Source organism: Paramisgurnus dabryanus, chromosome 15 (assembly GCF_030506205.2).
Source record: "Paramisgurnus dabryanus chromosome 15, PD_genome_1.1, whole genome shotgun sequence".
Taxonomy (NCBI): Eukaryota; Metazoa; Chordata; class Actinopteri; order Cypriniformes; family Cobitidae; genus Paramisgurnus; species Paramisgurnus dabryanus.
In genome coordinates this window covers 3000601-3242306 of record NC_133351.1, presented here as the reverse complement: position 1 = coordinate 3242306, position 241706 = coordinate 3000601, and the positions used below count along the sequence as shown (strand labels likewise).

Below are 241706 nucleotides of genomic sequence, written 5' to 3'. Positions count from 1 at the left end.
TTTTGGCAGGGCAAGTGAACCACAGGCCAGACTGGGCCGGTATAAAAAAATATTTGCTTTAAGGCCTGGGTTTAAAGCTGAAATGCACTATGTAGTATTTTCAAAGTTCAATAACCGCTCAACTGAATTGATTTCCAAAAAATCTCTGCATCTTTATTAAAATGCTTGGCGAGCATCAGAGCATTTCATCCAAAGCAACAACAACACGGTGAGACATTGGAGCAAGACTATCACTTTCATATCTGTTTGGCAGTGCTAGAAATGCAGAAATTACACTTTAAATGGAAAAAAGAATTGTTTGTGCCTTTAGTCTTCTGGACTGCAATTACAGTCTGTTACAAATTTAAGCTCTAATGAGGAACCCCTTAAAACGTGCCTAAAACCCCTGATTCTGTTGAACCATTACAAGGCCTTACTCGCTTACCAAATTTGAGTTAATGCGGCGAACCTCTGATGGAAACACTATCGGTACCCTGTGATCATTGGGCCATCATTCACATCCTAATGCGTCGTGATCCCTCACCAGCCCCCATCAGGACAGATTGTTCATCTGTCTTCATTAGAACCCGCTTGAAGATCCATTTCCCCTAGAAGGCATCAATCTAAGTCACGTTCACTTGCTTCTCACAAATCAAAATTAATCCCACATAATGTGCCAGCCTTACGAGAACCAGGATAAAACACGCTGATTCATTTTCTCCGTAACACTTTGTGCGGGAATTACCGCTCGTCTTCCAGAAGCTGAAAAGTCATGTTGACATGCAATCAATGCGCAGTCGGAAAAATTACAGTTATCATCAGACTCTGTAGTGGACCGATGGAGAATTTCCAGATTTATTCATCGTGAAGCTCTTTGGCCCTGTGAAATTACCATTAGGAAATGTCTTGATTCTTCTACTCATCTTGTGGCAGCAGGTCACGTTAATCAAGATCGGATTGATGCAGATTAATGCAAACACAGGAAAAAGACAAAACTTGACAACCTGGTGCAAGTTAAGATTTACGAATGACAAGATGACCGGGTTTTAGGTCACAGGACTGAATAATTGAAGCAAATGAGACATCAGACATGTTCTTATTGAAATAAATGAACACATGCACTACATAAATCCAGCCAATGAATGTGATACTCAATAGGCACTTACTACATGACTCCCTTTTCATTTGAAAATCTTTAAAAATTAAACCGTACCCATTTACTCACCCTCATGTTGTTTCCAAACCCATATTATGTCATATTTTCTGGGGAACCATGCCGTTTTTCAAAGAGCAGACATTTTCAAGCATGCATTTATCAAAATATGCAAAATATTACTATCGTTAAGGAGGTGATCCCATTTAAAGCCCCGCGGTGCAAGTGTGTGCACATTTTATTGCCGCTGCTAAGCCATCATTGGATGAATGCCTTCAGAGGTGATAGATAAGGATTTGTAGTGCAGGAAAACAGATTGTTTATAATTAAGTTTGCCGTTTAAAGCCCCTCTAATCCCCCTTCATTCAAGAGTTCAACAGCGAAACAGCCGTGTAATCCTCTGACAGCGGCGCACCCTCAACCAGATGAGCGTTTAAGACGCACTGACCACAACTGAATCTCTTATGGATCTTAAAGGGTTGTACTTAAGTAGTCACAAGAGGTTGTACATTACTACTGTGACTTTACCACAGTTAGCTTAAGTCTTCCCTGTAGATAATAATAAATAAATAAATTGACTTCAAATTGGTTTCTAGATCCAGTATATTGTAAGGCTCTTTACTACCTACACAGTGCTTAAAAAGCAGTGGGGTGTTATATTTCTCAAGGGGATAGTTACTGTAAGTAGATTCAAAGGGGTACTTAGAAAGATTTTAGTCTGCTTTGATGCATTTATAGATGTGACTATAAAATAAACATATGAGGGCTGTTATAAGATAAGATAGAAACAATTAACCTTGTAAGTGTATTTAACAAGTTTACACACTCAGGTAGTTCTCATATACTTTTTTGTACTGAATGAAATATATTTATTATTAAATTTCTCGCTTCATCCTGGGTTTCCCCATGCTGCCTTGCTCGCAAATGTATTCACGCTGCAAGTGTAGCATGGAAACCATGGACCAAATTTTCCTCTCAAATACGGAACCAATCACAGAACGGGCAGGGGCAGCAAGACCATGAGGACGTCTATGCGACACACCGAAGCAGTTTGTTTGTTATGGATCCAACTTGACAGCAGACGTGAAGTTACCTTTCGATGCAGTATCTTTGATAGGGTCCTAAGTAGTTTTGAACGCAAGTTTATAAAAAAAAGAGCAACTTTTGGCGTTAAATAATTTCATATGCAAGAAGGATGTGGTCGATACCAACTTCTGTTCAGCAGTCCCGAAGCCAGGATGAGTGCAAAGTGGCTAGACATGTTACTTGTCTTACATGTTTTTATGTCTCACAAGACATGAGACTGGTCTGGTGATAGCCAGGCTACGCTTCATCTACCATTTTATAGTTGCAATGCATTATGGGATTGTCATCTCTGCAAAGAATTCATGTATTAACTCTTTCACCGCCAGCGTTTTTAAAAAAAGTTGCCAGCCAGCGCCAGCGTTTTTCATGATTTTCACCAAAGTTTAATGCCTTCCAGAAAATGTTCTTCTTTAAATATATAAACATACAATATACCAAATGAAAGAACAGACCCTCTGCTTTCAAAAAAAAAAAAAAAAACCCGTTTCATCCTACCTTCAGTGGTTCTTTTGTAATCAGCTTTTGAATATGGGTAGGTTTCTGCAAAAACACCACATTTTGAGCAAAAAGCAGAGATAATTCCATTTTTGTGATGGACTTTTCACAGAGATCCCATTCAGAGTGATCTTTAAAACAGACACGGACATGCAGCCGCTTGCCATAGGGCAATACTTCCGGGTTTAAAAAGTTGCGGAAGGGCGGTGGATAATATCGGTATTGCGGAAAGACGGAAAATCTCGTCATTGGCGGGGAAGCGTTTTCTCTTAATTGACGAGATATCTCGTCAATGGCGGTGAAAGAGTTAATACTGTCTCAGAATTAAAGAAACGGTGAAACAAAGAAACAATTTTAACTTGATCTTTTGTTATATTATAACCACATAATCAAGTGGCTTTCGTGGAACACACGTAACTTCCGATAAACTCCGCTAAGAATAAATAACAACAAAGTCATTTTAAAGTAGTTTTTTTGGTAAAACAAGCATAATAAACAACCTACGAAACTAAAACATTTGCTATTTTCGACAAGGTATTTTGTTCAAGAGTTTAGTTTAGCAACTAGTCATTAAACAAACAGAAACCGGAAGTAAAGTTCCGTCACCGCACATCCGATGAAACCGTCTATATTGTACATGAACGGACATCTTTACATTTTAGAAGTGAAAACGTCCTTGTTACTGAAATATTAATTGTTATTGACACCAAACCCAGAAAACGCCAGTTTCTGGAATGTACCTAGTTATGATATAGTACTGTAGTTGATTTTTTAAACATCGCCTCAACTTAACGTCTACTTCGGAAGCCCCGCCCACTGGTTCGCACAAACTGGATCCAGGCAACAAGCATGTCATTGAAGACTGCAAAATATTGTACAGTGCCTGGTTGTGGAAGAACACAGTCGCTGCATAAACTTCCCTTGGAATCTGATATTAGGAATGTGTATCATTAGGAATCATGTAAGTAAAACACGTAGACGCTACAGGTAGATGCTGGATTTGCAGAGAGACTACAGTTAAAATGCAATGCTGTTTCATCAATATTTGATCCGGACAGAATGGCGCATCAATCTTATGTGAATAAAACATTTTAGTACTGTGTGTCTCTATTACTTTGTTAGAGATCGCTTAATTTGTTCTGATTGTGTGTAACATCCGTGTCTAACCACAAAGTTAGTAATAAGGATTTACCACGCTGAAGCAGATTCAGATGAGTGCTTCCCGTGTTGTTTACGGTCATTTCTAGTCCCGTCGCATTTGAAGATTTATTGTTTGCTACTTCAGCCATACACATTGTCATTTGTGTGTATAATGTCTTGTGCATAGAACATCTTACAGCTCGAAGATATATGGGTTAATATATCCCTACAGCTGCCATTTAAGGATGACAGCAGCAATGACAGTGTTCTTAATATGACAAAGTAACGGTTTTGATTAATGCCATTAAAAGTTTTTTTTAACCTGTTATGCCGACCGGGCCATGCGTCTTTGTTTACAAACATTTAATCTATTGCACAAGAACGGTCTAAATCTTAACAACCAGCATATCATTCGTAAGGTCTAAGAGTTTACTTGTGATATCCAAGCACAATTTTATTAAATAAATACTGTAGCATTCGCAGTGCATTCATTTGTGCAAGGACTGCAAACGAAAACATGTAGAAAACATCAGTGTATACCACTAGTTACTAAATGAATATAACATGGTAAATATGAATCCACATTTATATATTGATTCAATAGATTTATAGCATTTTGAAAATATAAACTTGTCATGAATTTATTGCATTTTGCAAAAAAATTATGTTTTTATTTTAAATCTTTGAAAATCAAATTATGGAACTGAATTTTTAATGTTATTATAACCTAAAGATGCTAAGTTTGTAACAAAAAATAGTGGTTTTCATTTTGACACTTTCTTGGTACAGAAAACACGTTTTTAATAAAATTAGAAAAATAATATATATATATATATATATATATATATATATATATATATATATATATATATATATATATATATATATATATATATATATATATATATATATATATATATATAAAAAATAAAACTTTATAATCTACTGCCGTACAATTTCATGAAAGAGTTAAGGTCAGGTAGAAGGCTTGGAGAATGGGACACAATATCATAGAACTGAAAAGAGACAGAATATTACTTAATATATCTGATTATGTTTTGCTGAAAGGAGAAAGTCATAAACACCTACGATGGCCTGAGTGTGATTAAAATGGGCTTATTCACCCAAAAATGAGATTATAAAGGACAATATTTGTAATCAAGCAGGAAACAGGAGCACCATTGAATAGTAGGAAGGAAAAAATATTATGAAGTTCAGTGGTGTTTGAAATAGGCTTGGCTACAAACATTGCCTAAAATATCTTTCTTTGACAGCAGAACAAAGATATTTATACAGGTTTGAGGGTGAGGAAATGATGACAGAATTTTTATTTTTAGGTGAACTATCACTTTATGTTTCGAATGCATTGTATATAAAAACGTATGTAAAAAAGCAACATATATATGGGTTAGCATGCATATGCACCCTATGTACTGTAGGCAGCTCACTTTTAAAACAGAGCAGATGACTACATGGTTGTTTTTGTAGGAGACTGGTTAACCGATAAACAGACATCGATCGCAAACATAGGTGCAATTGTAAAAAATCTCAAGAGTAGAGTTACATTTCTGTGTTATAGCCAACCTTGAAGTTTTAAAGTCACTTAGAAACTCTTATCGATTAACTATAAACAGCTAGGCAATGGAGACACATAATATAGTTGTTAAACTCCACAATGAATGTTTCTCCTGCTGTAACTGTGAATTATGATTCCAGACGCTTCATTTCTTGTCTCTTCTAATAAGTTTTCGGCTCCACAGACAAAACCTCCTAACAAGAAGATGGAAAAGTGACTTGCAAATGAGTCTGAGACGTGAAAGAGAATACAATCTGTTCCTGAAAATGATCAATAGATTTGTGAAAAAAACACCCTGTTAAACAAAGTAAAAACAACACGAGCATCTCCACCAAGTGGAAAGAAATATCATAGTCATTCTTCAAAAACTTCCTGTTCTATACATCTCTTAAAATAATAATGCTCCTTATACCTTTGTAGATTGTCAGTATAAGAGCAGGGTAAACAAACCCATCTCTCTCTCTTTGAACCTGACTTAAACTTAAAAGAGAAATGAATGAGAAAATTTCCACACCAAACCTTTGCTGAATGCTGAATGAAGGCCGTAGGGTTCAGCATCTGATCTTCATGCTCAGATAAAATTGTGCTACTTTGAATGTTGCTTTAATTTACTTGTACCAAGACGACCTTATTTTCAGGTGAGTGGGTTCAAGTCGTGCCTTTGTCACAAACATGCACATCACTAACCGCTAATGAGGAGACATGGTTTGAGTATTTCTCATGAGATTAAAAGAAGATGAAGGCCGGAGATTTTCTCTCTCTGAACTGAAATGCATTTAAACACTTCATTTCCATAAAGGTTTATTGAGTTTCACTACAATGCACCGATATTAAAACAACAGACCCTGCAATGCTTTTCAATAAAGTCCCTATGGAGAGTCTGTGAACCACGAGCCGACTCGCTTTGTTTACAGCACAGTTTTATATTATCTGTGAAACTCGAAGGGGCGGTTTCCCGGACCAGGATTAGCGGTTGTAACACAGTCTCACCCCATTTCGTCAATATTTGACGACACTTGACCATTCGTCAATATGTGACGCGGAGGGTATACCTTTCGCGTCATTTTTTGACGAACTGGGGACTTCAATACTATTACGTCCGTTGCATTCTCTTCTCCTATTTTCTTACCAATTTTGCGTCGGTTTAGGGTTAGATTACGCAAAATTAAACCGTGTACGCGAAATTAAACAGTGTACGCGAAATTAAACAGTTGTCACCTGGCGTTGGGGTTAGAAACAGTTGTCACCTGGCGTTGGGGTTAGAGTTAGGTTTGGGTAGGGATGTCATTATGTAAATCTAACCCTAAACCGACGCGAAATTGGTAAGAAAATAGGAGAAGAGAATGCAACGGACGTAATAGTATTGAAGTCCCCAGTTCGTCAAAAAATTACGCGAAAGGTATACCCTCCGCGTCACATATTGACGAATGGTCAAGTGTCGTCAAGGACTAGGCCTTAGTTTAATTAGGAAATATAACTAACATGCCTTACTAAAAACATTACCTGTGTGCATTTTGAGGTAAAACAAAGGGCACTGATGTATTTTAAGATATGTGAGTGCAAGTTATTTTCAGTTTGGAGAGCTCTTAAAAGTGTTTAAGTCTAGGACTAGTCTAATCCCTGTCCGGGAAACCGCCCCAATGTGTTTTAAGGATCTTCCGGCTGATGTCAGAGGTATTCAGGCCAATCACAACATACAGATTAGCTGGCCAATCAGGGACACAGACCTTTTCAAATTCCTGTTTTTAGGAAGAAAGTGCAATCAGGAGCTACAAAAATGTACGGTATGTGGAAAATAATGTGTTTTTTTAACCATAAACCACGCAAACACATTGTATTATACCACATACACAAAATAAAGTTGTTTTTTAGCAATGAAATATGTGCAAAATGATCGCTTCCCGCTCCCGTATTTTGAAGCTCAGCCAGATGGGCTTGCGCGAAAGATGATTCGCATTATAATGCTCACTTGTGAAAGGGTATATGTTACTCTTAAGTGACTTTTGTGTTATTTTTTCTTTCTTGTCTGAGGCTTGATCTCTTTCAGGCCTTGCAGGTGTTTTTTATGACTGAGAAGTTCAGCATTCAGAAATTGCATATTTCCATCGTAAAAATGTCAAGCTCTGGCCCGCCATCTCCTTTTCTGACTCAAACTGTTCCCGCTCAGGCACGCACTTTATTTTTTTTTTATCTTATTAAATAAACTGAAAATTAACTTGCATTACTTCCTTAAAAAGTAACACAAATATTAATGTGTACATTTATAAAGTAATGCATTACTTTACTTATTACATCAGAAAAGTAATATTATTACGTAATGCACATTACTTGTAATGCGTTACCCCCAACACCGGTGGCGATGAGTTAAAAAGTGCGGGACCGCACTTTTCGGGGGACTTTGTTGCACAACCACGTTGGTTCAAAAACATGACATCACATTAATACTAAAGCAATAATGTCTACAGAAAAAAATGTAAAAATACTAGAAATAAAAACAAAAAGTTTACATGAGAATTTAAAATATACATTTAAACCAAATAAGTGCACTGTAAAAAAAAAAAAAAAACTTTGCTGCCTTAAATTTTTTTGTTAAATCAACTCAGATTTACAAGTCATGTCAACAGAGATGAGTTGTCACAACTTATAAAATATAGTTGAGAAAAGTCAACTTAATTTTAAAAGTTATAACAACTCACCTGTAGTTATAACAACTCATCTCTAGTCAAGATAAATAATATTATGTTGAAATGACTTGTAAATCTGAGTTGATTTAACAAAACAATTTAAGGCAGCAAAGTATTTTTTACAGTGTGTTATTTTAATAAAAACACTTTAAAATATGTTAAAAAGAATAAAACTGGAGTAAAAGTGCAGCTCATTCAGTAAACGCAGAGTTAATCAGATGTGTTTTTAATCTAGATTTAAAAGTTTCTACTGTTGAAGCACAGGTACTAAGGGATGCAACAATGCAAAATTTCTGTGCCGATAATATTCAATAAATTACAATGACATCTGCATAGACATCTGTTTGTAGAAATGTTAACTTGGTATTTTATCAAGAGGCTTCTTTGCACCTTGAGATATTTTTTGAAGATAATGTATGTACACCCACACATATCTATACATGTTAACATAAACAAACAAGCACAGGCAGACATACAGAAAGACAGACAGACCCACCTGTTGATGATTTTGAGAAGTTGGTTCTGTATTCCCTCTTCTGTCTGTAGGGCTCAGCGGCCCGAAAAACACTTGCATCTATAATAACTACACATATACAGAGAGAGAGAGAGAGAGAGAGAGAGAGAGAGAGAGAGAGAGAGAGAGAGAGATTGGCCGGGGGATTGAACCTCTGAAGCAATTAAAGCTTCATATTGTGATTGAGTTTCCATTGTTAGGAAATTAAATTGCTCTCTCAAAGCACGTTGGACACCTCCTGAAGGTCAAAGACATAAACATACCGACAACCAAGAGGTATTTTTTAAACATTCATCATCTGTGTCCCATAAAGAATGTTGCCAAGAAAAGATGAAGGCTTTTGATAGATGCATCTTCTCGCGTACACAGATGATTGAAAGAGACTACAGTGAGCCGCCTTTATCTAACACCAATGATTTATTCAGTAAAGTCTGTGTAACGTGAGAATGTAATCCTGATCTCCTCCTCTCAAGTTTCTGTGTCCTATTCAGGAAACCCGAATGACTTTCTCCTAACCAAAGAGGCTCTTAAAGCTTTTATTGCATCTATACAAACTCAAAATGTTAAAAGGGAAAGTGAATCATTCTCTCTGTCTACAAAAGCTTTAATGATAGTTGTGGCTGAACATGCAATCAATAACTAATTTAGACAAACCAACAATGACATTAATATTGCTGATTTTGAATTAACCTTAATCTAGACAAACAATAAAACTCAACAATGCCACATTGAGAAAGGATAAATCAGTGCTACAGTCACATTTATTATACCTACAAGTCAAACAGGCACCTAAAATATTTACCACTTCACAGGACTGGATTGTAAACAGGGTAAGTGGGGTCTATGCACCAGGGCCTTGGACTGCCAGAGGCCTTGAAAAGCCTGGGGATGTGTTCCTCAAGGTTAAAAGATGAAACTGGACACCAGTTGCACATGTAAGCTAAGGCTTCCGGGCTTCTACATGATCTGCATAGAAAGGTGGGCGATATGACCAAAATATTATATCATGATATGAGCACTTATATATTATGATAACGATATCACAACATAGATATTTTTCTACCTGAAAAAAGAAGACAAAAACAAACAAACTTTAAGATAAATAAATAGAAAAAAAACATATAGTCATATTTCTTATTATTAACTATTTCCCCGCAATTGACAAGTTACCTCATCAATTACGAGAAAACGCTTCCCTGCAAATGACGAGTTTTTACGGCAATCCATATTTTCGCTATTATCCACTAGGTGGTGTTCTTACACAACTTATAAAACACTATGCATCCACTCATTCAAAAACAGTAAAAACTCTGAAAATTTGGTATTTTTGAAGAAAACAGCCCCTATTTGATAGGTAACAAAAATTACGTTTTCGATACCATGCGCACAGCAATGTGACGTAAGTGCGTAACCTCAATAGAAGTGAAAGTCCAAAATCTCTACTAGTTGACACATTTGTACCTTTTTATCATACCTACTGGTTTATCACACAACCAAATGTGAATACAGTACACAATAACCACTAGGCATACAGTCCACATTGTACAAAAAAGTTTGTCATTTTTGTTCACCAAAAATGTAATGACAAATGACAAATCTGTGGTTTTGGACAGTGACCATCCATTGCAGACTTCTGATGGTGAAAACCGACACAAATATTTGTTTATCTCCTGTGTTATTTGGCTGTTAAATGACCTTGAGGATACTTTTAAGAAAACTTAATGTATTTTATATACACTCCAAAAATGACTTTCTTACTTAGTATTTTTGTCTTGTTTTCAGTAGAAATATCTAAAAATTCTTAAATCAAGATGTATTTTCTTAATAAGCAAAATGACCTAAGAAAATAATACTAGTTTTTAGACAAAAAATATATACAATTTAAGTAAATTCATGCTTAAAACAAGCAAAATTATCTGCCAACGGGGTGAGAAAATTTTACTTGAATTAAGTGTTTAAGAAAAAAGAAATCTTATTTCACAATTTTTTTTCTCATCCCATTGGCAGTTAATTTAGCTTGTTTTAAGGACAATTTCACTTAAATTGTATATTATTTGTCTTAAAACTAGACTTATTTACTTGCTCATCAAGAAAAAGCATCTTAATTTAAGAATTTTTAGATATTTCTACTGAAAACAAAAATACTAAGTAAGAAAGTCATTTTTTGCAGTGTATAATTATTATTATTATTTTTTTTTATGTATTGTATGGGTCCGTTATTATATATACATATATATATATATATTTTGACTACCCGCTGTATCTAAATTGCCCAAAAAGGATTCAAATAAAGCTTGACCTTGACCTTAAACATGTACATCAGAAGCAGAGCATGTTTGTCCCTTTATGTATACCATGTGCTTTTGTGCATAGAGCAATGGTTCTTAAACTGGGTTTTGTTCGTTAACCATGGTTTTATTGTGGTAAAAGTGTAGTAACCATGGTTTTTGGGGGTTAGATTACTATCAGCAAAACCATGGCTTTACCACACTAACCATTTTCATACGGGCCAGTTTATAACATTTTATAAAATACATTAACTCATTCCCCACCAGCATTTTTTTTTTAAAGTTGCTTGCCAGCATTCTTTGTGATTTTCTCGTTTTATAACCTCTTAAATATGGGTAGGTTTCTTCAAAAATACCAAATATTTAGCGATAAACGATAAAACATACAAAGAGTTTAAAAATACTTCAATTTGTTTTTGCTTAAGTTTTTTATAAATTGAGTAAGAGCACCATCTAGTGAATAATGGTGAAATTACAGATTACCGTAAAAACTCGCCAGGAAAGCATAATTGGCAGAGAAATGTTTTCTTTTAATTTACGTTATCTATCATAAATTCTGTATACTTAAAATTGCAGAAAACTAAGCAGTAAAACTTACAACACATTGTATTATTGAATAAATTTAGTTTAATTCAAATTATAGATTGTTTTATGTTATGAATTTACTTTTGGGGGGCAGGCCCCCCGATGCACCCTACACAAGGGAAGATTAGATAGTTAAAGATTAGTATGTTAGTATGCAATTTAAACAACCTCAAAGACAATACTGCAGAGAAAGTGACAAAAGTTCACTAACCAGCAAGACGAGCAAAAAATCGGTGCATCATTAACCAATGCTAAACCATAAAACCCCATGAGCTCCCATTGTCAGCATCAGCACAATTTTTAAAACACTCACAATAAAACCCTCACAAAAAGATTGAACCTCTACAATGTTAAAGTTTCTTCTGTTATCAAAGGTTTTAGTGAGGGTACATCATGTTACAGCTGGCAGACGTTGTTGCTAGGCATTACCTTGGCTGCACGGGTTTTATTTTTAGCCTCTTTAATCAAAGCAGACACTTTCTAAACTCTCAAGGTCCCCGGCAGATTACGTTTGCCATCCTGGATGTCAGTTTAAACAAAGGTAATTGGAGAACGGTTCAGTCAGCCGCGACCAATGGCAGAAGTGACGCTATATCATACTTTTCAATTCAACAGATGGAACACACGCAATATAAAAGTTGTTTAAAAATGCATGTAAATACGGTACATGCAGGCCCTGTGATTATAAGGCAGAATGTGAGTTTTATTTAAATGAGTCGGTTTTGCACAAGATTAATTGGACAATATTAAGTGGAGTTCATTCGTACCGCTTTTCACGATATCATTTATTAAAACAGCTTTAAATAGATCAACATTAATGAACGCCTCCAGTGAGCGAGCCAGAGATTTCTGCAGCCATTAAGTTTATAAAACAGATTCATACTCTGAATTCTCATTAAGTGAGCAATGTTTAATGCCACAAAATAGTTCATGTAGACACACCTGTGACCTCACAGTCAAAATGAATGCACCGAGTCGCTAGGCAACTGTAAACATCTGATATATTATTATCTACATAACATTATTTTGGAAGAATTTAAAAGAGTCATGACCTATTTTTTTATTACTTTATTGCGCTCCCTGAGGTGTAATTATAATAGTACTAATGTGTTTTTGCTTAAAAACACACAAAGTTAAGTCATTAATGTCAATATATATCCCTGACTTTTATTCTTTATGATATTTAGGGATTTGTGCCCTTTCTTCGAAGACAACGCCCACTTCTATGATTGACAACATTCTCACACACAGCTTCTCGAACTGTCTTTTTATGCACATTGGGCCTTATTTATTAAACAAGCGTATGGCAGAAAACTGGGCATATTGTCATTTCCCCAAAGACTTGACATTTATCAATATGGACATGAGCTAACATGATATTGATTTTCATCTTTATGCATTGATGCAGAATATTTCATCATAAAAATTATTGTACTACACAGCTCTTATAACTCTAGTGAAGGTGTATAGTTAATATACCCTCACCTAAAGGATTATAAGGAACACCATACTAATACTGTGTTTGACCCCCTTTCGCCTTTAGAAATGTTGGCCCATATTGATAGGAGAGCATCTTGCAGTTGATGGAGATTTGTGGGATGCACATCCAGGGCACGAAGCTCCCGTTCCACCACATCCCAAAGATGCTCTATTGGGTTGAGATCTGGTGACTGTGGGGGCCATTTTAGTACAGCGAACTCATCGTCATGTTCAAGAAACTGATTTGAAATTAATCAAGCTTTGTGACATGGTGCATTATCCTGCTGGAAGTAGCCATCAGAGGATGGGTACATGGTGGTCATAAAGGGATGGACATGGTCAGAAACAATGCTCAGGTAGGCCGTAGCATTTAAACGATGCCCAATTGGCACAAAGGGGCCTTAAGTGTGCCAAGAAAACATCCCTCACACCATTACACCACCAGCCTGCACAGTGGTAACAAAGCATGATGGATCCATGTTCTCATTCTGTTTACTCCAAATTCTGACTCTACCATCTGTATGTCTCAACAGAAATCCAGACTCATCAGACCAGGCAACATTTTTTAAGTCTTCAACTGTCCAATTTTGGTGAGCTCGTACAAATTGTACAAATCTTTTTCCTATTTGTAGTGGAGATGAGTGGTACCCGGTGGGGTCTTCTGCTGTTGTAGCCCATCCGCCTCAAGGTTGTGCGTGTTGTTGCTTCACAAATGCTTTGCTGCATACCTCGGTTGTAACGAGTGGTTATTTCAGTCAAAGTTGCTCTTCTATCAGCTTGAATCAGTCGGCCCATTCTCCTCTGACCTCCAGGATCAACAAGGCATTTTCACCCACAGGACTGCTGCATACTGGATGTTTTTCCTTTATCAAACCATTCTTTGTAAACCCTACAAATGGTTGTGCGTGAAAATCTCAGTAACTGAGCAGATTGTGAAATACTCAGACCGGCCCGTCTGGGACCAACAACCATCTCATGCTCAAAATTGCTTAAATAACCTTTCTTTTCCATTCTGACATTCAGTTTGGAGATTGTCTTGACCAGGACCACACCCCTAAATGCCTTAAAGCAACTGCCATAAGATTGATTGATTAGATAATTGCATTAATGAAAAATTGAACAGGTGTTCCTAATAATCCTTTAGGTGAGTTTAAGTATATATAGGTAAAAAACTACTACAATACAGTGATAAGGCTCCAAACTAAATTTTTCAAGCAACACATTTTCAAGCTATTTTGTTTAAACTTGAAAGTTCAAAGTTCAGTATCCATGGAGAAGTTCCTTTGCATGGCTGAGTTATGTTTCTTCATGTCATGAACTCTAGGGGCGAGGCTTTATTTATATGGGTGTAGCACTCAACTAGCGGCAGGTCGTATTGAAATGTGACCCAGGACCGCATGGGTATATTTGTAGCAATAGCCAAAAATACATTGTATGGGTCAAAGTTAAAAGTTTATGGAAAAAATCATTAAGTAAAAATTATGTTCCATGAAGACATTTTGTAAATTTCCTACTGTAAATAAATAAATAAATAAATAATATTGCTTTAACATCCTCTATTGCTAAGGACTTAATTTGGACAACTTTAAAGTAGTTTTTTTGTATTTGATATTTAGATTTTTGTGCACCCTCAGATTTTCAAACCATACATCAATGGAAAGATGGAAACAATACATCTAAACCATTAGAAAATGGTTACATAAATGCTTTAATTATTGGTGAAGAGGATGTTTAAAGCTTGCAGGATGTATTAATAATACCAAGATCTCCAATATGTTAAAAGATCAAGAGAAATTTGATTTCTCATTTCATGACCCCTTTAAATGTCTGTTCTGATTATTGTTAATAATACATTTATCTTAAGCATTTATCATCCAGATGGTTTAAATTATTGTACTGTAATAATCTGCCTGCTGTGCAACAGTTTTACAAGCACTTTGTTTGAGGTTTCTTGCATCTTAAAAATGCTAAAATTATGCATTATCATTTGCATGATCTTCCTTTAAAAGCCTTTAAAATTTATCAATAACAGCGAAGTCTGAAAATAACTGTGCTTTATTGTAGGCTACTCATCAAAGCATTAGTCCACGATTAAATCCTGAATGTAAAGAACTAGTTATGAATTAAAAACAGCGTATGTTTCAAAGCTTTGATTCTGTTTGTTGTTTATGTTCAGCCCAGCGGTGAAGTCAGAACAATGTAGACGTTTAAAAAAACATCACCCTTAGAGTAAACAAAGATACCTGACAACCTTACAGATAAAGAGACTATCGTGTAATACAGGTATCTATCCAGTATGACTTGGAGCGACTACAGGATATCTTACTGCACACATTCAAAAAGTCACAGGTCCTAAAATCTTGCTTTATGACAAATGACTGTCTACAGCTTGAATATCTTCAGCACAAATAGATGGATGGTGAGGTTTTTCACCTGTACATAACCTTATTCTGGATGTTACAAGTCTTGTCAGTCAAATGCAGCAATAACAGAAAAATGTCAAAATATGAGTGGCATCTAGCCTAAACAAATACATCTATTTAGACAATTACTGAACTGCATATAGGGCTGATATTGTATATTCCAATAATCACAACCTGCATGCCATTGCACTTCTGTAATTTTGAAAAAAAAAGTATTTTAAGGGAATTACATCTGTTCATGGGAATTAACAAGATTATAAAAACTGGTCAATTTATTCTAGAATAGTGATAACAGCAAAAAAGCCCTTTAATAATGCAACATGAGCAGGCGAACCTGAATATCAACAACACTGGCATGCGAATGTCTGCAAATCCAGTAAACGGTCTGAGGAAAGTTTTATGTTAACATACCATTAATCCATAGATTTGTAATCTGATTTTCTTTATTGATATTACATTTTATGTATTCTAGATTTATCTTATATAACAAATTGCTTGTTATACCAAATGTCATTGGACAAAGGAATCTAGATGTAAAAGTAAGATTTAGATTATGATCCATAGTGCATTGGAAAAACATTATTATATTTTTGCTAAGTTTTTTTAAAGTTTGTTTTTTCTTATTTATACACTACATTTGCTGTAAAGTCTTACATCCCCTCCAAAAAAAAAAACAAGCAGACAAATACTTTGATCACAGTAACGTAATGTGTAGTTCACAACATTCATAATGATGTCATTTCAAGGTTGTAAATCTATTTTGATACATAAACAAATGTGATGGTTTGATGGCTTGCAGTGCGAGGAGAAATAAAATCTATAATAAAGTTTGACCTTGAAATCGTGACATTAAGGTTAGTGATTCGAAAGCAAATCCGTCTGTCATTTTTTGCTGGCCAGAACTGTCATATAAACACATAGACGTAGAGCTATGGTTTTCCTGGAGAAAAAAAAGCAAAATAACATTACAAATAAACAGCACCTTTGGCATATATCTGTCAGTGTTGGGTGTAACTACTAACTAATTAGTTGTTGGCATTAATATAACTGAGATATTGCCTGTTTATTAATACTTAAAAAGCACATATTAATGCCTGATTCTGCAAAACCTTATTTGTACTGTACATCCTTAATCCTACCTACTTTCTATAGTCTACTTAATACTTAAACTTAACAAATACTTTACTAAGTATTAATAAGTAGTAGTATATTGAGGCAAAAGTAGTTAGGTCACACTTTATTTTACGGCATCACTGTTACAGTATAAATTTAAGTACTAAGTAATAATCATTACCAACATGTACTTACTATAGGGTTGGGGTAAGGATTAGGGTTTGGTTTAGGGTTAGTTGCATGTAATTATGCATATTAACTGTTATTACTATAATAATTACATGTAGCATGTGTAACAAAGTCACTGTAAAATAAAGTGTTACCAGTAGTTAATAGTGAGAATTGGACCTTAAAAAGTGTGTCCAGAATAATTGATGTACTTTTATATGATTTATTTGAGCCGTTTCAATATGTATCATTTACTAAATAGGATTTAGAAAGTAATTAGTAATAAGTAATTAAATAATTTTTGGATAAAGTAATTTGTACAGTAATCTTATTACATGATTGAAGATGTAATTAGTAACTAGTATTTAATTACCTTTTTTTGACCCAACACTGGTCTCTGCAATAGGCAAAGTGCTTGATGCCTCCTCTAGAAGTTGACCCAATGGTGAAGAATTATAAGAAAACTGTGGCCTCCAGTATTATGAAATTGGTATTATGGCTGACTATATCTGATTTGTTGTCAATTGATGTTTAATAAAAATTGATCAAAAAATCATGATGAAGTCATACAAATAGTAAAATATCACATGACATTTGAATCAAGCCCTACACGTTGATGCACAACAGCAGATAGTGTTCCTGTATAGCTCAGAGCATTGCATTTGCAGTGCAAAAGGTCATGGGATGGGTCAAACATGGAACACAAGTACTAATGCTAAACATGTATTGTAATGCATTGTTAGTCAAATGCATTAATAAATAAATATAAAGATATATGCGGCATGCCTACAGCCAAAAATCACCCATCTCAGATATTGTACCTCAATTAGCTGATGTTGACACAAGATAATGCAACGTTGATATAAGCACAGGTCAAACAACTATAAAAAGCATGACAAACTTCAGAATCAGAAAAATGACTGATGCATAAATCACAAATTAAGTAAGCCAGCAAATAAAGGCAGGTTCATTCAGATATATGATACACAACAATAAAAACAAGCATTACCTTGTGATCCTCATGATGATATTAAACAATTACTCTAATTAACAATAGACAATAAACATTCTGACATGCAGATTGGAGTAGATATAAAACTATGCAGAATAGTTTTTACGATTATTCATCCGAGATTGTAAAATAACTATAAGTAGATATATAAATAAAGGTAACACAGAAATAGTAGGAAAAAAGTTAATGTATGGAAATTAATGTAAATCACTCCCTTTTCATGATTTATTTAGTATTTATTCATTTAATTAAAATTTCGTCCCCCCTAAAATTCTGATATATTTATTTATCATATTATTTTACAGGTCGCCTCAGAATCATATTGTAATAAAAATGTTAATATTTAATTAAAAATATTATCCATTTATATTCTCATTCATTTTGACCAAATTGTTGTATTATGCGAGTGACACGTGTCATCATGAGCATGCGCAGCTACACAGTTTTTGAATCTCTACAATTCTTACAATCTGCCACCAGATGTCAGCATTTACTAAACGAGTGGGAAATTATAACCGAGGATGTCCCGTCAGGTTGGAATGATGTCATTTCTTCTGTCATCTTAGTCCTACAGGTACATAAACATTTTAACGTGTTAAAACTAGTCATTATAAATAATAGATTACTTGATAAATGCACTAGAATAATCAATAATCGACAGAATAAAAATAATTTTAAGACAGTATCAATGTGAAGTTTATCCAGTGTCAAATTAACCTATACATTTATTACATTTTATTTTTTCTTTTATATTTTTTACAATTATATTTAAGATTGCTTTTAAATACATATGACATATGCCTGTGAAAACCCAGCTAAAGTCTTTTTTTTTAGATTTACTGTTGTGAAAATAACCTTGATACCTTTAAAATTGACTAAGTTAGGTCATGTCAAACATTGAAATCATAGTAAAACTAATGGTTGAAATCAAAGTTGTTATCTCAAAATAAAATCGTTTTCACAGATAGGGTTACATATCTTTTGTATTTATTACATTTTTGATATTTTAGTATATATATATATATATATAAATGCCAAGCTTGATGGGATGCATAATGTATCAATAAGGTTTATTTTTTTATTGTTATTTATTGTATTTTTATCCAGTATATTGCTTTAAAAAATAATGTGTATACAATATCCTGATGTCAGTCATTGCGGTGATTCGCTACCATCACCCTCATATCCCACAGTAACAGCCAGCGCTGTTATGAGCAACAATAAAATTGGCTGAAACCCATGAGAAAACCTAAGCCGTATGGGAAAACCCTAAGTTCCCTCAGAAGGCAGCAGTATCTCTAGTGGCCACTGACTGACTTTCAAGACGACGACGCCTCACGCCTACTACGAATCCTACTATGGTTCGACGCATTCTTCTATAATATTCATGAGCCAACTCTTCGTCATGATTGGAAGAAACCAACGAAACGTCGACAGCGCCTAATTAACATTTATGAATCTAGCGCTTTCTATTGGACGATTGGCTTAGTGCGTCATGACAGCACGTAGTGAATATTTATGATGTACGGCTTCGCCTTAGTAAGGTCTGTCATTTATGTTCTTGTCTGCACCATTGTTTCTCCTGTGCGCTCCGTGTAATAGGTGCAGCTGCGGCAAATGCCGGTTATGATAAAATCTTACAGTCAAGTGTAATGCTCGCTGTATTTGATCTGGCGGATGTGTCTGATGAAGGAGATTGAAGAGTATGAATGGTAAGTGCGCGTGTATTGTATATTGTCAATGTGATGAACGCAATAACTGAGTGACGCGTAATGGGTTTGTGTTCCCACGCTTTCATACTGTAAGTGTCTCATGTGTGCAGGTTTCATATATTGGATTTTAGATCGATTGAGATGTGAAAAGTACAAAAATTAATGATAAAATGATTTTTAATTATTTTTTTTTATTATTTCTGCTTTTTGACACAATAATAACAACTTAATAATCATTTTGGAATAAAATGCACGTGAATATTTTATTGATATTATTATTTATCAGCAATTATTGTTGATGTTATTATTTAATACTTAGTCATCTCCTCCTTCGTGGCTAATAATTTTTATGGTATAGCTGCTTTTGCCTTTTTTTTAAACGCTGTACATTACATGTATTGTTTTTGAAAGGGGACATATCATGACTTTTTCAATGTTTATGTGCTATTATTTTATCCTAAGTGCTTCTTTCATCCTAGAAAATTTAAAAAAAGAACAACGCAGCAACTTAGTTTTGGTAAACCATTCTCTGTAAGCATGTGAAAAATAGAAATTTGGCTCCCTGTGATGTCAGAAGGGGATCTTATTATAATAATACCGCCCCTTAATCTGCACTATCCAATCACGGCATTGCCAATTAGTGCAGAGAGAGAAAGAAAGAGAGAGAGAAAATAATTGACAGCACAATTGAATTTTAGTTTTAACAAACACCAATTAGTGTTTGCATTTCATCAGCTCATTTGCATTTAAATGGACACACCCCAAAACAGGACATTTTGCTCACACCTACAAAGTGGCAATTTTAACATATTATCTGTATGGTATTTTGAGCTAAAACTTCACATACATACTCTGGGGACACCAAAGATCAATTTTACATCTTAAAAAAGTCTTGTAAAATGCCCCCTTTAAATAAATTATTATTAGCACTAATTTTTAAGCCTACATGAAATCATTTCATTTTAAAATAGCCAATATTTATCATGGTTGGTGTTACATACATTGTATATTTCATAAATTATTCATATTGCATCTAGACAACAATTTTGTTTCTTTATCTTATTTCTGATACTCATGCTACCGACCATCATATCTTCTTCTGGCATCGCTTGTTTATTCCTGTATGTGCCTTATCCATTATGTCTCCCCAAAACCAAATTACCCCTCAGAGATGAATAGCCATATTGTGTTGTTTCTTTATACAAAGTTGTTTTGCAACATAAATGGTCACATGTTTATCTTGATCCCTTTTGTTGATCATGTTAAACTGATCAGTTATCAATTACTGTTACATAAGATGATGAGTAATTTATGCAGGCAATAAACAGTACAATTAAGAAGCTGTGCACACTGCTGCTGTTAAATGCTCACACGTGGTGTAATGACATTGATGGGCGCTATTCTTTAGATTCTAGCCAAACTGTACTATTTATCAGCAGACCAGATAATAAAATGATTATTAATAAAATGACTCTTTTTGTAAAAAATCTTGCTGCATGCAAATCTAGAAGGTTGCTTTATGCAAGGATACAAATGCAATAGCTTTTAAGCCCAACCCATTTTTATGAAAACAAAGCATATAAATAGCATGCAGTGTGAATATTGTGAAATACAGTACATATGCCAAATTCCAATTTTGCGTGCGTATGATATGCTAGTCCTCATTTATATGGCGCATCTTTTCGTGTCATTTATTTATGGTTACTGATTTGTTTTCTGTTTTTTAAATCATTGTCCCTTGGGTTTGGGGTTAGAATTGGGGTTTAGGTTAGAATGTCATTTTATGTTAAAAACTTGCTCTAACCCCAAAACCAAGCAACAATGTTAAAAAAAGAAAACAAATGAGAAACTAATAAATAAAACGACATGAAAAGATGTGCCATATAAGTGAACAGGAAGGACTGGCGTATTATATGCATGCAAAATTGTAAATTGGCATATGTATTGCACTACTTTTCACACTGCGTGCTATTTATACGCATTTCAAGAGAATGTGCTGTTTTAAGCCTTATATATTTGTACAGCACTAGGGCTGGGATAAACTATTATTTTTTAAACGATTAATCTAGCGATTCTTTTTTTCCGATAGATCGATTAATCTAACGATTCATTTAATCAGTCAGATTCAAATTCGATTCGATTCGATTCTCAATTATCTCCCCATTAATTAACTAATATCAATTTAAACATTTTGATTTACATATCTGAATGTAAACATTTCGATATATGTTTATTGCTCTTAAAATTTCAAAATAAAAAAAGACTATACAAGTGCAAAATAATGCATTCTTAGTCAGAGCATTGTACTACAGTGAATGACTGTGATAACATGACAAAATTTGGTTTATTTTCATTGCATGGCTCTTAAGATAGTTACTGCAGCACAACATATTTTGTGAGTAGTTTATGTGTTTGTTGATTTGGACACTTTTTAGCTGGACTTCCCTGGAAGACCAGCTAAACCAACAACTTAACCAGGCTGGAAGCTTGGCTAAGCTGGTTGGCTGGTCTTAGCTGGTTTAAGATGGAAGTAGCTCCCAGCCTGTAAAGGTGGTGGGTCAGCTGGTCTCCTAGTGGCCAAAACCCCTTTATAACCAGCCAGTTACATTAGCTTAACCAGCTAAAACCAGGTTGGGAGACAAGCATAAACTAGTGAACCTACTGTTTTTCAGTAGGTTTACTATCTGTTTTGTATATGTGTGTATATGTGTATGTGCATGACCCCTTTCACAACCACGGTCTTCTGCTATACTGAAAGACAGTGGACTAGAGAGGTTCAGAGGCGGCCATCATCATCTCTCTCTCTCTCTCTCTCTCTCTCTCTCTCTCTCTCTCTCTCTCTCTCTCTCTCTCTCTCTCTCTCTCTCTCTCTCTCTGCAGCTGTGTCAGGCAGATATCTGCTTTGCTCTCTCCCTCTCTCGCTCTCTCTGTCCTTTGGGAATAGTCCCTACAGTAATGAGGCAACATTCATGGAGGGCACACACCAGCCCACTCAACAGTCAGTGCAGTAATGGCTGCTCTTAGCCATTATTAAAGGCAGAAAATAATAAGCAGAATGATGGTTAAAACCAGGTGCATTTAATACATTTGTTCATTTGTGTCAACTCATATACGTTCACAACATTCCTAATAGTTTTAATGCACAACTTTTTAAGACAATTCTGGTTAATACGCCTTCCTTCATTTATTTATTTTTCTGCAGATTTTTAAAGCCTGCTCCATTCTGCATTCAAGGTAAGTGTGTGGATTTATGATTTATTTATTGTTTTGTAATGTTCTCGGTTATCTAAGTGGTTTGTAATGTTTTACTGTAAGTTTGCTAAAAGATGATGTGATGGGTTTGTCCCAATGGGGTGTGCTACAAAAACAGGAAAACTCCTGCATTGGTTATAACTCATACACATGGGATGACTAAATACAGAAATAATTTATGAAATAATTACTGTTTATATACAGTAGTTATAAATTATTTGATGTCTCTTTAGATTAATATAGAAGTATGAAATTTTTATTTTAAAGGGCACTTAATTTGGTTTTTTTTAATATTTGAAGTCTCAGGTGTGCCCAGAATGTATCTGTGTTTTAGTTCAAAATACCCCACAGATCATTTATTATAGCATGTCTAAAATGTCCCTATTTGGGTGGGAGCAAAAATGCACATTTTAATGTCTGTACCTTTAAATGCAAATGAGCTACAGCTCCTCACGTCCTTACAGACAGACAGTGAGCGCTTTTAGTTCAAATAGATCTGATTAATACAGTATAACACAATAGTATCTAGTGGACAGAGTACAACTCACTGAGGGTGGAAACGATGGTAATGCAGGACTGTAAGTGGGCGGGGCTTTATAAATGTGACCTCACATTGATAAGAGAATCAAAACAGCATGTCTAATAAGACTGCTTTGGTTTAATGGGCATTAAAAAAACAAGGAGCGGGTAAATTTTTTTCATTGTAGGGTGGTTGTGTTCATGCCAACACACATTACGTCCAAACACTTTGTAAAAGTGGAGGTGCCCTTTAAGTAACTTGCAGTGATGGGCGAAGCACACTATGACCAAAAATGTTGCATTTGAAAGGTAAATGGGGTGAATGGTGATATTAACTGTGGGTTTTCTCTGGGTCTCAGACATGAGCATTAGGCTTCTGTCACGCTTTGAAGATGCTGAATAAAAGAGCGTCTGTTAGACTGATGGTTTAGCTTTTGTTCAGTAGCGAGAGTTTGTAGCTGGCTTGCTGTCTTTGGGGACACACATGCTGTAACTGTATGACAGTTTAACTAATTAAAGACTGGAGCAGTGCGAGGTGGGAAATGTGTGATTGGGAGAAGATTGGCCCGTAGGGGCCAAGATGTATTCAATATTAGAGAGAGAAGGAGAGAAATACTATAGGGAATGTGTCTGTGCAGCTTGTTATGAACTTCCAGCTTCTTTTGTCACAGCAGCTGAAAATGGCAACACTTTGCATCCACAACACATACATTATTGCATATATTTCGTATGTCCTCTGCTTCCCATCTGTTATTCCTAAAATAAGCTTGCATTGGCAAATACCAATATAACTATTGCATGCACGTATAGGGATTTGTACAAACACACAAAAACAGCTTCATGCATATACAGACTAACACTATTGCAACACATGTGTTCATTATGTGTTCACACTCCTCCTCAGTGCATCCGTTTATCCTTTCAAATATCCCCCAATGGGAACATGATTTAATTGCTTTATATGACATGCTTAAAGGACACTGCAACATGTGCAGAATGGATTTCCAGTTAGCTAGGAGGGTCTGATTAAGCTGGGTCATTTGAATAACTCAATCTTTCATGCATGGCCCTCGCGCGCACAGATGGCCGTGCCAGAGCGCCGAATCTCTCCCATTAAAGATTCACGGGAGAGGTGGTACGGCACTTTCCTGATAACAGCCCAACATAACGTCTCTCTGCGCATGGCGCCTTCGCACGTGCACCATAATCTGTTTAGATGTCTTTTGTCTTGGGATGACTACATTTGTGTGCAAATATAAAGGTGACTCGACCGTTCCATTCGTATGGCATTGTAAGACATACTGTGAAGGTCCAACGAAGCTTTGGTGGGAAAAGAAAAGCAGCGGCTGGTAGACAGAAACATCAGTTTGATCGATGAGTATGCTGTGCACTTTAACATGAATATGCAGCCTGCAGGAGTGATGGTGAAGAAAAGCTAAAGGAAGAGAGGTAGAACGCATGCCATAATCTGTTTCTGATATACAGAACAACTCAGTGAAGAGAAGCAAAGCCCTTTCCGGCCTGCTGGTTACAGAAATATTGTGCTAGTGAGATATACAGTACACCCCTGGTCACAGGCCATGTTGTTATAGGCACGGGTCCATGCTTACATTTTTGTCAAATTGGTGAATTATTTTAGATGTATGGACTGAGTTTACATTTCATACGATAATTGGAAAACAGATAGCAGAGTTTAACAATAAGAATTTTGTCAGCTGGATTAGCAAAAGTTTTGGTAACACTTTAAAATGAAGTTGTATTTGTTAACATTAATTGCATTAGCTAATAATAAACAATATGTCATCTACAGGATTTATTAATCTTTGTTCATGTTGATTTCATTTACTAACACATTTTTAAAATCTAAAGTTGTATCTGTAAACACGAGTTAATGCACAATAAACTAATGTAAACAATTGTATTGTCAATAACATTAACAAAGATTATTACACAGCCCGTTGGAATGCTTGATTTTGATTAGCCAGTCATGACATTTGCAAGTTTGTTATTCCTAGTTATTACACGGCTCTCTGGAATGCTTGATTCTGATTGGTCAGTTGAGACATTTGCAGGTTCGTTCTTTTCGAATAATAACCGCTCCAAAAAAATAACGCATAGCCGGTACTACTTTTACGAGTAAGATCGCTCCGCGCCAATAAAGATTACTGTTTGTTTGGCGCCATCTTGTGACAAACACTGGACAACCACGACAAGACACAGAGAGCTTACTGAGACTGAACTTGACAAAATAGAGCATGACAGCTACGAAGCCAACACACAAAAAAATACAGAATGGGCATTAAAACTTCTCAAAGACTGGCTAAAAGAGAAAAAATGGAGACAGACAAGTATGAAGCAGGGGATCTTAATAAGGTATTACGATCATTTTATGCATCTGTGCAAAGTTTCGCGGAAGGATAAAAAATGTTAATTTAAAACAAATATGCCAATAAAATGTTTCAAATTCATATTCATGTCCAGTTTTTTTTCTTATGTGACAAGTAGCCGTGTAATAAGCGGGATAATGTAGAGGCAGCCGGTAGTTATCGGGAAATAAGCCCCTTCAGTGTGATCCGCTTCGCGTCGGGTCCTGATCAGACTGTCGGGGCTTATTTCCCGATAACTACCGGCTGCCTCTACATTATCCCTTACTTAATAACTGCTCAAAACTAATAACACACCGTAACCCGGATGCTGCAAATCATTTTGACAGGTACAGTTTAATGTTACACAAAAATAAATATGTATTTTAATTATATTTACAAATGATTAAACCAAATAGTGTGTTTGTGACATTTGAACGTCTTGTCTTATCTTAAAGCCGAAAGTAAACGTGTTTTCAAGTTTGCATTTATTTAAAAAAATGAAAATAAAATTTTCAAATGTTGCTTATCTCACTTATGAGGTAAATAGCCATGTAATAAGCTGGATAATGTACAATTTAATTAAAATAATTTCCTTTAGTAAATAATTATTTATGCTACCATTTTCTGTGGTTTCTGTAAATGTAAAACTGCTTTGAAACAAAGCAACATTTTAAAAAAGCGTTATAGTGTATAAATAAAATGAACTTGAAACTTAAATCCTGAAATTCACAAATGCTGTAGAAGTATTGTTCATTCTTAGATCATGTTAGCTAATGCATTAAAGGGGACATATCATGAAAATCTAAAATATATATATTTTTTCCATGTTTAAGTGCTATAATTTGGTCCCCAGTGCTTTGGTCAACCTATAAAACGTAAAAAGATCAACCCAGTAACTTAGTTTTGGAAAACCATTCTCCACAAGCATGTGAAAAAATAGGTCATTGAAATTTGGCTCCCCTTCTGATGTCAGAAGGGGAAAATTCCGCCCCTTAATCGGTACTACTGCTCACACCTACAAAGTGGCAATTTTAACATGCTATAATAAACACAATCTTATTGTAAAGTGTTACCAGTATAAGAATATAATATTGTACCGTATTTCTATACTTTTCTATATGAACAGCTTCAAATCTTAAGATTAAGATTAATGAATGGGAAAACCAGGATAAAACCAAATCATATTTGATAAAGTGTTTATTTAAGTTGTAGTCACCAAAATAGAAAAAAACTTTTATTTGTCCGTTGTTCATTTGTGTAAATAATGTGATATATGATTAGTGTACAGTCAATTTTTCTAAACTAACTCTCTTCTATCAAAATTTTTTTCATAATGCCGTCAGTTGAAGTGCTCTGAATTGAGATGCTCATTCAGTCAGTAAAAGCATTTTGTGTTTGACAGAAGAACCCTTATAGATCAATTAGAGACTCGCCTTTTTGATGCATCTCATCAGTGCTCGGACGCTGCATTTCTCTCATATTCAGAGATTCAGCTCAGCCATGACCGGTTGCCATGACGCCTGGGTGGAATTTTCAGTCCATGTCTTGCCTATTATCAGCTGAGGATAAAGCACGTGGAGGTTTTTTTTCGGAGAAAGATTCGCACAATTACATGGCATATAGAGTAAACAAACACACACACACGCACGCACACACACACACACACACACACACACACACACACACACACACACACACACACACACACACACACACACACACACACACACACTCACTCAAGCAGACATGAATGAAATGATGGCTAATAGGTTACCTTGACCTGCTAGTCTTCCATTTCTCATGCAGTGCATTATTTGACGCTCTCTTACTTTGCCGTTTGACTTCCGCGTGATGTAGCATGCAGATTTATGATTGAGTTCTGTGTCGTTGCCTGCAGCTAAAAGCCCAGTGCATTTTAACGGTCAGATACCTCAGTGTTTATGCATCACTATTACTTGTGTTTATTCTTAGGGTTAAAAATTTGAACAAACCCTAAAATGTAAGTATTAAACTTTGGCATGTTACTTGTCCTACAATATTTATGAATGATGCATTTGATTGTGCATGCTATCAAGAAAAGGCAATTATGTTTCCAAACCGTTGAATGATAAAGTGGGTGAAAATGTCTCTCATATTGGTGGAAGTACATGAGCCATGTAAAAATTTAATGAACTGCCCAGTGAGGTTCTGGTGCACAGCTGGAGACTTCAGGCTGTTGACTTAGAGTAGATAAGCAGGCAAACACCCATAACACACTAAAAACCCTAGCAACAACCATGACAACCACTTAGAAAGCATAAGAACTGAATAGCAACATCCTAACAACCACTCAAAACATATCAGATGTAAAACAATACCCTAAAAACCACTCAAAACACATCAGAACCACATAACAACACCCTGGCAATCACTCAGAACTAGGGCTGTGCAAAAATATCGATACAGCTAACTATCGTGATACATTTCCCCCTGATAGTGTATCGATATTAAAATGTCTACTATCAATATTTTTTAACCCATCAAATCCCTTTGTGTGCTTCAAACGACCTCCTCCAGTGCTCCTGTAGTTGTCGCTGTCCAGTTGTCTGTCATATACGACCATTCGGCCAATGTCTCAGAAGTTAGCGGGAGTGAGAAAATGGCAGAAAATGTAAAAACACCTGCAGCTTTCAAAGCCGACGCGTGGAAGCACTTTGGCTTTAAAATAATTTTTTTTTAATTCAGCTTTTTTTATAAAAAAGAAAGAGTATTGAAATGTATTGCAATGTATTGCATTGTATCATTGTACATTGTATCATGACCCATGTATCGTATCGTGAGGCCCTTGCCAATACCCAACCCTACTCAGAATACATCAGAACTGCATAGCAACACCCTGACAACCACTTAGAACACAAAAGAAGTGCAAAACAAAACACTCACGCAACTATTTAGAACACATCAGAACTGCATAGCAACACCCTGACAACCACATCAGAACTGCATAGAAACAGCCTGACACCACAGAAAACACATCAGAACCACATAGCAACACCCTGGCAATCATTCAGAACACATCAGAACTGCATAGCAACACCCTGACAACCACTTAGAACACAATAGAAGTGCAAAACAAAACACTCACGCAACTATTTAGAACACATTAGAATTGCATAGCAACACCCTGACAACCACTCAGAACACAAAAGAAGTGCAAAACAAAACACTCACGCAACTATTTAGAACACATCAGAACTGCATAGCAACACCCTGACAACCACTTAGAACACAAAAGAAGTGCAAAACAAAACACTCACGCAACTATTTAGAACACATCAGAACTGCATAGCAACACCCTGACAACCACATCAGAACTGCATAGAAACAGCCTGACACCACAGAAAACACATCAGAACCACATAGCAACACCCTGGCAATCATTCAGAACACATCAGAACTGCATAGCAACACCCTGACAACCACTTAGGACACAATAGAAGTGCAAAACAAAACACTCACGCAACTATTTAGAACACATTAGAATTGCATAGCAACACCCTGACAACCACTCAGAACACAAAAGAAGTGCAAAACAAAACACTCACGCAACTATTTAGAACACATCAGAACTGCATAGCAACACCCTGACAACCACTTAGAACACAAAAGAAGTGCAAAACAAAACACTCACGCAACTATTTAGAACACATTAGAATTGCATAGCAACACCCTGACAACCACTTAGAACACAAAAGAAGTGCAAAACAAAACACTCACGCAACTATTTAGAACACATTAGAATTGCATAGCAACACCCTGACAACCACTCAGAACACAAAAGAAGTGCAAAACAAAACACTCACGCAACTATTTAGAACACATCAGAACTGCATAGCAACACCCTGACAACCACTTAGAACACAAAAGAAGTGCAAAACAAAACACTCACGCAACTATTTAGAACACATCAGAACTGCATAGCAACACCCTGACAACCACATCAGAACTGCATAGAAACAGCCTGACAGCCACAGAAAACACATCAGAACCACATAGCAACACCCTGGCAATCATTCAGAACACATCAGAACTGCATAGCAACACCCTGACAACCACTTAGAACAAAATAGAAGTGCAAAACAAAACACTCACCCAACCATTTAGAACACATTAGAATTGCATAGCAACACCCTGACAACCACTCAGAACACATCAGAACTGCATAGCAACATCCTGATAGCTACAAAAAAATCAGAACTGCATAGCAACACCCTGACAACCACTTAGAGAACATCAGAACTGCATAGCAACATCCTGACAGCCACAGAAAACACATCAGAACCACATAGCAACACCCTGGCAATCATTAAGAACACATCAGAACTGCATAGCAACATCCTGACAGCCACATAGAAAACACATCAGAACTGCATATCAACACCCTGACAACCATTTAGAACACAATAGAAGTGCAAAACACTCACATAACCATTTAGAACACATTAGAATTGCATAGCAACACCCTGACAACCACTCAGAACACATCAGAACTGCATAGCAACACCCTCACAACCACATCAGAACTGCATAGAAACAGCCTGACAGCCACAGAAAACACATCAGAACCACATAGCAACACCCTGGCAATCATTCAGAACACTTCAGAACTGCATATCAACACCCTGACAACCATTTAGAACACAATAGAAGTGCAAAACACTCACATAACCATTTAGAACACATTAGAATTGCATAGCTACACCCTGACAACCACTCAGAACACATCAGAACTGCATAGCAACAACCTGATAGCTACAAAAAAATCAGAACTGCATAGCAACACCCTGACAACCACTTAGAACACATCAGAACTGCATAGCAACATCCTGACAGCCACAGAAAACACATCAGAACCACATAGCAACACCCTGGCATTCATTCAGAACACATCAGAACTGCATAGCAACATCCTGACAGCCACATAGAAAACACATCAGAACTGCATATCAACACCCTGACAACCATTTAGAACACAATAGAAGTGCAAAACACTCACATAACCATTTAGAACACATTAGAATTGCATAGCAACACCCTGACAACCACTCAGAACACATCAGAACTGCATAGCAACATCCTGATAGCGAAAAAAAAATCAGAACTGCATAGCAACACCCTGACAACCACTTAGAACACATCAGAACTGCATAGCAACATCCTGACAGCCACAGAAAACACATCAGAACCACATAGCAACACCCTGGCATTCATTCAGAACACATCAGAACTGCATAGCAACACCCTGACAACCACTTAGAACACATCAGAACTGCATAGCAACATCCTGACAGCCACAGAAAACACATCAGAACCACATAGCAACACCCTGGCAATCATTCAGAACACATCAGAACTGCATAGCAACATCCTGACAGCCACATAGAAAACACATCAGAACTGCATATCAACACCCTGACAACCATTTAGAACACAACAGAAGTGCAAAACACTCACAGAACTATTTAGAACACATTAGAATTGCATAGCAACACCCTGACAACCACTCAGAACACATCAGAACTGCATAGCAACACCCCGACAACACTCAGAACACATCAAAACTGCATAGCAACACCCTGACAACCACTTAGAACACAACAGAAGTGCAAAAGACCTCACACAATCACATCAGAACTGCATAGCAACACCCTGACAACCACTTAAAACACATCAGAAGTGAATAGCAACACCCTGGCAATCACTCAGAACACAACAGTAGTGCAAAACAAAACTCTCACACAACCATTTAGAACACATCAGAATTGCATAGCAACACCCTGACAACCACTTAGAACACATCAACACTGCATAGCAACCAGTGTTGGGAACGTTACTTTAAAAAAGTAATTAGTAATAGTTACTAATTACTTCTCACAAATAGTAACTGAGTTAGTAACTGCGTTACATTATTATAAAAGTAATTAATTACCAGGAAAAGTAATTACTGCGTTACTTAAAAAAATTAATATTTCAAATAACTTGAATGCCCCTTACAAAATTAAATATGTTAAATGACTAAAATGGATACTAAAGAGAAATCACTAATTTTGTGGCAGTATGTGACGATGTGAGGTGCTTTATTAGATCAGAATTACTTGCCACAGACGTGGAGAGACTTTTTCTTCATGGGCATAAGTTGCACATTACACAAACATTCTTGCCTTTCACCTCAACAATGGAAAAGTAGTGCTTTATACTTCGTGTTTGCGACCGCTACCTTTGAGCTTGTTGTACTTGCCATTGCCCTGTCGCCGGTGTTTTCGGAGTGATTGATGCGCGATGACCGGGCTGCATGTCAGTGCTTTGAGATGGGGCACAGTCAGCAGCAGCACCGCTGCTCGTTGAGAAGAGAAAACGACGCGTATTTTCATGTCAGTCTACAAAAGTCTCCAACCACGCCGGAAAAGATAGCTAGATTTGTCCTATAAAGTCGCTAAAGTGATAGAAAGTTGCTAAATCTAGCGACAAAGTGACCAAGTTGCTCAGACTTTTTAACACTGCTGCTCGCTCCTTGGACTTGGACTGCGCGTGTGGGCGGGCCTTTTTGTGAACTCTGCCTCTGGTTGGCTACCGATGGAAATTAAGCCAATCATCATCCGTTATGTGTCTCACAACACACACAAGAGAAAAACAGTGTTTGGCTGAGAGAGTGAGCATACGCTGCTGAAAATCACTACAGTAAGATCAATTTTAGTAATGCGCAGCATTTTAATGTCAGTAACGATAACGGCGTTATAACGGGGGAAACAGTAATTTATTTGATTACTCGTTACTGAAAAAAATAACGAAGTTACTAACGCCAATTACTTATAACGCCGTTATTCCCATCACTGATAGCAACACCCTGACAGCCACACAGAACACAACAGAAGTGCAAAACAAAACACTCACACAACCATTTAGAACACATCAGAATAGCATAGCAACACCCTGACAACCACTTAGAACACATCAAAACTGCATAGCAACACCCTGACAACCACTCATAGCACCCTTGAGTCAGGGCAAAGGTTTTTGGCACAGCTTAAAAAATTCAGTTTTTATTATTTACAATGGGACGGTGTGGCAACAGATGTTTTAATAATCAGGATGCATTACGGTCTCATTATGTCTCGATCTTTCTCGAGTTAATTACTGCTCTCTAAATAACACCATTGAAATTCAATAGAGCCACATTGAGGACGCTATCATTAAAGCTGTGACAGTTTACCATAAGTTTGGACGAGTGTCACAGCAGCTGTCACAACACACACAAGGCTTTTGTTTTTAAGGATAAAAGAAATGCATTAATAAATCAGGCTTTCTTTTAAGCATCATGATTTACAAATATCAGCTTATTCTGTGTTTTATGGAACGTGAAATAACTGCTACATAGTACCATATACAGCCAAAAAATACCTTTGTTTTGATTGTTTTTAAATGTTTGTGTTATCTACAACTTAATAATGTTAATCCTAAACGAAACGTATTACCACCTGAAAGAATTAAAGACTTCCCTTTTTCATTACTTAAAAAAAATGTGTTTAATTTACTCTCAACAAAGGTTAGGGGGTTTAGAATTCAAAAAATATAATTAGGAACTTCAAACCACCTCCTGTTTACCGTTTACCCTTGTGAAACCCCGGCGAGCATCAGATCTCCTGTGTGATGTTTGTAGACCACAGACAGAATACAGTGCACCACATACCGCAGATTTATTGAATTAAATCACAGCAGTTAAATAATCATATTTTAATTCAAGTTAATTGTGCGACTGTAATGTTATTACTTCAATATATTTTTATTTTGGTCCTATAATCCAATGTTATCCATCACACATGGCAGATGTTTACTGCAAACAGGGAGAGAGAAATGTAAAGGGAGGTGGAGGGAGAGAAGGAGAAAATTGATCCAGAAGAAACATCAAATGCTTTGAAGTTTATGACATATGATATAATCATTAATGTTATTTTCAAAGGGATCATATTTTTATATCAGTCCACTGACATGTTTACCAAACATTAACTCACAAACCAAATATAGTAGCTATTGAATATTTGTTCGGTTTTCTATTTTGTAACACAAAGAAAGAAACCAGATATACATCTGCTTCTTCCGTAACTTTAAATATTATACATCAGTCAAAAAAAGAGATATCAAGAGTTTACTCTTAACAGTAAGCGCATCTGCATGTTTTCTTATAAATTTACTTTTTTTTAGGCTTTTGTGTTTATGTTCAATAATTTCACTTCAATGGCAATTAAATGGTTAGTAATTGAAATTACTTATTTTCACAAATGTCACTTTAGGTGGTATTTAACCAATGTGGATGTCTTTCACTGCAAAACCCTCTAAGCACATACAAAAACTACATTTCTAAAATTGTCCAGTCACTCTCTTTTCTAAATAAAGAGAAATGCTCAAAAATTTTGTTAATGTCCTAATAAAGTATATTCTGTAAACCTCTTTTTATCGGGTAATAAACTTGCACCTTTATGTACGCACACCATCGTTCATCCAATTCGTCTTCAGTGCACTTAGAGGACTTTGCTGAAAAATTGTTGGGGCGATTCTGCCAACAAACCGGTATTTCTGAATGACCTGAGGGTGGGCTTAAGCGGTTTTGAAAATATTTTATCAACGTATAATACCTGCCGAAAGCATTCGGTCATTCGATACTATCATTATATAATTTTTGACGGAGGTGGCGTTTAGCGGCTTTTGCATCTGAGCTCTTCATATGTTTATTGCAGCATATTTTAAATCATGTAATCTGTATTTCTAAATAAACCAATTAGTGGTTTTGAACTAAATAAAAAAAAAGTAATTTGCCATAGAAAGTGGATTTACTAGAAAAACAAGGGTCAATTAGTCCTTTCTATTGTTCATTACATCTTATAGACATCACCCAACACAACTGGACCTGTTGGAGTAAATTATATATATAAAAAAAAAAAAACTTAATTGAATTACATTGGAAGAGATACATTGTGCATAAATGTTTTTTGTTAGTTGTCAGACAAAGGCAATAATCTAAAAATGACCATAATTTATAATTATCACCGAAAAACAATTGTGACAGCTATATTAAGTACCACTACTGATTTGTAAATGCTGTCTTCTTTATTGCATCTTCTCTCTTTCGCCACCCTCCACCTCTACCAATTGCCATGGAAACTACTTTTAATACAGTATAAAAAACTTCATGGTGAGACAGTTGCCGTATGGTAATATCTGTGCCAGTGACAGCCAAGCTGCAACCGTCCATCACATATGAATGAATAATATGCATGTGTGCCAAAGATGGACTGATGTGTTTGTGATGTTAAAACTGACAGATCATTAGTTACAAATCATAATTAACCATCAGTTGTTAGCAAAGTCAACATAAGTGTCACTGATGCATCACAGTTGTGGTTTGGTGATGTCGTGAATTGGTGCAGACAGCTAGATTAGACCTGTCTGTCTGCGTCTGCGCTGTGGGAGTTGTTATTTTTGCAGCATATGTCTCTTTGGAGTTCACTGATTTATTTACTAGCCCTATTACTATTTACCTTTTTCTACACTTTAAAACAGCAGCATGTGTGCAACATCAGTGTACCATTATGAGTACCAGCAGATGCTATCTCTTTGGATGAACCATCAAAACCACACGCACGCATAGAGGTGCACTTGCCCTGTCATCCGTAGATACATTTCAAGTGACGCAAATAATGCGAGCTGCTCACTAAAGGCAATTCATTCAGAGGTCAGCAGATTCGAGAAACGCATTAAAATATGTGCCCGGAAACGTGCGAAGATGCAACTTATACATCATCGTTGTGGTTCACTAATTAGAACTGAGTGCTTTTCAAACAATAGCTATGAAGTACACAATAAGTGGTTTTAAGATTGCTGGTTCACAAACTGCACTCACACTACTCGAAAACAAATCAAACTCTGATTCGGGTCTGCACTGAATAGGCGGACATACCTATAAAATATTTTAATAAATAAAATGACAATTTAACACAAATAATGCTAGCACCATAAGGTTCCCAAATATACAGTCTGAAAAATGCTGGGTTACTTAAGAATCCAGCAAGGGACAAACCCAACCCGTTGGGTTGTGATATTTAACTATACTTGGTTGTTTAAAAAAAAATTTAGGCTCGTGTTTATCTTCAGTAATTTCACTTTAATGGCAGTGAAAAGGTTAGTAATTGTTTGAAATTAATTATTTTCACAAATGTCACTTTAGTCTGTATTCAACAAATGTGGCTGTCTTTCGCTGCAAAACCCTCTAAGTACATGCAAAAACTACGTCTCCAGTCACTCCTTACTATCTTTTCTAAATAAAGGGAAAAGGCTCAAAAATTCAATTAATATCCCAATACAGTATATTATGTAAACCTCCTTTTATTGGGTAATAAAATCTTGCACCTTTATGTACGCACACCGTCATTTATCCAATTCGTCTTCAGTGCACTTAGAGGACTTTGCTGAAAAATCGTGTGGGCGTATAATGGATTCTGCCCACAAACCGTCATCAATGATGGTGAACCTGATTTCACCAAGTAAGATGTGATCCTGGATCAACACCATTGTTGGTCTTGGATCAACATTTTTATTAACCAATCAGATTGTAGCATTTTAAATCATGTAATCTGTATTTCTAATAAGTATACAAGTCTATGCTGGGTTATTTAAAAATCCAGCAAGGGTCAAACCCAACCCATTGGCTTATGATATTTAACCATGCTTGGTTGTTTTAACCCATTGTTTGGGCAAATATAAACATTTTCTGGGTTAATTTAACCTGGGTTAGTCCTTTTTGACCCAACCATCACTGCATGAAAAGAGGTGTATCCGTACTAGGAAACTCCTGTAAACACCACTGATTTTCGGAGGTATCTACTAGTTCCACTGAGGGTAAACTTCTAATTCCACCAAGTTAGGAAACTCCCGTAATGATACCAATTCGGATGTATCTTGCTGATGGGATATTCCTGTGGTATATGCAGCCATTTGTTGCCATGGCAAATAATCCCATTGAAGATTTTGTCAGGGGACATTTTCACACCTGCAGAGGTACTGGGATTTCACACCTTTGCACAATTCTAGTGTCCCCATTGGTGTTTAATCTCAACACTGATTGGTTGCTTTTAAAACCCCCTCCCAAAACTCTGACAACTATTGGGACACAACTTTGAAACTTTCCAGTTGAGATTATTTGATTGGTTACACTTTCTATTAAGCCCAACCCAAGCCCTCATAGCTTAGTGACTTGATTGGTTATTTGCCTGCTATGCAGATAGACTACAATCCCCCCCACTATATATATATATATATATATATATATATATATATATATATATATATATATATATATATATATATATATATATATATATATTCATATTCATCCCAAAACCCTTAAAAAAAAAACTTGAATTGAGTTTGAAATGTTTATTTAATAAAAAACTGAACAATTCACAATTGTCACAATCACAAAATAATATTATACACAAATATTAAAAGTTGCATACATAAACAATACTATTTAAACTCATAAATATACAGACAGAGAAAGCAATATTAGAGTAAAATAAAACAAAATAAAAGCGACAATGAAAACTACATTCAAAGCAGTACAATGTAAAGTAGCAGTGGCGGCTCGTGACTGCTCATCCGAGGGGTGCAAATTCAAAATAAGTGTTCGGAGTGTCATGTGTGTTGCTTGTGTTTTTAAAATGTGTTTGTTGCTTCATGTAAACCATGTGCATCACGTGTTTAGTCAAAACACGTGATGCACATACACGCAGAACACATATTTTGAAATTGGGAACCACACAAATGACTGGCTATATACATGTTGTGACAGACTTTGCATCGAGTGCTCACAAAAAAAGAAGTCACCAGCTGCCACTGTAATGTAGTAAATATCTAAATAAAATGAACAACAACTATATTGATCTTGCTTTAAGAAATCAGTCCTACACTGCAAAAAAATGACTTTCTTACATAGTATTTTTGTCTCGTTTTCAGTAGAAATATTATTTAAATAAAATGCTTTTTCTTGATGAACAAAATGACCTAAGATAATAAGTCTTAAGTTTTAGACAAAATAAATAAATGCACACAATTTAAGTGAATTTGTGCTTAAAACAAGCAAAAATATCTGCCAATGGTGTGAGAAAAAATCTTACGTTTTCTTTTTTCTTAAAAACTTAATTCAAGCACAATTTTCTCACCCCACTGTTATATATTTTTGCTTGTTCAGGCACAAATTTACTTAAATTGTATATTTTTGTCTAAAAACTAGACATTTTCTTTATGATTTAAGAATTTTTAGTTTTTCTACTAAAAACAAGATAAAAATCCTAAGTTAGAAACTGATTTTTTGCAGTGTTGATTCAATTGCAGAGCTCTGTCTTGGAATTATTCAAGAATTTCTCACTGTAAAACCTAAAAGTTAACTAAACTCAAACCATTTAAGAAAACCGGTTGCATTAAACCATTTAAGTTTTAAAACACATGGATTTGAGTACTGTGAACTTAAACAAATTGAGTCACATGCAGTTATGCACTTATATTTAAGTTCACACTAACTAAATATAAGTGCATAATTGCACAAGACTTAAGTTCACAGTACTCAAATGTATGTTTTTTAAAACTTAATGGGTTAAGGCAACCGATTTCCTTAAATGGTTTGAGTTAAGTTAACTGTTAGGTTTTACATTGTAAAGCATATACTTGTCAGCAAACGTAACATTGATGCACCCTCATCTGGACAGACATCTCTTTGGAGCCCTTTGGAAATATAAAAGTACATATAAGTATTTGGCATAATACTAATACACATATACGTATACACATACACACACACGACAAATCAAATGACATAGAATTAAAGTTGTACATTTTAGAAAGTTTACATTAAACCAGTGGTTCTTAACGTTATTCCTGGAGGCCCACTGCCCTGCATGTTTTGTATATCTCTTTTATCTGACAGACGTAGTTCAGTTCATGGAGATCCCTTCTATGAGTTGATGATTTGAATCAGGTGTGTTAAACAAGGGAGACATACAAAATGTGCAGAGCAGTGGGTCTCCAGGAATAACGTTAAGAACCACTGCATAACGACTGTACAAAGATACAACAATATATGATCAAAGAACTTCTTAATATACATCTTCTTACTTCATTTTCTGTGTTGATGTCCTCAAGAGTCTGTGTGTTGTTCTGCAGCTTCATTACAGTAGGCTACTTCAATATAGTTGTCTATCAAACACAGAATAAATAAAAATAGAATCACATACATTACAACACATCTATTTACGATTTAACCTCTTTAATTTAATAACTTAATTATTAAACTTACATCATTTTGGCCAGATTGCAGTGACATCAATTTCTTCAGTGTCTGGATTAGTCTGATGTTTTAGGTTTCACTGTTACTTCATTATATTTCTCTGGCAAACACAGAATTAAAAATTAAAATCACATATCACAATACATCCGTTTACTATTTAACATGTTTGATTTTAATTTAATGTAATCATTGAATGATTAAACATACATCATCTTTACCCAGAAACCTCTTCATCGTCCACAAAGTTGACCACAGTGTACATGACCTCTGTAAACACAAACATGAATAGACTTAATATTTAAAAAGATGAAGAACAGCAAACATATAACGTTTAAATATATTATGACTCCAAGCTTCTTTACAATTAGCATCTAGGTTCTCTTAAAGTGAAGCTGGCTTTGTTACAAATCAATATAAAGCTATTAAAACAGTCTTGAAAAATAAGCAGCATCTACCAGAACTGAATGAGCTTTTAAAACAACAAAAGATCGTCTGTACCATTTAAAATAGCAGAGAGACACTTGCTAGCTGCTAACATTTCAAACAAACGAGTTACTGTTGTTTTGTTTGTTTTAAGCAAATAACGTCTCATCTTGGCTTCTTTAAAGTTTTGTTTTTAAAAATTTAAACATCGAATTGATTCTTTTAACAGCCCGGTTTGAATGTAACTTCGCGTATTTTTAACCTCATGTTTACCGCTGTGTACCACGTATAACCTTAATGTTTTACTGTTTGTGCTTTAAATTCAAACAGTTCTAGTATAAAGACAAAAACGAATCATAGTAAATAACATAATATGAACAAATAGGCAACCGATCAGCGCGATGCAGACAAATTAATTAAATCAAACTTACCTTACTGTTAATGAGCAAACAAACAAACAAGAGACGGAGTAGTCCAGGCAGTAACGGTTCGCGATTTGAATTTTCCGTCAAGCCCATAGGTTGAGCAGTCGCACCTGAAGGGTGGGGGCAGTCAGATGAGTGGGTGCAGGTGCATTCTGGGAAATGTAGTCCTTTTCTTTAATATACTTTTTTATAATCCGCATTTTCACACTATGCATTGTTCTTTATACTTGATTATTAATAAAAAATAAAAAATATTTTTATAAAGTTTATTACGTTAACAAAACATGTTTAGTTGACAAACATGTTAACAGTTATTTGGAATGATGCTCAGATTTTCTTAAATTTAAAATCTTTGTGAATCAGCACCTTCTTGATGAAATACAAAACTCTTTAAACATGCCTCAGGAATTATGTCTGGGTTTAGTGGATTAACTGCTCATCATTGGAAACATTGAACGTATACCTAAATGAATTCTTACTTAAATATAAGTAAATATAAACTAATGCTGAGTTAAGACATGTAACTTACTGAACTTACTTAACTACAACATGAACTCAAATTAATTTATTGTTAATGACTGCATTAACTAACAATGAAAAACATGTCATGTTGTAGTTAATGATGACTCTTCAATATATGATATGCTGTAACTCAGCATTAGTTCATGTTAAAGTAAAAATACATGTATGTCTTTTTTCACTGTGATATATGGACCCTTATTATATTATAAAGTCCCCATCTCTTTTGTTTAAATTGATTGATTGAAGACAAACATTATAATATGTGGTCTGACCTTGTGCAAGCATGCATTATCAAATGCTAAAAGTTACCTCCTCAGATAGACTAGAACATTCATTGGTGCCCGAACATTTTCCTTACAAGGGCCAAACCTGACTGAGGGCTGTGGGGCAAAAGTAAATGTTGTTGTGTTATATTAAAATTAAAGTTGCCCTGATAACCCCTAATTTATAATTTTCTAATATTTTAAAAATAAATAAGCAAACATTACTCTGTTTATGTATAACTAATGCACTTTTATTTTCCAAGGCTTTTTGTAGAAAAAATAAATCGTTTTGCCAATCAATTTTAAATATCCTTTTCTCTGTGTGCCACTGCCGCAACCTCTTCATTTTTAGCCTATAGTACCCGAGTTCATTAGGTTTCGTGATGCATTTTATACACCTTCAAGTATGCATGAAACATAAAAAAATTAAAGGTCTTTTGTGGGCCAACTTTGGGCACCTCTGGACTAGAAGTACAGTAGCTGACAGGTATCTGCAGATATGTTTACCCGAGTTTGTCAGTCTGTTTCACCCAACATGTTTTGCATCCACATGTGAAAGACTGTCTTTTAGATTATGGACCTGTCTATTGATATTTTTGTTTCTATTTTAAAAGATTTAATGAAATGTTGGGGTAGAATTATAATAACAATAGAAACAATGAACTTCAAATCATGAGACATCAGCAAAAATAAGCAGCTTTACATTTCACTGACTAATTTATCAACATCCTAGCTAGCAAAAATGAGTTACATGATGTCATTTGAACGGCTTCTTTTAAACGATGTATGCAGCATTGAGACATACGTGCACAATATTCTGACCTAGGGCAGTTGGAGACATGTTTTCAAAGTGTTGGAAATATATATTCTGAAATAACATTTGTTGCATTTCTCTTGAGTCAGAGACATAATTTTCACACATTAAAATGGTAATTGTGTCCATTGAATTTTAGTTATTTTGAATGATGCTTAGTTTCTTAAATAGACTAATTAAATTATATTAATAATAAATATATTTAGAAAACACAGTTTTTATGTACCACAATACTGTATGTGGTGTCTTAAAGAGACATGATTAACCCCCCACCCCACTCAGCTCTGAAAACAAAGAAGATACCTCTACCTGTGGGTCATTAACATATAAAAAGCCGTTCACACCTCACACCCACCGCTCCTCACAACCAGCTGTAAGGATTCCTGGAAACTTCCACCAGTTCCTTTAAACATCCACAAACGTAAGGTTTCTGGATGTTTCACAAGTTTACTTTGGTGTATTACCTTTCCAAGCACTCTGCCTCAAAAATCTGGCAAACCTAAAGTTTAGCAGGGATTTCCCATTCCGTATTTGTCCGTATACAGCTCTTTTCATGCAGTGCATGGGTTAAGAATAACCCAGCATTTTTTTAGAGCGTATACACATTTACATTGCAAACTTTTATCCAAAGGGACTTACAGTGCATTAAAGTAATACATTTTACATCAGTATTTGTGGGGTCGAACCAATGACCTCTGTGCTGCTAATGCAATGCTCTACAAATTGAGCTGCAGGAATATGTCAGCTAATTATACAAGTATTAAAGGGCACCTATTATGGCTTTGCATAAGACGTAACATAGGTCTCGGGTGTGCCCAGAATATGTCTGTGAAATTTTATTTCAAAATACTCCACAGATCATTTATTATAATATGTCCAAAATGGCCCTATAAATGCAAATGAGCTACAGCTTCTCACTTCTTTACAGACAGACAGTGAGCGCTTTCAATTCAAATAGATCTTATTAATACAATCTGAGACAGTAATAACTAGTGGACAGAGTACAACTCGTTGAGGCAGAAAACTATGGTAATGCAGGACTGTAAGTGGGCGTGGCTTTATCAATGTGACCTCACGTTGATAAGAGAATCAAAACGGCATGTCTAATGAGACTTCTTTGGTTTAATGGGGATTAAAAATCAAGGAGCGGGACGACTTTTTTCATTGCAGGGTGGATGTGTTCACACACTGCCAACAAAAATTTATGTCCAGACACTGTGCAAAAGTGGATTTTGCGTGATAGGTAGGGCTGTAACAATTAATCGTGTGTCCCATTAAAAATGCCTGTCTTGAATCGATACTGAATCGCAAGGCTTGGATTCTGTTTCATGCACAGCTTGTGCGTGTACTACGGCATTTATTCTTTTTTATCATGAAAATACCTGAAACAATTTGAACAAAAGCGATATAAATATTCTAATAGACATTTTCTGGAATAGCGTTTGTAATGCTGCTTCTTCTGTGGCACAAAAGGAGTTTCTGCACGAGTTTCTGCACGAGTTTCTGCACAAGAGCGCCCCCTGGCTTTTGGATGTCGGGATTTCACCGTAATACATTAAAATTCATTCATTTAGAAAACACACATTTGCACGATTAATCGTTACAGCACTAGTGATAGGTGCCTATTAAGAGAGTTTTATAACATCATCAAAATCTACAATTAAACTTCCCACATTCAAATTTCCGCACAGTCCTCAGGTGAGGTAATAGCATGAAATGATTTGATGTTTGACAGATTCAGGTTACAGACAGATTTGAACTTCACCAGGAAACATCATCAGATGCTCATGAGTCTCAGTGCTACGTCTCTATTCACAATTACACAAAGGCCGCCGCGACAAGCGAGCATCTGCCTAATATAGGAGATAAGAAACTGTGGCGGTTACAGTTGTAATTAATATTGAGCAGAAGTCTCATGAGGAAATCTTCCTTTGAACGCTTTTATTCTTGTAAACAATGAAGCAGTCTGCTTGATTATCAGCTGCCTCGTTCAGTTCGGCTGCTTTTCTCTGAATGATGGTTTAGTCATATTTTGGTGACACACAGTCGCTGTCTCAACCCACACGCACACACACTTGTCTAATTTTAGACCTCGCACATGCCGTCTGTGAGGTAGCTGTCAATCTGTGCCTCAGTTAGACCTCATGACTGTCACAGAATAATCATTGCGTGCTATCACTTATGTCATAAGATTCATTCATGTTACGGGAGTAAAAATTCCTGGTTGTCTTAAATTTTGAGGGAAAAATCAACTTGTAACTTACTATAATCTAAAAAAATGTTGGGTTGTTGTCAACCCTGTGTTGGGTCAAAAAGGGATGAATCCAACCTATGCTGGGTTTTTTGAACCCAAAAAGGTGAATTGTTTTAACCCATTGGAGGCTAAAAATAACCCAGCAATTATTTTAGAACGTGTTTATTATCTTGACTACAATGCAAAAAATAAATGACTCTCTTACTTAGTATTGTTTTTAGTACAAATATCTAAAAATTGTTAAATGAAGATGCATTTTCTTGATGAGAAAAATGACCTAAGAAAATAAGTCAATATATCAATGGGTAAATTTGTGCTTAAAACAAGCAAAGAAAGAAAGAAAGAAAGAAATCTGCCAATGGGGTAAGACCTTTTTTCTTGAATTTTTCCTTTAACCATTTAAGAAAACATATATATTTTTTCTTACCCTATGGCAGATTTTTTGCTTGTTTTACTGTAAGCACAAATTCAATTAATTAGAAAAACTAGACTTATTTTCTTATTTACTTATTTTTGCTCATTAAGAAAATGCATCTTAAGTTGTGTTAAAGAGAACTAAGAAATTCATACAGATTTGTAACAACTTGAGTAAATGATGAAATAATTTTCTTTTTAAAATAAAATGACTTGTAAATCCGAGTTGATCAAACATTTAAGGCAAGCAGGATTTATTTTACAGGGTATTATTAAAAGGTAAATTTATAAAAGGTAAATGTTTATGTTGTGTGCAAAATACACTCAAATCACTCAATAATATATAATATCATAATATACACTGTTCTCAAAACAGACCTTAAAGTCCCTTAAAAATCATTTAACTTTAAACAAACTGTTGGAAATAACATAAATTTAAATCTACAGTAAGTTATTGGCAAACTGCTGCCAGTAATCCTGTAATTTCTATTGAAAAGTTTAACAGTGTAACTATGCTGCATAGTGATTTGCAAATTGTTATGGAAATGCAATTCAGGCCAAAACAGTTCAGCAATGACTGTTCACTCCCATAATGCATTGCAAATAATGAAAATAAAGTCGCCATGAAACGGAAGTAGCGATTGTGTTACTTTCCCCGTGTTAACGTATATTCGAGTGAAACAGCTTCTGAAATGAAATTAAGGTAGGGCTGGACTTTGAGAACTGATTGGATCGTTTGAAGTTGGGTCATGTTACTATTTGCTAATCGCCTGCTATGATCGAAAGTAAAGAAAGATCGTTTCGAGGAGGGGAGAAGATTCGCGTTTTTGATGAAAGATTTTAAGATTTAAAAAAAATGAAGCTCAAGTCATTTGTAAAAAATACCACATTTTAAAATAAATTACAGTTTTTAATTTCATTGCAACTTTAAGAAGCTACACTTTTCTAATAATTAGATTAAATTATCTGTTTAGTATTTCACATATTTTTATTTTTGACTAACAAAATCGCTTTGGTATTGTCATTAAAGCCTCACATTCATAATTTCTAGTGCTTCACAAAAGAAAAAGATCATTCATTGAGTTTTAAATCAAAGTTAGTAAAGCTGTGATTCATCATACTTCGGGTTAGGTTTGATTAATGGATTAGGCATTTAAAAAAATCTCCATAGGTGGATGCTGCACATTTGTGGTGGTTGAGAAGAATCCCCCTTTCATATGTAAAGCACTTTGAGGGCTGAAAAAATTGCTATGTAAATGTAATGAATTATTATTATTATTGGAGACAATAAATGGAAAAATACATCTGAAAACTACACCCATGAACAACTCTCTGTGAAGTGCCATTATTCCTAATTTTTGTACATTTCAATTTACTTTAAAGGGGATCAATTTAATTTGATGTTTTTGTGTGTCGTGAATGAGACAGTTCCTTTTGTAGCATAAACACAAACAAGGGTCACTCTCTTAGACATCACACACAAGCGTTTTACACCTAAAAATACTAGAAGATCTCTCAGAGAAAGTGCATGAATAATGAGAAGCCGTACATGTTTTGTGTGTGTGCGTGTGAGGCTTACGCAGACCCCCGACACCCTCAGCCTCCCTGCGTTTGTTTTAGAGATGAAAGCCTCTTGCTCCGCATCCACGGCTGTCAGAGAGCTCGGCTTCCTCCAACTTTTCCGGTGGCATGGGAGAAATACAGACATAAATAAAATATAGTTGAATGAATAATTCAGGTGTGCATTGTGATTGACATGAGGGTGAAAGTACCTGATTATGCCACAGAGGTATGCGAGTGGAATGAGATCTGGAGCCAAGCAGAAGTTTAAACTCCCTCGCTGCACAGCCGTAATATCAAATTCTCTATTTTCATCACGCAGAAATTGTGCTCATCGAATTTAGACCGTCTAGACTGTGTTAGACTCCATGTTATAAAACGGATGGCTCCAAATTCTGTGTGATTGGATGAGCCGCCATTGAGGCCGCTGTAAAATTACAGATAAACGTCCACCTGTGGCTGCACGTTTCGTATTAATTTTCCATGTTGCCTGGCATCTGTAAATAAGCATCAGTTAAGTGCACTGGCATTAGTCTTCATGCTCCAGTCACCGTCATTCATCTGCAGGCAAATTAGAGAGAGTGGAAACATTACAACTTAAAAGAAATTTTGTTTCATCTCAGCCAAATGTGACCAATGGCGGATTTATGCTTCAAAGACTGACCTTCTGGTGTAAACTTAGGGAAGTCGTGCCACTAGGCGGCCATCTTTGCAACGGCTCTGGGTAGTTATTTCAGTCATTTTTTTTTTCTTGTAAGTGACTGCTAATATTATTGACTTTCATGTTTGTATATGATTATCTTGTACTATCCTTGTAAAGCGACCTTGGGTGTTGAAAGGCGTTATATAAATAAAAATTATCATTATTATTATTATTATTCATGCAAGACTAAAGTTTACTTGAGTGGGGATAGACAGATATCACTAAAATCACGTGCTTAATTCACAATTTAACAATGTATTTCTATGATTTCTATCATTTTTGTTTCTTATTCTCAAAATTTTCTAAAAAACACCTTTATTCAAGGTTGTTTCAGCTACTAGGCATGCACACATAGGTTGCAAGCGCCTTAAGCTCAGAGTATAGTCTGTTTGTTTACGTGTTCGCGAACGTACGTGCACAGTCGAACACACAGCCTTGCAAAGTACAGTCCTTGCAGAAAAAAACTGAGGGTTTTTTGTGATTGTTGCAGGCAAAATCATTGATCTTGCAGCATGTTTTCTTAAAAAATGCAATGGAAAATGCAGGATATTTGTGGAGTTTTATGCGATGAAATTGCAGGAACTTGCAAAAACTGCAGTTGGGGTTTGTAGCTTTTCAATGATGTTCACGTCGCGTAATTACGTCACTTCGTAATGTTTCCATAGCAACAGGGGACATGGTTGCACTTGTGTGAAGTAAATGCAAAATTTTTCAACGTTCTGCTAAGATATGAGACTTTTGCTACGAAAATGCGGGAATTATGAAAACATGGAAGCCTCTGGAAATCTGCAAATTTATGCTGCAAAAGTGTGGTGAATTTGAAAAAATGCGCCCCCCGCATAAATAAGCGGACTTTGGCTGATTGTGCATTGAATCATGCGATCGCATAATCGTGTTTTTCTGGAGGTACTTTCTGAAAGTATGGTTTATTTGACTTGTACGTATACACAGACGTTCAAATCATATGCATTGCGACAAAATGTACGCATGGTTTTAAAAATCCAGCGGTGCGCGTACAGTAAGCTCATACTATTAAGATGACGAGAATTGCATCACGTAAAAAATGGACTATACTTTACGGCATAGTCCAAGACGGCGTACAAAGCTCCTCCCCCAGAGAATCTTTACCTATTGATGATTGGTTCGTTTACTGGAAGGCGGAACTTCTGTCATTTTTTTCTAGTATTATTTTCTTATTTCTTATTTATTAGTTTTTTGTTATGTTATTTGTTGTGTGTGTCTATAATGTTGGTTGCTTGATGCACCTGACGGTGCTGATGATTTGAGGAATGGGGTTCACCTGTGATGTTTTCTTAATTTTAAAAAACAATCTCTTTGGTGTTTCACATTAGACACTGATGATGGCTTAGGCCGAAACGCGACTGTATGGACATGGTACAAATAAATCTATGAAATCATATCTTGAAAATGCGTTATTTTTTTTATTTTGGGGACTTCCGTCACCTGCGCAGCCACATTGAGCGTTGCATTGTTCATTTTAAAATATGCAATATCTTCAAAGTAGTTTTGCATGATCAAAAGCTGTTTTTTAATTAAAGAGCTATTTTGCTGTTACTTTGTGGAAGAATCGTAATTCTTTCTCTCTTTCTCTCTCGCTGTAACTGTATTATAAAAGCTTTTCGCACTGCTGTAAACAGGTGCTAAATTAATTTCATTTATACTTCACAGTAGCAACAACAACTTATTATTTTAGGAAACACCTTTTTATTGGTTATCATGGTATGTTTGCAAGTGCAATAACATAACAACACCCTAAAGAGGTTAAAATTACAGATTACATTTATTGTTATAACACTCGACATTCCAGTGGGGCCGATAAATGAACACCTGCACATTAACACGTCAATGTGCAAGATACATATAAAAAAAATATTGAATCCCCTAATACCACCTGATAAAAGAAAATGGCAAATCATAGTACATGGCTGAGCTTTAAGGAGAGGTTATTGGTTTATAAAAAAAGAAAAAGCATTTCTAATCTCAGATGCAAAACCCTCTAAGTGACATGCTTTCAAAATGAGAATTTTTTTTTTCAGATTACAAACCGGTATTTCTGAATGACCTGAAGCGGATTTGAAGCAAAAGTATTTGTTGATCATATAATTTTTCCCCAGAGCATTCGTTTAATATCATTAGTGGTGCTTGCATTTATGCAAAGCATCACTATTACTATTGCTCATACTTATTATTTATTTATATCTTTATTTATTATTCTTATATCTGGACACTTTTTCGGCGCGTAACTCGTCCCACACGGTTTGTCGTAGACCAATGAAACAGGGCTCAAAATGACCGGCTTATTGAGGACACGTCTGCTATGACTTTTATAAGGGATCGGGTGCAGGATTTCCGAAAGGGGGGCGAAAAACCACCCGAAAAATCCCATTGACTTAACATTGCGCCCAACTTTGACGAGTCATAGCTCCGCTCGAGGATTTTATAGAAACATGTGGGTTACAACATTTGAAGAGGGTGATAGGCTCTGTAACAACATGGATCACAATGGGGTGTAAGTTGTACCCCTGGGGTGTAAGAGGTGCCCAAAAATGCCCAATGAAAAGTCAATGGGGCAAAATCCCATAGACTTAACATTGGAAAAATTTTGAGCGTCATAGGTACGAGTGAGGATTTTGTAGAAACATGTGGGTTAGTAAATTTGAAGAGGGTGGTAGGCTATGTAAGAACATACATGACATTGGGGTGTAAGTTGTACCCCTGGGGTGTAAGAGGCACCCGAAAATTCCCATTGACTTATAATGGGGCAGGAAACATGCCCATATAAGGGAATAAAACAGTTCCAGATGGGATATCTTTGCTTTACAGTGTCGTAGAGATAAGTGGGTGGGCTCATTTCACTCGGGCATCCAATCAGTCTCTCAGGATCATCCCAGAGCTATTAAGCCACGCCCCTAGCAACAATTTTGGGCACCCTAGCAACATCTCCCATAGACTGCCATTATAAAATGCCCAGATGGATATCTTTGCACCACAGTGTCATAGAGACATGGGGGTGGGCTCATTTTACTCAGGCATCCAATCAGTCTCTTAGGATCCTTACATAGGTATTAAGCCACGCCCCTAGCAACCACTTTTAAGCACCCTAGCAACATAAAATTCAAACAGTTATAACTCGACATCCGAACATCGTAGAGACACGGGGGTTGGACCGTTTGACTCGTGACTCAGAGTGTAATCATTATGGGATGCCAATTTTTTCCCTAGCAACCAAATACAGTACCCTAGCAACAGAGTAAACAAAGCCTTATATCTCCGCATCAGAACATCGTAGAGACACGGGGGTTGGACCGTTTGACTCGTGACTCGGCGTGTAATCACTATGGGATGCCATTTTTTCCCCTAGCAACCAAATACAGTACCCTAGCAACAGAGTAAACAAAGCCTTATATCTCCGCATCAGAACATCGTAGAGACACGGGGGTTGGACCGTTTGACTCGTGACTCAGAGTCTAATCACTATGGGATGCCATTTTTTTCCCTAGCAACCAAATACAGTACCATAGCAACAGAGTAAACAAAGCCTTATATCTCCGCATCAGAACATCGTAGAGACACGGGGGTTGGACCATTTGACTCGTGACTCAGAGTGTAATCACTATGGGATGCCAATTTTTTCCCTAGCAACCAAATACAGTACCCTAGCAACAGAGTAAACAAAGCCTTATATCTCTGCATCAGAACATCGTAGAGACACGGGGGTTGGACCGTTTGACTCGTGACTCGGCGTGTAATCACTATGGGATGCCATTTTTTCCCCTAGCAACCAAATACAGTACCCTAGCAACAGAGTAAACAAAGCCTTATATCTCCGCATCAGAACATCGTAGAGACACGGGGGTTGGACCGTTTGACTCGTGACTCGGAGGGTAATCACTAGTGGATGCCATTTTTGTCCCTAGCAACCAAATACAGCTCCCTAGCAACAGAGTAAACAAAGCCTTATTTCTCCGCATCAGAACATCGTAGAGACACGGGGGTTGGACCATTTGACTTGTGACTCGGCGGGTAATCACCAGTGGATGCCAGTTTTCCCCCTAGCAACCAAATACAGTACCCTAGCAACAGTGTAAGCAAAGCCTTATATCTCCGCATCAGAACATCGTAGAGACACGGGGGTTGGACCATTTGACTTGTGACTCAGAGGGTAATCACCAGTGGATGCCAATTTCCCCCCTAGCAACCAAATACAGTACCCTAGCAACAGTGTAAACAAAGCCTTATATCTCCGCATCAGAACATCGTAGAGACACGGGGGTTGGACCATTTTACTTGTGACTCGGAATGTAATCACTAGTGGGTGCCAATTTTTTCCCTAGCAACCAAATACAGTACCCTAGCAACCGAATAAACAAATCCTTATTTCTCCGCATCAGAACATCGTAGAGACACGGGGGTTGGACCATTTTACTTGTGACTCAGAGCGTAATAACTTGCGACATCATTGGCCACTCCCAAGCCACGCCCCTAGCAACCAAATATAGTACCCTAGCAACAGAGTAAACAAAGCCTTATATCTCCGCATCAGAACATCGTAGAGACACGGGGTTTGGACCGTTTGACTCGTGACTCGGAGGGTAATCACTAGTGGATGCCATTTTTTTCCCTAGCAACCAAATACAGTATCTTGGCAACAGAGTAAACAAAGCCTTATATCTCCACATCAGAACATCATAGAGACACGGGGGTTGGACCATTTTACTTGTGACTCGACATGTAATCACTAGTGGATGCCATTTTTTTCCCTAGCAACCAAATACAGTACCCTAGCAACAGAGTAAACAAAGCCTTTTATCTCTGCTTCAGAACATCGTAGAAACACGGGGGTTGGACCATTTTACTTGTGACTCGGCATGTAATCACTAGTGGATGCCATTTTTTCCCCTAGCAACCAAATACAGTACCCTAGCAACAGAGTAAACAAAGCCTTATAACTCCGCATCAGAACATCGTAAAGACATGGGGGTTGGACCGTTTGACTCGTGACTCGGAGGGTAATCACTAGTGGATGCCATTTTTCCCCTAGCAACCAAATACAGTACCCTAGCAACAGAGTAAACAAATCCTTATATCTCTGCTTCAGAACATCGTAGAGACACGGGGGTTGGACCATTTTACTTTTGGCTTGGAGTAAAATCATAAATTGTCCCCTGAAATTTGCCACGGCAAGCACCACTCACATTTTCTTCAGGAAATGTACCTATCTAGTATCTTATTATTCTTATGTCTGCACACTTTTTCGGCGCGTAACTCGTCCCGCACGGTTTGCCACAGTCCCATGAAAGAGGGCTCAAATCGACCGGATTATTAAGGAGAGGTGTGCTATGACTTTTATAAGCGATCGGGTGAAGGATTTTCGAAAGGGGGGCGAAAAACCACCCGAAAAATCCCATTGACTTAACATTGGGCCGAACTTTGACGGGTCATAGCTCCGCTTGAGGATTTTGTAGAAACATGTAGGTTACAACATTTGAAGAGGGTGATAGACTCTGTAAGAACATACATCACATAGGGGTGTAAGCTGTACCCCTGGGGTGTAAGAGGCACCCGAAAATGCCCATTGACTTATAATGGGGCAGGAAACATGCCCATATAAGGGAATAAAAAAGTTCCAGATGGGATATCTTCGCTTTACAATGTCGTAGAGACACGGGGGTTGGACCGTTTGACTCGTGACTCAGAGTGTAATCATTATGGGATGCCAATTTTTTCCCTAGCAACCAAATACAGTACCCTAGCAACAGAGTAAACAAAGCCTTATATCTCCGCATCAGAACATCGTAGAGACACGGGGGTTGGACCGTTTGACTCGTGACTCAGAGTGTAATCATTATGGGATGCCAATTTTTTCCCTAGCAACCAAATACAGTACCCTAGCAACAGAGTAAACAAAGCCTTATATCTCCGCATCAGAACATCGTAGAGACACGGGGGTTGGACCGTTTGACTCGTGAATCAGAGTGTAATCACTAGTGGATGCCAATTTTTTCCCTAGCAACCAAATACAGTACCCTAGCAACAGTGTAAACAAAGCCTTATATCTCCGCATCAGAACATCGTAGAGACACGGGGGTTGGACCGTTTTACCCGTGAATCGGCATGTAATCACTAGTGGATGCCAATTTTTTCCCTAGCAACCAAATACAGTACCCTAGCAACAGTGTAAACAAAGCCTTATAACTCAGCATCAGAACATCGTAGAGACACGGGGGTTGGACCGTTTTACTCGTGACTCGGCATGTAATCACCAGTGGATACCAATTTTTTCCCTAGCAACCAAATACAGTACCCTAGCAACAGTGTAAACAAAGCCTTATATCTCCGCATCAGAACATCGTAGAGACACGGGGGTTGGACCGTTTTACCCGTGACTCGGCATGTAATCACTAGTGGATGCCAATTTTTTCCCTAGCAACCAAATGCAGTACCCTAGCAACAGTGTAAACAAAGCCTTATAACTCAGCATCAGAACATCGTAGAGACACGGGGGTTGGACCGTTTTACTCGTGACTCGGCATGTAATCACTAGTGGATGCCAATTTTTTTCCCTAGCAACCAAATACAGTACCCTAGCAACAGTGTAAACAAAGCCTTATATCTCTGCATCAGAACATCGTAGAGACACGGGGGTTGGACCGTTTTACTCGTGACTCGGCATGTAATCACTAGTGGATGCCAATTTTTTCCCTAGCAACCAAATACAGTACCCTAGCAACAGTGTAAACAAACCCTTATATCTCCGCATCAGAACATCGTAGAGACACGGGGGTTGGACCGTTTGACTTGTGACTTAGAGTGTAATCACCAGTGGATGCCAATTTTTTCCCTAGCAACCAAATACAGTACCCTAGCAACAGTGTAAACAAAGCCTTATATCTCCGCATCAGAACATCGTAGAGACACGGGGGTTGGACCGTTTAACTCGTGACTCTGAGTGTAATCACTAGTGGATAGTGGGTTGGAACGTTTTACTTTTGGGTTGGAGTATAATCATATATTGTCCCGAGAATTTTGCCACGGCAAGCACCACTTCACATTTTCTTCAGGAAATGTACCTATCTAGTTATCATTTATCATTTTTTGAATCTAATTTATCTCACACTAACATAAACTACGTTTACACAAGACAGAAATCAGTAAATGTTAGGCACTTTAACTTGTGAACCCTCGATGTTTAGTTGCTCATCTTCTTCCCTGACTTATTTTGCATACTTACTGATAGCAACACAATGTGTACAGTGCATGCATTATTATTTGTGATTAAGAGATCAAGGTCTTGCAACATAGCAATCAGAGCTCGTCTTAACAAATGCACAGGTCCTGGATCAGATTTCATATGCGTGTGTCAGTTCACAGATTTACAGACTGATAGATGAACAGTGTGTTTTTTCTATCGTTGTTCTGTGGAGAATCGGTCGATCAATGCGAGCTGCAGCAGTCTGCTCCGTGTGTTGAGTACTGAACAGATATGTCTTCTTTAATGTGTGTGTGTGTGTGTGTGTGTGTGTGCGTGTGTGCGTGCGTGTGTGTGTGTTGATGTCTAATGCCTTAGGCAAGAGCGAGTTAACAAATGTACAGAGCACGAATGAAGCCTCATTTCCATAAAGCAGCCGGTGTAGCAGAGCATCTATTTAAATGGGCTCCTTTGTTTCTAATTGTGCTTTCTCAAGTCCTCCACATACAGACTCTCTGACATCTGCTTTACAGAAACAATTCTGCATCTTTGTTTATTTACAGTTTTCTGAATAATGTATATTTTAATGGGAGTCGCTTTACAATATTACAACACAATAGTAAAGATTAATTAGCTATCTTATCCTTATTATTGTGTGCTCTCAAAAAAATGCTGGGTTATTTTTTAACCCAGCGTTGGGTCAAAAGGGGAAAACCCCAGCCGTTAGGTTAAAGTAAGAAAATGTTTATTTCATTTTTTTTATATTTTAATATTTTAAAACAACGCAGAATAGGTTATATTATCCCTTTCTAACCCAGTGCTGCAGGGTTGAAAATAACCCAGCATTTTTAGAGTGTGCTCTTGGTTCTTAACTCTTTCGCCGCCATTGACGAGTTATCTTGTCAAAAATTGATAGGTTAATATTTACCTGGGGCCGTATTCACAAAGAATTTTAAGGCTAAAAGTAGCTCCTAACTGGCGAATTTAGGAGCAACTCCTAAAAATACTGGGCGTGTCACTCCTAAATTTAGGACTCCTAAATTTTTTCACTAAGAGTAATTCACAAAGCATTTTAGCCCTAAAAGTAGCACCTAAGTCTGGGACAGCTTAAAAGAAGTCGAGAGGACTCCTAACTCACTAAGACCTATTCACAAAGGATCTTAAAATGTCTTAGGTGCTGATCCTCCTTAACATGGACAGTTTCACCAACTCAAAAGCATTACACATAACACTTAAAAGAACACTTTAATGTAAGCATATTGTTTATAACATTTGTTTCATAATTCATTACATTCATGGCAAGCAGGAAGTTTTTTAGAATTACATGAAACAATAATGAAATGAAATATTTAATATTATAGGCATACCTGTTGCCATGCTAGTCTGTTTAAAGACTGCAATCTCAATCCTCTACTGCGATTGTAATATACCACCGCCTCTCGCAGTCGTCCGGGGTCCGCGACACAAGCGGGAATGCTGCATTGATCTGCAATAAATCCTCTCCCATCAGTAATGCGCGGGTTGATCCGAAATGAGCGGATGCCTGAGGTCACCTTGCGGTCCGACTTGCGGGCGGGTTAGTTGAAAACGTCGGTCGGGTGCCGGTTGTTTTGTACATTGACCCGCGCATCATTGTCTCGCATGTCTCACGCTTAGTTTAGCTTGATATCTCAGCGCCGAATTTCCCCTTTTATTACGTTTCTTTTTTCCAGCACCAACTGGAACAGCAGCAGTAACTGATCCTGCATCCAGTTGGGCTTTCTTTTCCGTTTTGGCGAGTTCATAATCCACCGTCATTTATTTATTACATTAGGCAGGCTTCTTTAATATGGGCAACATTTACTTGTTTTAAGTAGTATATTTAGGCTAATAGGATGTACATTAATCAAGCAAGTGTTAATGTAATGTCGTTTTTTATTATTAGGCAATTGGCGGTTTTCATATTAGGCTTCCTTGATTTAATTTAATTTCATTCACGACTTTTCTTTAATATATGCATTTTGATGGCATTACTATTATTATTTTGTGTAGGACACAGACATATTTCAATGTTGTAATTCCATGATTTGGTGCGTCTGTGTTATGTTACGCATGACAGCCCTGTCATCTAACAACCAATCACCGTGGTCATTGCGAGGCAGCTCGTGCATGAGAATTGACGTCATCAGTAGCAACGAAGACTCACTCTTAGTTTAGGAGTAATCATTTTTCCTTACTAAAAGTAGGTCTGAAAGGCGTTGTGAATAACTTTTAAGAGAAAACTCCTAGCTAAAATCTTTTAGTGCGATTTAGGAGTACTCTCAGTGATAAGATAAAATGCTTTGTGAATACGGCCCCTGATAAATATGCCTTTTGATGAATTTCTATGAAAAGGAGTAATACCGCCAAACCAAATTTATCAAAAACTAAAGCAAAAAATTATTTAATGATTTTTTTAACTACATTTATGTTTGATAATCTTTCTGAGTCTGATCTCTAATATAAATTCCTTTTAAAAAAAACTAAAAAATTTAGCTTTTTGGTCAAAATGTTATATTTTCGAAGAGAAATATCTATATTTCAGTGGTTAAATTAAGTGGAAAAAGTAATTTTTTCCCCTGTTTTGTTTGTTTGAAAGCAGAGGGTCTGTTATTTCATTTCATATATTTGTATGTTTCTATATTTATAGAAGAATTTTTTTCCTTCAAGGAATTTTGTGAAACTTTTGTGAAAATCACAAAAATGCCAGTGGGCAACTTTTTCAAAAAAGGCGAATGAGTTAAGGGAAAATTAATCTGGACATCTTCTATTGTTATATTAACAGTAATAATAAAGACAAACCTTGTCCTTACACCATGTGGCACATGTAACTTGTCGTATAGTTAATGCTGGTGCAAACACAAAAAATGCTGGGTTATTTTCAACCCAGCGTTGGGTCAAAAAGTGACAAACCCAGCCTTTGGGTTAAATTAACCCAGAAAATGTTAACATTTGATCCAGCAATGGGTTAAAACAATATTACCCCCTCAACAGGTTGGATTTGTTTATTTTCAACACAATGCTGGGTTTAATTATTTTTTTTTTTTAAGTGTATCATAACAGCCTCTCACTGATAATATGTAGTATAAATACAAAACTTTCAAAACAAACACAAAACATTTTTTTTGTATGTTTAAATAGATGCTGAAGCGTACAATGTAGATATATGTGCAATATTTGATCTGAGCATTAGTATGTTTTACAGCTACAAAGTGTAAAACATTTACAAATCTTTTATACTATAAAGATTGCTGTATAATTTCCCTTTAACCGTTTTATGGAAACACCCTAACCCTACCCCAAACCTTTCCGTAAACTCAAACCCTTTAAAACAAAAACATTTAATGTATTATGTATTCTTTTTACAATCTGCTACGTAATGGACAGAAATGTGTAGGAAATTTAAAGTTATTAATCCACGAGAACGTTAATCCAGCTTCTCTCTGTCACGGCATGCATTTCAAATTTCAAAATTACATCGACTGAAAGACGCCAATATTGCAAATCTGTGACTGAGCACACAAGAGCCAATGAACGTTTTTTATATCACGTAAAGCAATGTCGTAAAGCTTCTTGATGTGCAATATTTGAATTTAAATTCATTACGAACGCAATATTTGATTTTGACAGATGCTGATGAGAACTGGGATCAAAATCTGGATAAAGGGTTAATTTGGATCTGTTCCTTGCAACCGTATGAATTTTAAAGATGTATCTTTTGTGAAATTATGTTGTGTTTTGGTGTAATTGTTGTTGCATAGAAGAAAGCACCTTCTGCGTGTCATTGGAAACAAACTTATACAAAAATATTGCAAAATGTTGTTCATTTTAAGGTTTTAAAGTGTAGTCTTGTTTAATATTGTGTAATTATCTGAAAGTCATGAACATTTAATTAGGTAAATGAGTAAACTGTCTAATGAGCAAATATGTAAATAATGAACGTATCAGTACTGTCAACACGTCGATATTATACATTTCAGTGTGTATGAAAACGTAAATAAATGTACTTGTGGAACAACCACACTTTTAAACACACACTTGTATTCTAATAAAGTCATGTTAAATATTCAGTGCCATCATTTTTCTAAATGTTGATGTATTTCCTAAAGCATTAAGTTTGGATTGGTTTTATTTATTTTAATATCCTATCATAACATATCTACATATCTGTACAGGTAGAGCAGGATGAGTTATCAATATTTTTGGTAATTTCATATAATCATATTATAAATATTTATACAGCATATAAGTTCAAAGCTAATAGAATTTCACTTAAAGCTACAACAGTGAAAATTATCTTTATAATCTTCAGATGATACAATTTATTTGTAAAATCAAAGTATTTACATGGCACAAAAACAATCAAGTTCCAGGTGTCAGCATTGCTAAAAGAAACTGTGTGATGTTTAAAGAAAGCTAAAGAGATGGCAAGCACAAAATCCTAAAGGTCATAAAATTCATTTATTTAGTTTTATGCAGAATGTAATCTTTCTTTTTATATTAAAGGTGAAATATGAACAGGACATGTTCTTGACTGGTTTCATGAGATTTTATTTTTACTAAAAAAGTTTGTTTCTAATAATGTATAGCCTGTAAACTGTAATGACAACAAGACCCCACTGAGGGGAACCACACACAATGACAGTATAATTCACACGCTTATGACCTTTGAAAACAAATTCTTCTTATTAGGAATTTTTATGTTGTGTATTTTGGAGTATGAATCTCACTTATATTAACTCATTCACCGCCATTGACGAGTTACCAAACCGAATTTATCAAAAACGGAAGTTAAAAAGATTTAATGATTTATTTTAACTGCCTTTATGTTTGATAGTGATTCTGAGTGTAAGTGGAAAAAGTAAATATATAATGAAACGTTTTTTCCCCATTTTGTTTGTTTGTTTGTTTGTTTATTGTTTGTTTGAAAGCAGAAGGTGTGTTCTTTATTTGGATATAATTTGTATGTTTATGTATTTATAGAAGATAATTTTTCCTGCAAGGAATTTTGTGAAACTTTTGTTAAAATCACAAAAATGCAGGTGGGCAACTTTTCTCAAAAAGGCAGGCGGTGAATGAGTTAAAGGGATAGTTCGGCCAAAAACGATATTAAACCCATGATTTACTCACCCCCAAGCTGTCCGAGTTGCATATGTCCATCGTTTTTCAGACAAACACATTTTCGGATATTTTAGAAAATATTTTAGATCTTTCTGTTGATTAAATGTAATGTTACGGGGTCCAGCAATAGTCCACGACCTTCAAGTCCAAAAAAGTGCGTCCATCCTTCACAAATTAAATCCAAACGGCTCCAGGATGATAAACAAAGGTCTTCTGTGGGTAATCCGTGCGGTTTTGTTGTAGAAATATCCATATTTAAAATGTTATTAACGTTATAAACTACCTTCCGGTAGCGCCGCCATCTTAGTCTCATCCGCATTCAGGATGAGAGCTTACGCAGCGTGCAGAGTTTCTCTGCTGCTGCTCTGTGCCCCCGCCCTCCGAATTTGTCATACGTCACTAAGAAAAGTGCGTACACTACGCTAATACTAGGCTTGTTTGAGATGCAGCTTGCCTCGCCTGAAATATAGGCGAGAGTAGCCGGCTGCAGTGAGGGGAGGAGTGAAAAAAGTGTAGGCAAGCCGGACGATTCATGAATCTCGCTCTGTTGTTGACTGCAAACGTCAGCAATGGAAGAGATCGCGTTCGCGTATTTTATCGCGGATTAAATAGATGCAACTGAAATACCAACAAATGCATTCACATTAAGATGTTTATAAGAGGAATCAACAAAGCTGAACTGTTTATTATTGGAAAAGGCTTCTTTGTAAATGTTTGGATGTAATCTAAGTCTAGACGTAATACAAATTCGTTTCTGTGTGAAATATAAACAGCACACAGTACAAATAATACAACACCAATACAACAGTTTAAAGGAATTTATTAATAATATAAATGTCATAAGTCAAGAACAAGTTGAATAAATATAAAAACTACAGGAAGTTGAGTTTTTAGAATTAAAAAGTCATCAGCTGACATTCCCGGGCAAATGAGCATTAAGCTGTGTCGTCAGCAAGTCTTTTCCCATCGTGCTTTTCGTCAACGCAGTCGGTGGAGAGCAACTGCGCTCGGCTGTAGAATCCGACGAGCCCGCCTCTCCATCGCGAGAGTTATTTTGTACACGTCAGCGTGACATCAGAGCAAGTCGGACGTAAGTCGGACACTTTTCTAACCGGAATGCATCTTGCGCTGATCACCGGTGATCGATTCTGCGCAGAATTTGCTCATCTCAAACAAGCCTACTCTCTCCTGAGTCTAAGATGGCGGCGCTACCGGAAGGTAGTTTATAACGTTAATAACATTTTAAATATGGATATTTCTACAACAACACCGCACGGATTACCCACAGAAGACCTTTGATGCTATCTAACGAGAATTTGTACATATTTTACGAGTTGGCTAATTCGTATTAAAGGGGACATATTATGAAAATCTGACGTTTTCAATGTTTAAGTACTATAATTGGGTACCCAGTGCTTCTATCAACCTAGAAAATGTGAAAAAGATCAACCCAGTAACTTAGTTTAGTAAACTATTCTCCATAAGCATGTGTAATAATAGGTTATTGAAATTTGGCTCCCTTTGTGATGTCAGAAGGGGATAATACCAACCCCCTCTAATCTGCACTATCCAACCACATCACTCCCATTTAGTGCAGAGATCAGCTCATTTGCATGTTAAAGGACTGGCCCAAAAGTGGCACATTTTTGCTCACACCTACAAATTTTAACATGTTATAATAAATTATCTATATGGTATTTTGAGCTAAACTTCACATACGTACTCTGGGGAGACCAATGATTTATTTGACATCTTTAAAAAGTCTTGTGAAATATAGGAGCAAATGTTGAAGTATTTATGGTATATACTCCTACAGGTTTATTTGTATAATGTGCCGGGATGGTATCTGTATACTTTGCAAACGACCAAGCACAATTCTTTGATTGTTGGTAGTGAAAATCTATTTAATGATTCGTTTATGTGCAGATTGGTTATAAATCACCCAGAAACACAAAAGCAGCTGCCTAACTGCAGGGCAGTAGAGATGAAGGCAGCATATAAACTAGGGTCTCCTAGGGGCAACCTTTTTATGAGCAAGGTCTACCACAATAGATAAAACTTTTTTGATGTAGCCTACTCAAAACATTTGTTTTACTTGTTAATTCAATTTTATTTTATGTTTTAACATGCATAAAAGAAGCCAAGCTAATATAATACAAATATTCAATTTATAGAATAGGCTATTAATAGAATGTGCTTTGATGACTCCATGTGGGCACGCGGGCACCATGTTGGAGACCACTGAAATAGACTTTGAAACAAAGTTAAAGAGTGATTACGCAAGTGAATAATATTTCTTTCTGCCAGTATTAGTCAAATCTCAGTATGGACAGTCTCATGTCTGAGTGACAGTGTTTTTACTGTCACGCACAATAACACAAACATTTCGGCTGTCCAGATGGCAATGTGGGGTTTTCTGAAGTGAGGTGAGGAATTATGTACCAAAACACAGGCTGTTTGAGACACTGAGACCATTTAAGATCTACTAACAGTCAAAACTCAAAGCTTCAGCTTCATTTAGCAGCAATACTAAGCATGTTTTTGTAATGTCAATTAAATTGTTTCTTTTTTAGACTGCTCATGTTTATGTGAACAGACTGTATAGTTATACATTTAAATAAACATACAGTGTTACACTATAAATAACATTTATGTACTGCTCTGTATTTAACTACTTCATTAAAGGGTAGCTTGACAGAAGTGGTTTCCTCTCAACACTGCAGTGGTTGTGTTTAACCTTATAAATCACATCCCACACTGAGCCATAAAGTGAAATCTTGAGATCGCCAGGTCTCATCTGCTGTCCCACGGGCAAAACCATAGCCTGGAATAAAATATATGTCATGTTGTCATGTTGTGAGATCTGTGAAATATATAACGCTGCCTTCACTCAACATTAAAGGGATAGTTCGGCCAAAAATTATATTAAACCCATGATTTACTCACCCCGAAGCTGTCCGAGTTGCATATGTCCATCGTTTTTCAGACAAACACATTTTCGGATATTTTAGAAAATGTTTTAGATCTTTCAGTTGATTAAATGTAATGTCACGGGGTCCACCCATAGTCCACGACCTTCAAGTCCAAAAAAGTGCGTCCATCCTTCACAAAATAAATCCAAACGGCTCCAGGATGATAAACAAAGGTCTTCTGAAGGTATCCGCGCGGTGTTGTTATAGAAATATCCATATTTATTAACGTAAATAAATACCTTCCGGTAGCGCCGCCATCTTAGACTCCTCTGTATTCAGGAGAGAGTATTAGCGTAGTGTACGCACTTTTCTTAGTGACGTATGACAAATTCGGAGGGCGGGGGCACAGAGCAGCAGCAGAGTAGCCTCCGTAGGCTGCGTAAGCTCTCATCCTGAATGCGGACGCGACTAAGATGGCGGCGCTACCGGAAGGTATTTATTTTCGTTAATAAAGTTTTAAATATGTATTTTTTAGAACAACACCGCGCGGATTACCCTCAGAAGGCCTTTGTTTATCATCCTGGAGCCGTTTGGATTTAATTTGTGAAGGATGGATGCACTTTTTTGGACTTGAAGGTAGTGGAGCCCGTAACATTACATTTAATCAACTGAAAGATCTAAAACATTTTCTAAAATATCCGAAAATGTGTTTGTCTGAAAAACGATTGACATATGCAACTCGGACAGCTTGGGGGTGAGTAAATCATGGGTTTAATATCATTTTTGGCTGAACTATCCCTTTAAAGCTGTCCATCTATTAAATAAAAATTTAAAATAAAACTTAGGCCACTTATATATTATATATTAGTTTTTTTAAATGTACTATTGAAGGTGTTAAAGTAAAACAATCTTTTTTTTTTCATTCAGTCAACTACCGACAACATTTCTGCCAAATCCTAAATAAAAAGTATGTTTTTATTTCCAGAAACCTAAAAAGTCACAAATTAATGAAAATATGAAATGCTTTTAGGTCTTAAATACTACAAAGTAAACAAGTTTCTATTCATATAAACAACACAATACTACTTTGTAAAAAATGTCTGTAGAAATTACAGTATTACTGGCAACTACTGTAGCTGTAACTTACTGTAGATTTTACATGCATGTTATTTACTGGAAAAATTTTGTTCAAAGTTAAATAAACATGAAACATCTTCAGTCTTTATTTTCTACAGTAAGTTACTGGCAACCAGCTGCATAATTACAGCAATTTACAGTGTTTATTTTAGGAAAAATGAATATGTTTGAATATTAATATTTTTTATCACATTTTCCTGTGTCCTTTCATGCTCTCAGTCTTTTACATTGCTGGTGGGTGACTTTATGTCCCTCCTGAGGTTTGCTTTTGTTAAAATTAAAGAGACACTGGACTAAAATGGTCACAAGACAGATAGTAATAATGATGAAAGGCAAAACTGGAGTGGTTTCTTAATTCTTAAAGTATACTCTACTATTACATGAGAGAAATGAATGGAGGCTAAATAAATAAATAAAGCACTTTTTCTTTACAAAGATCATTTTGAACGTTTAGACATTTTTTAAGGTCGTGAAAACCTTTAATTGAAATGACCCTAAACGGTACTGCATATGTATATTAAATTAATTATAAAGAATACAGTATATGGTCAAAAACATTGCATATTCTCTCTCTCTCTCTCTCTCTCTCTCTCTCTCTCTCTCTCTCTCTCTCTCTCTCTCTCTCTCTCTCTCTCTCTCTCTCTCTCTCTCTCTCTCTCTCTCTCTCTCTCTCTCTCTCTCTCTCTCTCTCTCTCTCTCTCTCTCTCTCTCTCTCTCTCCTGCTTCACTGCATAAAAGAGCCCTCAATGTCTTACGGCAAAACAACAAATTACTGTGGCATGCCATTTGTCAGGGCAGAGAATAAAGGAAGAGTTAAACCAAAAACAAAAGTTTGCTCATTATTTTACCTGATGCATGTCGTTTCAAACTCGTACGGTGTTATATATCACAAAAAAGAATTTCTGAACTATCTTCATGCAGAACGTCCATGGCTCATGACCATGACCATCATTCTACAGACGGTTTCATCGGACGCACGTGCGGTGACGCGATACGCGTCTGGTCCAAAATGTTCTTCCAGTTTCAGTTGACTAGTTGCTAAACTGAACTCTTAAACAAATACCTCCTTGAAAATAAATGTTTTGGTTTCCTATGTAATCTACGTGTTGTTAAGTTTTCTTGTTATATTAATAAACTACAATTAAAATACTTAATATTTATTTATGCTTAGTGGAGTTTACCAGAAGTTTAGGGCCCTAAACTTCTGGTAAACGCCCAGATATATGCATTTCAAGCGATTGTGTATAAAATATGGATCGCGTTTCGCTGGATTGATGTGTTTAAGGCACTTCTGAAGGCATCACTGCTTTGACACCTTGTTGTAGCCTCCTGCAACAACACTAAACAATGCATTGAATTGGGTTATGTGTGTGCGTGCGTGTGTAAATGCATTTTTTATTTAGTCATTAAGTAATCCTGTTATCCAGTTTTTCCCCAAATCATTTACATTTTAATCATTAACATTAAAGGCACACTCTTTTTATGACTAAAATAACAATAAAGGGTAAAAAATATAATTGCCAAAAATGAAAACGGATAAAACGGAATTTGCAAAAATTAAAACGGAGAAAACGGAATTTGGGAAAAAATAAAACGGAATTTGGGAAAAATTAAAACGGATTTTATAGGGCTCTAGAAGTTACGTGTTGACCACAAAAGCAGCTTGTTTATGTTGTTACTGCTGAAACCGTCTACAGCTATTCATAGGACAAACCAAGCAAAATGTTTTTTTTTTTTTTGAATTCGACCTGTTTTATTATAAAAAAATTGAGAAGGAAAGATGTGTTAGATATTAAAACTTTAAAAGAAATGTTTGAAGTTGTTTTCACCAATGCATAAACTAATGCATACTGATAAACAAGAATATATATGCTATAAATATGCGTATAAATAGCATGCAGTGTGAAAAGCCGTGCAATACATACATCAAATTCAAATTTTACATGCATATGAGACACCGGTCCTTCCCGTTCACTAAATATTCCTTGTTGCTTGGGTTTTGGATTAGATTTGGGATTCGCTTTAGGAAGTCATGTTTTGTCTAAACTTTGGTCACTTTAAGTTGGGGTTACTATTGGGTTTGGGTTATTCATTTTATGTAAAAATAAAATTGCTCTAAACCCAAACCCAAGCGACAATGGTAAAAAAAAACTGAAAAAAAAAATACATGAAACGACACAAAGATGCACTGTAAAAATCATGCAATGCCAAAATTTAAACAAAAATAAACTTAAAAATAAAGATATTTTTTAAGAGAAATGTTGAATTAAGTGTTAATTTTATATTTTTAAATTACACTGTAGCAATATTAAACACGCTGAAAAAAGGTTGACGGACTGATCAGGACTGATCGTCAGATCATGAAAGACATTTTAAGGTGGAACAAGCAAGGTATTACATTTTGACAAAAGATTTTCTCTTTGCGATAAATCACTATACTGTAAGATGGCATATATGTATTAATAAAGTAAATTGATTTAATTTTGACTACCAAAGATCTAATAACATACACATGTACAAAATATTGTGTAAGAAAACTTATGTCAAATTCTTACCCCTCGAGTCCAACTCAGTGTGTGACTCCTATGAGACGGCTTTCTAGCAACCGGTTTGCACTAGCTATGGAGTCAGGAAGCATGCGGTCAGGATGAGACTCTGCTTTGATCTTCTAGGCCTCAGGGCAATGGAGGTTAACACCGTGCTCCTTACAGGCCACAGAAGATGCGGCACACATCTTAAAGAGGTTTAAAGAAAAGCAGAAGATCAATGCTCACATCTTAAGTTGTGAACTTGATACCTTTCTAGTGGTCATTGGGTTAAGACGGATAATTCTGTGGGTTTAGGTACCTGTATGACTTTATCTTTAACATGTAGCGAACTTTAATCACTGGAGCTTAGTCACAGCTTCAGACTCTGAATGAGTACAATAGTTGTGTGAGAATGACAATGTTATTTCATTCTGTCATTCAGGACTTTGTGAAGGTTTATCAGCAACCCTACTGACAGAAAATACTGCGTGTTAAATGTTATCCATTTATAACAAAGCACTTTGAAACTCCTTGGGCTGCAAAAGCAACTTTTTTGGACCTACGTGTTCAATTTATTGCCAATCATTTCATTTGGAAGCAGACTCCTCATTTGCATACGGCCTAAATATATTCAGAGACATCTCTGAACCAACAATATTCATATCATTCATACACACAAAGCGCAAAATTGGTTGTGGCTATGCCAGGCTAACACCAGGCTCTGTTATAAAACCTTTTTGCTACCAACATAACATCATGGGAACTCATAATGTTAAAACAGCTCTGTTGTGTTAGTATGTTGCTAATCTAATAAGTAATAACATCATATTTTAATATTAAACTGTTTTTAGGTATTATATTTAGAATAAACAATATGCGATTGGCTTTTCAGCAAACAAAGGTTTATACATGTTTTGTCTGCTGAACCCCATAGACCTAAAGCATTTACTGTGTAAGTACACCCTGAGATTTTGAGCAAATATTTCAATAATTTAATTGCACATTTGCATATTTAACTACAAAAAATGTATTTTTCATCTGTTTTAAAGTTTTTATCAGATTTTTACATCATTATTTTTATTATTGCGTGGACCTTCATCTGGCCATGTTCTTTTATTGGTACTCAGTTTTCTTATATAGTGTGTAATGTTGTGTAATGGTCACATGACATGCATATTAAGTAAATAAAATATATATTTTTAGTGGTGGCGGGCAAAGATTAATCACGATTAATTGCATACAAAATCCAAGTGAGTATGTGCTGTGTGTAAATATTCTGTATATATATATATATACAGTACACACACACAATGATGAATGATTTTAAGAAACATTTACATGTGTATATTAATGTATTTATATTTATTTATTAAATATTTATATATTCTGATTATTTTAACATCAAGAAAGTCCTGCACTTATTTTCTAATTCCAAGTTTTAAACCCGAAACCACAATCTCAGATGCACAAGTGTATGGACACACATCCTTTGTATTAGTTACAAATACAGATGATTTCAGACGTTTGATGACTATTTACTGTCTAAGGCTGTGTCTCAATTTATCGAACAACGGGCTAGGCCAAGGGTAAAAAAAAATGCACGTTGTATTAAACGCATATTAACAAAATTAGTTTCATTAAAATAAATTTACGTTAAAACATTCTTAACACATTAATTTACGTTAAAACATTCTTAACGCATTAATTTACGTTAAAATATTCTTAATGCATTTATTTACATTAAAACATTTTTAACAAAAACTTTCCTAATGCATTAATTTACGTTAAAACGTTCTTAACGCATTAATTTACGTTAAAACGTTCTTAACGCATTCATTTATGTTAAAATGTTCTTAATGCATTCATTTACATTAAAACGTTCTTAACGCATTAATTTACGTTGAAACGTTCTTAACGCATTCATTTACGTTAAAACGTTCTTAACAAAAACGTTCTTAACGCATTAATTTACGTTAAAATGTTCTTAATGCATTAATTTACGTTAAAACGTTCTTAACGCATTCATTTACGTAAAAATTTTCTTAACGCATTCATTTACGTTAAAACGTTCTTAACGCATTCATTTACGTTAAAACGTTCTTAGCGCATTAATTTACGTTAAAACTTTCTTAGCGCATTCATTTACGTTAAAACGTTCTTAGCGCATTCATTTAGGTTAAAACGTTCTTAACGCATTCATTTACATTAAAACGTTCTTAACGCATTCAATTACGTTAAACGTTCTTAACGCATTTATTAACGTTCTTAACGCATTAATTAACGTTTTTAACGCATTCATTTACGTTAAAACGTTCTTAACGCATTCATTTACGTTAAAACGTTCTTAACGCATTCATTTACGTTAAAACGTTCTTAACGCATTCATTTACGTTAAAACGTTCTTAACGCATTCATTTACGTTAAAACGTTCTTAACGCATTCATTTACGTTAAAACGTTCTTAGCGCATTAATTTACGTTAAAACTTTCTTAGCACATTCATTTACGTTAAAACGTTCTTAGCGCATTCATTTAGGTTAAAACGTTCTTAACGCATTCATTTACATTAAAACGTTCTTAACGCATTCAATAACGTTAAACGTTCTTAACGCATTTATTAACGTTCTTAACGCATTAATTAACGTTTTTAACGCATTCATTTACGTTAAAACGTTCTTAACGCATTCATTTACGTTAAAACGTTCTTAACGCATTCATTTACGTTAAAACGTTCTTAACGCATTCATTTACGTTAAAACGTTCTTAACGCATTCATTTACGTTAAAACGTTCTTAACGCATTCATTTACGTTAAAACGTTCTTAACGCATTAATTAATGTTCAACGTTCTTAACGCATTAATTAACGTTAAATGTTCTTAAACACATTCATTAACGTTAAAATGTTCTTAACGCATTCATTTACATTAAAACTTGCTTAACGCATTAATTAACGTTAAACATTCTTAACGCATTAATTAACGTAAAATGTTCTTAACGCATCCATTAATGTTAAATTGTTCTTAACGCATTCATTTACGTTAAAACGTTCTTAACGCATTAATTTATGTTAAAACGCTCTTAACGCATTCATTTACGTTAAAGCGTTCTTAAAGCATTAATTTATGTTAAAACGTTCTTAAAGCATTAATTTATGTTAAAACGTTCTTAGCGCATTCATTTACGTTAAAGCGTTCTTAAAGAGTCATGAAACCCCTGAACCAAAATTTCTGAGATTTCAACAGAGGTATGTGTGTTGAACACCACTGAAGACAATGTTAGCAGCTGTTAGATTTAATAGTAGGGGGGAAATGGTTAAATTTTAGTTTTTATACGCTATTTTCGTCTTCCGGGTTTAAAATCTTCATCCAGTTCACGTCACAGGCTGTGACGGGGCAGAGCACAGATAGTAACTTGACGACTCATCGTTGTCTCATAATTATTAACGAGACTGAGTTTTTTATCCAATGAGAAGACAATCTCTTAATTATTCATGACACCACGCGGATCTTCCCAACGACAGACTTGTCAAGCAAGTTGTGATATCGCGCAGTAGATGAGTGAGGCGATCATGGGACGCAAGTGTTTGTTTTCGTGGTGCAAAAGTTCAAATGGGTTGCATATGTTTCCCCGCGATGCTGCCAGGGCTAGACTCTGGCTTCGGGCGGTTGGTTGGCCATCAACCACGGACACATCCAGCTACCATTCTGACACTTCTCCCATCCGCGCAGCCTCCGGTTCGTCCATGTTTTCGTCCACAGTCACGGCAGGGGCTATTGGCTCAAATTGATAGGGCAGAGGACCTGCACTGCCATCTAGTATGTCTCCATTTAGCCCTGGGGAATCAGGAGGAGAGAAGTCCTCCACCTCCACAGAGCCCTGCGTACTGCTGCCACTGCAAATTTCTATGTCACTGTCCATCTTTATTTGGGGTTCAGCGGGCGCGTAGATCTATGCTATGTACGCATTTTTTTTTTTTTTTTTGCTATGTACGCAATGTTTTTTTAAGCGTTCTTTTTTTTCAAATATATGCATTCATAGTGTGTATATAAACAACTTTATATTTTATAATGACTGTAATTACTCATGTACATTAATATGTTTTAAATAGAATTATGATTACTGTAGGATATATGTAGCAGGGCATTCAGTAACTCTTGAAAAGACAAAAATAAAGTGTCATTTAATTCGATTTGAACTTTTCCAGGGTTTTTCTTTTTATTAGTATTTCCTCACGTTTTATCACTTATTTTTAGTGACAGTCCATATGCATGGGCTACTGGCGATGAGAGTTTCCCCCCTCCACTCACCTCTCCCTTGCCGTACAACACACACTCCCCTCCCCCTTCTCACAGCCACCACGCCCATTTCAGTTGCATTTTTCAAAAAGATTGTGAGCTAGACTTGAGCTAAAAGAGGGGGGTTTCATGACCCTTTAAAGCATTCATTTATGTTAAAACATTCTTAACACATAAATGTTGATAACCCATTTTTTTCACATTTTATGTTTTAACTGATTCATTTTCTTCAACTCACGAACCCCCTGCAATTCCCTTGAAAACCACCAGGGGTTCATGAACCCAAGCTTGGGAAACCCTGTGGAAAAGGATATACGTAATGCTCTTTAGAAGTTACAGTCTTAAATAAAGGTGTTAGAAGATCCATTTTTGCCTGTGTGGTTTTATAAAGAACCTTTAACATTCGAAAAACCTTTCTGTTTCACTAAAGGCTCTTTGTAGTAAATTTTCGACTATAAAAGTTTAAGAAACAAATGTTTTTTTGAAGGATCTTTTGGAGAACCTAAAAATGGTTATTCTATGGCATTGCTGTAAAGAACCTTTTGTGTCTTGCAGAATAATCCTAGCCTTCGGGAACACACGCATGATGCTTTTAAATGCTGTCTACGTAGGCATCTTACAGGGTTTTGGACCAGAGCCTGAGAGCATGTAGGAAAGCCGCTTCAACTGACATACGCTTTGCATCTTTATGTACTGAAGCTCCTTGTATGATATCCCATAAGAGAGGCAATGCAAATTAGATATGACTGTTATACAATAGGCAGCAGAGGAAACCAGAGGAAATAATTTGATTTTTCCTGTGAAATCGAGTGCTGAGCCATGCTGCTCTCTAATGGGTCACAGACCCATAAGGCCAGAGATTTCATTCAGGATAAAGATTTTATACACATGTACTTTAGTACTATAATGCATCGGTAATATTCAGTAGATCCACAGACGGGTAGCGATGATATGGCACTTTAATACTAAACAAATGTTACACAGGCCTTTATGGTTCAGCTTTCCAAAATCGAAATGTAAAACAAAGACTACAGACTGCAGACGGTCTTCCATTCCAAAGAAATCTCAGTCAATCCATTTGCAGCCAAAAACACAGCCTGAGCTCTGATTTCAACCTTTATTAAATCCAAAACACACATACAAGCTTTCTGCTTCTCAAGCCAACACTGCCTTTCCATTAAAACTCTTTTAGTGCACCATGAAATCTGTTATAGGCTGGATTGAGTATATTTTAAAATAAATGATCAACACTTACATTCTTTACAGTACTTAAGTGTTTGTTGATTTATGAGCTTTTCTTGCCGTAATGGACCTATTCTTGTTTTAAAGCACATGGAAATACACTTTAATTACCAGGAATTTAAGAGACTGAAGGTGAATAATTAGACTAGTTTTAATTTTTTCTGTTAAGTAGAGATATTGACTGTATAGTTACATACAGTTGGCATCATGTTCAGTAGCTGTATGGACTTTAGTTAACATTCAAGAGAGTCAAATGACCACAGATTTTGCTTAAAGTCTCCCTGCAGTCAACAATTTTATCACTGAAAACTCATTTTTGAGCATCATAATTGCATGCATAAAAGTTTCCCATATGATAGTAATTTCTTCATGCTTTAAAACATCTTGAGCTCTATCATACACCCTGCGCAATGCAGCGCAATGTGCAACTCAAGTGTTTTTGGTGGTTTCAGTCCAACGCAGTTATCATGATCACGTCCAGCGTCACGTTGTTTAAATAGCAAATGCATTTCACCCATTTGTGCGCCCATGGGCGTGCTCGCTTGAAAACGATGTGTGTTCAGGTGCATTGTTGGCACGTTGCTATTTTGAGTCAACTAAAATAGACTATGCCATTGACCAACAAAAACCTGCTCTAAAGTCAATGGCGCAATATTCGTTATTTACGTTTTTGTTATTTAAAGGGATACTTCACCGATTTAGCATTCAGCTTTGTATCTGTAGAAACCCGGCAGTATTACTGAATGACCATGTTTCCCTCCATCATTTCCCCCTGAGAGGAGAGATATCTGCATTTTGGTTCTGCAAAAAAGTCCTCCGATGATGCAAAAATCGTCATATTACATCATCGGAGGACTTTTTTGCAGAACCAAAATGCAGATATCTCTCCTCTCAGGGGGAAATGAGGGAGGGAAACATGGTCATTCAGTAATACTGCCGGGTTTCTACAGATACAAAGCTGAATGCTTAATCGGTGAAGTATCCCTTTAAGGAGCATGTTAGTAATATGCGCCTATAAACGGGATGATAGCGCGCATTTGCTTATTACACACAATAGATGCGCAGCAGCACACAAACGTTTTTTAAATATAAAAAAATTAAAGGATTAAAATGTAAAAGATTATTAGCGAGTCTCTTGGACATAAATGAGGACAGTTTATAGGACTTTAGAAGGCGTGAAGGTGAGATCAGCTGGCAGAACAGCTGCTTCACCTGTAGCTTGGAAAATAAGCTGATTTTTTGCTTTAAAAAGGGCTAATATTGCATTTATTTAGATTTTTTTAAATGCTACCCCGAGGATTTATTGTATATGATGACTTTGTACCTCTGTATATGGTGAGATGAGAATAATTTTTAAGTAATATTTTTCAAAACACTCAGGTCGCTGTCCCAGTGCTGAACTTTCCACATGTTTGTAAATTCTTTATCTCCTTTATTTTTATTATGCAAACCTTTTTCAGCATATTTGTAAATTATAAAAACCTTTTTTGAGATTACAGTGATCATGCATCGTACTTTACCAGCTTATTTTACTAAACACTTCATGACTGAAATAAAGACTTTTAAATAGAACCAAAGATTTAATCACACAAATAACCATTATAATGAATAAAACTACGCATATTAACATCAATCTTAAACTGGTGGTCTTTATCCTCTGCTTACAGTTTTCCGCCCTGTAAATTAGCAATCCGCCTTGGTTTATACTTAAAACACACCCAATACTCATTACGAGAATAGGAACAACCCGATTTAGACTGTGCACCAGGCGCATAGACCATTTCACCGTAATAAACTAGCAAAAGTGGATTTGGACACACCCTAAATGCACTTGCTCCGTGCCCTTTACATCATGCACTTAGATCATTAAAATATGGCCCTTTGAATGTAACTCTACACCCTTATCTCATTTATTATATGTGGTTCTATAAATATGCAAATTAGCCCCGTCTCTACTCAATCGCATAGCTTGGACCATAGATATAAATATGCAAATTTGTCTTTGTCTCTTCTCTTTCGTACCACCTCGGATCATAGATATATATGTAAAAAGATGCTACATTTTAACAGTTTCAGACACGTAACTGCTAAGTTTGGTTTCACACAATTTATACATGAACTGCACATTTGCAGCACTGATGTTAACAGGTTAGAGCATTCATACTGCACGTATGAGCATCACAAAAGTAGATCTAAACATTTATTGCTCGAACTACTGATCGTTCAACTGTGATCGGAACTGTGGAAGTGTTTGGTGGCTTCTAAATTCATCCCTGTCTGGATCCTAAGGAATGAATGGGGCTAGGCTAAATGCTAACATACTCACGACGCGCTGTACAAAGATTAAATGCACGCATTGAAAAAAGATAGGTATGTATTAAGTCATCTAAGTCGAGGTAAGAACATAGTAAAATATTGAAAAACTGTGGTGTTTTCCTTTAACAAATTCCATTGCAAAGTATTACAATGATGCTGTTGAAGCTTCCTGAGTATATTGAAGATAACACCACATCAATGAGTGACGGGTCACCAGAGGTTTTCCAGCTGGCTTATATTACTGCACATGGTCTTAAGAACGTAAATTGGCTTGCAAATAAGTTTAAATAATTTGTTCTTTTCTGATAACAAAGTCTGACCACAGGAATAAAGATTTGTTTTTAGAGGAATGTTAGTTTTTGACAAAACAATTTTGTCACAGAGTAGCAGAATGGAGGGCTGGGCATAAGCAAGTTAAAGGGATAGTTCACCTTAAAATGAAAAGTCTGTCATCATGCAATCATCCCCATGTTGTTCTAAACCTGTATGAATTTCTTTTTTCTGATGAACACAAAAGAAGATATTTTGAGAAATGATGGCAAACAAACAGCAGATAGTGACCATTGACTTCTATAATAGGAAAAAAATATTTTGAAAGTATTGTGATAAATGATGAAGGAAATATTTTGATAAATGATATTAAACGCACAGTTGACGGTACCCATTAAATTCCACCATATTTTATTCCTACATATTTATTCCTATTATGGAAGTCAATGGTCACTATCTGCTGTGTGTTTACCATCATTTCTCAAAATATCTTCTTTTGTGTTCATCAGAAAAAAGAAATTCATACAGGTTTAGATCAACATGAGGATGAGTAAATTATGACAGACTTTTTATTTTAAGGTGAACTATACCTTTAAAGGGATTTGTAATGTCACCCAATGAGGAAAGTTGTTCCAGAGATGAACCACGTTTTAAAAGAAATTAAACAGCATAAAATGATGAATCGTACTAAATAAGAATTGAAATGTGTTTTGAGGCAATAAATACAACCAATTAAAATTTTGTACAAACCTAAACGGTACAGCTGTAAAGCACAGCACACACAGTAGTTCATTACTACAAATCCCACAGAGAAGAAACATGTGTGAATGTTACTGTTTATATTTGTATTTTTTGGCTCAATTTACTGCCCTCATTCATCTCTACAGTGAGTCGTGCTGTGCTGGGCATCGACTGCCTCTCTCTCTCTCTCTCTCTCTCTCTCTCTCTCTCTCTCTCTCTCTCAGACATCACATCCCACCCATGTGATCTCTGAGGCAGGCAGGCGTCGTTGTGTTCAGTCTACAGCCCTTGCCGGCTGCAGCTAATGAGTCTTTGTGTGGCTGGAGCGAATGAGAGAGAGAGAGAGAGAGAGAGAGAGTCTCTTTTTTATACTGAACCATATGCAAACCACAGAGCCGACTGAGACCACACATTTTACCTCCCTCACCCCAGTCTCGTTTTTTTTCTGCTTTTCCCCTCCTCTAATGGGCTACAGAGCGAAGGGGTCTTGAGTCACGGGGCGGTGAGAGCGAAATGGAGAGCCCTCATTCATCGGCTCTCATCTGACATTGAATCGTCTCATTCACATCTCTCTGAGAGAATTGGAGAAGCCAGGGGGAGGAGTTACAGCACGGCGGACAGAGGTTGGTGCATTTTCAAATGAAGTCATGTCTCGTGCACCCGTGTTTGTTTTGAATCAGTGTGTCATGCCTGGTTAACTGCGTGTGAGGATCGATTGGATATCTGAGACCGATTAAGGTCTGATTTATCTTTAATCTGTAGATAGGGATATAGCAGAATGTGGTATGATGGTATATTCTGAGCGACAGTAGAAACGACATGTCGTAACATTTACACTGTCATAGATCTGCGTGGCTGTCAGTGGGCAGGACAGATGTAAACTGTATACATGATTGATGAAAATATATACAGATTCAACTAGACTCAGTCGTTTTTGTAATGTTCTGGTTAATGTACAATTTTCATCACCTACATAATATAAAGTACATTCTGTGAAAGTAAAATATCTTTCATTTCTTTAATATTGATTGGGTAAGATCATGTCAAGGATTAATGTCAATGTGAAATCAATGATTGAAATCAAACTTGCGTGCTCTTAATCTCATCATTAGATTATGATACTTGTTTGGATTTCACAGACAGGGTCAAAAATATAAAAGTGGAGGACAGGAAAAGGCAAACTAAACTGATGTCCGGTCACAGTTGTATGTTTATCCAGCCAGATCTCACTGTTAATACGTAGTAATAATACATAACTTTCAAAAACACAAAACATACTTTTTGTACATTTAAATTATGGCTGGGAAAAGATTAATCGCGATTAATCGCATACAAAATAAAAGTTATTTTTGCATAATATATGTGTGTGTAGTCTGTGTGTAATTATTGTGTATATTTAACCACACACACATACATATATTCATGTCAGATTTTTTTCATTTATTTATCAATTTTTTTAATTATAGAATATATAAAATTATAAATAAATATATAATCACATGTAAATGTTTCTTAAATACATACATGATACATATATAATAATTACACACATCACACACTTCTATATTATGCCAAAAATCACTTTTATTTTGTATGCGATTAATCGTGATTAATCTTTTCCCAGCCCTAATTTAAATAGATGCTGAAGCGTACAATGTAGACATTTTTGCAACATTTTATTGTAGCATTATTACGTTTTTACTAGGGATGTAACGATTCAACCTTGTGTCCCATTAAAAAATGCCTGTCTGAAATCGATTCTGAATCGCAAGGTTGCGATTCTTTGTTTAACGGCATTTGGTCAGTAGGAAGTCCTTATCAATCTAAAATCATTATGAGTCGGAGTCCTTTATAACGTGCATTTAAAAAAGCAACACTCGTTAAACCAAATCATTTAAAATATTCTTTATTATCATGAAAATACCTGAAACAATCTGAAAAACATTTACAATCTTTCATTCCATCAAGATTGTTGTATAATTTCCCTTTAACCATTTTATCGATAATGTTACCACTAGGGGTGCACCGATATATTGGCCGATGATGCTTGTCATGCTTCTCAATGAATTACGGTGAAATGCCGCTACATCCAAAAGCCAGAGGGCGCTCTCGTGCAGAAACTCAATACGCGCTGCAGAACCATACACATGCAGCTCCAGGAAATGTCTTAAGGATATATTTATATTGCTGTTCTTCAAACCTTTTCAGGTATTTTCATGATAATAAAGAATATTTATTAATGATTATGTTTAATGAGTGTTGCTTTTTTAAATGCATGTTATAAAAGAGTCAAACTAACAATGATTTCAGATCGATAAGGACTTACTGATCAAAGGCCATAGTACATTAAACAGCTGTGAATAATATCGGCTGTGCGATTCAGAATAATTATCTGCCACGTATTATTAGCGTATATCGGCATTTATCGGTGCACCCCTAGTTACCACCCTAAACCCAAACCCTTAGATCAGTGGTTCTCAAACTGGGGGCCGGGGCCCCCTGGGGGGCCGCGAGATGGTGCCAGGTGGGCCCCAGTTTTATGACATTTTATAAAATACATTAATTATATTTTCTTTGAGGGGGCCGCAAAGGAATGCACTGTACACAAGGGGGTCCGCACGTGGAAAAAGTTTGAGAACCATTGCCTTAGATTATGCAACGTAACAGACAAAATTATTGTAACAATATAGCATTTAAAAGATATTTCAAGCCGCTAAAACAGTTTTACCCCAAACTGTTTAAAATCGTGTACAAATAAAAAGCATTAGAGCAAGAAGTGTAATCACAATAATTTATTTATTGCAAAATTTTTAAAAGTAGTACCAAAAGTAGTTAAAATGAAGGTGTTCTGCAGCCGCGGTCCTCTTTGGAGTTTATGAAGTACAGAAGTATTAAAGTTATTAATCCACGATACCGTTAATCCGGCTTCTCTCTGTGAAGGAGCTCGTTTCAAATTTCAAAAGTACTAAAAGACGGCAATATTGCAAATCAGTGACATAGCAGGAGAACACAAGGGCCAATGAGCGTTTGATATCACTGCCCTAAAGCAATGTGTCATAAAGCTTCTTGAGGCGAAATATTTATATTCATAACGAACGCAAGATTTGACGTTTATGGTCGCTGATGAGAACTGGGATTAAGATTGTTGTTTTAATATTTATGAATAGGAATACGTACAAATATGTATGTCTGTAAAGCTGTTAATACATAATTAATTCATGTATTAGTCCTGTCAACTCGTCGATATTATACGTTTTAGTGTGTATTAAAACTAGTGATGCACCGGTGTATCGGCCGCCGATATTTATCGGCCGATTTTTGATGAATTTGAAACCATCGGCATATCGGCAATAGCACGAGAAAGGCCGATACCGATTGTTTATTAATTAACTGCATAAAGAAATCCATTATATGTAAAAAAAAGAGTTCATATTGTTAATAAAATAAATGCTGAATAGCAAAAACCACCTTTGAAGGTTGTCATGTTGTCTTATTATATTTGTTTTAGCTTAATTTGTGCCTCTCTTATTATGTTGGTCAGTTGAATGTTAATTAGATCACATCCATGTTCAGTAAAAATTATTTGATGCAGAAATAAACTAGCTAATAGACCAACTGTATAGTATTGTATACAAGTGTTTAATATCGGAAGTTGTCTGTTTAAATCGCTATCGGCCCCAAAAAATCCTATCGGTGCATCCCTAATTAAAACATAAGTAATTTTTTGTGTGCTACAACCACACTTTACGTAAAAGTACACATTTATTCTCATTAGATATCAGCTTTGAATGTGGATCATCCAATTAGTCCTGTCTATGTTTCATAATATACTTTTCACTAAGGTTAGATAATATGAATCTATTTCTGCGCTCTTATCAGGACTAGAAATGGATTATGGAAAATCTTATCTTTTGGTCTGCGCTCATTGAATTTTATAAAAAAAAAAGAGAGAAAATATTTGAGATAAAGCACTTTTATTTGTGAGGAATCTCATTTACTGGATTATCAAGGATAACTTTGCAGAAATACTTTTTTTATTAATTTCTACCAAAGATAACTTGATAGTAATAGTGGTGGGGATTCAAGCTAGGAACATATTTCATATTTTTAAGCCGTGCAAAACAAATTTATTTATGAACGAAATTTGCATAATGTTTAAAAGCCATTACATGAATGAAAAGATGGAAATACATTTTGAACTAGAACTCTGTCCCCCTTGAAATTCCCTTTTCCAGCCCTGGGCTTTAATGTGAATGTACTTGTAATGTGATGGAAGATTTGGGTGCTTCTGCCCACCCCTACTACATGAGCTACATGAACATCATCTCACGTGGTGGCTACTAAGGAAAGCATTTATGTAGGTTGTCACTGACAGAAGTATCGTTGTGTATTTGTATAAACAGTATACACAGATCTCATCCAGGGAGTGGCTGTTTTTGTCTCTGCCGGTTTTTGCTGCAGGATTTTCACTTGTAACAAGCTGCAAGTGTGCTGTGGAAAACTACAGCGGCTAGAAGACAAAGGGGTTGAGAGACGGAGAGAGAGAGAAAGAGAGAGATGTTGAAGAGAAATAACTGGCTGTGAGAGGAGAGAACCTCTCAGCTCTGGTTACATTAGGGTTGCCTGCGATGTCATGCCAATTCATTGTGTCAAGAAATGGGAAAAGTTGTTTCTCTTGGTGGAGTCTCGGAGCTGAATGGTTGCAAAAATGCAGGATCTGCAACACTGACCGTTTCGGAGCTAGAAGCATCACCGCAGGACTGTACAGTATATTTGTATTAGGAAAATTATAATAATGACATAAAGCAGTAATAATTGATCAATATAAGCATTTTTGATAAAAAAAGAAATTTTGCAATGCAAGTGTAGAGCACAATAATTATCCTAAACGATTTTCCTTCAAAGTAATTTCCTCAACCAATACCCTGTGATTACCGAGGCGATGTTGCATGAGTATTTATTTTTGGATCTTGGGGAGAGCGTGCGCTAGCTGCCCCACAAACCAAAACGCAAAATCACCCTCAAATGAGAAATTCACTATTTGTGCAAGCATATTAGCATCTCCATGGCAACCACTTTGGGTATCGCAGAGCACCTCGGCATCCGCCGAAGATGAAAAAGGCTTGGGTTTTTCAACAAGGGGAACTAATTACGATGATTACGAGAAAATTGACTTACATTGTGTCCCCAAAACTAGAGAAGCTATTTTCAATTATTCCGCATCTCCTGCATCTCGCAGGACCGCTGTGTGGAAACAGCGGGATTCAAACGGACCCGGGGCTTTCCTGATGGTCCAGAACATTCAGCCTCATAGGAATGATGTTTCTCAATACAGTCTTTGAACATTTAGGGCAAAAACATTTCCGTTTTCATTCTCAGTCTTCTTAATGGCAGTTGTGATTAATCACTCCTATTTATGCTTTTTTTTAGATTTTGGCAAATGCTTTTATCCAAAATGACATAGCAAAGCAAAGCAAATCTTACCTCAACAAGCTGCTCAATTTGAGGTACTGTACTCTAATCATGCCTGGAGAGCAAACAACGCAGGACTGCAAAGAGATTGCATTGAAATTTAAAGCCCCAAGTATGAACAAACTGAATAAATGTCACATAGACATCCAGACTTGTAAACTAATACATACAATCATTTACTCAAAAAGTTTCTCCCTGAAATGCAACGTAAACTTACCCAAAAATCTTTAAGAAGACCCCCTTCATCATCAGTGTCCTGAAATTTTAAGGCCTGTCTCAACTGCAAATTTCTTCCTGTGCACAATAACATTTGAAGAGTTTCGTTCCAAAACGAAATTTTTTGTCAAAACATGTTTATTATGATGTTATCATTTTTATTGTGTTTTATTGTGCTACTTAGCTGTGTTTTTTAGTTATGAAGGCTTAAATCAAAACAAATAAACTGCAGTTTGATTGATAATAATTGAAATGCACAATCAAAAAAACAAGATTTCTGAATTTTTTTTTAAACTGAGTTGTTGTGGACCCAAAGTCTTTATTTGTTCCCTAAAAAATCCCACAATGCAACGCAAAAACCAGGGAGCATCGCTACTCTTTGGGGTGGTTTTCCGGACACAGCTTAAGTTTAATCCCAGACTAAAATGCATGTTTGAGCTGCTCCTATATTTAAAAACATCTTGCACTGACATCTCTTAACATACCAATGCAATTGTTTTGTCTCAAGATGCACATCAGTATTGTTTTTGTAAGGTACGCTTCTAAGAAACTCCTTAAATGTCCTAATATAACTAAGGTCTAGTCCTGGAATAATCTAACCCCTGTCTGGGAAACTGCCCCTTTATGTTCCCTTAACAGAAATAATGTGACCTTTTCTAAAACTTTCCAACCGAAATTGCACAAGACAACTTAATAAATGCCATAAAATGCAAGGACTTAAGACATTACCTTTATTATGTATTATATATAAACAAAGATAGAAAACACACTTTTGGCCAAATTGTTTTATGGACATGTAACAGAATAATTAAAGTGTTTTTCAGAATTTAACCAGTAAAAATAGTCAGAGAGACATAATTTCACATAGCCTGGAAAATAAGTCATTATTGTCCCAATTGGATGAGCCAGTGTCCTTACCAGTGCCCAAACCCTACGGAAGGCCTAGACCTAATGTGCTAAGGCAGAGTCACGGGTCCTGTTTGATAAACCCACACCAGCATTGTTTAACAGAACACCAGACCTGTTATCCGACAGCACATTCATTTAATTCTGTTTACCCAACCCGTTTAACATAATGAACGCGACCTAAACTGCACCCATAAATCGTGTTATAATTCGAAGCCAAGTGTGAACATAAGCGCACGACCATTTAACTCATTCAATGCTAGCCATTTTTTTTTAAAAGTTGCCCACCAGCACCTAGATGTTTTTCTATGCTTATAAACTCTTAAATATGGGTATTTTTCTTTAAAAATAATTATGCTCAAATAATTGCATTTTTGTGAAGGAATTTTGTTAGAGATCAGATTCAGAACAATTATCAAAACATACACAGAGTTTAAAATTAGTAAATAACGTTTTGGCTTTGTTTTTGTTTTTTTGCCATAAATTGTGTAGTGGATAATCGCGGTATTGCAGATGAACATAAAAATTCATCAGGAACACTTTTTTATGCAAATGTTTTATCTTTATTGATGATATAACTCATCAATGGTGCGGGAAAGAGTTAAAAACAGGTGCCTAGAAGCGTGTACGGAATCGAGGTGAAATGTTCTTGGGTTTTAAACCCACAGTCTGCCCGTGCCTATTGATTCCCAACCCACATCTGCACTGTAAATAAGACGTTAATACTCCACCCATTACATCAAATATTAGCGGTTCACCCACATGCTAGACTCCAGCATGATTGAGACACACATAGCAAAAAATTTTTTTAAAGTTCTCCGGTTATCGCAGGAAAATCTACAGAAACATCATAAAAAGGCAAACATAGTATTTACACTTGGCCCTAGATCTGCTTGGGAAAAATAAACGCACTGCCTAAACAATAAGAGGTATTTACAATGAGCAAGCCCAGTCTAAAATGCATCTCAGGGACGTTTACACTTTTGTTCTTTGCTATATCTGGTCTGTAAAAGAATGCATGAAGTGACTGCATGTAAATATTACCTATAGGAGAAACCAACTGTAGCATTTAGCTTACAACCAGTGTTTGGAGGTTGCTTCAACAATTTTGAGTACTCAGTATGTCTTTGGAGAATAGAGCTGTGTTGTGTCCTACAAAGAGAGAGAGAGAGAGAGAGAGAGAGAGAGAGAGAGAGAGAGAGAGAGAGAGAGCGAGCGACATTCTGCAGCAATACTGTGGTTTGGAGTTTATCCAAATGCTGAACACACAGAGAGCAGAAACATGTAGCCACAGTCAAGGTCCTCTTGCCCGGGTTAACCAGCATCTCCACTCGGCCTTCTGTGATCAGCCGGAGTCCCACAAACAATACATTGTGTCTTTCAGTAATGAATCTTCTAGCCAATATTCCTCAGAGATCTGTGTCGTGTGTTCTTATTGCTGGTTCGCTGTAGCTACAGAAATAATCAGGAGACGGGGAGAGGGATGCTGTCAGGTACTGCTGCAGGTTTTGGACATTTTCTTTGTAAGTCTGTCCAATCAAAATAGCCTGGAAGATTCTGCAGAGGCATCAGCCATGCCAGGAACAGTAATGAGCTAGCTAGATTTTTATATTTGGAATAAAATGTAAGTGGTGCTTGTGCGGGCAAAGCTTGCTGCCATGATGCTAAGTGCAGTTTCCAGGGTGTTGCTATGTGTTTCTAGAGGTGTTTCAAGTATTTGTCTTTCCAAGTGTTTAGGTTTTAGGGGTTTTGGGGTGGTTGCTAGCATCACTATGACATTTTTAGATGAGTTGCTAAAGTGTTTTTCAGTGGTTGTTAGGCAGGGTCAGGAAAGTTGTGAAGGTGTCCTGGTTGCTTGAGCTTGTTTGAGGGATTACTGGGGCATTGACAAACAGATGGCATTCAAACAGATATCAGACAGATATGTGTACCATTTTATATGTCATACACGTCTACAGGTGACATTAAACTGTTGAACCTAAATCTAATTGTATTTCTAGTCATGTTGTGTTCTTGTACATGATTAATCCATTTTTAAAGCCAATTTAGCAATTTCACGGCAGATAGAGAGAAGCTCTAAAAATTCATTTCAAGTTCCCAGCTTGTTTTTTTCCTGAAGCCACTCAATCAAAGACAGACAAAATGAACTTCCTGGAAGGTTGAGGTAGAATTCAATTAGCTGTTTTTTCCCTGCTTCCATCTGGGGTCCTGTGTGGCTAAGTGATCAATGGCTGTGGGAAACTGCAACAGAGAGCAGAGGAGAGAATGAGAGGAGAACAGAGGTGAGCAGAGGAGAGGAGAACACATGAAAGGAGAAAATGAGAGGAGAAAAGATGAGAGGAGATCAAATGAGAGATTGAGGGGAGAACAGAGAAGAGGAGATCAGGGGAGACAATGAGAGGAGAACAGATGAAAGGAGAAAATGAGAGAAGAAAAGAGGAGAGAATTAGAGGAGAACAGATGAGAGGAGGAGAGGAGAACACATGAAAGGAGAAAATGAGAGGAGAAAAGATGAGAGGAGATCATAGGAGAGAATGCGAGGAGAACAGATGAGAGGAGATCAAAGGAGAGATTGAGGGGAGAACAGATAAGAGGAGATCAGAGGAGACAATGAGAGGAGAACAGATGAAAGGAGAAAATGAGAGAAGAAAAGAGGAGAGAATTAGAGGAGAACAGATGAGAGGAGATCAAAGGAGAGATTGAGGGGAGAACAGATAAGAGGAGATCAGAGGAGACAATGAGAGGAGAACAGATGAGAGAATTAGAGGAGAACAGATGAGAGGAGGAGAGGAGAACACATGAAAGGAGAAAATGAGAGGAGAAAAGATGAGAGGAGATCATAGGAGAGAATGCGAGGAGAACAGATGAGAGGAGATCAAAGGAGAGATTGAGGGGAGAACAGATAAGAGGAGATCAGAGTAGACAATGAGAGGAGAACAGATGAAAGGAGAACATGAGAGAAGAAAAGAGGAGAGAATTAGAGGAGAACAGATGAGAGGAGATCAAAGGAGAGATTGAGGGGAGAACAGATAAGAGGAGATCAGAGGAGACAATGAGAGGAGAACAGATGAGAGAATTAGAGGAGAACAGATGAGAGGAGGAGAGGAGAACACATGAAAGGAGAAAATGAGAGGAGAAAAGATGAGAGGAGATCATAGGAGAGAATGAGGGGAGAACAGATAAGAGGAGATCAGAGGAGACAATGAGAGGAGAACAGATGAGAGAATTAGAGGAGAACAGATGAGAGGAGGAGAGGAGAACACATGAAAGGAGAAAATGAGAGGAGAAAAGATGAGAGGAGATCATAGGAGAGAATGCGAGGAGAACAGATGAGAGGAGATCAAAGGAGAGATTGAGGGGAGAACAGATAAGAGGAGATCAGAGGAGACAATGAGAGGAGAACAGATGAAAGGAGAAAATGAGAGAAGAAAAGAGGAGAGAATTAGAGGAGAACAGATGAGAGGAGATCAAAGGAGAGATTGAGGGGAGAACAGATAAGAGGAGATCAGAGGAGACAATGAGAGGAGAACAGATGAGAGAATTAGAGGAGAACAGATGAGAGGAGGAGAGGAGAACACATGAAAGGAGAAAATGAGAGGAGAAAAGATGAGAGGAGATCATAGGAGAGAATGCGAGGAGAACAGATGAGAGGAGATCAAAGGAGAGATTGAGGGGAGAACAGATAAGAGGAGATCAGAGTAGACAATGACAGGAGAACAGATGAAAGGAGAAAATGAGAGGAGAAAAGAGGAGAGAATTAGAGGAGAACAGATGAGAGGAGATCAAAGGAGAGATTGAGGGGAGAACAGATAAGAGGAGATCAGAGGAGACAATGAGAGGAGAACAGATGAGAGAATTAGAGGAGAACAGATGAGAGGAGGAGAGGAGAACACATGAAAGGAGAAAATGAGAGGAGAAAAGATGAGAGGAGATCATAGGAGAGAATGCGAGGAGAACAGATGAGAGGAGATCAAAGGAGAGATTGAGGGGAGAACAGATCAGAGGAGATCAGAGTAGACAATGAGAGGAGAACAGATGAAAGGAGAAAATGAGAGGAGAAAAGAGGAGAGAATTAGAGGAGAACAGATGAGAGGAGATCAAAGGAGAGATTGAGGGGAGAACAGATAAGAGGAGATCAGAGGAGACAATGAGAGGAGAACAGATGAGAGAATTAGAGGAGAACAGATGAGAGGAGGAGAGGAGAACACATGAAAGGAGAAAATGAGAGGAGAAAAGATGAGAGGAGATCATAGGAGAGAATGCGAGGAGAACAGATGAGAGGAGATCAAAGGAGAGATTGAGGGGAGAACAGATAAGAGGAGATCAGAGGAGACAATGAGAGGAGAACAGATGAAAGGAGAAAATGAGAGAAGAAAAGAGGAGAGAATTAGAGGAGAACAGATGAGAGGAGATCAAAGGAGAGATTGAGGGGAGAACAGATAAGAGGAGATCAGAGGAGACAATGAGAGGAGAACAGATGAGAGAATTAGAGGAGAACAGATGAGAGGAGGAGAGGAGAACACATGAAAGGAGAAAATGAGAGGAGAAAAGATGAGAGGAGATCATAGGAGAGAATGCGAGGAGAACAGATGAGAGGAGATCAAAGGAGAGATTGAGGGGAGAACAGATAAGAGGAGATCAGAGGAGACAATGAGAGGAGAACAGATGAGAGAATTAGAGGAGAACAGATGAGAGGAGGAGAGGAGAACACATGAAAGGAGAAAATGAGAGGAGAAAAGATGAGAGGAGATCATAGGAGAGAATGCGAGGAGAACAGATGAGAGGAGATCAAAGGAGAGATTGAGGGGAGAACAGATAAGAGGAGATCAGAGTAGACAATGAGAGGAGAACAGATGAAAGGAGAAAATGAGAGGAGAAAAGAGGAGAGAATTAGAGGAGAACAGATGAGAGGAGATCAAAGGAGAGATTGAGGGGAGAACAGATAAGAGGAGATCAGAGGAGACAATGAGAGGAGAACAGATGAGAGAATTAGAGGAGAACAGATGAGAGGAGGAGAGGAGAACACATGAAAGGAGAAAATGAGAGGAGAAAAGATGAGAGGAGATCATAGGAGAGAATGCGAGGAGAACAGATAAGAGGAGATCAAAGGAGAGATTGAGAAAGAGAGAAAGAGGTCAGAGAGAGAGGTCATGCACTGCTGAGCTCCTGCTACTTTATACTATTTTATGATAAAACACCTTCTTCAAAAACAGAATACTTGGGATTTTCTTGGATATTATCCTCTGGATTATATTTGCTGACATCATCATCACAATTTGGACCAATTTTTGTTTCTTAAAAAAAAGAAACTAAAATTCTTGGAATAAACAGCCAGGACACTACACAAAGAATCCTGCAGCAACCTTGGCAGTGAGGGAGACCACTATCAACAGAGAAATTACAAGTGAATTTCAACTACCCAAAACTCCATTGGATTTCTAGGATTGTTTTTTGATTCTACTGGATTTCATTGCTGGATTTTAAGATAACTTTTTATCTGAACTCCAAATACAAACTGTTTGGAAGATCTACAACTTTTTAAAGATCACAGTAACAAGGAATCAAGGATACAACAAAAAGAGCTACCAAAACCTGACCATATCAGTGAACAGTAAGTCTCTCTAAACGTATTGAACCTTGGAAACCTAAGGAAATAAACAGATATTGAAAAATAAACAAAATATACCAAGCTTTTAAATTAAACCAAGCAAAAGGAGAGTCAATCTTAGCCTGCCAAACTTGCTTAACAACAACCAAAGTTTTTCACTAGAGGTGTCAATTGGCTACTGTGAAAGCACCCAGGGCTAACAAAAGGCTAAATTTTCCCCTGAAAGGACAACAATCTGCAAACGACCCACCTAATTACAAATTCTGACAACTGCCAGCTGGATACCATTTAAATTTCAATAACTAAATACAGCAATACAGGTAACAATGGATGGAGGTAACACATCAGCGGGATGGGACCCCAACACCCTGGCCATCATATACCCTGATGATGTAACCAGTGAAACTGCAAGAAAGAAATTCAAAACCAAACTGATCAAAGATTCCCCAGAAACACTTAAAGCAGACTTTATACAAGTGAACGAGAGGAACGTAAAAGCAGACCTGCTTTTCCACACAGAACACCCAAATGCCTGGCATTCAGCACTCTGCTCTACCTACAAAGATCTTAAAATGGGTGGAAACAAAGCAATGAGACAATTATATCTGGACACTACACCTAAATTCAACATCAACCTATATCATAATGGTACTGTTATGATCCAGGGCTCTGAGGACAGACTGGAACAATTTGAGAGAGACTTTGCAGGCCTGAAAGCTTTAGCAGAGAAGGAGAAGTCATCCATCCCCCCAACATCATCATCAGCTGCAACAACAGCAGATGAAGAAATCACATCTTCACCTGCACGAAAACACACTGCCCCTCCCTCCCCCCACACACCAAGATCAGCAGTGTCAATCCAACGGATTCAGGAGTGCCTCTCACAATTGGAGATGGAAATCGCTGAATTCAAAGAAAGCAAACTCCAAGAATCCGACACTACTCAACAGCTAAGAGAGGAAATAAAGACTATAAAAGAGGAGAACAACAGCAGAACAGGCACACTGGAGATGATCGTAAAAAATCTCCAAAGAGACAACAAAACTCTTACAGAAGAAGTGTCTAAACTGAAGAAACATCTAGTGGAAAAAGACACACTCATCCAAAGCATTAATGAAAAATTGGAACATTTTATCAAAAGCTCTGATAAGATTCACCCCAGACGCACATCCACAGGCTCCCAAACAGCCAATGAACAAAACAACAGAGATAACTGCCAGAGAAACAATAACAGGACAATCACACAACCAACCCAGCGGAGTCCCCAAAAACGCACCAGTCCGACCTCACAGCACTCCCAAAAACCACCACCACCAAAAACTGCCATTCTAATAGACTCGAATGGCAAATTCTTACACCACCAGAAGCTCTTCCCCAAACATGCGGTTGGCAAATTTTGGTGCCCCACAACCAACAGTGCACTCCAGCTCCTCCACCAATCCACTCTGCACAACCCACAGAACATTGTCATACACACCGGAACAAATGATCTGTACAACCAGAGAGAGAAAGTCGCTGACAGTGTTGTAAGAGTGGCTGAGAAGGCTCGCAGGATATTCCCACAAGCCAACATCACCATCTCCACATTACTTCACAGGAAGGACTATCCAGCTGGCCTGATCAACAGCATAAACCAGAAGATCACTTCTGCATGCTCCAGCCTCATGGCAATCAAAGTTGCACACCATCCGAGCCTTACAACAGAGGACTTATACGATCACGTGCACCTAAGCCAAGAGTGTGTACGAATCTTTGCTAAAAACTTAAAAGATGCAGCTCTTGGTAGAAAGACACAACCCTCTTCCTCACAACATCATCGCACAAGACCCAACAGCCATGACAGTAACCAGCATACGACTTCAAAGAGGCATCTACAAACAAAAACCTCTCCCATCAGAGTAGAGCAAACAACATCAAAACAGACTGAAGGCCAACCAAGTACTTCTCCGCTCAGCCTCAGTCAATCTACAAATATTGACACTTCTACCTATCAGTCAGAAGCTACCAACAGAGCAACACAGCCCATCTCACCATCACAGCAGTCCACATATGCTGAGATTACAAAGGGCAAACAACACACTGGCTCCTCAGACATTACAGAAGTGAGAAATCTCCTACACCTCATCTGTAAAATGCTAGCATAAGGCAACTGGACTACCAAAACACCTATCTCTACCTCACAATGGCATCCTTTACTATAAGCGCTTGGAATATTCAAGGCCTCTACTCCTCAACCTTAGGGGCCAAAACTCTAAAAACAGAGTTCCTAAAAAACATTAATAATCAGGACATCATTATTCTACAAGAAACATGGTGCAGATCGGACACTGACACTCGCTGCCCTTCCGGATACATAGAAATTATATTGTCATCTCTTAAGAACTGCAACGTGAAACGTGGAAGAGACTCTGGCAGCATTATCATTTGGTACAAAGAGACTTTAAAAAATGACTTATTTGTACAAAAAAAGGATTCAACACACATCTGGCTTAAACTCAAAAGAGGCATCATAGACTGCGAAAAGGACCTTTATATCTGTGCAGCCTACATACCTCCATCAGAATCACCATACTACAAGGACAATCTCTTTGATCAGCTTCAGATGGAAACCAGCCATTTTCAGGCTGAAGGAAATGTACTTTTATGTGGAGACTTTAACGCCCGAACAGGCTCAGAACCGGACATTATAGACACTCATGGGAATAATCATATACTGAAAACAAACATGCATCTCATTCCCACCACTACAACACGAAACAACCCTGACAGTACAGTTAACAAAAATGGTAGGGAGTTGGTGTGTCTCTGTCGAGGTTTGGGCTTATATATGCTTAATGGTAGGATCAGAGGTGACTCTTTAGGTCGATTCACATACTGCTCATCTCTTGGCGCTAGTGTTGTTGACTATGCCATTACAGACCTAGACCCCTCCTTATTACAAGCATTTACAGTCAGACCACAGTCTACCTTATCAGACCACTGTCAAATAAACGTGTTTATAAAGAGAACACAACAAACTCATAGAAGCGAACAAAAGCCCTGCAATCTGACCAAATTGAACCCAACATTTAAATGGTCCCCAAACTCTGAAACCGAATTTATTAGTGCAGTCAGCTCCAAAGACATTTCCAACTTAATTAATACATTTAAAACAACACAGTTTATGACTAGTAAAACCGAGGTAAATGCTGCAGTACAACAAATAAATCATATTTATGAAAGATGCGCAATCAAAGCGAACCTACTCCGTACAAACAAAAAAACTAAAGTAAAATCTGGAGATGAAATCTGGTTCGATAACGAATGTAAAAGTAAAAGACAACGTCTTCGACAACTCTCCAACCAAAAACACAGAGATCCACACAAACAAGAAATAAGACAAAACTACTGCGAAGCACTTAGGGATTACAAAAATACAATCCACTACAAAAAACAACAACACCTCAATTTTACTCTCAAAGAAATCCAAGACTCAATTCATAATAATCAATTCTGGGAAAAATGGAATAGCCTAAACAAAAAACAAAACCAGGACATACCCATACAAAATGGAGAACTATGGAAAGACTACTTTAAAAACCTCTTCAGGGAAATCTCCTCAGATAGTCTTACACCTGATCAAAAAAATGTACAAACTAAACTAAAACAATTGGAATCCATCATTAAAAACAACCAAAACCCCTTAGATTACCCGATTAGCTTAGAAGAACTAAAAGAAGCACTAAAGAAATTAAAACCCAGAAAGGCATGCGGTTTAGACAACATCAGAACAGAAATGTTGAAACACAGTCCTGCAGCAATGCAAGAGACACTTTTAAAAATGTTTAATTTAATCCTACAAACTGGACACTTTCCTGAAACCTGGAGTACAGGTTTAATACACCCGCTATATAAGAGCGGAGACAAATTTGACCCCAATAACTACAGAGGCATTTGTGTAAATAGTAATCTAGGGAAGACTTTCTGTAGTATCTTAAATGCTCGGATTCAGGCCTTCCTTACCAAACACAACGTCTTAAGTAAAAGTCAGATTGGATTTTTACCAAACCACCGCACCACTGACCACATTTATACACTACAGACGCTAGTCAATCAACACGTTCATCATAAAAACAAAGGCAAAGTTTATGCATGTTTCGTTGACTTTAAAAAAGCATTCGACTCGATATGGCACGACGGCTTATATTATAAAATTCTACAATCAGGCATAGGAGGAAAAGTATATGACATCATTAAATCCATGTACTCAGAAAACAAGTGCGGAGTTAAAATCGGTGACAAAAGAACAGAATTTTTCAGTCAAGGGCGTGGGGTGAGACAGGGCTGTAACTTGAGTCCAACTCTATTTAACTTATATATTAATGAGTTAGCAGTGTTACTGGAACAATCCAGCACACCCGGCCTCATCCTACACAACTCTGAGATTAAAGCTCTTCTGTATGCAGATGATCTGGTGCTATTGTCAGACACTGCACAAGGTTTACAGCAACACCTGGACCTGCTGGAGAAATACTGTCAAAATTGGGCCCTGACGGTCAATCTGAAGAAAACTAAAATTATGATTTTCCAGAAAAAAGCAAGATTACAAGATAACAGATACACATTTACTCTAGGAAACACTGCACTAGAACACACCTTACACTACGACTATCTCGGGTTAAAAATCAGCGCATCAGGCGGTTTTGGTCTCGCGGTAAATGCACTTAAAGAGAAAGCTAGACGAGCATTCTATGCCATCAAAGGCAAATTTAAACAAACAGACATTCCTGCTACAGTTTGGTGTAAAATATTTGATAGTGTAATAATGCCCATAGCTCTGTACGGTTGTGAGGTTTGGGGTCCACAATGCCTAACAGATTACTCCAAATGGGACAAACATCCAATGGAATCCCTGCATGCTGAATTCTGTAGAAATATTTTAAGAGTTCAGAGAAGAACACCTACTAATGCATGCAGGGCTGAATTAGGCAGATATCCCCTAATAATACACATCCAAAAACGCTCCCTTAAATTCTGGTCACACTTAAACTCAAGTCCCCCGAACACACTTCAATATGAAGCCCTTAAAACCCAAGAGAAGAGACCTAAAACCAGTCCCATCTGTCAACTGGCTCTAAAACTCCAGAACAGCACTAATGAACGCAAACAAACCACAATAAACCAAATCATTAAAGAAAGTCAAACTTTATATTTGGATCATTGGGATAATGAAAGTAAAAACCAAAGTAAACTAGAATGTTATCGGGCACTAAACAGAAAATACAGTCTGTCAGAATATCTCTCCACAGTTAGAGATGTAAAGCAGAGACGAATCCTCACTAAATACAGACTCAGTGATCACAGTCTGGCAATAGAGAAAGGCCGACATAGACAAACATGGCTCCCAAAAGAAGAGCGAATCTGTGTCCATTGTGACAGTGACGAGATCGAGACAGAGACACACTTTCTCCTTTACTGTGGTAAATATAAAGAGCTTAGAGAAAAACACTTTGACAAAATCTCAAAGCTCATACCAGAGTTTCATAGCTCTTCAGATTCAGATCAAATGAAGATGTTACTGGGGGAAGACAGACACCCATCAGCTGCTGCTAAATTCATTTATCAGTTACACACCATCAGAAATAATCTACAGCCCTGATCTTGTACAGTATTTTTATTTTACCTCTCATCTGCCCCCATAAATGTACATTTGTATACTTCATATGTTTATATTTCAAAGTCTACTTTATATTGTAAATATCCTCTGATTCTAATTTATTTTATTTGCAGTAGTACTTCATCCATCACCCAGCACCTTAGCTTAATTGCACCTTAATGTTTGTTAATATTGTGTTATTGTATGTTTCTCGTTTTATGTATAATGCTTTGGCAATATTGTAAGTGACACAATCATGCCAATAAAGTTCTTTAAATTGAAATTGAAATTGAATTGATTGAGGGGAGAACAGATAAGAGGAGATCAGAGGAGACAATGAGAGGAGAACAGATGAAAGGAGAAAATGAGAGAAGAAAAGAGGAGAGAATTAGAGGAGAACAGATGAGAGGAGATCAAAGGAGAGATTGAGGGGAGAACAGATAAGAGGAGATCAGAGGAGACAATGAGAGGAGAACAGATGAGAGAATTAGAGGAGAACAGATGAGAGGAGGAGAGGAGAACACATGAAAGGAGAAAATGAGAGGAGAAAAGATGAGAGGAGATCATAGGAGAGAATGCGAGGAGAACAGATGAGAGGAGATCAAAGGAGAGATTGAGGGGAGAACAGATAAGAGGAGATCAGAGTAGACAATGAGAGGAGAACAGATGAAAGGAGAAAATGAGAGGAGAAAAGAGGAGAGAATTAGAGGAGAACAGATGAGAGGAGATCAAAGGAGAGATTGAGGGGAGAACAGATAAGAGGAGATCAGAGGAGACAATGAGAGGAGAACAGATGAGAGAATTAGAGGAGAACAGATGAGAGGAGGAGAGGAGAACACATGAAAGGAGAAAATGAGAGGAGAAAAGATGAGAGGAGATCATAGGAGAGAATGCGAGGAGAACAGATGAGAGGAGATCAAAGGAGAGATTGAGGGGAGAACAGATAAGAGGAGATCAGAGTAGACAATGAGAGGAGAACAGATGAAAGGAGAAAATGAGAGGAGAAAAGAGGAGAGAATTAGAGGAGAACAGATGAGAGGAGAAAAGAGGAGAGAATGAGAGGAGAACAGATGAGAGGAGAGAATGAAAGAAGAACAGGTGAGAGGAGATCAGAGGAGAGGAGAACAGGTGAGAGGAGAAAATATGAGAGAATGAGAAGAGAACATATGAGAGGAGATCAGAGGAGAGGAGGACAGATGAGAAAAGATGAAAGGAGAACAGATGAGAGGAGAAAAGAGGAGAGGAGATCAGAGGAGAGAATGAGAGGAGAACAGATGAGAAGAGATCAGAGGAAAGGAGAACAGATGAGAGGAGAAAAGACGAGAAAATGAGAGGAGAACAGATAAGAAGAGAAAATGAAAGGAGAACAGATTAGAGGAGATCATAGGAGAGAAGAAAATTAGATGAGAAAAGAAGAGAGGAGAGAATGAGAAGAGAACAGATGAAAGGAGAACACGAGAGGAGAAAAGAGGAGATCAGAGGAGAGAATGAAAGGAGAACAGATGAAAGCAGAAAATAAGAGGAGAAAGGGGAGATCAGAGGAGAGAATGAGAGGAGAACAAATGAAAGGAGAGAATGAGAGGAGAACAGATGAGAGGGGAGAATGGAAGGAGAACAGGTGAGAGGAGATCAGAGGAGAGGAGAACAGGTGAGAGGGGAAAAGATGAGAGAATGAGAGGAGAACAGATGAGAGGAGATCAGAGGAGTTCATATGAGAGGAGATCAGAGGAGAAGGGAACAGATAAAAGGAGAACAGATGAGAGGAAAAAATAGGAGATCAGAGGAGTGAATGAGAGGAGAACCGATGAAAAGAGAACAGACAAAAAGAGAAAAGGAGAGGAGAAAAGATGAGAGGAGAGGAGATCAGATGAGAGAATGAGAGGAGAACAGATGAGAGAATGAGAGGAGAACAGATGAGAGAATGAGAGGAGAACAGATGAGAGGAGAAAATTAGAGGAGAAAAGAGGAGAGCTGATCAAAGGAGGGAATGAGAGGAGAACAGATGAGAAGAGAAAATGAAAGGAGAACAGTTGAGAGGAGAGAATGAGAGGAGAAAAGAGGAGAGAATAAGAGGAGAACAGATGAGAGAATGAGAGGAAAACAGATTAGACGAGAGCATAGGAGAGAATAAGAGGAAACAGATGAGAAGAGAAATTGAAAGGAGAACAGTTGAGAGGAGAGAATGAGAGGAGAAACTATGAGAGAATAAGAGGAGAACAGATGAGACAATAAAAGGAGAACAGATTAGAGGAGATAATAAAAGGAGAACAGATGAGAGGAGATCAGAGGAGAGGAGAACAGATGAAAGGAGAAAATGAGAGGAGAACACATTAGAGGAGAAAATAAAAGGAGAAAATATGAGAGAATGAGAGGAGAACAGATTGGAGATAATGAGAGGAGAACAGATTGGAGATAATGAAAGGAGAACAGATAAGAGGAGATCAGCTGAGAGGAGAACAGATGAAAACAAATGAAAGGAGAAAACATGACAGGAGATCAGAAGAGAGAAGTCTCCGATAGCAATGTTAAAGACTGAAAGAATGAAAGGACACCGGAAAGATGTGATTAAAAATTCTATCAAATATTCATTTTTTAACTAAACTTAAATGTAAAAACATCAGCTTTCTTTGCAGTATTTAAGACCTGAAAACACTGCATCTGTTTTGTTATTATGACCATTTGTTCCCCATGTCAATTTTCAGAAAATACATAAAAATAAAAAATATATTTTTATAAGGAATTTGGCAGAAATGTTGTCGGTAGTTGACAGAATGAAACAAAAATGATACTATAAATAGTAAATCTAGAAATAATCTTGATGTGGTCTCTTAATTTTTCTGGGGCTGTATATTGACTTGATTTTTCATCATGGATTTAGGCGAAAGAGAGAGAGCGGTGGAGAAAAATAAATGTTGTCATGCCAATAAAGCACTCTTACTATAAATTGAAAATAAAGAGAGAGAGGGAGAAAGAGACCTTCTAGGAAAGCATTGCTAGGGCTGCAATACAAGGTGACTAAAAACCTGAAGCATGATTTCATGAATCATAACATTGACATAAACATGAAAAACAAACAATCTACCATAAAGCAATGATATAAAAAATACTTTTTACAGATTGATTATAACCACAAACATTTAAAATTCACATATATGCAAATGCTGTATGTATTATGAGAGGTAGAAATTAAAATACACTGTAACAATTATGTCTCTGATCTCACTTCTGATAGTCAATACAGTGTATCTTAAATGATTATATTTACATTTGTGCAGACGTTTTATCCAATTAATGTATTTAGTATGTGTGTTTCCTGGGAATCACAGGACCAATTTAAATATATTTTAATGAAGTCTTCACACAGACAAACTCAGAGCTCATAGTCTATATCAGGAGGGTTTTGTTGAATAAACATTCGTATATGGGGAAAATGGAAGGGATTTTTACCTACAGTATTAGTCTAATATCTCTCTCCCCCCTTTCTCTCTCTCTCTCTCTCAGCCTCACGGCAGTCATGAGTGGAATACTGAAGAGGAAGTTTGAGGAGGTGGAGGGGGCGTCACCCTGTTCATCTGTAAGAGAGTCAGAGGAAGAGGAGATATCGAGTACTGAGAGCGGAGACAGCAGCGACAGCGTCAACCCGTCAGCTTCACACTTCAACCACACCTCACCGACATCTTCCTCATCATCATCATCACACACGCTACAGCGGACTGGTGAGACGATCGTATCATATTTAAAAAGAAATGTTATGCAAAAATATTCAGTGCAACAGTGTACGCTGAAACAATTTAAGTCAAGCTCTGTAACATCTTTTGTGACATGAATTAACTTTTTAAGCCGATTAACTTGAACCCCACAAAAAGATCAGTTACAGTTATGCACTTAAATAATGCTAAAGTCCAGACAATAAATATTAAAACATGACCTGTTTTAGACCTAGAGCCATCAGGTGGCATGAGACTACTATTATACAATCATTCACTTTGTTTGTGTGTTTAATTTAATCCTCATTTAAAGGAACAGTATGTAAGAAATGTATATCAATTAATCATAAAATGGCCCTGAAATGTCACTAGACATTAAGAAATAATTTTCATTTCAAGGACTTATATCACTGACAACAGTGGTCTGGCCAGGATATTTTCATTTAAAAAGTGGAGTTGCAGCCCTCAACTGTTGTTTATTTTGTGTATTGGCCACCAGTTGTGTGATTGCAGTACCAGTTTTAGCCACAAGTTTTGTGATTGCAATACCAGTTTGGCCACAATCCTACATACTGTTCCTTTAAATTTTGTGTTAAGTTTTTTTTTGTCACAAAAAAAGTGTTATTAACCACCTGGACCAATTTGAATGACTAAAAAACACAAAGTAAATAAAATCTTGAAAAAACTGGCAGGATTCTCTGCTCTCAAACTTTGGGCGTGTTCGCTGTCAGCGCTGAAACCACGCCCACTCGCTTGAAAGCTGCTGTCTCTCTCAACTTTTAAATAAAGATAAAACCTGAATGGATGCTTGTGATTGTGTTAGGGGCGGGGCCATGCTCGGTGGCTCTGGTGCATCATCATGCCACCCTTTTAACCCCGCCCAAATAATCCTGAACCCAGCAATGAGGACTTCAACTTATTTATTTATAAAGCACCTTTACATGCAACTATGTTGCCCAAAGTGCAAAAACTGTTTAACGGTTTAACTCTACAATTCAGTACTACATAATTTACAGACTTTGTAACGTGTTACAGGAATACATTTCTAATGTGTTTAGAAATAATTGTCAGAAATGATATTGATGACATGACCAGGAGATGTTTTATATGAATTCAGAATTACTTTGGTCACATATAATCAGTGTTGGGTAAAGCTACTTTTAAAAGTTATGCATTACAATATTAAGTAACTCCACAAAAAAGTAACTAATTGCGTTACTTAGTTACTTTTCATGAAAAGTAATACTAATGTTACTTTTAAGTTACTTTTTCTTACTTGGCTGTGGCTTGATCTCTTTTAAGCCTTGCAGGTGTTTTCTATGACTTCTGCTTTCAGAAACTGCATATTTCCATCTCAAAAATGTAAAGCTCTGGCCTGCCATCTCAGTTTCTGACATGGTCACGTAGAATTAAGCGTGCTTTTTAGTAAGTAATTTTACGTGACAACGTTCAGTTTAATTCAGTACATTATTATTTTTTAAATCGTATTAATTAAACTGAAAAGTAACTTGCATTACTTTTTCAAAAAGGTAACTCAAAGATGAATCTGTACATTTATAAAGTAATGCATTAATTTACTCAGAAAAGTGATATTTTTATGTAATGCACGTTACTTGTAATGCGTTACCCCCAACACTGCATATCACCTAGATAAATATTCCCACCTCAACAAGGCCTATTACTTAAATAAACATCTATTACTGAATAATTTATATGGAGGCTTTACAGATATAAAATATTAACATTTATCCTTAAACAGTAAAAATATTATTTCTATTATGAGTGCTAAGTGTTAACATTACACATAATCAACACTAAGGTAATCAACATTATGATATAAATGGTGTGAGCATAAAAACTTAAACATTCACTTAAAGCACTGAATTGTGGGTAGGATGATGGGAAATACCATTTCTCAGAAAATCTCCTCAGGGGAAATGCTATATCTCGAAATTAGAAGCAGAAAATAGAAACCGGTCTGCTGAAAGGAAAATTCATCACTGAGATTTGATATCGATCTTCAACCTCGCTGTCTAAAGGGCGTTCAACAAAATATTTATCATAAAAAAAAACGTGAAACATTCGGCCTGATGCCTCTCATCATTAAGAGGTTGGAGCGTATTTGAGTTTTTTATTTACCGGCATTTGACTTCATAATAAGACAGAACAGTGAAAAGCGCTTCATCTGACAAACATCAGCCATCATTACCACTGTAAATCAGAAGTGTTGCTTCTTTGAAACTGCCTTTCAAAAAGATAAAACAATAAAATCATACTGTTTAAGGTGCCAGTGTCTTTTAAAATTTACAACATGGGGTATTTATCGTGTACGGAAAAAATTCTAAACCCATCTAAAACTAGCAAACCTGACCAGATTTACCAACTAAATCTATAAACCACCATAGACTGATTTATTCATACTGTATATTGACTTGGTTTTTATCATGGATTTAGGTGAGAGAGAGAGAGAGAGAGAGAGAGAGAGAGAGAGAGAGAGAGAGAGAGAGAGAGAGAGAGAGAGAGAGAGAGAGAGAGAGAGAGAGAGAGAGAGGTGGAGAAAGATAAATGTTGTCATGCCAATAAAGCACACTTACTGTAAATTGAAAATAAAGAGAGAGAGAGAGAGAGAGAGAGAGAGAGACCGTGACCTTCTAGGAAAGCACTGCTATACGGCTGCAATACAAAGTAACTAAAAACCAGGAGCATAATTTGGGGCAGTCGTGGCCTAAGAGTTAATAAGTCAGACCTGTAACCCGAAGGTCACCAGTTTGTTCAGTTGAACACAAATAAAGATATTTTGAACAATGTTTGTAACCAAGCAGATATGGGGCACCATTGACTTCCACAGTAGGAAAAAAATAACTATATGGAAGTGAATGGTGCCCCAAATATGTTTTGATATTAACTTTTTTTTTATATCTACAAAGAAATGTATACAGGTTGGGAACAATTTGAGGGTGAGAAAAATATTTTTTAAGGGGACATTTCACAAGACTTTTTAGATGTCAAATAAATCTTTGGTTTCCCCAGAGTAAATACAGGTATGTGAAGTTTTAGCTCAAAATATCATATAGATAATTTATTATTACATGTTAAAATTGTCACTTCATAGGTGTCTGCAAAAATGTACCATTTTGGGGCATGTCCTTTAACATGCAAATGAGCTGATCTCTGCACTAAATGGCAGAGCCGTGGTTGGATAGTGCAGATTAAGGGCGGTGCTATCCCTTTCTGACATCATCAGGGGAGCCAAAATTCAATGATCAAATTTTTTCACATGCTTGCAGAGAATGGTTTATCAAAACTAAGTTACTGGGTTAATCTTTTACACATTTTCTAGGTTGATAAAAGCACTGGGGACCCAATTATAGCACTTAAACATGGAAAAAGTCTGATTTTCATGATATGTCCCATTTAAAAATGATCTGAATACAATTCTCTCTAAAATAATTTTGCATTCATCAATACATTGCCTTCCATTAACTAGCAATAACAAGCAAATCATGTTGGCTGTGACACAAACTAAAAGCTGTTGGCCACTGAAAAACGTTGTTTGTTACACCCCAATGTCCTGTTTCAATAAAAATGTGTCAACACACAAATAATTGTGCTTGTCAGGCCATTTCATAAGGTCTTAAAACAATAATTACCCCAGTTATGACCAGCAATATTTTGTATCATAAAGCAAACAATAAGCCATGAGGAAGGTAAGAGCTTTAAAAAGCTTTTAAAATCAATGCTTACTGATAAAGGCTCAATCATTTAAAGGGTTTGTGAGTTGAGAATATGGGCATTTTTTTCATCTGTGTCAATCACTTAATGGACTAAAATCCATTATTAAGTCAAAGTTTACCTCTCTGGGTTTTTTTAAGGTTTTGCTACACTTGTCCACTTTGATTCCCTCATTAGAAAGTAATTATGTGGACGACCCACAGTGCTGTGAGTCTCAAAGAGATATGTTTTGTCACTTTAAGAAAGCTGTGGTCAATGCTAAGATGTAATGTAATAATCGTGAATGATTGCCCGCCAACTTGGATTACAAGAAAAGAAAAAAAGTCAATTGCACCAATATTTTTAGCAAGCAAGCATAATGCAGAAAGATTTTACCACTGGCCTCAAATACCTAAACAAAATGTACTGTGGCAGTAACACCGGTACTGCTATTTAATGTACCTTAAATACTAAATAATTAACATATCTTAACTTAAGAAATTTGACTTTGTATTAAGAAAATGAAAATGCAAAACTGCAAATATGATTGTTGTCAAAATGATAAAAGCAATGCTAAAAACGGTCCTGAAGGTTTAATTTTTCGTTTATGTGAATTTATGTTGGGTTTTGTATTTTGATGTTATTTTTATACACGTTTATTATGCATGTCCAAAAGGTTTTCTACTAACCTTGAATCACAGAAACATCACTGTTAAGTGTTGCTCTTCAATGTATTAAATGCTCTCTCATTTATAAGTGGTTTTGGATAAAAGCGTTTGCTAAATGTAAATGTAAATGTAGTTTTTATTAAATGAAAACTGTTCATGCCAGTTCTTTATATTGTGGCCGTTAATGAAAAAAAGGTTGAAATTTTCCCTTCTTACACTAAAAAGCTTTCTGCTGTAAAGTCGTGCGTGTGTGTGATGTATGTGTGTTTGTGATGTGTGTGCGCGTGCATGTGTGTGCATGTGATGTCTGTGTGTTTGTTTGTGATGTATGTTTGTGATGTGTGTGTGTGTGTGTTGGGGGGCGCGTGTGTGTGTGTGTGCGCGTGATGTCTTTGTGTGAAGTATGTTTGTGATGTGTGTGTCTGTGTCTGCATGTGATGTGTGTGTGATGTCTGTGTGTTTGTGATGTGTGTGCATGTGTGTGTGTGTTGGGGGGCGCGTGTGTGTGTGCGCGTGATGTCTTTGTGTGAAGTATGTTTGTGATGTGTGTGTCTGTGTCTGCATGTGATGTGTGATGTCTGTGTGTTTGTGATGTGTGCGTGTGCGTGTGCGTGCGTGTTTGTTATGTATGTTTGTGATGTGTGTGCGTGTGTGCACACATGTGTGTGTGATGTATGTGTGTTTGTGCATATGTGTGTTGTATGTTTGTGATGTGTGTGCACGTGCATGTGTGTGTGTGTTGGGGGGCGCGCGCGTGTGTGTGTGTGTGTGTGTGTGTGTGTGCGCGTGATGTCTTTGTGTGAAGTATGTTTGTGATGTGTGTGTCTGTGTCTGCATGTGATGTGTGTGTGATGTCTGTGTGTTTGTGATGTATGTGTGTGTGTGTGTGTGTGTGTGTGTGTGTGTGTGTGTGTGTGTGTGTGTGTGTGTGTTATGTATGTTTGTGATGTGTGTGGGTGTGTTTGATGTCTGTGTGTTTGTGCATGTGTGTGTTGTATGTCTGTGAAGTGTGATGTATGAGTGTGTTTGTGTGATTTATCTGTGTGTGTGTGTGTGTGTGTCTGTGTGTGTGCGTGTGCGTGCGTGATTGTAAGTGTGTGTGATGTGTGTGTGTGTGCACGCATATCATGTGTGTGATGTGTGTGTAATGTCTTTGTGTTTGTACATGTGTGTGATGTATGTGTGTGTTTTTCTTGTGATTTGTGTGCGCGCGCTTGTGTGTGTTCATGTATGCGTGATGTGCGTGTGTGATTTATGTGTGTGTGTGTGTGATGTGTGTTCATGTATGCATAATGTGTGTGTGTGTGATGTCGGTGGTTCTGGGCGGTGGACCGGCAGCAGCAGATGGTTTTTATTTGTTCAGTTTGTGTCAGACATGAAGAGAGCTGTGGGAGAATATCGGGGAAACTCCATAACTGTGGATATTATTTATACAAGACAGAATCCCCATCCCCCTTTAAAGGACCTAACAATGGGAGGCATGCGGCTTCTCATATGAGCCACTAGAGGCACACACAAGATAAAGAATAGACAGACAGACAGACAGACATATATAATCATTATCATTATAACAACATGTAATTAGATAGCAAATATTTGATATATCGCCTAACTCTATGTACTCGTACAAAAACATCACTCAGACATACAGGAAAGACACATCAGTGTCATTCAAATTCAATAACCAAACCTTAATTTCATTTCTCTTTAATTGAACGTTTCAGCCTCGTCCATCCTGAAGCGAGAGAAGCGTATGAGGACGCGCAGGGTTCACTTTGAGAAAGTGACGGTGTATTATTTCAGCCGGCGGCAGGGCTTCACCAGCGTGCCCAGTCAGGGTGGCAGTACACTGGGAATGTCGAGCAGACACAGCTGTATCCGGCAGTACACACTGGGAGAGTTTGCCATGGAGCAGGAGAGGATCCACAGGGATATGCTCCGAGATCATCTGAAAGAGGAGAAACTCAACTCTATACGACTGCGGGTACGCAAATAATTAACAATGAACAACAGTTATGATGTATTATACTTGTGGATATATGCAGGGTGCGATTTGATGGGGGGAAAGGGGGTTTATCCCCCTCTGGTCTTTATATTCCTTGAATTATGATTTTTTTTATCCCCCAATTATTAATGGTCATCAAACAGCCATATAAACGTACTTAAAAAAACATAATTTAATATAAATAAAAATGCTGCCACGCAATAGTGCAAACAACAGTAAAATGAGGAATGGAGTTTTATTTTTAGTTTTGAGTGGTTGTTATCTGGGAATAACAAATCTGCAAATGTTGTCACTGGCCAATCAGAATCATGCATTCCAATAAAAAAATCCTATTAATTTTAATAGTAGTTATATTCCATGAGGCATAAGGAGACTTTTTGGAGAATCTATATATATCTGAACTCCTTTTCATACTCAACAGTTCATATACACTCACCTAAAGGATTATTAGGAACACCTGTTCTCATTTCTCATTAATGCAATGGTGTAATGGTGTGGGGGATGTTTTCTTTGCACACTTTAGGCCCCTTAGTGCCAATTGGGCATCTTTTAAATGCCACGGCCTACCTGAGCATTGTTTCTGACCATGTCCATCCATTTATGACCACCATGTACCCATCCTCTGATGGTTACTTTCATCAGGATAATGCACCATGTCACAAAGCTCGAATCATTTCAAATCAGTTTCTTGAACATGACAATGAGTTCACTGTACTAAAATGGTCCCCACAGTCACCAGATCTCAACCCAATAGAGCATCTTTGAGATGTGGTGGAACGGGAGCTTCGTGCATCCCACAAATCTCCATCAACTGCAAGATGCTTTCTTATCAATATGGGCCAAGATTTCTAAAGAATGCTTTCAGCACCTTGTTGAATCAATGCCACGTAGAATTAAGGCAGTTCTGAAGGCGAAAGGGGGTCAAACACAGTATTAGTATGGTGTTCCTAATAATCCTTTAGGTAAGTGTAGTAACCAAGGCTGTGAAGTATTTGATTATAGATCTCAGTTTTATCATTCAGTCATCTTTCCTTTTATTGATGAGCATGTTAAAATACATTTGATCTTAAAGGCGGGGTGCATGATCTCTAAAAGCCAATGTTGACATTTGAAATCACATAAACAAACACGCCCCAAACAAACACGTGTTTTTTGTTACTCGGCCTGTTTAAAAAAATCATTCACCCCGCCTTTAAATCTCAAAATATGATCTTGAATACTGCTTAAGTACTTCTTTAAAAATACAAGATTTGCATCTTTTACTCACAGTTGACGAAGAATGGCGCGGTGGATTCGGAGGAGGCGAGCGTGCTCACATTGGATGACATCTCTGACGACGACCTGGACCTTGACAACACAGAAGTGGATGAATATTTCTTCCTGCAGCCTCTGACCACCAAGAAGCGACGTGCTCTTCTGCGCTCCTCGGGCGTCAAGAAAATCGACGTGGAGGAGAAACACGAGCTGCGGGCCATCAGGGTTTCCAGAGAGGACTGCGGCTGCGACTGCAGACTCTTCTGTGACCCTGAGACCTGCACCTGCAGCCTCGCTGGCATCAAGTGTCAGGTGAGATACACACACATCGTGTATGAAATATTCTTACCGTTTGTGTCTAAAGAAAACATGGCCAGGTCACATTACACACTAGTAAAAGTATCAAGCACTAAATTGTTCTCGCATGTCAACAGGTGGACCGTATGTCGTTCCCTTGTGGATGCACAAAAGAAGGGTGCAGCAACGCGGCCGGAAGGATCGAGTTTAACCCCATCCGCGTTCGTACTCACTTCCTGCACACCATCATGAAGCTCGAACTGGAAAAGAGCCGTGAGCAGCAGCAAAATTCCGGCCCCGCCGCCACGGCAACCGGCAACGGTTTCCACGGCGACCCCAGCGGTCACTGCAGTCCGCTGGCGACGGGCCAACACGCACTGGAATACCAAATCCCAGATACGGTACCGCCGAGCACCATCATGCACCTGCAGTCTGGCGATGACACCTTAGAAGAAGAAGAGGAGGAGGAAGAAGAGGAAGACGACGAGGAGGAAGAGGAGGAAGAAGAAGAGGATGATGAAGATGACGAAAACGAAGATGAGAGCAGCAGCCTGTGCAGTCTGTCCGACTCCAGCACGCAGAGCTTGGCAAACAGCGACTCGGAGGACGATGAAGATCAGGAAGATAAAGCTGGAGAGTTTGACGCCGGACTACCGACCGCGACGTCATGCGGCGAAGTGGCTCCGCCCCCATCTGTCATGTGTTACACAGAGAACGCAATCACGTCGGATAATCAAACCAATGGTAATTCGTACTTCATCGGCTCCGCCCCTGAATACTATCAGATGGAAAATGCTACTCAACCCACATTGCTAGCTAACGCCAACCAGGCCGGTGAGGTCTACGGAGGCGACTCGACCTCATATCAAGACCGGGTTAATGACTCCGTTAGGGTCATGCCTCGGGGTCCCTATAATGTGACCGCTGATCAATACACAGACTACACCCAGCAAAGCGAACAGTCATACACCGATCGGCACTTCACGCTCGCTAACGGATCGACGGCCGTGATCAGCTGTCGCACTCCAGAGACGGATAAAAGCGTCCAATCCAAAGGGACCTTCATCAGCCAATCAGGAGAGCTGAGCCAGATGGAACTCCAAAACTATCTTAACAACAACAACAGCAGCACGCAGGATGCCTACACTACCAATGGGAACTGTTATGTAGCTGAACAGCCAAAGGAGACGTCTCACAATCTGTCCGAAGTGTCGCTAGCGGACAACACAACGAAAGGACCGACTTTACTGGATGCTTTCCCTGAGCCGACCCCGGTTTAAGATTGCGTTTAGATTTAAAGAGGAGCCTTCAATTCTGCACAACAACAAATATCTAACGCTGGCCGGATGAAATCATAAATATGTATTTTTACTGAACTTTGCAAGAAGGAATATTATTTAAATTGCAAAATCAGAGCGTATGTTAAGCTTTAGACCTGAACATGGAGTGCACAACGTCATCGCAACGTTACGTCATCCAACGGGACCAGGGGCCGGCTTATGCATAAGCACGTTTCTGGCCTGAGACTCGTGCAATTGTCATTTCTAAAGATCTAGTTTTAATCAGACGTGAATGGATCTTTTCTATGTATCTGTGTCGGTAGTGCTATAAAAAAAAAAACGAAGAAAAAATCAAGATCGTTGCTGTTCGTGTTCTTCAGTAAGTGTGTATCTCCGTGTTTGATAAAAGCATGTTTTTTTAGCTTTCATCGCTGGTTTATGGTTTTGTAAAAGTTCGATGTACTGTAAAAGAGAAAATAACGTTGCGTTTTCGTACATATGTATCATGCTTTTGAAGAGTTAGCATGAAAACGGCTTTTGAATACGTGCTGTTCATTTGCTTTGCTTACGAAACCAAATTAACATTATTTAAGTTGTCAAGACATTTCCTCAAGAACGTAATTGCACTTTTCCATTGGCTGATGTTACGCGGAACGTGACCAATTGCTGTATGAGCACTGAGGGGGCGGGGTTATCTGGTACCGTGCCATGCCAACGGCTGTGTTCGGAATGAAATATTACCTTTTTACTTTTTTGCAAACTGTAACAAAGATATTGGATAAAACAAGATTGAGCATTCATATTACTATGGATAGGGGGCAATGCAACTCTCAAAATGGGCACTCTGGTGATGGAAGTCCTACCTTTCAGTTAAAAAAACAATCATCAATCAATAAAGACTGATGATTCTCTGGGGCAGGAGCTCTGCACTTGAGGTCTTCACGGGTCCACTTAGATCCAAAAATTCACATAAAACTGCATAAATATCCCGCATATTCCATCGCATTTTTTTTTTAAACGTGCCGCAAGTTCAAGGATTTTTGCATGCAACATTCACAAAAAAACTCTGTCCTTTTCTGGAAGGACTGAAAAGCCTCGTTCACGGGTCAGTATAATATTAGCGGCATCGGGTAATTTAAAATGAATGTGTTGTTGCCGAACACACCAGAGAAGAACCTAAGAAACCCAAGCTATCTTGCATGCGTGCATCGAGTCCTTTTGCCAAGAGCGCTTGCCACATGTGATTGGTTAATTTTAATTTGAGCCAGACCTGTCAATCAATTTTGAATGGACTTTTTAGCTGCACTTTTGGTTTCGTCATCAGATAACAAAGGTAAATAAATGGAGCTGCAGGCCAAATTGGTTGCAAGGCCACCGGCGTTTCTTTCTGTCTGAATGGTGTGCGGGGCTACTGCACACATCAGTGACGTTTACGTTCAGGTTAAAAAAATTGCCACTAGGTTGGGTCGGACTTGGGTCTAATTTTCTGAGGTTTGTCTCGGTCGGTCGTTCTTCTAAAAAAATATTTATGCACTTTGGGTTCGGGGAAAAAGTGATTTGGGCCATTTCGGGTCGGGTAGATTTCGAGAAGACCTCTACTCTGTACAGAGGCACTTGCCAACCTGTGGAACTTGCCAACTTGCCCAATTGCTGAAACAACCTCGAAAAGTTGTTTTTAGGCAAATTTAAGAAACAATCGTTATGGTTTTCTTCCTTAAATTATTTCGTGGAGTCAACTCAGATTTACAAGTCATGTCAACTTATTATTTATTTTGACAAGAGATGAGATGCTACAACTTATAAAATATAGTTGAAAAAAGTCAACTTATCTGTAGTTAAAACAAGTCATCTCTAGTCAAGATAAATAATAGTAAGTTGGCATGACTTATTATTATTAAATTTAGGGCAGCAACAGTGTACAGTTGACATGAGGTTTAATTGTTGATCAAAAAATGTTGTTTAATTGTAATTTTAACACGCAATTTTAGAGATATCTGTCTTTCCCCATTCAAGTAAATTGCATGACTGAAATAACTGCCCGGAAACATTGCAAACATTGCCGCCTAGTGGCGTGACTTCCCTAAAGACAACCTTGCAGCTTGCATACTGTACTGTAAAAATAGTAAGAGTAGTATGTTATTCCGAACACAGCCTTTGATCGTATGCTTTTATAACATATCTCCAGGTTTTGTGGAGACGTGATATTTTTCCATGATACTAGAAGAAAACGATCTCTCTTCTGTTTGCATTTGCTTTTTAAAAGCAGACAGTAGATAGACAAATAGTTAGATAACAGAATTAACTTTTGAAATCAGATTTAGATGATAATGAAAATGGTGAATTGAGTGAATTCTTTGTCTTATGAAACTCTGAAGTTTTGGGATTATACAGGGATTTCTGACAAAATGCACTTTGAAATGCTTCAGGTTGCTGCGTTTGAAGCATTCCATTAGATTCAGGCAAAGATGATTTTTAAAAGTGTTTAAATTATAAAGAATGAAATTCTAATCTAATATTACATTTGTAAAAGGTAAATTTATTGCGTAACTAATAGTCTTGAATGAACGGAGGTCAGAACAGATTTTTTTTAAGTTATATAAAAAATGTTTTAGGGCATGACTTTTGTTTTCCTAACATGTGAACATAATCTCAGTAACTGTGTGCTAAAGATTTTGCTTATTTAAAGGATTAACTCCACCTTCATAAAAATATCCTAATAATTTACTCACCCCCATGTCATCCAAGATGTTTATGTCTTCCTTTGAAAAGAAATTCAGTTTTTTGAGGAAAACATTTCAGGATTTTTCAACAGGGCTCTAAACGATCCCAACCGAGGCATAAGGGTCTTATCTAGCGAAACGATTATCATTTGATAGTTTTTAGACCAAAAATATAAAATTTAAGTGATTTTGTGCATAAAACAAGCAAAAAAATATTTTTCTTGAATTAAGTGTTTAAGAAAAATGTTTAAGATTTTTTTGCTTACCCCATTGGCAGATTTTTTTTGCTTGTTTTATGCACAAAATCACTTAAATTTGATATTTTTGGTGTAAAAACTAGACTTATTTTCTTGGGTCGTTTTGCTCATCAAGAAAAAGCATCTTAATTTAAGAATGTTTAGATATTTTTACTGAAAACAAGACAAAAATACTAAGATTTCTTTTCTTGAAAATCATTTTTTGCAGTGTGTAAAACGCACACTTACGGACCATTTTTAACAATAAACTGACACAAAGACATTAATTGGTATCATTTCACATACAAAAACGTCTGAACGCTCCTCTTTCTCCACACTTAAACACTGGAGCGTAGTTTCGCATACGTCATGCATGACCTTTCAACGCAATTACGTAATATGTAAGGTCGCGCAGGCGCATCACACGGCTAGTGCAATACAATAAGTTGTGGTTTAAAAGTACATATTTTATATTTTTTGGGTGAAAATGATGATCGTTTCACTAGATAAGGCCGTTATGTCTCGATTGGGATCATTTAGAGCTCTTTGAAGCTGCATCGAAACTGTAAACCATTGAGGTCCACTAAAGTCCACTATGGAGAAAAATCCTGGAATTTTTTCCTCAAAAACTTTATTTCTTTTTGACTGAATAAAAAAGACATAAACATCTGGGGGTGAGTAAATTATCATAATTTTTTATGAAAGTGGAGGTATCCTTTAATTTACCGAACGAATCATTCAGAGGAGTCATTTGTTAAGTGCAATAGTTAACTTTGTCTCTGGTTAACGTATCAGCTAATATTTATTGTCTGAGTAAAGGGTTGAATCATTTCGAATCAGATTTTTCTACCCAGTTTAAGTAAAAGTTCACCAAATTTACACATTATTTACTCACCCTCATGTCCTGAATGTGATTCCTTTTTTTTGTGAAACACGTTTTAATAGCTTTTGTCCATTCAATGACAATTCAGAAAATCTGCAAAGCTCCAAAAAGAACAAAAACACGATTCAAGTAAATGATTATAGTGGAACAAACATAGCAGCATGTTGGTTTGGGAAGACATGAGAGAGTAAAAACGTTGTAATTTTAGGTGAGCGTTTCTTTTTAAGCACTGACAGGTTTAGAGATGAACCTCTTTGTAACGCACAAACAAACATTATGATGCATCTGTTAGTTTGTTTATCCTCTTAAAAGAAAGCGAGTCATTGTCAAATGAGTGTCCTTCAGTTTACGCTCAAGACAGGACAATCAAATGCCTTTAGATGTCATCAACACACAAAACATCAGATTTATAAAGGTGAAGTGTGTCGTTTCTCAATGCTAGAATTTCATCAAAGCCATTACGTCCGAAGACAAAACTTTCTAGGGTACCAACCTAGCAACCACAGAGCAGCATCCAAAGGACACAGTAGCAACCACATAGCAACACCCAAGCATCAGTCGAACACACTTCACCTTTAAAGATGATGATGATAAGCGAAGAGAAAATGATTTATAAAACACTGAATGTTCGGAAAGATTTTGTGGGGCAGAAGAATTAGAAATACTGCCTTGGTTTAAGTAAGTGACGACTTGCTTAAAAACAGTGAATGCCTTCATTTTGTAATTGGTTTTTGCCATTGTTTTAGATGCTACGGTTCAGTGTTTTGCCTTTTAGAATTTGTTTTCTGGATCTTGGTGCAGAAAATAAATTTGTCTCTGATTCACCTTTTGTACACAGCGCTGGTACAATAAACCTCAGTCGTGATATGAAGTATGAAATATAAAACACAAGCATACAAATGTAATGTCAATATACGGTCTGTACTACAGAATGAACTGACGGCAGACAGGAATCATCATATTAAAGTTCTTCTTCTGTTAAGTATTTCCTATGAATGATCTATTATAATGTGTATTTATTGTGCGTTCCTTAAGCAGTACTGTATGTATTGAATAAAATTTCTCTTTGTTAACGTGGGTCCTTGTTTAAATGTTTGAAAGTTGTATATCCTTTTTAAAACTTTAAACCATTAACTCTTTCCTTACCATTAAGAGAAAACATTTGCATAAAAAACGTGTTCCTGATAAATTTTTATGTTAATCTGCAATTATCCACTAGATGGACTTAACATTTATTTAAAAATTTAAGCGAAAACATTATTTAGTCATTTTAAACTCTGTGTATGTTTTGATAATCGTTCTGAATCTGATCTCTAACAAAATTCCTTCACAAAAATGCAATTATTTCAGCTTTTTGCTATAAAAAATATTTTTAAAGAAAAATACTCATATTTAAGAGTTTATAAGCAAAGAAAAAATATAGATAGGATGAAAAGTTTTTTCTTGCTTTGTTTGTTTATTATTTGTTTGAAAGCAGATGGTCTGTTCTTTCATTTGATATATTTGTATGTTTTATATTTTAAGAAGAAAATTTTCCTGACATTTTGGGAAACTTTTGTGAAAATCACAAAAAATGCTGGCGGGCAACTTTTAAAAAAATGGCGGGCAGGGAATGAGTTAACTATATTTTTTCATGTACATTTTGATCACGACAAACTATAAATGGTTAAAGGTCTAAGAATGTAGTTTTCATATTTCAAAACCTTTTAGCAGTAATAATAATGCAGTGACAGTAATTTATTAATTTCTGACAGCAAAAGAGTATGCAGCAAACGTTGACACCTAATGGCCGTTGTTGGTAAAACCACTAGAAGTGTAACAAACTTCTTTATTTTTGCGATAATTTTATGTATAAAATATATACTTTATTGCATTATTTTTATTTATTATCATAAATGTAAACTGCTACAACATTTTTTTTTCCACCTCCAGACACTTCTGTGAAAAACTTTAAAGTGTCTTCTCAAGATTAGCCTTCTATACCAAAAAATGCCAGTGTTATATTAATTTAAAGGTATACACCCCCCCCCCCAAAAAAAAAGACTGTGCCAGTTAAGGGGTTAAGACCTATGTTGCAATTAAAAAATACAAACAGACAGGTAGAATAAAAATAAATAACACGTCTCCAATTTTATGCACAACCCTTCAACACTTTCTTACAAAAATTAAACAAGTTTTACAAAAAAATAACCCAAAATATAATCTACATAAATTCATGAAAATATTAAGTAACAGTGGTTTCTGACAGATGTAAACATTTGTTTGCAAATTTGAAAGGAATTACATATTTCATCTGCTACTTTGCAGATCTGTATTGCATTAATAATCTGAACACATATTTTTGTGTAATAGCGCCCCCTTCTGCAATTTCGTGATTTTGTAAGTCTGCATTGCTGTCACAGATCATGACCACATTAATCATTCTTATCTTGTTAAATATTCTTAACACCACTAAGTTTAAAAAAAAAAATAAACAAAACACAATGCAAAAAAAATCCCATAATTAAAACCTAAAGCATAAACAAAAAATCTGTTTAAGAAAAAGATCGTTCTTTACGATTTTGATCACATATTATATGTTATATCCTAAAATATTGGATTTTTTTTCAAGAATTAAAATTAAGTTAAAAGGGAAAATTATCAAAATGTACCCCTTGGTCAAAATTTCACCCATTTGAATAAAATTACAATAATCTGTATGAATTTATCAATTATCTTTATAAAATAAAATTTTTTACTTACAGCATATTTTATACACTTCCTTAACCTCCTAAGACCTGGTGTGTCCACATAGGTTGTGGACATCACATTTTTTGTTGTTTGCACTATAATACTTAATTCTGTGTAACTGGAGCCTGTACATGTTCAAAGAAAATATTTAGTTATTATATTTATTGGTTCTTCCTAACTCCAAATAGCTGGAAGAAATCTTAAATGCAAGCCAAACCAAAGCTTGGGTCTTAGGAGGTTAAATGACACCTCATTTTTTTTAATACAGTTGTGAAAATACAAACTTGAAAATGAAGATGCTAGCAATGTCAAACACTGTTAAAAATTTCTGTAGAAATTACAGTATTACTGCCAGCTGTTTGCCAGTGACTTTCAACAGTTTTTTCAAAGTTAAATAAACATTGATAAGACTTTATCCTTATAGAATAAATCTTAAATAACAATGCATTTTGGGAACCAAAAAAAAGTTTGATGAGGATTTTGGTTCCCAAAATGCTTTACATGATGCTGTTATTTTATAGTTTAATTAAAGATAAAAACTTGTTAATGTTTAATTCACATTGAACAAACTGTTAAACATAAATTTAAATCTACAGTAAGTTACTTGCAAACAGCTGCATAAATATTTTACAGTGTAGAAGAACCATATTGGTTCCCAAAAGAGAGACCCCAGCAGACCCCCTTAATAATCAGAAACGTCTAAATTGTCCCCCCTAATATTTGATGTTTTAATATACACACATATAGCCCTGAATGTTTTGGTCCCCCCAATGTGTGTTTACAGCCTTCAATTCAGTCAAAGGTAACTCACTTCTTTCATAACTTTTTATAATCTATTTTTATAATCATTATAAAGAACCTGACACTGAAAGGTTCTTCAGATGTTAAACGTTCTTTATGGAACCATGATTTTTCTATGGCATTGTGAAGCACCTTTTATCCACACTGAAAAAAAATGATTCATTGAATTTAATCAATTTTTTTAAGGTAAGTGGTTGCAATCAATTTATTTAAGCTACATTTAAACAAAAAAGATTAGTAACGTAAAATAAAATATAAAACTTTTGTTTAAATGTAGCTTAAATAAATTGATTGCAACCACTTACCTTAAAAAAATTGATTAAATTCAATGAATCATTTTTTTCAGTGCACAGTGTACTGCATAACAGACACGACCCGTCTCACATCCCTACGCAAAATCCACTTTTGAAGAGGAAATATCAATACTTTTTTATGAAGTCTTTGGTGCAGTAAAATTTTTTCATGTTGCGTGACATGACGGTTTAAATATAAGGCCTCTGTTTTTGTTAGACATCCATTATCTGCTTTTTACGTTCAGAAACGCAGTTGACATTGAGCAGCGGTGTGGACAGAGCGAGATTACAGTCCAGTATTAAATGTTATACAATAGCAGACTTTAAAATCAAATGAATGAAGAGGATGAAAGAAAGACTAGAAGAAAGAATAACTTCACTTTACTGCACTTTTCTGAGTGCCCACCCAGAAGACGCCTTGGCACTGGCATAGAGGAATGTTTGTGCTTTGGAGATTTTCCACCTTTCCAGCGGCAGTAGTTTCCATGTATAAGATAAATTAAAATCCTATCTCTGTCAGATAGAAAACTGTTGGGTGTCTGTAGTACGTAGTGTAGTGTATGTGCAGGGTCCAAAATTAACACCTAAAATTTTATGGCAAAAACTACTCATGAGTTAGCTTCCCTCAAATAAAAAAATGCAACAAGGCGTGCACATCAAACTTTAGTGTCTGCTTCTGCTAAAAACAATTGTGCATCTAACAAATTCTCGCAGTAGATATTTTAGCATCACATCTTTATCCATATGGGTTATATAAATCTTTTCTCCAAAACTCCATGTGGAGACACAAACTGTACCTAAAATATATTTTTGTCAAGACACCAAAATAAATCAAAAAAATAATTTGGTTGACGTTTCACAATAATTTTTTACAAATAAAATCAATATTTATGACAGATTCACTATAATTGAATAAAAAGTTAATTTTGGACCCTGCGTGTGTGCGTGTGGTCTGTTTAAATGAAGACCCACTGCTGGTATCTGTCAGATGGATCGCAGGTCACGAGAGAAGGGTTTTGATGATGAGACGTCAGGCACTTTTTGGAGCCCTTGTTAAAGAACAGCTGATCCTGTAAAAGAGAATAAAATAACACAGTGGGATCTATCAGCGCTTCTGAATCCAGCCAAATCACAAAACCAAACATTAGCAAGCGTTAGACAAACAGACGGACACTAAAACTGAAGCTGGGAGATTATTTCCTCTCCTCCTCGCTGTTCTTGAAAATATGTTTTATGTTAGTCTTCCCAAAACGTTTAGTTTTGAGTTTACACAGGCAAAAACCAAAAGCTCTGTTGCAAAACCTATTGGGTTACAAACCCAGAGAATATATTAAAGGTGCAGTGTGTAACTTCTAGAAGGATCTCCTGACAGAAATGCCATATAATCTACATACCTATATTATCAGTGGTGTATAAAGACCTTACATAATAAACTCAATTGTTTTTATTACCTTAGAATGAGACGTTTATATCGGCTACACTGCAAAAAATGATTTTCAAGAAAAAAAAATCTTCGTATTTTTGTCTTGTTTTCAGTAAAAATATCTAAACATTCTTAAATGAAGATGCTTTTTCTTGATGAACAAAACGACCCAAGAAAATAAGTCTTGTTTTTAGAAAAAAATATCAAATTTAAGTGATTATGTGCATAAAACAAACAAAAAATCTGCCAATGGGGTAAGCAAAAAATCTTGAAAATTTTTCTTAAACACTAAATTCAAGAAAAATTTGCTTACCCCATTGGCAGATTTTTTGCTTGTTTTATGCACAAAATCACTTAAATTTGATATTTTTGGTCTAAAAACTAGAGCAAAAAAGATTTCAGAAGTCTTGTTTTCAAACAAAATATCAAATTTAAGTGATTTTGTGCATAAAACAAGCAAAAAAATAAATAATAATCTGCCAATGGGCTGAGAAAATTTTTCTTGAATTTTTCTTCTGAAGATTTTTTTGCTTGTTTTATGCACAAATTCACTTAAATTTGATATTTTTGGTCTTTTTCTTGGGTCATTTTGCTAATCAAGAAAAAGCATCTTAATTTAAGAATTTTTTATTTTTACTGAAAACAAGACAAAAATACTAAGAATTCTTTTCTTGAAAATCATTTTTTTTGTTGTTGCAGTGTAGTGTTTAAAAAAAAATTTCATTCTTTCTTTCTTAGCCCATTGGCAGATTTATTATTGCTTGTTTTATGCACAAATTCACATAAATTTGATATTTTTGTCTTTTTCTTGGGTCATTTTGCTCATCAAGAAAAGCATCTTAATGCAAGTATTTTTTAGATATTATTACTGAAAACAAGACAAAAATACTAAGAATTTTTTTCTTGAAAATAATTTTTTTTTTGCAGTGTAGTGTTTAAGAAAAATGTTCAATATTTTTTTCTTAGCCCATTGGCAGATTTTTTTGCTTGTTTTATGCACAAAATCACTTACATTTGATATTTTTGGTCTAAAAACTAGACTTATTTTCTTGGGTCGTTTTGCTCATCAAGAAAAAGCATCTTAATGTAAGAATTTTTTTAGATATTTTTACTGAAAACAAGACAAAAATACTAAGAATTTTTTTCTTGAAAATAATTTTTTTGCAGTGTAGTGTTTAAGAAAAATGTTCAATATTTTTTTTCTTAGCCCATTGGCAGATTTTTTGCTTGTTTTATGCACAAAATCACTTACATTTGATATTTTTGGTCTAAAAACTAGACTTATTTTCTTGGGTCGTTTTGCTCATCAAGAAAAAGCATCTTAATTTAAGAATTTTCAATTTTTTTACTGAAAACAAGACAAAAATACTAAGAATTCTTTTCTTGAAAATCATTTTTTTTTTTTGCAGTGTAGTGTTTAAAAAAAAATTTCATTCTTTCTTTCTTAGCCCATTGGCAGATTTATTATTGCTTGTTTTATGCACAAATTCACATAAATTTGATATTTTTGTCTTTTTCTTGGGTCATTTTGCTCATCAAGAAAAGCATCTTAATGCAAGAATTTTTTAGATATTATTACTGAAAACAAGACAAAAATACTAAGAATTTTTTTCTTGAAAATAATTTTTTTTTTGCAGTGTAGTGTTTAAGAAAAATGTTCAATATTTTTTTCTTAGCCCATTGGCAGATTTTTTTGCTTGTTTTATGCACAAAATCACTTACATTTGATATTTTTGGTCTAAAAACTAGACTTATTTTCTTGGGTCGTTTTGCTCATCAAGAAAAAGCATCTTAATGTAAGAATTTTTTTAGATATTTTTACTGAAAACAAGACAAAAATACTAAGAATTTTTTTCTTGAAAATAATTTTTTTGCAGTGTAGTGTTTAAGAAAAATGTTCAATATTTTTTTTCTTAGCCCATTGGCAGATTTTTTGCTTGTTTTATGCACAAAATCACTTAAATTTGATATTTTTGGTTTAAAAACTAGACTTATTTTCTTGGGTCGTTTTGCTCATCAAGAAAAAGCATCTTAATTTAAGAATTTTCAAATTTTTTACTGAAAACAAGACAAAAATACCAAAGAAATGTTTTCTTGAAAATCATTTTTGCAGTGTACCGTAGCTTCACTATGAATTTCGAGCTGTAGACTGATTGCAATTCACAATCTCACCACTAGATGCCGCTTGAATCTACACAGTGCACCTTTAAAGGGATAGTTCATCCAAAAATGAAGATTCTGTCATCACTTACTCACTCTCATGTTGTTACAAACATGTGCAAATTTCTTTGTTCTGATGAAATCAAAGGAAGATATTTTGAGAAATGTTTGTAACCAAACTGTTTGTGGACACCATTTACTTACATAGTATTTTTTTTCTACTATGGAGATGAATGGGGTCCACGAAGGGTTTGTTACAAACATTTCTCAAAATATCTTCCTTTGTGTTCATCAGGACAAAGAAATTTATGCAGGTTTGTAACAACATGATGGTGAGTAAATGATGACAGAATTTTCATTTTTGGGTGAACTATCCCTTTAAGACATCACATGATTTTGCAATTCACTGTATAAATCACAAGCGATATGAATTGAGAACTGAATTGCGCAGGTGACTTTAAAATGTTATTCTACCTTTCTTAATTCCCATTTCTGTTGTGATCCGGTCTGCGTGTCGTGTCCTTTATACTGGCAGTCCTCTAATTTGACGGCTCCGTCGGCCGCGTGCAGGCAGAGTTCCTTCTGTATATTGTGTCTGATCTCATGATGGGTCGAATACTCAAAGTACTGAATGATCAGAGAGGAGAGAAAGAGAAACACGTCATAAAACAAATAGAGATAATGTATTAACCTGCACAGACATTCCTGAGAAACAGGGTCAGCTCACCCTTAATGAGAATAAAGTGATTATTTCTTTTACTCCCTCATGTCGCTCTGACCTTGTATTGTTTTCTTTCTTTTATGAAAGGCTAAATGAGATTTAAGAATCTCTGAGCCGTTTTCTATATAGTAAAAGTGAATGATGAATTACACTGCAAAGCTTGTGAAAAAAGGGCAAATCTTTAAGTGAACACACAACTTCACAACTTTCAGGGGCGGTTTCCCCGACAGGGTTTAGATTAATCCAGGACTAGGCATTAGTTATATTAGGATATTTAAGTAGTTTTTACAAGCACACCTTACAAAAACAATACTGGTATGCATCTTGAGACAAAACAATGGCACTTAAATATGTTAAGTTAAGTGACATGTCAGTGCAAGCTGTTTTTACATTTTTCAGGGGGGGGGGGTTAATACTATTTCATGCATTCTGACTTAACAACACAGTTAAAGAGTTGTAATGCTTATGCTAAACAAATGCAAAGTATTTCTAACCAACCTCACTTCTCTTTCCTACAAGTTTTAGAAAGTTTTTTTTTCGAACATGGGTACCCGTTGCATATCAGTGACCCCATATTCCTTTTATGGGCACTTCCCCCATAAAGGCACGCCCACACGTCAATCAGAGTGAAAACGAGGACGCTCATTAGCATTTCTCTTCGAGTAAAAGTCACAGACATCACTGCACGCGTCAGCTTTGTTTTATATCAAGAATCAACAATGGCACGAAAGAAGAAGTGTGTTTTTGGATGCAAGGAGAAGAAAGCCTTGTTCAGCTTTCCAAGTCAGCCAGCATTATGGAAACATTGGATATAGTTTGTTTATCCAGGGTAGCAGCAGTGTGTGTTTGTTAAGTGCAGGATTTTGTTGAAATGGGGCGCTCCACACCAGGTCATGAGTCACAGGCAGTAAGTAAAACTGCATCAAATGTCTGTGTTTTGTTGGTAAGTGCATATAATGTAAACCACACAAACATGTAGTGAATCATAAATTATCCAGGGATAGTGTGACAATGTGTGACACTGGATGTTAATCAACTTTAAGTTTATTTATGAAGAGATGCTCAAAACAATTAAACCTCAGGTGGTGGTGTTAATTCAAATTTGACCCTCAGGTTGAACTGGTTACAGACATGAAACTCTTGGTGCTCCTAATCTCTTCATCACAAAGACTTTGGCACTGTTAGCCTTCAGGCTCACATCACTGAGTATCTGATGAAATATATGATGTAATGTATACATATTATGTGGTACTAAGATTGTAATTTTATATTCATGTTTAGTATTATTTTAAAGGTCATGGTGCGATGAGTAAAAAGGTCTCATTTCTATAAGTCTAAGATAAGATGGATCAAGGTTTTAGAACTTAGGATAGAAGATGCATTTCTTTTAGAGGTGTGGTTTTGCCAGGATACTTCTGGCTATTTTGTGTTCTTTAGTATCACTTGGCACAGGTCAAACTGGATCTTGACCAGGTGTCTTTTAGGGTCACTTGGTACAGGTCAAACTGGATGTTTTGTGTTTTGCTTGCAACTCGTTTTTCCCGCTGGACGCCTCTGGGATTCCGTGCTTTTCTGGAAACAATCGCTAGAGCTGATCTGTCTTTTATAAATCTGACAAAACTAAAGACTTTTTGGAGATATAAAGGATGCAATACTACTCTATAGGTACTCAAGATTAACATGAGATGGACAGAAACAACGTGTGTTATGAGCTTTAAGACTGCTTAACTCTTTTCCCACCTTTGACGAGTTATCTCGTCAATTAAGAGAAACCGTTCCCCTGCCAATGACGCTTTCCTGACGAGTTTTTATGGTAATCTGTTATTCCGCTATTATCGACTATGTTACCCAATTTATAAAAAAACAAGCATCAACTTATTCAACAACATTGTAAACTCTGTGTACAGGTATGTTTTTATCATTGTTTTGAATCTGATCTCTAATAAAAGTTCTTTACAAAAACGCAATTATTTCAGCTTTTTGCTCAAAATAAGGTATTTTTGAAGAAACCTACCCATATTTGAGAGGTGATGAAAAGAGAACAAATGAAGATACAGTATTTACCGAACTATAAGTCACACTTTTTTTCATAGTTTGGCTGGTCCTGCGACTTCTAGTCAGGCGCGACTTGTAAGTCAGTATGAATAAATTTTGACATATATTAACCATGAGTAAACATTACCGTCTACAGCCGCAAGAGTCCACTATACTGTATTTATGTAATTCAATGAATTTAGTGATGTGGCATGACGAGCCTGCAAATTTGATGCTCATTGGCTTGTTTTGTTAATTTCGCCTATTCAGCTTTCCAGGTATGTTCAGTATGCTATTGTATATCATGTAAATAACTGATAATGTTACGTTAACGTACGCACATCTATTCAGCCTGCTGTTCTGTGTGCTTTTGTTTAGTTGAATAACTTGCCTTTCCAGAGTAAATGTCTGTTCTTTGGCTTGGATTTTGTGAAATAATTTTCTAAATAAATGTGACGTATAGTCCATTGCGACTTATATATGTTTTTCACGTCTTCATGAAGCATTTTCGATTGATGCGACTTATACTCCGGAGCGACTTGTAGTCCGGAAAATACAGTAGGATGAAACTTTTTTTTTGAAAGCAGACAGTCTGCTATCTCATATTCTACATTTGTATGTTTATATTTTTATAGAAAAATTTTTCCTGGAAGGCATTTTGTGAAACTTGTGAAAATGCTGGCAGTAAATTAAAAAAAAAAATGGCTGGCATGGAATGAGTTAAACATGCATTTTAGGCTGGAAATATGATAAGCCCAGTTTAGGAAACCACCCTCTAATGATTTTAAAAGAAGAAACTATAGACCTTTTGCGTGTTTGCAAACAGAGATGACGTTTTTTGTGGGCGGAGCCCAACTGGTGGCAGAAAGTGACTGCTCCGCAATAGGGGTGTGAAGTGTTTTAGCGTTAAACTGTTATTTTTATGAATCCGGTGTTCTGTAGAAGTCTGTTTCCCCTATATTTCTCTTAAGTGTAATGTTTCTTATAACGTTTTCACCAAGTTACATTTATTTTTTAAATAAATTAAAAGTTTAAATGGCTTGGCTACTGATATGTGTGCATGTATGTAATGTATATGTATTGTTCTTTATTGGTAAATCAATTATTTTTACAGTATGAATCGCTGAAGTACTTATAAGAGCAATACTATCATGTATTCTGTATAATATAATTTATTAAATATTTCATCATTTCCTGTTTTCAATTTCTTCCTTATATTTTTAGCCTACGTGTTTGTTCTAAAAATATTATGTTTACATACAAATTAATTTGTATAGGCCTGTTTATATATTATTAACACTTTACATCGTGTGTGTGTGTGTGTGCGTGTGTGTGTGTGTGTGCGTGTGTGTGTGTGTGTGTGCTATGTTTATATATTTATTAGTAAACATCATAATTTAGAACAAACAGGAAGAAGACATAATCTAAGATAGAAGGTAAAAAGAAGTAATGGAAAACGAAAAAAATATGAAAACTTTAATAAATGGTAATATTATTAATATTATGAACTCATTCAAATCTTTAATCTTTCTAAATAAATTATAAACATAACGTGATGAAAACACTATAGAGGGAACAGACTTCGACAGAACAACGGATATCTTCTCTAATTATTTTCTATTCAAATTATTAAAAGAATTTCAGATGATTTCATCACTCCAGTCTGTCCGGTTGAGGGCTTATTGCAACCATAAACACCTACGTTTATCTTCAAATGATGTCTTCGATGACGGTATACTATAAAAATGAAGGTCCTCTATTTTGGCATTCATAATCTGCACTCAACAGCACAACAAGACATTTTCTAGTGAGTTATATTGTTTGTTTCACTCGTGTCTCATTCCAGGGGCGTCAGTTTGTGTTGAGAAGTGGTGGGGACAAAAGATCAGATGAAAAAACATTACATTTCTTAGTATTTTTGTCTTGTTTTCAGTAGAAATATCAAAAATATCTTAAATTAAAATGCTTTGTCTTCATGAGCAAAATTACCCAATAAAATAAGTCTAGTTTTTAGACCAAAAATATCAAATTTAAGTGATTTTGTGCATAAAACAAGAAAAAAATATCTTCCAATGAGGTAAAAATCTTTAAAACTAAGTTCAAGAAAAATTCAGATTTTCAGATTTTTTTGCTTGTTTTATGCTCAAGAGCACTTAAATTTGATATTTGTGGTCTAAAAACGACTTAATTTATTTTAATTTAAGAATGTTTTAGATATTTTTACTGAAAACAAGACAAAAGTACTAAGATTTTTTTTCTTGAAAATAATTTTTTGCAGTGTACACTGCAAAAAATTACTTTCTTACTCATTATTTTGGTCTTGTTTTCAGTAGAAATATCTAAAAATTCTTAAATCAAGATATATTTTCTTGATGAGCAAAATGACGTAAGAAAATAAGTCTAGTTAAAACAAGCAAAATTCATCTGCCAATGGAGTGAGATGTTTTTGCTTAAATTAAGTGTTTAAGAAAAAAGAAATCTTATATAAAGTAAAAAAAAATTCTCACCCCATTGGCAGACATTTTTGCTTGTTTTAATCACAAATTTACTTAAATTATACATTTTTTTTGTCTAAAAACAGGCTTATTTTCTTAGGTCATTTTGCTCTTCAAGAAAAAGCATCTTAATTTAAGAATTTTTAGATATTTCTACTGAAAGCAAGACAAAAATAGCAGTGAAAGTCGCACAGGTATTGCTTGATTTTTCAGAACATTTTAATCAAATGCTTTCAAAAAGTGGTGGGGACAAAATCAGCCATTTCAAAAAGTGGTGGGGACATGTCCCCAGCGTCCCCAGTGTAAATGACACCTATGTCTCATTCATTTCCACAGTTTTTCTGCCACCACATTGCGCGCGTGACGTAACTGTGACGTCGACTTGCAAAAGGTCTATATAATACATAATTGAAAGAATTGTAGGTATGAAGGTATTCATTCATTTAAATTGTATGTCTAGAAAAAAAACACTGACATAAACATTAAACATGGAAGAATACCTTGTTCCAAAGCACTTTCCCCTTATCTAAATTAGTTTGTGCCCAACCTGTTAAGTTAAAAATAAGAGCGGCCTAAAATGTCATGTCACAGATTCATATACAGTACAGAACAGACTGTTCTCAGTCCAGTCAGACGCAGTACCTGGTTTCCTCCCATTCCATGGCAGGGATACATGATGAGAGTTTTTCCTCCCTCATTATTTTCACCAGCGTCCAAACAGGCATCTTTACCAATGCTCTTTATCTACAGAGAGAGAGAGAGAGAGGAAGTGAATTGGATTGTTGTGTCCTACCATCAAAGCTGAATAAACACAGAGTCATGTTTTCTCCAAGATCTACAGCATGGTGGGAAACCACAGCAGTAAGACACAACACGCTGCGGTGTGGAGAGAAAGAGAAAGAGAAAGAGAAAGAGGGAAAACTGCACACACACACTTACCGAACCAAACTTCACTGGATTGAGATCAGGCAGAAAGACCTCCGGATAGACGTTTTTCAAAAACCAGGAAAAACTTTTACATTGAAGCTTTTCTTTGAGATCCACACGCTTGGAGATGTCTCCATATGAGTGCTGTAGAGAGAGAGAAACAGAGATGCTTCATTACAGAAACTGACTTTGTCTCTCATCACAAGACATCCCACAACTTTCAATCTGTCTGTCTCTTTGTCTGTAGTTAATAAGTAGTCTCAGAAAGTTAAGGGATTTCTGTGGTTTACTTTGATGCAGCAGATGCACACTGCCACCAACAGAGACAGAGATATACAACCTACAGGATGCCAGATTGTTTATTTTAATCAAACTCAAAACCATAATCACTGATAAAGTTTGCCTGGACAAGGCGGCACTTTAATTAATACCACACTATAAAAAAGTGTACATGATGGACTTCACCTCTTTGGCGATCTGTGCAGCCTGCTGGTTTCTCCTGTAGAAGATTTCTTTATAATCGTCCATCCACACCTCTGCCAGTCGCACCTGGTTGCGAGCGATCACCTGTGTGCCTTTAGGGAAGGTGTGTGGACTCTTTGTACGAAACACGTGACCGACAACAGAACAGGGCAGGATTTCCAGCTGCCCGCCGCATTGCCACACCTACAGAAACAATGAGACAACGACAAAGGTTTTATTACATCGAACTGTACAACAGAAATACTTGTTTATAAAACAAAATGATACGTTTTGAGAGAAACTATTTGTATTTTCATGTTTAGCGAGCGCTACGTCACGTTTGACTGTAAATACATTTAGATAAAGAAATGGAGGCACACCGGCACCACATCGATACGTAAGATGATAATTTGTCTCATGGCTAGTCGTCATATATCGCGACAAATAACGCAGTCATGAGACACAAGAACCAATGATCGTCTTATGTACCAATGTTGAGTCGGCATGCCACCATTTTTGATGATGGACGGGGTTCAAGGACCACAATATTACATAACTAGAAAGAGCAATGGGCGTCGTTTATAAATGGTACAAAATCTACAGCAATGTTTATACTTATAAAATTGGTCTTTGATGTGGACGTTTTTACTAAAAGTGAGGGTATGTGTGTTTTCTGTACGTAGGTTCCTTCAATAAAACACACATACACTGTAAAAAACTATGCCGCATTTTTAAAATTAACATAAATGTTAATTAAAATGAGTAATTTTTTTTTATTTGATTATATAAGTTATGTCAACTTATCACAAGCCAAAACTTAAAATAGTAGGTTGAATTGACTGACAAAACCAAGTTGTTTTAACGTTATGCTGCATTTTTTTATGCACTTTTGAGAAATTATTAAAAGATCAAATTTAGGACAATTTATAAACAACATTTTATAAATGAGGCCCCAGAACATTAATTAATAAAACTCTAAATGTGTTCGGCTGAAGAAAAAAAGTCATAAACACCTTGGATGGCATTAAGGTGAGTAAAATCTGGGCTAGTATTCCTTTAAATCAATTAATTGTTCCTTGCTCATGTACATTATTAAACTGTGTGTGTGTGTGTGTGTGTGTGTGTGTGTGTGTGTGTGTGTGTGTGTGTGTGTGTGTGTGTGTGTGTGTGTGTGTGTGTGTGTGTGTGTGTGTGTGTGTGTGTGTGTGTGTGTGTGTGTGTGTGTGTGTGTGTGTGTGTGTGTGTGTGTGTGTGGTGTGTTAGGGGTGACACCAAATAGTCGAAGCTTCGATGCATCGATAGGAGAAGCCTGATTGACTACCAATCTCATAGTCGAATTGTCGCAGATGTGTTATGAAATGAGAATCATTCAATTTTGGCCGTATATGGGTGCACATTATCTGATTTAACTATTTGGCTTGTGTTTTGTTTACGCACACGTCAGGCATTTTACACATATTTGTTCTGCACCTTGTTACTTCTGAAATTTTATTTTTCATTATAAACGTACATTTTGGATTGCTTTACTTTGTATCGATGTTGCGCGCTGGCGCATGCAATTTAGTCGAATGCGCTAGGTGCTCTCAGCATCTCATATTTAGGAATTCATCAAACTAAACATAAAATAACAGATTTTGTCGACAGTAATACGTTTTCAAATGTATTTAAAACAGGGTGGTTATCTTGTCAAAAGTTACATTTCAAAACGGGTAAGCAGTTTCGGTAAATTTCGGTGATGATATGAAAAATATCTGCACAGAACATCATTTATGCCAGACATGACTGTCTCTCTTGTGACTTAATATTATGGTTGGTGTTCACTTTCAAATGATAAAAAAAGAAATTCCTGAAATAAATTATAGAAGAATCATCAGGTGTTAAGTGAATACAGAGATTATCAAAGTAAGCAAGCAAGTATTTCTGTGCAAAATAATAAAGCGTATTTGTCTATAAAATCATTAATTTCAGAGTTTATCTTGTTATAAGTTAACATTTAATGAATTGTATATAAAGCTTAGTTTTTATCATTTACAGTAAAAATCATAAATTATATGTCATTTGTAGTTTTTTCAGTCATGACTGCTTTGACGAGCTAAATCTCAAAATTATATAAGATCGCTGAACTGTACCCGGTGCTTCCCAGAGGATCACATTTATTTATTTTTATTTTAAGTTTTGTTTTCAACATTTTGATATAACAAAAAGATTTGTTATATCTTTGTTTTATGTTCTGTAGATCGTGGCTTTAAAATCTTACGAGGGATCATTTAACGAATGTTTATATTGCCTTTCATTTTAACTTGAAGAGGATTAAAAATGCATCATCAGTTTTGTCTTCGTTCATCACTTGAAAGACAGTTTTGGGCACTTTATCAGAAATGTATTTCTGTGTGCTGCTTGTGAAAGAAAATAAAAGTTAACCATTCGTTGACTACCTGGTGCCCCTCTCAACCCATGCACACACACATAGATGATCTGACTATCGGTCGACTATAGAAAGATTTAGCAATTCTGATTCGAATATGTAAATCCTTAGTTGAGGACACCCCTAGTGTGTGTGTGTGTGTGTGTGTGTGTGTGTGTGTGTGTGTGTGTGTGTGTGTGTGTGTGTGTGTGTGTGTGTGTGTGTGTGTGTGTGTGCGTGTGTGCGTGTGTGCGTGTGTATAATGATGTAATAGTGTCTCACCCTAAAGGACATTTCAATATTTTCTCCTCCCCAAATCTCCATTTGCTCATCGTAGCTTCCGATCTCATAAAAATAATCTCTGGAAATAGAAAACAACCCGCCTGCAAACGTTGGAGTCCTGCAAGGGTAAATGTGATTGTGATGTAAACGTTTCTCAGCTCTTAATGTTTTTCCATTAGACAGAAAATGACTGTGTGTGGGTAAAACAAACATTTAATGGAAAAATAACAATGAAATCTAACAAGGTTCTGAGTATTATTAAATATATTTACTTTCTCGGTCAGATCATTAAAAGGCATGTTGTAGTTCACCCAAAAATACAATTCTGAGTTCAACAGACTCAATCGTCATACCCTTTTATTGCGCTGTCAAAAGCATTGCAATTTCAAAGACGACAGTCATCATGATGTCAGAATACCCAAAACAATTCTTACCTAATCGGATACGTCTCATCTTTTCGTCTCTGTTTCTCATGAGCCGGAAGGGTCTCCCAGCCGAAGGACAGGGCCCAGTCGAAATTCCCTCGGTTGTGATTCTGACCATACGGTGAAGGCTTTATGAACTCAAATGTGTTGAGGTCTATGGTGGTGATGTCTGGACTCACCACGGCCGTGTAGTTCTCTGCTATCCGAGCCAGCAGAGGCTCCAGCCATCCTTGAAAGCACTCGCCTGCAAAATATCATTCCAGTTTTATTCTGTTGTTAAACTTTAAAGGAACAGTATGTAAGAAATTTATATCAATTAATCATAAAATGGCCCTGATATGTCACAAGACATTTAGAAATCATTTTCATTTCAAATACTTATATCACTGACAACAGTGGTCTGGCCAGGATATTGTCATTTAAAAAGTGGAGTTGCAGCCCTCAACTTTTGTTTATGTTGTCATGTTGTGTACTGGCCACCAGCTGACTACCATTGCAGTACCAGTTTTAGCCACAAGTTTTGTGATTGCAATACCAGTTTTGGCCACAATCCTACATACTGTTCCTTTAATTATATAAGTGAACAGAATCTTGAGACATTAATAAGGTAGAGCGTGTTTGTTTCTTTGTACTATAATTAGTTAGACCAGCCATATCACTGCTTCAGTATGAAGGATCAGCCCCTAAAAAGTATAAAACTATAAACTTAGGGATACCAAAATCTTTTCTTGTAGATGACAAAACAAACTCCATAAAGGTGGTGCGCATGCAAACCAGGAGCACAAACTTGATTTCATCAGGTTGTCATTTATAAATAACTTTACTGAAGGTATTACATTTACCAAATGCAACAAAAACTAAACATCGACCGATATATCTTCTATTGGATATCGGTTTTCAGAGGTGGGTAGTAATGAATTACATTTACTTCGTTGTGCATTTACAATGTGATCTGTAATATCACATTGCCTGACATAGTTTAAATTTTTCATAATGCAAAAATGTTTAAATGGATATATATTTTAGGAAGAGGGTCCTTTGCAAAAGGTTTATTATACTGGGGGTCCTTGCCATCATAAAGTTTGAAAACCCCAGGCGGAATTATTAAAGTTTAAATCAAAATCATCACTACATTGTTTCAAGAACATCAATTCCCTGCAAATACAGTAATAAATATGACAAATTTTAGCAATGCAGTTATAAATAGTGACGCCCAACTCCCAGTTAACCACACCAGTGCTCCACAAACATCCTTTAAAAACACTGTGAATCTTTAACAAGCATAAACTCTAAATTTAAAAAGCGACACATTCTTTCCTACAGAGAACAACTCTTGCCGACCACAGGCTGCTTGAGTGTTTGTTTCTATTAGTGGTCACAAGGACATTAATGTGACTTCAGGACATTGGAGTGGGAGCTAAGAGCCTCGCCATGACTCAGAGCCTGAATACTCACAGTGGGCATCCAAGAAGGTGAGAGTGTCTCCTGTAGCCACCGAAGCCCCGAGCAGTCGAGCCGTGATCAGACCTTTCCTTTCAAGCTGACGGACCACGCGGACAATGTGTAACTGTTTCAGGTATTCGTCCAGTTCGTTCCTCAGTCGATCTGTGAGAAACACAAAAATGTAAAAAGTTTAGCTGGTCTCTCTGCCTGGTCATGCTGGTTGCTGATGTTATTTTTGGTCAGCCACACAGTCCCAGGTGACCAGCTGACATGTCAAAAACTCCTCGAAAACCATTAAAGGGATAGTTCACCCAAAAAATGAAAATAATAATTCACTGAGGTCCTTTGCTGATCCGGCTCCTCTATCTCCACCCAAGATTTTCCTGTATAATGTACACTATCCTGTCTAAATAAAAGGCACAAAAGCCCCCCAAAACATAAAAAATATACATTGAGGATGGCTTGAGGGTACGGAGCCCCTAAGGGGACATGGAGCAAAAAGTTAAATAAAGTTTAGTTTCATGTGCGCACCCAAAACTAAAAGCAATAGTTTCCCGTGAGCACGCGATAGTTTCCCGTGAGCACGCGATAGTTTCCCGTGAGCACGCGATAGTTTCACGTGAGCATGCAAAACGAAACTTTATTTAATTTTTGCTCCATGTCCCCTTAGGGGCTCCATACCCTCAAGCCATCCTTAATGTATATTTTTTATGTTTTTTAGGGCTTTTATGCCTTTATTTAGACAGGATAGTGTACATTATACAGGAAAATGTTGGGTGGAGATAGAATAGCGGTATCGGCAAAGGATCTCAGAGATGGGAATCGAACTTTGGTCGCCGTGAGCACACTGGTGCGACATGTCGGCGCATTAACCATGGGGCTATCGCCGCCGACGTACATGATTATCTTTAATCAGACGCACATATCAGAGATATATTAGAAAATGTCCTGGCTGTTCTAAGCTTTATAATGGTAGTAAATGGTGCTTTTGATTTGAAGCCCAAGAAATACCATCCATCCATAATCCAAACAGCTCCAGGTGGCTAATAAAGGCTTCTAAAAAAACCTAGCTTCCAGTAATCTAAAACGGAATTTTTTCCACGTTCGTCACTACGTCCTGTACGCTACGTCGGAAACGCACAGTCGCGTGAATGGGTATAGACATACCGGAATCGAGTTATTTTAGTAAAGTTTTAAATATTAATATTTGTCTTACAAAATCCTTTATTAACCCCCTGGAGTGTGTGGATTACTTCTGTGAAGTATGAATGGGGCTTCAAATCAAAAGCACCATTTACTACCATTTTAAAGTTTGGAACAGCCAGAAAATGTTCTAATATAACTCAGATTGTGTTCATCTGAAAAAGATAATCATATACATCGAGAAAGGCTTGAGGGTGTGTAAATCATGGGGTAATTTTCAGTTTTGGCTGAACTATCCCTTTAAGCTTTTCAGCAGGGAGTGGAGCTTGATTGTTGTTTAACTACCTTAAATTATATATAACTTACAGTTTTAAAACAGGTTCACTTAAACTTATTCTATGACACATGATATGACATTTTATGCATTATCCTCTTCACATTCATTTTGAGGTAGAAAAATAACACAAGTTATAGCTGAAAGAAATCCAAACCGCACAGCATGATGTGCTGTAGGTTTTGGCTTTGACTCTGACGGTAGGGGTCTGCTGTGCTCTTTGGTACTGTACCCTACACACAGCGTGCTGCTCTTTCTCAGCAGAAACTAAAATTGCATGAGAAAGAGAGAAAGTGTGTGTAATTAAAATAAGACAGAATGCTAAAAGGGTTGTTGAAAGCCAATTCTCTGGTCTCCATTTCTCACATGGCAAGTTGCCAGTATGTAAAGGTCAATCCCTGTGTGATGGAGTCCAGGACAGACCATTCCCACAAACCGGAGAGACCAGGTGTGCTTTAGGGCATTTTAAAGGGTTAGTTCATCCAAAAATGAAAATATTGACATTATTTACACACCCCCATGTCGTTGGAAACCCCAATTGCTTTCTTTGCACTTTATTATGTTTACTTTTGAAAAATGTGCAGCCATCCGAACAGCACCGATATCCTTAACAGAACAGTAGAGCAGTAAACTGCACAGATGCCCGAGTCTAGTATTTCATCAAATAATGAATTGTATTTCAGTTTGCTTTCACAAAACTACTTGTTGGACACTTCAGGACAAAGTTGGAATATACGGCAAAATAGTTATTTTATGAAGTTTAATCATAATGTGACCCTGGACAACAAAACAGTCATAAGTTGCACGGGTATATTTTTAGCAATGGCCAACAATACATATGGGTCACAATTATGCATTTTTTATGCATAATTATGTTGAATGAAGATATTAAATTTCCTTGAGTAAAAATATCACAAATGTATTTATCATTAGTAATGTGTGTTGCAAGGACTTCACCTGGGCAACCTTAAAAGGCGATTTTCTCAATATCTTGATTTTTTTGCAACCTTAGATTTCAGATTTTAAAATAGTTTAAAAATGTGTTTCCAATGCAGATTTGCGCAAAAAGTGTGTGGTATTTTCTAAATGTTGACAAAAGACTATTGCAAAATTACTGTTCCCACAAACCGATGATATGCGGCTGAAACTTAATTTTTCCACTCATGATAAGTCATTCCAAAATCTCGACTGTAGGTTTATTTTCATCACATCCACCATTATTTTTAACTGAAGGATATTATTCAAACAGAAATGCCAAGGAAAGCCTGTTATATTTAGGTGCGGCAACCTATAGGTGTTTCTTGGAGGAAATAGTACATTATTTTAAATCAGAAAAGATGTAGGAGTGTTATCCAAACATTATTGGCAAAGAAATGCCTTTTATACTTGAGAGCAGACACGTATTGAGGTGTTTCTGGAAGTTTTTTAGTTCATACCACGTCATCTTCAAATAATAATTATGTGACTTGCATCAGATGACCTGAAAATGTGAATAAACTGTTTCCATTGCAGTTTCGCGAAATACAGCTTTTCCGAATTGCCTGACAAACCACCTCATGTAAGCGTAAATACTTTTGCGATATACGGAGTTTTTGTGAAATTGACGTGTTTCCATTGGCCGTATTTTCAATTCGCAATGTCAATTTGTGCAATTTAAAGTCTAATGGAAATGCAGCTACTGATTGATCTTAATTTTTAAAAATGTACCCTTTATGATTTGTTCAGAGGTCCAGAGTCACATTTGGAGTTTTGCATCCTTTTCACTCAGGCATCCTAATTTACTCCCATTATTACAAGAAAAAGCAAAACAACATTAAAATGTTAAATGGAAATGATAAAAATACAACTATAACTTGATAAAATTGTTCATATCAAATTAAAACTCACAAATTCATGTCAACTTGAAGAAACAAGTCACATTGACCCAGCAAAGCCGCATGTAAGTTTTGCTAATAAAGGTGTTAGGAGCACTTTCATGTGTCCAATAAATTGCATTTACAATAAATTAACATCCAGATAAATCTGCAACACACATCATACAAGGTTCCCACAGCCGAGTTTACTTCAAATTCAAGGACCTTTCAAGGACTTTCCAGGTCCAATACCCTCAAATTCAAGGACTAAATGTGGGGACACATTTCAAGTGAGAGCAAAGTTACATCGTGTTACCTTTTACGATACACTGTTACAGTTCCCTATTGAGGGAACTCGCGCTGCGTCACTGCGGTGACACTTTGGGGACGCCTCTAGGGGTTAATTGCGTCTGAAAGTGTATATCAAATTCAACCAATGGTGACGCCGGAGCAAGGAAGTATAACGCTATCTAAAATACTGCCAAAGACGGCGTTACATGGATTGCAGGAAGTATGGCAAGGGAGATGCAGCGTCTCGTTCCCTTCTCAGGGAACAAGAGTTACATACATAACCCGAGACGTTTTCATGTGTTAAACACAACATTGCAAAAAAGCATTTTGGTATGAATCAACATTCACATACAGAAGATATAAGCATTTAAAGCCAACAGTTTAGCATGTGTGCTTAAAAAGTCTAGATTTTTATGATATTATCCTACACTACACAGGGAATAATATAGATTTTTTTCCAGAAAACGTCTTGCATAAAATAGATTCAAGCACTTTTAATGACCTGTATCTATGTATGGATATTTTCAAAAACTTCCCAGGGCCTTGAATTTTTTCCCCCAGATTCACAAACTTTCAAGGATTTCAAGGACCCGTGGGAATCCTGACCATAACCATTAACCACACTTAGTACTATGTTGGGCCACTATTTGATGTCCAATTGAAAATCCGAGTCTTGAAGATAAAGCATTTAAAAACAGAAACCTACCGCCTTCAAACTCATTCTTATTTCTTCCCCCAATCAGAGGTCTGGTTTTTAAGAGTCCACTGATAGCCCCCCAAACTTCAAGCTTCCTTCACTAGCTAAGCAAAACCCATCTGAGAACACTCAAATATTGCCGTTTCCTGTATAGCAACCTTTTCATGAGCGGCCTGCTGACAATAATTATGCAAGACGGGTTGCCCGACTGGAACCGCACATCCATTAAACTGCACAAAGAGACCTGAGGGGGAGTTTACCGTCAGAGCTGGCGTCATCCACGAGGATGATCTCCTTGAGAAGAATGGCAGGAGAAGTGTGCAGGACGCTGTAGACAGTACGCAGTAAAGTGCTCCATCCTTCATTATGGAAGACAATGATCACGCTTGTGGTCGGCAAAGCTGGACAGCGTTTAAACGTCTGCTCTATGCATCTGTTAAAACATGGGAGACATACAGAAAGGGTTTGGCATTGATTGAATCTTTTCATATATAATATTACGTGTGATCCTGGACAACAAAACCAGTGACAAGGGTACATTTTTTGAAATTGAGAATTATACATCATGTGGTTGAATAAATAAGCTTTGATGTATGGTTTGATAGGATAGGACAATATTTGGCCGAGATATAACTATTTGAAAATCTGGAATCTGTGGGTGCATAAAAAAATCTAAATATTGAGAAAAACTCCTTCAAAGTTGTTCAAATTAAGTCCTTGGTGACACATATTACTAATAAAGACATTTTTTATATATTTTATTTATGAAAGGAATTTCACAAAATATATCTATGGAACATAATCTTTACTTAATATCCTAATATTTTGGCATTAAAAAAAATTTAAGATGTCGAATAAATCTTTGTCCCCAGAGTACGTATGTGAAGTTCTAGCTCAAAATACCCCACAGATAATTTATTATAATATTATTATAAATGTTAAAATTGCCACTTAATAGGTGTGAGCAAAGATGTGCTGCTTTAAAATGCTAATTAACTGATCTCGGCACTAAACGGCAGTGCCGTGGTTGGATGGTACAGATTAAGGGGCGGAATTATCCCCTTCTGACATCACAAGGGGAGCCAAATGTCAATTACCTATTTTTTCACATGCTTGCAGAGAATGATTTACCAAAACTAAGTAACTGGGTTGATCTTTTTCACATTTTCTAGATTGATACAAGCACTGGGGACCCAATTATAGCACTTAAACAGGGAAAAATCAGATTTTCATGATATGTCCCCTTTAAAAAACAAAATAAAAATTCTATCATTTTTACCCACACAATGTATTGTTGGCTTTTGCTAAAAATATACCTGTGCGACTTATGACTGGTTTTGTGGTCCAGGGTCTCATTTATGAGTAGTGTTTTACAAGAAAATAAAGATAAATACTCCAAAAATACTCCATAGTTTTATTAACAATATCATGGTTAAACTATGGTTACTATCGTGGGACAATTGTACATTTTTAATTGCTGTGGTTTCCATACAAATACCACAGTTAAACTATGGTTATTTACTGTAGATAAACATTAGTTAATTTTCATTAGAACTGTTTTAATTAAGTAAGATCTCAGCGAGTTAACGCAGAGGTTACACACAGGTGCATTCACTTGATTCAGGCTACATGAAATAAAAAAACTGATGTGAATACAAAGGCTGGTCATGTCTTCGCAATTAACATGAATAAAAGACCCGGGCTTTCCTCCAGGAATTGATAAAATGACTTTATAGTAAGGATCTAATTCCAGAATGGGAACTGATTTTCGATTTCCGATCAATATTGATATTATAATTTACCTTCATTTGTATGCATTTCACAAATGTACATTGCATCTGGACTGATTCTGATACCGCCCAAACTAAATAAAGACTAAAAAAGAGACAATTTTTTTATTGTGTAAGCTATAAAGCCCAGCCCTAATTGTATGTTATGTGACACTTCTTTTAACAATGAACAATTGGAAATCCAAACATGGTTTTGTTTGAATCAATAAAAGGCAAGAACAAGCATGTTTAACTAAAGAAAACGTTTTGTCTTTGTCTCAATCTCTAATTAATCTCAACAGCGGTTTTTAAATTATCTGTCAAAGCTTGATTTATAGAGACACTTCACAATAGATTTCAGATTACATTTAGACTAAATTAAAGTTCATCTTTGTCTTTAATGTTATCCCTGCAATTTTGAGTTTTGCACACTATAAATTATTTAACAAAAAGTAAAAATACTGCATCAACATCTGATGCCCTTTAAGTTTGTATGATTTGGTCTTACCAAGGACTATATTTGTATTAACCTAAATATTCAAAGTTAAAACATTGCAAACGCACACGTCTGGCTACTTTCAATACGAGGCACTTCACATCTCAAAAGGCACATAAAAGGCTGATCTGAGACCAGCCCAGTGGACCAAGCTCTCACCCAATTAAATGTTGCTATAAACCGAAAGACAAACATTGGTGATGTTTGTAGAGGTGACAGAAACCAACACCAGGCAAGAAAAGCAAACAGGTGGTACGTACTCAGGAGGTCTGGTATCAGGTCCAAGGTCTCTGCTGAGCGAGATCCGATCACTGGCATACAAGTTAAAGCAATGCTTCACATCTCCTCTCTCCTTCTCCTTCTGCTCCTCTGGACTCAGATTGTCAGTGTGAAAAGGTTTCCCAGAAGCCCCCGGTTGACTGGGGTTCTGCGGGGGTCTTTCCAAAGCCGGCCGGAGCTCGGCGGCCGTGTAGTATCCGGCTAAACATGCCGGACTTCCATCGTTTCCCTGCTGCTGTCTCACGGGAGCTTTGATCTGCATCTTTGGCATGGCGTCCCGAAAGTTATTCACGGCTCCCATCACCATCCCCAAGACGGCGTCCCGTTTCACCACGATGTCCTTGAGCCAGGGCTCATTTTGAGAGTTCTGAGTGACCACATCTCTCTGCATCAGAAACAGAAATGTCACAAACACCAGCGCAATGGCGGCGAGATTCCATGGGCGCAGTCGTCTGCGCAGAACCCGGCGGAGAAATGTCATTTTTTTGTGGCAGGGCTGAATGGAGGCTGCCGTTCAGAGAGTATGAAACAAAACTTCACCTGGCACACACCCTGCGCCGGCTGTCAAACCTGTGAATCAGGGAAAAAGGTGGTGACGCTCAAAAATCCTGTGAACATTTTAAAAGCCAAACATTGACAACTGGTTTGGAGGAAGGAATCATATAGAGACGCTTTAACTGGAGTCCCAGGTCTGAACATCCAACATAAACATTTACTTTGATATTTAAGCCCCTTTTAGGTAGCTGGGAAATCATTCATTGCATGAGAGAAGTCATTTGGTGAACTTAATTTCTTTGAAAACATCCCCTTGGAGAGAAACTTTCCAAATGATAATTGGTCCTTTTAGCCAATGGAAAACCATTTATCATATTTCAAATGTTCAGTAGTATATATATTTTACATTCCTATTAGAAACTATAAAAACTATTGAAATGTGTTTCTTACTTTTCACTGTGATTTAAACATTTAAATCTTCCATTTAATAACATACATATAAAAAATAATGTGAACAATATTAAAATAAAAAAGAAATGAATGTTCACCCCATCTGGAAACTATACAAATTAAACTTTACTACTTTATAAAATCAAAGTAACTCTCAAAAACGAATTATTGTAATGCAGATGAAAAGATTAGGCTACTTCATGCTGCACGTCATTCTAAACCACGTAAGCATTGTAATGTTAATCACTGACACGAAATCAGTGTTTATACAAAAACACAAAAAGAACACTCATCTCATACAGTAAAACAAATCTCACATACCGTCAGAGATTCAGAATATATTCATAAAACATCTTGACAAATGTGTTGAACTTCACAGCGAGTGTCACAAAGTTTGCGAGTGAGATCCACGGCGGCGTTTAGTGTTGAATAATCTCAGCCGGACTTCCGTGTCGCTTGATCCAGGTGCGTCTCACTGTAAGTGGGCGGATCCCGCAGGTAGAGGGCGGGGCGTGCGTAACGCTTGCGTATGCGCCACATCTGCCCTTCATTCATCAGGAGGGTGCGTCAAGAGACGTCATTACGTGTAAAATGTTGCTGATCCACATTTATTGGTGGTGGTATCCTTAAATTAGGTAAACTTTCTGTACCCTAGGACAAAGAAAAATACTATTTTCAGAATAATAATGATCATAATCAACTTTGAATAGTCTTAAAATTGCCATGCTATTTTGTGGGGTTTGGCTTATTAAATTTCCCCTCAATATTAAATTAATAAAAAAGTGTTTCATTTAAAATAACATGTACATTTATGGAAATTTTACTTGGTACTTTTCCTATAGCTTAATCATATTTTCTGTTCATTTAGCAGCCCAAAATCCCTGAAACTCCTTTCACTGCCATCATCATGACATCACCAAGACAAGCTTCATAAAGCAAAAGTGAGTTTTTTCTAAATAAATATTGGTTTTAATGGAAATTAAGAGTGACATAAGAGCAAACCATGGCCCGAGAGAAGGTAACATTTCTAGGTTATTATTTGAGCATTCTCCAGAATCAATCTTATTCATTTTTATTGCTACGATTCAAAGTTAACGTAATCTAACAAATCAAATTCATTAAGTAATGGCTACATATTAACTAATGTCTGATTTCACCTTACCGAAATAATGTTAAATTAGGCACAGAAATACAAAAGACCGAATATAAAGCAGATTTACTTACAAATTTACCTCAGGTTTTAAAATGCAAGAAATCCATAATGTGGCAATGACTAACGGTAGCTTTTTTCCATACGGTAAACGTTAGTAAAGATAAGATTGACAAGATGGTATTTCTAAAGATTACTAAAACTTTTTATAGAAATACTTCCTTAAAGTACAGCACAAGCTTATTGATTTCTTGGAGTAACAGAGTTGAATCGGCTGTGCTGCTGTGATGTCTGAGGTAACGCGATTATCACGCGCATCCGATCTGCGGGGATGTTGCTGGGAGACGCGTAGCGCAGGAACGCGCATCAACTCATGAAGAGAAGCGCTTCAGTAACGTAACCCCAATATGAAACATTTCACTTATTCCTCTAAAGTACTTCTCAAACAATCCTTAATCACATTAGGTGACTGACATGATCGAGATTTCATGTCCTAACCGTCAGACGCGCTTCATCCTGAAGAACTCACATCTCAGATGATGGGTGACATCGAAGTAGTAAAGACCCAGTAAATCACAATTATCGGCACAATAATGCATCCCTGTTAAACAGAAAACAGATGAAGAAAGTGCACTTACCAGACATGCTGTGCCCGCGCGGAGTTTCATCCAGCGCGTCCCCGTGCACACGCACTTCATAAAGCGCGTCTGTGTTTGCAGGGCAAAGAAAAGAAACCGGACACGAACCGGACAAGAGAAGAATACCAGAGAGGCTCAGAGTCCTCATCTGTGAGGTTCCCCCTTCACAACCTCCCCATATCCAAAAATGAATTCACTTACCTCACCAAAACAAAACAAACAAATCACATCTCTAAAAATAAGTTTCTTTTTACGTGAACGCAAGTAAATTCTTCCCAAAATGATTTTGACAGAGTTACACATAAATGCACTGCAAAAAGATAAAAAAAGAAACCATAGCAAATAAAGGTGACATATTGCATTATGTATATAGAATCCTAAAAAAAATAGGATATTGACAACCTATATAGAAATATAGATTAAAGTCAAAGTTAATCCTATTTTGGTTTGAGATGTAGTATCACACCCTGGATAGTAAAGATGGCTTTAAAAATCAGTGCATTGTATAGGACACCATGAACCATGAGTGTTAAACTGATCTACACTAGAAAAAGATGTACACAACATATGCATTTGACTTATATAGTATATAATCAGAATGTAAGACTTTATTAACATTTATTTATTTAGCAGGCCCTTTTATTCAAAGTGACTCTCACAAATGAGGGGGCGTTTAGCACTTCAGTAAACACTGGCTCAATGTTTTCCTAATGACTGTGCGGTGTACACTGTAAACTATAAATGTAGTAAGTGAAACACTATTATTCCATAATAAGAGATGTTCAGAAATGTTTATTTATTAAATTAAACAAACATCGTAATGAAAAATATTACACTATGGATGCTGAACACTGAAAGCAGTCATAAAAATTCATATACTAACACTTATCAATGTATTTTACATGAAATCACACATAAAACCACTTAAGTAAACACACACATCGTGTTAAGATCTTAAAGCCGCTCTTGCTTTGTCCAGGATGTCTTTTCTTATCCGTGGATAGCTTGGATGTGCGTCTAAAACCTGGTGTGAAACATTCCAATGTTATCATGTTTGCATTAACGTCATCATTAACTTTAAAGTCACCAAAGCACGACAGCAACTGCCCTTTTATTGACTAGCCTTGGTCAAGTATTTTCTCATTCGTTTCCCATTCTCAAAAATTATTCATTAAGCCATCGATCAAGCCAACTTGCATGTGAATCTCAACATTACAACATCAGTGGCTGGTTGCATAAACTTCTAAGACTAGTCTTAACCTCGGGTTTTGGTTTGTATTTTTTTTTCAGATTTCTACCAGCTATTTTATAAATATAAATATAATAACCAAATAGTTTTTTTTAGAACATGAAGCAGTGTATTTGTCCATGTTTGTGTACAACAGGTTCCAGTTACACAGAATTAAGTATTATGGTGCAAACATCAAAAACATTTTATGTCCACATTAGTGAACATCCAGGTATTTAAAGGGGACATATCATGAAAATCTTTTTCCATGTTTAAGTGCTATAATTGGGTCTCTAGTGCTTTTATCAACTTCGAAAACGTGGAAAAGATCAACCCAGTAAATTTGTTTTGGTAAACCATTCTCTGCAAGCATTTAAAAAAATAGGTCATTTAGATTATAATGTCTGAAGGGGATCTTATTATAATTATATTGGCCCTTAATCTCCACGAAGACTTATTTTACATCTTAAAACGTCTCATAAAATGTCCCATTTTAAAGTTAGTCATGCATGTTTTTATTTTCAAGACTGATCAAAGCTGTTTTAAGTATGTTACAATTGGTTAGCCTGGGAAAACCCAGACAACTTCCGGCCAATTTAGATTTGCTCTGGCAAATTCAAGCCCATTTCTAATGCCGAGAAATCGTGGCACCAATCAGAAACGTTGGGGTGTGCTTTATACGATGACGACAGCGCAACAGCAACCCTAAACCAGATTTTGTGCAATACACAGATGGATGCTGCTGTCAAACATCACTCGTTCAAATCAGCTATCGCGTCTGTTTTAAGCGATTTTAACTTTTCCTTTTCGTTAAAACCTGAGCAAAGAACAACACTCAAAGCCTTCATATCTAAAAAAGATGTTATCGCTGTCTTACCGACTGGATTCGGCAAAAGTCTGATATACCAGCTCGCACCTTTGGTGGCTAAACGAATGGGTCTTAGCGAGAGCGGCGAGCCCTCACCTTCATCGCTCTGATTGGTTTTAGGTCTATCCAGAGGCATTTGAGCGAGGTCTGTTGGTGACGCCCCTTGGAAATGATTTGTCTATGAAGCTTTGCCAGACCATAACTCAGTTACTACTGAAAAGGGTCTGGTTTTAACCAGGCTAACAATTGGTCTAATTTAAATCCAAATTGTAAGACTGACTAGCCCAAACTAATTGCTAGTTGGTCAGACTAGTTCTTAACATCACGGCTATGTTTATGCAACTGGCCACTAATTAGAAGCAAAAGTGTATGAAAATTACAAAACATGGCAAAGGGTACAAAACTGTTTACTTTAATTTCCATGAAGCATACTAAATACACTATGGTGCGGTTTCCCAGACAGGGCTTGTCCTAGTCCCAGACTAAAATGCATGGTTGAGATGCCTTAAATTAAACATATCTTAACATATATCAAATGCCATTGTTTTGTCATGCACACTGTAAAGTTTGTTTGTAAAAACTATGCCCTAATATACAGTAACTAAGGCCTAGTCAGTGATTAATCTACAATCTTTCTGGAAAACTGCCCCTAAATTTTTAACCCCCTATGCAGACTTTATTGTAGTAGAGACTAAAATATACAATAATACTTACTTTATGACACACATCTATAGCATCCACGTGTCTTTTGGCCTTCAGGTAATTGAATGCTAGCTTGTATCCTGATAAAGAGACAAAATGCTGATATGGACACGCAGATAATCACAGCACAGAAGGTCAGAGAGACTTTATTCATACCGATAGTGGGATTGGTTTGATTGCTGTACTTCCAGGCCATTTCATAATTCATGGCAGCATCTCTGAATGACTGCTCCTTCTCCATTATGTAGCCCATGTACTCATATGCTTTACAGCAAGACTGTAATGAAACAATAGTTCATTAAAATTCTGTCATTATTTATTAAACTCGAATGATTTTATTCTGTGAAGTACAAAAAGGAGTATAATGAGGAATATAATTGCTATTCTATTCCATATAAAGAAAGTGATTGGGACTGTTTGAAATGAGGCGCTATGATTTGTGTGTTATATTCAAAATCCTTTGTAGCCAATGCCATAGTGCTTTGTGTGAGAAACAGAGAAAAAACTTTTTTTAACATCGCAATGGGTCAAATTAAAAGGACACTCAACTTTTTTTTGAAAATGGGTTAATTTTCCAGTTCCCCTAGAGTTGAACATTTGATTTTTACCGTTTTGGAATCCATTCGATCTCTGGGTCTGGTGGTACCACTTTTAGCATAGCTTAGCATAATCCATTGAATCTGGTCAGACCATTAGCGTTGCGCTAAAAATAACCAAAGAGTTTCGATATTTTCCTATTTAAAACTTGACTCTTCTATAGTTACATAGTGTACCGAAAATAGTCCACTGCTATTGAAAGTAACCAAGGGGACTATTTTCGGGCGCTGCATAATATCATTGCGCCTGCTGTTGCCATGTTACGACAGCAAAGTCCTTGATTATTACGCCAGAATGAGAGTGTAGTCCTAGCCATATCTGCCTAGAAAATAGCAACTTTTCATTTTCCATCCATCTAACTACACGATGTAACTACAGAAGAGTCCAGTTTTAAATAGGAAAAATATCTCTTTGGGTTTTTTTTGAGCGCAAGCTAATGGTCTAATCAGATTCAATGGATTATGCTAAGCTATGCTAAAAGTGGTACCACCAGACCCGGAGATCGGCTGAATGGATTCCAAAACAGTAAAAATTAAATGTTTAATGCTGCGTTTAAACCAGCCGCGGTAGAAGCGTGAAGCGCGAGTGATTTCAAAGTAGGCCTGTCGCGATAAACGATAAACCGATTAATCGCACGGTAAATAAAATGAGCTCGATCATTTTTTTAGGCCGCGATAATTCACATTTGCATGCTTGTTTGTTTTCCTTGTCTCTCTCTCTCTCTCTACCAAAGAGACTGGATGACCGCTCCGTGCAACGAGTGACAAGGAGTGAACCCTCGTCAGTCATTTGTCAGTCGCATGATCTGTGTGGGGAGGGGGGACTCCTGGCGTAGCCTATCACAGTAGGAGTACTGAGGAGGATGAGCGCCGCGTGAGAAGTGTAGCAGGAGAAAACACTAGTTAAGACGAGAGTTGGAGAAAAAGATGGATTTACTAGAGGCTGTTTACACTTGTCATTAACATGCGTTTTTATCGATCGGATCACAATGTTTTACGTCTTTTCTGACTTTTCTGACACAAGGTGAACAGTGCTATTTTAGCCTTTCATTGATAAACTAAAGCGGGTGATCTCCGCAGTTTCATTTTGCAAGCGTGTGAAAGTTGCGCGATCTTATTTCATCAATTGCGCTGAAAATTCAGAGAAAGCTCTAACATATAAACGTACAAAACACTGTGCAGCATGTATACTTGCTAAACAAGCAGCGGACTCCGACATAATATTAGTTTGCGTCCATATAAACTCATAATTACTCCCGCTGGCGTTCAAATGACAGCGGAGAGACTCGCCCACCGTCTCACGGACCGTCCCCTCACAGTATTCAGCACAGAAGCGGTCGAAAGTGGACAAAAGAGACGGATTTAAATACCAGGTGTAAATGTGATATGTCTCTCTCGTCCACTTGTGATCTGATCAAAAACACATCTTGATACCAAGTGTAAACAGCCAAGTTTCAAAACCAAACGCTACAGCTGCAGTGTGGGAGTACTTTGGATTTAAACCTAATGACCGAGGTGAACCACTAAACCTGAACGAACCACTAAACCTGAACGAGCCGTTATGTCGCATTTGTGGTAATAACGTAGCACTTAAAAGTGGCAACACGACAAACATGCATATGCACCTAAAACGCAATCATCCTGTTATTTTGTTCATTTCTTGTGGATATTTAAAATGTCTTCCAGTTCCAGTATTACTTATTGTTTAGAAATAAAAGTTTATAGATCTTTGAAAATGTGTATCTGCATTATTATAATGGTCCCGGAGCATCAATGTTATCGCCTATCGCGATAAATTCCGAGGCAATTTATCGCCTAGCAAAATTTGTTATCGTGACAGGCCTATTTCAAAGTTAAGTCAATGTGAAGACGCGTTGACGCGCGTCTGGAGATCTTGCGACGCGAATGAGGCGTTTGGCACGGCACGAAGGACACGATTCCACCTCATTCGCGGGTCTAGTTTGCGCAAATTGAGCAACTGGCGCGGTACGCACGAATGGTGTTTTTTGTGCATTTTGCATTTGATGCAAATTTGCGGCTGACGGCGAATTGAAAAATGTGAACTTGGGCGGAATTTCGCGCCGCGTTAACCAATCAGGAGCCTGCTTGCTGCTGTGGCGCAGCCCCGCCCGGAGTCACTCATTCAACCTGAAGGAACGCTTGATATTGTTATTGATATTTCTATAGAAACAGGAATATAAAGGACCTCGCTTGGAAGAGTGTCAGTGAGGACATTGGGCAACCTGGTTGTAATACACATTTCACTTTTGAGTCACGTGATGACCCTCGCGATTTATTTTCCCCCTATAGTAAGCTGACCAAATACAAACCGGTAACTCTCTCCATAAATGCACAATGAACATCAATCATCCTGCAAACCGACAACCGCATAGCACTTGCCCCTCCCACAAGAAGCGGATTTTGCCTCTGATGCGGGTCAAATGATTGCTTTTTCCGCGCATCTACTTCGCTCTAGACGCGCAAATGCATTCAAACTGTTCAAGCGGCAAACCAGGCGCGGTAGACGCGATTTTGACGCCTGAAACGCGGTTGGTGCAAATGCACCATGAATCTAGTGGAGATGGAAAATGAGCCTATAAAGTGTCTCTTTAAAAATGAATTCAATTGATGCTTAAAATTGCTTCAATTGTGGCCTATTCAAATTAGAATTTAAGTTAAAGGCGGGATGCATGATTTTTGAAAAACACTTTGGAAAAGGGAGTCGGGCCAAGTACCAAAACCCACTTATAGCCAATCAGCAGTAAGGGGCGTGTATACTAACCAATATCGTTGCCTGGATTGCCTATACATGAATATCAGCTGACGTCACTCACATGTCTTCCGCCATTTTGAGGACCTGAAGTGGTCGCAAAAGAACTAGAAGCTATGCCTTCAATATGCTGTGAGCATCAAAATCGCTATTTTAACAACACTAAGAAGGCTCAACACAACATGATATTTTGCTCGAAGTATCGCCTATGTCTCTACACGTGAACTTGAGCATTGAGAACATTGTTTGTGAACATAGAGTTAACTAAAAAGAAGGTTTTGAACAACTGACTTTGGATGATTTGGCGTCCGCTCACCGCCTTCTTCCCAGTCCAGATGTATCAATCTCCAATTGCGACGTAAGGAGGGAGGAGAGTAAAGATTGATAGCTCCTAAAGCATAGTTCCATAAAAATGCATGGATAATTAGTTGTTTTGTCGCAAGTGAAAAACAATATTGACCTTCTAGTTGAAAAAAAGAGCCTCATATGAGATTCATTCATTCGCATTCGGAAATCGATTCTTTATGTCTGTCAAAGACGGCGGCGAGCGGACACCATAACAGCCAAAGTCAGTTGTACAAAACCTTTCTTTTTAGTAAAATCTGTGTACACAAACAATGTTCCCAATGCACGCGTTCATGTGTAGAGATCCAGGTGATACTTCGAGCAACGTTTCATGTTGTGTTGTGCCTTCTTATGTTGTAAAATAGTGGTAGTTCGGTAGCAGCGGACAGCGGTTGGAAGAATGCATCAGGGATCAAGTAGGCATCACACCCTAACCAAGATATATTTTTTTTAAGTAGCGTTTATTTTCATGACAGTCGAGATGCGACATGTTGTCTTTCGTAGCCCTTTACTGTATCCGTAAGAATCATTGACAGTAAAAGATAAGAAATCCGTAAATCGTAGCAAGGTAGCCAATGCTTGTCAATAGCCTACTGGTACTCGGTACGTCCTCAAGATGGCGGCATGACGTAAAAGGTCACATGACTGAAATCCATCTATATGTGGGGCGGGTATATCAAAAGAAGGTCCAGATTCTATTGGGGTAGGGGCGCGTTTGTTTAGGTGATTTCAAATATCAACATTGGCTTTCAGAGATCTGAAACCTTTAAAACTATCCGTTTATAAAAGCAGTTTCCAGCTGTTAGTTTTAAGATGTGGTAGGATCCCCATTACCTTATTGTGCCGCAAACATCTCTTCAGAAGATCTCCTGCCATGTCATATTTTCCTGACTGGATGTAGATGTCGGCCAGAAGTAACCAGCTCTTCTCGAATTCATCAGCATCGACGATGGTCCAGTTCATCTTGGCGATGCGCTTAAGTTGGTTTCGGGCTCGAGGCGTCTGCTTCAGGATCATGTAGGCAGTGGCCATGGCCAACAGAGCAGGCACATAATCTTTCTGTAGAGGCATTTACTGAATGTTACCGTAACGCATTGCACACATGCTGAGATTTAATGAAGTTGGTAAGAAGATAATTAAAGTTTCTTTCCAACACATTGCTTATATGTTTGTACAGTTAAATCTAAAGTGTGAATATAGATGGTATGTTTGCACTGAATAAAAATCACAGACCTCACTGTTTGCGATCTCAATGAACACATTGAGAGCTTTCTCCACGTTGGCCTTCTGCTTGGTGGCCATGTAACAGTAATTCTCCAGTATGCGCAGCTGCACGTGACCCGCAGGCGTCTGCGGCTTCAACTCCTTTAACAGTTTCTCAGCTGTTCTTACAGCCAGCTGTTCCGACTCCTGCTTTTCGGTGGAGTTCCTGAATCGAACAACCAAAGTTCACATCGTTTGTAAAGTGTGTAACAGTATGCTCACTGTGTACTGTATACTAAACCACCTGAATGCATGAAATAAATTATATAATAATTGGTGAACAGTACTGGTGTTTTCACATTTGAGGGCCTAAGAGGAAGATTTTTGGTTTATAATACAAAATATTCATTTAAGAGATCCACGTTCAGGTCTTACCGCCATTTTTATTCACTCTCATTACTCAGACGTGTGCAAACACCCAAAAACAAACAAGTAATGAATTTCAAGCCAAGTCATACAACTTCAGTTCCTGTTTATTTTGTGCATAATAACCGGTGTGCAAGTCCCTCAGTAAATAAGTAGGTTACACTTATAATAAGGGTTCATGAATTATACAAACTAATTAATGAATAAGATAAACATTTATTTTTATTTCAGTATGAACTAATGCCGAGTTAAGGCATGCACTAATCATTAACTAATGTAGAGTTATCATTAAGTACAACATTACTGTACACGTTTTTAGTTGTTAGTTAATGTATTAATAAACAATGAATTCATGTGTTAAGTCATGAGTTATATTGTAGTTAATGATGACTCTTCATTAGTGCCTTAACTTATCATTACTTCATATTTAAGTAAGAATTAATTTAGGTATTAGTTACCAAAAGCATTAACATTAAAGTGTTACCGAAGTATATTGTGACCTACCCCATGTCTCCATCTAAGTTTTCAAACACCTCTCCCCCGACCGTCTCATTGTCAGGATTCAGACATATCTCGATCATGTTATAAACTGCATTCTGACCCCAATCGTTGTCTTTGCGGGCTTTGTTAAAGTGCCGTAACCCATCATTGGGTTCACCGGTATACCTTACAGAAACAAAACATTAATATTAGGCTTTATAAATAGAAGTATGGTTAAGGACATAACACTTATCAGATTCAGCAACCTAAACATTTGTTGGAATATAATTCACATGCACATTAGTATGGTATACTAGTCTATTTATATACCGTATTTTTCAGACTATAAGCCGCGTTTTTTTCATAACTTGGCGGGGGCTGCGTCTTATCAGGTGCGCCTTGTTAGTCATAAGTATGAATTAATTTTGACATTTATGAGGCAAGAGACAACATTACCGTCCACAGCCGCAAGAGTCCGCTATACGCTGCTCCTGTATTTATGTAATTTAATAGATTCAGTAATGCGGAATGACGAGTGTGCGAACTTCACGTTAGTTGGCTTGTTCGGTTAATTTAGACTATTCAACCTATGCTATGGTTTATCGTTTAAATAACTGATAATATTACTTTAGCATACAGACATCTATTCAGCCTGCTGTTCTGTCTGCTATTGTTTAGTTGAATAACCAGATTAAATGTCTGTTCTTCGGCTTGGATTTTGTGAAATAATTTTCTAAATTGATGCAGCTTATACTCCGGTGCGGCTAATAGTCGGGAAAATACGGTAGTTTATATTGTACACGGGTCAATGACGTGACGTTAATTATTTTGTGTCCGTATGGTTCAATTAAATGTAAAAGGGTTCAAATTTCCAAATAAATTAGCAGATTACTTGCATACATTCTCTTTTTCAAGTCTAAAATTTCTGGGTTTATTTATTTTGAAAGAATATTAGGGGTATAATTGCAAAAATATCAATGTGGTGTAACCGGTCTGTGTCAATTGGTGTAGCTAGTATTGTTTTTAAATGAAAATATAAATATATTCATAAAAAATGTGGAAAAAAATATAATCATATAGTTTAGTGTAATATATTTTTTTACATTTTTACATCATTTGTCAAAGATTATTTAGAAACATGTCCGGACAAATATTACAAAAACGCTTTAAAATGTAATATTTAAATTAGGGATGCTTAACGATTAATCGCGATTAATCGTTAGCAGAATAAAAGTTTTTGTTTACATCATATGTGTGTGTGAACTGTGTATAATAACTTTGTATAAATAAATGTACACACATGCATGTATATGTTTTAGAAATGTTTACATGTATATATATTTTTTTATATTTATGTATAATTTATATTATATATAAATATAAATACTTAACATATACATTTTTTTTCTTAAAATTATACATGAATGTGTTCATATTTACATATATATACATATTTATTATACACAGTTTACACACATATGTGATATAAACCAAAACTTTTATTTTGCTAACGATTAATCGCGATTAATTGTTTAGCATCCCAAATTTAAATGTATTTTCGTGATAAAAAAAATTATGATTATGCTTACATGCCATCAAGGTGGATAAAATATTTAATATTTCTCATTCTTTGGCGCAATTAGCGGTTATACCATTTTACATTTTCAGGTCTATTCAATCTTAACTTTCATAAAAATTGTGCAAATGTTATTTTTTATTCAACATATATATCATATAAATAGATATCAATAGATTTTTGAATTTCTCATCTTGCCAAACCGTTTTTGTCACTGACCCACATACAAATGCATGTGTATGACAAAATTACATTGATTTCATTATACATCACATTTATCATATTTACAAGTAGTTGACTTGAAAAATCTTTGGGAGGATCTACAGTACCGTTCAAAAGTTAAGGATCACTAGACTTTTGATCTGAAGCAATATGTTTGCTTGTTTGAAATAATCATTCTTTCATTGCATAACAAAAATATATTTAAAAACTATTAAAAAATGTTTTTTAAATGACTTAGACCAAAAATAATTAAATGGATAAAATGTATCTTGAATGCACTATTATTATTTTAGATATAGATATAAACGCTGTGATCTCACCACAGATAGAGTCCTTTGCAGTAGTTGTATCCGGGATCAAACTTAGCTCTCTGCGAGTGTTTCTCTGCCATCTCGAGGAACCTCGGGACGTCCTCCAGTTTACCGGCTCTACGCAGCAGATCAATGAGGCGTGACAATGTTGGGTAGTTGTCTGGAGAAGAGATTGATCGAGTCACTGTTGCAGTTTGAGTTTCTCCGGTGTTGCTGGAAGAAGAACCGTGGGTTAAAAGGTCCAGGAGATGAACGACATACCTGGTTTCCTCTCCAGGAGCTGCTGGAAGTGAAAGACGGCCTGTTCATAGTCCTGCTTTCTGAACATCAGGTCTGCCATCATCTAACAGCCAACATAAAGAAGGGATCATATCACCAAAAGCCAGCCTACCTCAGTTTACAAAATCAACGACCGGACACAACTGATATGAATTTCTGTTTTCTCCTGATCTTAAAACTCTTTCAAACTAAATAATGATGCATAAAGGATGTGGACATGTGCAGTTGTGTGTGTTGGGAGGAGCAGAAGTGTGGTACTATACCAGTGTGGCCGCCTCGTTCACCGGATCATTCTTCAGAATGGCTGCGCACTGATGCTGACAGGCATCAACATCATCCAGAGTGAGATATAACTGAGCCAGCTCCAGCATCACCTGATCACACACACCATTCAGTTCAGTAAAATTATTCATATATAATGTTCAGTAAATTCATACCGGGCATCATAAATGCATTCAGGGTTCCCACACTTAACTTCAAATTCAAGGACCTTTCAAGGACTTTCCAGGTCTAAAACCCTCAAATTCAAGGACTAAAATGTGGGGACACATTTCAAGATTGAGGAAGGTTACATCGTGTTACCTTTTAAGATACATTGTTACAGTTCCCTTTCGAGGGAACTCGCGCTGCGTCACTGCGGTGACACTTTGGGGACGCCTCCAGGGGTAAGTGCATCTGAATGTGTATATCAAATTTAACCAATGGTGAGGCTTAACGACACAGACAGGGTGACGCGGGAGCCATGAAGTATATCGCTATTTGAAATATTGCCAAAGACGGTGTTACAGGGACGTATGGCAAGGGAGACGCAGACCCAGTACTAATATGACTTTAGTAGGAATTGGCTACTATTTAAGGCCTGTTCTGGTGTAGTCAGTTTATTTTGATAGTATTTTGTTTACTTTATTGTGTTTATGAAGAATTTTCAGTTTTTTTAAAGATATATTCATTAAATAAATACTTTTAAATATATATTAGGTGTATTAATATTTACTTTAAATAATCCCAACAATGTGTGGAAATTATTTCATGAACAAAAAAATGTATGATAATTAAAATGTTAAAGCAATAAAACAGACAATTAATCGCCATAACCGTCAAAGTCCTAAAACAAGCAAAAAAACAATTTTTTAGACAATTAACCGTCAGCCAAATTTCATAATCGTGACGGCCCTAATTCTGCAATCCTTAATATTAAAATATACTGAACACACAGAATAATTTGCAGGCATCCGCTGTGTTCAAATGCATCTCCACACGTGGAAGTGAATCACATTTCCAGCTGCAGAGACAGAAACACACAGGACTCACTGATCCGGTCACACTGACCTTGCTGTCGCCGTCGCAGTACACAAGCGCCTCTTTGTAAAACTTGACGGCTCGCTCGTAGCCGCGCTGGTTGCTGCAGTGTTTAGCGATTTCAGCGCAGATCTCTGCGGCGAGCTGCTTCTGCGCGGGCACAGAGTCGGGCTGCTCCAATTGGACGCGTTTCAGAACCTTCGCTTGCACGTCTCTTGCCTGCCGAGAAAAATATGCAAAGCACAAAATTTATTTCTGAAAGTTAAAGATGATGCACGTGATTTTTGGGATGCTAAAATACTTTCTCGTGTGCTAGGTTAACATGCATGAGTGTAAGTGAGGCATTTATAAGTGTAAACATGTGGTGCTACCCAAACATTACTTTGTTTGAGCATCCGGATTAGTCATCGTCATAGCAACTCTAAATCAACCAATGGCATGAGTTTGAGGCAGTACTTACTAAGTGTGTTTGGAAACAGACATTTGCAATTCAATTTGGTGATGCTTGTGGAGCAGGAATAATACAGGAATGACTTGTTTTACATACATTAAACTTCTTAAAAATTGAAATAGCATAAGATAATTCAAAAACATAATCTCTTTTTATGTGTAATGTTATCATTTACAACACGGGGCTGTTAAATGCTTTATTCTGATTGGCTGAGAAATGTTTTAATTCAGTAGCCCGTCATTGATGATTCCTTACGTATATATCACAAAATTGTTATTTTTGCTGCAATAAAACTATAAAATACAGATGTTGAACTTACTCTCTGTAAGGACAACAAGGCTTCGTCATTTTTACTGACTTTGCTCTGGACTTTGGCGAGAAGCACGAGATACCGACAGTCTTCAGTGAGGAGCAGAAGTTCATTCACTGCAAAATAAAGACAGAATCAAGAAAAAAACATCACTGATTCGGTTTGATTTAAAAGCCTTTGTGTTGTGTTTACTTGTGTACTTAAACAACAACCATTTATTCATTTAATAATGTCAGTATAATTCAATAGTTATGTTAGGGCTAACAAAAAAATGAAAACTATTGTTTTTATTGGTACCTTTATTTTGTTTTAGATCAACTCTTGCAGACCCTGTTTTCTGACGGCACACCCAAAACCTTTCTGGCTCCTCTACTTCCTCTGTGTTGGTGGCCTAACAGGTTACTAACTACACACCTTCAAAAATATAAAGCTACACCTGCGTGGCACTTGAGGGCAAAAAACCACCAGCAGACATGATGTATGTCACGGATACAACACTGACCTGAGACTCAATATCTTCAATAACATTTTGATTAATCAAATTATTTACTGCATTTTATGTAAATGCAAATGCAAATGCACGTGTAATCAGTATTGTAATTATTTCTATTCGCTTGTTCTTTCAGGAAAATCCAGCACACGTCGCAAAAAATGACTTTCTTACTTAGTATTTTTGTCTTGTTTTGAATACAAATATCTAAAAATTCTTAAATCAAGATGCTTTTTCTTGATGAGCAAAATGAAAAAAAGTTTACACTGCAAAAAATTATTTTCAAGAAAACATTTTCTTAGTATTTTTGACTTGTTTTTAGTAAAAATATCAAAAATTCTTAAATTAAGATGCTTTTTCTTGATGAGCAAAACGACCCAAGAAAATAAGTCTAGTTTTTAGACCAAAAATATCAAATTCAAGTGATTTTGTGCATAAAACAAGCAAAAAAATCTGCAAATGGGGTAAGCAAAAAAATCTTGAACATTTTCTTAAACACTAAATTCAAGAAAAATTCAAGAAAAATTAGCTTACCCCTTTGGCAGATTTTTTTGCAAAAAAATTAACTTAAATTTAAAAATGTTTGTCTAAGAACTAGACTTATTTTCTTGGGTTGTTTGAAAAAGACAAAAATACTAAAAAGACAAAAATACTACGAATTTTTTTCTAGAAAATCATTTTTTGCAGTGTAGTTTTTACACAAAAAAAATATATACAATTTAAGTAAATTTGTGCTTAAAGGGATAGTTCACCCAAAAATGATTATTCAGCATTGTCTTTTCTTCCACGTCTGTTGTGAAGCGCATACGCGAGACTAAAGTCACGTGACTGCAGTCATGCGGATGACGCACGACGTGGCTGACGTGTTATCTGGTGCGCCCCAGCTGGTTTTTTTTGTGCACGGTATCGCACATGCGCTTCACAATAGAATCAAGACTTTTTTCTTACCCCATTGGCAGATTTTTTTGCTTGTTTTATGCACCAAATTAACTTAAATGTAAAAATGTTTGTCTAAGAACTAGACTTAGGCTACGTTCATACTGCAGTCTGAAACGACCCAATTCCGATTTTTTTGCCCCTATGCGACCTGTATCTGATCTTTTCATGACAGTCTGAACGACACAGATTCGATCTTTTCAAATGTGACCCAGGCCACTTGGGTATGTGGTCCTGAATCCGATACGTATCCGATCTTTTGAAATGCGACCTTCGTCTGAACGGCCAGGCCACATGGATCCGACCCGTACGTCACTGATACGCTACAAACGTCATAATTCTGCATTGAAGTAGGCAAGAACGATAAGATAAACAACAACCATGGGCGACGTTGCTAACACTGCTCCACATCATTAAATTTTGGCCGTATGGGTGCACACGTTATATGATTTCACATATAACAGCGTTCTCCAAATAGATTAATATATAGCATATTATTATAATGCTGCAAATAATATGTGAAGTAGCAGCTTTCAATTATTTTTAAAATGCGTTTATAGATCCAACAACCCCTGTGACCGGTCGACACGTCCATAAGAGGTTTCTATGTTTATAAACCATTGCCTCTTTGTTTCTACATTTAAAAGACAAAGCTGGCAATTCTGGCTATACTTTCGTTCTTTTAATAATTTCTTTATTTTATTTATAAATCACTCTGGGTTATCTGATTTATCTATTTGGCTTGTGTTTTGTTTCCGTGCACTTGAGGCATTTTGCACATTTGTTCTGCACTTTGTTACTTCTAACCTTATTTTATAAAAAAAAATTGTATTTATAATAAACGTAAATTCTGATCTAATTTAAGTCTGTAAATTTTGGATTGCTTTTCGTTGTATCGATGTTGCGCTATTGCGTGCTGGCCATGCTTGCGCATGCAATTTAGCCGAACGTGCTAGGTGCTCTTCGTCTCATATTTAGGAGTTCATCAAACTAAACATTAAAAAACGGATGTTTTTCGACGGGTATAAGTTTTTAAAATGTATTTAAAACAAACTGGTTATTTTGTCAAAAGTTAAACTACAAAACAGGTAAGCCGTTTCTTTAAATTTCGGTGCTGAAACGGAAAATATCTGCACCAAACCTATATTTATGCCTGACACGACTGTCTTCGTGTGTTCACTTTCAAATGATAGCAAAGAGATTCCTGAAATAAATAATATCATCAGGTCTTTCTGTATCTAAAGTGAATACAGAGATGATCAAAGTCAAAGCAAGGAAGCAGGTATTTCTATGCTAAATAATAACGCGAAGTGTCTATAAAATCATTAATTTCAGTGTTTTTCTTGTTATAAATTAACGTTTAATGAATTGTATATAAAGCTTAGTTTTTCTCATTTACAGTAACAAACACAAATTAACAAACACAAAAAGAGCTCCATTGTTGACTACACCGTTGTTGACATCCATGTTTAACGTTGGCTTAGAAGTGACGTCCTTGACCGTGGAGTACTCTTATGCGCATGCGGGTCACTTCTGGGTCATTTCACGTTCACACAGGAGATCGCAAAAGGTCGCATTTTATTGGAAATGTGAACGGCCTTGCAAAAAAATCTAATTTTTTCAAAAAATCGGAATTGAGCATTAAGCCCTGCAGTATGAACGTAGCCTTATTTTCTTGGGTCGTTTGAAAAAGACAAAAATACTAAGAATTTTTTTCTTGAAAATATTTTTTTGCAGTGTAGTGTTTATTTATTTAAGTAAATTTGTGCTTAAAGGGATAGTTCACCCAAAAATGAAAATAATGTAATTTATTCAGCATTGTCTTCTCTTCCACGTCTGTTGTGAAGCGCATGCGCGAGACTAAAGTCACGTGACTGCAGTGACGCGGATGACGCACGACGCAGCTGACGTGTTATCTGGTGCGCCCCAGCTGTTTTATTTGTGCCTGGTCTCGCACATGCACTTCACAATAGAATCAAGACTTTTTTCTTACCCCATTGGCAGATTTTTTTTTGCTTGTTTTAGGCACAATTTCACTTAAAATTTATATTTATTTTCCAAGGTCATTTTACTTACCAAGAAAATGCATCTTGATTTAAGACAAAAAAACTAAATAAGAAAGAAAAAAAATCTGCCAATGGGGTAAGCAAAAAAATCTTGAAATTTTTTCTTAAACACTTAATTAAAGAAAAAATCTGTTTTGTGCACAAAATCATCACTTAAATTTAATATTTTTGCTCTAAAAACTAGACTTAATTTCTTGGGTCATTTTGCTCATCAAGAAAAAGCATCTTAATTTAAATTTTTTAGATATTTTTACTGAAAACAAGACAAAAATACTACGATTTTTTTTCTTGAAAATCATTTTTTGCAGTGTGGGTGTGCCGTACTGAGGATACGCGTGTCATCGCAACAAGAAGTTATGGTTCAGCTCTTTGCCACAGGGTTTTTAACACAAATCAACATTCACAACGAGAAATGTTGGCAAACTGGACTGAAGCAGAGATAAGGGAGGTCCATGCTGAAGCTGAGATCATTCACCAGCATAACACAACCTTATGATCTTATCATAAACTAAAAGAGAGAAATCACGGATAATTAGCAAACTTCAGACACTTTGGAAAAACCTACCAAGTGCAGAACTTTAAATACGTAACGAGTGTTTACTGGATCTTTAGTAAGTACATGCACAGATTCTGAAAAATCATTGGCAGTGTGAATGAACCAAAACTCAAACGATCCTGAATGCATTTTCCGTAATCTCTGTGTAAAAAAGGCTTTAGAGACGACCAATGTTAAATCCTGAGTGTGCTCTGATCCACGATGTGAAGGACCTGAATGTAGCACTAATACAGAGCAGCTCTTTCTGGACGTCTGAAGAACGTGTGAGGTGGTTTCTCACCAGGATCGTGTGTTAGAGCCTCCTGCAAAACCTTCTCACAGCGTTCATATTGTCGGAGCTTCATGAGAAGATCGGCCAGGTCGTACCTCAGAAAGTTCTGCTGGCCGCTCTTCAGGGCCGCCTCATAATAGTTAATTGCCTGGAAAGATAAGGAGATGTAATTCCCTATTTCAAATGATAGATTTGGTTTTTGAAATGTAAGACTTTTATCAGAACACTACAGTATGAATGATAAGATGATTTGCTATCGATTTGTCATACACACTTTATGAAAGGACGCTTTGGTGGTCCTTCGTTGCTCACCTTTACATAGTTGTGCGTCTTGACAAGTGCTTTCCCGATCTTACTGGCCACCGCTCCATCTTTAGGAGTTTTCTTCAGAGCCTGCTCGTACACCTCAATTGCCAATTCTGGCTGTTAACAGAAAATATTATATTTACAAACAAACACTGGGATGAAAAAAAAGGCTGTTTGAAGATAAATGTCTGGGTGAGTATACAAAATTGGTTGAGAATATATGAAGAGCTCAGATGCAAAACCATCTAAGTGCATAGCATTTTTTTTATCAGACTCCTAATGAATACTGCCAGCAACCCGGTATATGAACTGAAGCCGGGATTAAGCGGATTTGAAGTGAAATACTTTGATGAATTTATAATTCATACAGAGAGCATTATATCATCGCATTTTTTGACGAGATGGTGTTTAGTGGCTTTTGCATCTGAGCTCCTCCTATCTGCTACACTGCAAAAAATTATTTTCAAGAAAAAAAATGACATTCACAAAACGACCCAAGAAAATAAGTCTAGTTTTTAGACCAAAAATATCAAATTTAAGTGATTTTGTGCATAAAACAAGCAAAAAAATCTGCCAATGGGGTAAGCAAAAAAAATCTTACATTTTTCTTAAACACTAAATTAAAGAAAAATTCAAGAAAAATATACTTACCCCATTGGCATGTTTTTTGCTTCACAACAGAATCTAGAATTTTTTCTTACCCCATTGGCATGTTTTTTGCTTCACAACAGAATCTAGAATTTTTTCTTACCCCATTGGCAGATTTTTTTTTTTGCTTGTTTTAGGCACAATTTCACTTAAAATTTATAATTATTTTCCAAGGTCATTTTACTTACCAAGAGAATGCATCTTGATTTAAATTTTTTTTATATTTTTACTAAAAACAAGACAAAAAACTAAATAAGAAAAAAAAATCTGCCAATGGGGTAAGCAAGAAAATGTTTCTTAAACACTAAATTTAAGAAAATTCTGTTTTGTGCACAAAATCACTTAAATTTGATATTTTTTGTCTAAAAACTAGATTTATTTTCTTGGGTCGTTTTGCTCATCAAGAACAAGCATCTTAATTTAAGAATTTTTAGATATTTTTACTGAAACAAGACAAAAATACTAAGATTTTTTTTCTTGAAAATAATTTTTTGCAGTGTAGTATTTCTGTGTTATTTTTTAACTCTTAAAAGTTATCTTGTCAATTAAGAAAAACCGCTTCCCTGCCAATGACAAGTTTTTACGGCGATCCATATTTCTGCTATTATCCACTAGGTGGCACTAATACCCAACTTATAAAAACTAAAAAAAAAAAACCCGTAAAAAGTCTTTGTATTGTCTACAAAAATGCAATGCAAATCTCAGTTTTTTTCTCAAAATTTTGTATTTTTGAAAAAACCTAACCAGGCATTAAACTTTTGTGAAAATCATAAAAAATGCTGGCGCTGGCAGGGAAAGGGTTAAAGTATAAAAAGGCCGGCACACATTACAGGATTTTTTAAATCCTACCCGATAATGAAATCTGTCTGCAAGCAGCACACACATAATAAGAATCTTGACAGATATTCTTCTCTTAAATCTCATCAAAGTTTTGGTGAAAATCAAGCATTGCTGAAAATCAAGTTTTTATTGTTGTTTATATGCAGTGTTTTTTATGCTTTAAGACAAACCATGTGCACATTCATCATTTAACACCACTATTAGGAGTATTTTCTCCATAAAACCAATCCCTGAGGATAATGAAAATGACAAAACTCTATGGGTAAAGAGAAATGTGTGCATTATTCATGAAAATCATCACTATCAAAAAAAAATCCAATTAACAGGATATGTGATAAATGAATTTCTGTAACTTTTCCAGTTATTTCAAAATAAAATAAAAATAATTATTCTTTTTTCAGTTCTGAAAATTATTTCCAATATTTCCATGAAAATCAGCCTTAATTACAAAAATAGGCTTACTTTTCTTTATGCAAACCTTTCTTTTAAATGTTGACTTAACATGTTATCTGGAGGATTTGATTAGATTCACCCGTTTACACTGCGGTAAATATTTGTGGGATGTTGGAGACATTTAATAAACATAACAAAACACACAATTCAGTTTCCGAGCAGAGAGATCTAAACTCACTGCAACATTCAATGACAAACATAAACAGAGATAAACATCAAGACCGCATCCCACCTCCTGAATGTTCATGTAGGCATCACCGAGCAACAGAAAGCTATGAGCACCAGGCAATTTCTCCACCAAATCCCTGATAAGAACACAGATACGTTCATTAAACTCAAGTGCACCATACGTGTACTTCACAATTATTTGTGTAGGTGTAACATGCAACACACAACAGGAGCATGCTTTACTCTATACATACCTAAATACAATATGAAAAGTTGTTCAAAAGTTCAGAAAACTCTTGTAAAAATATTTAAACAGAAAAGTGTTTACACAAGCAAATTACAAATATCTTCAACAGTCTGATGTTACCTGTAGCAGCTCACATAGAGCCGTTTCTCTTTCCTGTGGTTCAGGTAGATGTCGGCCATTTTCTCTTTGGCTTGTATATAGTATGGCTGCTCTGGTGTGATGTTTCTGAGCATGCTCAGTGCCAGCTCTGTGTCACCGCGCATCAATGCCAGGTCAGCATTGGCAATAGTGACGCGTAGCTCCTCTGATGTGCCCGTGAACTCATTGATGGCATCTTGCATCACTTTGGCTGCCTCGTGCTAGAATCCAACACAACATTTTCAGACCAAAAACAACATTAATGCAATTCTTAAAAGAAAAAAAACATGCACTAGGAAAGAGTCGATTTTGATGGAATGTTGGGTCTAAACTCTTGCACGGATTCAGGTTTGCAAGTCACAGGTTAAAGGTCAAACAGGTCACACAGTTTCTCTGAAATAACTACACATTCATTTAAAGCAGAAATTGTTGACTAACCTGCTCTCCGTTGAGCCACAGAGCTTCGGTTAACTCCAGAAACACTGAAACGCAGTCTGCCGTGCTGAGCTCAATTTTTTTGGTTTGTCTTTTGGCCGATGAGCTCGTTCTCCTCGCGGCACACAGACTCATGGCCATCTGCAGTGTCTGAATGGACTCTTTAAGCTGGCCCATCTTCCTCTGAGCTTGAGCTTTGATCAGGTGATACAGCGGATGCTCGCGGATCTGAACAAACCAACAAAACAGAGCTGAATAGTGTGTGCAACACTGCCCCAAAAAAAAAACAGATATGGTGCTAGAGCAGCATAGCAGAGAATTGCTAAAGTCGGCCAGTGTGATCTTTAAAAACTAAATCTTTATTAAACGTTTTTATTCATCTTAGTATGTTCATTTAAACATTACTAACATAAACTAAACTACTGCTCTTTTTAGGATCAATTTCTTCCACATTTTATAACAATAGTAAACTCATTAACCCCTAATGTTGTGTTCAGGTTAGAGAGAATTCTCTTTTACCCAAAAATACTAGTCAATGTTATTGCATTGGACTGAAATGTAGTGACTTTTACAACCTCTCACAAAAAAATATTATTTGTCGCTTTTTACACTGCAAAAAAAGACTTTCTTACTTAGTATTTGTGTTTTGTTTTCAGTAGAAATATCTAAAAATTCTTAAATCAAGATGTATTTTCTTGGTGAGCAAATGACCGAAGAAAATAAGTCTAGTTTTAGACAAAACATATCAAATTTAAGTGAATTTCTGCTTAAAAAAAGCAAAACAAATCTGCCAATGGAATAAGAATTTTTTGCTGAATTTTTATGGTATTAAATAAATTCAAGAAAAAATGTCTTATTCCATTGGCAGATTTTTTTTTGCTTGTTTTAAGCACAAATTCATTCTGTCTAAAAACTAGAGTTAATTTCTTAGGTCATTTGCTCATCAAGAAAATACATCTTGATTTAAGAATTTTTTGATATTTCTACTGAAAACAAAACAAAAATACTAAGAAGCATTTTTTTGCAGTGTAGTGATTTTGTTACATTTTTGGTGTTCCTGGTTAAAAATGAGTGGCCTACAGAAAATAGCTTATAAATCATTTGTTAAAGGTGTAGCGGAGGATTTTCTCGAAATTTAGAAAAGAACCGCCTTCTCCACTTTTTTAAAAAATGCAATTGCGCAACACTCCTGATTGGCAACTAGGAGGACCAATAGTCTTGATGATCCACCCGGAAAAAGAAAATCCTCCGCAATACCTTTAAGCCAAGTTATAACCAAATATTGGAATCTTTTTGTCAACTTGCTTTCTTTCAGTTAAGACTAGTTGTGTTTTTCTTTTTTGAACTGGTTAATCGTATGCCTCATTGATCTGATCTTATGCACGTTTTTTCACTAAAGACTGAAGTGCATAAACTCAGATTAATTAGGTCTATGATTAATTCATTAGAAAAAAAGGCAAAACCAGTCCTAAGTTACTAAAAGAAAACAAAAAGATTGAATCCAAAATTTGTTGATAATATAGCACAACGAGTGATTTATAAGCTAACATTGATAGGCCGGTCATTTTTTTTAAATCTTAGTCATAGATGTAACGATAAAACGTCTATGAATAGTCTTTCATCATTGCAAGAGTAACAAAAATCTATTTGATGCAAAACTCATCAGTTTTATATGAATATGATGTTTTCTCAAGTAAAAATTTTTTAAGTAAGATTTTAATTTTTCCATTTGTTTTCCCTGCATACTTGATAAATCTTGATTGTTTATTGTATATCAGGGGTTTCCAAACTTTTTCAACCCAACAGGTCTCATGACTCACTATTTCTATAAAAATTGAAATTTAGGGGGAAAGACAAACACATTTGTTCCCTCTCAGTAGTTTTTGAATAAGTTTATTTGAATAATATTAAAATACCTTATGTTAGGGCTGCACGATTATTAATTTTTTTAAATCATAACTGTTCAGGCTACTGTATTTGCACAGATTTGGAAATTGCTAGGCTGCAGAGAACAGTGCACTATTGCAGACTTATGTAGGCTGAGGATTTAATTATATTATTTTAATTTAGTCAGTCGTGAACTAAAGTCTAAGGCATAAACTCCAGGGCTGAAAATGAGTCCCAATCTGGCCCTGACCAATAAGGTAGGAGAAACCTCATGACATTGCTGAGAAGTTAAAGTTCACAGCACTTAAAATGTGTCTCGATGGTAACATTGCATAAGAACACATAGAGAAAAATGGCCTCAAGCTACAAAATATATTTTAGTGACTGAGAGCGAAGCACTGGCCCGATCAAATACGGTTTACTGGCCTGAGCATCTCTCACGCTGGCCTCGGGCCATCAGGCAGTCATTTATGTTGAGCCCTGACCAATGTAATGAATGTTTTAAAAACGGCACGTACAAAGCACTTCCATGTACATTAAGTAGTAATCTATTTTATACTAGTTCATCATCTGCATCAGAAGGAAACACATTGGTGAACACAGTATTCAACAGGATCTGCATTAAGGCAAAGAGAAGTGATTCACCTCAAAGTTGTGACTGAGGCAGAGCTCCAGAGACTGGGATGAGAGTTTAAAGTTGCCCTGCATGAGATGAATCTGAGCCATGAGAAGATGAGCATCAGCGTGTGCTGGGTTCTGATCCAGTAAGTGCTGCAAACCGCTATGAGCAGCTTCTGTATCTCCTAAAAACACACAGACTGTAAAATGTCAGGCCAAAATCAAAAGAGAAATAAGATATGCCACTAAGACATTTTTCCATTTTGGAATTTTCTCACGAGGTCAAACTATTTAAAAACATCATATATGCTGAAACATGAGAAAGCCGTTTCACCTGACTGAAATCGGACTTTGGCCATGAGAAGGACTGCCTGCGGTAGACCAGGAACGGCTTTTACCACGGTATCCAGCACAGAAGCACAGTGGAGGAGCTGAGGGGCGGGAGACTGACCTGGACCTGGAGACTAAAGCCAAAACATTATACGATCAAACAGAAACATCCAAACCAGACAAACTCTGAGGAACTGAATGATGTTATTATTTAAATAGCGGTGCAGGTAAAAGACCTTAGCAGGAGAGAGCGATAAATATTCCTTGGCGATCTCCAGCAGTAAGTCGGGGTTGAGTTTCTCAAAGTACTCGATGCTGAGGGGCAAACCCTGTAAGGTGGAGAAGTGAGTCTCCACTGCATCATTTAACAGGTTGATGGCCTCCTCTGGCGGACGTCGCTTTTTTACTGCCAACAGTGCACGTAGGAACAACAGCTCCTAATACAAACAAACACACAGGTTAAAATACAACACTAAAGTTATCTATATACATTATTTGAACCAATACATTTTTAAATTCAAGACCTGGCCTACATTATATCTTTTTAAGTATATTGGCTGTTTTATGTCTAAATGACAGATTACTGACTATTTTCTCAGAAAACAAACAATATATTAATCTGCATACAGATTGCTTTTATCAAAGTGACTCACAAAATTAGTAAAACAAAAAGCAACTCATTTTATATGTAGGGATTAAAGCGATAAATAAAATAATTATTTTTGTTTACACGATATGACAACAGCTATGTTTCGCTTAACAGATGTGTGTGTTTCTGTAAGTGTGTGCTGGATCCGGCCCTTAGCTTGTGTAAAACAGCTCGTGTATACAGACATAATCCTTAAACCATGCCTGAATCAACAGATCAGCATGCATTTCAGAATAAACACTCATCCTTCATCTTTATTCTTTACAAGAAACGTGTTTCAAGCTGCAATCTGTAATTTTTTCACTTAAAAATAAACAAAAAAAGTGTTAAGTAAATACTTAAATCAGTGTTCAAAACTCTACTTGTACCTCTGTGTGATTACATCACGTCTATAAACGAAAAGAAGAGGATACTATATTACATGTGTGTGTCTGTTACAGATAATAAAGAGTTTGTAGTTTGTTAAACAGCTGCTTAAAATTTAAACTTGTCATCTAGATGGCGGAGTTTACTCTGTAAAGTTTTAAACAACGATCATCTGGGGAATTTCATGTAAACATGTCAATTTATTACGTCCTTACATCTTCATCGGTTGTTGAAGGGGACATTTCAAAAGACTATTTTAAGATGTAAAATACATTTTGGTGTTCCCAGAGTACATATGTGAAGTTTTGGCTCAATATAACATATAGGTAAAGTCTCTGCCCTAAATGGCAGTGCCGTGGTTGGATAGTGCAGATTAAGGGGCCATATTATTATAATAAGAGCTCCTTATGACATCACAGAGGGAGCCAAATATCAAAGACCTAATTTTTCACATGCTTACAGAGACTAAGCTTTACCAAAACTAAGTTACTGGTAGGGGTGTGACGGTTATTATATATTATTATATATTATATGAGACGAACATCGCAACGTGCAAAACGTCCGGGCGGGAGGTTGTGCGCGTTGCGACGTTGTCTGTTATAGGACAACTGACAAACGAGCAGACACCAGACTTTTTTCCCCCTGACGGTTATGTTACAAACCGTCCCATTTGACACCGTCATCACCAATTCTGAAACCAGCACACCCCTAGTTACTTGGTAGATCTTTTTCACATTTTCTAGGTTGATAGGAGCACTGAGGACCCAATTATAGCACTTAAACATGGAAAAAGTCAGATTTTCAAGGTATGTCCCCATTAAAACAATGAAAGCTCAAACTGTGGAGAGCATCCAGTCAAAAAGACAAAAGCGTCAGGGCGTGTGCTAAAACAAGATATTAGCAGGGCTTTTCAACATCTGAAAGGATTACTGACACAGAGATGACATCAGCAACGTGGTTTGTGAAACATTTACGTTTACATTTAGTCTCAACAAAGGTAGTGTATATATATATGACATTTTTTTGGATATATGACTTTGAGAATGCACAATGATCACCAATATCAAATTTATATGTGCAGAGTAGCTAAGGAAGCACAACACACGTACAGAAAATTGCTCTGCAAATAACTGCAATTTTACATTGCACAGAGATGCAATCGATAGAGAGGCAAAAGTTACAATCATGGACACAGCCTCTTACCGCTGATTTTCCGATGGACTGCTGAATCTCCGTAAGGAATTCCAGCTGCTGTTCTGCATCTTCGATGTGTCCCTCTATCAGCTGACACCTGATGATACCTGCAGCGGTAAAGAAACGCCTTAAAGGGACTGAAGACACCAAACATGCACGATGAGCATATGACGTGCTTGTTTAACTTGAAGCTGTATCATCTCACCTATTAAAGCAGAGACGCTGCTCTCGTCAAGAGTCATTGCTGTCTTATACCACTTCATGGCCTCTTTCACCCTACCCAAAAGAACAAGCTGGTAACCCATTTCTGTGGCCAGCTCCGAGTCACCCGAGGCCTGAGTAAACGCCCGCTCCACCATCCTGTGTGTGTGCTGAAGAATCTTCTCAGCTCTTCCACACTGCAGAAGAATCATGTTTAGAATCTCAATCATCCATAAACATGATTTGTGAGATCGATTTGAATCGACATTGAAGGTGAAGACTACAACTTCCACGCATATTCAAGCTACGCCATAGTAGTTTTAGGGACCTCTAATGGTGAAAATTACATATTGTACCTTTAATGCCACATAAACATCATAGGTTTATAAACAGTAGCTGCATTTCTTCGATTATATTTGCACACAATTTAAGTGCTATTTTCTACAGGTCAACAAAAAAACTATTGCGAAATGACAGTGTTTTCACTATAATGGTGATGTCATGCGACTAAAAAGTAATTTTGTTGTCACACGCTAATTCGTTTCAAAAACCATGGCGCTGTGCACAACGATAAGTGGATGATTTTTTTTAGTCTCTTTATTTTGTGTCTGTGTTGCTGCGTGAATGTAAATATTACCACTCGAGTGAACGCTAAGGACATTCTGTACAACAGCTCAGGATTATTCGGCTCCTGAACTTCCAGGTTACTGATAAGATTTGACAGCTGGTTTACAGACTGAAAGAGAAAGGTTCAAATTAAACAAATATAAAATGAGAAAAATTACTATTATTGACCCTGTGGGACTCAAATAAGTGTGTAATGGATCACCTCAGTCATATTTCCTTCTCTACAGAGAGAATAGAGAGCCAACATTCTCAAAGCCTCCAGGTTATTTCTGTCTTTCTGAAGAAGCCTAAAGAAAAAAACAAAACATTGGGTAAGAAAAGAAGAACATTACACTATACTGCCCAAAATATATTTTGACATTAGTTTAAATATACAGTACACCAGTGTTTTTTTTTTCTCTGAAGTTGTTACAAACCTGTAACACAAAGGAATATATTTATACAGTTCAAGTGCTCAAACTAAAAGCCTCTTTTATTCTGTCCCTCACTGGCCTTCATCCAATAAACAAAACGATGATCTAGTCTTTCAGTCTTTCAGTACAGATCAGTGAATGAAGCCATCTGACTCCTGTGATCTATAGAGTTCAGATTTAGTTTTGTCTCACTAACCATTGTGTCATTAAAATCTTTATTTCTTCCACAAAAAAAGATCAATGCAGAAGATCCACATTGACATTTGCCAAAAAAAAAACCTAAGGTCTGGCTGATAACCTCAAAACAAAAAAGCACAATAAATCTATCAAAACAGCCCATTCATGACAGCTTTATATGACCCTGGACCACAAAACCAAAAAAGTTGCATGGGTCAATTTATCATTTTTTTTATCAACAAAAATAATTAGAAAATTAAATAAAGATCATGTTCCACTAAGATATTTTGTATATTTCCTACCATATAATCTATTTATAAATATATATATATATATGAAGAGTTTGGTTCCAAAACGCAATAAATCCATTTTGACCAATTTTCGGTAAAAACGTGTTTTCTATACAAAGAAAGTGAGTCACTGACAAGATGAAAACCACTATTTTCTGTTACAAACATTCTAAACTAAAAAATTCAAACTAAAAAATTCAAATCCATAACTTGATTTTCAAAGATTTATTATAAAAACGAATAATTTTTTCCACAAAATGCAATACATTTTTTTTTCAAAATTCTATAAATCTATTCAATCAATGTATAAATGTGCATAAATTTTTGCCATTTTATATTCATTTAGTTGACTAGTTGTACACACTGATTTAAAAAATAAACATAAATGGCATTAATCAAAACACTCACTTTGTCATATTAAGAACACTGTCATTGCTGCGGTTATACTTGACGTCGTCGCTTAATAAAACATTTTTCACAGCGATCAGATGTGATTCTCGTTGACTTTGAGTAAAATTATGGAAAGTTTTTTATAAGATCCCCTGGGGTCAATGTGTTAGCACGAGAGAAGCTAGGTGCTTTCGGGAGAACAAGCGATCGTCTCCAAGTGCCTCTCGTGTAAATTATTAGATGTTGATGGCTTACGTTTCTTTCCCATCACAGAAAACCACAGGTTTATCAATGCTATTAAAGTATTATTTTGTTTTTGTTTGTTTGTTGATCACGAAGTACAAAGTAGATGAGGAAAACTAGGATTCCGTGTACTCAACGCGCCACCATTGTTTGTTTACATTGCGTGGAATGGTGCGCTGTAATTTGTGGAGCAGATTTATTGCATTCTGTAGAAAAGGACGAGTGGCGTTTATTGCGTTTTGGGAAAAAGATGACAGAATAACACGGCGGATATTGGATTTTCATAAAATTAAGGATTTACTTTTGAATACTGACCTGATATAATACTGATTTTGGCAGTAACTCATTTTTTTCAAAAATTGTGTTTATTGCGTTTTGGAACCAAACACTTCATATATACAATTTCAAATACTGTAGTTGTATCTCAGCCAAATATTGTCTTATCCTATGCACGAATCTCACTTTCACAAAATTGACCAATGGGACTTGTTTTGTGGTCCAGTGTAATGTATAAAGGAAAAGACCAAACGTTTAAGATACTTTTCATTGTAAATATTAAAGATAGATATCAGTTTTATTAGATGTAGATATTCACCTCTGCGCTGCATCCACAGTTTGTTCCCAGTCTTGTAAAGTTAAAAACAACTTCATCTTTTGGACCAGGGCGGGTAGAAAGGATGGGTAACTAACAATGACCTGGTTAATAGTCTCCAAAGCACCAGAATAATTCTGACGAAATTCATAATATTGTGCCTGAGAGAAAAAGACATGAAAATATGTATTTTTGTGCATGCAATTTTTTTAATGCATGTTTTAAATAAAACATATAAATAATTTTGCCCATTTCTAAAGGAGTGCATACCTTTCCCATCAGAGCAAAAACATCACTTTTCTCCTTTAGTGATTCATCAAAGTATTTTCCAGATTTCTTGGCGTAAGCTTCTTTATTCGATCTCAGATCTATCCAGCCTTTCAGCACAAGTCCCTTAAAATCAAACAACAATTTCAGTACTGGCCATGACATTATAACCATGACATTTTAAGTAGTCCTAACATCCATTTATTTATTGCTCATTGGGTGCATTTATAATGCTAATGAAGAATTATTTTATAAGTAAATAACGCATAGCAGTTTTTGAATTCTGAAAGTTGCATTCGATTTTACAGCTACTACAATAAACTTTTTAATCTCATTCAAACAGGGAATTTGATTCCTCGTGATATGATCCCTTAAAAATTAAAGGGCAAACTAAATTTGGGCTAATTTATCTTAAACACATAAAAGCACTATCAGACTGATGCGGTTGATGGCAGCAACTCGATCTGATGGTTTCCCATCATGAAAAGCTCACGCTGCAGAAATCTATAGAGGAGACGCATTAGTGAAGTTTACTTCTTTAGATCCGTTGGAGATCTTGATCATCCTCTCCACATACTCTCTGGCTTTATCATTACGGCCCAAAAGCCAAAGCAGCATCCCGGCGTAATACAAAGCTCTGGGACCCGAGGTCTTTCTCTCTTCCTTCACTCTTCCATCCAACTCCTGGATCGCATCACGATCTACAGACAGGTGCACAAAAACACATCGGAAGTTAAATTGTATATACGTTGTGAGGTTTTATTGCAGACGTTTTAATTGATATTTTTACTTCCTCTGTTTATGATGATGATGTTTGTGTGAATAAAGGTAATAATGACACAAAGTTTATTAACAACTTAAGTGTGACTGTTTCTCTAGAGGAACACTTAGGTTTACTTTAATATATCACTATTAAATCTCTAATTTAATCATGACAAAATATATAACATTGGGAATGTCTAAAATAAGTATTTGACCAGTGTTTTACTAAATAATTCATGCAGGAACAGTATTTGATTAATTTATGAGAAAAGTGTGCATACATTTTTAAAAATGTTGTTAAAGGTAGGGTAACAGATTTGATCCTGAAACATTTTTAGTTATGCTGGTTAAAAGTCTCCTCACATCCTGATAGCAATCACTGTGTTAAGTTGTTTAAATGTATTTGTAAAAATTTATGTCATCTGTGAAAGGCGTAGGACCAAAAAATGTTCAACAAATCATAGATTTCGGTCCGAACGGACGTTTCCTTTTATGTCCCTCATACGTAAGCGTAATTTGAATTCCCACCGCGCAGCGAGTCCACGCAGACACCATACGTCATCGGCGCGTTCACGTGCGCTCTGTCTGTAAACAGCGAGAACACCAAACTTTTCTGCTGAATTGACAACCAACACAGGAGCAACAAAACTAAATGCATCTTTTATAACAACAACAGCAAAAACTGCCTGGATCAGCAAGAGCAAAAATCCAAATTAACATCAGTAACTTTACTGCTTTACAACGAGATGCAAACAGCTACATGAGGCAAAGGGTCTGAAAGGGTCGTTGCACTTTTTATTTTGGTAAGGTAGGTACGCGATATGTTTGTATTGAGATGGATTCAGATATTATACTTTGATGAAACTTTGTGTTGCTTATGAAATTTGTGTTCGTTTACGGATTAGCATAACGATATAGTTACTACGTCTACAAAACCGAACGTGTGCTTAAACTAATTCTGATGTAAACCAGTTGTTTATGTTGGTTATTTTGGAAGTGTTATTCACTTTGTACTGCAAAGTTCTCTCACTGGTGAATGAGACATGAGACGTGACCGTCTGATCTGTGCGTGTTCATGTGTTTGGAAAGAGGCGTGACTTTGGAGAGCGATTTGACTTGAGGGTGGGATCGGGATTTCATTGCTAGGCGGCTACCGTTAGCATTTTTCAAAATGTGTTACCCTACCTTTAACTGTGACTTGTTCCACCAGAGGAACCCTGAAGTTTATTTCAAAATTTTGCTATTGAATTCTAATAAAACCTGACAAACTATATATCAATTGAAAGCTCTAAGAATGTTAATAAAATATTTTTGTACTAACAGTAATGCAGTGACAGTAATGTATCAATTTGTGACAAACGTATGCAGCAAACCATTGCCACCTAGTGGCTATTGTAATGCTAACCTCAGTTTTTGTGATTTCACCTTGAAATTTGGATGAAAACTAGCTGAGACTTATGGCTTAATTTGTTTAAGCATTTCTTTGGCATGCCATTTTTTTTATTTATATAGATTTTTAACATAAAATATATACTTTATAGTGCTATTTTTATTTATTAACTATTTCCTCGCCAGCGGTTTTTTAAAAAAAATGCCTATCAGCCCGATAGATTTTTGGTGATTTACAAAAGTTTCACAAAATGTCTTCCAGAAAAAATAATTATAAGTTGGGTAAGAGCGCCACCTAGTGGATATTATAGATTACCGTAAAAACTTGTCAGGGTTCATTGGCAAGGAAGCGTTTTCTCTTAATTGATGAGATAACTCAGTGACGGGGAAGCTAAAAATAAACTTAAACTGCTATAACTCTTTTTTTATTTTAAATTTACACTTGTTTCCTTAAAAAAGACCAAGATTAGGCTTCAAGACCAAAAAATGCCCTTTTTTGAAAACCATGGTTAATTTTCATAAGGGTTATACTAATTTAATTTAAAGGTGAACATCACCCACTCAGAAGGGGTATATCATGAAAATCTGACTTATTCCATGTTTACGTGCTGTAATTGAGTCTCCAGTGCTTCTATCAACCTAGAAAATGTGAAAAAGATCAACCCAGTAACTTTTTTTGTTACTGGGTTTTGGTAAACCATTCTCTGCAAGCATGTGAAATAATAGGTCATTAAAATTTGGCTTCCTTTTGTGATGTCAGAAGGGGACATCTGCACTATCCAACCACAGCACTGCAATTTAATGCAGATATCAGCTAATTTGCATTTTAAAGGACACGCCCAAAAATGGCACATTTTTGCTCACAGCTACAAAGTGGCAATTTTTAACATGTTATAATAAATTATCTGTATAATATTTTTAACTAGAACTTCACATATGAACTCTGGGGACACCGCAGATTTATTTGACATCTGTAAAAAGTCTTGTGTAATGTCTCTGTTAAGAAAGAGTTTAGAAAACTATCACATTATTTGGATAAAAGCATCTGCCAAGTGTGAAGAATGCAAAACCCATACCAGGATTTGGTCTCTTTTTGTGGGCATAAACCAGAGCCATCAGCGCACACAGTGAAACATCCTTTTTCTCTTTCAACAGCTCCAACTCCTGGATGGCATCTAACACTCGATCTTTCAGGAGATAAATAATGAAGTGTTTAATGAAATCATATCTTTGGGAAAGTGGAAAGAGCGAGTGAACCGTGGCTTTTCCTCACCTTGCATGAGCAGTCCATAGGCATGCAGGAATGTGAAGATCGGATCATGACTGAACTTCCGTTGAGCTTCGCTGGAAACATCTACAACATGATTGGAAAACTTTTCCTGGCAGTAGTATAAGATCAAAGCCTAAAAATGACAACAAGGTCATTCAAGAGATTAGTAAATGATAAATACTAAATGTAGTGTTTCTGGACCTCAAGTGCAACGCAAAGGTTGTGGGTTTGAATTCTAGGGTCACACACATACTGATGCTTGTAATGCACTATAAGTTGCTTTGATGTAGCAATGTAAAATATATTCAGTATATTCAAATTACAGGGCATGCCACAGAATATTATTTTATTTTTTTCTGGAATCTTGAATTAAACGGAAAATAAATATAAAAAATAATATTATGAAAGGTAGAATGGCTAAAAAAATTATAAACATCTTTTGAGCATGTAATATAATAAACACGATTAGTGTGGCAATAATCCCCACATAACCTTGCATCATGGAAAGTAGTAAACATTCCTGAAACATCACAAAACTTAAAAAGCAACTAATGACAGCCTTCAAACTGTATTTCACCTATGACTGCAGTCGCATCCGAACAATTTAATATGTCATCATCATTACTTACAAGCGTCGATTCTTCGTCCTCAGCGCCCGACATAATGTCAACGCAACTCTCAGAAAGCACACACGATGATTTATCCCTTCGTTTATAAAGCGTTTATCCTTTTTTCGCCATCTTTGATCAGCGGTGAAGCGGCATAGCAACCAAACAAACTCCGCTATTTCCGTTTGTCAACCAGGAAGTGACGTCACATAATTGCACCGGCGTACTATTTATTGTTGCCACTGGGTGTCGCCACACTACACGGAAATTTTAAAGGGCAATGAAATTAAACAGACGTATGAAATCAGTGCGAAAAAAATATTTAAAGTTAACTTTATAAAGATTATATTTAAAATAGCATTTGTAATAGATAATAATGTGGGTTATTTACGAATGACAAAGGACATTTTTTAACACTGTGTTATATATAATCACTGATAAGAATATAGAGAATTATTCTTATTTGTCTTCAGCTGTGCTTTCAAAAGAAGAAATTATTGATGTTTGGTTCAAAAGACTTATTTTAATGTGCAGCTTATATTGATGTTTTGACAATAAATAAATAAATACATATTAAAATGTGGACAACAACTTTTTGTCAGTTTAGAAACACCATACTGTATTAAACGGATAGTTTACCCAAAAATGTAAATTCTTTCATCATTTTCTCATCCTCATGTTGGTTTTAAACTGTACGAATTTCTTTTTTTATATATAAATACGCAAAATATGATATTTTAATAAGTGATGTTAAGCACACAGCTTATTGTAACCATTGACTTCCACAGTAGGAAAACAAATATGATATATATATATATATATATATATATATGACAAATATGGGTACCGTCAACTGTGTGCTTACCATCATTTATCAAAATATCTTCTTCATCATTAATCACAATACTTCCATAATATTTGTTTTCCTACTATGGAAGTCAATGGTTACAGTCAGCTGTGTGCTTGTGTTTATCAGATAAAATACATTTATACAGGTTTAGATCAACATGAGGATGAGAAAATCCTTTTTGGGTAGCAATTCTTTTAAACACCACTATGTGTCGCTGCACACCTTTAAATCAGATTTTTTTTATTTTAAGCTTTTTATATTTTTTGGTGCAGTTCTATGGTGTAAATGCTTCAAAAAATGTCTAAACAAAAACTATCTAGCACTACCAAAATGCTTTTGATTTGCTTTTGATAATTACAGATGATGACTTAAATGCCTTTCATTTGAATTTGCTTTTCAAGAGTATTTATATCATGTATCCTTTATTTAATGATTGTGCAATTAACAAGATATACAAATAAAACAATTCTACATAATTTCTTAAAGAAGAAAATAAAATAAATGCTCTTCTGGGTCAAATGTCACAATAATACACTTTCAGAGTTATGTGATCATGTTGCATAATCTTTAAACTCCTTTCAGACCACATGGGTTACAAAGTAAACACTTCATCTGAATCCAAATGCATGCAGTTTTCTAAAATAATGAATGACTTTAGGAGTTTCACTCGGTGAGAAAGTCTCGTCCTGAAACAGTTTTGCATAATTCTGCATGTAAAAATAAGGCTGGGCCGTTTTGAATACATGCAAACAGTTTCCCACTGCGGATGTGGATGTTGCTCTTTGAATCACTGTTGGAGTAAACCTCATCACATGACTGTACTGTGGTTAGAGGTGAAGTTTTCAACCTGGATTTGTTTCTTTCATAACCTCTTTTATCTCACTGGTCACGCAAAACCTATACGCAAACCAGTTTTCAGCTGGTTACCCATCATGTCACGTCTCTCAGAAATAGTAGGGCATCACCATGAATGGGGTCCCAAATACCAAAATTATTTATAGTAGCCTACTATATTAAACAAACATGTCTAGAAAATGTGAACTGCAAAAGATCCAAGAATAATTGAAACTATCAGCTACAAAGTAATACGTTTGTTTTTAAAATGTTTAATATTTATTGTTTAACCTTGCTTGGATCATGAGACTGAGGGCATGTGACATAACCAGTCCATGCTGACATCTACCTAATTTAAATAGAGACAAATGCATTTGCACCAAAATATGACAGAGTAGCTGCACAGGCTTGAATTTTGATGTTATAGTGATGCAGGCATGCTTTTATGATTAGTTAGCATTTAATTTGTTGAATTCAGTTTTTGTTTTTGAGACAAAGGGCCAGACAGAAAGATGCTTCATTTAAGACTCCTAGACAAAGCAGGAAAACCACAAGTGACTTATAACCACAGCTTACAATCAAAAGAAAGATATTTGAATATCTCCTTTTGCCAAGTGCACACCGATTGCCAGCATGTGATGTGAGAAAGGCCCATTATCCTCGACAGTGTTAATAAAGATCAGGATTAAACAAGTTTTATCTCATTGATTGTGAAATCAGATCTGGTGTTTCTAGAGTAACTGCATGGGAACATTGCTGTGATCCCGAGCCGAAACACACAGGACCTGGGTCCTGACCCACCGCCTCTCCGATTGCATTTCAGATACAACCTGACAGATAATCATTATCACATTAGGTTGTTACTGTATCACATGGCAGTTTATAGCAGTCCTTTAACCAGCTGCATTAGAGATCATGTTTAATGTTGAGAAATGTATGTGTAGATTTTATCTGCATGATGGATTATGTAACTAAAAATGAATGACAGATATTTATTAAAAGATTTAAATGTGCTGGGGGGTCACACTAGGTTGTGGACGCACAGGATTGTGGGATATTAAAGGCATGAATGCATCTTTGCATCTAGCATTTACAAGCATGGAGAAAAGATGAAAATATGAAAGCTAAGTGAATTTAAATACATTTCAAATGAATTATTCATGTTTTCTAAAATGCTTGCATAAAAGTGAACTTTTAAGAAAACTAAACATGCACAATGATTGACATGCAGAGGGTGCATTTCTGATTGGCTTAAATCTGAGCCACTCCCCTGACACCTTTTGATGCTAGATAGACATAAACACACAAAATAAAGGTTACAAAGGTCCTAATATGCACCACTGGTACCAATGGTGTATATTAGGTGCCAATTTGAGGTACTAATAGGAACAAAAGTGTACTTTTTGCTCTAGTGAGTGTCATTGCTCAGGATATCTATTCAATAATGTGACAGATAGTAGGAAACTCACATCTTTTTAATAGTTGAACCTTTGTCTCCGTGTCTTGCAAGGAAAGAAAAATGTCTTTGGCTTCTCTCAACACTGAGAGGCGTTTACTGGTGAAAGGAGAGCGTAACAGCACTTGGAGAGATTTTTATGGCCTCAGTGTCAAAAGCACTTTAAACACGTTTAGGGCAATATATGCAATTACTCGGGCAGCCCGGGCCCTGATCAATATCGCAGTGAGTGCTCTTAGAAATTTACAACAACTCATTAAAGAACATTCTCAAATCTTCTCGTGCGTCTGGCGGTCTCGCTGTGGGAATCGGGGCTCCATTTGCTGGATGTAGCTTCTCTATTGTGGTTTTCCTGTAGTTACTCTTATCGATTCATCTGCATGGTAACCTCCCACAACACATTGGAAACCTGCAGAAGGAGTATCTCCTATAGCACAAAACTCTCTTTTCATCTTAAAGGGTCCATATAGACATTTGAATAAAATGTCATACGTCACTGTCAGCATTGAAATGGATCGTTATGTGCAATCAAATATTTATGGGGCATTTTGAGATGCACTGGTGGTCTTTAACCCTTAACTGCTTTGTCAATGTTTGGGTGGATCTTTGTTGGTGTATCGACACTTACTGTTTGCTGACTATCATAGGTGACACCTTGAAGTATATTTTTAGCACCTACATTCAATGACCCGTCACAGTCACTTTGCCTGCAATGTAAACCCAGCTGTAAAATATGAGACTGATCACAATGCAACATGCAAATAGATGCAAGAAAACCAATCACAATTCAGTATACAAATGTAACGATTACAACCGTAGGTCACACTCACAGAGGTCAATGCACTGCATAAAATTACTTTCTATCGTAGTATTTTTGTCTTGTTTTTAGTACAAAAATCTATAAATTTTTAAAAATGTAAAAAGATTTTAAAAATTTTTTTAGTTATTTTTACTGATAACAAGACAAAAAAACAAAAAAAAAATCTTGAAAATCTTTTTTTTGCAGTGTAATAAGCAAGCTTCCACACTGCAAAAAAATAACTTTCTTTCTTAGTATTTTTGTCTTATTTTCAGTACAAATATTTCCTAAATCAAGATTTATTTTCTTGATGAGCAAAATGACCTAAGAAAATAAGTCTTTTTAGACAACAAATATTAAATTGAAGTGAATTTTTGCTTAAAACAAGCAAAAAAATCTGCTAATGGGGTAAGAAGTTTTTTCTTAAACACTTAATTCAAGAAATATTTTCTTACCCCATTGGCAGATTTAGTTTCGATTGTTTTAAGCACAAATTCACTTTAAATTGTTTATTTTTGTCTAAAAATTAGACTTATTTTCTTAGGTCATTTTGCTCATTAAGAAAATGCATCTTGATTTAGGAAATATTTGTACTGAAAACAAGACAAAAATACAAAAAAACTTTTTTAGTATTTTTGTCTTGTTTTCAGTAGAAATATCAAAACATTCTTAAATTAAGATGTTTTTTTCTTGATGAGCATAACGACCCAAGAAAATAAGTCCAGTTTTTAGACCAAAAATATCAAATTTAAGTGATTTTGTGCATAAAGCAAGCAAAAATAAAGAAATAAATCTACCATTGGGATAAGCAAAAAAAAATCTTGAACATTTCTCTTAAATTCAAGAAAAACCCCATTGGGTTTTTATTTTCTTAGGTCATTTTGCTCATCAAGAAAATACATCTTAATCTAAGAATTTTTAGATATTTTTACTGAAAAAAAGACAAAAATACTAAGTAAGAAAGTAATTAGTCTATTGTATTAGAAAACTATAAAGTTTTAAACAAAAATAAAATGCAAATGGAGTCTGTGAAATGTGTTAAAACACATTATTAGACCTTTACTGTAAAAACATGCAGCATAAAGTACAACTTGGTTTTGCAAATCAGTTTTGGCTTGTGAAAAGTTAACATAACTTATAATATCAAATTGAAACTGTTTATAACTTAATTTTTTAAATATATGTTGAATTTACAAAAATTCTGCATCTTATTTACAGTGTTTGAATGAAACCTTATAAGCAGCAGAATGTCAAAGAGAAATATCACTAAATAAATACTTTGCAGGCCTTGTAACTACATCAACCTGATGTTGCGTTACTTAGCAACAGAGCAGGAGCATCACTTTCATTTAAGTAAGTGATTGGAAGCTAAGTTACCCCGAGTCCAGCCAATCACGAGGCCATTACACGAGCGATGAGCTCCTGCAAACATACTAACAGTCCTTTTACACCATCTGCTCAGTGCCAGACAGTGTTGCCTGTCTCTCTAGTATAGGGAAACATCTTGATTTTGACCACTCGCTTAATTGTGTTTTTCTTAAATGATTACATTATTGTCATGCTAATGGGGTCAGATGAGGGGCAGCCCATGAATCTAATCGAGTTACTCTGCATTACCCTAAATGACTTTTAGTGGAAATCGGAAATAAACACCGCAAATGACATAACTGGGTGCGGTGTGGTGAAAAATGATAATGCTGAAAAGCTTTAATTGAATAAGCAGAACATGGCAGGATTTTCTCTCCTGTATGGCAGCCTGAAGATGAAAGCTCATCCCAGGGCTCAGATTAATAATTCATTATATATGAACAGATTCAGATAGCAGAGTCTTAGTCATTTAAAGATACAGAGATTGTGATGATATTCTGTTTGGATGTATTTTGCCCAAATTGTATTTTCCAATGTCCTCAGCAATAATGCGGTATAGATAAATGAATTCAAAATCATTGAGAAGACTAACATTGGTAAGTTTATATGGGTTTATACACACTGGGTTATGTTTTTGAGATGTGAGATATCACCCTTTGTACTACGGGGCTGTTGAATGCTTTATTGGTTGAGAATTGTTTCAAGGATAAGCATTATTTTTTCGATATACACAAACCTGACCTGTCAAATGTCTTAAATAACCACCAGAGCAATCTGGTAACTGTGGTATATGCTAAATAATTAACTACGGTCCCAAAAAGCTGCTGCGACCATTTCAATTACACCACAGTTAGCATTAAATCTGATTCACATCCGGACTAAACCACTGTTTCTCTGCTAATGAGCTTTTATGTCATTAGCATTAATGCACTTTGCCTTGTGTCACATTACCACCTTGTGTGTGCATTTTTTTTTAAAATAAATAAACGACACATCATCAATTATCCCTTACATTATCAGTAATCTGCCTTTATCGGCCTATACACTGCAAAAAATGCCTTTCTTACATAGTACTTTTGTCTTGTTTTCAGTAAAATATCAAAAAATTCCGCAAATGTTCCTTACAAAATAAGTCTAGTTTTTAGACAAAAAATATCAAATTTAAGTGATTTTGTGCATAAAACAAGCAAACAAAATCTGCCAATGGGGTAAGCAAATTTTTCTTGAATTTGGTGTTTAAGAAAAATTTTCAAGATTTTTTTGCTTACCCCATTGGCATTTTTTTTTTGCTTGTTTTATGCACAAAATCACCTAAATTTGATATTTTTGGTCTAGAAACTAGACTTATTTTCTTGGGTCATTTTGCTCATCAAGAAAAAGCATCTTAATTTAAGAATTTTTTGATATTTTACTGAAAACAAGACAAAAATACTAAGAAACTTTTTTCTTGAAAATAATTTTTTGCAGTGTATACTGTACACAGCAAAAATGCCTTTCTTACTAAGTATGTTTGTCTTTGTTTTCAGTAGAAATATCAAAAAATTCTTAAATCAAAATTTATTTTTTTGTTTTTAGACAAAAAAATTATACAATTTAAGTGAATTTGTGCTTTAAACATGCAAAATTATCTGCCAATGGGTTGAGAAATGTTTGCTTAAATTAAGTGTTTTTTTTCTCACCCCATTGGCAGATATTTTTGCTAAAAAAATTTGTCTAAAAACCAGACCTATTTTCTTAGATCATTTTGCTTATCAAGAAAAAGCATCTTAATTTAAGAATTTTTAGATATTTATACTGAAACCAGACAAAAATACTAAATAAGAAAGTCATTTTTTGCAGTGTATCAGCAGAAATTAATCCCACCATCGAACATTGGCCGTTTATTTAAAAACAGTATGATCAGGACAGATTTTATTTCAATCGCAGGGGCGGATAAACTCATCAGGACGATTATTTTAAAATAAATGATAACAGAATTGCAGGGCATTAATGATCAATTCACTCTAAAAATGTCTGGGTTAATATTGACCCATAATGGGTAAATATTGGATACAACACACAGCTGGGTTGTTTTAACCCAACTGCTGGGTTATTATAACCCATGGTTGCACAACAATAACCCAACATTGGGTCATTTTTAACCCAGCATGTGTTCTGTCCAATATTTACCCATTATGGGTCAAAAATTACCCAGACATTTTTAGAGTGGTGAAGCAAAGAGTAAAGACTAAAGCGAAGAGTTAAAAGCAAAACTATCCGTATCTGTCAGAATCGGCAGATGGTATTGAAAATCAGTATCAGCACAGAAATTTTGTATCGGTGCATCCCTTGTTATTTTTTTAACCCTTGGTTGCTCAAAAACGGACAAAGCCAGGCGCTGAGTTAAATATACCCCCAAAAAATGTATATTTGATCTAACAATATATTAAAGCAACCCAGCATTTTGGATTAAAACAACCCAGCATACAGTAGGTTAAATTACAACCAGGTGGTTAGGGTCCGTTTATTTTTGACCCAACGCTGAGTGAAAATTAGCCAGCATTTTTTAAGGTGTAGATTATCTATAGATACAGAAAATGACTTTATAATATAAAAAAAAACATAAAAAACATCTCCATTATTCTTTTCTTCTATTAGATTTGCTTTTATACACACCAGACAAAACAAAGTTGGGATGCTAGAGTAAAAGCTTTAAAGCAAAGAATTGTTACATAAAATCAAGAATTATTTTAAAACATTCATGATTTATTAACTGCTACACAACAGGTCAGATTATTTTTCTTTCACTGAAAATCATGCTGGATAAAATAATGTTAGATCATTGAGTTTTGCGCAAAAGTTGACTTGATAGGAGATGGGGGACAGCAAATAGCAAAACAGAGAATTTTTTTTTTTCACAACATTTTTACTAATGCTCTTTGCACTTTTAGTGGTCTTAGCCTCATCATGTGTGATCAGACGGATGTATCTGAAGAAGTACTATATGATTTACACTTAAAAGGTCATTAGCAGAGAAACAGTGGTTTAGTCCGGATGTGAATCAGATCTAATGCTGAAATGGTGGCTGCAGCTTTAATGTTCCTGTAATTACAGTGGACATGAAGTCTCTGGAGAACAAAGATGATGGCCATAAAACATTTTTCTTTCTCTCAGTAACACTGATATGTGTTTACGAACTGACTTTATGGCATATGTACTTGTGCATGCTTCAGCTACAGAAAAGCGACCTGTTTTTTGCATTATTGCACCCATAAAAGACAGCACTGCTCATTTCAAATGCAGGTTTACAACTCAAGCCAAATGTCAAATTCCCTGACTTTAAATGACGTATGTTCGGGATGAGGTGAGCCTGGATAATATAGTGTACACCAGATTTGATAAAAATTTGATTTTCAAATCATGGAGCCCTGGACCTGGAAACGGCATTCCTTACATTACAATGTAACAATTGGATTACATTTCGGTAAATTGCAACAAAAATTTAAAGCGACAAACTAAAATCCCTGATATTCTATGACTTGGACAAAAATATATAAAATTCCCAAACGTTCAATGTTTTGAAGACCTTAAAATTCCATGATATTTCAGAAATTCCTGCAAAAGGATGTAATCGTTAAATGTGACGGAGAAAGATATTCAAATTGCACTTTTTTTTCTATCTCTCAATCAAACGGCACAAGAAAAATCAGGTATGAGGTATGTGATGATGAGTTTATTATTCTGGCTTGAAGAGCAGACCTATAGCAATATCTTGCATGCAGTTTAACTCACAGACTACAAGCATGATGCATAAAAAAGCTACTGACTTCCGTCGTATGCTAATTTGATATTTGCTTGATATAAATTCATAATATACCTATAATTCATTTTCTCAATACATGACATGGACACATTCACATGGAGCAAATATACAGTGTTTAAGACTCCTTAAAGGAACCCAGTCTCTTTGAAACAAAAGTGATAAAATCCATAGCTATAAAAATGTAAACAAACGCAGAAATGTCTTGTGATCGTGACCAACTGTGTACTCGGTTATAACTCGAGTCTTCTGACATCATAAAGATCGATCTGTACGCCGAACAAAACGACAGTCACTTGATAACAGAAATGTATAAAACTAGAATTGCATTGAGTTTTGCTCCTTTCTTCACACAGTAAACCAAAACACTACAAACGCGCATTTCTTACAATGTTATCTGTAAAAACAAAAATGCATAATACAAATCAAATAGTAATATTTGACAATAACATTTCAGCATAAACGATCACAATGGTTACATTTCCCATATAATTTCAGTCCTGTTTTTGGTCATTTGTATTGTAGCTCGATGGAGATGCATAAATCTTGCAACCGTTCACATTCTCTATATAGATTATAATTCATGGTGTATGACGTATAGAAATGATGCAACAGATTGCATATCCCTACAAAATATTTTAAAAATCACAAAGACATAAAGGCCAACAAACTATTGGCTTTAACATATAAAGCAAGGACACTACATACATTTTGGGAATAATTTACATTAAAGCTTTTGCACGAGCAAACCCTCTTAAAGTGAGACGGCAGAGAAACGACTAAAATTATAAACTGCACAGTTCTCACAGGATAGAGAGCGTTTGCCGTTTCAAATGTAGGGAAGGCACGTAAACGAATGGCTTTCTTCATGTTAAGAGACACCTGAGAGGCAGTCAGCCATTCTGAAATTCCAAGTCGGGAAAAGTCTTTCATGCAATTACATTTCTACTGAAAACCAACAAGCACAACCTCTGGTCTGTAGGAAAACATTTGAAACAACGACATCCAGAAATAAAGGTGTAGGAATGCTAACTTCCTGAATTGAAACTAATTTTGAATTGAGGTAGCGAACGGGACGCAAAATTGCTAAGTAAAATTACAATCCGAAATATATTCAGTGCGAATTAGCAACAAACATGACACACACACAGCATATGGGGTATTTTTAGAAAAATGTCCATTGTGTAGATTATAGCGGCATCTAGCATTAAGACTGTGAATTGCAACCAACGGCTCAGTCCCTCCCTTTCGAAACGCATAGAGAAGCTACGATAGCGCCACAGGACAGACATGTCGTTGTCCGAGACATCGTAGTGACGAAACACACTCTGTAGAGCAGTTTGTCCATTTAGGGCTACCGTAAAAACATGACGGCGCAAAATGGTGACTTCCATGTAAGGGGACCCGCGGTGTATGGAGATAAAAACGTCTCATTTTAAGGAAATAAAAACAATACAGTTCATTGTGTAAGGTCTTTATACACCACTGATAATATAGTTATGTATTTTATATCTAAATTTCTTAATCTATTGTATTAAGTCAATTAAACATCTTGTGTGGTGATGTAGTTGATTCAATTCAAATACCAATTAAATATAAAATATTCGTATTTTGGCCGACCCTAGAAAATGCAACATATTCAGATCATCGTGCAGACTTTGAAAAATCAAACAAACTAAATTCTTTCAAAAAACACAGATTGTACAAGAAATGTCATAAAAATGCAAGACACTGGGTGTAACCCTGAAACGCACAGCACACTAGACAGACCAAAACAGGCTTTATCAACAGCATTTGGTCCATTGCCACATTTAGCCAGCGAGTGAAACGGTTAACCTAGCAGCGTCACTGCCTAACTCAGTTACTCACAGCTCCAGAATAGGCACAAAGTTCAAGTATGCTCAGGCAGAACGGCAACAACATGCCGATGCACGCCGATGACTGCCATTACAGATAACCTTGAAAAGTTGTAAACAATTGTTGTCGTCAACGAAACGTCAATGTCAGTCGTTCTTCCCTGCGTTGTCCTTACCTTCTACTTCTCTCTCACGCTTATCCTTCTCGTATTTGTTTTTGCCGTCCGGTGCCGTGCTGTCATACGACGGCGGAGAGGACGTGGAAGGTGTCAAGTCGGAATTTTCCGAAACGGCAACATCGTTAAAATTCTCGTTGACTACAGACTCTTTTCTCGGGACTTTTCCATTTTGGTGTTTGATCTCTCTGAGCGTATTACTGCCCTTCTTCATGCAACGCCTGATTTTGTGCGTCCTGAAGGCTCTCTGGATCACGGCGGCTGACATATCCTCATGTTTTCTGCGTAGGGTCGTTGTGATGGGCTCGTAAGAAACCTTGGAGGGGTTGGAGGCCATGAAGCGTTCTTCCATTTGTCCACGAAGGACGTCCATTTCACCCCCTTCGCCGAGAACACGTTTGGTGAAAGCGAATAAAATATCCAGACAGTGGATTCGTTCTCCACTCACCATTGGTAAATCCATGGATATCAGTTGCAGTCTGTTGGGTTTGGGAATACGCAGAGGAGGATCGAGTGTGTCGGCGAATTCGGACAAATTGCAGTACTCCACGAACTGCGTAGCTTTAGGGTCGAATTTTTCCCAAACCTCGTAAAATCGGTCAAAGTCGTCTTCGCTTAAAGGTTCGGCGCTCTCCTCGGTGGCCACGCTGAAGTTCTCCAAGATCACAGCGATGTACATGTTCACCACGATCAGGAAACATATAATGACATAGCTGACGAAGAAGAAAATGCCGACGGCAGGGTTTCCGCAGTCGCCCTTAACGTTGCTGCCAATAAAGGTTTTCTTCGGGTCGCAGTCGGGTTCTCCGGTGTTGAGCATCGGCGCCAGAAGACCGTCCCAGCCCGCCGACGTCGTTATCTGAAACAAACACAGCATGCTGTTGCCGAACGTCTCGAAGTTGAACATTTCATCGATGCCATCTGTTTTCTTGACGTATGCGAAGCTTGACATGCCGAAGATGGCGTAGATGAACATGACGAGGAAGAGCAGAAGTCCGATGTTGAAAAGGGCTGGAAGTGACATCATCAAAGCGAACAAAAGGGTCCGTATTCCCTTGGCACCTTTGATGAGACGTAATACGCGACCGATCCGGGCGAGGCGAATTACGCGAAACAAGGTCGGCGAGACAAAGTATTTCTCAATGACATTTGAGAGGCACATTCCTGCAAAGGAATCATTTTTGGTTGTTGATTAAAATGCTTTGTAATGTTTAAAATGCTTTGTTTCCTCTTTTATTAAGTGACTACATTTTACTTACCAACTATAGACAGAATGACCACGATGAAGTCGAACACATTCCAGCCAACGGTAAAGAAGTAATGTCGTAGAGAGAACATCTTCAGCACACATTCGCCGGTAAACAGCACTATGAAGCCAAGATTGATCCAGTACAGTACGCTTTCCATCTCGTTTGACTGATTATCGGTTTCCACCATCATGGTGACCATGTTGAGGCATATAAGTACCATGATGAAAATGTCAAAGGCCTGATTGGTCACAAGGTCAAAGATAAATCCCTGAATCTTGTTCTGTAATAAATGAGAAGGTCGATCAGTTGGAAAATGTGCTAATCGTAAGATATTTTTGAACATAGAAAGAAATAAGATTGCTTACAGCTGGTCGTGGTATGGGTTTTTGAGGTTTCTTGGAGCCAAGCTTCTTCATAGCATTGTAATATTTCTTTTGCTCTTCTGTCATGAAAATATCCTGACCTCCAAAGTAAATAAACAAATAAAAAAATTATTTTGGAGTAAACAGACTGGACACCTTATAGTTAACCACAATTATTTTAATGTAGAATTTTCTGATAATAATAAATCACTTAAAAAAATCATAAAACAGTCACAGTAAAAATTGAAGGTAAAAGATAACATAAATCTCAGAATTGGAACTTCCATCTGTTGCTTTAATGCAGTGGTTCTCAATTGCAGTGGAACTGAATCAGGTGTTCTATATATGGAGACATCTAAAATGTTCTGGGAGGGGGGCCCGAGGACTGGAGTTGACAACCACTGCTTTATTGTCACTAGTACATTCAGTCACCTGTCATTCTCACACCTAGTCAACAAACACAACCACTTAAAGACAACAGACACACCCATATCCAGTCAACAGACACGACCATATACGGTCAACAAAAACACCCACATCCTGTCAACAGACACACCCACATCCAGTCAACAGACACGACCATATACGGTCAACAAAAACACCCACATCCTGTCAACAGACACACCCATATCCAGTCAACAGACACACCTACATCCAGTCAACAGACACGACCATATACGGTCAACAAAAACACCCACATCCTGTCAACAGACACGCCCACATCCAGTCAACAGACATGACATCATCCGGTCAACAAAAACACATGCCCATATCTGGTCAACAGACACAGCCACATCAGGGGCCTATACCATGAAGCCGGTTTAAGTGGATAGCCAGGAAAGTTTAAGATTAATTTGTGCCAACCCTGGGTTTTAGGTACCATGAAAGTAGCGCGGCTTTAATCGGTGTTCGTCGCCATGGTATCTTACGCTGCACGGCTAACCTGCCCTGGGGAAGGTTGTGTTCTGGATTCAAGTTCTGAGCAGTTTGACCAATCAGCTGCGAGCAAAGAAATATATAGCTGACGTAATTACTACACAGCGTATCCGCGCAAAATGTAATTTATTTGTATTTTTTTATTTAACATATTCAAATACAAACATTAAGGCATATTTAACAATCACTATTTTCAGTGTTGATACCGCATTTAAATAAAAAAGAGGAAAAAACTAAGAAAAAAAGGAGGGTGAGGGTCTTAATCTTAAACATCCAAAGCAGAAAGAAGTAGGGGTCTCGGCGCAAATTGTTAGAAGACCACCTCGTGGAGAAAGTTTTTAGTTTTCCCTTGCCCAGTTATTTGTATGAAATTTCCAGGGAAGGAATCTCTTATCTTTGCAAACTTCTAGCCTCACATAAGAAATGTATCACGTTGAATCCGTGCCTTACTGTACCGTAAATGATGTGTATTGCGTTGCGCTTTTTTGCAAGTGGTATATACTTGTATGCGGTCGGTGGGGAAAACACGGTTTGTCGAACCATGCGCAGTGTACATTAATTTAATAAAAGCATATGTCACTTTGAGTAGCCTACCTAAATATATTATACAATGAAGTATGTTTATGTACATGTTATATTAAAAAGAGCAGAGGCAGTATTATTTCGCTCTTGAATTTTTTTTATCTTCATACTTATGTATAATTAACTCATGCTCCTCCGCTAAAAAAATACACTGCTCGTACGTGCTCTCTCTCTTTTCTATTCCGGTTGTTTGTGCCGACGTCACTCTTTTATGTGCACGCGCAGGTGGAGTAATCATAGCCTAAAGATCAAAGCCTGAGTTGACAGAGAAAGTTGATAACCCGCTTCATGGGACCAATAAAGCCTGATTGCATCGGTTTGGTTTTGTCAACTCAAAACCAATCCTGTAACCCCGAGTTTGTTCAGCTACCTTCATAGTATATGCCCCAGGTCAACAAACAAGCCCACATCCGGTCAACAAAAACACCCACATCCAATCAACACACACACATCCAGTCAAAAGACTTGCCCACATCCAGTCAACAGACATGACCATATCCGGTCAACAAAAACACATGCCCATATCCGGTCAACAGAAAGCCCACATCTTGTCAACAGACACAGCCACATTCAGTCAACAAAAACACCCACATCCAGTCAACAGACGCGCCCCCACATTTGGTCAACAGACATGACCATATCCGGTTAACATACACGCCAATATCCGGTCAACAGACACGCCAATATCCTGGCAACAGACATGCCCACATCCGGTTAACGGACATGCCCACATCCGGATAATGCACATGCCCATATCCGGGCAACAGACACGCCCACATTCGGTCAACAGACACTGCCACATTTAGTCAACAAAAACATCCACATCCAGTCAACAGACACGCCCACATTTGGTCAACAGACACGACCATATCTGGTCAACATACACGCCAATATCCGGTCAACAGACAGGTCAATATCCTGGCAAAAGACACGCCCATATCCGGGGCAACACTACGCCCACATCTAGTCAACAAATACACCCACATCCGGTCAACAGACACGCCCACATCCAGTCAACAGACAGGCCCACATTCGGTCAACAGACACAGCCACATTCAGGCAACAATAACACACACATCCAGTCAACAGGCACGCCCACATTCGGTCAACAGACACAGCCACATACAGGCAACAAAAACACCCACATCCAGTCAACAGACATGGCCACATTTGGTCAACAGACACGACCATATCTGGTCAACATTCACGCCAATATCTGGTCAACAGACACGGCAATATCCTGGCAACAGACACACCCATATCCGGGCAACAGACACGCCCACATTCGGTTAATGGACACGCCCACATCCGGTCAACAGACACGCCCACATTCTGTCAACAGACACGTCCTAATTCAGTCAACAAAAATACCCACAACCAGTCAACAGACACGCCCATATTTGGTCAACAGACACAACCATATCTGGTCAACATACACGCCAATATCCGGTCACCAGACACGCCAATATCCTGCCAACAGACACGCCCCCATCCGGGCAACAGACATGCCCACATCTGGTCAACAGACATGACCATATAAGGTCAACAAAAACACCCACATCCTGTCAACAGACACGACCACATCCGGTCAACAGTACGCCCACATTCGGTCAACAGACATGGCCACAAACAGTCAACTCACATGCCAATATAGGTGCAACAGACACGCCAACAGTTAGTTAACAGACACGCCCACATCTGGTCAACAGACATACCCACATACAGACAACAGATACATTCAGACATCTTTTATAAAACCAATGCTTTTATAGAGCTATGTGCACACAAGAAAACATGGAAACAAAAAATGGAAATCGAGATATCACAAGCTACTGGCTTTGACTTAATGCTTTCATTGATACTTATCTTTTTCTTCTGCTGGTTGAAGTTGTCAATAATGACACCAATGAAGAGGTTTAATGTGAAGAAAGCTCCAAGGATGATGAAGATGACAAAATACACATACATATACAGATTCACTTCGTATTTCGGCTGCTCATGTTGCTGTAGGAACAACATAAATCAATATGATTACATGAAATATCAACCTTTGTAAAAAAACAATACATTTGTGCTAAACTAAAATGAATGTTAATTGATTGAGGTCAACAAAAAACACTTACACCACGGGAGTCTACAGCGGCATACATAATGGGCATCCAGCCTTTAAACGTGGCCTTGAAACAAAACAAAATATTAATGTCAAGTAAATCCTAAACAACATTTTGTCATTATGTACTCATCCCAATGTCATTCAAACACCTTCATTTTTTTTTTTTTTTTTGGCTGGGAAATAGACTTTTGTGTTTTTTTACAATCAGAGTGGATGGTGCCAACCAAAAGAATGCAAAAGCATCATTACATAACATACGAACCGGTTTGTTAATAAAAAAATTAAATTAATTATTTCACAATCTGTTGAAAAAGTGTATGCAAACCGCACAGTTTACTATAGGGGTTTGAAGGACACTCGGGTGAGTACATGTCACTATCAAAACGGTTATTAGGATCATTTGGAATTGTTTGAATATAAAAACAAACATAGACATCATCATAAATGTGTGCTTTCATAGATGAAATATATTGCACCCACCACCTGCAGCAGGGCCAGATATCCGTTTCCTACGTTGTCAAAGTTAATCTTCAGATTTTTCCAGCGGGTTTCATTGAACATCTGTTCACATTGCGTGTCATTGTTGACCATTGAAAGAGGCAGCCGTTCGTTTGTGGTACTGTTTACACACTCAAAAAACTTTCCGGCGAAGAAGTTGACACCCACGATGCTAAAAATCAGCCAGAATATGAGACACACCAGCAGGACGTTTATAATGGAGGGGATGGCACCCAGAAGAGCGTTCACGACCACCTGTGTCCAGAAAAATAAACATGAACATAATCATCACACGCTTTGTTTACAGCTTAGTTGAATTATAAATAAATAAGAGTTAAATCAGGGTAATAAAAAGCTCACTTGCTTTAGACCATTCAAACATACGGGTTGGGTGATAAACTAAATATATTGACTATACTGTACTGTATACACTGAAAAAAAATATTCATTCAGTTTACTTAATTTTTTAAGGTAAGTGGTCGCAATCAATTTATTTAAGCTACATTTAAACAAAGATTTTTTTGTTTTGTTTTTCTCATTATTTTTGTTTAAATGTAGCCTAAATAAATTGATTGCGACCACTTAAAAAATTCACATCTTAAAAAATTTAGTAAATTGAATGAATAATTTTTTCAGTGTATTTACAATGGTTTTGTTTGACCATAACAATGATTTGATTTACCCATTAAGATTTTTAACAGCAACAGTTTCTAAACTTATTCTTGTTTTACAATTTAGGCGTCATCCAGATCATATTGTTGTTTTTTTGTATTTTTAGATTGATGCATATAAAATGCTTATGCTGCATTTTATGCTTATAAAAGATTTAAGTATTCACTGACCAAAACCAGTAAAACTTTTGTATTTTTGAAGAAACTTACCCATATTTAAGAGGTAATAAAAAGATAACAAAAGTTTTTTTTAATCAGAGCGTCTATTCTTTTATTTGATATATTGTATGGTTATATATGAAAGATGCACCATCTTTGTTATCAGTGGCGGCCGGTGACATATTTTTTCGAGGGCGCTCGATGCGAAGTTGGTCACAACATGTATGAAGCCCGTCATGTGTGTGGTTCCTTTTTTAAAAATATGTGTTCTGCACGTCAAGAGATCATGGGCCCTATTTTAATGATCTAAGCGCATTGTCTAAATGGGCGTGTCCAATGCCACTTTTGCTAATTTGACGACAGGAAAAATGGTTTGTGCATTGAGCGCACGGTCAAAAAGGGTTGTTCATATTCACCTAATGAGTAATGGGTGTGTTTTGGGCATAATGTGCAATAAACCAATGAGAGTCTCAGCTCTCATCCCCTTTAAAAGCCAGTTGCGCTGGCGCTATTTCTAATCCCTATTAAGATGACGGACTTTGTAAACTGAAAAACTAAGAGGAGGAAGAAGACCCCCAGTTTAAGAATAATGTTAAAATTTTTTGTTGTTTTCATTTTTATTTAAATTTTTATTTTTTGGATTAAAACCTTTAAAAGCCTTTTTCTTTCAGTCATAGAAGTACAAATAGCAGGCTTTTAATTGCTTGAAATGTATTGATATCCTACATAATCATTGTAATCTCATAAAATAATTTGCAAATATGCAAGAAAAGGTTTGTATTCTAAAAATACAAACACGAGATAAAGAATTTACAAAAGCCGAAGCGTTTCAGCACTCGGACAGCGCCATGGGATTTTTAAAAAGCATTACTTAAAAACGGTTCTCATCTCACCATATCCACAGGTACAGTGTCATCATATACAATAAATCCTTAGGGTAGCATTTAAAAAACAGTTGTAAAACAGATGCATTTGTTTAAAGCAAAGCATTTAATTACTTACCAGGCTACAGGTGAAGCAGCTCTTTATGCCTTTCTTATGTCTCATAATCGGTCCTCATTTATGTCCAAGAGACTCAATAATAATATTTTACATTTCAATCTTTCATATTTAAAAGCGATTTTGTGCTGCTGCGCATTATGTATGTGATAAGCAAACACGCGTTGGCGTCCCGTTTATAGCGCATATTACTACTCGCATAATCTCATGCGTAATCAGAGTTTATTGTTAATGGAGTGTCTTGCGTGTATTTTGTGAATGTGAGCGTCTCTTTTACCATAAACACGTGTGCAGGCACTTATTTTGACAAAACACGTGATGCACATGGTTCACATGACGCAACAAACACATATTTTGAAAACACGAACAAAACGTATGACACTCTGAAGTTCCGAACACATATTTTGAATTTGCACCCCACTGCTAAGCTTGTTATTAATATTTTAGGTAATTTTACCACAACATATAACAATGTTAAGCCCTATCTAGCAATCATATGCATGCAGAGGTTAAGTAGAAAATGTATATACATCACAGAATATTCCATTATTTTATATATATTTTCTAAAGACTTTATTTGAGGTATTTTCATATGCAGTGTTTTTGAAACCACATTCAAACAATCTTCAACAAGGTCCTGTATAATCCGGCAGTGCTTTTAACATTACTGTCTACATTATGAGATGTCTTACCCTCATTCCCTCAAAGCGTGAGAGAGCTCGGAGAGGTCTGAAGGCTCTCAGTGTTCGGAGAGATTTGATGGCACTCAACTCTGAGTACTCCAGGGCGTTGGCCACCAGACTGACCAGAGAAACCTAAACACAAACACAGAGGTTATTAGGAGAAAAGCTGGCATATGTGATCTTCCTCATTGTGGTTTCTCCTGGGACAGTGTCTTGTCTAATGTAGAAATGGGAAAGTCAATAATTCACTCGATTTCTGTATAACATAATCTCTCTCACACACAGAACCCAAAAACAATAAACACAAAAAAACTACTTTTTTGTCGTTTGCTCTCAGCTCACACATATTTTTTTAAATAAAGATGCTTCAAGATACAATTAAAGAACTGTTAATACCCAAAGTAGCTTTTTGTTTCACAAAATATTTTTTGTAGTGAATGAAGTTTTTTTTAGATAAAAAAAAGTTTTTTCAATGCTATGGCATCGCTGTGAAGATTGCAATATACACGCGAGTCAAGGACACATTTTTACTTATTCTGCATTAATTTACAGTGTTGTCTTTGCATGTTCGCAAAAAATTTTACTTGTTAAATGTAACTTTTAAGGAACAGTTCACTTTAAAAAATCTCTTTAACCCCCATGCCATTCAGATCTGATATATTTTTTCACTGTGCAATACCAACAACATGTTTACTTTTGCTCCTGTAAGACATAATTGACGGATGACATCAAATTTATGAAAAATAGCACCTACATCAACAATAATAAAGTCCAACCAGCACCAGGCGTTGGTGAAGTATTTGGCAAATCCATACGCGACCCACTTCAACAGCATCTCAAGAATAAAGATGTACGTGAAAACCTTATCCGCATATTCCAGTATGATCTTTACAGTTTTTCTTGAGTCGAGATAAATGTCCTCAAAGGCCTGCAAAACACAGAAAATTTTACACTGATACAGTATGCATTACAACAATAGAGAGTTTACACTTCATAATCATCTTTATTAAAGACACATTTCGATTAAAAATTAATGCTATTCATGTTTAAAATATGTTTTGCCTCTCTATCGCCATCTCTGTTTAAAACATAAAACTTGCATTTTCTTTACATGTGTTAAAGTCAAATACATTTTTAAACTGACATTCTAGTCGGCTCAAATTATAAATTGTTATTATAGGCTTACTGTGGTGCATCGTGGTAAAATAAGGATTTTTGTTTACTTTTATCCAAATTAAGCTACCGATTGCAGCTTTAAGTCTGTGTAAAGTCCGATATTAAATTTGTTCTCAGTTTGTGAAACCACTGAATAATGTGTCATTTACCACACAGCCATATTTAAATGATTAAAAACACCAAATAAATAAAATTAGTTATTAAAATCTTGGAAAAACAGGCTGCATTTTTTTGCTCTGGAATGCTGGGGGCGTGTCCGCTGTCAGCGCTGAAGCCATACCCACTCGTGGGAACGCTGCCGTCTCCTAAAGGAAAACACCACTGTTTTTCAATATTTTACTATGTTCTTACCTTAAATTAGATGAATTAATGCAAACCTTTCTTTTTTCAATGCGTGCACTTAATCTTTGTACAGCGCCTTGTGAATGTGTTAGCATTTAGCCTAGCCCCATTCATTCCTATGGCTCCAAACAGGGATGAATTTAGAAGCCACCAAACACTTCCATGTTTTCCCTGGGTCGTTCTACAGAAAAGGTGGAATTCGGCTGATGGAAATGCCCAAAACTTCTTTAATAGCATTAATTAACTTGTCAAATCTATGAATCAGCAAAACGGGGAGCTTAATCTATGTTTAACTTTTTAATACATTTTAATAAAAAATCCATGACGTTGTATCTTCAATACCTGACAAAATGAGAATATAATAATAGATAATGATGAATATGATAAAACTTACAAACTTCAACATTTTTCCATCTTGTTTTGTTTTTATGCTTTTATGTTGGTCAGTTAAAGGAATAGTGCTTAGGAAATACTCATTAGAGAAGTAACACCAATGATGGTAACACCAATGACGGTAACGCCAATGACAATTTACAGAAAAAAAAAACATTTTAACAAAATGGCTACCATTAGCCATGTGCTATTTCATCAAAGATGTAACAATCACATAATATTCAGTATAATGTATTTTTATGTAAAGATCTTCCCAGCTATCAAAAAGAGTAACACTAATGACATCCAAAAATCTTATCTCAAAATTCTTAGATATGATCAAAGGGACAGGGCAATTTTCAGGACCAGACATTTAAAAAAAGGTTAAAAAATGAAAAAATTAAAATTAAATAAATAAACTCTCTCATCATTTTAAGGACAGTCTATATTTATTAAATATATATCATTATGGGATTATTGGGTCAAATTAAATTATTAAGGGGTCTGCAAAAGCAAGGGACAAGCATTTCCAACTTTTTTGTAGAATGACCCCCCTATTTAAAGACTGTTACATGAGTAGTTACACGAGAAAGTGTGGTGGCACAAAATAAAGCTTTTGTTTGGAGCCATAGGAATGAATGGGGCTAGGCTAAATGCTAACACATTCAAGAAGCGCTGAAAAAAGATTAAAAGTGTATGCACTGAAAAAGATAGGTATGTATTAATTCATCTAAGTTGAGGTAAGAAGATCATACAATATTGAAAAACTGTAGTGTTTTTCTTTAACTTTCAAATATTGCTACAACCTGTATGGACTGGCATTGTGTTAGGGGCGGGGCTATGATTGTTTTAGCCCCGCCCAAATAATCCTGAAGACAGAAATGTGGAAAAACTGTTTAACGCTTTAATTCCACGATTCATACTACATAGTTTACAGACTTTGTAACGTGTGTCAACAATACTTTTCTAACATTTATAATGTTATATGAAATGACTTTACATGGACTTTAAATGTCAATAAAACACAATAAACTATTTTAACATTGTAAAATGTCCCTTACCAGTGCCCCACTGCTGAGCAGGATCATAAAGACGATGAATGTCTCGAACCAGCTATGCTCTACTATGTTGTAGCAAGCCTGTCTCAGCGTCCACCAGGTCTTCCAGAAGCCCTTGTCAACATTCACCTGGCAGCACGGACACCTCCGGACACACCCTGCACAACCACACAGCTTACAATATTCAAATTGATTTACTCGGGGGAATCTTCACTTACAAAAGGTACTATGGTATTGTGTTAGCAGGGCACAAACTAATGCTTTTTGGCTCTATCATACTTTCTTTTTAAGTTAGAGGAATACTTTTTACACAATCACTTTTATACTTCCTTTGCATAATAGCAAATTATTAATGCCTCACCGGCTGTAAAACAAGCATCTGGGTCTGTAGATTCCTCCTTGTCAAAGTCTACAGAAACTTCTCCGTCTTGTGTTACATGTCCAGGGTGCCTGAGGTCCACTGTGCTACCCTCAGAGGAGCTTATGTCACTTAGCTTCTGCAAAAGAAGCACAGATGCACAACACGTTACTAAGGCAACGTCTCCGGTCGTCGAGGGGATAACAGTGATAGAGTCGATCATTTTGGCTGGGTCGTTCAACAAGCCAGAGATACTGTATGAGACTTGGCTTAACTCACTTCATGAGCTTAGATGTTTTGGTAATCTAGACTACACCTAAAATTGACATCCTCGGGTGTAGGGACTATCGCAGTATCTGACAAGTCTTGCTTTTTTTGACCTAAATACACAGTAAATAAATTCCTCTAGTACATTTTTGTTTTCTGATATTAAAACGCAAGTTTGTTAAGTACATTCTACAAGTGTTAAAAAAAGCCTGGATTTCCCCTTTTAGCCATTCTTATGCTACATACACACCAAACGCGTGGCATCTTGTTATTCGCTCTAGATTACTCACAGGATTTAACTTTGTGTCATGCGAATTTTTCGCTCGAGTTGAATATTTCAACGCGCTCGAGGTGAATAGCGCGTGTTTTCACGGCAAACGCACCGCCCATATTGCGTCATTCGCATCGCCCCATGCGAGGACACGTCTGATCGCGTCTTTGCATTGACTTTGTATGTAATCGACCTGCACAAATTGTTGAACTCGCGTCTGGTGTAAACCCACAGTTACATAGAGTAAATGGAAACTTCCCTTCCCTATTTGCTAGGGATGCTTCGATCGATGGGCCAATAATGCGTGCTATGTTTCTCAATGAATTATGGTGAAATGCCACTACATCCAAAAGCCAGGGGGCGTTCTCGTGCAGAAACTCAAAATGCGCTATAGACAAAGAACAATACACACGCAACTGTGATGACACGAAGCTCCATGAAATGGCTAAAGGATATATTTATATTGCTGTTCTTCAAATCTTTTCAGGTATTTTCATGATAATAAAGAATATGTTTAATAATTATTTTTGACGAGTGTTGCTTTTTCAAATGCATGTTATAAACGACTCAAACTAACAGTGATTTTAGATCGATAAGAACTTACTGATCAAAAGCCGTAGTACATGAAATAGCTGTAATTGGATCGGCTATCCGATTCAGAAATGTGATCGGCCACGTATTATTAGTGGAGATCGGGACATCCCTACTATTTGCTTAGAAACTGGGCTATTTTGCTTTATCGATATATACCACAATGCAATGGTTTGTTTGTGGCCTCTAGCATCCAATGATCCAATTGGTCTGAATGTGTAGCATCTTAAAAAAAAAAATTCCATTGTAAGACAATTTCCTGAATTAAGATAGCCCCTCCCCAAAGGACACAGCATGAGTTCGCCATGTGAGCCCGGGAAAACAACTCTCCACAATTCACAGTGGACTTCCTACCGAGAGCCCATTTGGTTTTCAAAGATCACACCTTAGGGTGTCATACATTTGTATTTTCATTCTCTCAAAGCAAACTGTATATGAAATGCCACATTCTTCATACACAAAGAATCTAAAACTGTTCTTAGTTGTTTATATTGAAATACCTCATTGCAAGTGGTTACAATGGTCTCACTCATATAACAACAGAATTCAATGTTAAAGTATAGGTGAAACTTCATTCAATGTTGATAGACACCTCCCATTCTAAGCATAAACCAATCACCCACTGTATACAAATTAAGGACAGCCCTTAGTTTTACAACAACCAATCAGTACCAAACTCCTATATGCTTTGTTCTCTGGTTATTTAAGGAGATGTGTAGAAGACTCAGATGGGACTTTCGATATCTAGAAATGCACCCCCATGATGCTGTATCCTAGCCTAGAAATCTAGACGCACCCTAGAGGCCGCAAAATATATTTGCTGCCAGGGTTTAGTCTAGGCACTCACAATACACTTAACAGCTCCAAAAACCAAAATTTGGTCAGGCCAATCACATCGTGTGTAGCGTCTGTGGGGCGGGCTTAACATGATGACGACAGAGCTGCAACGGTTCCTACTTAAAAACAAAGAATGGCTGCTGCTGCTGGCGAACAGCTTTCTTTTGAAGCGGCTTTGGCCGCGACTCTGGAGGAATTAGACTTATGTTTTTCTTTGAGAGAAGAGCAAATAACCCTACTGAAGTCCTTTTTAAGCAAGAAAGATGTGTTTGGAGTTTTGCCGACTGGTTACGGTAACTACGTCACCTTCTTCGTTGCTCTGATTGGTCATAGCGCTATCCTATTGCGTGCAGAGGCATTTTGAGGGACAACCTTATATCCCGCCCCTTGCATTGAGCCGTTTGTGTGAAGAGTTGCCAGACCTTACATCTTGATGTAGGTCTGGCTAACCAGGCTAGCTGTATCCTTGATATAGCTTACATAATGAATTCTGACACTGGTCAGTATTCACTTCTCTAGCTTTTACGCCCGCGGCCAGCGTATGTTTTCAATTGTTTTCAATGGAAGCGCTGTGTTTTTTTTAAAAAAGCTAGCAGCTAGCGTTTTTTTTTTACATGCTAAAAGCCGGTGCTTGGGGTTTTTTTACGCGCTCAGTGCGAGAGAAAAATTTTGAAAAATATTCAACCTTGGGGGAAAAGCTAGTGTTGATTACAATGCTTACAACATTATAAATTAGCGATTAGCCAACAGGCTAATATCCAAAACAGATATTATGTACACAATGCGCTATACTCATCTCAAATTCGGTCATATGTCCCTTCTTATTTCAACAAATCGATGATTTCTGAGGTACTTGTCCTGTGGAAATTTGTAAAATGATGTATTTTCTGTTTTGACGGTTGAATGACCAGCATCCCGGTACAAAACAATAGGTTAAAGCGCTCACTCTGGACGTCTATCCCTCACAGCCTCGTTTTGGAATCAACATGGCAGTGGAATGAATAAGGCGTATGCCAAACTATACGTTTTGAATGCTTATATCTTCTAATTGAGCATTTTGTGTGCGTTTTGGGCCACACCAGTTTATATACATTTATAAGCCTAATGTATTTTTACTAAAAGAAAAAAAAGGAAATTTTGATTTCATGAGGCCTTTAAAGTAAAGGTATCATATTAACAGTGGTTCTAGGACAAAGTAGAAGGGTATAAATGATCAAAAAGACAGACTGACATAATATAACAGCACACAGCTTCACCTATCTGTTTTCCAGCATAAGGAATACTCGTATCTGATAGTAAAGAAGATGGCTAACATTCACACTAGGCCTTAAATGGCAGATAATGGGATCTTGGGACTGATATTTCACTGCTACTCTGACACCTCTCCCATAAAGGGTCCGGTTACATAAGTGTTGACGTAATCCACAATGCACTTATCGCAAATTACCTCGACCCGAGAGAAACTTGACCAGCGCTGTATCGCAAATCTCAGAAGCCCCCCTTGACCAGTAAGGCAGGACTCCGCCCATAAGTGGTGATGCCATGAACGAGTGTTTGTTTTGGGAACAAATTGTCATCATTGATAAAGACAGTGATCATAGTGATGATCCTGTATTTGTTAAATTTTTAAGTGGGATTTCAGGAATGGGGGTTAAAATTAGGAGTTTAGAAAGAAACTCAAAGCTTTCCGTCCCTTTCTGTCAATTAATCAACATGTCATGTGATTTAATTTAGTGGTGAACTTTGGTTTGTAAATTTGTGTGCATTTGGGTCTTCAAACATCATACCTCTTTGTCTTCCTCCAGGTCCGAGGAGAGACTGCTGAAGTCCTCAGTGTTTAGGCACTCAAAATCAGACTCCTCTTCAGCTATCGGGACACTGATGGTCAAGCTCGGGTTGCTGATAATAAGCTCAGTTTCACTTGCAGTGTCTGTTACTGTTGTTTTTTGCAACAGTTCTAACGCGGTATGGTTGGCATTATCGTTCACTTCCTTGCTGTCGTTTGCATGCACCGATTTCCTTTTCTTCTTCCTCCTTTTCACACAGCCACTCGAGAAGAAACTGTGCAGACGCACTTTAACAAAAGCGAACGCGTTCTTGATTCGACCGACGGCTATCTGCAGGTTGTTTTTTTCAACTTCCTCGCCTGTGACCGTAAGGTTGTCAGCGCTGAAGGAGCTGAGCAGAAGAGCTAGGAACAGATTCAAAACCTACAAGGAACACAAGCATGGTGGAAACCAACCACAGTTAATGCTTTTATTGCCAAAATGAATGTTGATCCAGCTATAATACCCACACACTTTGACCTTATTCATATCAAATCATTTAAAAACAGACCATACTCTACTTACCACCAGATTTCCGATCACCATGACCATCATGAACACAATTAAGCACATGGGTTGTCCTGCCACCTGCATACAATCCCACATGGTCTCGATCCACTCGCCGCACAGCACCCTGAATACGATCAGGAACGAATGGAAAAAATCATTCATGTGCCAGCGTGGAAGGGTGCAGTCATCTGAAATCTTACACACGCAGTCGCCATAGTTCTTCCCGAACAGCTGCATGCCCACAACGGCGAAGATGAAGACGATGATGGCCAGCACCAGTGTCAGATTGCTCATGGCGCCAAGCGAGTTGCCGATGATCTTGATCAGCATGTTGAGAGTCGGCCAGGACTTTGCTAGTTTAAAGACCCTCAGCTGGGATAACAAACAGGATAAAAATGATTTTACATTTCCGAGATGAATTTTATTGCTCAAAGTTTGCTCTTTTTAGCTCTTCAAAAAGAGTTGAGTTTCTTGGCAAAGTTATAAACACTACTGAGATCTGGATCTCAGTGAAACATCTAAAAAACAGAAGAGTTAAGACTTAAGGGCTTGTTATAGTTGTGCGTAGGTCCTATGGCATAGACGCAACAGCATAGGTTACAAGTCGGTTTTCATTTATACTTTTGCGTTTCTTTTATTCTTTTACTTTTTGACTTTTTTACCTGATGGTAGGGGTTCTAGTGGACCAATCACAGCGCTTGTGGTTCGCGTAGAACTGAAGCGCTGTTAAACATTTGTCGAGGTGCACGTCAGGTTATGCAGAACTACGCAGGGGCTACGGACAACCGCCGTAGCTAAGGCGTAGACCTTATGCACGACTATAAATTGGACTTAAGTTTCGCATACGTCATGCGTGACCTTTCGTCATGATTACGTAATACGTAAGGTCAGGCTGGTGCATCACACAGCTAGTGCAAGACGAGAAGTTGTGTTTAAAAAGTTCTTCTTTTTTGACAAAAATTATGATCGTTTCGCTAGATAAGATCCTTACACTACAAAAAATATTTTCTTACAATGTATTTTTGTCTTTTTTGTTTCAGAAATTCTTTTTGTCCTGTTTTCAGTAAAAATATCTAAATATTTTTAAAATAAGATGCTTTTTCTTGATGAGCAAAACGACCCAAGAAAATAAGTCTAGTTTTTAGACCAACAATATCAAATTTAAGTGATTTTGTGCATAAAACAAGCAAAAAAATCTGGCAATGGGGTAAGCAAAAAAATCTTGAAAATTTTTCTTGAAAACTAAAGAAAGATTAGTTTTACTACAGCAGATTTTGCTTGTTTTATGCATTAAAATTACTTAAATTTGATCTTTTTGGTCTAAAAACTAGACTTATTTTCTTGAGTCGTTTTGCTCATCAAAACATCTTAATTTAAGAATTTTAAGATATTTTTACTTAAAACAAGACAAAAATACTAAGAACATTTTTTCTTGAAAATATTTTTTTGCAGTGTGTATGCCTCGGTTGCAATTTTAAACTGCATTGAAACTGTAAAATGTTGAGGTCCACTAAAGTCCACTTAATGGAGAAAAATTTAATGTTTTCTTCTAAAAAAAAATATTTCTTCTCGACTGAAAAAAAAACATAAACATCTTGGATGATATGGGGGTGAGTAAATTATCAGGATTTTTTTATATAAAAGTGGAATAATCCTTTAAATCTCCAAATAATCTCACTGTTGTATAGGAGAAACCAGTAAGATATAAGAGTACTAAATTAATATCTAATAAAAATAGGCAAAAAAACATACACTGTAAAAAGATTTCGTAGAAATTACAGTATTATTGGCAGCTGGTTGCCAGTAACTTACTGTAGATTTAAATGTATGTTAATTACCTGCAACAGTTTTTAAAAAGTTAAATGAACATTAAACATTAGCAAGGCTTTATCTTTGCAGAATAAAACTAAAATAACAGCATCAAGCAAAGCATGCTGGAAAACAAAATATGAAGGAAAAAAACAGAAAAAGGTTGATGATGATTTTTGGTTCCCAGAATGCTTTGCATAAAGCTGTTATTTCGTATTTTTATTCTGTAAAACGAAGACTTGTTAATGTTTAATGTTCATTTAACTTTGAACAAACTGTTGTCATTAAATAACAGAAATTTCAATTTACAGTAAGTTACTGGCATCCAGCTGCCAGTAATACTGTAATTTCTACGGAATCTTTTTACAGTGTATGTTATATGCTGCCTAGCTTTTCAAATAGCCATTGTGTCCAATGCCTTAAAATGCCACCTGCAGATTTGTCACAATGATATCAAGACGCTCTTACCAGCCGAAACGGCCTCAGAATTCCCATTCCAGACAAGACTTTCTGAAGGGAAAGCTCCAGAAGACTCAAAGTGACTATGACGCTGTCAAAGATATTCCAGCCTTCCTGAAAATACGTATATGGGTCCAAAGCAATGATCTTTAAAATCATTTCTGCTGTAAAGATGCCTATAAACACCTGTGGGAAAGTAGACGATTACAACAATTTAATAATGTAAACTTTTATTACACCCTAAATGCATGTCAGTAAGCACTTATGACCCATTTTGGTTTGGTTTTTGTTAAAAAAGTGTCACATTTGAAGACTCTTAAAATCTATTTCAGGGTTTCCCGCAGCACTTTGCAGTTCGGGCGGCCCGCCTAAGCTGGGAAACCCTACCGCCTTAACTAGGTTGTCAAAAAAATTTTCAAGCAATTTTGCATTTAAAAGACGTCTAATAGCCGTCCAAAAACAGACAAGATGTCTAGGCTTAATCAAGGCAAAATCTAGGCTGTCACTGAAAATATAATAGACGTCTAAGCATAGCTTAAAAATAAATAAAACAAAAAAATAAATGAAACCAAAAAAGCTTGTAATTACTTTTGACATGATGGAGCATCAGTCATCTCACAATACGACATCTAACCAAATTCAAGTTTATTTGGCTAGAAATGGTTTACTCATAGCCAGACTATATTGGGTTTATAGTTAACCTATAGCTTATCAGATCCTTATTCATTATGTGTTTAATGCTTGTGGTAGATGTGCTGTAGCCAATTTACTGTAATTTCCTGTTAAACAGCACTTACTAGATTGCCAGTAGAAAGGATGTTTGCGAAATCGTTTTTCATCGGATAATACTCCATGGCCATAAACACTGTGTTTATCACAATACAAATAGTGATGAAGAGGTCTGCAAAAGGGTCCATCACAATCATGTGGACAATATCCTTGATCTTCAGCCATGTGGGGGAGCAATCCCAGATCAGATAGGTTTCCGCAAACTCGTACCACCAATCCATGCACTTCTGCTTCCACACGTCCATCGCTGCCACGTTCAAAAGAGAAACAGACAATGCAGAAATCAGTCTAAATTTCAAGCTGTATATTGCACGTTGTTTCTCTATGCAAATGCTGCAAGCAGGGATTTTGTTAAATAAAAAAGTTTTACCCCCTTTGCACGTTGCTTCTCTATGCACACGTTGCAAGCGGGGATTTCGTTAAAGGAAAGGTTTCCCCCAATATAAAAATCACTATAAAGTGTTGCTGCATACCAAAGTGTCACCGTGAACATTCTTCAAAAAATATTGCATGCTACGATATTAAAAAACATGACAGGTTTAGAACGACATGCAGGTGAGTTTTCTGTTTTTGGTGAACTATTCCTTTAAAGTGCATTTACATGCGAAAGATCAACAAGTATCCCTCACACTCAGTTTCTTCAAAGTGTGTTCGTCTAGGGTTTACGGTTTCCTTACAGTCAGAAGGGTTGTTTGAGCCGCTGGCAATGCTCAGAGCTCTCTTGCGTGCTGATTGGTCGTGTAGAAGAGATCGCGAAAAGCGCTGTGAGTTGCATCTTCCTCTGTTTTCTTCATCCGTGTCCGCCTGTAAAAGACAAATGAAGTAAACGCAACTTTTCTAAACAGCCTATCCTTCTGGTTTCACACATAAGGCTAAATGTTTGAGCTGTCTCAACTGAAGTAATGTTTTGTTAATAAAATATGCTTAAATATCTTAAGCTAAATTTAGCTAAGCCTTGTGCTGTGAAACCAGGCCTTTCTGTTCGTAATATTTTACATTAAATCCTACTTATTGCGTCATTGGTAAGCAGGATTTCAGGCAGGGAGGAGAAGGCATGGCAACAATTCATATTCACACAAAATCATTCATATAATGACCATTAATATTAAACATTAAACTAGAGATGTTTCTTTACATTTGATTGACAGGATATATCTGCCATGACCATTGGCCGTTTTAAGCTGAAAAAGTGCTTTTTTCGAAGATACCGATTATCAGATAATATATCGGTGCATCTCTAGTAGGGGTGGGCCGAGCCAATATACCATATCGATATTGGCCAAAAAAAATGGTATACGTTGGTATCAGTATTGACAAATACTCAAGGTTGTGGTATCGACAACGGTATCAGACATGAAAAAGTGGTATCAGCCCAGCCCTAATCTCTATAGAGAACTAATGAACGGTGTACATGTTATTTGTTTAACATTTTTATAAATGGACATGCTTTAAATACATGCTTTAATAGCCCTGCTGAAAAAAACAATAAAACCATTTACCACCTTAATGATTTCCATTAAAATACCAATAGGAACCATTAGCTTTTACCATTAAAACCACTAAACTGTAGTGTGTTATGGGCCATATTCCATTAGAACCAATACATAGAACCAATATATACCATTAGAGACCAACAAAAACCAATACACTGTAGTGTGTTTTGGGCCAAATTCCATTAGAACCAATAAAATTCCCAATAAAACCATTAGAATTTTCCGTAATGGTTTTATTGTTTTTTCAGCAGGGAGAAACAGAAACACTTGTGGGAAGGAAAAATGGAAGGCCAGAAAAAGCCATTTCTCCATTTCAAGGTTGCAGGATTTGTGTCATTTGTAATTTATGTCTGTCTCCATGCATTGGAAATTGAACAAACTTATTCCACAACACTCACAGTTATTACATGCTTTAACATGCTTTTCAAATAAAAGGCTAGACTTTGACATTGATATTTGACAAAGAGTTTTTTTTATACACTCTAAAATGCTGTGTTATTTTTAACCCATGGTTGAGAAAAAAAAGGACTATGCTGGTATGTTTCACAGGCACGTTATTTTCAACCCAACATTGGTTAAAAAATGGACAAACCCAGCCTGCTGGGTTGTAATTTAACTCATGCTGGGTTGTTTCAAACCAAAATGTTGGGTTGTTACATCCCATTGTTGGGTCAAATATAAACATTTTCTGGGTTAATTTCAACCCGGCTGCTGTGTTCGTCCCTTTTTGACCCAACAAAATAACCCAGCATCTTTTAGTCTGTACTAATACAAACATGAAGGTTACACACAGGCGCACACAAAATCTGAAGGATCTGCGAATTTATGTAACTCATTGTATGTTTACAAAATATGTTGATTTTGATCATGCTTTCAGCTAAGGGACGGTTGCATTGTTGTAGCCGACTCCAAATCGAGTCCTAGTCAAGATCAATACCAGACGAATCCACATCTAGCTTTATCTGGACCTACCCAGTCTCATGTAGATGCGTATAAATAGCACGAAGTGTAAAAATCGTGCAATACATACGCCAAATTCCACTTTGGTGTGCATATGATACGCCAGTCCTTCCCATTCAATTAAACAGCGCATCTTTTTTGTTGATTTATTTATTGGTTTCTCAATTTTAAACCATTTCCCTTGGGTTTAGGGTTAGATTTGAGATTTGCTTAAGGAGGTTATTTAATATACAAGTTTCTCCATGTTTTGTCTATATTTAAGCCATGGTCGCTTGGAGTTGTGGTTAGAATTGGGTTTTTGGTTAGGATGGGATTTTTATATAACAAAAAGTTGTTCTAACCTAAACCAGAGCAAAAAATGGTAAAAAAGCAAAAAAAATTGAGAAACCAATAAATAAAATGACAAATAAAAGATGCGCTGTTTAAGTGAATGGGAAGAACTGGCGTATCATATGCCACCAAAGTGAAATTTGGCATATTCATTGCATGATTTTTACACTTTGTGCTATTTATACGACTATAACATTGGCTGGTTACGACCCGGTCCAGTCTGTACGTAAAATGCGCTTTATGTCCTACATAGAATTTATACCCATTGAACCATCTACAATACTTCCATATTTACGAAGACAGTAGAAAACTTAATTAAAGCTTTCATTCAATTTCGTTTTAATTCAAAACGAATCACCAAATTATTACCTTTTGAGCAAATGTGAAACGCTTTTAAGTATCAATCCATGGACACGCATCTTCTATGCTGAGCGTAGCTGTGCTTGGTGCAACAGGCATAATATTTTTCTCAAAGCCGGACGTAGCTAAGCCTGACTTAGGGTTTACACCCAACTTTTAAAGAGTGTAGTGCTCCATATAGTCAATCTATCAGAATTTCACAGATTTTCCACCAAACTTAGCGCATTAAAAGACAAAAAATCTGGGCCTGGTTAGAACTAAAATACTGTCATTGTAAAGTGTACAATGTCATGCGCAAAAAGAAATTTTTGATAAAATCGTGCAAAATAAAAATTATCCAGTTAAAAACTATATCACACCAAGAGCATGTCACAGAGCGAGCAAGGTTTGCGTGCTATCTTAAACTTTTTCCCTTACACCAAAGTCTTCAAACATGGCCCTTTTTCGGGATGGCGTTAGCAGTCCAGAGGGAGAGTTGGGCTGCGACGCATCACCTGACATCATCACTATGCCATTGCTGTCGACCACGTATCGCACTTTTCCGTTAGAGGGTCGCAGCAAATGTGGCGTCAGACTGTTGTTGCTAACGGTGCTGTAGAGACGCTCGGGATGACACAGCAGAAAGGGCGAATCCCTCCGGCTATCGGTCTCCTCACACATGCTCTGCTCGTCATCGGCGTAGTTGTTTTCTGAACGCAGGAAGTCGCGGTAACTGAAGACGCTAGATTTGCTGTCACGCCGTGGTGTTAAACGTGAACCCTGAATACTCAAGGGGGACTGGAGAGATAAACAGACCAAGAGACGTTTTACACACAATTACACAACTTGAAGGCTGGAGATTGATGATATGTCTTGTTGAAGATGAAGACGCATAATGATGATGATGGTGCTGAATTATATAAACCATCATGATGAAGAAGAATTTCGATTTCTTGGGTCTACGACAAATGGTGCATTACGGGACTAATGGGGCGTACACACCAAACGTGAATTCAATAAATTGCACGACTAGAATACATACAAAGTCAATGCAAAGACGCAAATAGATGCAAACTCGCACATGGCGATGTGAATGACGCAAATGGGTGGCGTGATTGGCGCAAAAAAACGTGCTATTTGCCTCAAACACGTCTTTGCGTATTCAACCCAAGCGAAAAAAAATTGTAAATCCCAAGTAATCTCGAGTGAGGAATGCTTCGCGTTTGGTGTGTACGCAGTATAAGTTTTGTCCAAAATAAGTAGAAGTATAAGCAATATCACACATACATACACACAAATAAAAAGAGCTGACCTGACATGGAGAATTATAAGTCCGTTCATAAGAACGACGGTTGTTTCTGTCGGCTGTGATGTGGAAGCTGGTCCTCTTAACGCTTCCCTCCTTCTTTGAGTCGTCGTCTTTCTCCCCCTCACGCTGTCTCTTTTTCTTGCGGTTGCGTCTCTCTTTAGCACTTTTTGAGCTTAGTTTGGAAGTGTCAGAGGAATTGTCTGATGTCCCTTCGCATAGCTCCTCAAGGTTGGACACAGCGGCTGCCGCCTATCACATAACAGAGCCCACAATGCCCCTGAAGCAACAGCTTAGATGGATATCAAGCATCCCAGCAAGCAACTTTTGGTTTAAAAGATGTCTAATAGGCGTCCAAACACAGCCCAGACGTCTAGGTCTGGGTGTTTTTGCTCCCACCCAAATAGGGGAATTTTAGACATGCTATAATAAATTATCTGTAGAGTATTTTGAGCGGAAACTTCACAGACATATTCTGAGCACACCTGAGACTTATATTACATCTATATTATATTACAGGCCATAATAGGTGACCTTCAAGGGGTGAACTATTAACTAAAAACATAGTTTGATCTTAAATATCATAGACATTGTAAACTTACCTCTTCCTCTTCTTGTCTCCTGAGCTGCTCAAGCATGGAATTAAACTCTTCCTCTTTTTTCAGAGCCTCATCCATGGTGGCTTGGTTCTGTTCATCATATGCCATGGCAACCACAGCCAAAATGAGGTTTACCAGGTAGAAGGACCCCAGAAAGATGACCAGCACAAAGAAAAGCATGTAGGTCTTCCCTGCAGCCCGAAGAGTCTGTAAGAACAACCTATGAGTATTTCTTTCTTTATAAAATTGTGACAGAAACATAGGAAGCTTTTTGTGGTATCATAGGCAAAATAAAGACCATTAGCAGAAAGGTTTGTGCCGTTTAAAGACAGTAAACCCCAAATTAAAGATTCTGTTATTATTTACTTTTTTAGCAGAATGTCAGGTGAATGGGGACTAAAATGACATGGGAACCAGCGCTCATAGGGCCATATGATATAAGGAGTACCGTTTTCGGGTCCAAGCCACTGCTTATTTTAAAGGCGGGGTGCCTGATATTTACAAGCCAATGTTGACATTTGAAATCACCTAAACAAACACGCCCCTACCCCAATAAAATCTAGACCTTCTTTTGATAGACCCTCCCCAAACATACGCAACCCAGGCAATAAAAAAAAATAGATAAAAGAATGACAATGATACACTGAGTTATTTTTTACCCATGTTGGGTAAAGTTTGGACAAAACACATGCTGGGTTAAAAATGAGACAATCAGGGCTCCAAGTTTTTTTTAAGGGGGCACAGTGTGCACACTTCATACTGTAATTCTTATTATTAACATCCATAAATAAAATACATTAAAACCTTTTTATAGGCCAGATTCTCATGGACTACACAGACAAAAATAAGTGAAAAAATACACTTTAAAGGCAGAGTGCACGCTTTCTGAAAAAAAAAAAACGCTTTGGAAAAGGTAGTCGGGCCGACTACCAAAACACACTTGTAGCCAATCAGCAGTAAGGGGCGTGTATACTAACCAAAATCGTTGCCTGGGTTAAATATGTGTGGGGCGAATCTATCAAATGAAGATCCAGATTCTATTGGGTTTGTTTAGGTGATTTCAAATGTCAAAATTGGCTTCAGAGACCATGGCCCCTGCCTTTAACACCGACTCAAATAAAGGTAACATTGATGTGCCCATTTGTCACATCTGTGATTGGCTGTAATGATCAACATTGTAAAAACAGGAAATAAAAAGAAAACTTTGATGCAACTTAAGTAGATCTTGATGACAATGCTGTAATTGTGCGTTTATTTTCACATTTTAATGTAACTCCATTGAAAGCATGCAACTTTACAAAAAAATAGCCAATAAATTATTAGAAAAACACATTTGCATCATTATTTGACCTACCCTAACCTCAGAGTCAGAGCACATAAACGTGATTCAGCGCCCATCTATGGGTTAATATTGATATAAACAATAAGAAATAGACTTTAAAACATATTTTTTTGTACTCAAGTAAGGTAAACTAAACATAGAGGCAACTGCTGCATTTTGAAAGTGTTGCAAGCATTTAGGATGCCATTTTTAATTTTGATCACAAAATGCGGCACCAGCAGCAATGTGGTGCACAATGATGGCACCAGTGCTGTTCTCTCACATCTAGATTTGTATATTTCATTAATAATTAATTACATCCAGAATGAAGTACGTGATTAAAACAACGAAAATCTCAGAGTGAAGTGAATATCTGCTCATATGTTGCTGCCTATAAAACAAAAGATGTTTTATTGGATTTAAAGGGATAGTTTTTAAAATTCTGTCATCATTTTCTCATCCTCATGTTGTTCTAAACCTGTATGCATTTCTTTTTTCTGATAAACACAAAATAATATATTTTCAAAAATGATGGTAAACACACAGCAGATAGTGACCATTGACTTCAATAGTAAGAATAAAAAATATGATGGAATTGAATGGGTGCCATCAACTGTGTGCTTACCATCATTTATCAAAATATTTTCTTCATCATTTATCACAATACTTCCAAAATATGTTTTCCTACTATGGAAGTCAATGGTCACTATCTGCTGTGTGTTTACCATCATTTCTCAAAATATATTATTTTGTGTTCATCAGAAAAAAGAAATTCATACAGGTTAAGAACAACATGAGGATGAGTAAATTGTGACAAAATTTTCATTTTAAAGTGAACTATCCCTTTATGGTTGCATGCAAAATCCACTCAAAAATCCAAAGGGGCATGTGCCCCCTCATATTGAATGGGCATGACGCCTCTGACCCAATGTTGAGTTGTTGTTATGCTACCATGGGTTATAATAACACAGCAGTTGGGTTAAAACAACCCAGCATTGGGTCAATTTTAACCCAGAAGTGTGTTCTGTCTAATATTTACCCAACATGGGTAATTTTTAGAGTGTAAAGAAATATATAAAACAACAGAAGTCATAAGGTTCATCAGATTGGCATGACATAATTTTCATTGTTGGATGCAGTATTTTTTTTAAGAAAGTCTACACACACCTGTTGGTAAAGATTCTCCCAGTAATCTTGAGTCATCAGTCTGAACAAGGAGAGAAAGGCCCAGCCAAAGCTATCAAAGCTAGTGTAACCATAATCTGGATTGGAACCGGCTTTAGTACAAAAATATCCATCTGGACACTGCCTAAAATATACACCAGAAAATGCATGTCAATTTAGGAAAACTGTTTTTTAAATCGTATAAAGCATTAAATCTTACCCAGCATCATGACTTTTTCCACAGATCACAGGACTTTTATGTCCTGGTGGGACATAATAGTTACCTAAAGAATAAAGCAGGCAAAAGCTTTAAATGTTGATATTGTATAATTTGATACTGTATAGTGAGTTTTGGTTATATATTTTGGTACTTTTTCCCAGCGGGAATACGGGATAACATCTATCTCAATATGGTTGGATATGACCCTCTTTCCAAGCCATCTTGCATGTTGTGCAGCTGTATATGTTTTAAAAATGGAGTAAAACCCTGTCTTTGAATTTTTTCATATGCTGTTTACATAGTGAATTATGTGATGGTCTATTTACATACAATATTACAAAAGGAAGATTTGATGTGATTAGAGAAACAACAACATCTAACTTAAACTTGGATTGTTATATAAAGCTGAAAAGACTTCAGAGAAACGAGCTGGTGGTAAGTCTGTCTTGTAAGCAGATGACGCTGAGTCACACCCCATGCAAATGGGAACCATGTTAAAACCACACAGATTAGTGCATATTTAAAAAGAAAACACGGACGTCTTTTTCTTCTAGACTGAAGACTCCAATAGATTTCCCCATCTCGCTGAAGTGCTTTCCAATGGATATATCGTATTCCCCCCGTAAGAGTTATCTACAAACCCTTCCTCTTATTCTTCCTCTTAAATGGGTTTTTCATGACTGGCACTAATAGAAACGTCCATAATGCTTAGCGGTGACAGCTACACACATTAATATACAGTAATGCACACTCGACATTTCCTGAATGATGGCCAATTTGACCAAGACCACAGTGTTTTGCCATTTTATCCCCGAGATGCAAGGCATTCAGACTTTCGAGGGACTTTTGAAGTATGAATGCCTGATATCTATCTTAAGCCAAGACCGTTTTCTAGCATCAAAAGACCAACACGTGTCTGGATTTAAAAACACTAGTGTGAACTCACTTGAATCATCAATATACTCTTTGCAATCCATTGTCATGTTTTGGGTACAGTCGTCCGTCCAGTTACGAAATGATTCCAAGGTGGAATTGGGTGAGATTTTCACGCATTTATGTCTTAAAGATCCCATGAAGAGCTGTAGTCCGACCAAAGCAAAGACACTTAGGCAAAAAAGGGTCAGGATCATCACATCAGACAGCTTCTTGACAGCCTGGATCAAAGCTCCAACGATTGTCTTCAGCCCTGTGGAGAAAAGAGAAAGCATTTTTTTTGTGAAACAACTGCTCATGATAGACATTTAGACTACTGCATTAATTTTGAAAAACTTGTGTCATAATAAAAAGCTAAAGCTGTTAAATTAATATGAAAGACATTTTTAATGTATCACAGAGACAACATGACTGGATGAATACATGCAAGATGTTCACAGCGCAAACATGAAGGCATAAATGAGAGAAACACATGACCACAGATATTTGTATTAAAATGTGAGTTTTAATACAAGTCATTAGTAAATTAGTTATCTGTTTTGCACTGACGTTAAACAACTTCATTTGCTTTGAATGATCTGATGTCTGTGTCCTTCAAGTTATAAAATATGAACTCTAGAAATGCTGGGTTACTTTCAACTCAGCGTTGGGTCAAAAAGGGGCAAACCCAATTGTAATTTAAAGGTGCAGTGTGTGACTTTTAGAAGGATCTTTTGACAGAAATGCAATATAATATACATATATACTATATTTTCAGTGGTGTATAAAGATCTTATATAATGATCTTTTATGTTTTTAGAATGAGTTGTTTTTATCTACATACACCGCGGGTCCCCTAACATGGAAGTCGCCGTCATGTTTCTACCGTAGCTCTAAATGGACAAACTGCTCTACAGGGCGCTTTTCATTACTACGTTGTCTCAGACGCCATGTTTGTCCTGTGGTGGCTACCGAAGCTTCTCTATGTGTTTTGGAAGGGAGTGGTGGACTGAGCCCAGGCCCGGGGTGGGTAATCGGGAGAACCGGGAGAATTCCCGGTGGGCCGCTTCACTTTTGGGCCGGTCGAGTTTTTTTTTTTTTTACATTTGTCACGTTAGTGAGTTTATCTTCTCTTAAATGACACTTCACGCGTTTCGCATTGACACAGCGCGCTCAGCCTCTGCATGGGTTGTACCATGTGAAGGAGTTTTCCCCTCCCCTCCCATAGAGTTGGTTCGGTCCATAGCACGTCCAAGAAAACTTTTCTCCGGTAGTCTGCTGGGCCGGCCCTACCGTAACATTACGCGTCTGAGAGGAGGAGGGCGTAAAAAACAGGTTGAAGAAAAAATCCATTGGAGGAGGATGCTGCCAAATGTGCCAAACTTACAGATTTATTTTCAAGAGGACAAACAAAAGAGACAACAGGTAACTTAAAGAGAAATAAGCCTAGTAATGATTAGCATTAGCAACGTAATTGTTCAGCTAATACCGTTGTCAAACTATTTACAAGCCAAACATTTTTTTTTGTTAAAATATTACTTTTGTGTATACATGGCGATTTATAGACTTTGCAAATATTATGCAAGCAGCTTCTGAGCTAGCCTGGCTCCGCCCTCCTACGTGCTTCCGCTTATTTTTCATTTCGCTTCAGCAGTACGTCTGGGATTTCTCTATAGAGTTTCGTTTTCTCCTGCAAAAATCTGCAGGACCAATCATCGAACAGATGGGGGTGGCTAAGAACAATGACGTTGAGGTCGTGCGTCAGTTTGAGTTGTAGTTCAGTAATGGCAGCGGAGAAAGACGTGAGAAAAGCTATTCGGGCCGTTGTTGCAAAACTGCCGAATATACAGAAGTTAAAGCCGGAGCAAGAACCAGGTTTGCTAACTTTTGTTTGTTTGATTATTCTGACTTGTTGTTTCCAGACGGTTTCGGTGCATGATATACGTCACGACCACATGTTAGCGATTGGCTTTGGCAGATCCTGAATGAGTCTGGGCATATCCAATAGTTTTAAACTTCAACAATGGACCCTCCTTAACGGAAGTAATGCTTTGCTATGGAGCGTGGCCAGACTCTCTGTACAAATGAAATGAATGTACGAGAGTCTGGTTATACCAGGCTACTTCTGAGCAGCATATAAACCAGTCCCCCGCTGAAAATGAGGAGGCCATGAATAAACAATATGAATTAAAGTTATTTAACCCTCAGGTTGTGTTCAGAACCCTATAACACCTTTTGTTTTCCCAGTCAAAAATGACCAGCCTAAAGCTTATAAATCACTTGTTATGCCATTTACCCAATATTGTATTCAATATTTTTGTCAAATTGTTTTCTTTTTTAATTAGGACTTTTATATTTCTATTTGCATTAATCATCGGCCTCATAGCATTAGCAATGCTAATAATTTATCAACCTTTCCTTATGGAATACACTCTAAAAAGGGCTGGGTTATTTATATATTTTATATATTGGACAGAACACGCTGCTGGGTTAAAATTGACCCAGGGCTGGGTTGTTTTAACCCAAATGTTGGGTTATTATAATCCATGGTTGCATAACAACAACCCAACATTGGGTAATTTTTAACCCAGCATGTGTTCTGTCCAATATTTACCCATTATGGGTAAAAAGTAACCAAGCCTTTTTTTAGACTGTAGAGGAATATTTTTGTTAACTTCTTATCTTAAGTGAAATATTATTTAACTTTTACCTTATTTGTTGAACCATGATATTAATAAAAACTATAGTAAGAGCTGAACTGTTGCTTTATTTATCCAATTTGAAAAAAGTGCTAATTTGGAAAAACACTATGGAAAAAGTGGGCCGGTCTTGGGCCTGAAACTCCCGGGCTGAAAAGTGGCCCCACTCCGGCCCTGACTGAGCCGTTGGTTGCAATTCACAATAGAATTCACAATTCACTATAATCTACACACTGCACCTTTAACCTATGCTGGGTTGTTTTAACCCATTGTTGTGTCAAACATAAACATTTTCTAGGTTAATTTAACCCAACTGCTGGGTTTGTCCCTTTAGCCCCATTGCTGGGTTGAAAATAAAATTTCAAGTGTACCGAAATTATTACATTATTTTGCATTGAATGCACTGTAAGCTGCTTTAATAGCATCTACCTAATGCAAAAAAGTAAATGTACGCTTATAAATAAAAAAGAAAATAATCACGTTAAACTATGTTTCCTGTTAAAATCACACTCTAAAAAATGCTGGGTTATTTTCAAACCAGTGTGGGAGAAAAAGTGACAAACCCAACCCGTTGGGTTGCAATTTAACCTATGCTGGGTTGTTTTAACCCATTGTTGGGTCAAACATAAACATTTCTAGGTTAATTTAACCCAACTGCTAGGTTCGTCCCTTTTAAACCCATCGCTGGGTTGAAAATAACCCAGCATTATTTTTAGTGTAGCAATACTAAAATTTTGCCTTGCTTGCACTGTAAGTTGCTTTGGATAAAGCAGCTGGTCAATGCAAATATGTAAACATTTGCTTATAAATAAAAAGAAAATGATCACATTAGAAGTATCTTTCCTGTGAAAATCACACTCTTGAAAATGCTGGGTTATTTTCAAAACAGCATTGGGTCTAAAAGTGACGAACCCAACCTGTTGGGTTGTAATTTAACCTATGCTGGATTGTTTTAACCCATTGTTGGGTCAAACATTAACATTTTCTAGGTTAATTGCGAGGTTTATCCTCTTTTGACCTATTGGTGGGTTGAAAATAACCCAGCATAATTTCAAGTGTACCGATACATTTTTTTTGCCTTGATTGCAGTGTAAGTCACTTTGGATAAAGCATCTGGCTAATGCAAATATGTAAACATTTGCTTCTAAATAAAAAGAAAATAATCACATTAGAAGTATCTTTTCTTTGAAAATCACACTCTTAAAAACGCTGGGTTATTTTCAAACCAGCGTTGGGTCAAAAAGTGACGAACCCAACCCGATGGGTTGTAATTTAACCTATGCTGGGTTGTTTTAACCCATTGTTGGGTCAAACATAAACATTTCTAGGTTAATTTATCCCAACTGCTAGGTTTCGCTTTTGACCTATTGCTGGGTTGAAAATAACCCAGCATTTATTTCAAGTGTTCCAATACTAAACTTTTTGCCTTGAATGCACTGTAAGTCACTTTGGATAAAACATTTGGCTAATGCAAATATATAAACATACATTAATAAAAAAAATCACATTAGAAGTGAAAATCTCACACTAAAAACGTTGGGTTATTTTCAACCCAGCACTTGGTCAGAAAGGGACAAATTAACAAAAAAAAAATGTTTACATTTTACCTATGAATGGGACGAATTAACCCAGCAAGTGTTAAATTACAACCCAGCAGTTTTTAGAGTGCATTATATTGTGTTACTGTGATATACAAATACTGATATATAGTATATACTTTTGATTAGACTAGACAAACCACTACTAGAATTGCTAAGAGAAAGCAGCCAGCATCATTCTGGTCTATGGTAACATCAGCACCTAACCGTGCCCTGACTCTCACCTGGGATGACCGAAATAGTTTTCAGGGCTCGTAGAACTCTGAATGCTCTCAGGGCGGAGACATTACCCAGATCCACAAACTCTGTTACATATCTGAAACATGGAGGGTGGGAAATCTTACACTGCAGAACATACAAGACACAGGAAGGTCGAGACGCGGGGTAGCAATCCGGGTTCAAAGGTCACACAGAAGTCGCACGCCTAAACGTGTCTTCCGCTTACCTGGAATAACTGAAATAGTTTTCAAAGCTCTGAGTACCCTGAATGTGCGGAGTGCTGAGACACTGCCTAGATTTATAAACTCTGTAACAAACCTGCAGGACCAAATGCAAAGTTACAAGAGAAGCTATGCGGAACTAAAGACACCAATGGGCTGTCACAGACATTTTTTGCGATGCTTAATTAAAGTTACACAAAATATGTTTGCTGTCAAAATATGGCCTGGCAGTCAAGCGTCTTCTAAATATGAAAAGCTGCTTTTGTAAAGTTAGGCATTCGATCAATTCAAAATGAATCTTAATTGTTAGAAACATTGAACATGAAAAACAAGGTGTTTGTAAAATGATCACAAATATGATATGAATCTGAAAATCACAATGTAGTTACATGGATTATGTGATATTAAAGGTGAAGTGTGTAATTTCTGTGCCACAAACCACAATAGTTTTAAACAGGTTTCCCAATGTAGCCAATGAAACAGTAAAGGTTGATTTATACTTCTGCATAGGACCTCCGCTGTAGGTTCTACACCAGGGGTCTATCCAACATGGTGCCCAAGAATCTGTGAGTTGCCCGCCATTTGAATATTTAGGGTTAGGGTTATGTATGCTTCACCAAAGACCGCATCAAGGACTGAAAGGAGGGCGCTGATGAGCACACTTCTGAGCGTAAAAATGACAGATGAGACACCCTTTATACTCGTAGACTAAGTGAGCACGCGCAATTTAAGGCCACGAGACGGAAAGTCCACATGAAGTGCGCCATTTGGGACAGGGCCTTACTGGTGTATACAAAGTATCAAGGCAACAACTGAAGAAGAAGCAGCTTGTTTTGTACGAGGTAAATAGACAGCAACTTTTGTTGCAGCAGTTGTTTATTATCGCTTTGCTTATTATCGGAGGGGTTCTTTTGAATTGACGCAATGTTAAAGAGCACCTATTTCCCTTTCTTTGGTGTGTAAGTGTGTATTAGTACATGTTAACCATATGCAAAAGGTACAAAACCCAAAGTAAACGATGACGCATGTTATAACGTTGTTTATAGCAATGAAATAGGTGCCCTTTAAATTTTTTTGAGAGGTACGCGTCAGGCTACGCACAGCCTTTTGCATACACCATAGTTTTTATGCAGAAATAAAAAGCAACTTGACAGTAGGTCCAGTTAAACAAACGGAGTAATGTTTTAATATTAAAATTTTGTTCACTTGGTACAGCATTACATTGGCAGTGAAAAGGTTATTGGGTTTGAATCTTAGAGGACATACATTCTGATAAAATGTAAATACTTGCTGAAATGTTAATCATTTGGTTAAAAGCATCTGCCAACTGCATTATTGTAAATGTGGCCATTATTAGCAACCCTGTATCACGGAATTATGTACCTATAGTCACGTAATTTTCTGAGTCTTTTCCGTGACACTACCACGTTTTTCCACCTTTTTTGTCATGTATTTCTGTTTATGTGTCATTGTCACGTATTTGTTACTCAACTGTTTTGTCCTATTTTCAAACCATTGACGCTTCGGTTTAGGGTTAGATTTGGTGTTTGCGTTAGGATGTCACTTTAAGTACTGGTTTCAACCTTTTTTTCATGATTTATTTTTTATATTTTATGATTTTTAAACTATTGTCGCCTGGCATTAGGGTTAGAGTTGGGTTTGGGTAAGGATGTCATTTTATGTAAATCTAACCCTAAACCGAAGCGATAATGGTAAGAAAATGGGACAAAACAGTTGAGTAACAAATACGTGACAGTGAAACGTAAACAGAAATACGTGACATGTTCACGCAAAAAGGTGGAAAAACATGTCAGTATCACGGAAAACACTCGTAATTTTGTGATACTAGGTTGTTATTAGGCAAAAAATTGCAGCACTCATTCACAAAAGTAATTATAATACAGCAGACAAACGACACACTTCACCTTTAAGCAATGAAAGTCAATTGATGATAATATTTTACAGTTCTGGCAGACAGATCAGATCTGGACTTGATATAGACATAAAACGACAAAAATAGACATAAAAAGACAAAAAATAGACAGATTACAGACATACTTACGCCATGACTATAACAATGAAATCCAACCAGTTCCATGGGTCTCTAAGAAATGTGAACTGTCCCACACAGAAGCCCCTGGCAACAATCTTTATAAGCGCTTCAAAAGTGTATATCCCAGTGAATGCGTACCTGTTAAAACCAATTGTAATCAGTGCTAAGCAAACACAAACATTTCTGCTGTACTAATAACTGTACTGAATAAAAGAAGTAAGGTGAACTTACTCCACATTCTTGGCCCAGTCTGGGGGTTGTGCATAGGTCATGAAAGCGCAATTGGCCAAGATGGTGAACATTATAATCATGCTAAATAATGTGAAAGCTGAAGTCAAGGAAAACAACTGTGCAATGATCAAATATTCAAAAATGTAACACATTGTCAGTCTGCAGATTTTTAATAATCTGTATTAGCTTGAAAATAAAACAATAATTTCTTTAAAAACTAAATTGTTTATTGTATAAATGTAAACAAAAATGTTATTAAACCCAAACACTAAAAATTACTACCCAGTCTCACAAGGTTTCCACGTTTTTGTGATCGTATAACACATTCCTATTTTCGTGTGATTATCACGTATTGGTTACTTAACTGTTTTTTCCTATTTTTAAACCATTGTCGCTTCAGTTTAGGGTTAGATTTGGTGCTTGCATTAGAATGTCACTTTATGTATTGGTTTATACTATTTTTCTGATAATTTTTTTATAAGTTGCCTGGCGTTAGGGTTAGAGTTGGGTTTGGATGTCATTTTATGTAAATCTAACCCTAAACCAAAAAAACGCGGAAATTCGTGATAATATCACAAAAAAGAATCAAAAATTTCCGTGACTATATAACGAAATTTCGTGAGACTGGGCTGAAAAATTATTCATATTACGATGAACAGCAAAAGCCCAACAATATGCAATATATGCACAATTTAAAATAAAGCTGTTTGATTTCACCCAGACCTGGAACCAGTTAAGACCTGGAACCAGTTAAGAAACTCCATCCTAAATCTTAAAGACATGACACCCATCTAAAACAGCAAAACAGTCATTCTCAGCATACAGCAGCATCATTTTGGCCTTTGTGAAGGATATGAATGCACCAAAATGCTAATCGCTATTCTCCTCAAAGGATTGAAGGGACTGAAGATGTACAAGGCAGGTGAGGCGTTGAAACGATTGATGGTGTTTTGTTTGTTCACTACTATAAAAGTCTGAAGAAGAAGAAGATGATGAGAAGCACCCTTAGGAAAATTAACCAAGGTTTTAATACAGTTAAAACCAAAAATACATCAAAACTATGGTATTAAAAAAACCATGCACTGCAAAAAATAAAAAAATATTTTCAAGAAAAACAAATCTTAGTATTTTTCTCTTGTTTTCAGTAAAAATATAAAAAAATCTAAAATTAAGATGCTTTTTCTTGATGAGCAAAATGACCCAAGAAAATAAGTCTAGTTTTTAGACCAAAAATATCAAATTTAAGTGATTTTGTGCATAAAAAATCTGCCAATGGGGTTAGTAAATTTTTCTTGAATTTAGTGTTTAAGAAAAATGTTCAAGATTTTTTTTAGCTTACCCCATTGGCAGATTTTTCTTGAAAATCATTTTTTGCAGTGTGGTTACTATAGTTAAACCATGGTTTTGCTAATAGTAATCAATACACCAAAAAACATGGTTACTAAATTTTTACCACCAAAAAAAACCATAGTTAATTTTCATAAGGGCAGTGTTTACAGTATGCTGAATCACTAGGGTCAATATCAGATCACATCTTTATACTAATATAGATTAAAACTCACTGTTTGACTGCTGTAAAACCGGTCCAGGTCGTCCAATGGTGTGGAGGCCATTTTTCTAGGAAGTTCTCCATATATAAATGGTAGTTTTTTCCCAGCCTCCAGGCCACTGTTGGGTTTCCCATTGTCCTTATTTCTCTCCTGCTTGTCTTTCGACTTCCTTGCATTTGCCTCTGCGATCCGGCTCTCGATGGCCTTGAGAGACTCACGGGTGAACAGACGGAAACTTTTTGGTCCTGGTGGAGTAAACGTCTGCGCCATCTTCTCATCCTGAGGCTTCAGAGTGATTCTCTACACTTCTGCATGAGAAACGACTGCCAGGACCACAGACAAAGATGAGATAAGAAAGAGTGAGCGAGCGAGATGAACAATAAATGTGTATGGTAAAGCCTTTTACGCAAGCCTTCCGGAACCACAGGGACAAAACAGCATTTATTAAGTGATGGACACGCCTTGGGTACTCTAAACCATCATTCTTAATAGAAACAAATCGCTCTGAATGTCAGGGTTGTACTGTAAATGCTCCTTGACTGTGACTTGCATCCCCTTCCAACAGTGTAGGTTCATATGGCAGGTTATTGGTAGAACATGATTGGTGGTTACAAGTTTGATTCACAACCAGCACAAAAGCATCCAAAACAAAAAATATGCCAGTCAAACTAGCATTTAAAACATTATAACCTAGTAGTCAACTAGCAAACCAGCATTTAAATGGATAGTTCACCCAAAAATGAAATTTCTGTCATCATTTTCTCATCTTTATGTTGTTCTTAACCTTTATGAATTTCTTTTTTCAGACATAGCTGTTGTAACCATTGACGTCCATGGTAGAAAAACAAATATTATGGTAGTATTGTGATAAATGTTAAGTAAAGTAAAGAGACAAGCTGGTCAAGTATGCAACTCATACTCGAAATGTGATCTTTGCATTTATAGTAGTGAACACACACACTGCAAGTCGTGAACACACACACACACACACACACACACACACACACACACACACACACACACCGGAGCAGTAGGCAGCTATCCCAGCGCCCAGGGAGGAATTAGGGTAAGGTGCCTTGCTCAAGGGCACCACAGTCGCCCAGGGAGGAATTAGGGTAAGGTGCCTTGCTCAAGGGCACCACAGTCGCCCAGGGAGGAATTAGGGTAAGGTGCCTTGCTCAAGGGCACCACAGTCGCCCAGGGAGGAATTAGGGTAAGGTGCCTTGCTCAAGGGCACCACAGTCGCCCAGGGAGGAATTAGGGTAAGGTGCCTTGCTCAAGGGCACCACAGTCGCAACCCAACGACTGTGAGACTCAAACCGGCAACTATCGGGTTACAAGCCCGACTCTCTTACCACTAGGCTACAACGATTGTGTTTTTACCATTCATTTTGCACGAAGCGTCAATCGTTTTTGTCACCATGTGCTTAATTAATATGTCTATGCAGCTTAGCTGTCGAACACAACACATCTCACTCAGAACCTCGAGAAGGGGTTCTCTCAGGGTCTTTAGACATTAGAGATAGAGAGAAATAAAAATAAAGGTCATCAGGTGTCAGACTCATAGATCTGCAACATTTAATGCAAGTTCAGGTGCTACTGTAGGCCAACCTCTGTACAGCTTCAAAGCTTCAACTTTTCAAATCCTATCAGAGGGCCAGCCAGTGTGTCACTGAAACTCACCAAAGGTAATCTCTTGTTAAATGACAAACACGTTCTTATGGACGTGTTTCGTTTTTCGGGGCTGTAATGAAGACAGAAAAATTATGACAGTACCTGTAACGGTTTAATATGCTACTGTCACGTTTTTTAAGCTGTTTCTGGATGACTGCTGACAGCAAGTAATGTTGACAGAGTTTCTAATGTCAAGTTTAAAATGAATTCAGGCTTAAGGTGCATTACAAACACACACACACACACACACACACACACACACACACACACACACACACACACACACACACTTCAGTTAGTGCAGTATAGATGCGATTAAAGTGTTTAAATGGCCACATACTGAATGCGATTAAAAACGGCGTACGCCACCTGCTTTAATATGAATATTATTGCTGCGATTTTTGCTATTATTTTTATCGAAGTATTGTGTTGACATGAGGTAAAGTATAATCGCAATATTGCCAAAATCCCGTTATTATCACATTATAAGGGTGCATGTAAACTTGGTCGATGACAGAATTTTTATTTTTGGGTAAACTATACCATTTAAAGAACAACATATGCTAATCAACTAGCAAACCAGCATTCAAAACACAACATCCTTGCTGAAAAAAACAGCATCAAACCAGCATGGGAATTATGCTGGTCTATGCTGGTTTAGCTGGTGGTCACAGCATACCAGCACCAAAACACAACATATGCTGGTATGACCAGCATGGGATGCTGGTGCTAATGCTGGTTTAGCTGGTGCTAATCCTGGTTTGGTGCTGGTTTAGCTGGTGCTGATGCTGGTTTGATGCTGGTTTAGCTGGTGTTCACTAGCAAACCAGCACTCAAAACACAACATAAGATAGCAAACTAGTAAACCTGCATTTATTGGGCAGGATAAGGGATTTATAGAAAGTTATGCTGCGTTCAGACCAGCCGCGGTAGAGTCAAGGGCAAGTGATTTCAATGTTAAGTCAATGTAATAACGAGTTGACACACGTTTGGAGGTCTCTCTGCGCGAATGAGGTGTGTAGTGCAGCGCGAATTGAGCGTTGCCCTGGGAAACGCGCGAGTTGAAAAATGTGAACTTTGATGGAAAAACGCTTTCAGACCAGCCGCGGTAGAGGCGTCAAGCGTGTTAACCAATCAGGAGCTTGCTCTAGTAGTGACGTGATTACAGAAAGTGAGCGGAGTCGCAGAAGCCCACACCCCATATGTGTGAATATCTAGATAACTATTTCACGTGAGTCTTTCACGCGTGAATAAAGCCAGTAAACTCAAAATGATCAAGCGGCAAACTAGACGCGGTAGACGCAAATTTGAAACCTGAAATGCGGCTGATGTGAACCCATGAAGGTAAGTGTGTCTGCTGCATTATGTTGTAACGACACAGGTGTAAATAAAGTTTTTTTTTTACATAAAGAGCACAAACGGTCAGGGGTATTTCTCTGAATAAGTTTAAGTTGTAAAGTAAAGAAGACTTAAATTCTGTGGCTTTTTATAAGCACAGCGGCATATTGTTGAAGCAAATGTTAGTTTAACCACGGTTTTAAACGTTATCTCAAAATACATGCAATTAACATCATTAACGGATTTTACTGTATGAACAAACACAATACTGTATAACATAACATAATTACAAAACCAGCAAATTATTGCATGCACATACGGTACTTAAAGCATGACATAATGAACTGCTATGTGTTTATTACCTTAGAACGAGACGTTTTTATCTATATACTGCGGGTCCCCTTATGTGGAAGAAGCCATTTTGTGCTGCCATGTTTCTACAGTAACCCTTAATGGACAAACTAGTCTTGAGCGCGTTTTGTCGATTCTATATTTTGTCTTAGACAACAACATGTTTGTCCTTTGGCGACTACCGTAGCTTCTTTATGCGTTTCGGTGATTGTTGGTCTGAGTGGTTGGTTGCAATTCACAATCTCACTGCTAGATGCTGCTGAAATCTACACACTGCACCTTTAAGATATAAAAATGGAGACTGGTAAAGTGTTTTATCATTAAAATCTGATAACGTCCTGACATCCTATCCTTAATCATTTTGTTTGCATTAATGATGGAAATGATGATTGCAAATGAAGCACTATAGCTCTAACCACTGAATATTCACTTCAAACTCTCTAATAGGTTTTTCAACAATTAGAGCTCCCAAGGATGACAAACTGTCCAGTCAACATTATCTGCACTTTGACTAAATCACTTTCTCAATTCAATTAAGATGTAGACCAAACACACAAACACATGTGAAACCGGCAAAAACACCCTACAATGTGTGGATCCACACATCTCAAATACTTCAACATGTGACAGACCCCCATCAGGCATCGGTTTACTAGAAATCATTATTAGCAGATATTATTTACTAATTCCATTACCGTGCTATAATTTGTCTTTAAGGTCGGTTAAAATGAGACATCATTTCCTTCACATATCAGACTTTACAAATCACATTAAAAAAGACAAATGAAGCCAGATCAGAATTTATGCATTTAAAAACAGCTATCTATTTTGATTATAGTTCTGTGAGCTGCTCTTTAATATTACACCAGATTTTGATTTTTACATCAGAAAGAATATTGGGGTATTTATTAAGTAAAGAATATACACTCACCTAAAGGATTATTAGTAACACCTGTTCAATTTCTCATTAATGCAATTATCTAACCAACTAATCACATGGCAGTTGCTTCAATGTATTTAGGGGTGTGGTCCTGGTCAAGACAATCTCCTGAACTCCAAACTGAATGTCAGAATGGGAAAGAAAGGTGATTTTTAGCAATTTTGAGCATGGCATGGTTGTTGGTGCCAGACTGGCCAGTCTGAGTATTTCACGATCTAGAGAATGAGCCGACTGATTCAAGCTGATAGAAGAGCAACTTTGACTGAAATAACCACTTGTTACAACCGAGGTATGCAGCAAAGCATTTGTGACGCCACAACACGCCCAACCTTGAGGCGGATGGGCTACAACAGCAGAAGACCCCACCGGGTACCACTCATCTCCACTACAAATAGGAAAAAGAGGCTACAATTTGCATGAGCTCACCAAAATTGGACAGGTGAAGACTGGAAAAAATGTTGCCTGGTCTGATGAGTCTCGATTTCTGTTGAGACATTCAGATCCATCATGACTTGTTACCATTGTGCAGGCTGGTGGTGGTAGCGTAATGTTGTGGGGGATGTTTTCTTGGCACACTTTATGCCCCTTAATGCCAATTGGGCATTGTTTAAATGCCACGGCCTACCTGAGCATTGTTTCTGCCCATGTCCATCTTTTTATGATCCTCTGATGGCTACAATCGCAAACAATCAAATTTGGATTTTAGTGAAAAACATAACACAATTATTTTTAAATCAATATTTAGGCTATTCCACTGAATCCATTTCTGTCCCCAGGATATATATATATATACAGCACATTCGTGGCGTAACTCTCCTTTGACTATTGTGAAGATGTCTACTGCGAAGCTCACACAAGTGCAAGCTCAGATAAAGTGCGCATCAAGGGCCCATATCGATCGAAAAGGGGGCGCCCATGAGCACCCTTTTCAAAGCTAAATGACCAATAGGACTCCCTATAATCTTGTGGACTTAACCGACAAATGAATGTGATGACAATTGCACGTCTACAAGACCACAAGTCCCCATGGAGTGCCACATTTGGGACGTAGCCAAGGTCTGTGTTAAAACTGCAATCTGTAACTTTTGCCTATCAATCGCCATTTTTGTTTTAAACTTAAAATTGCAGGTTACATTAAAAGTACTTTAGTTATCTTCAAGATTGAAAAACAACTGATAGTTCTTACGAAAACCGACCCTACAGCTCAACGTATAAATAATTATTATAATCGAATCTGGGTAAGATAAGGAGACAAGTTTTAACAACTAGAACAGATTTTTTTTTATTTTAAAGCTAAAAAGTTAGGGATTGTAGCTTTAAAATAATAATGAATCAAACAATTTCAGGAAAAATACATATGGTGACATGCTTAACACTGTCAAAAAGCTCCAAACTATTGACATATAATGTTTGGCTATATTAGCGTGCTAAAGGTTTTTTTTATCAACCAAGAGAAATGCAACAGACCATCATTAATACACTAAGGATGTAATAAATCCAGATGATTAGCATCAGGCTTCGTCCTCAGAGAGATGGTTGAACACCTCTGTACTCCCAGGTGATTCAGCAGGTCATTTTAATTAGAGATTGAGTGGCCGTCTGACGGGCCCGGATATCCAACACGAGCCAAAATAAACTTCAAATAAAGCCTCGAGTCAACATGAGCTGAGGTTACTACAAATAACACGTGATGTTCATTACACAATTACTATTGACAACAGAAACCTGACTCTTGCTCAAAGCCTTTAAATCTGTCTTTATGACAAAGTGACTCTCTGATGGTTTTGAACAGAGGCAAATATACCTGACAACAGACACTGGGAATACGACACCATACGGCAGCTGTTTTGCACTTTAATACATTGATCACTAAACAAAAACATTTTTTATGGCCTCACATTGAATCATAGTAGTAGTTGATGTAAACAGTTTAACTTAAGTTTGTATAAATCCAATTTCTTGCTTTAGACAGACACAAAAATGTTGCTTAATGAATAAATACTGCACTGTAAAAAATCATTTTTGTTTAATCAACTTGGATTTACAATTCATTTTAACTTACTATTATTTATCTAAACAAGAGATGAGTACAACTTGTAAAATGAAGTTGACTTATTTCAACTATATTTTATAAGTTATAACAACTTATCTCTGGTCAAAATAAATAAAGGCAGCAAAATATTTTTTACAGTGTGTTATTTTTGAGATACCCTTAAAGGGAAATAAAGGTTAATAATAATCGTTTTATATTGTATGATTACTTTAAAGTTTACTACACTACCAACACTAATCTGACTCACTCACTGTACAGAGATTTTGGGCAGGGATTATCTTAAACCAGGACTAGGGCTTAGTTTAATTAGGAAATATACACTAAAAAAATGTTTCATTCAATGTACTCATTTTTTTAAAAGTAAGTGGTTGCAATCAATTTATTTAAGCTACATTTAAACAAAGGTTTTTTGTTTTGTTTTGCCTTTCTAATTTTTTTTGTTTAAATGTAGCTTAAATAAATTGATTGCAACCACTTACCTTAAAAATTTTTTTCATTTTTTTCAGTGTAACTAGTTTTAACAAACGTACTAAAAACATTACTTACAAGAGTACTGATGTATTTTATGTCAGTGCAAGTGGTTTTCAGTTTGGACAGCTTTAAAAAGTCTAATCCGTGTCCATAATGACAACTCCCCATAATGACAATAGACAATACTACTACATTACTATGTCAATTTGTTAATAACCTGCAGTTATTAAAATATCACAGGTAACACACATACGAAAAAGTAATAGGTTTAATGCATTGTTAGTAGCTTGAAAATAATGTTTAAAAGCACCACAGAGCCACTATAGAGCCTAAAAGGGCCAAATGAGGCATAAGGGTCCTGTCTAGCAAAACGATAAATAAAAAATATGCACTTTTAAACCACAACTTATCGTTTTGCATCAGCCGTGTGACGCGCCAGCGCAATGTTACGTAATGTGTAAGCACGTCGACAGGTCATGCGTCTGACCATATCTGTCAGTTTATTGTTTAAAGAGCACCTATTTCATTGCTAAAAAAAAACGTTTTTTTGTGTATTTGGTATAATACAATGTGTTTGTGTGGTTTATGCTTAAAAAACATATTATTTTCCACATACCATACATTTTTGTAGCTCCAGATTTCACTCTTTTCCTGAAACGCATGGATTTAAAAAACTCTGTGTCCTTGATTGGCCAGCTAATCTGTACATTGTGATTGGCCTGAATACCTCTGACGTCAGCAGGAAATGTGACGCTCCTTACCATGTTTGAAAGATTCGGTCACAATGCAATGCTAACAGGAGTTAACTTACAGGCTGTAAATCTGAAGTGTGAGGAATTATGATAATGTCGGTCTTTACTACATCACCAATCCCAGGAAGTAAACTGTTGCCTACAATCCGTGTGTTTGTTGTAGTCCAAGAAAAGATTTACATTGGAGACGATAACTTGCGTCATCGTTTTTGGAGTTTGTACCTTTTGAATATCGTTAAGTAAGGGATAATGTAGAGGCAGCCGGTAGTTATCGGGAAATAAGCCCCGACAGTGTGATCAGGACCCGAAGCGAAGCGCTTATTACACGGCTACTTGTCACATAAGAAAAAAAACGGACATGAATATGAATTTGAAACATTTTATTGGCGTATTTGTTTAAAATTAACATTTTTATCCTTCCGCGAAACTTTGCACAGATGCAAAAAATGATCGTAATACCTTATTAAGATCCTCTGCTTCATACTTGTCTGTCTCCATTTTGTTCTCTTTAACCAGTCTTTGAGAAGTTTTAATGCCCATTCTGTATTTTTTTGTGTGTTGGCTTCGTAGCTGTCATGCTTTATTTTGTCAAGTTCAGTCTCAGTAAGCTCTCTGTGTCTTGTCGTGGTTGTCCAGTGTTTGTCACAAGATGGCGCCAAACAGTAATCTTTATTGATCTTTATTGGCGCGGAGCGATTTTAGTCGTACAAGTAGTACCGGCTTATTACTTTGGAGCGGTTATTATTTGAAAAGAACGAACCTGCAAATGTCTCAACTGACCAATCAGAATCAAGCATTCCAGAGAGCCGTGTAATAAGAGGTAATACACACTTACACACCAAAGGAAATGTTAAAATGTGAATCGGACAATAGGTGCTCTTTAAAATTGTCCGCATTTGTGTGTTTCCCATTTGTGGACTATTTTAAACAATAAACTGACACAAAGACACACATGTATCATTCCACATACAACAACGTCGGAACGGTCGTCTTTCTCCACAATTGTAAACACTGGGGCAGTAGTTTTGCATACGTAATGCCCGTCACACGGCTGGTCCAAGACGAGAAGTTGTGGTTTAAAAGTGAATTTTTTCTTGTCGAAAATGACAATTGTTTTGCTAGATAAGACCCTTATTCCTCGTTTGGAATTGTTTAGAGCTCTTTGAAGCTGAATTGAAACTGCAACGGTTGAGGTCCAATTAAATTGAGAAAAATCCTGGAATGCTTTCTTCAAAAAACTTAATTTCTTCTTTACTAAATAAAGAAAACATCAACATTTTTGATGACATGGGGTTGAGTAAATTATTTGATTTTTTTTAAGAAAGTGGAAAATTCCTTTAACATGTTGAACCCCACAAACACTTTCAATCAAGAGCCATTCATGAAAGGCACAGGCAAAAAACATTACATTTTCCAAGCGTTGCTATAGACTAGGTGGAAACTAAAACCCTCCAAGAGCACTTAGCAGAATACCTCGAAATCACCAACCATAACTTACTCAGTAATGGATCATACACACTATTCATGCATGCCTCCTGTATTGCATTTATTTTGAACAGGGATACAGTGTCAATATGATAGAATAGAATAGAATAGAATAGAATAGAATAGAATAGAATAGAATAGAATAGAATAGATTTGCACATCTCTCTAAATGATTAGTTTGATTCTCTGCTGAATCAATGCACAGAAATGACTTGCAGGAGCAAATTAATTAGTTCATGGTAAGACACTGCCTTGCTTAATCCCCCCAAAAATCTTAAAAATGTTTGGTAACACTTTACTTGAAGGGGTGTTAATAAGACTGACATGACACCTGACATTCATGACAACTGTCATTAAGTGTCATTAGTTCAATTATGTCATTTTTAATGCAAAGATGACATTGTTTGAAATGTCTTTTGTTATGAAAACTTGACATAAATCTGTCATAAACATGACATAGCAGAATAATTATCCATCTTTGAAATGATCTAGCATTATGGGTTAACATTACATTAACCTGTCATTAAGTGTTAATACTATGTCAAATAATTTACAATTCCTTAAAAAATGCAAAAGACATGTATAAAAAAATTATACTTTTTGTGTATGTGCACAATGCATAAAAAACTGACAACTAACAGAGGGTTATAAAAGAAAAAACTAACAAAACATTTAATCAATTTAATGTTTTTTTCCAGCAACTTGACCCAATGCTGCATGGCTTAACCCAGTGTTGTACTGTTTTCATTTAATTTTAGGTGATTTGCAATAAAATATTATTATTATTATTAAAGGTGCCCTTCCTCTGTCGTTTTTATTGTTTTATACTGTTGTCTGAGGTCTACTCATGACGTTTGCATGGTTTTTACATCCAAAAACATCAAAAGCAATAAGTAATAGGCCATTTTGTACCCTGATTTTGAAGCTGGTTAGAGAAATTATCCATTTTAATGGGCGGGCTGCATTGACGACTTGGAAGTAAACGCCCACTGCTATGATTGGATAACAGTTTTTCGTTCAAACTAACTTTCAATTTAATCTCATGTGTAATCAGTTTAATGTTAAGTGAGTGTCTTAAGACACAGTGTCTTTCTTACACACGCATATTTTATCATAAACCCTTTTGACACACACACGCCTGTCTTTTATCGTAAACCCACGCACACACACACACGTGTCTTTTATCGTAAACCCTTTCGATGCGCGTGTAGCAGCGCACGCACGCACGCACAAACACACACACACACACACACGTCTTTTACATTAACCCTTCGATGTGCGTGTTACGAATGCACAAACACACACACACATGTATCTTTTATCACATTTGATGCGTGTGCATCATGAATTCGCGTGAATCGCGTCCCTCTGAAGAGAAATCCCGGCCGCAACTGATAGAGACAGAGCGCCGATATGCAAATTTGAAAACCACGCCCACCGGGGGGGAAAACAATCCAACCGTCTCCATTGACTTTGTATTGCGAGAGGCTGCCTCCTTGTCATTTCTGGCTTATAACAAAAAACAGAATAATGCCTAAAAGCTGCTGTGTGACAATATGTACAGCTAACAAGCCAAAGAACCCAGAAATAAGTTTTTATAAGCTGTCGAGCCGTAAAACCCAGCTTTTAAGGAGAATAAAGTGGATCGCCGACTACGTTTCCCCCTAGTGGACGCAGTTCTACTAATAGAAGTACTATGAAAAGTTGCCTGTTTCCACTTTTGTTTCTTTAAACGCTCGTTTTATGAGGTCGACAGCTTAAAAAAACTTATTTCTGGGTTTTTTGGCTTTTTAGCTGTACACCTTGTCACACAGCAGCTTTTATGTATTATTCTGTTTTTAATTTTAATCTGTAAATAAGTTTTTATAAGCTGTCGACCCCAAAAACGAGCGTTTAAAGACACAAAAATGGAAACAGGCAACTTTTCATAGTAATACTATTAGTAGAACTGCGTCCAATAGGGGGAAACGTAGTCGGCGATCCACTTTATTCTCCTTAAAGACAGGGTTTTACGGCTCGACAGCTTATAAAAACTTATTTCTGGGTTCTTTGGCTTGCTAGCTGTACATATTGTCACACAGCAGTTTTTAGGCATTATTCTGTTTTTTGTTATAAGCCAGAAATGACAAGGAGGCAGCCTCTCGCAATACAAAGTCAATGGAGACGGTTGGATTGTTTTCCCCCCCGGTGGGCGTGGTTCTCAGGTTATGACGCGCGGCGCTCTGTCTCTATCGTGACACATAGTACTAAAGTGTTTTACTCACACACACACGCGTGTCTTTTATCATAAACCCTTTCAACGTGTGTGCAGCATGAATTCGCGTCCATCGGAAGAGAAGTCACCGGCTGCCACTGTGACACAAATGACTAAAGTGTTTTACTCACATAAGCTGCGCCATTCTGTCCGGATCCAATATTGATAGAGGATCATTGCTTTTTAATCGCAGTCTTTCTCCAAAACCAGCATTCTTCTGAACATCCAAACATGTAGCAACTGTTATGATTCCCTCGTTTAATAGGAATGATGTCTCTCGACGAAAACATTGGCCCGAATACGGTACGGTTGACGTTTAGCCATCCTTGCTGTAACTTGTTATGAAAACTCATGGATCTACACGTAATATGTGGGCGCGGTCTCAAGTTGAAGAGCTCATGAATAGTAATGACCTTGATCAGTTCCACGTCACACTGATAAGCTTTTCAAACTGACCTGATTTCTCCGCTTATTTCTTTTCAGTGGCTAGAGCTGACAGAGGAGGTGGAAGTTAATTTTCACATTCACGACACAACACAAACACATATGGACCTAACACATATCAAAAAATACAAGTAAAAACGGTTTTATGTGGAAGGGCCTCTTAAAATGATTGATTTTACTTAAAATAAATCTTAAAAAACATTACGAACTGAAGAATATTCATGATGTGTTATAAAACTATTTCACAGAGTATTAACACTTTATGACATTTTAATGACAAATTATATTTGTACCAATGTGTATAAAATCTCCTTCATGTTCATGACATGTGTCATGTCATGATTATAAAGGTGTCATGTCAGTCTTATGAACACCCATTCAAGTAAAGTGTTACCAAATGTTTAAAGATGCATTTTAAACGTAATATTGTGTTCAAGGCAAGTAAAATGTTTAAGATTACGCATTGAGTCGTGCCTCATTTGTTTTGGTTTTGCGACTCAAGTTTCCATCTCTGTCAGTCACCGACTAAATATATCAACGAAAAATGTGCATGTACTTTGGAATGGCTGCAAATTAAGACGCATACACAACTGACCTTTAAAATTCTGTTTCATTATTTAATTCAACTTCGATATGCAACTTCCCCTACTGAAACACGACCCAAATCCCCAGTCTCCACAGACAGCCAATCAGATGCCAGCACACTCGACCGGGAAAAAATGATTGACATGCATTCAGACTTTCTGATTAAAGCGTTTCCACTCACTCACTGTTTACAAAGGTAAGTCAAGTGTTAAGTGTAATCAGAGCTGGTTAGTAAGGGATTACATGTAATCTGGATTTCGTAATCAGATTCCAAAAATCAAGTACTTGTAATCAGGGGCGTAGCCAGTAATGGGCCAGGGCGGCACTGGCCCGCCCACATAACTCCCTGGCCCGCCCAGGCAAGTTTAATCAAAATACATTTTTTGTTTATTTTTATTATTCAAATGTATTTAAGAAAATATAATAATATAATCCTGATTTATTGTTGACCGGTGTGTGTATAATTTGCTTTCTAAATAAAATGGAGTTGTTAAAGCAAGTTGTAGGATGCCTCCGGAACGTAATTGGTTGCTAGGGGTTCTGACAGGTAACGTTAGACTCTGTGGGGAGCGACGGGCTCTGGCAGGCAGCCAGCTAACGTTGCTAACTGCTTTTTTAGCTAATATTAAAATTGCCACAATAATGGCTAAAGTTTCTTTAATGTGTTATTTAAAAAAGCAAGAGTTGAGGAAGACGATACGCCACTACCTCCATCTGCCGAGTCCTACCAGCTCAGTTCTTCAGACTCATCAACCCACAAGGCGGCTAGTCAGGCGCGCTGGTGGCGCCGGTTGCCGCTTGCTCCCTGGCGGCAGTTCCAGTGCGCTCTCCGGTCAGACTGACACAGGTTGACCCGCCGATCTAACGGCAATTGATGAACCACGTACAACCCAATTTGAATTCACGAGTACTACTCGCCTCAAAAACCTGTGCCTTTTGTTTTTTGAAAAATAACTCTGTGACTCTTTGGACTATAATGAGATAATTTCTGTTTTCAACATTAAACCCAGGCGTTTGCGTTTTGTTTTGTAGAATGAAAACAACAAAGGTAAGCCTGTTGTTTAACTCATTTCCTTAATTTTCGGGAAGTGATTTAACTAAGCGGTGTGTTGTGTATAGATGTATGCCTTATAGGTTAAGTTACATTGTTAAATTTAAACGAGTTGCTATTTTTTGGCACAAAAGCTTAATTTCCACCAGGCTAATTGCACTATATATGGTTGATTTAATATAAATTAGGCAGTGTGTTGTTATTTATTTCAAACCGTGCTCTGCTGAGAGTTTTCATTATTTCAATTTCCTGTTACTTTTAGCCTACTTTATTTCAGGTGAACTGTTTTTGCACTACTGACTAGCCTAAATAAGACTGCCTGGCCTGGTTTGTCCAGCCTTTATTGAGCTATGTGTTGGTTGAACATGTTTAGACAGTGTTTTATTATTCCCTTCGCCGAAAATTGCAAAGGAAAGATGTCACTGTTTTTGCAGATTGTCTATTCTTTTTTCTACTCTAAGGTTTAATTATTATTTAAGTCATTTTATTCTAGGATAAACTTTTGGCCCACTCACTTTTGCCCCGGCCCGCCCAAAATACAATTTCTGCCTACGCCCCTGCTTGTAATTAGATTAAACTACATTTTAAAATACTCGTAATCAGACTACTGTTACTTTTTTATGGATAACATGATTACATAATTTTTTTACATTTTTCATAATAAATTTACCTACCGCTTATATACGTTCATGATTGTTCAAGTTTTTCCGGTGGAGGGGGGTGGAAACACAGAGAAGCAATGACAAGACAAGATGCAAAATGGAGCAGCACTCAGCGTTTGATCACTGGTTGCAGAGCCGATCCGCCCTATACGCAGGCTACACGAGCTGCGTAGGGCCACGCACCACTAGGGGGCCCCCTTGTTCTTAACTTCATGCAGACCAGACCAGCTGGCGAGTGACATCATTATGCCCATGATTGTGCTGCAGGATGTTGTTAGTCCATCTATGCAGCTCCGCATGCATTTGACGGGCTTATCAACATGCGTCTTCATTCGGATATTAAAGCTATCCGCCCGGAGCAGGAAAGACAAGTCCCTAGATTCAGTTTTAGTCCAGTGTGTTTTGTTAGAAATGCATTAATAATCAAAATCTTTCATAGGTGTTAAAAAAATAAACACATTTATTTATGCAAGATGTTCTGTGACTCCATTTTAAAACAATGCACATTAGGTCTAATGTTTGCCTATTTAAAGAAAGATTTATGTACTGTATGTTGGTGTGTTTATCTGTGGAATCATGCCTTAGTTTTAATCTGTTGAGCTGTTTGTTATAGTTTATCTGACAGCTATTTTGGTTTTATTTTATTCATAATTTTAAATTTGTTTCCCTGATAATCTACATCTCTTAAAAAAATTATATATTTGGCAGTAGACCTTGTTTTCTAAGGCTTTGTCCACACGAAGCCGGTGCATTCCCTATCTGAAATTTTTTTTTCTCGTTGTTTCAAGAAATATCTGCGCACAAACGAAACCACTGAAACCGACTGAAAGCGGTGTAGTATATATGCCAGACCAGTATGGGGCGCTGTACTTCTGCCACAGATATACACTATACACGGAGAAGAAGACTTTGAGCATGCGCAAAACCTTGCGCGCTGTATACGAACCAAGAAGAAGAAGTGATGGCAAACGCAACAACTTCAAGAGCAAAAGCCTCTTTTTGTCTTTCTCCTGGTTGTCTTCCGCGGTGGATCTAAGAGCATGTGGCGTATGGTGTGTCCATTATCGCTTGCTCACCACAATTGCATAGAAGCAATAGATTTTGCTGTAATAAAGCTAGTAGGCTTAGTAGCTTCTGTAGCACGAACACAATCATGTAGTCCGCCATTATTGTTGTTGCTGTTACGAGTGATGCTGCCGACACGTGATGTGATGACGTTTTCACTTCACAAAATATACGGATTGGCTGTACACACGAAACCGCAAGGGTGTCGATTTCAGATTTATCCACTTTAGGACCCGGTTTCAAAAAATAGCAGTTCCAGTCTCCCAAAATGTCGGATCCGTGTGGACGAAACGCCAATACGATAAAAAATGTATACGTATACAGTGATTCGCGTCTCTGTGTGGACAGCCCCTAAGTACTAATGTAACAGATTAAGGGCTTTTCAGAAAACATGTGTCAATGTTATATAGCTTTCATAGCTTAGCTTATAGCTACATTTAAGCAGAGACAGTGAATGTTTTTTTATGAATGCGATGACAGGGCCCCCTAACAAAGTTGCTTAGGGCCCCCAAAAGGCCAGGATCGGCTCTGACTGGATGTATAGACACCATTTCATTTTAAAAGAAACTCCCAGTTTAAAGAAACACTTCCGTTTTATTTATGAGGTGAAATGTTAGACCTAGCAGTGTTGTTGCACTAAATTTTGTGAAATTCAATATTCAATTATTAAGTGTGTTACTATCTGTTGACACTAATAGCAAAGTAAATCAGGGTTAGTATTGTGAAGTATTAACTGTCCATACATTGCACTTTAAAAATGAGCTTTTAATGCTCTTGTTGGTTGAATTGAACATATTTTTCCCCTCTTTATATATTTGAAATCAAATAAAATGTCAAAAGTAATCTTAATGTAATCCAGATTACGTTACCAACAATGTCTAATTGAAGATATTATATTACTGACTACAAATTTTGTAATGTAATCCGTAATCAGTAACGGATTACAATTCATAAGTAATCTACCCAGCTCTTGAGTGTAATACAGCATAGCTATTTAAAAATTATCAGTAAAGTAGGGTCATTTTTACGTACTGCTCTTTAAAACCACACATAGACAGCCGCAACACTGGGGAGACAACAGATAAACTATCAAACGATCCCGTTTTAGACAGTGTAATACAATACAGTGTATCATGAAGTGAGCATCATTTCTCGTCTTATGCAACTGGTGAAGACAGCCTTGATATTATGACTGACTGCCTGAGGAAATATCTGATTTAATTTAAGTGGGCGCCTCCCAGACTGTTGTGCTCCGTGGAAGGTGGGAGGAACAGAAAATAGACGTGGATTCAGGAGCAGAAAGGAGAAATTTAGATTAAACACACCTTTGTTGGTGCAATACTGTTTCTTTAAGATCTATACGTTACTTCATACGTTATTTGTCTTACAAACGACACATTTGTTGCATAAAAACATACATTTGCAACAAAACTGTGCACTACTAGTCAAACTCGATTTAGAAATATACTTAGCAAGCTCTCTATGCAATTCGGTTGCACCACAGATTCAGGAATCAATCGCTGGAAATGTGAATGTTCAGGGCGTCAACCAGGGTTAGGATAAATGCAATCTCCATGAATCCCACACGAGGAACATAAGCCAATAAAGATTGGGGCATTATGCATCAGGGCTGAAACATTTGCACCAAACTCCTTAAACATAATTTGCGTTCATTTTAGTGCACAGACCTGTGGCGCAGTTTAGCACTGACATAAATGGATGTCGGATAAGCAAACAAATCCATCATGTACAGATATCCTAATAACATATATAACACAGAAACATAAAGGTAAGCCAATGTCAATCTACGGCCACTTATATAAATCAATGATTATAAAAGGTATTCTCACGAGAACATGTTGATATAGTTTGCATTTTGTCAAGGAGCATATCTAAATATCTAAACACAGATCGTGTGAATGTACTTTCTTATTGGCATAAAGACCACGCTGTCTCCGGTAAAAATTCAAGTATGAAATAATAACTGTGCAATAATAATAATAATGCACTTGTCTAATTGTGCGTTAAAGTTATCTCTGCTTAACCATCACCCACGAAATAATTATTATGAATTTATAACAACATAAGGTTTGTTTTACATTATTGTTTAACTGTATTCACAGATGCTTTGATTGCTTTACTTCATGGATGAATAGTTCCCAGTCTACTCACCATCGTACAGCAAAATGAGGGAATTTCTGCCAACATGCGCCGGTAGGGAAAATAATCCTCAGCATCCAAAATGTTTTCTCCAAACTGTGCGTCAACTTTTCTGAGGTAAATTATATATCCAAGGGATTTTCAGATGGGATAAATTTCACACAAGACAAATCAAAAGTGAGATGCGCCTGGGAACAGAGCGATGAGCGCTTCCGGTTATTCCTCAGACCGTGAGCGAAATTTCTAATCATATTATGGTTGAGACTTTTCTCATTAATATTAAGTAGCTCGTGCTCTACGTTGCTTTGTCATCCTTCTGTTCGCAAGGGTTTGTGAATATTAATAAGATATTGGTGACGTAGCACACCACCAGTCCAATGAAGAACGATTTTCTTATGAATAATAAAGTATTTAAGACGAACTTCGCCATAGTACGAATCGTAACTTGTCAGAGTTTGACACTGGACGCCAGATTTGACACTAATAGATGGCAAGTCATTAAAAATGCGCCGTTTAAGTCCGTCACGTATGTGTAAATTGATTTTAACGTTAATAGCACCAACATTTACTGTGTGTTAATGTACATATTTACCTTTACTAGCACTTACATATAATATTTATTAATATGTTTGTAGAGATCACAGTGCAATTTATTTACAGTTAAACACATGACCTTCTTTTTAACACTCTGTATAGATATAGCCTAATCTATACATTTCTTTATGTATTTGTTTGTCTATACGTTTGTTGGATTATGTATTTGTTTGTAAAAAAAAATTTTTTTAATGTTTCTATGCTTTGACAATGTAAAGATCCAATTTACCATGCAATAAACCTTGAATATTAAATCTGAACACACCATTTTATATGGTGTCTTACTTTAAATAACTACATGAAACTTTTTTTGATTTCATAGAATGACTCAGGACATGAAATAAAGTAAAATGTATTTTATTATAAGATAATGAGTGCAGTTCGTAAGATTTGTCCATTGAACTGCAAACGTGCGCGTCACACCATCGCAAAGTTTTATAGATGCTGCAAACTCTGAGCACGAATGCTTTTGGCTCCACCTAGTGGACAAACAGCAGCATAACAATTATAAACTGCTCTTCAACTTCAGAAATGTTTCTAATAAATGTTTCACCATGCATCAGTTGAATAGAGGAGGCCTTAAAAGTGTAAATGCATTGACAGTGTTTCTAACAGCCAGATTGTTAAAATCTTTTTTTTTACTCAGATACCGACAGTTGCTCAACAGCACCTTAAGATGCCTTTCAAGATACTGCATCATCTCTTTTTGTCAGTAGTGTTATATCACAAGGGCTACTGTAAAAAATGATGAAATAAATCATGACAACATATGTTTGTTTACATTAACTGATCAATTTAACTTAATTACTTAATAAATAAATTATATGAGTAATATAAACTTTATTTTATAAATTACAGCAAACTACAAACAAAATATCACTAAGTTATAAAATGTTAAGTTGAAATGACTTGTGCACCCAGTTTATTAACCCCTTTGCATTTGTGCAAATGGCTAAAAAAAGCCTAAGGATAATAATTGTACCTACTGTGTTGATTGTATATCTTAAAAGGGTTTACATCATGGTTTACAATATTATTCATGTAGCCCCATCTCAATTTTTGCACATCTGTTAATGTTTTTGCTGTCATTGTTTTGTTGTATTTGCACATTACTGTACATGTTTTTTGCACATAAGTTAACATTTGCTTATACAGATATCATATACATAATTGTATAATCTAATTTGTATTTTCAGATTCTTTAATCCTTACTGCACTACTATTTTTCTTTCGCACATAAGTTAATACTAAACTGTTAATACTGTTAATAATGTACATTTGCATAGACATCATATACATACATAGTCTTATTTATATTTTTTCATATTCTACATTCCCACTCTATACTTGCATATAAAATAAACATAGTCTGCATTTATAAATATATATTTCTTTTTCATGGTCTATTTTAATAATGCTGCAGCATGGTTTTTATTATGTTAATTCATGCATTCATTGTGGACAGTAAAGTAAGAATTTCATTGTTCAGGGAAACCTGCTTTTCTCACTGGGTATGAAAATAAACGCTTTGAATCTTGAATCATTCGAATCACAAGAGTCTCAGCTTTCCAAAGATATGTGACGTGTTTAGCTTTACATTTTTGAGTTGTTATGACATGAAGTTTTCTGTCAAAAAATTCTGTGTTCCTCCTACAATGGAACTTTAAGGGGTTAAAAAATATAAAAATGTAAGTCAGCAAGCATTTAGTGTATTATATCATTGCTGTTTCATAGATGTATTTGATTTCTATAAATACAATTTATTTATATATATTTTTTCCCACTAGATTTGTTCACAGCTTTGCAAAAATGTGGATTACAAAGCAGGTAAAGATGTTGAGGTAGAAACTTTTGGAAGAAGATAAACAAAGATCATCAGAACCATAGAAACATAGATGTTCATATTAGACAATAAAAGTTAGCCACAGACCATTCGTAAAATATCACAAATGAAATCGTATGTTTTTCTAAACCTCAGGTCCTTTCTCCCATGTTGTGGGATTATTGGATAAGACTGTTGAGCAAGTAGGTCTATTAGTTCAAGGTCTAAGGCGGATTAATATGTTTTGGTATATCAACGAAGAAAGAAATCACTTTCAAAGATATTCAATGTTTGAGAGGAACAAGGCGGGGGTATTTTTTTATTCGGTGGGCGGAATGAATGAATGAAGTGAAGCGAATTTTACCGCCGCTTAGTCCGTGATATGAACATCATCCATAAAGATCGATTTAATGGAAAACTATGAAGGAGAGAAACGCGTCCAACAGGTGAGTTTATACTGTACATCGTGATAATTCATTTCATATACAGTCGAGACCCTGAAACTGGGCCTGATGTAATTTTTGTAATTTCAGACGGATCATGACCGAGATGTTTTGTTGCAAAAGGACACGGATAAAAGAGGAACAAGCTCGATGTCCTCAGCCTCTTTTAATTTCATAAACTCCATTATCGGGTCCGGAATTATCGGTAAAGTTTTCTTGGTTTCCAGCTGGCATTTCAACGTTAATTCACCGTTAAATCAAAGTCAAGGACAAGGCTGAATTAATGCTGAATAACATTTTTAATTTAATTGAATCAATGTTGAACAAACAACTGACATCAACCAGATTTTAACGTTGAAGGTCGGTAATATCCCTGCTAGGAAAATAATGGTGATAGATGAATAAATAAATAAAAATCTTAGCATTTATAGATATTTATGCAACATGATCTCAAGGCAAGTCTTGTTATAGTCAAAAACAATGTGATTAATTAATTCGTGTCCATGGCACTTCATCTTTTTTTCGTGCCTTAAGCATGAGTGTCTTTTTCGTGTCACTCACACAAATTTCTATAAATAGTTTTTCGTGTCCTTGGCACGACTTTCTTTTCGTGTCATTTTTTGTATTGTTTTCTAAATTTTTTCGCTATTTTTAAATCAATCTCGCTTGTTTTGGGGTTAGATTTGGGTTAGGATGTACTTTTATGTATTGGTTTCTACATGTTTTTCTACTGCTTTTAAAACTATTTAAAACTAAAGTTCGCGTGTAGCCTATTCAAGTAGGTCAAAACAAACGTGAGAACCGCTTTAGATTGTACACGCTGTACAGCATCATATGACTGCACAGCAGCCAATTCATTCACATGATGCATGAGGCTGGACAAAAACAACATGCACACATAGTTTTCTAGTCCTATGATATATCTTTAGGCACAGAAAAGTTTAGAGAAAAGGCATGAACTCTTTATGTGTGAGATCTGTTAAGTGTCTGTGTGAAAAAGAAGATGTTTATAGCCCATCATCGTATCTTTGACCTTTTTTTTGTTTGACTGTAGGTTTGCCATACTCTATGAGTCAGGCAGGGCTCCCATTGGGCCTTCTGTTGCTTATTCTGGTTGCCTTCATCACAGGTATGCAGTATGCATGCTTCATTTGGCAGTCAGACCCTCAAACGTGTGATAAAATTGTGTAAGATGTATGCTTTGACATTGACGTAAGTTTCTTTTGTATTGTATTGTATTGTAGATTACTCCATCATCCTGCTGGTTAGAGGAGGAAATCTGTCTGGGACTCAGAGTTATCAAACTCTTGTGAAAAGCACATTTGGCCTGACGGGATATTTCATTCTCTCTGGTTTGCAGTTTATGTATCCATTCATTGGTAAGCTATCAATTTCCTTTCAAAAAGAAGAGATTTTAAAGAAAACAAACTTAATTTCTTCATTGTTTTCCACATACAGCAATGATCAGCTACAACATTATAACAGGTGATACACTGACCAAAGTGTTTATGAGAATCCAAGGAGGTAAACTTATAAATATTACTATTGCTTATATTGACTAAATGTCTTGTAGTGTGTAAATGTGTCCCTGTCTGTGAAAACCCATCAGCTAAAGTCACTTTTTTTCTACATAAAATCATTCAACATAATGTAAAGAACATTCTGTGAAAATATAACCTTCATTATGTTAGGAATAATTGACGACGGGCTTTGAATTATTTGAAAATAATGCAAACCCAAGGTGGTGATGCGCACAATCTAAAGCAGATACGCCGCGGCTATTTTCAAATAACTCAAAGGATCGGAGTCAATTATTCTGCTTATACCACAGTTACCACTTTTTTAAGATATGCAGGTCAGGTGTGTGCAGAGCTGGGTAGGTTACTTATGAATTGTAATCCGTTACTGATTACAAATTTCATGACAAAATTTGTGGTCAGTAATATAATCTCTTAGATAACACATCATTGGTAACGTAATCTGACAAATTTTGGATTACATTTAGATTACTTTTGACAAATCTTATTCAATTTCAAATATATTCAAATTCATTTTTAAAGTGCAATGTACGGACAGTTAATACTTCACAATTCTAACACTGATTTACTTTGCTTTTAGTGTTAACTGAGTGTAACAAAATCACTCTTTATGAATTTAAAACATATTTACTTAATTTTAATTAAATAAAAACAAAAACAGCTGCATTGCAAAAAACAATATTGAATTTCACAAAATTCACCGCAACAACACTACTAGGGCTAATAAAAGTGAAGTCCCCATTTCTTTAAAAATGAAATGGTGTCTATACATCCAGTCAAGGGCGTAATTTTGATTTTGACATTGGTGGGGAAATAAATAAAATTGTCTTCAGAGTCCCATTGTCACAAAGGTTTATCGCTGTTTACTTGAAAAATAGTTAAAATAGTATTTTTGTTATCATAATCCTATTTATTAAGGTTACAGGCCAAAAAACAACAAATATACAATAATTCTATTTTATTTTTTGGTAATTTGAACATGTTTGTGATGTCAGTAAAAATTCTGGCAAATAAAAAATTGAACCAAAATATTTCCTCCAGATCTGCTTTATTTTAAATAAAATAAGTAATATGTAAAAACAGATGGACATCAGTGGTTAAGGGCTCTATCTTACACCCGGCGCAATGCAGCGCAATGCGCGACGCAAGTGTCTTTCGTAGTTTCCTCCCTGCGCAATTATAATTTTCACGTTTAGCGCCGCGTTGTTTAAATAGCAAATGCATTTGCGCCCCCTTTTGCGCCCATGGGCGTTCTGGTCTGAAAACGAGGTGTGTTCAGGCGCATTGTTGGCGCGTTGCTATTTTGAGGCAACTAAAATAGACTACGCCATTGACCAACAAAAACCTGCTCTAAAGTCTAAAGTCAATGGCACAATATGTTTTATGTTATTTAAAGAGCGCATTAGTAAATGCGCCTATACACGGGAGGACAACGCGGGTTTGCTTATCACAAGGTATGTCAAGAGATCTGGCATATCAGACCCTATGAGGAGTAAGGGTTGTACCCTATCTACAGGTAGTAGTGGTAGACCTTTTAGATGGCGATATGCCTTCTGCAGTGCTGTCACTGGATAATCATGCTCAGCTAGACTTAATCCGGGAGCAGTAAAGGCATTTCGGATGACATCAGGGCCGGGTCTACAGGGGGGCTGGGGGGGGCATTGCCCCCCCAGATTTTCCTTGTGCCCCCCCAAAAATGTCCAGCCAACCTTAAAAAAACGGAGTCTCTTTACACAAAAAAACGTCTTCTTTAGGCAAGCGCTAGCGTTTACAGCTCCCGCCCAGTAACGTCTCATTAGCTTATTCAAACCTTGGAGGTCTTTTCAGCAGTATTTAAGTCACAGGAAAAGTACTACTGTTCTCTATGACGGTAACTAAAAAAAAACGCATCTTTAAAATATATATCAAAAACAATGCAATTTAGTATTACATAAACGTAATAACCCAACACATATTAAATTAAAACTTTTTTTATAGTAAAACATGCCCAAAATAGCCCCTTATCCTTTCTTAGACTCACCTCATTATTTATTCATGCAAATACAACAGCCAATGGCAAGTCTCCAGCAGCATTTAATGTGTTTGTTTTAAACGTAGTTCTGTTTATTAAAATTAGAATATGCAGTTTAGTTGTGGCATACTATATAGTAGATATAAATGACATAAGATGGTTATACAGTAAATATACAGTATTGTAACAGCTGAGCATCGCGTGCAGTGCTGTTTTAAAATCAAATTTTAGCGGTTTTCTCATCGTCATTCATCAGCTCATTCAGCTCGCGTTTGAGAAAAACTTCACACGCAAAAATCTACAGACTTTTAAGTTCAAGAGGAGCTTTCACTCCGCAAGGTCATCATAAGGTAAAACGTTGTATTTTATAATGTTGCGTTGTATTATAATATCTAATTTGCTGTGTTATAAACAAAGCAGTGTGATTTATCTTTGGTCTCGTCGCAAATCACACTTACAGTATTTTAGGGCTTGTGCTTTTGTCTGGTGCTGTTATAGGCAAACAGGATAACCTTTGACGAATTTGTCATGCATGTCAAATTGCTTACATGATGCAACAATATATTTTTTAAAGCATTGTGCTTTGTTGTGATATTTGAGGTTGCTGCAGCAGCAATGATAGGGTCAGGAATTAATGACAATACAGCTTATCACATATATCACATTGAAAATACATTATTTTACATGAAGAAAATGTTTGAGAAGTGGAAATAAAGTTCCTAACAAGTGTTTATTTAGAATAAAGGCATATGTTGGGTAGGGTAGGTATAAGAATGGCTTTAATTTATCTATAAGTAAAATAATAGATTAAATGCAGTGGAAACATTAATAAAATATAGCTATATGTACAGCTTTATATTTATATCACCTGCTTGCCTGATTTCATTAACTGTGACAAAATGTGTCAAACTAGTGTAATCATTATAACATTATAAATCATTAATCTAATTGCATCTACTTTTAAATTGTGAA

At 36.6% G+C, this 241706-nt stretch overlaps 5 protein-coding genes and 1 long non-coding RNA gene across 7 annotated transcripts in view; 2 read left to right on the top strand and 4 right to left on the bottom strand.

Moving 5' to 3' along the window:
* Window positions 1-19255: 19255 nt before the first annotated feature.
* On the top strand, window positions 19256-109755 carry csrnp3 (cysteine-serine-rich nuclear protein 3). Of its 2 annotated transcripts, XM_065252326.1 has the most exons (7): window positions 19256-19407; window positions 22610-22641; window positions 74560-74707; window positions 95423-95637; window positions 101732-101991; window positions 103282-103578; window positions 103701-109755. In XM_065252326.1, the coding sequence occupies exons 4-7, from the start codon at window positions 95436-95438 to the stop codon at window positions 104841-104843; spliced, it is 1902 nt and encodes a 633-aa protein (XP_065108398.1). In that variant the 5' UTR covers window positions 19256-19407; window positions 22610-22641; window positions 74560-74707; window positions 95423-95435; the 3' UTR covers window positions 104844-109755. The 2 variants fall into 2 exon arrangements, with proteins under 2 accessions (XP_065108398.1, XP_065108399.1); XM_065252327.2 differs by lacking the exons at window positions 19256-19407; window positions 22610-22641 and having other exon boundaries at window positions 74395-74707.
* Window positions 37002-40154, bottom strand: LOC135733578 (uncharacterized). The gene is made up of 5 exons (XR_010526978.2): window positions 39771-40154; window positions 39124-39183; window positions 38926-39016; window positions 38745-38825; window positions 37002-38354 (listed from the first exon to the last, which is right to left on the bottom strand). It is a non-coding gene; the product is annotated as an uncharacterized lncRNA (long non-coding RNA).
* Window positions 109756-110787: 1032 nt separating the features above from the next.
* Window positions 110788-136993, bottom strand: galnt3 (UDP-N-acetyl-alpha-D-galactosamine:polypeptide N-acetylgalactosaminyltransferase 3 (GalNAc-T3)). Its single transcript, XM_065252330.2, has 12 exons — window positions 136878-136993; window positions 135411-135740; window positions 134126-134714; window positions 131861-132033; window positions 127295-127444; window positions 125849-126083; window positions 125415-125532; window positions 122732-122932; window positions 122279-122410; window positions 121982-122083; window positions 116564-116716; window positions 110788-113576 (listed from the first exon to the last, which is right to left on the bottom strand). The coding sequence occupies exons 3-12, from the start codon at window positions 134623-134625 to the stop codon at window positions 113463-113465; spliced, it is 1878 nt and encodes a 625-aa protein (XP_065108402.1). The 5' UTR covers window positions 134626-134714; window positions 135411-135740; window positions 136878-136993; the 3' UTR covers window positions 110788-113462.
* A 309-nt stretch (window positions 136994-137302) lies between these two features.
* Window positions 137303-169978, bottom strand: ttc21b (tetratricopeptide repeat domain 21B). The gene is made up of 29 exons (XM_065252329.2): window positions 169792-169978; window positions 169166-169295; window positions 168969-169079; window positions 166276-166442; window positions 165745-165867; window positions 165478-165635; window positions 163572-163656; window positions 163380-163478; window positions 162747-162939; window positions 162551-162648; window positions 160569-160769; window positions 160337-160466; window positions 160030-160187; window positions 157501-157725; window positions 157045-157283; window positions 156742-156814; window positions 154575-154685; window positions 154272-154410; window positions 149953-150059; window positions 149213-149401; window positions 148147-148257; window positions 147866-147947; window positions 147614-147764; window positions 145520-145681; window positions 144620-144815; window positions 144221-144445; window positions 139832-139952; window positions 139688-139755; window positions 137303-137901 (listed from the first exon to the last, which is right to left on the bottom strand). Exons 1-29 carry the CDS (start codon window positions 169822-169824, stop codon window positions 137824-137826), a joined length of 3963 nt encoding a protein of 1320 aa, XP_065108401.1. The 5' UTR covers window positions 169825-169978; the 3' UTR covers window positions 137303-137823.
* An 8247-nt stretch (window positions 169979-178225) lies between these two features.
* scn1laa (sodium channel, voltage-gated, type I-like, alpha) lies at window positions 178226-234476 on the bottom strand. Its single transcript, XM_065252333.2, has 27 exons — window positions 234339-234476; window positions 217054-217364; window positions 216347-216465; window positions 215492-215581; window positions 215270-215398; window positions 212992-213083; window positions 208505-208744; window positions 207559-207622; window positions 207342-207483; window positions 204857-205060; window positions 204261-204506; window positions 203387-203746; window positions 200504-200630; window positions 199835-200073; window positions 199047-199223; window positions 196785-197141; window positions 196221-196643; window positions 192471-192606; window positions 192113-192267; window positions 189916-190089; window positions 189171-189293; window positions 186632-186904; window positions 186162-186215; window positions 185905-186042; window positions 182524-182628; window positions 182168-182438; window positions 178226-182072 (listed from the first exon to the last, which is right to left on the bottom strand). The coding sequence occupies exons 2-27, from the start codon at window positions 217309-217311 to the stop codon at window positions 180880-180882; spliced, it is 5889 nt and encodes a 1962-aa protein (XP_065108405.1). The 5' UTR covers window positions 217312-217364; window positions 234339-234476; the 3' UTR covers window positions 178226-180879.
* Window positions 234477-237282: 2806 nt separating this feature from the next.
* The window catches only part of slc38a11 (solute carrier family 38 member 11), an 11012-nt gene continuing 6588 nt past the window's right edge, over window positions 237283-241706 (top strand). Inside the window, exons 1-4 of the mRNA XM_065251410.2 lie at window positions 237283-237390; window positions 238240-238314; window positions 238430-238564; window positions 238644-238709. Of these exons, the coding sequence (XP_065107482.2) occupies window positions 237336-237390; window positions 238240-238314; window positions 238430-238564; window positions 238644-238709 (331 nt within the window). The 5' untranslated portion in view covers window positions 237283-237335. The remainder of the gene's footprint in view (window positions 237391-238239; window positions 238315-238429; window positions 238565-238643; window positions 238710-241706) is intronic.

Excerpts from the sequence above, each read along its gene's own strand:
- scn1laa (XM_065252333.2), bottom strand. The coding sequence starts at position 217,311 with ATGGCGCAGACGTTTACTCCACCAGGACCAAAAAGTTTCCGTCTGTTC. Across the intron at positions 213,084-215,269 it reads TTCATTGTTATAGTCATGGC|ATATGTAACAGAGTTTGTGG; the intron begins GTAAGTATGTCT and ends TCCATGTTTCAG. Across the intron at positions 203,747-204,260 it reads CTTATAATTCTCCATGTCAG|TCCCCCTTGAGTATTCAGGG; the intron begins GTCAGCTCTTTT and ends TTATCTCTCCAG.
- csrnp3 (XM_065252326.1), top strand. The coding sequence starts at position 95,436 with ATGAGTGGAATACTGAAGAGGAAGTTTGAGGAGGTGGAGGGGGCGTCA. Across the intron at positions 95,638-101,731 it reads ACACACGCTACAGCGGACTG|CCTCGTCCATCCTGAAGCGA; the intron begins GTGAGACGATCG and ends TGAACGTTTCAG. Across the intron at positions 103,579-103,700 it reads TCGCTGGCATCAAGTGTCAG|GTGGACCGTATGTCGTTCCC; the intron begins GTGAGATACACA and ends GCATGTCAACAG.
- ttc21b (XM_065252329.2), bottom strand. The coding sequence starts at position 169,824 with ATGTCGGGCGCTGAGGACGAAGAATCGACGCTT. Across the intron at positions 160,467-160,568 it reads TATCGCTCTCTCCTGCTAAG|TCTCCAGGTCCAGGTCAGTC; the intron begins GTCTTTTACCTG and ends TTTTGGCTTTAG. Across the intron at positions 144,446-144,619 it reads TTGAGATCGCAAACAGTGAG|AAAGATTATGTGCCTGCTCT; the intron begins GTCTGTGATTTT and ends ATGCCTCTACAG.
- galnt3 (XM_065252330.2), bottom strand. The coding sequence starts at position 134,625 with ATGACATTTCTCCGCCGGGTTCTGCGCAGACGACTGCGCCCATGGAAT. Across the intron at positions 127,445-131,860 it reads GGATGACGCCAGCTCTGACG|ATCGACTGAGGAACGAACTG; the intron begins GTAAACTCCCCC and ends TGTTTCTCACAG. Across the intron at positions 116,717-121,981 it reads ATGGAATGGGAGGAAACCAG|TACTTTGAGTATTCGACCCA; the intron begins GTACTGCGTCTG and ends CTGATCATTCAG.